The sequence below is a fragment of the Barbatula barbatula genome (assembly GCF_947034865.1).
Source record: "Barbatula barbatula genome assembly, chromosome: 14".
Classification (NCBI taxonomy): Eukaryota; Metazoa; Chordata; class Actinopteri; order Cypriniformes; family Nemacheilidae; genus Barbatula; species Barbatula barbatula.
In genome coordinates this window covers 5,397,301-5,685,658 of record NC_136777.1, presented here as the reverse complement: position 1 = coordinate 5,685,658, position 288,358 = coordinate 5,397,301, and the positions used below count along the sequence as shown (strand labels likewise).

Sequence of the window (288,358 nt, the reverse complement as noted above, 5' to 3'; positions counted from 1 at the left end):
CTAAATACATGCAATAAATACATTCCTCATGGCAGACGAGAGGGGTACTGTCCCCCTTTCCCTGTTTCCAAACTCTTCTCTTTCGAAGCATGTTTTCTTTTTGCTTTGACTGCCCCCGCCACCACAGAGAGAAAGAGAGAGAATCGGGAGAAGGCCCCAACTCTCAGCCAACAACAACAGTGAGTTTCAGCACTGTCAGAAAGAACTCCTCACTGAAAGCTTCAGCGTGCTTTTTAACACTCTCCAACATATTGAACATTTCCTGTGCTCCTTGTGTTTCTTTGGGCACTATTCTGTTCACGGTCACAGGGCACGCTGGGCTGTTTGGCCACGCCCACTTGGTTGAGACTAGCTCCACATATCTCCACGTTTAACTCTTCTATTTACAGTGAAGTTTAATAGCGTTTTCCCTAATATGGCTTTAGAATTCTCTTGAATGTCACCCATCTGGATGGCAACATGATGCTGGCACCAGCTCACAATGACCTTACAGAGAACAAGAGAATAAATAAATATCCCCAAAACTTGTGTGTTTGGACAAAACATACATTCAATGAAACGAACTGGATTTAGCTGCCATCAAGGATTTAGAGAGCTACTGAGATTACAAAAATGTTAGCCATTACCAATACAACTAACCAGTATTGCTTACTAGTCTAATAAATGACTACCCCTATAAAGGCACAGAGATTCTAACATGGGACTGGACTCACGCTCTTGGCTCAAGTTTCCCCTCCTGGACTTCATTATAGAAATAAAGGTGGAGCTGGTGTGGTATGGGGACAGAGGGTGAATTTTTCTGCGTGGTAAGCAGCTGTTTATATTTTGTTTTGTGAATAAGGGGATTATTTTAACATATGCTTCCTTTTCTCTGGATTTACTGTTCGTTGATGTAAGTTTCTCTACATGCTATTTGGACAGCGTTCAATGTAATTCTCATCGAAGGAGATGGGGAAAAATACAATGTACATGGCTTTCATAAAACAGCTGCAAAATAAGAATGTCAATTGGGCCAAAACACATTTTATATTGCTTAGGAGGGCTGTCATTTCTTTTCTACAAAAATGTATCAGTGTCTACTAAGAAGCTTATATCTAAGCAATGTTTATTTGTGTTCTTTCCAGACATCATTCAATTTGCTAGAAGCTCCTGACTCCAAAATTAGAGCAAACGTGGCCAAATATTTGGAGTTCCCCTGGTGGCTGAACCTTAATGACTACTGCATTGAACACTCTGTCCAAATAATTGAGAGAAAGGAGACGTACGAGACGGAGGGAGGTGTTGACCTTGGAAACCTCTTTCACCTCTCCCCCTTCAAAGCCCTGTGGCTTCAATCCCTAATCAATTATCCACTGAAGGCTTGAGACCACCAAAGTCAAAATGCAGTTTGGAAATACAGGGCTTTATGACTGTGTGTGTGTTTGCGTGCGTGTAGTTTTTTGTTGGTTCAATTTACAGTAATAATCGCCGTCTTAACTTTTTTTATGAATTCAATAAATAAGTTAATTCAGTAATATTAGTCAAAATTCATAAGTTGAATTAACTAAAAATGTTAAGGCAACCAAGTTAATTATTTTTTTAGTTGAAGCAACAATTTTTACAGTGTGTGTGTGTATTATCTTGTTTGGTCATTTACTTTATCCAAAATACTTGAATGAGATACAAGGGTATTAGGTAGTACGTTAGACAGATATATAAAATTCCTATTATTATAAGATTATTATAATTGTAAGATATTTATTTATAATTACATAAGTTGTTATATTAATGCAATTATAAAAAATATATATGTATAAATAATTATATTATAATACTATATCAGGATATAATATCATTATAATTAACATTTACATGTACAAAAAATTTGACTTGTGACCACAATTCACGTTAAGTTATTATTTTAATAAAAAAAGAGTGCGACAAACAGATTTCATGAAACTGCATGTACACTGTCACTGCCTGTTTCTGGCTTTGCTTAAAGACATGGAATAGTTTATTTAGCCCTTTTATAAGCAACCATGCAGTTCCCACACCCAGTGTGGTTAAAAGTAAACCAATCCATTTGTCTTTAAATGAACTCACTGACACTCTGCAACCAAAGTGTATAGATGACACGAATTAATCTCGCTCTCCCCTTCGCTCCTTGGTTTTTACTGTTTATCTTTTTATAGAAGGCACACTTGTCCCGTCAACGTTGGCATTATGCGTTTCTTTTATCCAATAAGTAAGAGAAAGAATGAGAAGAAACTGATAGGAAGTGAGGAAAGGCTGTGGCACATGAAGACCTGATATACAGGATGTAGGTGGCTCAGGGCTCCTGATGTGTCCAAATTTGAGGTCTGTGCAGGATTGTTTTTTTTTCGTCCCGCTCCCACCCGCTAAATGTTATTCCGCACACACCTGCTCCCGCTGAAAATTCACAAATGTCTTAATGACTGTCTCCCCTCTCTCTACTCTAAGGTGCAGTTGGCGACCTGCCCAATCTGTCTGGGGGCTGACGCATGCAAATGAAACCTAACGGAGTAAGAGCTGGTCCACGAGTGCAGCACATGCACAGTCCTCAGATCAGGCTCTACATGTGGTCAGTTACAACGATGTCGGGAGTGGGACCCCCGCACAAAGACCCCTTCCCATCCATAGTACCAGAGTTTCCGAAAGCTACCGTCTTTTATCCCAAAAATTTAATCTCAATCTGCAAGAATCCGTCCTCCAAGAAATGCAGACCTCTAGTCCCAAACCCTTTCCTTTGCCCAAGTTTACACACACACACACACACACACACACAATTAATGGCATTATGAGCTATAGTGGAAGTCTTTCGCACCAAACCACACCTTTCTACACACTTTCCCATGGGAATGGTGTTTATGACCACCAGTCCCAGTTTAAAGACACTGATCCACTGTTATCAAGGATTCACAGGCTAAACTGTTCCTTTCTTCCCAAATATAAAATATTTATGTCCATGTAATTTACAGTGAACATGAGGTGGATAGGGAAAAACAAGAAGTGAAGATGCTGTACGGAGGGCCCAAATGAGGTGAGAGGGTTCTCTCTGGTTTCTGTGGTAACCGGGGGAGCTGTGGTCTACTCAAAAGTCCCATTGTGGCAAACTGGTCAAGTAATTTTTATTTGTCTAGCACTTTTCACAATACGCTACGTTTCAAAGGAGCTCAATAGAAAACATATTACAAGTACAAAGAGTGAATGCAAATGAAGCTCTATGAATATCACAGTCAGCATCAAAATCTTTAAAGTGGTCCTCATCCTTATATAATCAAAACTGCATTCAAATAAAAAATGAAAGAAAATCTATTTAAAAAATGAATTTTATTCATTAAAAAGAAGTAAACATTAAACTAAATGTAAACTGCGATGTATTCTCTGTGCATATGCTTTGTTCCGTTCAGAAAACCCTTCACTCTTCAATGTGTGTCTTTCAAAGACACCAGCAAAGAGTACACAAGCCTCAGAGGCACAATAGCAAACTACTAGCATGAAGTTCATGCTCTCACCCCCACAAAGCCCTTTAATGGCCCTTGCGCCTGAACTAGCATAGAAATCAGAGCAAATTAATCGTAACACTTTGAGAATGGGGAGATTAGGAGGAGAAGAGGAAACAATGGGACATCAAATAAGGCAAGCAGCAGGTCGGACAACGGGTCGGTCCCCGCCGTAACCCTCCCAGCCACCCGACAGACAATTCCCTTTTCTATCCAGCCTGACCTATTTTCCAAAACTGATGCATGGTTTTCCGTCAAGCTCCATTGTGTGGACGCCCAATAAAAGAGCCACTAGAGTGTCATTTGGATGGTTGCTTTCTCAGTTCAACGCTCTTTTGAAGTGTGTTGCATGAAAGGAGTTATAAAGGTTTAATTGAGTGTGGCAATTGATTGGATGGCCCATATTGATCAGCGCAGAGAAAAGTGATAGGGTAGGACACCTCGGACTCACAGAACGGCAGAGCGCTGATGAGCAGATGCTATTCTTTGAGTTCCTTTCCAATAGAACAAACACCCCATGGTGTCATGAGTTTTTCATGATGGTATAACTGACACAAAGTGGATCTAATCCACGAGTCTGCTGGTTTTATGGTTCAAAGGCTCTAATAAATAAAGCTGAGTGGAGGTTCCTCTCCAGCGTGGGGCCTTCTCACAATCCTTGAAGGGCCTTCAAATGACATCCCAAATCAGACTGTACCAAAAGATTCAAAAATCAAAGTAAAAATCTCAGAAACAGTTGCCAAACTAAATGTCAGTTTGATTTCCATTGTCAGTTTGATTTCCAAAACAAGCCCCATCTTTTGTTATGAAACTTGCCAAGTTAAACCACAGGAGGAGCAGTGGGGTCAAGTCCCAAAGTGCAAGTCTGCCTTTTGAAAACAATACAAACCTGTTTGCTGAAGGCAGAGCAATTAAAATAAACGAAAGCCTAATTGATGTAGAAAATTGTTATTCCTAGAATAATTGTTTCTTGATGGTACAGAATTTATATTGCATCATGACACTGTCACATTTCACACGCAGATGACCTCCAGAGACTAATTCTAGTTTATTCAATGTCTGTAAGTGGGACACATTTCCAATACTGATGCACTGTCTGTATGATGGGCACATCTCTGAGAGAAGTTTTCCTTCTTTAAAGTCATAACTACACTTGTGGCATGTTGTACAGCTGAGGAATGTGTTTACTCACACTGAGTGGGTTTGCCAAGTGTTTTACAAGACAAAACCCAAGGCAAAAAAAACATGACATTATGCTAGCACCAATAAAAAATAAACTGTGGGAATATTCTCACAGAGGGGCATCATGTGCCTATTTTAGTTTTTATATTTTTGAGAGTGCAGTCCAGGCAAGACATGGTATGACCTTTTGTTTAATAATATTGCAATGCTGGAGAATTTATAAATTCAACAATATATTTAATTTCTGTTACCTATATTTTATTTTCCGTTACCTTTGTAAACGCTTTGAGATGCTACTTTTAATGGCGCTATATAAAATAAAGTTACTATTATTATGCTATTGTTATTAAATATATATACACTACCGGTCTAAAGTTTGAGAACACTTGAGTGAAATGTTTCTCAATATTATAAATAAGAAATTATATTATTAACACTGTAGACATTTCCATAAAATTAAAATCTGAATTTTTTTATGAAATCAAACAAGTCTAATAACATGGATTGCCTCATCTTACGTTATCCACGTGAATTTTGTACTGGTCTGTGACTAGAAACCAACTTTCATCAACATCCAACTTTTGTATGTCCATACACGAAAGCCCAGAGTGTCTGAATGGTCAAGTAAATAAATCTTTTTCTAAAACGCATGTGGAAACGGCTGTATAAATGCCGATGGTTTTCGTTTTTAAAACGCTGTTTTTGTATGACAATGGCAAATTTTATTTATATAGCGCTTTTCACAATTTGCATTGTTCCAAAGCAGCTTTACAGGGGAAAAACGAAAAAAAAAAACACAAGGGTAAAACACAGAACATGACAGACATCACCTAAGTGTTCTAACCCTTTTGACTGAGAGACAATAGAGAGAGAGAGAGTGATCATCCGACCACTATCCCTCTCTCTCTCTCTTTATTGTTGTCGGACATAGTGTAATGTCACCAGATGGATTACAGCCAGCTGTGTGGACTCAGAAACATGCAGCGACAAATGTAATTTATTTATCCACCAGTTTTTGCACTTTCTTAATCACACATTTCCTCCATTGAAGCATCTTATTTAAAAAAAGATATAACTCTTATAGAAGTCCTTCAAAATGTGCTTCTTTTGCAGTACATACCGATGATCATAAATGAAACAGATATTTTATACACAAAAAAAGAAATCTACTTTAACTATCCTATGTTATGTAGGGCGTCACAAAAGGGTCCAAAATGCATTGATTCTAATATCCTTAATCATATAAAGTCACAGAGAAAAATTTTGACCAACAAAGCCCCGATTGACAGAACACAAACACGCATGCACGGTCACACACACAATTTGCATGTTGAAAGAAGATAATGAATGTCCTGCGATCTCCTGCCAAAAGCTGTGAGAACCACTTCTCAGGCTTGTGGTGTCCTTCTGGGTCCCTGCAGCGCAAATGAGCAAGGTGACAATACATTTCATCACAGGAACACAAACTTAATCACAAAACCTGGAACAGAAAACCTACACCTGATAAAGAACAGAGCACTTCTCCACCATCAGAAACAAAAACGGATCCTCAGCTTGCCAACCGACCCGAAACCAAGGCGACTGACATTTTTTGTGTTGGAGAAACTGTTATAGGAAACTAGACACCTGCAACCTATCCAATTAGCTTGTGAGGGTATAGTACTGTTTCATTTCCTGACAGTGAATGGCCTTTTCAAATGACAATAGGCATGAGGGTTATTCATGGTCGACTTATAACCAAAACCCAGACAGACCTCTTTATGCGTTTGCTTAGACAGGACGTGCGCCTTGGAAAGTTTGTTTAGGCTTAATTTGTTTAGATAGTAGAGCGAACGTCTTTTAAAAGAGATGAATGTGTACATACAGTATACTATTGATTATGGCCATAGTAAGTCATCAAATGACATTCAAATACCGAAAAGAGGCGTTACAATTTTCATATATCCAGACATGCAATCGCATAGTGTTTTCAGTGGACACCTGTCTCATGAGGAATAAAAGAAAACTCCTTAGCTATTAAAAACCAAGCACCCAGGGTATTTAAACCACAGTTTCCTAGGGAGGCACATTTGTGATCTTTTTCCTGTTCCGCCCAGTTGGCGTCTCATGGGTATGAAATCCTACGGTAGACACCAGCAAGCTGCTGAATACTCAAGTTGCCAAAGGTCCCTCACTTGCCTTGACCCCGGGTGACACCCGATCCCCCTGAAGCCATCTTTTATTCCTCCTTCAAGAAGCAACATTAGGATCATTCTTACACCCCCTGCTGTTTGGTTGTGGTGACCTCTAAGCCGATGGGAATCCAAGGCCAACCGCCAAGGAAACGGCAACAGTCGGTTTCTAAAAATCTCTCTCTTTTTTCTCTTCTCTCTTCTTGAACATGCAGTGTTTAAATGGAGAGGGTTAAGCGAGCAGCATTTGGCTCTTGTCCGAATTAGTTTGGGATTAGTAACAACGCCAGTGGCGTGTTCTCATGCATTCTTTCATGTAGCATTTGTCCCTGAAAATACAGGCAGAATCAGTCATTCACAGCAGGACGTGTTTCAGCCAGGGTTGGGTGTAATTCAGAACTTAAGAACTGGCACTCTATCCATTATTGAACTAGAATTTAAATCTATCATCTTGACACACCCCAGATGATTTCAAATTGGAATTGGAATTTACATTTGATGTAAGAGAATGTAAACAACGTCTACTCAAAGAGAAACATCATAAGAAATTTGCAATAAAATAATTTAAATAATAATCACAATCATGACTTCAATTTAATAATTTAAGTATTATTTATTATGTATCAATTTAATTTATTAAATATTTAAAAAAAGCTTCTACACGTTGCAGTTTCATTCTAAATGATGCCTAGATTTTAATGCCTAGAACCAAGTCTCCCTTCTCCACCCATCATGCTGTTTTCATTTTCATGCACTAAACAGGAAGTGATAAAATCAATCCGATCATCAAGGTGTGATAACTATAAATAACCCTCTCTCCAAATCTACTGATAACGTGTTGTTTGAGGAAACCAGAAGCAAAAGCTGCTGTCATTCTGAGGACTGGAATGCAAAACAACTCACCATTGCTCTATTCAACATGGACTTTCTCCTCAGTTCAAGAAATAATCTTTAATTAAATTAAATTCAGTGCACATTGAAACAAATTGAAACTAAAGTTGGAAGCTGCAGAATTGAGCTTGTGGTGTTATAAATGTTCAGACGTTGATTGGCAGTGTTGCATTAAACATGCTTTGATGATATTTCTCTTTTAATCGGAGCACATAGTTTGACAGTGGAGCCCAACCCTTGCCTACAGCCACGCTCTGGAATGTGCTGGAGAACAGCACTGCCCTCCGTTGCATTACGAAATGCGTACAGAAACATCCCACAGCGAGCACCTACGGCAAACAACGACGCATGCTAACTATCGAAGCGGAACGCGCAAAAGCGGTGAAGAGCTGCAAACTTTGTTTTGATAAGGCTGTGTGATCTTGACCTCGAAAACAATTGCTAGAAGAGAAATAAAAACATCAGAGAGTGTTAAATGCCTGAGACGCCCCAAAGTAGCTTTCCCTCCATGCACGTGACAAAACTCCACCTTGACAAATCATTAAAAAACACATTAGCTACTTAACATGTCTGAGAAAAAGAGAAGCTCTGTTTAAACAGTTACCGCACCTTGGATAACGAATACAATGACTCAAGTATAACTGGTCCAAACATATTCTTTTGTTGTTCTTCCATGACCTCACCCCTATACCTCGATACAGTCTGTGTTTCAAACTACATGGCTTTCTTTTTTGCAAATCTTTTGGCAAGGAGGAAGTTTGGATTGCCCATCGCAGCACTGGGGCCGATGTCATCATGGGCCTAAGCCAGAACATTCATTTTCCCTGCTCACATGACAACAAAAGAGGTAAATAAACATCAGTACCCCAATACTCTTCTGCTGTCACTGCAATTACCCACATACCCTTACCCCTCAAAAGATTTACCCATGACCTCAACTGCTCGTGCCTGGGGCGGGGAGAGGACGGGTTTGTGGGTGTGAGTTTGTGCTCTCACAGTGTTCAAAGATTTGCTGAATCAACAGTTATCCTTCCTATTCATCGGCTGAAGTATCAGAACCAGGTGATAAAAATCTGTCCTCTCTCCAACCCCAAATCACAAAGACACAGAGGGGTAAGAACAAAGCATTGGTGCATTTTCTAGCTGTCTTGTTTTACTACGTATTCAAACATAAGAAAATATAAATTCACTTGCTAATACTAAATAAGTAGATTCTATTTGTGAACCAAAATTATGTACTTATTAAAAACATATTTTACTATTGATTAAAAAAAGATCTTTAAGAATAGACAGATAAAGACAGACGACAGACGGACAGACAGACAGGTAGATATTAACTGTATACTGTAAAACGAGACAGAACATTATGTAATACCGTGTAATTGCAGTGCTAAAGGATGTTTAGATCAGCATTTTTATTGATGAGCACATTTTTACAATGATATAAACACCCTGCAAATATATTTTTAAATGCATATAAAATGCTACACAGTTTAACAAAAACATCTGACGTAATAGCAAAGCTAAGCTAAACGATTTTTGAAACTGATGGATAATATTACAGTTCATCTAAATATCTCATACTAAAATCTAAACAAAACCTTGAGAAAAACCTTCAAAACGTCACTACAGACAAGGGTTGTCACGGAAACTAATTAAAAGATGTTATCTTAAATTCAAGATAACCTTGTCAATCATATTATGGCACTGAACAATTGCTTATCAAAACAAAAACTGCTGTTGTTTGTGGACAATAATTGATTAGGGGGGATGGGGGGGTGGTATCGCAGCAAAACAACGTTTTTCTCTGGCTTATGGTAACAACTTTGATTTAAAAAAAACAATATTTTAAAGGGCCGGTTAAATTTACCGGTATCTAGAGGTGAGGATACGAAGAGCTAGGCGGCTGACACAGAACTAAGATGTGGTCATGTTTTCGCTTCTTTGCTGAAGTAGATAACATATTTTCGAAATGCACGCTGTAGAGCTGTTTGTCCATTTAGGGATACTGTAGAAACAACATGGTGAATTCCATGTAAGTGGACCCGCATGTGTATATAGATTGAAATAACTAATTCTAAGGTAGTTAAAACATAACTCTTCATAATGTAAGGTCTAAGACATAGTTACCTAAATTATATTCCATTTCTGTCAATATATCCTCCAAAAAAATACACATTGGACCTTTTTAACTGATCAAATTTGTAATACTGCCATTACATTCAGGTCATAAGAGAACCGTCCCTACTCGTTTCAATGATTTCTCTCAAAGTTTCTTTTCCACTACTAACCAAAATCCCTGACTGGGTTTGTTATATTGCATTGTAAACAAGATTTCATTGTTGGGTTGAGTCTGAGAATAGCCACCAGTAATTAAAGCACAGGAACATTGTGCGTGGATCCCACGGACTAAAACTGTATGACAGCCAACTGGTTCTTCTCTTATTGTGTCCTAATCGCCATCGGGCACTGCATCATTATAACTGTCATATGATAAATACTGTGTGAAGAACAATTACAGTACAAAGGAGGATTTTGTTAATGTTTGCATGTTTGACAAGGAAAATATGGGGTGAAATAACAAGAGTATTCTGTGTGAAAGAGAAAGTGAGTGTACTGCGCATTGTCAGCAAAGAGTAATAATCACTGTCCTGGAATATAAAAAGGTGTTTAGTTTATATCCTTACTGTCAACATTGTTCGGAGGCTAATCCTGTCATATGATCATTGTTCATTACTACTAGAGAGATCGCTTAATCCTCCTGAGAGCCTGACTGTGCAAACCAGAGAGAGAGAAAATCTGATTTGATGATCCATAGCAGGTCTTAAGAACCCTGACTAGGTCATACCTTCAGACCTCCACCAAGACCACACAGGGGAACAGGCCTTCCATCAAAACTTGAATTAAGCCTGAAGATACCCAGAGACATGTGCAAGTCAGATCCTACAAGCAGAAATAACCTTCATTGAAGTGTAAAGTCACATACATTTCCATATAACGCAATAATACAAATAAAGCAGCAGAGGTAAGAAATGAGCCCAACAAATCACCTCACAATAAAAACTCACCAATTGTCAAGCACACATGCATGGCTGGCCATCGCCCACTTGAGCCCACCGATACGGCTCACCTGCTATTAATCTAGCCGGAGAAAGCCTCGCTCTCTCACTTTCTGCCTGGGTAAGATGATGCTCTGTGGGTGGTGGTCTCCTAAGGCCTGTCAGGACAATGGATCAAATGCCAGCGCTGCTCCTTTGAACTATTGTTGCGGTGTCGCTCAAAGGCATTATCTGACCCGCTGCTACCTGGACTGTTAGCAACAGAACCAGGCACTGCTCATTGTAGCAAAAAATCTGCTTGTCTGGTATGTGACATGGGAAATACTGCTTTGTGCTTGCTTGAATTCCCTTAAGATTTGGGGAAAAATGTGGATAAGATCACGATTCAAAGAGCTCTTATCAAACTGCAGTGCCTGCTAGACAGACAAAGTAAATAAAGAAAATATTTGGCAGATTCTCAAAGCAATGAATATAATTTTACAACACTGCAGAAGGGAAGCATCGATTACATTTACGTAAGTGTTAGATACGATATCAGTCGAAACTAAAATAGGTCTACATAACATATCATCCACGAAAAAATTCCACCTCTGTCTGCATGTTTAAGATATACAAGACAAAACAGCATCACCACAACTAGTCCCTTAAACACAATAAATGAGTAGCTGATATTCTGGATAAATATAGCATCTACAGTTGTTCACAACTGTATCTATGCAAGCATATAAACACCTCAATGCCCTCAAGAATTTCTCCACTTTCCATGGAACTGGGAAAAAGCTGTATTTGATGAGAAATGTAAAAGCAACAGAAACCATGTACACAGTATGTAAAAGTTACAAACAGACAATCATCAGGCAGTGAATCTAAAATCATTCCTCATTTGGAGTCTTAATCATCTTATGTGCCAGGCATGCTGGTTGGCAGTGCGGGTAAATGAGACGTTCTCTCTCAACCAGTTTATGGATGCTGGTGATTTACTGGCGTAACGTAAACCCATTAGCACACACTTGGTGTCGGGTGAAACAGCGTCTGGCGGCCCTGAGTTAATCTTTAGGTTCCAATATCAGAACAATATATGTAATGCACCCTTAGGAAGACATTTCAAACTCAAAAACGCACGAAATTCTGAGCTTTCACCACACAAGCCAGAATAAAAAAACTGAATATTGACATGTATGTGCACAGTAAAATATTCTGGAAAAATATATTGCATTGTAGTGATACTCCTAAGTTGTTCCAAACCTGTATACATTTCGTTGTTCTGTTGAACACAAAGAAAGATATTTGGAAGAATGTTAGCAACTTACATTTCTAGGATATCAGACATTTGTGATCTGTACTTAGGAAAGCAACCTGTTCTAGGGCACCTTTGACTACGCATTAAATTTTTCCAACTATGCAAGTCTAAGATGTCCCAGGAATCTCAGTTGCTAACATTTTCTATCTTTCTTTGTGTTAAATAGAACAAAGAAACGTATGCAGGTTTGGAACAACTTATTGGAGTGTTTCGGGGAGTATGCATTTAATATGTTGAATTTTCCATATTCATTTTATTACTGTTTTACCTGTATTTAAAATGTTGCACTGTTACAGAAATGTCTGTGAAATTAAAATAAGATGCTTGCAGAAATGAATCAGTACATTTTGCGTTATACATTGTACAATAATGACAATAAAAATGTCAATAATTAAACAAACTGTGAATTTTTCTTTCAATAACTGATATGCATGTAAAGATAAATCAGTAAATAATTAAAAACATTCTTGCAAATATACTACATTTATTTACATTTACATTTATTCATTTGGCAGACTAAAGACGTATGTTGTCACCTTATGTTGAATTTCTGAAATTGCCGTAGTCAGATATCCATAAAAAACACCAAGATACACAGCCACCCAGTCCATTGGCTACTGTACTATGAACGCGTACTAAAAATGAGGTTGAGCGTGTGACAGTGCTGGATTACGGTATTAAGAGGCTACACATATGTAACATTCACAGATGAGCCAGCTGACACATTAACCCACTGACACGCACCAATCAGCTTCTAGTAAAAAGACAAATACAATTCTGGAGTGACTGTGTTGTGGTATGTTAGGTTAATGCTAAAGAGTGATGCAGTGGAATAGCCAATAGCGTTTCATGTGCACATACAGGCAGAATCGCAGGCAAAGTGCTTGTAGCCTCTTTGAGTTAAAGCTGATTAAAAATGTACATTTATGCATTTTACAGATGCTTTATCCAAAGCGACTTACATTGCATTATACTATAGATTTGTTTCCAGGTATGTGCAATCCCTGGGATCGGACTCATGATCTTGGTGTCCCATGCTTTAACCACTGAGCTACAGGAAAATATTTCAATACTTCAATATTAAGTAGGTCAAATCACATATGAGTTAACAAAAAGCATACTGGACCATTATAGGCATAGTTTGTCTAGAAATATGAAATTATATTGTCATTTACAAAAGAAGACATTAGATACTCATTCTAGATACTGATGCTACTCTTCTGTTTAAGTAAAGTGAAAAAGAGAAACATTTTTGTTCATATATGTAAATTGAAACACTATATCAACGGGAAATGAAGGTACTGCTTGAACTACTAATGGCAGCGCACTGACCTTTGACCTTCCCTCTGTGGTCTTGACCCACTTGAGGAATTGCTCTGGGGCAAGTCAACATGATTCTTAGGCAGCCCATCTGGAAGCTGCCATAAATCTACTGAGGGATTGAATTGCTCAATTAACACTAACTGAGTAAAACTATTAGAAAGGCATTAGGAACAGTCTCGTCAATAAACGTCAATATTGGTCACTGCCTAGAAATAAAACTATAGACGTCATTCAGATGCAATAAGATCTACAAGACAACATAAAGAGATGAAGGCATCCATCTATATTTTCTTCATATTTTCTATTTTCTTCATAGTCTTTTAATATCCAATAGTACCCATTATATTCCAAATCCAATACATTTCTTGTTTAATAATTAAGTTAACACTACATTTCGTATTTAAAACAATGACCATTTGGTGCCTTTGGTGAGGATCTATCACTAACACTGAACCCAAGTTCATATTAAGTGGCCTCAATTTGCGTTTCCTTTTTCATTGTCTACAACATGTACTTTCATTAACAGGAAAAGCTTGGGCCTGTACTGTCTTCCTGTTCTTGAGGAAGGTTTTGTGATTAGACACTGACTCAGCACTTGCGCAATTGTTCGACACAACAGCATCAAATCAGTGAATCATGAATGTGCAGTGGTGCTGCAAAGTGCACTTCCTGCTAAACGTTCAATGTGTTTAAGGCAAAATGCATAGGCCAATAATACCCTTACAGCGAATAATCCTGAAAGTAATGTAAACCACAGAATATTGTTTATGTGGATGGTGTGTCAAGTATGGGCTTCTATAGATGACTTAGTAATAATGCTTCTGATAACCTCACTCCTAGTGGACAAAGAGGAACATGCTGAAATCACTGCGATTAGCGCGATATTTCCTAGGGAATGTTTGCATTGCAGATAAAAATCTTTCAGGAAATGATGACGGAACCCTTTTGATGAGAATTCACGGTTAATCACGGGGAAGTTATAGCTAATGCCACAAGAGACTTTGTCCCATGTCTTAACTATTTATTTAGGGAGTAGCACATATATTTTGGAAGCCGAATAACAGTTTCTCTATGTCGTGCAATTTAATTGGATGCGCTGGCAAACTTGTGAAATTAAACTTTGTTTCAGTGTGTAAAAAAAGTTACAATATTTGAAAATGTAAGTGTATAACATATTTTTGGATATACATGATAATACTTTTTTGTTGAGACGATATGTGAACTATGTACGACATCATTGAGTATTTATTGAGCACCGAGTCAGTGAATTTGCCACAATGTTGTTGATATGCCATCTGCCAGCTCAACTGTGTTGCATTACAAGCAATTATGGCTATAAAAGACACTGATGCAGACGTTTAACAAGCCCAGACAATCTTTTCTCAAGAACAAACCAAAAAACATGCAGGGTATTAAATGACATCATCTGCTACTATACATTTATATACAGTATATTTTTATCTGTATAGCCCCATGAAAATGACTGGTTGTTCTACAATGCTCAAATCACCAGATCTGCTGCCTGTTTTATTGACTATTGTAAAAACAAAGCAAAAATAACTAACTAAAATAATAATATTGCTATTTTTTTTTATTTTGTAGTCTGTGAAATAAAAAACTATATAAACATCATTGGAACAAGTTTAATTATTTTCTCAATCATAATCTTTTTTTATTTGAATCTTTTTTTGAAGGGCGTTTATATTTTTACTGGATAACAAGACAAAACACTTACTAATAATATTTTTAAATGCATCTAATGTACTGGTTGTTAATTCATCCTTGTTTTTTGGAGACCAACAGATCTCATATTTGCGTGCTGGACTCCACGTGTGAAACTCCTGACCATGACTTTATAGTGTTTCCTGGCATTAAAGTAAAGCATTGATAAAGCAAAAATGTCTTGGAGGAAAGAACATTCACTTTTTTCACCGTCTTTTCACAGGAGCATTTTCTAAATGAAGTCTATCCAAAATCATTATTATAAAATAATTGATTAGAAATGTTGTTGTTATTAAACCTAGTAACCAGATGTATTGTAAATCTACTCAGTCTAGTCTACCTCTGATAAAACTTTCTATATCAAACAGTCATTCTTGGCCCAGATGAGAATAAATAGAGGGATCTTAGAAACATCACTTCCGAAAAGCCAACAAAACTTCCAACATTGTTTCCACCCCAACAGTTGTCTGGAATTTTACAGCGTAACACAAAAAACTTGAGTATTTCACTGAAAAGAGCTTAATCACCATCTTACAACTGTAAATAGTCAACTGACATTTCAGTTTTTTTAATAATATTAAGTTTGCGAAACAGCAGAATTGTTTTGGGGCCAAAAATACCCCCCTCATCATTTCTGGAAGGTTCTAGACTACGCCGCTATTGTTTTGACTGTTTCTTGCCTTTTTAGACTACAAGGGCCAGTATTCTTCCATTTACCAAAGAAGACAATTGCAGGAAATCAGCCTACTTAGCACAGTGACTAAGCAAGACTGTGCGTGATGTGTTGATAGCACTATGTGATGTGTTGCAGTTCAAAGGGGTGTACACTCAGTATGGAATTGAGCGATTGCCATTTTTTTATGATTCTTTCACCCTTTCTTTCTCTGCCAATGTATTGTCCGCCCAAAATGCCTCCGTTTCTTGGTACTCAGAGAACTGTAGGGAAAAAAACTAACAATTTAAATGGGTATGCAATTTATATTTCCATTGGCTCGTTCTTACAAAATCATCTGTTTGGTCTAGCGCTGATTGAAGGTGCTCATTTATAGAGTTGCTGTGTATAAATAATGAACGTTCTGTGCAAACAATTTTAATGGTGTATTATAAGGGATGGAGGAGATGACTCAGAGCTGTTAGTATGGTGGGATCTAAGTAAGAAAGAGATGAATGAGTGCTTTGGTATCATACATACACGGTCTGGGTAGACACTGATGACAAATCATGTGGTGGTTTTGGCTTGCCATGGGGGATGTGTGGGTGAAGCCTTGACACAACACTATCCAGAACTTTTGGATGACCCAGATAGAGAATGAGAGGCTGGGACATCTATTGCGCATTGTGTGTTTATGTGTGATGCACTGGAACGCATTAACCAATAAAGGCTTGAGATTTTGGAGAACCAAAAGAGTAAGGACAGTTGCTGGTCTATTAAGAGGTTCAGAGGAAAGATAAAAAAATCGGGCATCACATCATCATCTTTTACTTCCCACTAATTCAATCTCTATCTAAAGCAGTGTTCCTCATCACTATACATTATTTACAAGACTTATTTCAAATCACTAGATCTTTAATATAGGCTTTTAGTCCTTAATAACAGTGTCAGATGAGTGAGATACTGTACCTAAAATGTTCAGTGCTGGGATTCTTCAAGAGCACACAGAGAAACACTGGACTAAACTACGAGTCCTGTTAAGATTGAGACAAATGTTTTCGTGGGTGGGCCGGTTATTATAATAAGCCTTGTGGGAGATTTGACCTGACGGCTGGGACTTCTGGACAAAGGCCTATTTGCTTTTATGCCAAACAATTCTGTTTTTTTTAAGAAGCTATAAAGGTAGTATAATTATACGAAATTGAACAATTTTGAAAAAGGGTCGGGCCCGAAGACAAGAATGGATATTTTATGTCATTTAACCTTCAATGGTCAAGAAATTGACTTTTTGAAAAATCAAGTCTGACAACTACAAATTACAGTTCAGTGTTTTAAAAAAAAAAATCTTACTTAGTATATTTGACGCATTATCCAGCCCAAATGGTGACTAAGAAATGTTTTCTTACAAGCTTTCGTCCAAATATCATTTATATAGAGAGGTTTATTAGAGGTTTGGAAAAGATTGAGAGAGTAATTCGTGACGGAAGTTTCATTTGATATAGAAAGACACAAAGTACACAAGTCTGACTTTTCTGAAAACATCTGACTGTGATTCAAGAACTAATCTGTCATAATTACAATTATGAAGGTGTCATAATTGTGACCATGACTTAATACCAGGCATAAAATCTTTACATTTTTGCAACAACCCATTACGACAGTTGCTATCACAGCTATTGGTAAAAACTATTTAACATACACACTTCAACAACTTGACCAGACTTGTGTTGTAAGTGCATAGATGATTATGAGCATTATGACATGTAGAGGCTTATTTACAGCACATCATGTACAGTCAGTGAGTGATAATGCTGTACATGATTGTTTTTGCTTTGGATTGAGAACAACCTGCTATCCTCAGTCCTGGCTATAACAGAAGAGTTTAACCCACCCTACACACACACACACACACACACACTGTGTCACTCTCTCCACTATTTCTTTCTTCCTCCCCACTTCCCTCTAACCCTCTCCAGGAACAGAGGCATGCTTCAGGCCCGGTCTGGGAGAAGAACAGACGGGCACAGGCCTTTGAAAGAACAGTATTGTGAGGTCACATTCTTCCCAAATGCGAGCGGGAGCCAAGTCAGTAGCTGCCGGAATTACGGCATGAATCATACCCATTGTGATGCCTACTCCGAGATGAGAACATGGAAGGAATTGAGAACGGCTAGTCTTATCAGTCCCTTGACATGGCTAGTCTTATCATTCCCTTGACATGGTAGCCAAGTGTCCGGAGTGACAGTGCAACTTTCCTATCCCTGGTACCGAGCTCGGGCAATGGGCCCACGAACATCGAGCAGAAGAATTCCACCATCTCCATATGTTGTTACTTAAGGGCCTGCTGCAGCCAAGTAGAGTGTGCTTTTCCATGCACGCCCATTTTCCTGTCTGTGCACTTCCTCCCCTCGCTGTTACCCAGAGATCTTTGTGGTGGGTCCTGGAGTTCAGGCAATATTAGGTTGCACCTCTTAAAACATGTCAGCTTTGCGGTGAAAATTAAAGAATGGAAAAAATGATGAAACATAATGTTTTATTGATCCTTTTCTTCAAGTTTCAACTATTAAAGAGAGACAGCAAGAATGGGGAATGGAAAGACGGTTCTGAGAGAGGCGTGCGAGCGGGCCCATCACCACTTGCGAAGGGTGGTTTTGGGCAACTTGGATTTATTAAGCATGGAGAATTTGCATGGAAATTGTGCTACCTCCAGCGTCTGACTCAATGTTTGGTCTCTTTGTCGGCGCTTTGATTTAAAGGAGCGAGCGAGTACTAATGCCGAGCCGGAGGTTTAGACAGGCAGCTTTACAGGCACATCTTTGTTTTCATTCCTCTGCTGTTTTCACTTTCGCAAGTTCTTGTCTTGATGAGGAAAATAATTTAAAGAAATATTAAAACACATGTTGAATATTAGGTACATGGATACCTTGTTTGCACGTTTCAGGCAAAGGCACGGGTCCAAGAGAAGTTTGTGAACTGTGATCGTGATTGAAATGCCACATTAGATCCATTTTTAACTTCTTACATGTGCATCTTCTGTTTGGTCAACACCAAAATCAACATGTGCATTAAGAATCAGTTTTTTCAGGTGGCTCAGAAAACTTTTTATGTCCCTAAACCTTGTTGCTCTTTTTACTTTCACATGTGTTTGACTTGATGAGGGAAAAAATGATGAGGATCTCCAGAACATTTAAACATATGTTGAATATTAGATACACAGATACCTTGTTGACTACACAGCGAAGCAGCTTCCCCTTTGAGCCGCTATATCTTCATGGCAGGCCTGGAGAGAGACAGATCCGAGCAAGATATGACAAATGAACTGTGTTCTGCAAGTTGAAAGAGAAATGTGTTTGTCATTTTAGTTCCAGAGGATGAAAGAGTCAAAAATCAACAATGAGGCTGTGTAATCTAAACCACTTTACAATGGAAAGAGGAACGGTCTATCCCAGGATTTAAGGAGGGAAGACAGAGGTTAGGGAATAATCAACCGGACCGTTCCGATCTTTCGACACACGAGCTGCGTCCGCGCGGAGCTCTGTCCTAAAGTAAGCAATGATGGATGCACAGTGCCAAATTGTATGTTTTTACATTTTGAATGAAGTAATAGTCCCTTAACAGGAAAACACTGGCAGGAAATCTCATGTCAGCGTTCTCTACAGACCTCGAAAACACGAGAGGTAGGAGAGAAAAGTGAATATTCTGTATATCTGAAAGCCGATACACACATCAGAAGAGCGAGTCTCGGGCTGCTCGGGAAGTATGTATCTCTGTGTTCACATGTTCTGATCTGCTGTCTGTCTTCTGCCGGGGAAGGAGGGGGACTGACTGTATGTGCGAGTCATTGGTGGATTTTTTACCTCATAAGGCCATGGCACAAACTCTTGACCACTCCCTGTTTTAACTGGAGGGATCATGCTACATGAAGACATATTAAAGCAAAAAAGGAGGTAAACACAGGGAGGGATATAATGGCTTACGTTAAATGAGTATTGGTTTATTATGGAACGTAGTTTTACTGCCTGATGATAATGAAGAAAAAACTGGTATAAAAATATTACAAACATATTATATGTATTATATAATATACAGCTGCAGGAACCATTCCAAATTTTCATTTAATCAGCATTTCTAGATGTATTGTGGCCATTCCAAACAAAATCAAACCTCAGGAGTGACAAAGTTATCATACAGTAATGTGAAAGACTGACAGCATGACAATACACATAAAAACTGTGAGAAAATTCCAGGTTGTTTTGTTTTGCATAAAAGTGAATATGAACTTGTTTTCTTTGCAGAATTTGAGGTCTGAAAAAATACAGAGCATATTTTCTGTTATTTTGACCCATTTTATGTTGATTTGAAATATATTGTTAGTAGTTCACAGAATGAGACAAAAATTATCATTTTACCTTTACTCCTACAATTAGAAATGGTTTCTATATTTTTCCCACAGCTGTTTTAAAATTAAAATGGCCCATCTTGCAAGTCTAATAACAGCACCACATAACCAAAGGTATTTACAGACTTCGAAATAAAAAAAATGACACACGTGACTTGATAATAAAAATCAAGTTTAAAAATTGCACATCTATAATGACCCGAGAAAGAATCAAATTAGAGATCCAAAAGGTTGAGCATGCAAACAAGCCCCCCAAGTTGATTCACTCGCTTGGTGAGTTAAGCTCTCAGTCCATTAGACCAAATAACAACCAGGTGCTGTCACTGCGCCTTTTCATGTAAAGAAGGTCTGCCCAGTTTCACGATGAGACGCAGGAGGTCGGGAAACAGTCGAGCCAGAGCAATAAAGAAAACGTTCACTGCATTTCAACTCCTCTACCCTGTCACCTGACTGACCCTTTTGGTCCATAAGGTCACGATTCTTACCATTTAGTGTCCTAACGTCATAAAGAAACAAAGCCATGACTTTATGTGTGCTTGTGTGTGATACAGTACCTCAATCCTTTGATGGCCTTACTGTAAACGTGGGTGTCATCTCCCCCTGGGTGAGACCTCCCCACATTGCTCGTGCTGCTTCCCACAACAGAGCGTAAGGCCCCCAGGCAGACCAGCGTCAAATACGCTTTCTTCTCTCCCGCTTTCTCCCCCTGAACTTTTAATGAGAAACAAGACAAAGAGTAGGCGATGAAGAGGAATGTTTGACAGAAGTATAGAGGAATTTGACAACAACCACAGAAAATACATGCGACAACATGGAAGATGGAGAGAGTTGAAATGGTTGCACCACCTGGACCACCTCAAGACATTTTTCAGTATGACTAATAAGATTAGTGAAATATTTGTATATTTGTGATGCCATAACATTGTTTTGTGGTTTATTGGCCTCATAGCCTGTTCAGAACCATGTTGGCTTGTTTGGGGTGAGAAGCTGAAAGGCACGTTGGCCAAGCTTGGAGACCAGATTAAACCAGCAAGTTTGCTTTAGACCGGTTTAAGATGTTTTTCCCCAACAGGGCTGTCAAGGAATTTGTGACGTAAGCTCTGGAGAATCAGGGCTTAGACCAAAAACCACAGAATAGTAGAACACATATATTTTATAAGCATTCCTCCATAATTCATATAAAGTGACAGTGAAGTCAATCCTTAACTTGGGTGTGTCTCATATAGCAGACTCCTACGGGCAAAGCCTCTGCTGTGTACACTGCTCATTCACATTCATCCAGTCCTTCTATCAATGGTGAATGCATGTCACAACACGGAAAGACGTTCTTTATATATTTCTTCTGGATCTAGCTTGTCAGCATAGCCCATATCTCTAGCTTAACTTTGAAAAGGCCATGACCATTTTGACATCCAGCCCCATTCCAAAAGCTCTTTGTGCTTCCAAACCATGTTTGTCAGTACCTGGAAAAAAGGATCCTAACATACCAAGTGGAGAAACTTGTGTGTGACACCCCCAGTGTCTAGGCATCTGTGATATATTTAGAGCACTCAGTCATGATAACACGGCACATGGAACATGGTTCTCAGATTCAGGGTTGTTTGCGAGGGTGTAGAAGCTGTGAATCTGTAGAGATACGTTCCTTAAATCCAGCAATGAAAATATTTTTATTGCCAATTTAGAGTCAAAAATATAAATACCTGAAGACTTGAGCCAAGCCGGGGTGTGGAACTTCTCAATGCTCTTTCTTGCTCAATGGTTTATCTTATGTGTAAAGAAATGTGTTTACCAATTTGCAGTGAACCGCTGAAAACTGTAGCAGCTGGAATGAAACTGTTTTTGTGGAAGGATTTATATTGTCACTGAATGACAGATCATTTCTCTTTCAATCCATCACTGTTTACTGTAAAACGTTATATACATAGCCGCTGTTTAACTTTAAGGCCGTTTTAAATGCCTGTGGTGTATTAGAAGCATTTCACAATTTTTGGACAACACGTAAGCCACAATTTATATAGTAGGTCCTGCTTATACACCCTCCTTTCTTGTAAGCAGGCCCGAGAATTTCTTAAGACCACATCCACGATGCGTCACTGACGCACCTTGTAATAATGTCCCTCAGAAAAACTAATTCTCATACTTCAAGTTCACCTTACCTAACTATATGTTTGCTTTGTGTTATGTTTATTGCTCTCAGCAGGAGGTCCTCACCTGAAAGCACAAAGATTAATGAATGTGGTCCACAGTGGTGTTACTGAGCGGCCATGGAGCAGACGCCAGACCAGTGGTGTGGGATTCTCCCCTCAAAGGACACCAGATGCTGCTGTCCAAGCCATGGTTTCACTTAAAGAAATGTTTCAAACCTCTGATGTTCTACTACAGAACAGTGTTGCTATTCAAGATTGCATGTTTTTTTCTTTAGATATTTACTAAATTACAAGTGAGAATCAGCACATTAAATAACAAGAGTATCCTAACCTATGAATGTAATTTTAATCTTTAATAAGCCTTTTAGACTTGTTTTCTAGTACATAAATACAAAATGATTACATCAAGATGCATTTACTTGACAAGAAAAGTGACCTAAGATATTTAGTCTTGTTTTAAGAAAGAAAATATAAGGTATAAGGATTAAGCAAGCAAAAAAATCTGCCAATGAGGCAAAAAAACAGTGAATTTGGAACTTAAGAAAAAGGTCAAACTAAATTCTATCTTGATTTAAGAATTTTTCACAAAATAATTCACAATAGCAATATTATCACGGCATCTAATAAAATGTTTTTAGAAATAATTCTATCAATAAAATAAATTTTTAGTTTTCATTTAGTATTCCTGTGGCTCAGCTGGTAGCAATGCAAATGGTTGTGGGTTTGATTCCCAGTGAACACAGATACTGAAAAAATGTATAAGCTGGAATGCACTGCAAGTCGCTTTGGCTAAAGGTGCATGCTAAATAAATATGCGTAAATGTAAATAAACTTGTAAATGTATATTTTGCTGTAGTAATATATCGGTAACACTTTACAATAAGGTGCTATTAATTAACAATAAGTTAATGCATCAGCTAAAATGAACTACTGATGAACAATATTAATGTTAATTTCAGCATTTATAACTACATTATTAAAATCAAACGATGTCACTGGTAACATTAGTTAATGCACCACGAACTAACATGAATAACTGTATTGATATGAACGAAGATTACCAAGGATTAATAAATGATGATTTTTATCTAATGTTAGCTAATGCATTAACTATTAGCACCTTAAGGTTAAGTGTTGCTGATTTATCTTTTTTCGGCCATTAAATAACACTTACTATATGAGGGTAGGAAAGCAATCTGTAAGTTGCAAAACTTTAAATAGTTGCTGAAATATTATTATATTTACTACTCTACTACAAGTAGTATCAGCATGATATTAATAATCATTTTTCTAATATCACCCTTATTGTCAATATCTGTATAATGTGACAGCCCTAGTTAATGCGGACACTAGTACTATTGTTATATAGTTCTATAGTAATTCTTGGTGTGAATGGCCTTTAGTCAAATGTTCTGTGGTTCATATCGTCATTGTAAAGCAGTCATTAATAATTGCCAAACATGATAATTTTCCAGCTATTCCCCAGATAAGATTCTAAATGCCGGTGTATTTTCCACCCCAGAAAGATTAAAGGCTTATCCCCTTGTACAGGCACTCTTGGCTCATTTTCAATGAAGGATTTAGCGCTAAACAGATCTAGGCAATATAAAAGGTATTAAGTGCATAGATTTCTGGGAGATCTCACTCATCATACAGGGGCCACAAAGTTGCTCGCACTCAGGGGATAACACGGTTCACATCCTCCAAACGCTGACATCAGTGTTGGAGTCAGTCAGCAGGGTGTGACTATGGTACAGCTGGCAATAGGTGCTCTGGAATGTGCCAGGAGGAAAAGAGATTCCAAGTTCCTGTCCAAACTTCACAGGCTTGACGTAACTTGGGCCTGCAACACTTGAGGTATATTTTTAAATTTATTGAGTTTATTAAGAGAGAGTTCCTTCAATGAAACACGGCACGAAACTATGGAAACGGATTCCAAAAGAAAGCCTAAACTGTAATTTGTGTTTGCTCACTTGCTGGACTCCGTCGTGGCTCACTTGGTGGGTTTGATGGAAGACGGACAAACAATATGTAACCAACGTAATTGCCTCTTTCCACTGGTGACCCCATATCAGCAAACAGCTCCAATCCATTTATAAACTCTATGTATAGTTACCAAACCCATATATAGTATATTTGATGTACTGTATATCCTGTATACATACACATAGAGTATATTGCTGCAGTTCATCAGTTACATTTACACACAAAATGTCTTTATAATTGATTGCTACAGCACTGCAAACATAATGACTTAAACATTACTTACGGTCCTTTTTTATGTGAAAAAAACACTTGGCAGCTTGATGAAACGGGTCAGATGACAGTCATTCATTGCATCTACAAGAGCCTCTTTTAGCACCGGTAGCATGTGAGCCAGAAGAACATGTGGAGGAAATTCCTGCTCTACGGACTCAAATCACAGCGGCAGACAGAAAGCATTTTTACAATGTACATGATGGGATAAAACCAGACTATTTGAGATCACGATCTGAGCCGGGTTCCTTTTGGCTCTTTTGATCTTTGAAGAGCACCTGCAGCTGATGGCTCAACGAAAATCCTTTAAAAGTGACTTCTCCAGTAATGTGGAAGCGTGTGAGATGAAGCAGACCACGCTAATCTGACCACGTTTTTTTTCAGTAGCGTAAACAGCGTAAATATATGTGAAAGGAAAACTGCAGGTCCTCGGGACACATGTGGAGCCCCTTAAATGATTAAAGTCGATCCACGATGACAGGCAGTGAATCATCTAACCTGCCACATCTGGGATGAGAGTGATCATATAAGCCACCTGTATTCCATAACAATATCATTACATTACCCTAAGTGCATCTAAAAAAACTGTATGAGCATGTATAATTATTCCCTGAGAAGCAAAACGCGGGGTCAGCTGTGGCCTGGTGGTTAGAGTGTAGGGCTAGTCAGCTTGAGATATTTCTGTGCCAGCAGGTCATGACTGAAGTGCCCTTGAGCAAGGCACCTTACCCCTGATTGCTCTGCAGTAATGTGCCACTGTAGAAAACGACTTGTAAGTCGCTTTGGATAAAAGCGTCTGCCAAATGAATAAATGTAAATGTATATCGAATATCTTAAATATCTCTGTTTGCTCTCCTACATTCTTCCAAATATCTTCTGTAGTGTGTAACATAAAAAAATCCTACTCAATGGGGTACAAGAACTGTTTAGTTACAAGCATTTAGAATACGAAGCTCGAATGTGAGTAAATTATGACAGAATTAATTTTTTTGGGGAGAACTGTACCTTTAACTATTTGTTATAGAAGCTGAAAGTGTAATTGGAAAGTCAACAAGTCTCCAGAATTGAATGACGTTCTATTAAGATCACTTACAGTAGATTTGTTTGATGCCTTTGTTTGATGTTAGATTGCAGTGTATACGGCATTGCTAACACTGCTTTCCCGGCTGTTACAAAACACAGAAACACTTCAATAAAAAGAATTATAAAGACTTCAAGGTGCACTTTTGTAATCCTTTCCAGATTAATGCGTGTCAAAATAATCTCAATCAACAAGTAACTTTGTAGATAGACAATATGTTTGACCAATTCATGTGGAAATCCAGGTAAATCCAAAAGCTTCACATACGTTTCCTGCAACTGTACTGTATGTTTGAGTGTGCAAAAAAGGCCAAAGCAATATAAAGACCAAGCAGCAGAGCCAGCAGGAGTTGGCTTGCTCTCCTTTGTTGTTTCACTTTAATCAGTTTTACCTGAAATCACGCCATGCACCATTGGCAGATGATGAGCCCAGGCGCTGGGCAGATGGGGCTTCCTGTCTGGCATGGGTTGCGCTGGCAGGGTTGACTCATCGCTCGGGAGGGGCCGTGACTACGGGTGAGAAGATGAGGGGAAGTGATCTCACTGGTGGGCTGCCTCTCCACAGGGCAAAATCACTGCCCTCTAATTACCAACAAAACACTGTTTTTCACAGGCCCCTGGTGTTAAACCATTACAGACACAATCTAACACAACTAATAACCTTGCGGTCTGGGGGGTACACCTAATGCTTTGAGGTCTTGCTTTCTCTGTACTTAGTAAATGTTAATAAGTAACACAGACCTTCCGTAGTGAAAACACATATTAAGTACATTTACATTTGGCTCAATTAGTATCTTAATTTGGAGACTTGCCGAGGGTGTACTGATGTTTCAGGTGTAGCATTGACAGAGATCAAAGTGTTCTGTCATCCTAATAGGGGCTTTTTTGTGACAATGACCAACTCATCATACCAAAAAAGGCATCGCGTAAAACATCTAGTCAGAGTTGAAATCTAAATTCAAACAATCATCATTAAATCCCTTTAATCATTACAAAAGTAATGTGATTAAAGGGATAATTCATCCCAAAAATATATTTTTATATATGTATATTTTTATATATGTATTAACCCTTTTGTCATTTTAAACCACTTCAGCTGGTTCAAAACACAGCAGCACGCCTCATCTTTCAACAGCCCAAAAGGGTTCATGTGACACCCCTTTTCATCTCTCTCCACTGGCTACCGGTTGAAGCCCGGATCAAATTCAAGTCACTGATGTTTGCATACAGGACTATCACTGGATCTGCGCCGGCATACTTTCACACCCTTACTACACTCCTACACCCTATCAAGAACCCTGCGTTCGGCAAATGAGCGGCGCCTTGTAATGCCTTCTCATAAGGGCACTAAATCCCTTTCCCGCTCATTCTCCTTCACAACTCCTTCCTGGTGGAACATTCTTTCCAATGCGGTCCTGTCAACCACATCTCTTACAACCTTCAAAAAACCACTTAAAACACACCTCTTCGGCAAATACCTGACAGACAAATGAGAAAAAAAAGAATGGTGCATGTTTCTGAATAAAGAAACATTTGGCAGACATTTGAATCCAAAGCCACTCACAGGACATTTTATTCATACATATTTCAGTTTTCTGTTGTCTAGTAGCTCAACCGGTGGTCCATGATGCTAACAGTAGCATGGTCATGGGTTCGGCACCCAGGAAAATGAAGTCTATGTCTTAATTTATTTAGGATAAAATCCTCTTGACTTCACTCTTGCCTCTTTAAGGCTGTTATGTGAAATTAATCTGACAAAATTTATTGGAAGCTTTCAAGGCTGACCTATTGGAATTCCAGAACGGCCTGCAAAATCGGCATCCAACCACAGACAGGGCGAAGTCTCTATGCATAACAGCAGTGCTTTGATTAAATCATTGAAAACAAATCTTGTAAACATGCCTCATTAAGAAAAAATACAAAACAGTTCCACAGTTTCCAGTCTGGAAGGGGAAAAAATGTGTGCAAATATCTGCCAGAGTTCTAGTTATTTGACAGATGACACAAGGCACAAAACCAAGCCTTTGCAGTACCGTCAAAGCACACGGTCACAAGTTGCCTTTAAGATGTGTTTAACACGCTTTACTGTGGTACATTTTTGCACATCATCCACCTCAAATTCTTTCAAATCCACAATCTTTCAGGTCAGCCTTCCTCTACACGATGGACCTCTGCCAACTCCAAACTGGGTTTGAGGTTAAAGCACATCCCACTGGGCAGCAAGCGTGATTGCGTCTTGGGACTGCCAGACGGGTTCATAGGCTGCCTATGATGTAGTGTTGATGTATATGGCTCCCATTATCTCCAACAATGGCCAAAAGATGAGGAATATCCTCCCTGATGTCAGGGGGCATATAGTACCCTTGCCAAGTGTACACATTAGAGTATCAATTCCTGAACAACCCTGGTAGCCAGAATAATTTCAGCACTTCAAACTTAAAAGTGTACACAATGGTAAAAACAGCTATGAAGTTAATTAACACAAATAAACCGTCAGACTGCAGACATCCTGTGATATTTGCCTGAAATAACAATTGCTTTACAGTGCAATCAACGCTTGCAACTATTTGTCTGTTCTGCAGTCTACCATTTTGTATTCTCAATTCCTAAATTATCTCCTTAACAGGCAAAGCAAATATTTGAAATCTCTTTATGGATCGTCAGGGCCACTGGAGGAATGGCGTCGTGGTTCCAGTCTGCCTCATCCAGCAATAGAAAAGCCCATAGTGCAAGGACTACATACCACAAGGTCTTCATCAAGGATCAGACAGAAGCCTTGGCCTTACTCACAGTTTGTGTTTGACACACAAACATGTCTCAATAAGAAGACACACCCTGACATAATCAGTCATCTCCACATTTCGTTTCTCTGTCGAGTTACGTCTTACAAATCGGATCATGACACATGGAGCAAATCTAGAATTGCATACGTTTATTACACTCTCCATTAAAACAAGCTACTTGAGTGTTTCATTTTGTGGAGGAGCTATTGATAGAACAGCAATTTAATATCCCTATAACTATGTCTTCAGAGGTGTATAAAGACCTTACATAACGAAGCGTTATGTTTTTATTAAATTTCATACACTAGTTTTAAGTTTAACAGCCTTAAATTCTCAATATTCAGTCAAGGCAACAGTCTCTAAGCTTGTCTGGCTGTGTGGGACTGCTGGACATACTAAAGCAAGTACACAACGTGTTATATCTTTTTAAAATAAGACCACCTGGAAAACAAATTATGTCTTCTGGAAAACTTCAATCCAACAGTATAGGTAATGGTCTGGATAGCTCTGAGGAGAAGCAGAACAAACATGCATTTTCATTGGCAGGCTGCAGTTGCATTGTGTGGGGTATGCGAAGCTGCAGAGCGCATTGGTTGAAGTACAATCCAGACGATGATGTCATTGGATAGAATGTGCCATTTTGAATTATTGTCTTATTCCTACATTGTAGAGTACAACAAAAAAGTAATTATACATCAATCTGTTTTATCACCTTAACTTGCTACTTGATTCCATGACCTAGAGAGATATGACAGATATTGGTTGAGAAAATGATATTCTACTGTTGTGAGGCAATCTCTTTGACTGCCAGGCATTCCGTGACTAGTGTTTTAAATAAAGAACAATTTTATTGAGAAGGGGGAGCTCTTGAAATATGAAACAACATCCCCTCGTTTAGCAACCTGTTTTCAATATTGTTGCAGCACAGTTGCCAAACGGAGGAACACACCTGAGTAAACACGGAGTGCTTTCTCATACTCCCTCTATCCAGCTCACATGATGAACTCTAGGCGCTCTGAAGCAGCCGCTTCGTCACTCTTCATTCTTTCGCTGTCAGTACTGTTGGGCTTGGCGATTAAACCCATCTCACTTCAGGCCATTGTCTGACCAGACAACAGAATATCTGCTCCGAACCCTTCCTAGCATACTGTACCTCCTTGAAACACTGTGAATCATGTTAAACCCTTTAGCCCTGACTCAACTTCGCTCAATCAATTCCTCTGGAATTTCAGCCATTGTGCATGTCAGAAAACATGTCCGGGCCTCCTTATCTTGTGATGAAGTTTCCTAGTGTTCCAAATGAATCAAAAATACCTTAAGTACAGCACACATCGCTCAAAACAACCGGAGAACACACAGAGCCGCTTGAAAGAGGAACTGGTGGAAGTGGCTGCCAGCTCTACTCATGTCATTTGTTAAATACATGTAGGATTCATAACCTTCTCAGTTGGGCAGCAGGGCCTCTCTGAATGACATAACCTTGTTTGCCTGTTAAACCAGGAAAAAGAAAAACTGAACGGTTATAATGACTGTAATGGTGGCCTCAGAGTAGAGGTTTGGCTGAGAACAAAGTCGTTTTGGAAGGCCTGAGAGTATTCGCGGTTCCAGTAAAATGCTCAGGGACCCAGTTTGTTTCAAATCTGACTTCCCCCTTTCCTCTCTCCACCTCTTATTTTCAGCCCGGTCCAGTTTTATAATGAAGGTGAGGCACAGACGTCAATGTCACGCCTCCTCCATAAAGTTTAAAGTGGTTAAAGTGAAACACAGCTCATGAGATGAATATTTACAAACATAAATGAGATGCGAAGGGAGTTTATAAGGTCATAAGCAAGTTACTAAGTTACTCACCAATGTGACTGCACTGCATTGTTTCCAAGGTCAGTTCCTGTGAGATGATCCCAGTTTCTTTACATTAACACTGTCAGTCTAATTGGAATCTGATCTAGATGAATGACTGTCTACACTGTTAATGGCAAATAATTGATGCCCTAATAAAGCAGTGGCAAAAACATAGGAAGCTAGCATGGGCGGCTTTTATGTATTACTGTATACACGAAGAACAACATAACTAACTTGTTTCTAAAATTAAGCACTGAGTACACTTCCAAAATGCTCTTAAAGTGCTTTAGTGTCACAAATACATTCTGTACTGTTTGCTGTCCTGCATTCCTCAAAATACTGTATCTTCTTCCATGTTTAACAGAACAAAATAATTATATAAAGGAATTGTTTCTACTATGGTAGTCTATGGGGTCTAAGAACTGTTTGGATACAAGCCTTCTTCCACATATCTTTCTGTGTCCATCACAACAACAAAAAATTAAACAGATTTGGAACAACTCAAAGGTGAGTAAATGTTGACAGAATTTTTGGTCACACTTAAGTATAGGGGGCAATGTTCGCTATTAACAAACCATTAACAAAGACTTTTCCCCAATAAACTCTTAATTTGTTGCTTATTAATAGTTAGTGGGGTAGTTTTTAGGTTAAGGTATTGGGTAGGATTAGAGATGTAGAGTATGGTTATGCAGAATATGTGCTTTATAAGCTCTAATAAACAGACAATATATCAATAATAGGAATGCTGATAACAACAACTAGTTAATAGTGATAATTTCCTCTATACTAAGTGTTACCGAACTTTTCTGTTTGGGTAAACTATTCCTAAATTTGTGTGAGAAAACAGTTTATTTCCTTTTAAATGTATTACAGTGTACTTTTTTCCCCTGGGACAACAAGCAAAAAAGATATACAAATTTCCGTAAATGTGATTTGAATAAGACTGGAAACCATGAATGAAATCTGAAAACACATTTTGTCATTTTTTGCTGTTCACACTTGCTAATATGATCAGGTTCCAAAACCTTTGAACGTACATGCCAAAACTCTAAAGAAAATAAATAGAATTATGAATGTAAGGTATATACAGTAAATGTCAGTGTTAAGTGAATGCTAACAGTATGTAAGAAAATCTGATTTGTATCAAAATATCAGCGCAACAGGTCTTGCAGTGCAAATCCAGCCTATAGAGCCGACTATAATGTTTTAATTAAACAGCAATATTAACAAACCAAACCCATTACAACTCCAAACACATTTCTTTGTTCTTAAGTACACTCAAATAATTACTTATTGTGAGCTTATTGAAATACTAAAAAAAAGGTACAAGTCATCGACTTACATTGATTTTGATGACACATGCTATAAATGCTCAATTCTCGTTCTTACCACCACCCCTTCTTCTCATCTCAACCGTCCAGTTCTCTTCTCTAACCCATCTGGCTTTTATAAGGAGCAGACCCCTATGGAAGCATATTAAACCGACACAACACGAACTGCAGGAGAGGTAAATGGAAGGTAGTCAAGTCTTTTGAACCTCTGTTACATTATAACTCTCCTAAACACATCCAGCTGGCCAAAGTTCAGGGAAGACATAAAATGGGCTTTTGCATGTTACCTCGGAGAATGATAATAGCCAAGTACCACTAAAACTACCGAGACACTTCACAATCAAAGGCAGACTACTCACAATTATTACTGGCTGCTAATAGGATGTCTATATCAAGGAAAGCTTGATGTGAAAGCAAGTCCATCTCATAACACGGGCAACAGAAGGATCATAAAGAAGAGGACATTTTCTGTCAAAGCGATTAAACCCAATTAAAGCATGGTCAATTACATTTCCTAAGACCGGGATTTGTACAAACTACACAACAAGTTAGTTGATGCCCTTTTGAGGGCATTTAAAGAGTCTACGGGTTTAAATTGGTTTTGATGTAGTATCAGTAACAACCTTATAGTCGCACTCGCTGTCTCTTTGCATTAGGATAGAGGACATTGAAACTGCTTGCCTTCTACCATATGGCCTGGCTTTGGGGTTTTTTGAGAAGGAAGAGAAAAAAGAATCTAACAGAAATATGAAGCGAGAAATAGTTTTTATGTGTATATCGATAGTGAGGTTTTGCACATATTGTGTGTTTACACCGTTTATGTTTGGCCCCCGTGTTTTCTGTGGTTTCCAGTGTGGAGTTTCTACCACACACAGTAAATAAGAGCCTGTGGTGGAACTGCAGGGTTTCGGGAATGCTCTCATGTGGCAGGGCAACTAACCACCATTGACAAGAGAATCAGGCTTTCGTCATCACCGGTGGCCAGTGATATTCCGAGAGATGTTTCAGATTTTCATTTACCTCCATCGCTCTGACACTTAGAATCAAACGGTCTGTTTTTGGATGGTTACGCCCCCGAACAGAGGTTCGTTTACTATTCTCTTCTCACATATGAGTTGCAGGTTTGCTGTCATGTCCACTATACTGTACTTGCTCATTCTACAAAAGCAGATATTGGCAAAGCCTACGGTACACAATTCATGCCAAAATGTGCATTCAAAATGGTAACAATCAAAAATCATCACAGACACAGTCAAGAATAAACTCCAGATCCTTCAGAAAATATGCAGTTTGGGACGCAACATGTAGCCAGGAACAATACAAGGTTTGACAAATGTTCTTTAGGAATTATTTTTGGGAATTATAGATTCTTCTGCTTTGGTCGTGCTAGCTCATTATTAAATCATTTTAAATAGGCAGGGCAAATTTGATTATTTAAAAAAACACATCTTACAGCTTTCAATAAATTCCCTTAAATTCTTAAAGTCAGTATGTTTTCATAGTACATAAAACTGTCGAAAAACATCAGAGAAAATTCCTCATGATATTAACTCTTTAAGAGCAATAACCCGCTGAACAAGCATTTCCCAAATGTGAAGAGCATTGTGAAAGCACAAAAAAGACTTCCCCAATGCTTGAACTATTGGTCCACGATGACTGTTCCACCACAGAGATGGTTTCAAGTAAAAAAAGTGCGAATGAGGAAAAACATGAAGGAAAGTAAGGATTTTTAACCCGCTGCCAAATATAACGCTTGGAGTGATAAGAGCTCTCGCATACTCCATTAATTCATCAATAAAATCTTCAGAACCAGAACTTTTGGTCTGCCACGAGGAATGAGGATTTGTTCCAGCTTCACCCCAAAGATAAAACATGTGGACATACTTTAGTCGTTTCCTGATACCTCTATATCAGTAAACTTTTGGCCAGCAATGAGTCAACTATTTGAATACATTAGCCAGACATTTTTGAGAATCAAAAATGAAAATACGCGCCTTGTGTGGATGACCTTGTGTGCCAGAGGTTCTGGGAAATGAATGCAGAAGGTGAGATAAATTCCAGCAGCTGTTGGTGTGATTGATGCCACGCGAGACAGCTTTAAAAGAGGAAAAGCAGTTCCCCTCTGTGTGTAGATGGAACACTACACCAATGTGATTGTATGTGTGATGGCTATCTGTGTTTGGTCTAGCCCCGAGCGACACAGACATGCTTAATTTGTCTATGTAAAGAAAGCATGTCAATTTCTCTGCTAGTCTCATTTACAAGGTTTTCTCCATGTGAGCTTATCTCATCTCTGTCACATTTAGAATAAATGAGTAATGTAAACAGAAGCCTCACAAAGTGGGTGGACAGTTAGGCCACACTTCATTATATACTGTACGTATTTGCATTATGTAAAAATATATTAAACAAGGACAAACAAAACATAATTTATTTCTGAATACATGACAAAAATAAGTTGAGTAAAAAAACTGGCTTAGATCAAAAATTGTCTAACATAGTTCAGCTCTCTGCTATAGGTTACCTGTGTGACCTACATACATTTACTAAAAATGACCTTCGGGTCATTAGGTTATAAATGATTATAAAAATGAAGACGTTAAAAGAGAAGATAGTTTAGAGAAAGGCTCTAACATAATTGTGACTCATAAAATGCTTCTTCATAATGTAAAGAACATTTTGTGAAAATATAACTTTGATATCTATAACACTGACTAAGAACAGTCATTTAAAAATGTAAATAATATAGTGAAATAAAGTAAATATATATGAAAATATTTTAATTTATCGTTGTTATCATCAACTAGGTCATTATTTGTCTGAAGATGTAATTTTTATTTCTAAGCGGCTGTGTCCACCGAGCCGCGTAAATGCCCCTAGAGCTTTGGCACAGATTCTTACATTCTTAGATTTGACTTAAGAGTCAAATTCTATTTAAGTGCACTACACAAATAATGGCAAAAACCCATCTAATCTTTTTTGACCATAGGATAACCTCCCCAGAAGGATAACCTCGCCTTTTACCCCTGAGTCTGTCCATAAAAAGGGAATGTAAATGTGCAGCACATAACTTTTTTAATTTGAAGACTAGACACAAGGTTTGGTTGATGCCACATTGAGTCTGTTTCCCATATTTATTATAAAATGTCAAGCTAATTACTGTCACAAACTCTACAAACTAATTACTGACAGAAACGAAACATCAAAACATGTCTTCATGTTTCTGTTTTCAATTGGTTCTTCATCAGAACATCTTTGCTTTTAAATATGCTGCGATGAATTTCAGACCCATGTTTCCCAAACGTTCCTGGATGAACGTGCATGTGATATCTTGCGTGTCAAAATTCTTGGAAGGTGTTCTGTGCTAAGGCTGATAATGTTGTTTACTTTTCTCTGAACTATTCAAAGGTATGTAACAGTTTGTCTGTTATGAAGGTAAGACATGGATCAAAAACAAATCAGAATGACTACCTGCACACTCCCATCCTGCCGGCCTTTCGAATGCGCGGTCGGCCTCGCTGGTCAGGGTGACTCATGACATTAATTACACGCTCTGTTAACATTTGCCCCTAATGTTCCGTCTTCGCGGGGTTAACTCCTTCCTGACAGAGGAGAGAGTAATTCGACTTTAGGGGTCTATTTTCCGCTAGTCGGCCATGACAGATGTTCCATGTCCGTGCCGCACCCCCTGTGTTTGTCTGAGTGCTGTGGTTAAGTACCGTGCTCAAAGCGCTGTGTCTACAGAGCGGACCAGCCTCGCTCCAGGTGACAGGGAAAGGGTCTTCCATGAAAGCCTCTGTTAGATCTGGTGCAGGGTTAAAAGAGAGAGCTTTCACGGGTCAGTTCAAGGGTTTCTGCTGTTGCGTAGACCCTTGGAGAGGTGAAAGAGTGAGCAGGAGATGAATGGGAGAAAGCATGTGGTGGCAGGATATTCCCCTCCTTTGGTGGCTTGTAGAGTAAACACAAAAGAAGTGAGCAACAGGAAGGTTCTAACCGTTGTGTACTGGACTCATGACAGATGTCTTAAGATTGGTATTGCATATAACCAAACGTATATATTATATGTTCTAATGCTTTAAAGGGAACAGCATTGGAGGGACAGGCGGACATTGGCTTAGATAGATGGGTAGATAGACATACAGACAGGTAGATAAATAGATGGACAGAAAGACAATTGGAAAGTCATATGGACAGAAAAGCAGGAAGACACACAGATAGACAAGAGTCCAACCCCCTAATCTTCTGAAAATATCATGAAATATATTCATACACCTGGTTGATTCTGGTTGGTGCTCTAAGAAGACAGCGTGGGTGGAGGCCAGGGGAGGTTCCTCAACCATAGACACAAACACACTCACACAGATTCTGCTGTCTTTGTATTAAGACGCGACATGCCAGGAAGTGTTCGCCCAAATCTGTTATGACACGCTCACCGTGGTGTAAATCCCACACCCTAGCGAGGGAGGGCATAACATTCTTATCCGCGGGCCGCACTTTAGATTTATTCCTTAAAACACACGATTCATAAGCATTTTCTTGGATGAAGAAGTCATAAAACAGCCGCTAAACCTAATGCGCTTGGCACTGAGATTAAACTGTGAGCTTGTTTCCATTCATTGCTAATGAACTCGTAACAACTTTTTAATATGGTTGTTACATTGTGAATTTAAATAATTAAATAAAAATAAACATTATTTGACAGCTGTATGATTTTCATTGGCAAACCTCACAACACGTGTTTGTTGGTCTTTGGAGAGAAAAAAAAGAGTTGTTTACACATTTTGCATTGAGAAGACAGTGGTTATATTTTATATTTAGTGGTAGTTGCTCATATTTAGGGCTTGAAATGTGTTCGAATTTCTAAAGTCAAGTATTAAACATCCATTTCTAACTCATGCCTGCATCAAATCATGAGACTGGATTATTATTATTAACAAATTATCATAACAGTTCAATATTACTTTCATCTTGCAGATGATACAGTTGCAATGAATAACTAAATAGGATTATTTAATATTTATTTAGACACCAAAGTAGGCCTGGAGTCTTGAGTTACTATACTGTAAAACAAATTTCACTCAAAAACTTTAGTTTTAAATTTATTTATTGAATTATTAATGATGTGAAAATTGGTTTCAAGTTTACGAAAAATGCAACTAGATTTTTTTTAAATGAGTTTAATATCATTTAAAGTCAAGAGCCTTTTGATGTAACTTAAAAACTCAAAGTTTTAAAGGAACCTTGATTTTTAAGTTAAAATAGGTGAAAGATTTTACAATCGGCTAGTATATTTTCACAGGCAAGCACAACTCCCAATAAAAAAATGAATATATTTCTGAATACAAATACAATTACTTGCTTGGTTATTATCTGCAGGAAGCAAAGAATTAAGTATATGCTGCTTCTATAGAACTATTTTTAACTTTTCTAAAATAGTGTTTAGACATCACATCTGCTGAGGGTTAGGGGTACAGAGCAACTCTCTGAACTTTATGTTTGTGTATGTATATAAGTGTATATGTGTGTGTGTGTGTGTGTGTGTGTCCAGACTCCAGTAAGAGTGGAAATCGTCCATTAGGATCAGAGACCAATAGTAGCACGCATACCCGCCTGGGGAACAGTGTAACCTAATCCAGAGCAAACAATGACAGCTAGAGGAGGCAGTTGAATGTTTCTAGCCCTCATGTGACTGGGGCCTATTTGTGGGGCTCTGCATTGATGCACGCTATGATAGTCAGCGCTCCAAAAACTGGATCAATGCAAATATGGCGAATCCACCCTCTTTGAGTTCACTGTGCGAGAAAAGATTTTACAATCAACCTTAATTAAAAGAATACATACCATGATACGATCTCGTACCCCAAGGTGTGTCCATTCCCCCCTCCCCCCCCCCCCTCCCCATAGACAGCCCTGTTAAACATGTCACCAGACATTTTCACTTCTTTCAGACTTGAAAATCAAACGCCGAACACTTGAGCACATCAGCTTTAGCAGCCGAGACTCCACACAAACCAATTTAATTTTACGACACCACAATGTCTACAAATATCCCTTTAATTCCTCAGAAAGATATTGTCATCACTTTCTATCCAGTGACCTCATTCTTTTATCCCCACTTTTGGACTTTATTGAAAGTGTAAGGGTGTTTCCAGAGACAAATTATGAGAATAAGAGACAAAAAAGGAAAGTTTCGTTTGTTTTCCCTGTTTCCAATGTACACATAAGCTGCTTTACAATGCTTTGTCCTGATAAGTGTCGGAATAACAGCTTAAAAATTAGCTTTTACAACTGGTAGCTGCTAGTACAATGAACGCTGTTAGGTCGCAGATCTAAGCTGAGAAAGTGGAGAAGAGCATCACATATAGACACCAGTGTAAAAAGGTCCGCAGATGTTACTATGGAGAAGTGGAGAAGCCAGGCGGTCCTTCAGTCGTGTTGTCACACAAACCTGACGCATGTGGTCCGCATTAGAGCTTCACGCTAATTGAAACAAATCACTGCGGGAGAAACTCTGCTATCACTTTAAAGCCATGTGTGTGCGTGCGTGCGTGTACTGTACACCGCTAAGTTACCATGCGGACTTGCTTTAAAGACGAGACGTTAAAAATGACTTTTTGCACGCCTTGGAGGATTTTTTGGGTATATCTTATGCCAATAACAGCCGGCACTTGGCTTGTCACAAAGCGGTTTGGCGACTTGAGATTTGAAGTTCATTTATAGAAACAGAAAACAGCTTCATCACCCCGTTCCTGTCATATGGGTGGGCCCCTTATTAACATCTGGGGGGTCTCACAAATGTGCCGGAGGATCCTGCATGTGCACCACACGCGCTTGTTAGGAGATTAGATAAACTGCCACCAAAGTGGAACAGAAATCCTGCAGGAAATGAAAACAACTGCCATATCAGAAAAAATACAACACAACATGGGTAACATCTCTATATAACGCATAATATCTCCACATTTCCCAGTAATATAATTATAATACTAATCAATATCGTAACCTAAAATTGTATGAGAAATGTCATGAGAGTGAGTAAATTATAAAATAAATACAATTTTTGTGTGTGCAATTCCTAATTTTAAGCCTTCAATTTACAAAGACTTAAGTAACAAAAGAAAAAAAGTCGCTTATGAACTTCTAACCAAAAATACAGATTCTGTAATCACTAGGTAAACATTGCTGAAAGGTGATTAAGGACATCCAACTTTACGATATGAGGGACCCTCAAATAGGATGAATCTTTTGTGAAGACCAGGGGCGCAACTACTCAGTGTTAGGGGGGTTTGCAGAAACAGTTTTGGCGCCCCCCCTGCTTAATAAAAAAGTGTGCCTGACATCATCATGTATGGGCTTGAAATAATAAAGGTTTATTTTAAAAGTATATCAGACAGCTACTGTAAGCCTACCATAATTATATGGTATATGGACACAAATATATAAAAATGTATTCATGGAAATTTCTCTGCCATTTCTTTCTTTTTGCCGTATCTAAAACGTACCGATCCGTACCGAAACGTGACACAAGTGTATCGTATCGAACCGAACCCTGAATTTTGTGAACCATTACACCCCTACCTTTTCCATATTAATAATATTGAGAAATTAATCTGTTGGTATCAAGTATCAAGTTGGTATCAAGCTCCCTCTGCACTTCCACCTAATGTTAGACCTACCTGTTGCTTTCCAATGTCTTTCCTGATCCACCATCCTCACACCTGAATAAAATGAACTTTGCTGTTAAATATAGCAGCCTAAATTCAATTTTTAAATCAGCCTAGGGATGGCATCAGATAAGACAACTATTATGCAGTAAGGTTGTGCTGCTGTTGAAATTACATTAACATTTGGGATTTTAAAAAGTACAAATATGACACACACACACACACACACATACATACAGAAAAGTAATTAAAGGAGTCACATCTCTCTCTGTTTAAAGGTCTGTGCTGATATATATATACATACATACATACATACATACACATATAGCACAGATCTTTAAAGAAGGAGAAATGTGGCCCTTGCAGCTTCCATGTCACCCAGCAGATGTAAAGTAGCCTGTTTGTCTGACAGCACAGCATTGCTAACATCAAGCTAATGGTAAAACAAATCCATGATAAACCAGCCTTATTGCATAAGGGATGTTTTTCAGCTTCTAGTCATTTATTGTGCGTGCTACCTTATATTTACCAGTTCTTATTTTACTTTAATAATGCATGGCATTGGTACAATAGGGTTTAACCAAAATATAAATGTAGATATCAGCAGCAACATTATTTTGCATTAAGTTAGCAAACACTTGCCAGTCAATATGTATATTTGCAAGCCTCCAAGTTTGGTAGCAAATCTATTCATGATTCCACGGTCGGGTGCTCAGCAAGCTCGCTAGCTAACGTTAGTCTGTTAACATGAATATTGTATTTGCAAGAATAGACGTCACATTTTAAATCCTACCTGTTGCCTTTCACCATCCACGTATTTAGCTGCTGTCGCATCCCTTGACAGGCCATCTCTTTTTTCCATCTTTATTTTACTATTTTTAGCCCCCGAAGGCTTCTTTGGTTTATCCATCTTTTTCAAATTCAAATTTCAACGACAACTCACTAACGTTACTGCGTACTTAACGTAACTCGCGATATTACCCTTCTATGTCTAAATTAATTATATGATGGAATCTTATGAGGGCACCGGTGCCGCCTAGCCTATTAGTCCTCTAAAATGTATATAACTTTTTATATATACAATAACATATGCATTTTATAAAAATGTATATAACTTTTATTATTTCACATTTTTTAAAGCATCGCGTATGCGCCCCCATGGTGCAGCGCATACCCACTTTTTGCACCGCTGGTGAGGACCCCCTTCCTAAAATACTATTTTATATATTTTATATAAAGAAACATTGCAAGTTCTGATTGTTTTTCCTTTCGTATTCTGATGCATTTCCCAGTGAAACAAAATATCGAATTAGAAAAATAGGCTTGTTTTTGTTTTGACTGTATGTTGCATTTTGAAATGGAACTTGCAGCAGATTGAAAGTTGAAGGGCAGGAGTTAACGGATGCTCCACCGAAGCCACCTCACTGAGAAGGATAGTCCCTAGAGCAGGGGTCTCCGACCATTTTGTAAGCGAGGGCTACCAAAATATCTAAAATCCTCTAGAGGGCTTCTTGTTGATAACATACTTTCAAACTTTAAACATTTGATGCCTTATTTTTACGCTCACAGAACCAAATTCAGTTTTCTTATATTAAAGAAAAGCTTAAAACACTTGCTTATAAGAAATCTTTCATGACGATGTAGCACTTGGCTGATCGGTATAGTCACAGATTTATTATTGGCAAGCCCTGTGTTTGGAGGGCACCTTACAGAGTTCATGCGGGCTACCAGGTGCCCACGGGCACCACGTTGGAGACCACTGCCCTAGAGGGATAACGTCCATTTTCAGATTTTAACTGAAGATTATGAGGGCACATTGATTTAAAAAAGAGAATGACCCACATTGATAATCTATTTACAATAAACGTCACAATATATTATAAATAAATTTGAGTTGTAATTTTTTTATTTCAATGGGACTTTAAGATGTGTTTTCAAAGCCCAGTGAGTCAAATAAACGGAATTATCGTGAGAAAAACTCACTATAAAGATAAAAAAACAAAAAAACAGAAAGTATGCATTTAGCAAGAATGAAGAGATAAACATGAGATGAATATGAACACTTCTAAATGAAACAGTAGTACACTTTTAAAGTTTTTGCTTTGTCTTTTATTTATCTCAGATTTTCCGTAGACCCCCTAGAGTCCTCTGGAGGCCCCGGGCCCGACTAACATTTAGTTTACACCAAGCGCTGCTGCAAATACAATGCCGATTTCCATCACTGCTTTAGCAAACACACTGACTGTCTCTTCTGCATTGTTTGGTCATACAGGTAGTTGTGCCAAAATCCAGTCGCTGAGCCTAACATCAAATCACTCAAACAAGCAAAGCAATGCGGAAAATGCCAGTGTTTACACTCTTAGAAGGGCAAATGATAAATGTCATGTCTCTGCATACAGGAAGAAAACTGGATAGGATACAACTGGTACTTCAACTACACGAATTCTGAAACTATTGTTCTGAAAAACCAACATCAATCTAATACCGTTAAAGTACTACAAAAGCTTCAAAAAAAGCCCCTTGATCTTTGATACCCACACCCTCCATCCAACATCAATCAAAGCTGCCTCATGAAACCCTCACATATACACAGGACAGCAATTAACATTCCTGAAAATTGCATATTTAATTAAGGTAAACCGATACAGCCCCGGTGACCGCGGGGTCAAATCAATGCATGTGTGCAGCACACAAAAGCTTGCATGTTTCTTGGAGAGACCGTCGGCTCTTTCCTTCCTTAACGTTCACACACTGCAGAACGTGTGCTGCAGCAGTTGGCTGAGGTCATCAGACGAGGGTGTCTCTGGAAATGTGTAGTTGCATTTATAGCCGCACCCCTGGCATTCTGTCTATACAAGTTTAACACACCACCCCAAAAATAAAGAATTGTTATGGAGGGGATTTTCTAATGCACGCTCTCTGTCTCTCTCTCTCGGTCTCTCTCTCTCTCTCTCTCTCTCTCTCTCTCCTTAGCCTCGATGAAAAAGCAGCACGCTGTGCGGAATCCAGTCGCCCACGCAAACTGTCAGGACACTTGATTCCAATTAGATATTTTCTTTACCGTCTTGTTCTAGCCTGTCTGGGCCTCAAGACTCCAACCCTCCCTTGTTCTTCTACACCGATATACACAGACTTTCTCCTCTCTCTCTCTCTCTCTCGATTTCTCTATTGCTCACCCCAATCTCCTCTCTCTCTGTCATTGAGGGTATCATTGTCTACATCAATCAACTATTCAATTATTACGCAAGAACGCGGTTCTGTATGTGTGTACAAGGCCGTGAATGTGGGTTAGTGAGCCCCCAGCATTACAGGAAACCAAGCAGCTCTTCCATAGATTACCCAATTGACTGCATTATACCATTAAGACAAAAGATGACAAATAGAGGGAATATCCCATACTGGCTCACTTCTTCCTCTCTCACATCAGCTCAGAGCGGCCATAAAAGAACAGAAGTTAACATCTTAAAAAAACAACATGGAATTGTGTCTTTTATTATAATATAAGAGAGCTGCTGGCTTCCCGTGTGGTGAGGTTATTTATTAGTTTAGGCTGAAGAGGACCTTTGTCTGTGGCAGTGACTGGAGTTTTTCCCGCACAGTGACAGTATGGGCACGGAAGACATACGACACTTTCGCGAAGAATGTGAAAAGCGTGTAATTATACATCCAAACACTAATTACAGCAATTAAAACATTTCAACAAGCTTTGGAATTCATTTGGTTTATTCGTTTGTTTCTCAGGCGGACGCTTTGAAGCCATATTTGTGATGCTAGATTTATGAGAATAAAAACTGTAGTAACAAAGCTAAATTACTGATCTAGAGCATTTGTTTATTAAGAAAACAGCTACTTCACAAAAGAGGATATTTTGAAGAATGTAGGGAAGCAGCAGTTCTGGGACACTTGACTATAGCATTGTCCTTTTTCCTACTATGGAAGTTAATGGAGTCCAAGAACTGTTTGGTTACAAGCATTCTTCCAAATATCTTTCTCGTTGTTCATCTGAAACAACTCGAGGGTGAGTAAATGATGACAGAAATGAGATTTTTGGATGAACTGACCCTTTAAATCGTAAAACATTTATGCCCGCGTTCACTTAGGAGTAGTCCCAGACTAAAATCAATGTTTGAAAACTTCAAATATATCCTAAAATATCTTAAAATATGCCAGTGCCATTGTTTTGTCTCAGAAAAAAGGCATTAAGGCATTTTAATAAAGTGCCTCAAATACCCTAATTAAACCAAGGTCTAGTCCTGGCTTAAGCTAAGCCTTGTATGTGAAACTGGGCCTTTGGCTCCGCTGGTGAATGTGCACTTAATTCTCAAAACACAGGTAACGAGAATAAGTTCCAAGATTATGATTTCTCCCGTTCCATTTGTATCCTAATGTACAAACATTCGCATACACACACGCTGAGAAAACAGCAACATGTAACAGTTTCTCTGATGATCTGGATCGGCATATGAACACGATCCCATCTGTGCTCCTAAAAAACGCTGTCCTCTCACGAACTGAGATGCCTGGAATGTGTGTCCACTTATTTGGAACACCAGAGTGCAATTACGAATCGAGAGGAGGAGCAGGAAGGAATGGAAACGCAGGACAAATGAAGAGCACATATTTGTTATTGCCGTCTCTTAAAACCACAGAGATGATAAAGCGTATTTGGCTGTTCTTCTGAGTCTCTCCGCGTGCTTTAAAAGACACAAAAGCCTTAAGCTTTTCTAGCACTCCCCAAAAACAAGAAGCACATAAATAGCTTGTTGTTGTAACCAAACTCTGTTCTGAATGCTTAAATCTTACAGGGGAAGTTCACCCCAAAATGAAAATGATTTTATAATTGACTAATCCTCATGTCATTTCAGACCTGTATGATGTTCTTTCTTTTGCAGAACACAAAAGAAGATATTTTGAAGGAACGTTGGTAACCCAAATCAAAACTGCCTCATACAGGTTTAAAATTTGATTTTCTTATTTCAGGATGAAATACACAGGTGAAATATCTGTGCACAATGCTGCTACAGATATTTTAAAGAGTACTCAGAAAACCATCAAAGTTATTTTCCATCCATGTGCAATTGTTATTGTCCTTAAATCATTAGAATGATTATGATGTTATTGAAGCATAACAACAGATGTTCCTGTATGTCCCCCATGCAAAAAAATTCAATTCGCTTATTAAGGTGAGGATGTGGGTGGCGATGTGGGTTAGACATGAAATCACGCAAGGGTTTAGGTTTGTTTGTAAATATTTGTTATGGGTTTAAAGGATAAGCAGAGGAAGCCCTTTTCAATGTTCCCACGCATGCAAACACACTTGTGCATGTACAATCTTGTTTTCCAGCCCTGAATAGATTTGTCAGGTCACAGTACTAAACAGCTTCCTGTGGGGAATGATGCCCATTTTCTGGAAAATCCGAATTAAGAATTAACAGCATTTGTATTGATGTTCAGGGGGGGTATAATCAATGGGAGAGCGTGTATGAGATTAGGTAACCATGGACAGCTGGGCTTGTATTGACCGTCTAAATGTCATCCATCTCATGGGGGGCTTTAAGACCCAACTTTAACAAGGCAGATGGCTCCTGCCATGACAAACCTATAAACTAAGGGCTAAGGGGCACATTCAGGAAACAATGGTGCCACTTTTGCGTCAGATCTTTCAAAGTAAACAGTGTGTTATTCATTGACCACCTAAAATCCGGTTTAACAAGATGATAAATGCACTGACGCTTCCAAATTCTCTTCCTTTATATGTAAATTAGGCACATTGAAGATTCACCCTATTGACAAAACTGACAACCGACATGTACAGAGATGTTTATTTGAGATGAACAATGGTAATACAATGGGATACCAGAATTTAAAAACATTTTCAAGGGTCCTCTGTAAGCAAATTTGGTAAAGCCACCCCCTTGTCTTTGGAAACGCAGTGAGCAAGTTTCTTCACCCCCTGAATGAGGAAAGTTACTGCTCACCTGAGAGATGGTCGTCCATCACAGCAGAGCTGCAGAGCAGACATATGTGCACAAACAAGCCTCCTCAGCCGTGAAGAGGGGACATTCAATAAGTTAAAAAAGTCATCTTGTAGTCAGCAACCCCGACAAATCCATCTGACCCACGGAGCCAGAGGCATCAGCATGGCCTTAATGGACAGAGCAGATGGCTTGAACTACTAGAGAAACAACAATCTTTTATAACACTGAAGATAGCAGAGATGACATAACGTATTAAAGACATAACTTCAGGCTTCACATGAACCTCTGACAAGGATATAATGCATATTGCCATAGGAACGTGACATCTTATTGTTTCTCAAAGGCTTTAATGAGATCAAGAGCCAACAGACATTTGCTAAACAGAGTAAAGTATGTCATCTGAAATCCAAAATTTCCCTTTAAATTATCTTAGATGTACTACCCATGCTAAATGTTTAACTGTAAACTTTTACTGTATGTCAACTATTGCCTCATTAATGTCTATAGGAGAAACATCTGAGACAAAGTTGAATTTTTCCCCCCTGGGTGACGCTCAGTCACATTGGTTAACATGGAGTGAGTTATGAGAGAGAACCTTGTGTTCTCACCTTGGAGTCTGCTGAAGGTGACTTCCTCTTCTTCAGAGCAGATGTGTCAGACAGAACCATCCTTCTGACAAGAAGGGTCAAGGGAGGGGCCAGGGACAATCCCCTAGAAGGGCCGACCTTCTATAGTCAATCATTTAGGAGGAAAACTAAGATTACCAAGGCACAAAAACACACACACACACACACACACTGGTCATTTACTAAACTTCAGTGGCATGCAGATCCTTGACTGAAAACGAAGCCACTTAATGACAATGTAGGGTGTATTGTGTCTTTTGCCCCCAAAAAACGTTTATAAGTCTATTTGAAAAGATAGAACAGTTATATTAAATTACAATGGTGGGTGGTTTTTGCAGTGGTGAAGGGGGAAAAACAGAATCTTTAATCGATTACAAGGAGTAAGTCTTTATACCCAACAACAAAAGCATTTAAAGCTATTTTTCTCTCAAGAAAGTCGTGAGAAAGAAAGTTAGTCTCTCAATAGCCATTCCTCTCTGTCACCGTGTTATGGCCCCACTAATGCAACTGTATAAATTATGATTACAGAATTATTCTGCTCTGTCTAGCAATTAAAGACTCTCATGTGTGGCTTTCCAGGGAAGGCAGCCAGACTCTCGCCGGCACCAGCGCTGGCACTCATTCATTTTAAGCGAGCGCCTCTCTCTTTGTCTTCCCTAAAACATTTATATCAGAAGGGAATGTGTGAACGAGCTGCAAAAATTCAACTCCATGGCAGGCAGTCAAGATGCTACGATTTTCTTTCTGATCTGAACAGATCAGCTGGAGCAGGACTTTCTTTCAGGGGCACATTGCATTGACATTGGAAGTCCCACACCTCACATTTCACTGATGTATCACAATGCTTAAGTTACCTTACCATATTTCCAAAATGAGCATGTCCACAGAGCCTCATTTCAACCATAAGCATCTATCCTGCAAGCCCTTCAGACGCAGTACAGACATGCGATCTTGTTACGCGTGCACGGGGAACCGCTGCAGCGCTGGTAAATGACAGATCATATGTACACGCCTGAGGTTTGCCAAGCCGTGAGAGATACCACGTCTGAAAGAGTTCTCCACACCTCAGTGGGAAACCCTAACTAATGTTTAATTCCCGGGTTTTGTGGGTCAGGGTCGTACCTCCCTGTAGGATCTGGCAGCTGGGCTTGGCAGCGGTCCAGAGGAAGGTGGTTTCAACGCGGGTCTGCCGCCCGTCTTACCACTTCAATCACATTCCGCCAGCCGCTTAACGCCCCACGACAGCTGACATATTACATGCTGTTCCCTGCCACAGTATTTGCTTCTGAGACGGGCCGTCTACGCTTCTTTAGTACCTGCAGTACAGAAATGACAGGTTTTTCAAGGATATTGGTTGCAGATGTTAAAAACAATAAGACCGGGTTGCAAATTAATACACAGTTGGGTGCAAAGTGTGTTCGACTGCTGAGGTCATACTGTACACTAAGTCAGCATGGAAGTAAATACCTGCAAATGAAGTTTCTTTTGCAGCCAAAGCGCTTGTGTTTAAAAATACTCAATTTCACAACCCTCCAGAGTGTTGGGCTGAGGTACCGGTCTACATTTTCTTCCCATCTGCAAACCTAAGCATTCTTTCAGCTCACACTAAAACATTTACATGCTTAGCAAACCTGTGACGGGACAGATTCTTTTTGTTACTCTCAGTTAATTTAGTACTAAACAAAAGCATAAGAGCACATATACATCTTAGGAAAGATTCACTGGATGCATATCTCGTAAAGCCCAGCGGGAGGGAATAAACAGAAGCCAAGTGTACGAAAAAAAATTCTCAATAGCCATCAGACATTATTAACCTTTGTTACAGAAAATTTTGATCTAGCACATTGAGTTACAGTACACTCCCTTCAAATAGCTATCCATCTTGCCAAAACGACTGAAGTGGAGGTGCTGAACTTTTCTTTAACAAAAAGATCAGCTTCACACCAGCTAGCACTCATGTCGAACAGCACATGCAATGCCTTTCAATGCAATCTTAAACTCCCACTGAGATTTATCTGCATGACTTGGCCCCTTCACAGCAAAGTTTTAGCAGTTTTGGATGAGTATGGTTTGAGCTTGAAATTTACAGCATTGGCAACCGGATCATAATTTGACTGTCGATATGAAACGTTTGGCTCAACTCAAACGTTATTGTTTATCGTCGCTAGATGTTTGCTCCTTTCCAATGACTGATGCTTCTTAGCTTCTATCATTCAAGAGACAAGCAGAACAAATCAAAGTCTTTGGCAGCCGAAGAGGCATTTTTTAAACATCTCAATCTTCTGTTGAATATGCTAAACAGCTCAAAGAGTTCTGATGATATAACTCCAACAAGAGCATGCGTTTCATTTTTAATAAGGCTATTATTGTGGGGTGGTCCTTAAGCCTGAGGAGTGAGTGCCTTGTGCGTGCCACCACCGTAGTATGAAAATTAAAAATGTTGTTGGAAACAGAGAGAAGAAATGGAAAAGTGTGTATGCTAGGCAAGATCATTGGGTATACGGGCTCTTAATTTCTACACACCACCTTTTAATCACCTACTGTAAATGTAATGTAAGTCAATTTTGATAAAATTACAAAATCCAAATCTATAAAATTAATATAAAATGTGTCCGCAAGTCTAAGTTTAATAGAACATTTTATATATTTGAAAGACAATTAATAATTGAAGAATCATATGGGGATGAAGACATGTTTACATGCTGATTTAAAGTGATGGATAAAAAGATGCATTCTATCTGTAGAGAATGTTCACCCAGACCTGCCTGAAACGCCTTGTGTAACCACACCCCCACAAATGTTCGTCAGTTTGTGGTATGATTCAAGTAAGGTGGCCAAGTCAGTACAATTGCTTTGGAACCTGATGTTGATGTTTCCATGGGGATCTTACAGAAGACCTTATTCAAGGAATTTATTTTGAAAAGAAATGCTAATGATCGTGCCACTTCGTGTCTGAAAAAAACGATATGATAGTTATCTTCAACTGTATTCTATTGGTTTCTCACCAAAGGTTTAACACTGCTGGGAAGTCTAGAGCGTTTGTGGCGGAGACTGTGAGATCACCGCTGCCTGAAGTCATTTGCGGCGTAAATATGCTGATATAAGCATCAATCTAATGCATGTTTTGTGACCAAAATGATGTGCCAGGGACACACTTGATACCCAACACTAAATTTAGGGCACAAACTGCAGACTTCTGCCAACCTTTATGCCAAGCTCTATTCTGTAACATCCATGTTCTTCTTGCATATAAAAACTCAACTTCAGCCTTTAAATTTATTATTCCTTACTGATTTATGAAGTCATAGTGATTGAGCTATAAAACACTACTACTAGTGTACTTTTGCAAGGTGGCATGGTGGGAGTTAAATGCAGTGCCACACAGTGGTGGTACAGACTCTCCAGGTGCCCTGGCTTTGCACAGAACCATTAGCACAAGAAAAGGTGACCCGCAGAGTACAGACGAAGAGCACGCAGCTGGTCCCACAGCTAAGCGGACACTACGCCTGCCACTAGTAATTTAGAACCAGGCGAAAATAATAAAAGAGGAGGGGGAACGAAAGAAAGTCTATAAACTTCTGGGATTAATCCCCTGGAGGTGGAAGCATAGATAACATACCAGAGCATTTGAAAAGAATAAGGAGAAAAGTGTGACACTCACACACACACACGCATGCAAACAGGACGCATAATATACAAGCACAAGTATGCAGACATGGAAGCTTATTTATGCCTAAAATTGTATTTTAAGAAGTCCAGTGACGTAACTTTCCAGCCTGCAAACATATATTTGGACGCAATCGGAAGTTCAAGGACACTGTCCAACGCACACACTCTCAAAAAGTAGGTTCTGTGCTAATTTGGCCCTCCGCTCACACCGGCGCGCACACACACACGCAAAACAAAAGCGTGGCTCGCTCCAGCACTAGAGCATGGCTGGTGAAAAGCTCAGTTTTCAGTCAGGGATGCTTCGAGTTCCAAAGGGGCGTACATGAAAGAAAGCCTGCGCATGAGAGTGCCCAAGGATACACGGCGGTGCTCAATGTGAGGACAATTTAGGCCTGATGGAAAAAGCCGGATCAAAGGCCCGAGCGCCATAATTGCACATTCCCCAACTAACACCGCGCCATTTGAAGAGCGAGCCAGACCTCCAGTCTCCTCAGAGGACCAGCTACGTTCTTTCCTCTTTACAAGAAGAGCTGTTCACTGCGTTTCACGGTGAGACACAGAAGAGAGGGATGAAGGGGAAAGAAAGAAAGAAAGAAAGAAAGAAAGAAAGAAAGAAAGAAAGAAAGAAAGAAAGAAAGAAAGAAAGAAAGAAAGAAAGAAAGAAAGAAAGAAAGAAAGAAAGAAAGAAAGAAAGAAAGAAAGAAAGAAAGAAAGAAAGAAAGAAAGGGCAAGGTGTCTGAGCAAAGTGATTACTGTAAAAGATGTCAACTTCTGAAAATATTTGTAATGTCACAGTCAAATATAAAGCAGATTGTCAAGACCAACAAGTCTTCTGCACCACTTATTTGTATCTGATGTTTCACAACATATTTTCATTTTAAATTTTAGTTTTATATTTATTCAGTCATGTTTTTAATTTTTTCAAATAGCAAAGACCTTTTACTTTTCGTTGCCTATAAAAACACCCGTCACGCCGTCTCAGTCTGGCACCATTGCACTGTATAAAGTCTATAGCTTTCAGATTTACAGAGATATACATCGAGTATGGGTGGGGGAGCTATTGGAAATGAAATTCATTTTTGGCCTCAGTGCAGAGGCAATGATGGGTAAAATGATTCTCTTTAGGAGTCCTAACTGAGCCAAGACCCCGAGGTCATTAACGGCAGTCGTAAGAATGAGAAAAGAAGCAACAGGGCCACTCATTTACCCTGCCAACACTTCTTTGTGTGGCCGTAAATAAAATAAAACAAATACATGACAATTAACGCATTCATATGTTTCTCTTTGCGGTTTACTCTTACTTGCCAAGCTAGAAGACATCTCAACTGACCTGAAGCCAAGTTTGGTTTGTGTGGTTTTTTCTGCTGCCTTTAGTGATTAGTGGAGATGTTTTGAAAGTGCATGTCCCCTCACACGTTTTAGGGGTCGTTCCGACGGTGCTCTCCACAAGTGCTTGCTAATAGGATCTGCCCGGTTTTATGTTGCGTCTAGACTTTAATAGTTGGTTTGTGCTCGCTCTCACCGATTCTCATGCTTCGACATCCAACAGATGCGCTCCTCTTCTCTTATCCAAAAGCCAGACGGGGAGTGTGACGGTTTAGGCTACTAATGAAATAAATACACACAAGTGAGCTCAGTGTGTTGACAGGATTCCTCTTGGTGAATGGAAATACAAGAGGAAAACACCAAAACTTTATTAGTGAGTACACAGCTCATATTTTTCTTTATTCTTACAAGATAAAACACTATGTTGTTGGACAAAGAACTATGGTTAAATACTTATTTGCCTCCTAGATGGCACTTAAAATGAAAAATCTGAATAATGTATTCACCCTCTTGTCATTTTAAACCTGTATGACTTTCTTTCTTCTGCAGAACACAAAAGAAGATATTTTACCGAACCACAGCGGTGCACATTGACTTGCATTGCTTTTGTGCCCATACAATAGAAGTGAATGTGTTACCAACATTCCTCAAAACATCTTCTTTTGTCTTCTCTAAACTCTTCGTATAAGATTTCATGCACATTAAAATCCATTTTTGTAGCTGATATCAATAACTTCTATCTTGAAACAGGGCCCATTGTCTACGTCTGACTGAGTCATCGATTCATTTTGGCTATTCCATAAAAGAAATGGTTCCCTAGTAGAGGTCTTCTCGGGTCCAAAGATCTTTACCCGACCCGAAATGACCCGAATCACTTTTTACCCGAACCCGAGACAGACCCGATAACGTTTTTATTTTAAAGCCCCGACCCGAGACAGACCCGATAATGTTAGACCCGAGTCCGACCCATCGTATATGTTTTTTAAACCCGACTAGACCTGAATGTAAACCGACGTGTATTAATGAAATTGATAAGGCAATGAACACATTGATCCTCTTGTTTTGCTCTGGCAAATTGCGCAAACTGAGGCTAAATGGGTTGTGCAAATTTTAGCTGAATCAAATCTAAATAAGTGACGATATGGCAACCACTCGCGCGAACATTCTGTCTCAACAATGTGTCCCAAACCGCGTAGTACTGAAATGTGCGCGTCTTTTAATATCTACTTCTGGTCGCCTGGTGGAAGTATGTTTTTCCTGAATACGATGGTAACTACATCGAGTGCAAACCCCTGCAGCGTTGGAAACTTCGGGATTTCAATTCTAAGGTGATTTCAGATCACCGCGACTTTCAGAAGATTTGCGTGGCTTTCAACCGATCGGCTGAGGGTTGGAGGAGAGTTGGTAACACGCACACACACAAGCGACTCGCTGTTATTGTACAGGATAGTTCGGGTCTTCCTCGGGTCAATTAAGCAAAACAATTTTTACTTTATATTACCCGAGACCCGAAGACACTAATAATATACACGACCCGTGTCCGAAGCTCCCGTGAATCTTTTAGACCCGAACCCGCTCGGGTCTCGGGCCGGACCTCGGGTTTTCGGATCTAAGTGGACCCGTGAAGACCTCTATTCCCTAGTCTCTCAGGCTATGTTGTGATGCCCAGCTCTGATAAAACCCAGGCCTGGGAAAGGCAGTCCACAGGGGGCCTGACTTTTTGACCTCTGCGTGCCCCCGGAGGTTCTTACACACCTCAATGGGACAATTGTTCAGCTGCCAAACGTTTTCGTTGCTGCGGAAGTGCGCACAAATCATTGGTTTGAGACCACTCGGATTTCTCCCTGATATTGACGTTAGAAACAATGCGTCTCATTATTACTTTCTACTGAAGTCCATGCCACAATAGACTTAACTTGATATCCGAAACCAGCTTTTCCCTGGTAGATGGATTGGCATTTTAGGAATATCATCATGGTGGCAAAACACATCATACCTATCCAATATGATCAGAACATTCTAATCAGGCCTACGAGTACATCATGTCAACAGATGACTGATACTAACAAAATTATCTCTGAGCTGGCAGAGGTGAATAATGCCTTCTCACCATCTCACAGGTCGTGAGAAGAACATGAAGAATCTGAGACACGGGTCAAGAGAGCTCAGGTTTCCTGTTTACTGATGGATGCCGGGGTGAACCTGAGAAGCATCTCATCTGTCATAACTGTTTGTCCATCCCACCCGCAGATTCCCTTTTGAGACTGTTTGTAAACAGATTAGTGTCACTTTCAAGTAGCCTCTCAGGAAATGCAAGAACTAAACTCAAACGCTGGGTCTTCCTTTCACATCAGAGCACCACAGCTCAAAAGTCAGTGTTTACTGGTGGTGTCGGTCAGGTGCTACATTGCCAACTCAACACTTTATGTTGTTCAAGTTCAACTTTGCACATAGCATTAGCAAAAAACACATAGGAAAAACAACCGGAAAAAATGGAAAGAAATGTTACAATTTCAAAGATTTCCTGCTCAAAACAGAAACATCTAAGAAAGGGGAAGATTTACTAAAGCATAATTTTTCATTTCTCACTACCAATGCGAATCTCAGTGAACATGAACCTAAAACTCCTTCTAGTACTTTACAATAAATTACTTTAAACAAAAGTTCCTGCCAGATTAATTGTGAAGCCAAAGCTATTAAGAAGCATGTCCACTGAAGCTGAGAGATTAGGAGAATGAATGTGAGAAATAAGAAGATTAAACTGGTTAAAGGCTTTGCTCTGCGATGCAACTCGCATCTAGAGAGTGCTAATTTGTAAAGCTGACCCCGTGGGTCTAATTGCAAAGGTCTGGGAGGTCAAATGCCTCCCTAACTGTTATGATTTGTCACTCCACACAGATAGAGTAGCTCCGGAAACCGAAGGCCCTTTTTTGATCCATTGAAAAGCACACGCCAACAGCCCCATTTTGACATGAGCAGAAATGTTCTCACAGTGCCTCAAGCTCCCTTTTGTTCCCTTGATATCTACCTTGAAACATACTACTGATTTGAAAAAATTTCATCATTTATTTTATTTGCATAAAGTGAATGCTGCAAGATTTTATAGACCATTTTGCAAGACGTAAACAACGCTGGTCCAAAAGCACTTCCTGTTTCAGTTTTTTATTTATTTTGAATTTATTTCACATATATAATTAAGTCTTGAAGATGTTTTACATTTTGATTCAGTTTCAAATGTTCTGATAGTTGTATTTTGTGGTGTAGTGTTAAAAACTGAAACAGGAAGTGTCTACATCTTGCATAATGGTCAATAAAATACAACAAAATGTAGTCTTTAAAACATTCAAATGCTGTTTATACACGTTCAGATCAAATCATGCCCAATTACAGTTAGCGAGCTGTAACATGGGATCCTATCAATTCCAGGAGGTACAGAGACAAAGAACGAAAGGGAGTGAGAGAAGCAAAAAGCTGTCAGTACACCTTTGTAGCTACAATTTGCAAGTTCTTCTATGTGCTACACAAAAGTTAACATCCACACTCAGCTGTGCACAGAGTGCCAAAACAGTGCTGAACTAACTGTACACATTTATGTTGTAAACAGCACTAAAGTCTGCAAACACAAACCCACACACACAGTTCAAAGACAGATACCCCAAGGACGAATTTGTTCTTAAACTTCATTCCAACTCCCCAAAACATGACTGTTAACATCTACCCTACTAATCGAATCAGATATATTGCACAAACGGACTTTTGTTCTTTTAAAATCAGTCTCGACCAGAAAAACTGTGATTACTTGCATTCGTATGGTACATAAAGTTACTGATCATTGAACAAAAAACACACACTGCAACAACTGTGTGAATAATACTAAGCAATGTTTTTATTAAGTGCAATCTGATAGATGTGCAAACCCCTACACAAACATTTATGACTTTTTTATGATTTTGCAAAACATTAAGAATTAAAGATGTTTAAAAATAACTCTAGTTGAACATAATGTAATAATGGGCAGTGGTTCCACACATTACGTTTTCTAAGCATAACTTTCAATATCTAAGAGTCAAGATTGTGTTGAATTACACGCGAATGTCCTCAGCCCAAGCAAATGTTTAAATCTTTAGCACAATAACAACATGCACCACCAACATAAACACGTTATATACCAACATAATAAAGCAAAATAAAACGTTAGGTGGGTTAAAGGGATTTTACGCCACAACCACATCCTAAAACTTAATCGGACTGACACCCTTACATTTTTGTATGCATTTCGTGTTTTCATGTGGGGGTTAAAAAGCTCACCAAGACGAACAGGCCTAAAGAGGATGTGAAGCTGACGTCACACCCCATGTTGCGGAGAAGATCGACCTACCATATATATTATATATGTTATATTTCCTTATCAGACAAGAAAAACAAAAAAACGCATTGAACATACTAGAAGCCATTCTCCTAAAATGGTGCAACATTCAACGTGGCGTGACGTAGATTAAAATGCTCTATATAGCTCTATCAGTCGTTTCATCCAGAGCTTTTCTCATTAAATCCAGCAAGTCTGTCAGGTGTCCTGGGCGCCGCCATCTTTGATAATTCCGTCAGTAGTTACATGTGATTTTAAAGGCATTATTGCAAGAAAATAAAAATAAAGGTGTTTTCCACCTTCCTTTTTTTGATGTTTCATTTGCTTACATATATACGAATACATTTTGTAATAAGTTTTTTTTAAACAGGAAATTCAAGTAAAACAGCTGACCATCTTGAATTTTGATCTGGAATCCTTGATTGTAATTGGTCAGTTCAGGGCGAAATTCAAGACACATTTCACATAGCATATTACATATACTGTATTTCGAAGAACTAAATGAGAGCATCTACAACTTACAAAACAAGTACAAAAGACATCATTACTACATAAAAGCTATTGTGATGGAACATTTTAAACAAGATGATCTAATAAGAATGATTATTTTCTCATTGGAAAAATGTAAATATATTTATTAGCTTCTCAAGGGAAGAAAGTGCAAACTGTCAAATTCTGAACAAATTTATGTAAATTCAGTTCTTAATTTGTCTTGTAGTCTGTGGAATATATGTAAACATTTGTTATTTAAAATAAATATTATAATCAAACAACAACTACATTACATTTATTCTTTATTAAAAAATATTTTTTTATTTAAACAGATATGCATTAAATTGTAATCTATTTGAGGTGAGTCAAAAAAGTATGCAAGTTACCTATTTCTTCTGTGTATTACTATTATTACAGAAATTCTGAGGAATGAAGATCCATCCAAGGAAGTGACACTGAAGGGTCGACTTTATGCTTCAGATTTAATGGAACTCCACCAATTACCCCAGAGCACTCAGCCTGATCCTCCCTTGGGTTCACCATCCATTACATTAAACTGCAGCACTATCCCCCTTTCCTCTTCATTAATGAGGTTTGTTAATGATTCCTTTCCTTTCAGTTATTAGTTTAGTAACAATCCCCACACAGAGAAGAGTTCTGATAAAGAATGTTTACATACTTTAGTACTACAGTCTTTTTTTTGTCAAGATTGCTGGTGGTTGGTGGCTTGATCTAATTCCATTTCGTTTCTCGACTCTGGCATTTTGGATGCAAACAACTTTGCATTATCAGTCATAACAATTTCAGTCATAATGATGTTTTAACACCACACAAGTAGCTGAAAATGTCTTGAGCATTTTTAAGAAAAGTTTCTTTTGTTCACTTTCAATGTGCTTTTTCCCAGCAGAGTCATGCAGAAGCCAGATCCTAGAATTCATGCCAGGAAGTCTGAATGCCACAAAATTCTAAATGCGAACATTCCAGCTGTTCTAATGCTGTAATGCTAGTCTCAAAGCATCATATTGCACAGTCCCAAATGAGTACAATAAATTAAGTGAACTCTCTGCCCTATACGCTGCATACTGTCTTTCCTCTCCATTTTGATATAAATGGGAAAATTCCAGTTTGCAGTCCAAAAACTCTTTCACAGTATGAAAGCCCAACCCAGTACCAGTCCAATTCTGTACGTTTGAAAAGGCTTGCTCCAAGGCTTTTCAAGCACTCCACCTACTCCCATGACGCATTACTCAGCGGGACTTCCCCTACTGATCAGAAAACGAGGAAAAGAAGGGGAAAAAAGCTGAAGGATGAGGCTCTGTCTGGTTGTGTGCGTCTGCAGACACCAGAACAAGGGCAACACTGTTGTAGCACTATTACTGAAGTAGGATTTTTTTGTTTGTGTGAGGGACATAGGTTAATGGCCCATCTGTCATAGAAAAAGAATGGACTGATTAAACAGCTTCGGTATTCAAATGTGTTTTCATGCCCAAGTACATGTTTACTATTTATATGGTCAACCACATTTTGATGACAGGTTCAAACTGCCAGAATGTTGCGGTTACGCAAATTATTACCAGCAATTCCCAACAAGACCACGCCAGGAAAACAAAAATGATTTGGAATAAATGTTTTTCTTTTTCTTTTTCTTGATCATTCAACCATCGCTTAGAAGATCCCCTGTAATCCTAAATGATAAATACTATAGACGGTTAAAAATCACTAGAGCATGTATGTCTGCAGCCCTACTGTGAAATCAGTCATCTTCATGTAATTTATAAAACAATATACTAATATTTTGATCTTAAGCTATTCTAGCAGAATGGACTACTTCTTCGTATTTTAACGTATTTTAAATACTTGCATTGCATTTTAAGTATTTTAAAATAGCAATGTGCAGATTGAGCAGATTTATCTACATTAACTGCGCAAAATTTGTGACCTTTATCCTTAAACGCTAACACTACACTTTTTACATAGGTCGATAGTTATTAATAGAAATTGCATCTACTTGCATTTACATTTTCTAAGCATTACATTTGTCAATAAAAAACGACAGAACATAATGATCCAAACATTTCTCAGATCTTTTGAAGATGATGTACCTCTGTCACTGATAATGTATGTGCATAAAAATCGTATTTTAACCGTTTAGGTTTCACAGGGAGCAACGGCCCATTGTAAATACATATAATCAGAACCTAGTGAGCCGTACGATTTCAAGTCGGAAGTACGTCACAAGGCTACGTGCAGGTAGTCCATAATCCGACTTAAAAGAAAATGCCACATTCTTACACGAAGCACTGCATTTACGATGACACTGGACATCTGCTTCATCACTAAATTTTGTGGCCAGGCACTTGCGAGACGGAGAGGATAATACAAATTATGCTTTGGCTCAACACTGACATATTTCCTTCATAAAATAAATATGAACTAAAGCTCCAGAACTGTCTCTTAAAATAAACAACGCCATATATTTCCCTGTTGCGCAAAAGACATCAGCTGTGAAAACAGCCGTCCACCTAAAAAGACACACCAATGAGACGTTCATCTCCAGCATTCCCACAAACAACGCTGCGGACCCCACCTTACAAAGCTGGCCCCTTGTTCATTTAAAAAGATAGTTCACCAAAAACTGTTCTACTGTTACCAATACTCTTCAAAATATTTTTTTTGTGTGTTCTGCAAAGGAGAGAGTCGTGCAGGTTTGAAATGACAAGAGAGTTAGTGGATGAATTAGTTTTGTTTTAACTATACCCTTTAACTCAAGACATAAAGAAGCTGTGAAGAAATTCTGCAACAAATTAAAGAATATACTCCAGTGGATTATGAGTAACAAGTCTATGAAAGAAAGAAAGAAAGAAAGCCACTTGAAGATCTGCCAGTTAAAACTGGTGACATTTTTCTGAGTAGGCCGTTGTCTTTCTCTGGACTTTACATACTCTATTTCCATGCAGATACCCTGCGGGGGAAGCTGAGATCAGGGGCCATGCTTTTCCCTTTTCTCTCTCGCTCTTGCTGTCTCAAACACATGTCCAGAACCTACGCCTGCCATACAGAGCCCCAGGGATCCATGCAGTGGACTCCAGGGGGAAAGAAAGGCTGCATGTGCCCCACAAGGGGCCAAAGGTTCAGGGGCCAGACAGAGAACCCTGGAGCCCGTCATTGTAGCCCAGACTGTGGGGGTGTATTCACATGCAGAATGCTGCGGAGGCCAACCGTCAATCAAGAGGATCTGTCAGATCTGAAGCTCAAAAGCATCAGGGTTTTTCCTAGGTTGCCCTTGTTTAATACATTTTTAATATAATTAATAATGTGCTGATTGATTGATACGTTTCTGACAGTAAGAACACATGTGTACAGATCAGCAGGTGTGGTTTGGTGTTGCCTGTCATATTATAGGGGTCAAGAGGCGATAACAAATGCATCCCTTTAAAAAACTATTGTGATGAATGAGCATCCCTATTAACAAATTGACAAAAAATATTCATACTTGTGTGCACAAAAACACGCATCAACACTTCTGTTCTAGCAGGATGTGGCCTTTGGACAACTGTCAGTCAAGTCCAAAGGGAATAGGGGTTATAGGGTGATAACAGCGGAGGGGAGTTTACACACATACACACACACAACCAGCAAGTGCACTACCCAAAAGCTTTGTCAAATAAATGATACCCGTCTCATTTCAATCATCAAAGCTATAGGGTTTAGGGTCTTTCACTCCGTACGTCAATCAACGCCACTCACGGTTGCTCGGACCCCGAAACACTATCCACAGGCGCACATGCAAACACAGACGCACACACACCTCGGTGGCTCTGTTCTGTAGCTTCAGTGGTTTGTTTCCCATTCTTTCAGTTCACAAAAGATTCCTTCATGTGCCACAGTGACAATGGCCTTCAGATCAACAGAGCGTAATGATTGCTGTCCAACGACAGCCGGTTCAGAATTAATTGAGCCAGAATTAATTTGGGGAATTTCAGAGTTCTCTGAAAGGAGGCTGTGACAAAGCGCGGATGGATTTCAGGTAGCCAGGGTCACGTGTCTTCAAAACACTTTTTTTAATGAAATATATTTCAGTGGTGATTTCACATAATGTTTCATTAGAACTGCTGGTTTGTTTTTAAAATAGATCTTTTTATCACGGCCTCAAACACAGCTGTCAAAATACAACAACTTGAGGTAAAGTCTCCGGCTAAAACAGGATTTTATAGCAACATAGAACGAGTCTTGCAGACCTCTTCGGGCTTAATAGCTCTCGTCACAATTCCCATCCCAGTGTGTTATTAAAAAGCAAGCGTGATTATATGAGTAATTCAACGAATAACTTAATCTTGCAGGTTTTATTTGTAAGCAGCCTCCATATGATGTAATGTTTATATTAATCTGAGTATTAAAGCTTTTCGCATTAAAATGACTTAAGTGTTAGATAAATATAGTTTTTTTCCAAAGCTTGAAGGGAAAGTATTTGACTGACCAGCAGTCATACTCTTTGACTGCATATGATCTCATGATGATCATACACTACACGCATATAGTATGCACACCCACTAATGGAGCAACATTTTACAAACAGCTACTAAAGTTCTGATTAAATAACAAATAGCATTATCGAGGGAGAAGGAACAGAGAACAGAATTCCCTGTGGGCAAGCCCCTGTCTGCCTCACCAACACAGAAAATAAAATAAGAAATCTCAATCCATTTTTGCATTAAAAACTAATAATGTTGGGACTTTCTTCCCTAAACATTAATTCAAACTCTGGCCAGCATTTCAGTGAACGCAATTGAAGAACGAAAAGACAGACGTATCCATGGTGCCCGCATGCAATGCCTGGAGAGATTTTACCATGAAGTTCAAGTTCTAACACCATATATGCACTTTCTTGTGGTCGGGTGGCATGATAAGATTTGACCTAAACCCCAGCATGAGGAACAAGATTTTGGCTTCACATTTATATTCAATGGAGTCTCATACTTCTCAATGTGTCCTCATTGAAAATCTCACAGTTTCCGAAAATGTCTCAAACAGTGCAGAGGCACTAAAACATGCAGTCAAAGGATGTCTCATAAAAATGGTCTCCCAGTTGATACTTAAAGGCATAGTTCACCAAAAAATGAAAATTCTTTCATGAATTTCTCACTCTCTATGGTAGTCAATGGGGTCTAAGAACTGTTTGGTTACAAGCATTCTTCCAAATAACATTTCAGAATAAAGAAACATACACAGATTTGGAACAATTCATGGGTGAGTAAATGATGACAGAATAATTTGGGGGGGGGGGGTGAACTATCGCTATTAAATGAAACCTAAAAAAATCAATGAAATCCAGGCATATGCATTTGACTTAACGTCATCAAACATTTTATTTGCCTCAGTACAGTATTGAATAATGAATACCTCGTGTCTTTTGTCAGGACCTTTGACAATCAAATAGCTATTTCTTCTCTGGGCCATTGGGAATTTTTCACTGCATGTCAAGCTCTTCTAATAAGATCTTCTCTGATCAGTCTGACAACAAGCCTTCCAAGCTTAAAAGTAAATCGCAAAACAGATGTCTCCTCATCAACATTCCAACAGCTTCATTTTCACACATATGCACCTTGTGTTCTTTTAACATTAACCCGCTTCATTCTGTGCTGTTCTTGCTCCTTATCTCTCCCTCTTACACATAGACGCAACTCTTTTATAACATCAAGCATACGGCTTCATGTTTCTCCAGATGCTGTGTTTCATATCTTTTCTTTACCCAACATCCCTTATTTCAAGCCAAGTTGTAGGAAAACAAAAACATCCAAAATTCATCAGAAATTTTTGATCATAATCTGAAACATTCAACACGCCTTCAAAACATAACTCGGCGATGCTGATATCAGCATTCGCTTTGGAGTTTAAGAGACATTACAGGGTTAATATTTGTTTTGGGGCTTTATTGCTCTCTGATCAAATAACAGATGATAGCCGATTTACGATAAAGTTTGTGGGATTCTCATAAATCTGCAAGCCCTTTACACCAACACACCTAATTGTTATAGTGCAACAAAAACAGCATTTAAAGCAATGACTTCACCGGCATATGTAAAAGTGGGCCGTAAATCCAGGGAAGGGAAGCGTCACCTAATAACGCCTTGTGGCTCTGAATAAAACTCGAACTTGAATTTGTGGGTTTATTGAATCGAAGGGAAGAAAATAGCAGAATGATCAAGAATTGCTGGACATAAAGTACTGCATCCTTCACAACCTATCACTCAGAACCAATGAGTATGCTTTGCCTTTGAGCACAACAACACAGACAGATGTGGCCACAATTAATTCCTAAGGAACGACCCCCTCTGTGTTCTTAGCTTTACCTCATCCCATGCAACCTCAGCCGCTGCCCCCCCCCCTCTTCCCAAAACCACAAGTCTTATGAAGTGAAATGATAGTTTAAAGTAAGTGTGCCACTTTTTTAAAGTTATGTTTATAAGTATTTCTATTATATTAAAATAATTGAAGGTTTTCTGAGTGCTAGTGTCAGCTTGCTACCGAATACAACCGCAAATGTTTTCCCGTGTTTTACTCGTACCATGTTTCAGTGTGTTTGTTTTAGCTGTCTGAGCAGTGGCCAGTGTAATTGGGGGTGCGTATCTAAAATTTCTACCAGCGTTCCCAAGAGATCTGCACTTTTGTACCCACAAGAGTGGGTGTCCTTACAGACTTTGTGCCTAGAGATCAGCGATACTCCAAGCTTACGGTTTGGCTATAAAGAATACTGTCTAAATACAGAAATAAATCACGTAGTGTTTCAGGAATAGAAATTGAAATTTTGTTGATTTACACAGTCTTATTGTTACAAACTCACATGTGAATGAAATTTTAGACTTTCATTGCTGTTAAGAAAAACAACCAATATTTCAGTCTGTTTACGACATTAAGTATTTTGATGTGTCTCTATGTTTGAAACCCTTCAGATGTCATTTGAGCTAAAGCCAAACAAAAAATGTCCCAAACAGAACACCTTTTTAACACCTTTTATCTGTCTGCCAGGAAGGGCAGGCTCATCCGTTTGGCATTAAGCACTTGTTAATACGCATCATGGAAGTGTGCACTTCCTGAACTCCAGCGAGAAGCCACCAAGTTCATTCTCTGGTGGATTCTGTTCCTCAGCCATCCATACAGAGCTTATTGTAAGTTTAAAAATTGGTTATGAAAGTACATACGAACTCAAAATTCTCATCACGAAAATGGCATAAGCACCATTTAAAAAAATGATAGAATGAATATAAATTGTAAATCATTAGTATTTTAAGCTTAAACTTGGCGTTTCCACAGCTGACTTTACTGGTAATATTTGGCTCTTTTAAATAACAGTATGAATTTGCAGAATCAATCTGATTTCACCCTACTTCACCTCTTGGCACATTCCACAGAAGGAAGTATGAAATGTAAAGAAGGAAAGAATACATGAAAACATACATCATCTTACAACTTTGCCTGTCCAGTACCACTTCAAGCTTTTGCTTTTATGTGTTCAAATGAGCCATGCGGATTGAAAAAGGTTTTGTTTACTTTGAAACTAAATGGAATGTCTTCTTTAGATTTATGAATACTGACAGGGCCATTTGGAAACAATCATCAAAAGTGTCATGGAAAAACTGTTACGTCATGGACTTCTAGAAGCTCCTCCGCTCTGCCAGCATCAATATTTTCACCCAGCTTCAACGTGTCTGTCGTCTGACAACATGTTTAAGTTTTAAAGTTAGTCACATGTGCTGTAAAAATTCTGTAGTTATTTGAAACCATTAACCGTTAAAGGGACAGTTCCCCCAAAAATATAAATTCTGCCATAATTTCCCCTGATGTCATTTACAACCTGTTAATGATTTCCATTTTTTCAATAGAAGACAAAAGTAGACATTTTGTAAAATGTCTCATTGTTTTTTTTGTCCATAATATGGAAGTCAAAGGGGCCTGCTGTTTGGTTACCAATGCTTGTTTATGTTCTGCAAAAGAAACGTAAGGCATAAAGGTTTTAGATTGGCATGAGGATAAGTAACTGATGAACATAAATTGTTTAATGTTTAAACTATCTATTCAAATAAAGAGAAAAGTAATAACTCTTGTGCCACTATATAAGTGACCTGAAATTTAAAATGAACCAACACAGAAAACCCAACATTTTGTGCCTTTTACTGCATGTGGCTAGCTTCAAAAGACCCACAATTTGGTCACACTTTACCATCACTCTAGTAACAAAAACATTTTTGGGTGAACCAACCTGAAATTTTACTCTCTGGGTTTAGGTGAACCACATGCGGTTAAGGTGCAGTGACACACACCAACTCGGTACAGTAGTAAAAGACCAGTGCAGTCAATTTGCTACTGCTGGCATTACTTGAAATGTTCCACTAATATCACATTATAATGTATGCCCAACGAGACCTGGACAGATTTTTGGTTTGGTTCCATTCAACATGTACCTGGGTTTATTTGAAAATTACATAGCTTTATATATAAAATAATAAATAATAGCCTTGAAATAATGTTGCCTTTCTAAATAAAAGAGCAGCATGAATTTACTTCAGTAGCTCCAATAAACTTTATATATTTTAATGCTCTTAAGAATGTACTCCATCATATTTTTAATAAAATGTCAAGCACATAATGTCCTTTTTCTAATCTGGATAATAACATTTTATGAATGGACAATTTAATACAGCAACTCATAATCATCTCTACTTTACACTTTAAGAGTGAAATCAGCATGTTCATGCACCTTTAACCAGTTATGTGTATACAGGCCACCAGGCTGCATGTCTTCACACAACTTAGGAGAAAGAGAAAGCAAGGGTGTTTGACAGTTCTCATGCCTCCCACCACTTGCTGCTAAATGCGGTGGGTCGTCGAGGGCAGGGCTGGGGGGGCATCAAAACCAGCAAGCAGGGTATTTATCAACCAGGACTCTGAACGCTGTGGATCCTCACCGAAATCCATAGCTTCCTTTCAGCTTTAAAGCAAAGACCTCCATGTTTAAACTGGTATTGCTGACAGTTTAACAGTGTGTTTCCAAGTTAATTAGCTTCACATCTTTCATTGCGAGCAGGCCCATTACTGTGTAAACATACTTAAGGAAAGCACACAAACTGTATTGAGGCAACATTTACACAGGCACAATTCCCCTCCAGGCCCTGGGTGGATGTAAAATGGGGTCCTGACTCAAGAGAACTTCACAGACGCCGACAATGAGATGCCAAGTTATTTACCCCAACGTCAATTAAGTAATTCATTCTATTGAAGTTTTTGTCTAAATATAATGGCCAACAACATTGTCTATTGAAGAGAAATAAAGGAACATACAGATTTGAAACAGGAGTAAATAATTACACAATTTAAATCCAATTGACTAATGAAATTAAAGATGTAATGGCGGAAGATAAAAGGACAAAAAAATGCAAAAGGGAAATTGTGGCGGAAATGCTCCATAAAAGCAGGAGGACAATCTAAACCCCCTTTTCCTGAGGATGGGAAATGTGAATAATTAGCCTCGTGAGGCCCGGCAAGTCATTTCCTGTTCAAGGAGGACACGGTTCCACCTCATTGAGAATCTGTCACATGGCACCCTGAGCTAGTGAAGTGGAACTCTCCCCAAAGTCCCGCAGAATTCTCATCTCAGGGGTCGGTGTGGGAGAGCCTGTGTTGTTTCTGTGCGTGCAGAGAGATACGAGCGAGCGCTCCTAGCTTCCTCCGATCCTCTGCCTCTCCACATCAATCATCTCCATTCCTCACATTGTGATCACAATGCCAGCAGTTACACGCTTGTTTTCCTTCCTCTCTCCCTCTCACTTTTGTTTTTTCGCCAGTGGACGGTCTTTCTCTCACGCTAATGTGATCGCGGATGGAGAGGACACAGGGCACGAGAGGTTTGACTGTAGCTGCGATGTGGGTTCCCAAACAGCTGTGCTAATGCGACCGTTCACGGGTAGCTTAAGCGTCTACAGAGAAGGCATTTATGTGCATAAAGCGAGAGCATTCATCACATACTGTGAGATATGTACCGAATTAAATTAAGTAGCTACTATTATACCGTTAAAACAGTACGTTCTACGGACGGTTTCAAAGCAACAACATAAACAAACGTTACTGTGCATGTGCCCTTTTGTGGCCCGACTTAAATTCTGGTACACATCCACAAAGAATAAAGTCCCTGTAGAAAAGCAAATTAAATAACAGGTGGGCCTAAATGACATTAGCTAGTAAGTTAATAGTATGTCTAACCAGTATTCTTCTGGGTTACAAATAGAAGAACCGTTACTTGGCTAAACTTAAATGCAACAAAGTTACACCACCATCCAACAAACTGTTTATTAAATGCGATAGAATTAAACAAATCGTTTACTTCATACGATGATTATGCAATCAATTATTCATAAAATTAATGTTAATTAAATAAATAGTTATATTATTAGCCACTAGCCAGAAGTAGCTTATCAATAAACAACTAATCACATACCGCATCAGGGCCTATCATTAAATAAAAAAATTATATACATCCACTTTGTAGGCTACAGACAAAAGTTTATAATTACATATAAAAAGTTTGTGATAAGAAATCACAATTAATTAAAATTGGAATTTGAATTTTGGGAATGTATTTATTGGTATCAGTGTTATTAGCATTGTCCAGGGATGAAGCGCTCAGACTCATGAGCAATACAAGTCACATCTGTGTCACCACTGTATCACCACTGTAAATATGACAGGATCAAAACAGTGGATTAATGAGCACGTTCTTCCCTGACACTAAAATGAAATGCATTGACCTGCTAGCATTCTCTCATGACACAGACCTAAACACATTCACTATCATCTCTAATCCAGATCCATCCTAAGAGATTACAAAGTATATGTAGCATCATTCAATCAAGCTATTTCAGCCTTCTTGGCCTGTGCGAGAAACCAAAAACTGCAACCAAAAAATGATTACAAAAGTTTCAGGTCTAAAGCAGATCTCAAGTAAATTTACAATGTTTTCCTCACAACACATTCATTTTGGAATCCACACCAGATATCCAAAACATTCTTTAGTTGTAACAAGGTCCCGACATAAAATGTAGCCGGGTGAATTGCGAGTGCCTTTCAAATGATGGCATTTAGGAATGCCACTACTGAGGATTTAGTATGCATACTTCTAATACCTACAAACATTTCTTAGATTACAATTAATCCCAAATCTGTGTTGCAGATGCTTTAGATAATACATAGTTTTCAGACTGTCATTATAAATCTGAACAGCTCATACTACAAACTAACCCTTTGGGTCTTTTATTGTGTGAGTTTCTTGGAATTTGATTTAGTGCTGATCTAGCCGGTGAACTAGCAGACCTACGCATTAACCAGTAAAACTTGGTGCAGCTGGTTGAAGTGCACCGGAACACCAGCATCCTATGCTGTGACCAGCATGCACAGCACAACATATGCTGCAACAAGCGAAAGGGAGAATAACAGATTGAGCGGTCAGTTTCCGCTCTTGCTGATAGAATAACAGAGGTCAGACACAGTGACCCTGAACCTTCTGGCAATCTCATAATGATAATGAGCTGAAGACGCCAATGTTTTACTATCATTCACTTATGATAATCTAATAATGAACGGCTGATTTGTTTCACAATGATTCCCTTAAAATGAGTGCGAAAAGAACAACACTTTATTATTACCTAAAACATGAGAAAGGTCGTATCATAACTGTGACTTTATTTTTTTTCAGCAGAATCTCTGCCACATTGCTTTGTAATTATCAACATTTTTAACCAGTTTTTTTCTGTATAAAATATCATACATCATCATCCAGATAAAGAAAAATTTAGTTTATCTAGCCTTATTTCAGATTGGTTGATCAACTTTACCAAACGTAACAAAACCATAACAAAGATGACCAAAACAAAGCTGAAAATCCTAACCTACGGAACAGTAAAACCAGAATAACGTGATTACTTTTCCTTCCATCTGCACCCCGCACCGCCACCAATGAAATGCCCATTATTCATTTCGCAAAGGCAGGTTTAAAATAAATGTTGAAAATAACAACGGGGGTCCCACATCTCAGGGGAGAATAATATTTATTTCAGACCCAACCGTCTCTGTCGCATAAGCCTGGGTAAGTAAAAGCTGGTCTTGTAAACAGAAAGTGTAAATGTTCCAAAAGTGCGAGTGAGAAGCACTAAGCAGCGAGATGTTCCCAAGCACTCTGTGTCTCACTCCTTCAAATACCACTGGCTTTACAGGGTGTCATCTGGCCAGGATCAGCAACCCCCCCCCCCCCCCCCCCACACACACACACACACACACACCCCTTCATCCCTAAGTATCATCAGACATATGATGCCACTGAGCAGTTTCATCACACATGTGATGTTCATACACCTAAATTGACAGTACACAAGCACTTTGTCCACATGCAAGGCTCCAAGGTATGAGACAATTGCAAATCTAGAATTTAAAAGGATAGTTTATACCAAAATGAAAATTCTGTCATCATTTACTCACCCTCTTGTCATTTCAAACCTGTATGACTCAAACACATTCACTGTCCATCTATATACTCATTTGGGTTGTGCAACAAAGTCATACATCTTGAAATAACAAAGATCCTCCTGCAACTCATTACTTTACTGTCTTTCTCTCCAACTATTCCTCTCTCCACACAAGCACTTGTTCTGTCTTTCTGTCCAGTCAGGGCACATGTTGACTGTGCACAACAGTATTATTTTTGGAACAACATGAGTACGTCATTATTTCTGAGAGGCATTTAACTTGTGTAAAAAGGCTCTCTCTCTCTATTCATCTGCCAGCAATGTTCTATTCTACCATCGTCCAGCTGTGTACACTTTGAAGATGCGTAGCATTGATCTTCCACAAATCCTCAGTGTATTTCACATCCTCCCCAGACAGAACTTTGGTCATTCACTCCGATATGTGCATAATAATAAAAAGCTATGAGCATTTAGATTTCCTGTAGCTCAGCTGGTAGGGCATATGGTGCTAGCAACATCAAGGTCATGGGTTTAAATCTCAGGGAATGCACATACCCATAAAATCCACAGATTGAATGCAGTCAATTTGGATAAAAGCGTCCGCCAAAAAAAGGTGAATTAAATAATAAAGCATTAATCAAAATGCATGACATCTATCTATGGTATCTTCATGGCCAAATTTAAACATTCAGATACATGCTTGACTAAAAAGTATAAAACGTGACATTGCATTCAGAGCTCACCAAGATCTGACTATGAAACAATCATGAACAAACCTGGAGTGAAAGCACACAGTTTCCTTATTGGGCATTATCTGTTTGACCACATTCTTCGAGGGCTGAACTCAAGTCCGCTGCATCGGACAACTGTAATATGAGAGGTGGCAACAAGCTTAAGTAATTGGATTGGTATATAACATTGAGTGTCTGACAACAATAGATAGTCATCTCTCCAGCAGCCTGACCCTTTGTTCCTGGGTTCAGGCGTTATTTAGGAGCTCATAACTGCCTGGTTTGATCCCAGTCAAGGATGAAAAGAAGGCAAGCAGGCATAGTGAAACCGGAAAAATCTAGTACAATCTGATGACCCGTACATGTCTACCGGTCCCAAGTTGATTTTGGGCTCCCCAAAGGTTTGCGGCTCACTTGTGTGGCCATTACTTTAATCACATTAGCCTTGGGGAAGCTTTACAGAAACACAGATTTTGGCCTGTGGTTATGCTGATATACAAAAAGTAGTAAAAAACCACAGCTAGGAACAACCAGGTTGTCAACAACAATAATTCATGACTGGTTTTTACGCCACAAAACCTGAAGCCAAACCTCTAAACTTAAAATCTTCAAATGACACTCTCACTATTAAACATAAAATCTTTAGTAGATACTCATATTGTTTAGTATTGTGCAATATTTATATTTTATCGATATGCAGCTGCGGGAAAATCTTTTTTTCAGTCTGTAAACTACTAACAGCATGTCTACCAAATTTCAAATAAAAATCATGTTTCTATTTACATTTATAAGCATAAAATGAAAACTGGAGAAACAGGTCCAAATTAGAGAAAAGATGCTCTGTATTTTTTCAGAGCTCAAATACTGCAAAGAAAACAAGTTCGTGTTCACTTTTTAGCAATACAACATGTTATATTTGTACTTAAGGTAACAAATTGATAACCCGTGTCTTGTCATGCTGTCAGTCTTTCACATTGCATATATATATTTATGTGACCTGCTTTTAAAGCAGCACTATCATGGCAGGTCAGGATCCTCTAACAAAGACTCCAATATAAGACTCTGCAAACTCTGACATGTTTGACTTTCAAAAGAAGGACTTGGCATCCAAGACGAAACGGGAATGAGGATATCAAAATAGGCGAAACCCTTTGAGGGGAAAGCGCTCAAGTTTTGAGGTCTAAATACTCTAATTAACCCTTATTACACCGAGTGACTATTTGAATGCAGTGAGTAACCCGAGACCTCTCTTGGGGGTCAGAATCTTTTAAAGGCATAGTGGCCAGGACAAAAGGTCCTGAGCACCTTTAATCTTGAACCTCACCGACAGGAAATATCAGCCTGGCATCTTGCCCTCAACTTGCAACGGTTCTCCTTCATGTGACCACACACATTAATGTGTCTGAAGTCATTACCATAAAAAGGTAAAATCTTTAGTCTGTATTTGAGAATAGTCATAATAGTTAAATAAAACTCGAAGCGTGGCGTTTCTAGTCAGATAACATAAGGCAGATGTAAAGTTTTGGGAAAATAAATGGGTACGCTATTCCTTTAAGGGAAAAAAGGCACATCCTTAACATGCTTTAACATGGTCTTGCTTTCCAACTTTACTCTGATCAAACACAGAGACAAATTGAGATAGACCACAATTCATCTTTCAACATCAAGATGAATAGTCTCCAAACATAGAGCGATTTGATTGACGTGTAGAAATGCACTTTTTTTCACTGGGGCTGCTTATCAGAGGACATCATACCACAAACCTGCCGTCCCACAGCAGTTGTAAAATGACATGGCGAAATAACCCGCTAGTTACTGATTACCTGCTGTCCCATACCAGGTGATTGTTTGCACCAAGGTCTGTGGTGTGGCCTGCGTAGCATGACCTATAACGTCAGAGAAATATCAAAGAGGTAGAGGTCCCTAAAAGTGGCGGATATTTCATCCAGATTTATACCTACCTGATTTACATTCAGAATTTGCCCCATTCCCACAAGAGGGCAGCATGAGCTACTGGGGCAATAGTGGGCGTCAATTAACCAATGATTACTGTATGTTTTGTGTGCACACACAGTGCTTTATGGTTACGGAACAGCATGGGGATGCAAGCAAAAGTCCACATCCGTTGACAGAGCCTTTATTACAAAGTTTAATGACATCACGAGATATAAATCTGGAATCTTCGGATGCCAATGTTATTCCACAAATCTAAAGAAATACTTACTTCAGAAAATTGAAAAATAATGACTTGTAATGTGTGCACACAAGCACCATTCTTTGATGCTGAATCATTTGATGCATTTTATATTTTCACTGAATATTTTATTTTGTGAATATTTTCCACTAAGATATGGAGATGGATGGATAGATTTCATATCGATATTAAAATAACTAACAAATTATTAAGAAAACTCTCAAAAAATGATTTTACGCAGGGAACAAGTGTTTATTCCACTGCAAGCAGCTCCAGCCAAACCCGCTTCGTGGGACTGGGGAACAAGGGCGGGGCCTCTCAAACAGGCCAGACCTCCCCACTTCTGAATATTAAAGTTACGCATGCGTTCGCCACCCCCATTAACTGAACTTGGTGTATTGAATGCGCAGGCACTCAGTCGCGGACAAACGCTCTCATGGCTTCTGTGTAATATATACCCGCCGCTTCGAGAGAAAGAGGAGAGAAAAATATTACAAATAGTAGAATTTGACATTCGCTGGGATAATAGGAGGCAGTTTCCTAGACATTGGAAAAGAGTCTTCCGAAACTAAATTAAGTTGTTCTTCACCCGTGCATGTTAAATCGGGTAATACATTAGAGCCGTAAGTCGGCTAGAACTTCATCGTTTCAAAGCAACACCAGCAAGAAGGCATGATTGTGCGACGGACTTCAGTGTTTTCTGCTTTTTACCTTCATGCCTTTTTGTTATGTTTGCCGACGAAGGTGAGTCGATTTTGAGTATTTCTAAAAAAGAAACACTTGGTTGAAATGGTTCAAATGATTGCATGCAAGTAAAACAAAATTTAATTTCCCTTATTTAAACTTTGGTCTATCGCCCTCACAACTGTGAGTGCAAATAACATTTTGTATCCATGGTTTAAATCAACAGCAGTGTGTATAATCTGATCCCTGGCTTATTTGGCAGAGGACGGCTGATATCAAGAAGAACTTTACAAAAGTTTATTCCAACTGAGTTTGACATTGACATACTGTCAGACTGCAACAATGTATGCATCACAAAAAGCCAAACGGATGTCAATGTTTGCGTTTACATGCGTTTTAAGATGCATTCTCCTCAACAGGTGTCTGAAGCATCGGGGCACTTCGAGCTGGAAATCGTATCGATGCACAATGCCAACGGAGAACTGCAGAACGGCTCGTGCTGCGACGGCGCGAGGAACCCGGATCGCACATGCACGCGGGACGAATGTGATACATATTTTAAAGTTTGTCTGAAGGAATATCAATCTCGCGTTTCCGCGGCTGGGCCTTGCAGTTTCGGAACTGGATCTACGCCCGTTCTCGGTGGGAATAAATTTTCGACCAAGGGTACGCGGAGTGAGAAGACAAGGATTGTTTTACCCTTCAGTTTCGCGTGGCCGGTGAGTGAATATTTTCTCGTGGCGATTGTTTTGTTTCTGTGCATGTTTAATCTGAGATCGCGGCGTGTTGGTGACGCAACTGTGGTGGTGTTGCTGCGCTCCGCTCCACGTGTGTTGTTTGCGCGTAAAGTACCTGTTTGTTTCATCGTTGCGTTAAATATGATACTATGATACTTGTAAAGGAAATACTTTCCGTTACATGCACGCTGCTCCGTGACGGTGTGTTGATTTGCGGTCGGTTGTGTGTGTTTCTAGTGAGCGTGCTTTGAAATGTTTGGGTTTGTGTTGATTACATGAACTTGCCTGTTGCCAGTGGCCCGAGTCAATTGATTCACTCCTCCCGGTGGTCGTTTCAGCTGCTCACGCGCCTACGGGCGTCAGCTACTTTTAATTTGGCAAATAAAAAACGTCGAATAGTCCATATCATACATCTTAATTTGTCACTCTCTAATGCATATTTCAAGTTTGCTTTGGTGCATGCGTGTTGAGATGTAGAGAGGAAAGATTTGCCAATGTTTGTCTTGCAGTTGTAAATAATTTATGAGTTACCGTAATCTCTTGAATTGTAAGTCTGTTTGAGGGACTTTTATAAAGGTGAGCAGTAATGTCATTTAATATCTACCTTGTATATTGATGTGTACCAAAATGCGTGACGCGTTGTATCACTATTTAAACGAACAGTGTAAAGTGTTATAAATAGTGCAAACACTTTATTAGTCTAACAATGTCATTTTGAGCCATTTAAGTTGAGATGGATAATGTAATGTCTGGGATTCCCCACTATGGCTGATGTACAAATACATTTTCCTAAGAAATATTATGTGTGAGGAGTTTTGGGCTCTGTTGAACTTTCTTTTGGCATGTTCTGCCTGTGTGTGTGCCAGTGCACCTGCTGACCTGATGATGTCATAATGGATACAGTTATCAGCGGGGTCAGAAATGAGACCAATTCAAAGGACCAACTGTCTGACAATAGAAATGTGTCCCTGTTTAAACTCTTTGCCCTGGCGAAATGTCCACCTGTCCAGTGTGTAAATTAGACGACCAGTGGGGATGTGTTCATCTTAACACATCAGCTTTTTTTGTCAACCTTTGAGTCTAAAGCATTGATCATTTGTAAAAGAAAACAATGTGTTTGGTGTTTCTGTGGCTCAGTTTGTGCAGCGCAAAAGGTCATGAGTTTGAATCCCAAGGAAATCAAATACGGAAGTGCTTGCTGTAAGTGGCTCGGATAAGATCATGTGAACATCAAAATTCGTGAATAACAAATGATTTGTATGGCTGCTGTAAACATATGACCAATGCCTTCTTTAAATCTTTAAATTGTGATTATAGATAAAATCATGATAGCACACTTAAGGCAGCAGAGAGGCTGCCAGTATTTTATCCGATAATTATTTTCTCCGTTGGCAGCTGGGGAGGGTTGAAGTCTAGGTTTTGTGTCAGTCGCGGCTGACTGGAGATCAGGTATTGCACCTTTTAACTTCGCAACCATCAGTAATTATTACTGAAGTTAATGAAGCTTTAGACAAGTTCCCAGACATGATACGACGGCATTTCATCACATTACTTTTATTTAATTTAGTGGAATGCCACATATTTATTGCATTTTACTGCATTTGAGTGGCCTCTGCTTTTCAGAGAGGGGGACAGAGAGAGAGAGAAAGAGAGAGAGAGAGAGAGAGCGCGTTCAGGGCATGGCCCACCCAGACAGAGAATGCTCCTGCGATCGTGAAACATAGGGGGGACAATGGCCAGGCCAAGCTGGCTACAGGGAGGATTACTGTGCATAATGGAGCCAGTCCAGGACTAATGCCGGCCCAGGGCAAGCCACAGGAAGCTGCGTTCAACTCAGCAATGATGAGATAGGCTCCCAGACAAACCCAGCCCCAGCCCTGACCTTACTTCTCATACTGGTCGTTTCAGCAGATTACAGCGGCGCTCTCTGGCCCCGTGTCCCTGAATGCACCTGGGGCCTGTCTGCACAGCGTGAGCCAAAAATCTGGTTCGCCGACAAATTGGATAATTTCATTTTTCCTGTCCCGTCTTCCAATCTGTTAAATTGTCTGTGAACCCATTCCCTTCCCTAAACTAGCACTTATGTGCATATTTAATACATGTCCCATGCAAAGTAAATACAAAAGCTAACCAAATGCTGAGGTTAACCAGCTGAGAAGAAACGGCTTTGCTGATCGTGCTTTCTCTATTCTGTCCAGTGCTGTTGGAAAGCAGGCTTTGGTGAAATACAGGGACAGTGTGGGAACCAGAAAAATCAGGTGAACCGCGTATATGACCGTCCTGCCTTGAGGGAAAGAGCTGCTGGCGGCAGAGGATAATAACAAGTTTGCTTTATATGGTCCCCTCTGATGTGGCACTTATGTGCAAATTAGTCAAGCCATAGAAGGGGAAAATGCATCGTTTGGCTTTTTCTCTGGACCTTGTTTGGGTTTTAAATGAGGTATTGATAGGCCATTGTAAAGTTGTGTTGTATTGTGGTTAATGCGTTTCCAACATGTCATTGAGCATGGCACAGAATAACTTTACTCATTTCACACGCAGTTTTCTTTTTCAGTTCAAGCATATTGTTACCAAGAAACACTTTTGTGTGTAAGTGGAATTAAGGTATCAAGTGTTTAATCGAATGGAGATCTGGCGGCAGGCAAGCACAGATCTGACAGCCGATGTTTCGTTTCATCCACCCCTCTCCTCAGTCTCTGCTCGTGTTCGCCGTCGTGAGTGACAGAAGATTATATGGCTGCAGCCAGTAGCGCTTGTGTGCACAGTTGAGTGACAGACCTGTTATCAAGGAAGCCTGTCTCATTTTCCACGGCAGAGAGAGCAGCGAAAGATTGTCAAAAGCTTTCCCTGAGAAACCCCCCTTATCTCCGACCACCACTCATGATTAGAATCTCTCAAGAAAAAAAGACCTTCCTCTTTGCTTTTTCTACAGTGATTGCGCTTTTTGGTATGGCCAAAAAAAGGTGTCTACCTCATTGGTCCTAATCTGCTTTTCTGTGGTTCTTATGATGATGCAGATTTTTCAATCTGCCGAAGTCATTATTTATTCAACTCAATGTCATCCATAAAATGAAAATTCTGTCATGAATTACTCATCCTCAAGCTGTTCCAAACCTGTATACATTTCGTTGTTCTGCCAATACGAAAAAAGATATTTGGATGAATGTAAGCAACTGAGATTTCTGGGGCATCATTGACTACCATAGTAGAATAAATCATTGTATACTTTTTGTTCTGTTAAACACAAAAGAAGAATTTAGGAAAGCAAACAGTTTTGAGACATCTTTGACTACAATTTTGTACCACCCCAGAATTCTTAGTGTTTAACAGAACTGTATACCAGAAGAAATGTATACAAGTTTATAACTACTTGAGAATGAGTAATTCATGACACAATTAACATTTTTAGCTGGAGGATCCCTTTAACACTTTTATTTACTATATAACAACCTATGATCCGTAGCGAAATCCAGCCTAATGCTGAAGAACCAACATCTGAGAGCAAGTGAACAATAGTGTCGTCTGGCAACTCAGCCTTTGTGATTGGCACCGGAGATTTTATCAGATTGTGTCTGTGTGTTGGACGGATGCTTGTAGACTAAAGGTGATAAGGAAAAGCAAAGGTTCGGGGACCGCCGCTGGCCAGAACGTAAAACTGGGGGGGGTTAGTGAGAGTCCAGCGAAGATGTAGAGGTCAGTAACGTACATGGGAAAAGTGAACCTGGCGGCGGCAGGCATTTGAAGCTGATAACTAGATTGTGAGTTATGGAGTGAGAGTCTCACCAGGCCCCATGCTTTAATCTCATACATACCTATGTAAAAAAACTGAGAGACTGTTAAAGAAATAAACATGTTAAGAAATAGTTCACCCAAAAATGGAAATTCTGTCATTTACTCCCTCAGGTTTTTCTGAACCAGTAGAAATGTTGTTCTGCTGAACAAGAAGAAAGATATTTGAAAGAATTTGGTTTTCTCAATTATTCAATATATTTAATTTTTTGCAAAACAGAACAAAGATATTTATACTTCAGATTGAGAAATTATTACAGAATTTGCGTAACCTTGTCTAGGCCAATGCCTTTAAAGTGATGGTTGGTTACTGTGTCTCATGTCATTCCAAACCTGTATATGACTCTATATCCTGTGGAACACCAAACAACATCTCAAAATGTCTTTGTTTTTGTTACCAGCGTTCGTGAAAATACATTATTTTGTGTTCTGCAGAAGAAAGAAAGTCATACAGGTTTGGAATGACACAAGGGTGAAAAAATTATGAAAGAATTTTTGGGTGAACTGTCCCTTTAATTGCTGTCCCTCAAAAGAGCTTAAGAAGAAACTAAACCCATTTAAGCCAGAAATCTATGTAATGGTACATAATAACAGGCATAGAAAGCGTACAAGAAACTAGGCAACCTACACAAATAGTGCCTGGTTGAGAAGTCCCTCACCTTTTGTTTTAGGTGACGCACTGTTCCCGGGTCAGATTGGAGGTTGTGTGAACTCATGTCCGGACATGTGCCCGCTTCTAAAGACTGTGGACTTTCAAATGTGGAAGTTGAAATCCATTAGCTTTGTGTTTACTATACATAAATTGGCAGGATGTGTCACTTTAAAAGGGGGCTTTGATTTTGCAGCATGCAGTCTGTGTGCGTGTTTGTGTACGTAGCGCATTCAAGTGTAAAAATAGGAAGGACAAAATGTATCCCGACACAGGTGACATAGGGTAATTTTATCGCATATCCGATATTGTTCATACTGTAAACACGACTAGGAGGTCGACCATGCCACTCAAACGACCTTTTCTGCCTGAGGCGGTGCTTTGCTTTGGCGAGGCAGGTGTATTGATATTCTTCAGGTCATTGGGATCCAAATGAGCCAGGACTAATTTTAGCTCTTTGCGCACCGGTGTGCTTGAATGGTCTGGTTTAAAGAGCTCAGGGTCCTACGTTGCTGCAAGGTTTGGTGATGTTGGAAATTCCGTGGTGCCCCGTCAAGAGTACGAGTGTGTGAATTTGACAAGTAGGTGCGGTAAGAGATGCTTCATTTCTGGCACAGAGAGTTATGGAGCTCACACACACAGACGTTTTCTCTCTCATATGCTCTATCCTGCAGTTTTTTTCAAAGACGAATACCTGAACAACTAGATATGGCCAATTATTTTATACTCTCAGGCAGAGTAATCATTCTCGTGCTCTCTTTTTCTCTCTGTGGCTCTTGTCACCTGATATCGGTGAGAGCCATCATGACCTTAAGTCAGACAAAGCGTTTCAGAAGTGCTGAAATGTAGCCAAGCCCTCCAGAGATCTGGGCCTGCATTGGAGTCATGCTAAAAGCAGCCCACCCCCTGTAGCTCCCTCAGATCCTCAACTCCACATTCCTCTCCGTGGGGAAAAAGAGGAACAAAACGCAGCACACAAAGGACCTGAAAGTGAGAAGAGAAAGGGGATTTTTGTGGGTTGTGCAAAAAAAAGTCTACTTTCAACCAGGTGTTTTCTTCTACATCTTTCTGTCAGAAAGGCATGACAGTTACACAGAACGTACAGAGGAACCCAATTCAACTTTCTGGGAATGTAGTTTTATGAACGTCATGTAGGGTAAAGTGTTGAATGGAAACCAAGGAGATCTAAGTTATTTGGACGAAGCTGTCGTACAGATTTTCTGAAACAATCATTTAAGCCCTAAAGGTCATGTGACTGATCACTCACTTCAATGATTAAAGATGTTTGTGCAAGAATACACGGCTATGTTTGAACAACTTTGAAAGTTGCTTGTGAGCTAACGTTTCAGGTCTAGCAGATCCTGACACAAAACCTGCTCTAAATGTCATAAATCATTTTCAAATGGCAAGAAACACAGAATCTAACACTTTCCAAAACGATACGGAGCCTGTTTTGTCTGAACTTTCATACAAATCTATAATCAAAGCAAAGGCTTCAGTCAGTGTTCTCAGACTAGGGGGGCCCAAGATGGATCCAGGGAGGCCACAGTTTTGTGATATTTTTCTGACCTTTGATTGCACAAAATGTATCATACATTTCTATATTTCATAAAATAAGACTGCCAACCAAAATAATTGATGTTCCAGCATTGTACATTTCAACATGTTTCTGGTTTAAATAACATTTTATTTTTAAGATCATAAGTCTTATTTGTTTGGGGGGGCCACAAAGCAATACACCCAACACCATATAATGAAAATATTTGCGAATCACTGATTTCACTTGATTAATGTGACGCCTAAGGTGTTTTAATAGAGAAGGATTAGATCATATTTATGTTTGTATGGTCAGATTAAGCATGATCCATCACTGTAAAATTTCCTCCAACAACAAAGCAAGAAAAAGAACAACCAAATGCTCAAATTGACAAAAAAACTTTTAAAGTATTCTGATTGGCTGAACTAAAGTATATCTAGTGTGATCTATGAGGACAAATACTTTTGTGATATACTTGAGGTAGTAGGGACACTTTCTGCATGCTTGCTATTCAGTACAAACATTACATACCCTTTTGTGTTAAAGATGCATTTAAATATTTAATTCATGTTTGGACAGCAGGGTTACTTGTTGCTGTGGTGTGTCAATTGAAAAGATTTCTGGAGATCACTACCAAGGTCATGGTTCTGCTGTTCTTATGGCATTTTATGGTCCGCATGTGCCCATGGTCAGTTTTTGTCATTGATGTTTATTGGTTACAAGGCAAGGTCCCCTAAAGATGTCAAATCATCTTTGATGTTTGACTGTTTTGGTTTCATTGCTGACCCCATGTGTGTTGTTCTCTTTCAGAGGTCCTACACACTGATAGTGGAGGCCTTGGACTTCAATAATGATACCGCCAGTGAAAGTGAGTATTAGATGTCTTTAATTCAGCATTTCTTCCTTGTTGTTTTGACATGTCTCTTTCTGTCCCTCACTGCCTCTCCTCTGCACCTCTGTTTTAAAGTTCGACAAATGAGGGAACTGATTCTATTTTTTTTACCTTTTTCCGCACATTGCATGTTAGACTTTACACCAAATGTGCTGACAGGTGTGTGTTGGTAACAGGACGAAAAAAGTCGTCCTGTGGGTGTGCGAGGGGCTTTCGGAAACACTGTGTTAAAGGGGGCCCTCATGCTTATGAAAATGTTTCCGAATACCTGATGACTAATGGCAGGTGTTGGCAGTCAAGGTCTCACGGCCTCTCTGTCACGCTGCATGGCTCAAGCACAAGGTTATGTTTGCTATAACCTCTCTCTTTGTACACATCAACAGGGCTTAACACGCCTGAAACAATCCCATTTAGACGTTATATTGAGTCTGGTGCAGTTCATTTGAATAGTTCTGTCCTGGATTGTGTTACCATTCGGTTTAGTGACTGGCCGGGAGTTGTTACGGCCTGAAAGCTAACATGTTGAATCCATACTTTTGGATTTGATGGGGTTTGTTGTGTACTTGTACTTAATAGTTTATAATTTAATTTATAGACTGCATAGTCTTCAACTCTTTGAAGTGCGGTTGTTTGTGTTTTACATTATTCATCTTTGAATCTTTTATTGAACCATTACTATCTGGAAATCCCCAAATCTGTGGCCAATTGAGGCTCGCCTACATCAAAGCTTTCAGAACAGCATTTAGCTTTATAAATATTGTAAAATAACATTTTGGTTTTCACATGCAGATTTCCTCTGTACTTAAGAATCTTGTAAAACATGATCTGCTAAAATATTGTTCCTTGACTTTCATAAATTGGCAGATGTATGTTTTGGCTTCTCTCAGAGCAGAATAAAAAGGACTTTGTTTAAATTTTTCGCTAGCTATACGCACCAATTCGCAGGCTCTTGTGTCAGTTTAATGTGACTTCCTCACCCCACAGTGAAGTGGATCAGGCTGCAGGTAGTAAAGAGGTGACACTTGGCCCGGACTGAAGGCTCAGGGTCAGAGCGAAATGCCACAACAGCCCTCGGCATTCCTGAATCCCCTGAACCGTAGGCCCTCTTGGCTTTCATAATATTGTTACGCTCGTCTCACTCCTCTCTTCTCTGGGAACGACTGAATAAATCTGTTTTTAAGTGTTGCAAAGAAACAGTTTAAGAGATAAAAGTGATATAAAAGGTGTGTCTTTATGAGAAAGGGTGGAATGTAGATTTCAGAGTTTTCTAGACTGTTCCAGGAAATAAATGAAGAAAGAGGTGAGCTGTCTGTTCGCCTCAGCATCTGTGGTTAGATATAACACATTTGAGCGGATGGGATGGGGAGGGGCGGTATGAGTAAACAAATTTGATCACGGTATGGATCATTTTATGGTAATTGTGGTATATTCACAGTAAAGTGGTGGAAGTGTCCTATGGTTTGACATAGTAAAATTGTGTTAATATTACATGGTTATACAATTTAATATAATAGCATAAGAGAGATTTATCTTCATTGTTAGTTTTTTTATTAACTTTTTGCTTTCACACCATAGGATAAATGTCTGTCAACTTCCCATATCACAGAAGAATGTTGTGCAATATGTTGTTGAAATTCTATTAAATATGTAGTAATTTACATTTTTGGTAATCTTAGAATTCTTTACAAAGTAAATGTACTTTTTGGAATATTTTATATTTAAAAACTATACTGTACATTTACAGTGTGTTTCTGTATTATATAAACAATCCGATCTGAAACAATAAACTTTATACTTTATAAATTATTGAGTCACTTTGAAATTGTTGTTTAACGGAGTTGAGATCTTTATCAATGCTTTGCCGCAAGGTTGTTTGGCAACCACAGACATCAAATACTCTGCGTTTGCGTTTTATTGCGTTTAGAAGAACCGCAAAATAAATGGTCTTTACTGAATCCCTACTGGGTTACACATTTCTAACATTTCTTTGTTTGATTGTGGGAGATATAACACTGACCTTTATTCCCTTCACACACCTTGACCAGTTTACCTTATTTACTGGGTGGATTAGTATTTACATTAATTGTTTTTAATTAGATGTCCATTACAGATGCTTCATTTGAGTCCTCTAATCCACCCGGTGGCAGAGAGAGAGAGAGAGAGAGAGAGAGAGAGAGAGAGAGAGAGAACCATGTTTGTTATTGAGTGATGTCATTAGTACAGCCTGCCAATGGGATTACTTTTTGTTCGCACACTGTAATTAATAGCGAATATGTTTTTTTTTCTCCAGCGATATGAGGGGTCATTTAGGGCTGGCAATAATTCCCTCTGTCTGTAAGCAACCAGATACAGCTCTTTAAATTGTGTTTGATGTCTGAATGTTGAGTACTTTCTTTCTGTGACCCATGCTTCAGGTTCTGTTGTAAAGCTCATCGAGAAAGCGTACCACTCTGGCATGATCAACCCAAATCGACAGTGGCAGGGGCTGAGCCACAACGGCCCCGTCGCCCAGTTTGACTACCAGATCAGGGTCACCTGCGATGAACACTACTACGGCTTCGGCTGCAACAAGTTCTGTCGGCCACGGGACGAGTTCTTTGGTCACTACACCTGTGATTCGAACGGAAACAAGACCTGCTTGGAAGGTTGGACGGGTCATGAGTGCAATACAGGTGAGTCCATACAAGTAAACTAGTTCGCTTCCATTATTGATAGTGCATAAAAGTTCACCAATACACAAAAACACTAGATTCAAACATTCTGAAGACTGAGCTTTCAATGAACAAAATGGTTACAATAACACCAAAGCAACTTGGACATATATGTCTCTTGAATTCAAAGAAAGTCATCATTCAGTAATAATCTGAGATTCGGAGCTGTCAGCGTCTGATATCGAATCATTGAGTTCAGTCCCATTCATGAGTCATTCAGGCTGGTTTTATAAACTGGATTTACTGAATTTACTGAATGTTTGTTTAAGCGGCTGTTTTTACAAGGCAATAGCCATGAAGTGAAAGCGTGGTGCTAAAAGCCTGACGACAGACCTCAAATTGCAGCGTGAAGGGGTTTAAAAGATTCAACGGAGTTGTTTTTAAATGTTTTGGTCATTTTGATTAGTTGTTAAGCCATTCGAAATCATATAAGAACAGATTATTGAATTATCAACACAAAAAAGTTGTTATACCGATGTAACATGCATCATTTTCTAAAGAAGTATATACATTTACAACATCATTTTTATATATTTATTTTCCAATATAACTAGCCAATAATTTTCACTTGCTTCTCAAAATTCACTATATTTATTTCATGTCTCTTCCTCTCAGCTATCTGCAGACAAGGTTGCAGCACAGAACACGGATCCTGTAAGCGACCAGGAGGCTGCAAGTAAGTTGTTCTTCGTTGTAATGGCATCATTTGGGGTATATCTCTGTTAGTGATCTCATTGGCAGCGGCTGCCAATGGCTTTATTTCTCCTAAACCTTTTTCCTCAACAAGCTGTTCAGTGAAGCCTTGTTAAACAGTGGAACAGTGCACGCTCTGACCACAGCGAGTGGCTCACTGTTAAATCTTGTTAGAATGTCATCAAATTACTGACATCCACCCCGAAGTATTTACCTCATTCCAAGATGGAGTTCAGCATGGAGACGATGTCAATGGGGGCATGTTGTAGAGACTGTAGAGCAAAGCTATTTATAGCTATTTTATGTTATTTTGTCTGGCAAGATGATGTTGAAGTCTTATCTGTAAATGGTAATCCGTCAAGTTTAAGCTTTAATTGGTTTTTAAAGTGCACTGTTTGTTTAACTAATGGTGAATGAATTTGGCCACAGGGAAAGACATTGAGATGCATATCTCTGAGTGTATCTGTTATTGTGTTGTTTCCCTAGAGAACCAATTTGGAAGCCATTTTCAGTTTTTGTTTTGCCATAGCTGCATTATGCGCTAAGCAGCAGAATAATTTATTTCACGATTTATGTGTTACAGAAGATTTCAAGAAATTGATTTTGTAATGCGCGAGCATGGGCACAAATGAGGCTTTTGAAGCTCACTGCTTTTGTCATGAAGGAATGCGTCATGTTATTGAACATTTGAATTTCTTGTTCAACAAAACTCAACTTCTTGGATTTGGATTGGCATTAACTGGCTGTGATTTGGTCTTTTTATTAGTATTAGCATGTTATGGTTCATTGCGTGGACCTAGTCTAGCTAGTGTTTTTTTTGTGTGTTAGTTTTGTGTCTGAAAGATCTACTTCAATGTACACAAAAACCTCAGCTCTTAGTTTCATTTGGCATGATTGGATCCCATTACCTATTCATCTCTCACTGAACGCATGCCAGGACACACAACCATGCAATTGTGCAACTGTTGAAAGATAAGATGAAACTATCAGGGCCTACGGGTTGAAATAGTTTTTTTGGGCATGCCATTTAACCGTATTTCTGCATTAATATAATTTATGAGATTTTCTAGGAAGAAACGAAAGCTAAACTCTGAATCGAGATTATATGCATTGTGGATGTTTTTCATGCTGAAATCTTCACACGCGTTTAAAAATAGTCGCCTGTAATCTCCAAGAGAGCTTTCCTCAACAACGCTGTTTATTTTTACAGCTGAACTGCCACCCAGGGCTAATTGTTTTCTTTTTCCCCCAGAGGGCAGTCTGTTTTCCTGCGGCTAAACGCTTAAGTCCCTGTTTATCACAGGTTATCGCTCCGGCTCAAAGAAGAGCTAGTTTATTATGGCCGTCTTAACGGACGGATGTAGGGAAGGAGTTTTGGAGAAGACGTTTAATTACAGGCTTTGAGATGGCTGGGTTGCCGGGTCTTTTTTTCACGCGTCGGATGGCGAACTTCTACATGGGAACGGGAGCGAGATCCCGTCGTAAATACATTGGCAACGAATTGGTCTGGAAACACCCACCACCCAGACGGTCCGGGCAGTTACGGGGTCCAAGCCACTCCGCTTTTATTGAGACAGAGTGTCCTGCCACAAGCTAATGTTAGTCCCTGTAAAAGACCCAGTGGAGTTATACAGCTGGTGTTTGTTGTTTGCATGGCTTGCCAATAAATAATCAGACGAGAAGTTTGTTTCCCCAGCGTACTGTTGCGGGAGTTTAAAACACAGTTTAGGAAAAGGGTAACCTTTTAGTGAATGCCTCAAAAATCAACTCAAGTTTTGAAATGTACTTGGAGGAAATTATAGGCACATTATTCTTCGAGAACATGGTTACACACTTTAGATGTTCCAAAGCCTGTTGAGCTACCCAGGGAGGCACCATTTTAAGTTCCTGACATCATTTGTTTGAGAGACTTGATTTTGAATTTCCATGAGGAAAGCCATCCCAGAATGCATTGCAACAAGCAATAAATAATTTGAAGATAGAACGATAAAAACTCGTCTTATTTGTGTGTCTTTGTAACTCTATTAGGTGTCTATACGGCTGGCAGGGTCTCTACTGTGATAAGTGCAGCCCTCACCCCGGCTGTGTCCACGGGACATGTGTGGAACCCTGGCAGTGCCTTTGTGACACAAATTGGGGTGGACAGCTTTGCGACAAAGGTAAGCAAATGTTCATCATTCGTTCTCTCACTGTTTTGCTTCATGGTATTCGAAAATCATGGTTTTCCTATTTCAGATCTTAACTACTGTGGAACTTACCAGCCGTGTCTGAATGGAGGAACATGTAGCAATACAGGACCGGATAAGTACCAGTGCTCTTGTGCTGATGGATACTCGGGGGTCAACTGTGAACGAGGTGAGTCTGGTCTTCTTTGCTCCAGGTTTTATCTAGTTTGAATGACACGAAAAGCAACCAATTACAGTTTTTGAGGTGTTGTTAAGGGGTGACTTTATGTGAGAAGGTAGATACCACAATACAAATACAATAATAAAAACATTTTCAAACAATTGCACAGTAGTCCACTGAAAATTTGTCGAGTTTGTAATCCTAATTTTTGTTTTAGGAAAAAAACAACATTTACATTTATTTCACAGACATAGCAAAAAAGAAAGTGCAGTTATGGAAGTGGTAATCTTAAAATCAACCCTATCCACAACTGGAAGATTTTGACTAACCTGAAAAAGAAATCGAGGGATTAGTTTAGTTTAATAGCACCTTATGTCTTTATAAGGTGCTATTAAACTAAACTAACCCCTATACTTTGGTTCCATGTGGACTTGTGCCAGACAATCTGGAGATTTCAGCCAACCCTTTTTCTATTTTTGTGTGCGATATGCATCAGACAGTCATTGAGCGATCTGTGGGCGTGTCGTCTGATGATGAGATATGTGTTCATGTAAGATAATGTCAGTGTTGTGCATTTTTTCTTGTTCTTTATTCATTACGATGGACTTGCTGTTTCCCTTAAAAGTATGTCTCATGTTCTCATTTTTATCATGTTGTAGCTGTGCAGCCAGATGTTTTTTGGTAGTGAGAATGGTTTTTAATTGTTATAGTTTGTAATGCTAATGAAAAAGAAAAAAGTTCCCTCCCAAAGAAGTTTTAATGAAGTGAGTATAAAATATTTTCAATCTAATTTTTGCACAGAATATCTAAGGTAAAATTTTTATTTATGGGTTTGTGGACATTTTGCCATAAAGACATGGTGCTGTAAGTTTGAGGAGTTTGATTGATGCACAACATCATAAACGATGGCTGCATATGTGTTGTGGTTTCACCAACCAGCATTTGTACTGTCTTTCGGTATTTACGATCCTCTACAACATAATGATAGCTGCTTTGAAACCTAATACACGCAGAGCAGTTTATGTACAACAGTTTGTAAATCTTTATAGTCGTATCGTAGTCAAGCTTGCTGTATGTTTGTGTTGGCACACGTCCCTTGGTTTACAGCGCTGTGCAATTCCGTTTTGTTGCTGAAGCCAGGTGAAAATCAGAAGTACTGTAGCAATGGCGTTTGTTCACATTTTTATATTTTGAGGTATAGTTGTTGATGGGAAATGGTGGAGAGACAATATGGGGGAATCAGATGATGTCAGACTTCGGGCCTGAACTGTCTACAGTGTCAGGAAGGGCGCCCAGGTCTGCTAATCCTCTGTTTGGATATGTCCTGCCAGTGGATCAGCTCTGTTTTGGAAGTCAGTTGTTGGATGGGTATGGTGATGAAATCTGCCAGATGGACCGTCATGGCTTTTATCACCCGGTCTTCCTCTGCCCCCTCTTGGCCTCATTTGATCCAGATTCAGGAGCTCGGGGTGGTGACAGCCTCCTGGGGCAATATCAAGAAATCCTCTCCTCTCTACTTCATAGAAGAGAATGTTCCTTTCTTAAGCAGAATGGTCAGACCACAATCTGCTATACATGGTTTTGGTGCACAGATAACTTAAGTACATAACTTTAAACTATGTGAAAAACTAAATATTCTCAAAATCAACTGGTTGACTTAACTCGGGGAAACTCTTACCGGTTTAATTAGCTATTTTTAAATAACACAAAGTGAAACTCAAAGGTCAAGTATGAAATTCCAGACTAAGAGTGAAACGATGTGCTTGTGTTCACAGCGGAACACGCCTGTCTTTCCAACCCATGTGCCAATGGAGGGACGTGCAAGGAGACCAGTCAGGGTTACGAGTGTGTCTGCGCAGACGGCTGGACCGGCCCATCCTGTGACATCAGTAAGGAAACGCACAAACACTCTCTCTACCCAGAAATGACAACTTGATGTGTCTAACCTGCTCTGTTCTCATAGATGTGGATGACTGTACACCCAACCCATGCAAACACGGCGGCACCTGTCAAGATTTGGTCAACGGCTTCAAATGCACCTGTCCTCCTCATTGGACTGGCAAAATGTGTCTGATTGGTGAGAAGCAATCTGAAATTCAAGCATCTTTTTAACTTTTAGCATGAACATGTTTCCCCAACATGTTCTTGTTTTGCGATAGTAATTATATCCAAACATTGTTTTCAAAGATGCCAATGAATGCGAAGACAAGCCTTGCGTGAATGCCAAATCGTGTCACAATCTGATTGGTGCATATTTCTGTGAGTGTCTACCAGGCTGGACGGGACAGAATTGTGATACAAGTGAGTATAACAGCTTGGTTTCTTTCATCTAATTCAGGAATGTATTGTATGCGCCCTGTAGTCCTATGCGTCAGTTGTCGGCACACCACATTAGATTAAACAACTTATCCTCGTAGATTTAACTCGATATATAGAGCTTAAATCCTTTGTCACACTTGCTTGTTGGAGCAGGGGAACAGGCATCAACGATGCGGTGTACATCGTAAATGCTTATTTTTGGCAGATCTTGAAAAGATCTTGTAAACACTGACATCTTGCGTGGTGCGAGAACAAACCGGAAACTGACATCTGGCAACAGCGGAAGTTCGGCGCTGTGCTTGTGCACATAGTCTATTAGAGATGTAATTAAATTGAAATATAAAACATCTACAGCATTTTTGCAACGTCTTTTATGTGCTTCTAATTTCAAGCCCATTTCATTCACAGACCTCAATGACTGCAAAGGTCAGTGTCTGAATGGAGGAACATGTAAGGTAAGGAGGGCTCTTCTGATCTCACATCACCTTTAGTTGCCTTTTTGTCGACGGTCCTTGATCCTAAAAAGCAAAAAACAGTCAAATTTTTGGATCAAGATTCAATTCACATCTGTACCTGTATATTTAAACCATCATTTATATGCCTGACAAAAAAAGTGAAATATATATTCCATTTAGGGGAGAACAAATGGAATGCACAGGTGTGCTCAAAAGAATCACCTTTAAACATAAAAAACATTACTTTTCCAAAAGACAAAAGTGTACCGTTTAAGACTTAATGCTATTAACCGTCAAACTTTGACGAGTTATTCTTCAGAACTGCTCATCATAGGAGCTAATAGTAGATCTTGTAAACATAACTTGAAGACAGATTGATGCTGGCAAGCTCATGCCATTTCTGTGGGTGTGTCGTCTGGGGAGGAGACTCAGCAGTCTTCGTTTTGTTGTTCAGTAAAACAAGCTTGCCACACTGAATAATGTAATTTTTTTGTGTGCCAATACCCATTAAAATGTAAATAGTCAATGCAGAAGTTATTGTGGCTTTTCGCATTAGAAAATTGAGTTCTGTCTTTTTTTGCAGGACTTGGTGAATGGCTACCGCTGTGTTTGTCCACCTGGTTATTCAGGTGAGCACTGTGAGAAGAACGTGGATGAGTGTGCGAGCGGTCCGTGCTTAAACGGGGGTCGTTGTCAGGATGAAGTCAACGGATTTCAGTGCCTGTGTCCCGCTGGCTTTTCGGGCCAGCTGTGTCAGGTGAGAGACCTCCTGCGTTCAATCACACTTTTTTAATGAAAGCAAATGGAGACTGGAGCTATTGAGCTCCAATGATTGTGCCCTGAAGAAAATGTGAAATAAAGTGTGAGAGTAGAGTTTGGCTAACTCTTGAAAATATTCATCTTATTTGTTTTCATTCTCTTGAGCGCTTTGGTGCGCTGTTTCCTGGCAGACCCTGTGCGGAGTCTGTCGAGGGTTGCTCCGTTTTGTGAGAATCCAAAAATGTCTGGATATCATTTTCCCCTTCTCATTGAGCTCTCTCTCCCTCTAAATCTTTCCCCGGTGCAGCTGAATGTTGATTACTGCCAGCCCAACCCATGTCAGAACGGCGCGCAGTGTTTCAACCTGGCCTCGGACTACTTGTGCAAATGTACAGAAGACTACGAGGGCAAAAACTGCTCTCATCTGAAGGACCACTGTCGAACCACATCATGCAAAGGTGAGAAATCTCAGCCTCCGGGACGGCTCTCGACTCTGTTTCTCATTTTAAACCAGCCTTGAAAGCCAAAGTAAGACGATCCGCTTGTTGCATGCCATTGTTCAGCTGCTGAGTAAAGCTAGATTACACGCCCATGTCCTCTCCCACCACCTCCAGGGGGAAGGTTGAGGAACGAAGGCTCATATTCTGTTACATGAGGCTTGTTCTGCCATACTGAGCTATTTGACTGTAACCTCCCTGAACACACACACACACGCGCACATAAAGTCTTTTAAACACACTTTCCTCCTTTCCAAATCCTCCTGAAAGGTTGCCAGTTTCTTAACAGCTCTGTGTGTGTTCTCTGTGGTTACTATTCTCTGGCTGTGTATATTGTATGTGTGTGTGTTTGGGAAGGGGGTAAATCACACCAACCCACAGCTAGATAAGCCCATCGTGTTTCTTTCAACTCTTGGAGGAGAATTTGGACTTTATATGGCTTCATTGACCACTCTGCAGTGAAGTGAACTAAAGCAGTATAGAAGTAATGTTTCACAAGAGCTTTACAAAGTAAATAAACACGCTCTTGTAGGTTTTACGTCACATGCCGTTGGCTCACAATGAATCCAACACCCACAATCTTTTGTTTTCTTTGCAGTGATTGACAGCTGCACAGTCGAAGTGGCATCTAACAGTACGCCAGACAGGGTGCGGAATATCTCATCCAACGTGTGCGGCCCTCACGGGCGCTGCAGGAGCCAGCCGGGCAGCCAGTTTACCTGCGAATGTCAGGAAGGATTCAAAGGCACCTACTGCCACGAGAGTAAGATTGATGATCATCTACAGTAGTTACTTTACATCTGTGGTCTCTAGTGATTCTAAACGGCATGTGATCTCCTTTCAGATATAAACGATTGCGAAAGCAACCCGTGCCAGAACAGCGGAACTTGCATCGATAAAGTGAACGTCTACCAGTGCATCTGCGCACATGGCTGGGAGGGAGGTCATTGCGAAATCAGTACGTCGATTTCAATGTCAAGGATAAATTTTTCAAACTTTTGCACGTCACTGGACTGATTTCGTTCTCTTGCTTTTTTACAGATATAGACGACTGCAGTCGAAACCCCTGCCTGAACCAGGGGACATGTCAAGACCTGGTGAACGATTTCTACTGCGAATGCAGAAACGGCTGGAAGGGAAAAACTTGCCACTCCCGTACGAAAGACAATGTTTTTATGACCCACCCAGTTTGTTGAGGTTTTGTTTGTGTGCGTGTATGCACCGAGTTAAAAAATATTGTTGAATCATTTCAGGCGATAGCCAATGCGACGAAGCCACTTGCAACAACGGAGGTACGTGCCATGATGAAGGGGACACCTTTAAATGCAGGTGCTCACCTGGTTGGGAAGGAGCCACCTGTAACATAGGTAGGAAGGAGCTGTTGTTTTGATATTTCAAATAGGTCACATGCATTAAGCACACTTACAACAATACAGTTCTCAAAAAACCCCAAATTTCTGGAAAATGGTGATGATATATATCCGATATATACATCCAAATAAAAGCAACTGTACCCTTAGGAAATACAGAGGCTTGTGAATAAGATTTTAATTTTTTGCCAAGTTTTCAGACTTTAAAGCTCCAGTGAATTACATTTAACGGCACCTAGCGGTGAGGTTGCGAATTGCAACCAACGACCCACTCCACCCCTCCCTTTCAAAACACTACGGTGACTGACACAGAACTAAGATGTTGTCATGTTTTCACTTCATTGCTGAAGGAGATAACATATTTACGAAACGTGCTCTGTAGAGCAGTTTAGGGCTACTGTAGAAACAACAAGGCGCATTCCATGTAGGGGTCCCGCAGTGTGTAGATAGAAATAGCTCGTTCTAAGGTAATAAAAACATAATGCTTCATTATGTAAGATCTGTATACATCGCTGAAGACATAGTTATGTACATCATATCGCATACTGTCTATAGAGCCTCCAAAAAATGAAACACAGCAACTTTAAAAGCTTTTAAGATAATAATCCAAGTTGTAATTTAAGAGTGGGGCCAAAAAACAAGTTTACAATGCCAAATGGGAGAAACTGAGACCACGTTTACACGATGAAAAACGGAAAAGTTATTCTTTTGCGTTTTTGAAAAGTTTCACGTACACACGACAACGTTATCAAAACAATCCGCGTTTACACAGATCCGCAAAAATGACTAAAACACTGTATTACGCATGCCACACCAGTAGCTCGCGACATCACTTTGTAAAGACAAAATACCCGAGTCCCTGACGATTGATTAACGCTTTATTGGAAGGCAGACTTCCGTCGCTGAAGAGACCACACAATACAGAGCACTGCATTTCTCCTCATTTATAGTTAAGAGACGCGTGCGCACATATACAAATAAACATTTGAAAGTTTTCCTTCCATTGAAGCTCGTCAAAAACGCCATAGAAAAAGTTGTCCCACCATCTACTCGTCCTACCGGGTCTGAAGAAAAAGCGCTGTTTAAAAACCCTTCGTCGCCATGAATAAGTGATTTTGCTGTTGGTTATAGCACTGGTGTAGTAAACGGCCCCTTAGATTGTGTAACCAATCCGTCCAGCTTTGAACTGGGTCAACCCTTCTAAACTCTCCTGCCATTCTCTCGCTCTCGTATTGTCGACGTGTTGGCTGTAATTCTCTTGAAATAGCACAAGCTGTAAAATAATCCCCCCAGAATTTTGGGTGAACATTTCTTTTTTCGCAAATTCGCTGGATTCAGTGATCATATCTGGCGAACGGTCCACTCAAATTATGTGATGGGAAATTCAGTTGGAAAGGATCTTGGTAAATATTATACTTGGTTACACTTCACGATGTAGCGAGTGTGTTTTAAGTGTGGTGACCTTGCTGTGGTTTAAGCCGTGTTTGTCCGTCCGTGTCATAAGTTCAGAGGGTTCTGACCTTTTTGTGGCTACTTTACAGCCAAGAACAGCAGCTGTCTGCCCAACCCATGTGAGAACGGGGGCACCTGTGTAGTGAACGGCGACTCTTTCACCTGTGTCTGCAAGGAAGGCTGGGAGGGATCCACCTGCACAGAAAGTGAGTACCGCGTCCTGTAGGCAATAGCTGGAGTGCTTCCGAAGGGTACTGGTAAGTTCCCAGGTACGAAAGAGAGGTTGAAGTGAGAAGAATGCTTATTTCCTTATATTAGTTCTTGCATTCTTTCAACTCTTCAATCTCGCTGTCCTTTTTGGTTCGAGTCGGTAAATAAAAGATCCTCTTCCTGCATTTTTCTTGCTCTTTTTCTTTTATTCCCCCAAACCCACCTTACACTGGCTGGACACTGCAGACCGCTGCCAGCTATGAGGGAAAAAATGTAAATGATGTAAAGTGGAGACAGATGTCTAAAGCCCACCCCCTCTCCTCGCTTCTTTTTTTATGTCCTTTCTCATGTATTGTGTACACCTCTGACATTCTCGCTGGCATCTGCGTGAATCGACAAACCGACATACTAAAGAAAAAAAAAGTTAGAAGTCATTTTCCGAACAACACACAGCAAACGGCAACCCTGCCAAGCTGGACGCCCACGCGTGCACATGCGCAAACTGATGCAAGCCACGACATGTTGGCGGTTTTGTGCTTTCTTCTGTACTCACATGGGTGGGAAATATAACAAACCCTCTCTCTCTCTTTCAGATACCAACGACTGCAACCCACACCCATGGTAAGTCCTGGCAAAACATTTACGCACACAGTTGTGCCGCTGTAAACAGGCCCGTACAGCTGTGCCGCACTTTCTCACACTCTCTCATAGTGCTGGGAAAGAGGCACTCCCAGCTTCTGTCATTCCAAGGGTGCGTGCAGCTCTATGCCTATTGTGCGCTCATCTGCTCGAGACGTTGTTTGAACAAGATTTCGAGTTGTTCCTGACTAAATAAAAGCACAACAAACACTTTTCTCCAAGTTGCAAGCGCACCTTTGAATCATATTCCAGAGTGATTGATTAGCATTTATGCTACAAAAATAGTGAGATTTGGAGTTTGTAATAAATGTATCTTTCTCCACAGCTACAACAGCGGGACGTGCATGGATGGCGATAACTGGTACCGTTGCGAGTGCGCCCCGGGTTTCGCCGGTCCAGACTGTCGCATAAGTAAGTGTCGCATGACGCCCCCTTTCAACCACGGAGCTCTTTCGGCTGTCAGTCTTGTTAATGTGCAACGTCTCTTCAAAAGCTAACACGAAATGCACGGTCTAGCCACCCAATTAGCCGGCCCTCTGGGCAGGAGGCCATAAACTCCGTATGCGTCGTCCTCGCATTCTACAGCGCTGATGTTCACAGTCCCCCGGGATAAACTGGCTCGCGGTGACCGAACGCCAGTCGGCCTAGTTATCCGCCGCTGATTACAGAGCTCATTTTTCTCTTTTAAAAGCTTACATCTGGCTGTAAGAAACATACCTCAGGCTTAACTGCTCGATACACCCGAACCTGCAAATGAACTCTGCATTCTCGTGACATTACTGTCAGCTGAGCCCAAGATGTTGTAGTCTGTCAGGACAGGGTATTAGGTCATACGTAAGCTTATCTCAATCTATATTATCTCTGTGGAAGTTTTGCAAACATTGCATGGTGTAGAATATTGTTGCGCTTGCTTTTTCGTATTTTGACTTGCCATGGTATTTGATTTAAAGACATTTGAATGTTTACACAGCGTGATTCCTAAAGAATTCTTATTTCTTCAGATATAAATGAGTGCCAGTCTTCTCCCTGTGCTTTGGGCTCCACCTGCGAAGATGAAATCAATGGGTATCGCTGTGTTTGTCCTCCTGGAAGAACAGGACCAGATTGTCAAGAAGGTGAGAGATATATAATCATTTGCAAACTGATGACTCTGTGGTAAGAGCGTGGTGATAACCACGCCAAAGTTGTGGGTTCGATCCCAGGGTATTGCACATACTTAGAAACAAATGTTGAAGGTAATGCAATGTAAGTCGCTTTGGATAAAAACGTCTCCAAATGCATAAATGTAAATTTATGCTAGCGCCATGATCTATCTGTTGAGCTACAGAAAAGCTCACTATATAATTTCAAGTGTATTTGGGATATCTTAGATTCTTGTTACTTTCCTTAAAGGAAGAGTTCTCTCATCATTTACTTTCTCTGATGTTTCATTCTAAAAAAGATTATGGGTTATTTCAACCCAGCATTGGGTCAAAATAGACAAATCCCATAGCTGGGTTAAAATAATTTACCTATGTTGGATTGTTTTAACTGAATTTGTGGGTTTTTTTAACACATTGTTGGGTCAAATACTGTATAAATATTTTCTGGGTTATCTTAACCCAACTGTTGGCTTTTCCATTTTTGACTCCATGATGTGTTGAAATAACCAAAACATTTTTTAAGTGAGTTAAGACGTCCTTTCTTCGGTTGAACAGAATCAGAGTTATATTAAATAATATCCTGGACATATTTTTGAAGCTACAAAAAGCACATCCATCAATCATAAAAGGAATCAGTGACACTCCAGTGGATTATTAAATGTCAATACATTACGTTTGTTAGAGAAAACAATATTTTGTTTATACACTAGGGATTCTAGGGCAATATCAGATTTTTACTACATGATTATCATGGCCAAATGAATTCACAATAATGAAATGTTTGTAAAGTATGTAAAGTAATAAATTAGTCGGAATTTTGTGTTTTCTCTCTTTTTGGCCAATACATTTAATGTAAAATATGAGTGCAGTGAGGCAGAGAGAGAGTTTGTATCCATTGTGGGTCTTAATGCAAAATCTTGACAGGAAACGGAATTATGATAATATTATAAATATGTGTAGAATTAAAACAGTATATATCATCATGGTTTTTAATATCATGTTTTTTGTCAATACCAGCATTACATGACATCACAAATAGATACATCACATATCAAGATACTGTAAATATACAGCCCAGCGAAGGAACATTAAAATATGGCTGCTCATCAATAACACTGAATCTCATTGGTTCTTGCGTCTTGTCATGCATGATTTGTCATAAGACAGGCTGGACTAGTGAGATTTTATGTTATCGATGTGCCGCCATATTTGAACTCGTACACGTCTGGGTTGGCCTGATGGTGAGAAAATAATGAGAGAACGATCATAGTTTTCATATTTAATAATACTTTTGTCCTTCATGTTAAAAAAGCAAGGTTTCAAACCCAAAGCAATGTTGGTACTCTTAAAAAGCTTTGTTAAGCCAAGAGCCTTTTCTGGTCATGTTGTAATCCCCCATCTGTGCTGTGCTGTTTACAGTCATTGCCAGACCCTGTTTTGTTAATGGACAAGTAACTGCAGATGGCACCAAATGGGAAGAAGACTGCAATATATGCCAATGTCAAAATGGAAGGATTCATTGCACCATGGTAACTTATTTACATTATTATCCTTTTTATTCATAAATTACTCCATATGGAGATATATAATTTCATGAAAGATTCAAATTAGATTTTTGTTTCGTTTAGATGTGGTGTGGACCAAAGTTATGTCGTGCAGGAAAGGGCAGAAGTGCGTGTCCCGTCGGCCAATCCTGTGCTCCCATCAAGGAAGAACACTGCTTTGTCAAACCCTGCCTTAGTCTTGGAGAATGCTGGCCCCCAGCACCTCCTCCACCCTCCAAATGCCACGCCAGCTTCTCTTACCAGGACAACAGCTGTGCCAACATCACATTCACCTTCAACAAGGAGAACATGCCTCAAGTGAGTCATACTTTCAAGGGGAGAGATTGAATTATGAGCTTTTGGGCTGCTTTCTCCAAACGTCTTCTCCACCCTTCTCTTATTCGGCATAGAGCAGTGGGCCGTGATAGATCAGGTTCTCCTCATCTAGGAGACGATGTTCCTCTCGGGTGAAGTTTTCCAGACTAGCTCAGTTCTTGCAAGCTTTGTTGTCATATCCAAACACTTTTTTTCACATGCCGAAAAAACGTTAGAAATACATTTTGTACAATAAGCCTTGGCTCTGTGTCCTTTTCCTAACCGAGGCATTCCAGAGCTAATATCCCATAACGCTTTAATACTTAAGCAGTCATTGTATAAGTCCCTAGTTTGAGAAAGACCGCTGGCGGCTGACCACCAGCCAAGCAGGATTGCAAAGAAAGAGACCAATAAGAGCAATAAAGAACCTGGAGATTTTAATTCTGATGGGCCACAGCAGTGAACTTCAATATAAGGGATGAGCGTAGTGGGATTAATCTTTGACAGGGAAAGAGACCTACTTTCGGTCTTAAACGTTCTCTCCAACTGACTAAACCTTTAATTCTTCAGTCTCTTTCCTCTGTTCACGCTCCCAGCTCTGCTATGGGAGTCCAAACCTGAAACTAAAGAGCAGTTGTTGGGGATTTGCGTGTAGATTTAAGTAATGAGGTGCGAGACCCCATGGTACACTGAGCCGCAGATATTTTCACAATATGGTGTTATTAATGCCATGTAGAAAAAATATTAAGTAGTACCCAAATGTTTATTACATAATTTCTGTTTTTAAAGTAAAACCATCAAATGCATTTCATTTCACTTATAGTCCATGACATGTAAACAATAACAGAAGAATTTCTCATAATAGATATGTATGTTCTGACAGGGCTTGAGTGTAGAACAGGTATGCAATGAGCTGAGACATTGGTATCTACTGAAGAACCTCACAACAGAGTATGCCATGTCCATCACCTGCTACCCATCGTCTACAGCCAGCAATGAGATTCACGTCAGCATTGTGAGTAAACATTAAAAGAATTTGATGACTTGTGATTTTCTTCTGCCATTGAATGTGATACTCATAAGTCGTGTTTTTGTGCAGTCCACAGAAGAACCCAGGTTGGACAGGAGTCCTATTAAAGACATCACGGTCCAGATCATTGATTTGGTGAGCAAGCACAATGGAAACGGCACCATCATTAAAGCCATCACCGGTGTACGCGTTCATCAGACACCAAGCCCCAAATCTGGTAAGGAGCTCTGTCTAGACTTGACTTGGTTCGATTGTTTGAAGTTTGGCAAGAACGGTTTATGTCAAAAGGTTCAGCATGTCCAGAATATTAACGTTTCCAAAGTGTGGGCCAGTTTGGTAGGTCTGTCTGTCTTGAGAAATGTTCATCTGCCGAAAGAAGCTTGAAGCCATGGAATGTTACATAAACTCTGCCAGCTGGATGAAACATCATTTAGACATCAGGGACATAATGCGCTTGATCAAAAATGGTGCCCAAAGATACTGCCAAGCTGCTTAAGAAACCCTTTAAACTGGAACAAGAGCACAGAATAAATGTTATAAGCCAATAAATTACCTGCCTGTCCCAAAACTGGAAAACGTCACCGTAAATTTTCCACTTTTTTCAAGCATCGAAGTTCTCAACCTACCAAATTTATCAATGTTCTGTGCATGGCACCAGTAAATAGGAAAAAGATTTGATGAATAACCTGCATCTTGTTCCCTCCTCCCCAGACTACCTGGTTCCTCTGCTCAGCTCCATCTTCATAGTGCTCTGGATCCTCGCCCTGGCCTCGGCGTTCCTGTGGTGCGTGCATCGCAGACGGAAACAGAACGGCAACGCCGCTACCTCAGCCGCAGAGGACAATACAACCAATAACGTGCGCGAGCATCTCAACCAAATCAAAAACCCCATCGAAAAACACGCGGCGCACAGCGTGGCCATAAAAGATTACGAGGGAAAGAACTCCATCATTGCCAAAATTAGGACGCATAATTCTGAGGTGGAAGATGAGGACATGGAGAAACACCGGCAGAAAGCACGCTTCACCAAACAGCCAGCCTACACGCTGGTGGAGAAGGAGGAGCGCACGGCAAACAAAAACCCAAATTGGACTAACAAACAGGACAACAGAGACTTGGAGACGGCACAGAGCTTAAACAGGATGGAGTATATCGTATAGCAGGCAGCTGTGTTGCCTCGCGACCAAACCCCTGTTCCTCTCCCTCACGTTTGAACTGGAGACCACGGCGCCGCGTTCTGGACAACAAGGCCGATATCGGCCTAGAATCCTGTGTTAATTTAAGTTTTGACAAGCTGGCTTAACACTGGCTATCGATAGTTGCTGTGGATGGCTGGAAATCCGGGAATCCGCGTCGCGCATCCAGGCGTTTTCCTTTGAAAAAGAAAAAACGTAAACATACATTTCAAATATGTCGATATTTTTGTGGATACGTTTGAGTATCTGAGTGTGCATAGTGTTTGCAAATAGTTGTAAGTGTTATTTTTGTTTATCATGACAATGCTCCCACAGCTAAAGTAGTCGTTTCTTTCTTATCCAGCGGTTGTGCGAAAACTTTCTCTAGTCGGGTTCATTTCTAGTTCGGAGCTTAAAGTGCCTTCGCAGCTACGTGCCACAGCAGTTGTCGGAAACGAATAAAAAGAACAAAAAAATTATTTATTATTTTTCTTTTCTTGGGGCGGGATAGGTCGGTCAGCGTTCGCTGCCAATATGAAGAATTGTGTCAATTTAGAAGTGTAGATATGTATATTTTTTTTATTAATCACTGTGTATATTTGATTTATTAACTTAATAATCAAGAGCCTTAAAATATCATTCCTTTTTATTTATATGTCCTGTCTAGTTTTGAAGGTTTTGATAGCTTTGTAAGCCGATAGCTTTGTTCAGACGAATTCGTTTCACATTTCAGATACCAAAATTTGAAGAGGAAAAAAAAGTTTAAAATAAGACAGGCATTTTTGTGCCTATTTTAGTTTTTCCTTTTTTCACGTTGTCAGATATTTCAATATTTGAAACTTCTTTCTGTACACATTTTGCCAACGTTTACTTGCATGTCGATGCAAGTCACAATTAATGGCTGCTTTTTGTTCGGATACTTGGTGGCAGACACATTGCTTGCCACATATGACAAAAAATACAAATAATAAAAAAAAAGAAAAGGGAAGAAGAGTCTTTTAAGTTGCTTGTTGATAAAGCGCTCTCAGACGAGTTAAACAGGACTTTCTCTTTAGTTTTGGTTTGCAGTATGTCGTAAGCTAGGCTGTGAATACTTGAACAGTAGGGGGGCCGATGGAAACACTGTAGACTGCCTTGCTTTCAGGAGTCCATTTCTATTGCTGTGCACATGTAGTGTTCTTTTCCCAAATCTTTTATATCAAGGCTCTCTAAAAAAACAACAAACCAACATGCTTATAAATTTTATGAGATCATGGCAATATTCAATGTTAATTTTTGACCTTTTTTTAGTTTGTTCCTGGCAATATGTTTTGAATGTTATATTTATTAAACCTTTTGTATAAAAAAGAAAATTAAATCTTTTTGTTTGCTTTTGATTTGTTGTTCTTTGTGCTGTTTTGGGAGTGGGACAGAGTTCGCTCTTATGTTATGCTACATGGTTTAGGTCAGAAGCACAAGGTCTGTCTAAATGTGTTTACATGCAGTAGCTGAGCGCTTCTCATTGTATTGTGAACCGTGTGAAGACTGTCGCTGTGACTCAAATACTTTCCTCACATGATCAATGAGATATTCAGTCATATGACCGGAGGGCAAAAGGCAAAACGTATGGTGATGAGTAAAAGGGCTTTCCCAATGTTTGTGACTGTAGAGACCTAGTAAATGGTATCTTTCCCGGCAGTGACTTTTAACTCTAGACTAATACAAATTAATGTTTGAGTATTATAATATCAGATAACTAATGATAGATCAGAGGATGGACCAAATCACAAACAGGCCGCGAAAAAACACTAAACTATACCATTTTAAAGTATTTCTTCAATTAGGTCTTGGTCTTCAATTATGTCGTCATTTACTCGCCCTCATGTCATTTCAAACCCTTATGACTTTCTTTCTTCTGCATAACACACAAGAAGATATATTGAAGAATGTCTGTAAGCGCACAACGGCGGTACCCATCGACTTGCATTGGTTTTGTGTCCATTGGCAAAAAAAGACGTACTGCCGTTGTTTGGTTTAACAACATTCTTCAAAATATCAGAAGAAAGTCACACAGTTTGAGTAAATGATGACAGAATTTTCTTTTTTGGGTGAACTGTCCCTTTAAGAACGTAAAGTATGACAACAAGAACATGAGTCTTCAACATCAAAAAACATCTTTAATAATTCAAATTTCATTACAGAACTTTAAATGACTCAAACTGAAAGCCTGTCTCCGCTCTTTATCTCAAATTAAAATTTTTGTCACATTAAAAAAAAAGAACTTGAGGGTTTTGACTGAAACTGTACAGTATCATTACGGTGAATTGTTTGTGCACACTGTTGATGTTCTGGCAGTGCTGTTATTATGACACATATCTGTTATCCAAAAGACATAAAACAGAAAGAATTTGGAAAAGCAGGACACGAGACTAGATTAATTTATATCCATACATATAATCGGCCTGCCATTACGCACTATATCAAAGTTGACTGGAGTCGTGACTAGCCAAATATCAGACACAAGCAGTTTGGCATCTCATAATGCTGTCAGTCAACTCGCAGTAGACTGTAATGAAAAGCAGTAACGTTCACAAATGATAACCACAGGGAGACTACAGTCGGCTCCAATAGTAAAACCCCCGTTCGTATAAAGATCTCTGTATGTATGAGAACACAGCGGAATCAATCATGTGCTCCGCTGAAGCTGGAAGAGTGGAGATTTCAGACGGATGGAGCCAGAGTTTTGGGCTGGAAGCCACAGTGCGCTCAGCGGCTCCCGCTGGTCTGAAATTCAAATCTTACGCGGAAAATGCGATCTGCGTTTGTGCTGCGTGTTTTTGTTTAGAGCAAGTAGAGCCTATTCAAATATTTGGGAACTTAAGCATATGCATATGTGTGTTTATCTGCTTTATAGTCTACTGTAAAGGCAGAACTGCAATATTTTTTTATTTTAAGTTTATTTTTAACGTAATGCTTCACTTAAAGGAACAGTTCACCCAAAAAAGAAAATCTTTGTTCCAAATCTGTCTAATCTTTTTTTCTGATGAACACAAAGAAGAAAGCTTGTAACCAAACAGATCTTGGCCACCATGGAAAAAATACAAATGTTAGTCAAAAGTGCCCCAGAACTGTTTGCTTTCCAAAATTCTTCTAAATATCTTCTTTTGTGTTCAACAGATATATAGAAAATTATACAGATTTGGAACAACTTGAGGGTGAATGAATGATGACCGAATTTTCATTTTTGGGTGAACTGTTCCTTTAAGCATCACAGACACAATAATCATTCTAACCTGTATGACTATACAAATATAATTATTCCATTTGTTAATTTGCTATTTTAAAACCGTACAACCCCTGTCCTTATTCCCTGTCTTTCTATTCTATCATGGTCACCCAAAAATATTGCTAAAATACAAAAAATATATATTCTAAGTGAAACAGTCCAAATACCGGACAAATGTTTTATTTTGGGATGCCTGTGCCATTAAGTATGCCCGTGGTAAACTGTGCTTGTGCAACCAGTGTTGACAGACAGCAAATACAATAGAAGTGTGTACAGTAACATCCATCTCGATAGTGCACATATCCGCTCTTACTCAATGCTGCCGTTGCCCTCAGGACTTCTTGAGTCTGCGTAATCGGGATGTTCTGGGTGCGCCCCCCCTCCTTTCTTCTCTGGAACTAATAGAAGAGCCAGAGGACACAGGCTTGACAGATGAGCCTCTCAGACTTGCGGCTGGCCCGCACTGGTTGCTCTGTTCGACAGTGTTGTTTCCATGTGTAAGCACCTCCTCTTCCAGTCTGATCTCAGGCTGAGCTGCACCATGAGATCTGCATGAGGAGATGCCAAAAGACGGCCTGTTGGAATCGCCTGGTACAGCAGCCTCTCCAATACGCAATCTTTTGGGTTTTTGGTGTTCCTCGGAGTTAGGGGTGCGTTGTCTCCTCTTCATAGCAGTTGATTCAGGACATGGTTGAGCATCCTCTTTATCCTTGTAACTTAATTCAGGCAATTGAATTATGTTTTTTACATCCTCATGCGCACAAGCCACTAAGTCATCGGCAAACAAACATTCGGATGATACTGGTAGAGGACGATTCAATTTGGTAGTTCCCTTTTCTACAGTGTCCGATCTGGATTCTTGATCATCTCTGTGTGGTCGGGACTGTGTGTTCGCCTGCCTGGCACTGAAAGAACAAAACCACAATCCATGAGAATGCTGAGGTCACTATCACAAGAAGATACAAAGCCTCACTTACATCTTCTGAAGGACGGCCCTTTTCTTAACCGTGGAGCTGGGTAAGGGAACTTTGGTTTCACCAGGACTTGAAAAATACTTCGACTTGCTTTGTCTACTTTGCTGCAACTACAAAAGACAAGAGGAAGCAGTCGGTTAAAAGAGAATTATCAATGCACTGTCATGGAACTGTTAAACTCGATGACTTTTATACAAACTGTCGCAAGAATCCAATCCCTCAACACCTCACAGGAACTGTTCAGAAAATGATTTAGTGAAAAAGAAAGCACGACAAAGAACTCAAAGAAAAGGCTGTTGTTCTGACGTGATATTTGGTGTAGTCATGGGAACAGATCCATGGGATGTTCCCGCTTGGTCTCTTGGGTATGGCCATCAAAACAAAAGCAAAAAGCTTGTGTTCAACTGCCAGCATTTAGAGAAGATCCGAACGCGATCTGCGTGCTCATCAAAAATGTCATCGTATTCTTCCGAATATAAATATTTGTGTGTGGGTTTGCTTGTGCGTGTATGTGAGGTTGTTGGGTTAAAATAATGGAAATTAAGATTAAAGGTTAACTGTGTCCTTTCTGCGCCAAATGCAAAAATAATGCCCCATGTTCAAACAAACAGAGCAATATTTTGATGGCGCCATGAAGCCGCAGTGGATTGATGTGAAGATTTATCTGAGCTTATGTTTACATGGTCAAAATGTTGAGTCACAAGAGAAAAACACCATCATCAAAAAACTGAAAATGACCAAAACATGAAACTCTTCTATTGGTGAAGCCCAGTCAAACACATACACAGAGAAACACTTTGAAGTCCTTGGTCTACAACTAGTCATGCATAACATTGCCGTTCTCCGAAGAATAGAGACGGGGCGGCTTATTGAATCCCACCAACGTACACCTTCAACAGGCCTAATGAAGCTCAGTCAACAGAACAATCCTTGAGTGAGCAAGAACAGAGCGGGTGCTTGTGGCCATCGTCTTTAGAGCCACAGGATCATTGAACTGCAATTAAACGACACAAAACAATCATTCCAGTCCACACTGATTGGATTTCATAAAAGAGTACGTTTACCCGCCGATGGCCTCTGAACTGCTTTGAGATATATAGACTATTAGTTCTATTTTAGGAGCAAATGGGCAGATAAGCACAAGATCTTTCAAGTCATTAGAGCTAAAGAAGGAAACTGCAGAGGGATGAGTTTCCCTACTGATACTGTGTTATGCCCAAAACTGATGTATTATTAAGCTGTCAGATGCAGATTTTCAGTTTTATTGTAGTTTTATACATATATAGAATGACCTTTTTTACTTATTCAAGCTTTTTTATTATAATTTATTTATCCGTTAATTTTGTTCGTCTCTATATAAGATTAATTTGTTTTAGTTTAAGTTAATTTTTTTATTTATTTTCAGCTAATAATTTTTGTGCCTCTTCTTTAACATATTTCAGGTTATTCCTTAGCTTTTAATTGTCGCTAATTTTAAGTTTTCAATATAATAGCCCAATATATTTTTTTGTTTTCATTCGACAGATATGTTATAATTGTATTAAGATTAGTAACTATAATAACCTTAGTTGGGTACGAATTCACAGAAAATGTCTATTTAGCTTACACATTTTTATTTTCGAACAGGTGGTGATATTAAGGCAAAAGTTACAGTTTGCAGTTGTAATGTGAAATTGAATATTACATATATTATTATTACAGAAGTACATTTTCACCAAGTATCAAAATGAATCAACCAAAAATGATTTCCAAAATGTTTCGTTGTATGGTCTTGCGTGCATCTACGGTATGTCAGGGAATGTGGGTTTTATTCGAAAAATGCATTAAAAACCAAAAAGCTGGAAGCAGATAAATAAAATGTTGACCACAATTTCATCTTTTAAATTATAATTATTATAAGCTTTCCATTGCAAATCAGAATAAGCTAAGCTTTACTTTTATATGCAGTTGCTCTATGTATTTTTTTCTGTACAACCATAAAGTTGTGGATTCCAGCTTTCATAAGAAAGATTAGATCTTAGTTGCAAACAAAGTCTTACATACTGTTCCAAAGTTCCTGTAGCATTGCATTAGCAGGGCAAATGTCATGTGTTCAATCCCCAAAACACATAATGCTTAAAAATGTACAGATTAAATGTACTGTTGGGCGATTTGGATAAGTGTCTGCTTGATACATAAATGTAAATGTAATGGTTTGAATTCATACTATTTTGGACAAAAAATTCCAAGTCCTTAAAAGTTCGGTTCCCTTTGAGCACACAAACAGCAGCGGGCTTAACAGAAGTTCACATAAATCAATTCTGTTTGACTCTAAACACACCGATCAATGGCTGATAGATTAAAAGGTTCAGTTTAAGGTGAACTGAAGGTTACAGACTGTCTGCCGTGTTTTCAAATATCCCGATGAATATGAGAAACAGCGTGGGCTGTTAATGTTTAAAAACAGTCCATTTCCAAAGTGGAAATGAATGATCTGCTGGGTCATCTGCAGACCTCCATGACCACCGTCTGTCCAACTGTCTCTCCTACACACACGAGAAACTCCCCTCCTCAATTCTCAGCGTCCCTCCGCCCACTGTAACCAAGACTGGACGGGTTTTAGGGGGATATCCAGACACACAAGCTTGCACACATACACACCCATACTCGCTGATGATAACTCCACAGAAAATAAACACACCCAAAGCGTGAACGCTGGATCGTGCGCGCAGTCGCTCCACAAAAACGCTGAGGAGAGGGGAGGAAGAACATTTGATATTTCATTTCATATGCATTTCACAGACCCTTGGAAAACAGATGAAAGCCAGATTGACAATGGGGCAGTGTTTATTTCCCAGAGAAAGCAATAAGTGGCCTTCTTGTTCTCTATTCTCTCCCTCAGAGGAGATCAGGGAGAAGAGAAAATGAGATAAGAGAAGAAATTGAAGGCAGAGAGTTGGTAAGGAGGCCTGAAGTCAATGTGTGGGAACAGGGAAGACCTACGTGGAATAATCCAGAAACCGCAAGGCTTGAACTTGACCACCAACAGGACTTCCTCTCAGAGTTGTGTCAGTCACACAATGTAACAGCTATATTAGAACTATATTAGAACTTGTCTTATTGAACAGAAACCCTCAAAAGCATTCAATAAGCTCTAGTTTTGACAAGAAATGTCACACCCATAACACTGGAATTGACCATTTGACCGAGGAAATGACCAAAGTCTTGACTCATGATGACAAAGTTTATCAACCATGAATTGATAAAGATATGACACTACAGGGAGTTGCAAGTTCTGGCTCATCTGTATCAACAAACAAACACTTATCACACGTCTGACTCATTCTCTATACGGCGGATCATTGTCACACCATGATTTGATGATCCATAAAATAAAGAGTTACAAAGAATAACCATAATGCTCTTTAGAATGGCTTTAAACTCTAAGTTAGTAGGACTAATACCTTAGTCACACTAACCCGTCTTCAATTCACTTTCATTCATACGCAAGTACTGTAAACTCCAATCTGCATATCTGCAGAGCAAAATGGACAAACTTGGACATTTGAACTTTCACCTCAAAGACAGACCGAAACAAAGAAAGCAGACATCAAAGCTACGAGGCTTGCAATGTTGCAGTAAAGTGGAGTTTATCGTATTGCTTAAGTAGCCAAGAATTCAATCTATCAGGATTTACTGTGCTATGATCATTAGGGAAAACTAACGTTTGGAAAGCACACCACAGTAGCACCCACACGCATATTTTCCCAAAACAACTGTAGACACACCACAGAAAAACTGTGCATTGTCATCATTGCTTAGTATTCTGGGGGTGATGCCTTTTAAAAGAATCGAGGTTAACGTGACAGTCTTGCATGCTTGCGACTCTGCAGCGTCTTCTGTTGTTTGACATTTCTGCTAAACCTTGCTTGTTCTGTACACCACAACAGGACAAAGGCCAGCAAAACATGGAGAAATAATGAGAAACTAAAGCTTAGACTCATTGCAATGCGTGTCACCCTATACAAAGAGTGGTCTGCAACACGCTATTGTTACAAAAACAACTAATCAATGAATACCATTGAAACAACTCCTGTCTATGACTTTATTCCGAACATACCTGTCAGAAAAACTCTCCAACTAAGGACATAAGGATAATCTGTACATCGTCGCAAATTCTTAGCTTCATGGAGACAAAGCAGATTCGGTGACAAGAGTCTTAAAGCTTTGTGTAGCTTGGTGTGATATGAGAGGAACAAAGAGAGGATAAAGTTATGTCCATAAACACTGTGGGTCTGCCCAAAGGGAGAGGAGGCTGTAAAAACACATCTGCCCTGAGCTTTGATCCGCCGCTTCATTACAGGACTGCTATCTGTGACATTTTCCCAGCTCGCATCTCCAAATACAAAGTCACACGACCCGGAGGACGACTTGACTTAAACATGTTGACTGAAAAAGTCAACACTTTCATCACTGTGATCCAGAATATTGTACTGACCTTCAGCTACAGAGTTTCTCAAGGTGTTTCAAAGCGCATTAACAGGAAAAGGGGTTGACACTTACCATCAGATGACATGATGCTGTGCGTATTGTGTACCACACCCACATTACCCAACACCAATGAACGAACCACTTGATCTCCAAATTTCAGACCACAGTAATGGATATGAATGAATCACTCAAAAAACATCATCAATGACCAATAAAACAGTAAAGCTGAGTCATTTGGCAGTGGCACACACTTTTTTTATACAAAGCGATTACACTATTTTGGATTCGTTAAAGGGACAATTCCTGTGGAGTGTATTAAAGGAATAGTTCACACAAGAAAGGAACATTCTGTCATTGTTTACTCACTTAACCCAATCCAAACCATTATGTTATTGATGCTGTTGGGCAACACCAGCGTTTTTTAATGGGACATTTGCAGACAGAACTCGAAATAACCTCTCAGAGAATGTATTCATTACCAATATACTGAATCCTCGGTTTAAACCCCTGTTGACAGAGTTCAGACATAATAAAAACCTACATTTTATCAATGTACATTTTCATTTATGAAGTGGGAAATATGTGTTATAGATGTAACAAGAAAGGACACGTGTTTTTTAAAAGATGACACACTTTGTGTGAATTAAAACGCACAAACAAGAAATCATTTTCAACAAATGGGAAAGGGATGGCTCTTTATAAAACAAAAAAGATAGAAAGATAATATATTTTAATAAATGTAATATATATTTGTTCTTTAAAAACGGGTATACAAACCACCTAATATCGACATCTGACCTCTCAGTACAGTGAAAATCTTTGTACTAACATTTTTTTTTTTTTTAAGTAAAATTACATGTTTTTATGTTATTTTACACCCAACTTTTGCAGTTAATTTCATTTGACATTTTCATTTCGTAAATGCTTTTTTACAGTGTATGCCTTTAAGAGATGACATCACTTTCCAGTTCATAAAACACCCATCTCAGGCGTTGAACCAGGAACCTTCAAAATAGTAGCAAAGATATTTAACCACTTGAAGCTCCCCCTGAAAGATTCATGCTCTCTCGCTGCCTCCCAGAAACCGTGCGTCATGTCATCACTCGCTGTCAGAACTCAACCTTATGACCTCTGGATGGGTGTTATGGGAGCTCTGTGCGGCCGATATAAACTTTGTTTTACAAACTGAGTACTAAATAAAAAAAATGAGTCGGACCACAGACAAATCCCCAAACTGCCTGAAAACACAAGGCGTCATTCAGACTCTCGCTGTCAAAATGTGGTGAGAAAGACTGGCCATAAACATATGACAACATCGGAAGAACAAATTCACCGAGGCCATTATCATTTTCAAATTGAAATTCGACATCTTTTGTGACTCATACCGCCGAGCCGCGTTTTTCATTTCGATTTAGATCTTTCCTGGCCAACCTTAGGCCGAGGAGAAAACAAGAAACTGGCTCCTATTGACAAATTAGAGCGGAGCAATTGGAATAATTGGTTTGTCATGAGAGAAACTCCAGCTCTCTATCCTGATACCTCAACTCCTCCGATCTGCCAAAGTGGCTCAAAGTGAGAGAGAGAACCACCACAAGCTCCCACTAACCCTTCCGCACAGCCCATACAAGCACGGAGAACCACATCCTGAAGAGGAGAATGCAAAAACAAGCGCTCTGCTTCCCTGGACTGGAAAAGCGGTTACACAATGTGAACTTTTCACTGTCGAACTGGATAACTTCACTCATATTATTACAATTCTTGCTTTCATTGAAACCCAAAGTGAAAGCAAACGTCTGAGAGAAAAGCAAATGATTCACCCCGAAAAGTACCGACATTAATGGCAGGATAGACTGTCTTCATCTTTGAGCGACTCTTTATAGAGTTCTCAGGATTCTATTGGATGATGCAGAATGGAAAAAATGTGATCTTGAAGAAGATCCGAGCGGGAAGTCTACACGAGAACGCTTTCATTCTGAACCTCAGAGTGTCCCACGCTAGCATCACGTGGAAGGCTCCAGAGATCCTACCACTAAACATCCTGTTGAATCAAATCACAGCCTTCTTACCCACACTACACTAATGCTATAAAAGTGAGAGAGCGCGTTTGTGAGAGCCAACAAAAACTGTGGTTTATTTCAGACTTCGAAAATGACAATGCTAAGCAAAATACATTGTGTACCTATGATGCAACTCCAGTGAGAAAAAAAAATCTTCTCACAATATTTAGACAGTCCTATTGTACATAGGATTGCTGCAGAACTCATTGACCTCAGAGGGGGTTTGAGAGCCAGCACAGAAGCCTGGGTTCCTCTTCCTAAAGCCAAAGCATTTCAGTGGTCCACCTCAGAGAGCATGACCAGTGTGCAGTACCTCATCCAATTAGCCCTTCCTTCCAACTTCTCTTTTGCCATCCCATAATAAAAGGGAGAGGAGAACAAAAGACATAGGAATTGACTGCATGAGCCAAAACCCACTTCATGGCAACGGTGCATTGGCAAAGAATGGGTGTATGAAAGCAGCACAAGCATACAAGTTCTTACATTCATTATATATAATATATCGACAAATAAGCACTTGTAAAAACCACAAGCTGTCGTTCTGTTCACAGGGAAACAAATCTGCATTCTTGAGAGACAATATCAGATTCGCAATAATGTTTTGACACTTCTGCATGTGAAATATGACTTTAATATACATCTACTGAGTAAGTTGCTCTTACCACATCCTGGTTCAGATTTCCATTGGGAAGTACAGCAATCTCCAGAGGACTGGCACACACTACAACACGTTCAGGAAAAACACGCAACTCTGTAAACAAAATCAACGTCAACTGTAAACGGCAGTGAAAGAGGTTGGTTGCAACATGTCATGAATCATTTATCAGGACAGACATGTATACAGCATAAATGGGGATGGGAGATGGGTGTAATGTTGCAGAGGTAAAGATTTTTTTATTTCATTTCATGTACTAAGTTAGAATGACGAGAACATCAACAGAATAAAGTGACCTGAATGTCTCATTCATGTGAAATATCAAATACAGTAAAAAAAAAACTTTAACTGTTGTTTTCAAGTAACTGGTAAAGTTGCCACGATGTGGAATGTCAACACTGCATGGCAGAATTCACCTCCTGCCTCTCAGTCAATACGGTTTCAAATATGTAACTAGATATAAGCAAAACAAACCACATTGTTTGATGTATTACATTTGATTTCCTTCTAACCTTCTAAGCCAAATTTAGCCGGAAAATTAAAGCCAAGCAAATTGTTGGTCAAGTCCTTTTTCCGTCGTTTGCTTTCCTAGATAACCAAAAATAATCCATACTGCACATTTATTGCTCTTTACATCCCTTCTTTGTTTTTACTTCTTTAAAGCGTGTTAAATATAAATAAATAATGTAACATGATTATTGTCATTTCCTATACAGAGTGTGGCGTCAGGGTTATGTTTCCACAGACATAGTAAGACGTCAGCCTGCAGTTGTTTACTGTGATAAATGAAGCACATTTTCCCTGTGAGCCGCTTGTCTGCCTGCCTCTGGTGGATTTGGCTTTAGTCTCAAATATGAGTTAAGCTCCACCTCGATTAGGACTGAACATCCCTGCTGAAAAAAACAATAGAAACCCAATAGAAACAATTATAGAAATTTGTATGGTTTCCATTCAAATACCATTATGAACCATTAGCTTTTTCCATCGAAACAATTAAAAAAATCCTTTTTGTTCTGTTTTGGGCATTATTCCAGTAGGATTTAATATCCCGCCAGTAGAACCCATCGCATACCAGTAAAACCATTACGGTTTCCATTTAAACCAATTCCAATACCTATAAAACCATTAAAACCCATTTAACTTCATTAATGGTTAATTGATTACTATTGTTTTCTCAGCATTGATGGATTTCATTCTTCCCTTCTAGCTTGATAAAATTAAATGTTTCTTCATTTACAATTCTGACTCGTACAATTGTGTTCTGACCTGCCGACTACAAGAACTGCTTTCACATATTTCAGTCGACTTTTTCCAAAATAATGATCTGATCAGGGCCCCCAACTGAGGCTGACATGAGTCAATGGGTTTTTTTAATGGGTTTTTGTTAAATTGCCTGAAATAAGATCAGTTGTTAACAAAACCTTTAAATATTTTCACGTTTTAATCTGAGACATAAAACACACCAGCTATAACCCATTCATGATTTTTTTTTAAGTTTTATCGTGTTTTAAAAACGGCTGTCAAACACAAGTTGCTATCGTGAATATAAATCTCACATATTATGATGCAACATGGCAACAAATCTCTAAAAACGTGGACGGGATTAATTTACCATGAAAAACATTTTATATAAAGTTTGAAAGAGTTTTCAGAGGCCTGGTGGTGGTGACATTAATATCGAGCAACTGTAGTGCATTCTCTTTATAGCCTCATGCACTGCAAAAAATAACATTCTTACTAAGAGTCTCTGTCTTGTTTTGTAGTACAAATATCTAAACATTCTTAAATCAAAATACAATTACTTGACAAGAAGAGTGACCAAAGATATTTGGTCTTGTTTTAGGAAAAATAATATAAGAATTAAGTTTATGCTAAAAACAAGCAAAAGAAAAAGATTTTTGCTAGCTCTGTGTGTCTGGCGATTGTATTCAGGCTTAAAAAATAAAACATTTTGTTAAATGTTATTTGTAAAGATTATTTCGATAGACAAAACATGTAGCCTAAACATCATAAACCTTTGTTAATCACGGATCATATTTTTGCGATCATCCAAAGGCTTTTGGTGGTCGGAACCAGTGCGACGTAACAAAAATACGTCATCCCTTTGGTACTCTATTGTGTATGCAAAATAACAGATCAGCATCATCAGACCTGTTCGCAACTTTTCCCGCATTTTAATATGAATGTGGCTTTATTCAGCCTTTCAAAAAACACGATACCTCTGTAGTGCTGCCTCACAATGCACCTCAGGTTGATGTGTCGCTTCATGAAGTACACCGTCAAGCGAATGTTCCTGCCTGTAAAAGTAAAACAAATTTGTCAGGACTCATCAGACATATCGTAAATCAGGCGTGCGCCCAGAATCACCTAACAGGTAAAAGGAAACCAGCAGAGTTTAAACAAAAACACAATTAGTCATGAGGAAATGAACGATATCATAATATCAAAATCATATAAATTATAGTTCATGACGCCTCTCCTGAACAGTGACGTTATCAATTGTATGCAGCTATGCGGAAGGCCCGATAAAAGCCAGCCGAAAGCCAAATACCAAAGCATTTAAGCAAATAAGCGAGAATCATAGTTCAGACACGACCTTGAGCAGCTCCAGGGGTTTATCTGCCTTTGAAGTCCACTGTAACAAGCCTGACTAAACTCTGAAACTATTTACAACCTCTATCTGTGAAAAAGCTATTTGAATCCATGCTCTACTATTTAGAGATGTGCCACTTTGCCTGCACCACCTGTACTTTAGACTGAATGTGAAACTATTTGTCAAATCTCTAAGTACCAGCTAAGCAGCTGGAAACCGAGGTGATTTACAGTAAAACGTAAGACAGTTATTTATTGGCGTCTGTCGTCTCACAGTATAGGCCACTCTGAGATTTATGGCAAGTTTTGTCAGTGAACCAATGGAACAAAAACATGAGTAAAGCTACAAAGCAAACAACACTTTCCAATTTTAGCACTTTCTCCTGAATCATGATCTAAAGTGCTAAACAGCTTCCAGTGTTCCTCAATGCATGTTAATGTCAAATATTTCATTCTAATTAATTTATAAAAAGCAGTTTAATGTTATTAAAGCAGAAATTTGGAAATGATCAAATATACTGCACACTGTATACACAGCTGCAGAAAAAATGAAGAGACAAATAAAAAAATATTTTCAGTTTTTCTGAAATGACTATTTATAGGTATGTGTTTAGGTAAATTATAATTTCTTATAATTATAATTTCTTTTAATTCTTTAAACTACTAACAGTATTTCTCCCAAATTTCAAACTGGAGAAACAGGTGAAAATAACAGAAAAGTAACGCCCCGTATTTCTCCAGTCCTCAAATATCGCAAAGAAAACAAGCTTGTATTTACTTTTGAGCAATACAACAGTAATATTTGAACGCATTTAGGAAAAGTTAAAAAATATGTGATTACATCTTTTTATCACAGTTTTCATGTTACTTGTCATGCTGTCAGTCTTTCATATTGCTGTTGGATGACTTAACGTCACTTCTGAGGTTTGATTTTGTTGAAATTCAACAGACACTGGACTGGAATGGCCACAATACATCTAGAAATGCTGATTAAATGAACATCTGGAATCATCTGCGGCTGTATGAAATGTAATACATTTTGCACAAACAATCGAACCAAGTGTGAAAACGGCAACAACAATGAATGAAGCATTAACTGACGTCAACATGCTGGGCTTACAAGCTTTTGCAGTTGCCAGAGCAACCGTACCCATTCACCGCCATCACGTCAAAAAAATGAGTTCATTCAACCCTTCCAGCGTTGGAGCAATTTCACCGCCATTCTGTTTTAAATTAAGATACAATGGGCAAAGGAAAAATCCAGCCTAGATCTGTTCGTCATTGTCCAAGGAATGCAAGATCTACTAGGCGCAAAGACAAAGCAATGTTGCTTAATCTGACAGGAATCTGCAAAAGAAAGCGGCTGGTTAGCTCTGCTGGTGCAGCTGTAAACAGCCATGAGAATCCATTAGTTCTCACTTTAGAGCCCTGAAGAGAGATCTCAATGCTGCCAGAGGACCATAAAACCTGAAACAAACAGATCAGATCTAATGGCGCTTATTCTGGGGATTGTGAACATATACTATATATATATATATATATATCTTCAGATTATATAAGCAAGGTTGCAGACAGATGACAAATACTCAAATCTTTGAATGCTGAAACATCCTCACATGGATCCCCCACAGACATCTGCCAATTTTCAGAGAGCATGTTTCAAATGACTTTGAGAAGATAGGTTTGCCTCTCTGTCATCTCAGGTCCCACTAACATCTACCTGTGCATCTGCAGGTACTTATTTGCAATTACAGTGTACTTTCCACTTCAAAGATGCAACAACTGTCGTTGGAATTGTTTACACTGCTTATATTGTGAATCAGTGCTCAAAATTACATGTGTCGAAAAAACTAAATCTGTAAATGTAAATACTACATTAGAGCGAATTCCCGAACCTCTTGCATGCTCTTGCTTTAAAATAACTTCCATTCAAAGCTCAACCATGACATGAATCTCCATGAAACCCAAATAATTTCCAAAAACAACAAACAGAGCTTTCAACCCCATTAAAACCCCAAACCCCAGCCACTGTATCCAAGATACAAAATAATTACCGTAAATGTTATTGTATTCCACCTATAACAATAACAGGCTACGGTAAGTTTCTTATAACAGATTGAAAGGCAGGTGAACCTGCCAAACAGGCTCCTGATGTTGATATTCGTGTCAAGGTTCCAGCCAATTGGTACTGATCTGTGCTCAAGGGAAGTGATCCGACACTACTGGGAACAGCAATGCCTACCGAACCAGCACGCAGCGTCGCTCAAAACATGAGTCCTGTGAAGGTAAATATGAATCAGATGCATCCTCGGGCGTTCCGTTTCGCCACAAAGAGTTAACCGAGACGGGCGAGGAAGATTCCGATATCAGATGAAAAGTTCATGAGATGGCCTTAAATAGCTAAAGGGAGAAAGTCAACACCAGCGTAGAGATCAAGATGGCACAAAACATCAATGGGAAGGGGAAAAAAGCATGCATGCACGCTATCAGCGGTCTTATCTTTCCTCTTCCTAATGATTTGAGTATGCGAGCGGCCTCAGAGGCTTGAGAGATTTATGGGAAAATAAACCTCCTGAGTCATAACATAAGTCTTTCTGCTCAATATCAAGAGCCTGGAGCATGTTCTTTCCCTTTTTTAATTCGGGATGCTGTATTGAAATGCAGATTCTCAGTGTTTGTTCTTTCTGTCACCGGAGTCGGAGAAGATCAAGGAACAGACATATACGGGTCTAGGCCAGAGCTTTCTAAATGGTGGCCCGCAAACCAAATAAAGGCTGTCAATCATTCCAATCCAACCCTAATGGTTCATGTTCATTAAAAAAATAACATTCACAAAAACGACGAGAAATGCCACCGATGTGCCATTTTCCTAGTAAAATAACATTTAAATTATGAAAAGATATAGACATGTGATAATGGATTTATGAAATTGTGTGTCGAAACTAAATTATTATAGCGCATGCAAGCTTTTGTGACCCATAGTTAACTTCCGCTATACATCCGTAAAGAATAGAGTCTCTGTAAATTATTTGGTGACCAGTAGAAGTACCGTTACTTGTCTAAACTTAAATAAATAATGACGTTACACAACGTTATATAAAAAATACACAATAAAATTCAACAATTTATTTTTATGATACTAGTTTATCCATAAAAAATATTAATATGAACTAATATCACATAAATAAAATATGAATAGCTATATTATTAGCCACTAGCCAGACCGATAAATATAAGTTAACAACAGGTTTTGTACGTGCATCCAATGAAAAAGGCCCTACAACACTGCCTCTCATGAGTTATTCTGAAAAATAAATATAAACATATTTATGGGCATTTTTATCTCTTTCAATAAAATGTTTCCCTCCTTCTAAAGCATCCTTTCTTTTGATAGAGCAAACACTACAATTATCTATACAAATACTGTTGTGATCTACACAAGCACTCTTGTTTACCAGTGTACAGTCAGATCTGTCTCGGCAAGCTAACAGAGCCGTAACACCAAAGGCAGAAAATGATCACCAGACCCACCAGATGTCTGAGAGAGTAATGCCGCCTTTGTAGCCGGAACGTCACGTTACGGAGATGACTGCCCTGTTAAACCCTCAGAGATAAAGTGCTCCAGCATCAACCGTAATCCACCAACCCAGCATCAAGACATGTCGTTTCACAGATTCAGCAGACATGGTGCCAAAGCATATATATATATATATATACAGTACATCAGTACACGGACACCCGGAGCCCCCCACAACAAAGCTTTTAAAACTTCCTGGGAAAACAATAGAGGGGACAAAAAGTCAACAAACCAAAAGAATGTTAAGAGGAATGTGAAATAAAATGGAAGAGAAGGATGAGTGATCCCTTGTCTCGAACCAGAAGCATTCTTTCCATTGATTCAGAGTTCAAAGAGGAGCAAGAGCTATAAAAACCTCATCGTCTCCAAGCAAATGGTCAGTATAGACAGCTCGACATGCGAAAGAATAATAATCATCTCTCTGCGCCACAGTCTGGGACTTGACAAGCCAAATGGGTTGTAGAATCTAAACACATCAAACTTGAAAAACAGACATCAGATTTGATTGCTGGTGGGTACAATCTGATATATACGAGCATGAAGCTACTGTTGAACGATCCCGATGGGATCTCGCGGACGTGTCTACTGTGAAAACCGGTGACAGCAGGTGAAAGAGGGGTGTCTAGATGACCAAGTTGGAATTTGTGGAAATATTTTCTCTCGCTTTGTTATGAACGATCACCCTCTAAGATCTCATCCTCTGGTCTCACTGGGTCAGGGTGGGGCTCTGGGCGATTGCGCCTATGTGTGCGAAGGTTTCACAGGGGTCGCCACATGGAATGGGCGAGTGGGGTTTTCCTGGAAGTACATCACACCCGGCTGCGTAACTGTAGCCTGGGCCGTGCGGGCGGTGCATCTTATCACTCTGTTCAACATCCACCTGAAACAATATTTGCGCATGAGTGTTCAATTTAACATTTGGGTGACCCTTCAGCGTGGTTATGAAAGGCTGTGGTGTGGCCCAACAGGAGGATGCAACACATGATCAAAAGGAGAACTGTAAAGATAAGTATATGAAGTAAAGCCCATTGCCTTCATAATTTCACAGATCAAAAGCAAAATAAAAACTAAACACGCTAACATGAAGTCAGTCAAAAAGACTGTAATAAAGATTCTTCCAATGACACGGCACAACAAGTCACTTTGAACCTGAAGATGTGACTTCGTGTCCAAAGAGATGTCTGTGACACTAAAATAAGTTGCCTACACCTGCACATCCAAATAAAACAGAATAAATAAAAGATCATCTCAACATTTTAGTTAATACACTAATACTTTATATCTTACTATGACTGAAAGGCTAGTTTTATTGTAAGTAATACCTAGTTACTTGAAAACAAATATGCTGTTAAGTTCAGGGAAACTGAAACCGACATACAAAATACAGTAAGTTCCAAAATTGACTAATATTTTCTTTAAAATAACATTTCCTAATAAAATTACACAACTGCAAAAATATTTTTGAATACTTTTCATCAGTCTATTCTGAGTCATATATTGGTTAAAAAAAGCTTAAAAATGTGACCTCTTCTGACTTTTTTTGTAGTATATCCGAGTAATAGTCAAAATGATCCATTTTCCTTATATGCCAAAATCATTAGGATATTAAGTAAATATAATGTTCCATGAAGATATTTTGTTAATACATCAAAACTTTATTTTTGTGAATGGATGCAGCAAAATCGTGAACAAACTTCCCTCGCCGCTGCCCGCTCTTTGGGAATTACCCACTGAAGTTTAGTCCATCTTTGTAAAGCTTAGAATTTCTGCTTCATCTGCTCTCCACGTTAAAAAAAACCTGTAGTAAAAAACGTAAAAACAGACAGGAAGTGCCTCTGGACCGTTGATGTTTAAGTCTTGTGGAATGATCTATACGATAAACTACTGGTTTGCTGCAAAATCCATCAACCCAGATTTTCTTGGTTAGTGGAACAGTAGAACAAAACTATCCATAAATACTTAAATGAGCTCTGGTACTGTAAACGCAGAAATTAGGGACTCAGAAGGAGAATGGTGTGGTGTGAATGAGTGCAGGGAAGCACATTCCTCCTGCTTGATTCCAGCAGATTAATGATGTGGGAAAGGCTCCTGAAATCTTGAGTTATGTGCTGTTCAGCAGGGCTAAAGGTTTTGAACCTGATCTCGACCTGTCATTGAATCCAGACCTCTTCTTTTCCTCATCTTTCGCTCCCACTAAATCTCTTCTGCTTGTGCGTTTACGAATCGTCAGTACATTACAACTGTCACGTTACACACCTGGAAGGTTCACTGGTGCTCTAATGACGAAATATCTAAAGCTCTAATGTAAAAGAACAATCACGCTGTGCCAACTGTAATGGGTTTCTCTGCCGGGAAAATATGCACTTCATTATAAAACAAAACAGGCAAGAAAATAATGATGAGAAAGGCACCATTAAACCGCCATTTGAGCTGCGCAAGGACCCTGCAAGGAAACACTAAAGGAAAAAGTAGAATGATCCTCTAAAACAATTTGGTAATTGCAGTAGTGAGTGCTTTGGTCATTCGGCACGGTTAGTCTAGGTTCACAGAGGCTGCACGTGTGTGAGAGACCGGACTGCGGTGGGGCAGCGGTCTCGTCCTGATCAAGGTTTCTCAATCCCTAATTACATACAGAGAACTGTGGTGGGACAGAACCAGAGGAACACCACTGACCCTGGAAGAGAGACTAGGGTGTGTGTGCATGTCCAGAGCAAGTCATACTGATGTATAAACATAACTTTGAGGCCAAAAGCGGGTGTGTTTGACCGCGGGAGAGAATCTGAAATGATAAATTGCTTGCGATGTTTCTCGTTGAATAAAAGCATCTGCTAAATGTAAATGATAAAGGTATGCAAAAAGGGTCCGGCTGTCCAGGGGCTTTTCTGCACAGCGAGAGGCGGGCTTAGGAGGTGGATTTGCACGGCAACTGCGACACGACAAAACATCAAGGGCTAATTCTAGAACAAGGAGGCAGACAGACCGACTGACTGACAGGCGGTCAAGAGAGCCGGAGGAATTCGTCAACTCCTGCCCACAGGTCTCCATTTCCCGTGTTGATAATCCTGCGTAACCCCACTCACATGTTCCAGGGCAGGTAACTGCTGCTAAAGCTGCCACATGCTTCATATTTAAAGGCTACGGGCCGTGTGGGGGGACAGGAAAACTATGCTCAAACTGCTGGGGAGGGGGCGCAGACAGAAGGAGCCTGAAAGAGATACAGGATATTAGATATTTAATAACGTTTATAGATGGTATTATGGACGCTTAAAGTGGATTGGTACAGGTCACCTGACTCTGATGGTGTAAGCTAGATGGACGGGATTGCCTATTGCTAATGCTGTGAGATTTTGCAGCAATGCAGAAAACCTTCTTAATATCATACTAAGAAAAAAGATCTAGATAAAATAGTAAATTATTTATAGAATTTGGGTCACGTCCAGACCACAAAGCTGATATGGTTTGTAGGGCGCATCTCTGATAGGAAGACAATGACTGGATCGGAGTTGAAGTGATCCCCAAAAATAAAAAAGATTTCATCATTTACTCACTCTCGCATCATTCCAAACATGTAGGACTTCCTTTCATCTGCCGAACATAAAAGATTTAGAAAAACATTGGTAACCAAACAACATTGGACCCCATTGACTTCCATTGCACGGACACAACACCACTGCAACATTTCTCAAAATATCTTCTTTTGTGTTCCACAGAAGAAAGAGTCATATACAGGTTTAGAACAACATGACAGTAAATAATGAATTACAGATTTTTATTTTTGGGTGTACTGTCCCTTTAAGAGGACCCCAAAAACAACACGCAATAGAGTGCACAATAGCTATCTGCACGATATGATTTAACCGAAATATATTTTGTCTAGTGTGGATCAAATCTCACAGCACAAGTTTACCAAACTCACCTTCAGCAAACAGTTCCGAGTCCATTCAATTACAAAATACACTTCTTGTGAACAAACAGTAACCGTATTCAGCACTGTAAAACAGAACAGACAACCGTATTCTTATGCTCTGTGAACGCAGCCTGAGAGAATCAGAAACGGTCCGAGCACCGCAGCCAGACGTCTCACTGAGTGAGACCTCACTCTGGCCTTGTAAACACATTCTCCAGTGGTAAGGCTATCTGCAGCAGTGCACTTGTGCTGGCTTTGGGGCTGGGTCACGGGCAGCCAGCTCTCCTTTAAGCCTTCCTCACAGGGTCTGCCAAGAGGAGTCAGGCTGGTACACTGTGCAGCTCTCGCAAAGCCCTCTCCCACGGCTATTAGTGACCATTCATCTGGGGAGCCTGGGAAAATGCCTCCGAACCCACCAGAGCGTCAGGGAGAACAGCCTGCCAGGTGTTCCCTCCCCCCTCTGCCACACCAGCACTGTAAGCCCTGGCACCTGTGGGAAAAAGGATGGGCTTTGGTAAGAAAGGGAGGTGTGGAGAACCATGCCACCATCTTCCTTTCTCCTCCTCTTTATCCATTAATACCTGCTCATCATCGGATCAAACACACTAATGGGGAAATGTGAGTATTGGTAGACAATCTCACATCCGAGTCACCGACAGATGTGCGTGAAAGTGCAAACAGCTGCCCGCGATCTTTGGTGAGTCGTAAGTGTAATGCCTCAGTTTGACCAAAATTGATGGAGGGCTTCTCGGTTTACACTGTAGGAAACTCATTTAGTATGCATGACACCAGACCAGAAGAACATCAGTGCTGCTTCCAACTGGGTGAATAACCTGGGTTAACAATGGATAACAAATGACCTGGAGGAAGTGCCCAAATGACAAACCCCATGAAAAATCTATGGTTACCATAGTTTCCAAAAAGAAAACGCATTTTTACAACAACCTCTAGTAACTTGGTCTTTAGCCAAGATTATCCAATATGTAATTTAATTTATAGATATGTACCTTATATGACTCCACAATGTTAGGAGTAAAACATTTAGTTGGTTACAACAAGGGCTGTCGTGATATCGGAATGTCACTTTGCAGTTATCGTGGGCAAACTCGTGGTGACGATATCATCATGATATTTATTCCAACGTTGTTTTTTTAATAATCAAATAATGCTATCAGTAAAAGGTATATTTAATTTATCCCCATATACCTTGTCAGTGAAATGCAAGTTTATTTGACAGCAAAAGTCTGACACCAAAATGCTTTATCTGGTCCATTGGGAGCGGTGTATGTTAATTTTCATATACTTTTGATAAAGTAACAATACAATACAGGGCTAAAAACAGTAAAGCTACTTTAAGATCGCCCGTAAAAACCTTGTGGAATCATTTAGAACAACTAAAGTTCTAAAAAGACCGTTTAACTTGATTTTCAAGAAGGTCTTTGGCAGAAACGTTTGCGCAACAACCTAATTTGCTCATGTTCTCCATCTAAACCTAATAGTTCTATGTTAAATTTGTACAAGATTAGGTGAAAGCACTTGAACTCATCCAGCACATCAGCGGGGTCATACAGTGGCTTAAGAGACTGGCATAATGAGATAATGAAGAAAATTCTTCTCTTTGTGTGAGTGCTACTATCACAACGTTCATCTCATTCCACACATCATTATGTCTTAAAATTAAAAAAATAATCGAAACGCTGTACTTTTGCCCTTTTCAGGGTAGAAAAGCTTGCACAAATGACCATAAAAAACATCATAATCTGCTTTCTTCCAGCAGCAAACATTTCCTTGGTAAGTTTGCCAAGGGTCCGGCTCGTGCTCACACCAAGCCAGAGCATTTGGTGGGAAAAGTTCCCCCTTTCCCGCCCTCTCCAAAGCATAAATAAATCAACTCACTATGAGCTAATGGGGAAGCATGAGGTAGCCAGTCAGGGGGAATCTACGAGAGCTGACATTTGGAAAGTGGCCTTTGCAGCTGAAAGCACAGCAGACTTCTCAGGAAATGTGTCGGCATGTGATGTGCATGCAGGATGAGATGTGGCATGTGCGCCGAAATCTGCAGAAACAACCACAGACAGGTCGTAACAGACACATCTTTGCTCAAGACATGCATGATATAACAGCATAGAATAAAAGAGGGTGACAGATACAAGAGAGACAAATGATCTCATATGAGTCATTTTTCAACAAGTCAGCTAGCAGGCTAACTTTAAAATTATAATAAGAAATTATAAGTGATCCAATGGGACTGAAAAATTCCCTCAACTGAACAATAAACGTGTTCATGTGTTCAGATCACAACAAGACCAGCAGGAGCTGATGTATTCAACAGCTGGAGAGGTCACGTTGTTTGACCGGCCAATGACAAAACACTGTCACACACGCACAAAGACAGAATGAGAGATTTAGCCTTGTCTGTGATGTTTCCTCACGCTTGAGTCTCCCGTGCGCAACTCTGGAAAGGAGATCAACAGGTTAGTGTTTGACCTCCACACTGAGCATGTGACCCTTCCATCTATTTCCCCGTCAAAGATCAGCTCCATTTCCAGCCGGAGGCCTAATAATACCTTTAACGCTTTTTGTTTATGGACACATAAGCAAAGGAGACAGTCTGTCCGTGCGCACACACCCTCGTATTTATTATGCTCATCTGTCAGACATAATGAGTCAGTCTTTCTGATATATTAGATGATAACCCGCTTCTCACCTGGCCTGAGGGTAACACATTGCGGTTTTTCACAGACTTTGTGAACACTCAAAAGCAGTGATTCATGATGTTCTCGTCAGTTTGGCTCATGACATATCTGAAATCGATCCGGAATGAGGGACGCTGGGGACACACAATGTGTCAGGAGTGAAAGTTGAGGTCCGTCTTTACGGAGAAACAAGCAACAGAAAAAATGGACACAAGAATATAAACATTGAGACCTTTTCCACTATCAGTATATCGAACATAATCTCATTTGAATTCCCTCCTTCTTTGGAAACTCAAGGTTCAGATTAAGATTCCAGCTGCGTATCAAACATCATTTGTGTTGCCTAACCCAAGTGCGGCCTAAAGCTGCTTTGAAACAACATGTATTGGGATTTCATAGACTTACAGAGGCAGAAAAAAAACAGCCAGAGCTGGGCACCTATGCAGCGGCGCTGCCGTGCCTTGCCGTGAGAGGGACAGCAACATCTAAATGGAATTTCGTTTTATGGGTTTAACTGCCCTGTAATCTGCCTCTCTCAGCAGGACCAGGCCCATGCAGTGAGTCAGCCTTTTACAGGGTATAAGTGCTACCTGTGCAAGAAGAAGCATCTCCTTCAGACTCCCTCCTGCCCCTCCTTCTGCTTTCACAGGACGGGGTGAAGGCTATCGTATGAGAGATACGGGACCAAAGACAATGAAAGACAATGACAGAGGACCGTCAACATCTTTCATTGTCGTGTGTGATGATGTGACTAACTACATGGCAGGCATTTCCCACGCTGCCAAAATCTAAAGCTGAAAAGTGATGGTTAAAAGAACAGTTCGCCCAAAAATGAAAATTCATCATTAATTCCCCCTCAAATTGTTACAAATCTGTATAAATGTCCATGTTCTGATGAACACAGGGAAACATATTTAGAAGAATACTTGAAGCCATACAGTTCTTGACTACCATGGTAGGAAGACTTGCTTTCTTTGTTGTCTTTGTTCTGTTGAACACAAAAGAAGATATTTTGAAGAATGTAGGAAAGCAAACAGTTGTGGGGCACTTTTGACTATCACTGTAATTTTCCCTACTATGGTAGTCAATGGGGTCCAAGAACTTTTAGGTTACAAGCATTCTTTCAAATATCTTTCTCTGTGTTCAACTCAAGGGTACAGTAAGTACATGATGGCTTTTATTACTGGGTGAATTTATATTTATAAAAAAATCATTTTGGGGTGAACTATCCCTTAAAAACCGACACTGAACCCAACAGAAAACCCACAGGTATATTATAGTGGACCAAATTGTTGTTACTTAAGTTCAGGGAGTGTTTCTTAAAGGTACAGCAGCAAACAAAAACATTTGCCACAAAACAATTTTATGAACAGTGTAAGTAAACTTCAGATGGGGAAACAATAAAAAGCATATGATGGGAACCCTTTAAAACAAAAAACTGGTACTGGTGAAACATATTAACCGGATATAAGATAAAGTGGAAGCCAAGTTAAAAACATCCCTCACATCTGTATGATGGTGGTAGAGATACTCCTGGGAGGAGGCTACGTATTTTTCCTGCTGGCATGCCGGTGTGGCATCAATTTCTCCGTTCTGTTTTGATATATCTTCCTTCCTGCTGTGGGACCGCAGTGTACGGAGACACAGAATGTCTAATGAACGGAGGGAAAGACTCAGGTCTTCACTTGCAGCTTCATCAGAGGTAATTATATATTTCAATAGCCTAAAGAAAATTGTCAAATATGCAGGCGCAACAAATACCTGTCATATTTTGACAGGTACTCTCGGTATTGTATTTGAAGAGTGCGGTGGTGTTTGAGGTTCAACTGAACGCCAGGAAAAATACATCAATCAAAATAGTTATACAATAGAAGACACTAATAACATAAGGGCTGGGTTTGTGCGTCAGTATCATCTAAACTCCAGCCAACGGCATGAGGTGGATATTGCCATTAAATATTGATAGCAACAAGTCTAGAATGTTTGCTCGATATCATTGCTTGGTTGTATAACCTACAACTGTCTTTTAACCCTTGTATGATGCGCAGAAAGGTACTCGGAGAGACATTTGTAAAAATACTTACAGGAACACTTCACCCAAAAATTAAAATTCTTACTTTTCCTACTATGCTTTTTCCTACTATTCTAGTAAATGGTGGCAAATAACTGTTTGGTTACAAGCAATCTTCCAAATCCTTATCCGTGTTCATCTATATGAATATTGATCCTGAATAAATATAAAGGTCTAAGGTTAAAGAAACATGAAAATTTTTTGACAATGGTTCTCACGGACCCCAACACCACAAGGTTTAATGACTACGTTTACATGTGCACCAATAATGCGATCATTTCCAATGATCAGAGTAAGGATTTAACAGTAACATGTTTACATTTCTCTCTCTCGTTTACATGTGAAACCGGTTCTACTCGCCCAGTTCTGCGCGCGCCTCGAACCGGCGTTGGCCCGGATGGGGAGTGTGGTTTACACACTGCACAGCTCAACACTAGCTGGCCTCCATTACACATGCAGTTTTAATTATTATGATTACTTGCTAAAATACTCACTTCAAACGATGCTCTAGGGTACAGTAGGTGCATTACTGGCTATCGTTTGAATATATTCGCGTCAAATACTTAACGCCTTCCTCCGGATGTGCTTCTATGATTAAAATGTCTCCAAATATGTGTGCTATACCTTCAAGGCAGAGCGGTGTGTTCAGGGTGACATCTTTCTTCGGTTTGGGCTGGATCTTCTGGTGTCTGGCCTCTTGACACTGCCTCACCTTCTGCTCCACTGAATCTCTTATCAAAGAGCCCACTTCCTGCATATACAGACACATGCACGTTTGCACACACACACATATGCATTCATAAGAACAAAGATAACCCCCTCAAGCAAGGTTCTGTAATCAAACATGACATTGATTCTAAACCTTTTCTACAGAGCTCAAAATTAAACTGAAAAGTTGCATGTGGAGTAAACATCACTGTGTGAACCTAGACGAAAAACAACATTCAATGTCTTTCTTATTTTCTGGGCCATTCAAAAAATCTTATAAGGAGAGAATAAAGATAGGAGGGGGGAATCCCCAGGAGTAGATCTATAATCCGGATTTCTGCAGTCTCTACTGAAGTGTATGATCACATACACAAACAAACAAACAGAAACACGCCCTCTCTCCGGTACCTTCCTGTGCTCCGTAGAAAACCATCTGGCATTGTCTTGGGCGCCTAAGGGCAGTATGTGAAGATCCACCAGCACAGCAAAATTCCCACACTTTGACAGCGAGAGAGAGAAAGAAGGCTCATCATTAGGTAAGGCTTAAACAAAACAAAAAAAGTCAAGAGTTGATTGAATGACACATTCAGATCTGTACAGAAAGGCACGTCACACAAACCCCGTCGTCTCCATGCATCTGTTTCGCCCTCCCCTCTCCCAATGACTTTTACAAGCGATGTAAACACACCTCATCCGCATTATATCAGCAACCCGATACGCTTGAACCCAAATACAGTGCTGTTAAACCCAAAAGCTTGTGGCTAAAATCATTATTTAGTCACACGTATACTTTCCTAATGGTCGCATTTTGGCTGCAGGACTTCATGCGAAGTGTTTCAAAAGCGCTAGTCAGCAAGTCAGGGACAAAAAGGCATGAGAGCCAAAGCCGTCTCGGCTATTTAAGTGGTCACTACATCTCCGCTCCAGACCGGCCTTATTGTGTTTTGCACATGAGCGCTCCGGTCCGGTCTGACAAGGGCCATTCCCGGACCACCCACGAGAGGACGGTGAGCAGACAGTCAACACCTGAACTCCAGACGACATGAGCTGACTAATGATGAGAAACAAGCATGATTGACCGGGAGAGATGAGCTGATGACATCACAGGACGGGTGTGTTAGTGAAGTAATGATGCATATTGCAAAATGCTTTTTAAAACACACATGCATGACAAAAAATAACACAGTACAGAGCACATTCTAGAGCACTTGGAAAGCGTCTGATAAAAGCCTGATAAAACATGATTAAGTGAGTGTGGGTTTTAGTGTGCCCTGGAGAGGATCTAAAGTGGCCCGGGCAGGGCGGGCTGTAATGCCTTGATTTGGGTCTGTGTTCTTCTAAGGCCAGCTAGGAAGAGATGACGTGAGAAAGTAAATTAGAAGGGTGTGTTGGGTAAACCCCATTGTTCAGCCCCACTCACTTGCTGCGCTCGTTCTCTCTCTTGCTCTCTTTACGTCTCCAGTCTCTTTCTCGCTCGTCCCATAAGCAATGATTTATGCCTCCCCATACCAGAGGAGTCTACAGCAACTGTAAATAAAACGTCTCCAGTGCTCTTGTTTGGCTTCAAACCTCCCAATCCATCTCCAGTCAAGCAGGATTACGGCACGTTATTAGCACAGAGACAGGCCGCTTTGGCCAGATCGTGCCGCCAAATAGCTTTGTTTTTTACATGAAAGCATTTTTTCTCTAATTGCCGCGTTGTGTACATGAGTTTTTTTTATATTAAACACAACCATGCTGAATTTAAGGGGCGGGCTGCCCTCTAGTGTTAGACTTTGAATGTGTGTTTTTAAAGATAATAGGCTGTTTATAGAGGATCTTTGTTAAAGGTTATGTTTCACTGGGATACTTAAAGACTTCATGTTGGTCTACTGTGGCACCCAAAGCCAAGAAAGAGTTAATCCTCCGCAGACGAGCGAACAAAAAAGTTGAAACAGAGGCATCCTTATGTATGAGGGGGAAACTATGTGTGTAGTACCGGACAGCAGATCCTTCAGAAACACTGGTTGGCTTTCTCCCCATGCCTTTGTGATTTGGTCATTCTGCGACTGACCAGTGGTTTCGGCTGACTGCCTTCCACAATTACTGTGGCGTGGGAAAGCAACGGATGGGATAGACAGGAACTGTCAATCAGGCAATGAAAAGCGTCTCAGCGCCGATGCGTCCTCTTACGCTAGCTGGAAGTGCTGTGCTATCGCATGCTGTTCTGTTTTTCTCCACTTTCTGTTCAAAATGCAAACTATGCCATTACAGATGACTGCAGGAATGTTCCCAGTATTAGAGAGGCATGTTGCCCCTGCGTTTCCAGGCCCTGTGTAAATCACTGGACTATGGGACAGCTTGAGAGAAACAACTAAATGGATTTGCCTAATATGGGAGTCTGTCTTAATATGTGATAACATGGGTCAACTGGAAAGGCTGGTTAGAAATAAGGAGCGTTGGACAATAGGGGATGTTAAAGGGCTTGTTCCCCAAAATCATCATTAACTTAGCCCTCGAGTTGTTTCAAACCTGTTTACGTTTCTTTGTTCTTTTGAATGCAAAAGAAGATATTTGGAATAATGTAGGAAACCAAACCATTCTAGGTCACCATTGACTTCCATAGTAGTTTAGTTTCCTACTATGGAAGGCAATTGTGCCTCAGAACTGTTCGGTTACAAACGTTCTTCCACCGATCTTCTTTTGTGTTCAGTGGAACATTGAAAACATGAGGCTGAGTAAATGATGACAGAATTTTCATTTTTGGGTGAACTATCCTTTTAAATGCATTGCGCATTAAAGGCATTGTGAAATTTGGCTACGGCAGTTAAATGCTCCCTCGAAGCGTCAGCTGAATAAATAAATGTAAATGGCAAAAAGCTGGACAATCAGACCCCTGGGAACTTTTGCATCGATTCCAGTCACCACTCATCCAGTCAATTAAACTAAATAAAACAATGCAACATTCTTGTAAAGCATAAAATTGATTTAGACATTTGGATATTTATTTGTTTGCGAAATCTAAATACAAAACAAAAACTAACATACTAGATCTATCCAAAATCTATTATTTGGCCAGTGAAAATTTTTTTATGTAATCTTGGATAGATTTACAGAGATGGCCATTAAAAATATGTTTTGCAACTGCAAACGGTTTTGTAACAGAAATTCCTTGCTGAACACACAGCTGAACCCAGAGGTGATCTTTTACACCGGCTCTTTTAACAATCCTTAAGCGGATACATGAAGTTTAACTTACATAAGTTCTTAGAAATGTAGGTTGGGTTTGCTTATTGAATGCACTTTTTTATTTTCAATGCTTTTGTTTATAATGTGGAATTGGTCTGCTTAATACCCACAAATGATTCTCAAGCAATTCTCAATTCAACACATCGTAGTCAACTGTGATACTGTATCCAGGAAATCCTTTACAGATCTTGGGGGGGTGTATTCATCACTTAAATGGCAGTAGTGATTTTTGTGTACAAAGATTGAAGAATGAACAAGCGGTGCTTTCTAGCGCAGCTCCTTTATTCTTTTCCATTTACTTTTGTTTGTTTCTCCCTGTTGAATCCACCTGAGGCTTCCTGTGGGTCAATAACCTGCCGATTACACCTGCCGATTACTCTTACATTTCTCTCTCTATCTGATCAACGTGCCCTGCCAGAGACACCACAAAAGCTTGAGAAACTAAACAAACAATAAAACAAAACATCGGTAAATCAGTCGTCGCTGCTCTGATCGAAGTCCTCGGCCTGTCGTAATGCTAAGCTGTTCTATTTTCTGCTTAGAAAAAACATGAAGCAATGACAATCTGTTGCAGCTTTTCCTCCTGACCCCCTGGCTTTCCTCTGCATCACTTGCAGTTCCCAAGACGCTACCTTCTCTTATCTCTGTTTCTCTTGCCCTCTCTCTCTGATTAGTCTCGGGCAGTCAGCCCAGGAGCGATCATGCTGCATTTGCCCGTTCGCTGCTGCACCTCCCTGCCCTTTTACCATGCACCGCTATCGCTGCTGTAAGAACCAGACCCCTTTCTATGCACTTAGCTATGGGGCTAACATTAACCAGCCACAGATGTTTATGCTGTGAGAGAGAGAGAGTGAGAGATAGAGAGAGGGCATAAAAAGCAGTCTCACTCAATAAAACTCCCCCCTCCGTCTAGCTCCTTCTTTGTCTCTATGTAAGAGATGCAGGTCGACGAACAGTCTCCGGAGCCTTAGGGAACTCTTTAGATCTATGGGTGTTGCCTGTTAAAAGCTTAAACTATTGGTCTTGACTTGCTGATTTTGTACGCTATAAGTCACCTGGCATTCCCTAAACAGGATCAACATCAGTGCTGTTGAGAGTCATGAGACACAAACAAGTTTAACTAGATTTGGGCAGAAAATATGAATGCTGTTTTTAACCCTGCAAAAGTTGCTGCAGTGCTAGGGTGATCTGGGTGGTTGCCAGGGCGTTGCTATGAGGTTGCCAGTGTGTTCTGGGGGTGGTCGGTATGTGGTTTCTAGAGTGGTTGTTGCCAGGATACTGGGATGTGTTGATAACGGCTTCTAAATAGTTGGTTGCTAAGGTGTTCAGAGTGGTTTCTAGGGTATCATTTACAATTGAGATTTGACATTTGAGATTCCAACAATTGAGGCTTTTTATTTATCGTCTGCCAGGTAAAAATTCCAAGTCTGATCATTTAAACAAATAATAGAACACATCTTCTCAATGAACCACATGGTTTGATATATGTACGCAAACAGTGTGGGACGTGGCGCACAATGCTTTTGCAATACCCGTAACCCCAAGTATGAACAATAGTGATGTTTGCGTTAGCAAGCACCGCAAATGCATCAATAATGACTAAGATGGACGTTATTTTTAGGAACTCTGTGTGCTTTATGAGTAAAGCTCTGGATGTTAGCACACCTGAATGGGGCGCAGTGTTTTATAAGACAGGTCACAACCCAGAAGCTAAATTCCACTAGCAAGAATGGGCAGGAATATCAGCTGGTAATGCTCCACAAACAATCAAACGATTTGAAGAGGTTCCTTGGAAATCCAGTAAATATAAAGTATTGGGAGACCAAAACCAAACGAGGGCTGGTAAATAATAATTACAGTTACCAAAATTAACTGTAAAACAGCACAAATGCATTGCAATGGAACATGCCCTGGTTATAAAACTTGATTCTTCCCACGTCCGTTACAAGCTGCATCCATCCCAATTTTTCTTCCCTGTTTCAGAAATGACAACATATTTCCTTGATCCGATGACAGCAAGGGGATTCTCGGAGGTCCGAGTGTGTGGTCCCTATCTACCAGGGAAGTCGACCGAGCACATAAACCAGAGCCAAGACATCTGTCATACTACCCAGCACTTAACATTCATGGGCAAAAACAAAGACTCGCACTCTCCCACCATCTCATACACCAGATGGGTATAACAGTGGAGCGGTGTGGCAGGTCTTGTGTAAATATTCGGTGTCTTCTGAGGTGTTACGACAAGAGTCAGGGCCTGAAGCTTTCCATTTCCCTGAGCTGATTTATATAGAGGAAACATGACATTCGCAACCAGGTGCAGAGCAAGACCTAACCTGGTACAACAAGTATGAAGGGAGGGGTTATGTGCTCAAAGTCTCGATATTAATTAAAGGTGCCGTTTTCATTTCTGCACCGCTGGCATCGCCAAACACAACTTGGGAAATCAACCTTTCAAAAAGTATTCATATACAAGTATTCATATGCGAAAAATTGCACCCTTCACTCTTAACATGCATTGACGCTTCCGTTCCAAATGAGTTGCTCTGCAGAGACTGTTTGTTTAGTTCTAGTGCAATGTGAGAACTGGGCCAGCTGATGGTATTGTTTGTCTCCCTGTGGTCACAGTGTTGGGCATGACAGTTCCTTTCTCAGGGAGAGCAATATATAACAGTATCATTATGTGCAGACTGGGAGGGTGCATTGGTAAGAGGCTCTCTCCCACAATGAAAAACAAAAAAAAAGGAAAGATGATGAGTGAGAAAGACAGAGAGAGGGAAATATGCAGTCTGGCAATAAACACAAATGTGTGCGATCCGCAGCAGCGTCCAGAAACTAAATTTAAAGCTTTCGCTATATGAAACATCAACAAAGAAAACGACCTGGGGCTTTTTGAGTGCTTTAAAGAAACATCTGATATGCATTAGCACTGACATTAATTCGTCTGGCCCGTGGATGAATAGACAGGGTCAGTCCAGCATGTGTGCGGCCCAGAAACTGGGAAGAGATATTGGGTTGGATAGAGACTTGCATTATTATCCAACCTCAAGCTGAGACATCACCCGGGAAGGGATTTTAAAAACAGTGACCAAAATATGATGCTTATAGGTTTATATGAAAGATGGAAGTTATTGTGCCATAAGTAAACCCATAATAGACAGATGAAGAGAATATTAAAAATGATAAGCCGTGTTGTATAACAACATAACGATAACAATAAAACCGCTCAGTCTATGCTACTGTACAGGGCTTAAAACTATAGTATGCATTCCTGATGAGACAGCCCCCTCTCGTGTTCAGAATATGTAGTACATTAAAATAAAAGTAACAGTAAACACCTGCTTTTTCAGGGTTATTCTCCAATCTGAAAATACAGCAAGTTATAACATTGACAGCCAACACAAGCATCATATGTTATTGCATTGTCTTGACCATTACTATGTGGTAATACATTTTCCGTGGTACTCACAGTGCTGAGCATTACAACCAATCATAGACAGCGCACGAACGTAATGACCAATCAGAAGTGAGTTTCATGCTGTCAGCTTCATGCATTATAACACGAACTTATAACAGAAGTCACTGTTTCAGAGAAGTTTTTCGCTCGCTTTCTGTTTATTCCTGGTTTAAAGAAATGGTTCAAGCTGCTAAAGAGACAATGTGAAGAGTGACTAGTAATGCAAAACCCGCCATAATCACCCTCAAATAGTTTGTCTGCTAAGACTATTAGAATATCACATGTAGTTAAATGAGTTTAATGGTCCTTGTTAATGTTCAAATCACCAAAGCAAACTCACCCCTACCCCATCTCTAGCTTTCGGCTCGACTAATGTCCATCCTGTGCACTGTGCACCTTACTGCTGATTGGCTATAAGGTTGTTTTGGTACTCGGCCCGAGATTTTTTCTAAACAAGCATAATCCGGAAATCGGACACCACGCCTTTAAAGTTTTATTTGGCATTTAAAATCATGATAACAATATCAAGAGCAATAATATCCGTTTTTTTTCTTAAATCAGCCTTACATTTACATTGTGTAATATTGGTGTAAATATGGCACATTTGACCAGTACTAAATAGTCTTTGTATTAAACCCTGTCATGCATCGTAAATTTTTTAGCATTTGGATTTTATGATTCCTGCATAGATAGTGATGTTACCGGCTGTCATGTTAAATTGTTACTGATGCAGTCAAAAACTCTCCATCTGCTCTGCACGAAGCTTTAGCTTAGCTTTATATTCTACTGTATTCATATTCTATACTTAAAGCAGAGCGCTCTGGTTATCATTTTAATAATGTTTTATAAACACAGCTTCACATACAAAATCAGGGCAAGTTCTACAATCCTGCTATACGTGTGTAGTATATACATTGATCTGCTGGCTTGTTCGGGGACAATTTCTTTATTTGATAAATAATTAAAAAATATAAAATTGTTTGTACTTCAAACACATTCATCCAAATGTATAAACTTATTTGGATGAATGTGTCTGTCCTGTATTAGATTTAGCAATTGTTATAATTTTTATTTGTGCTGGGCAATTAGGTAAAATAGCAAAACTTGAGAGAATTGGGTGGAGCCGAATTTGAGGGGCTCCAACCCTAATAGATGTAATCTCAAACTTGAGAGCCCTGATATATCCGATCAACTGCATGCACGTTAATATAATATCTAGAATTCAACATTAATTTAATCATAAACAAAACTGTCCGCGTAATAGAAACAATAAACGAATATCTAACATAAATGACACCATGTACATTCAAAACGATGTGTAAATCATGTGTTAAATGGGTTTAAGGTTACGTAATGTTACCTTGATTACAAACTTGGATGACTGCATTCTGATGAAATATTTCCCAAAAAATCAAACCGACAACCAACCAGTGATTGTTGATAATTAATTCATTAATATAACGAGACGATGAATAAAAATGTTTTTAAAAGAAGCTGTAATCCCCCGCCAACGATTTCGAAACTTCCATGTAACGTAAGGACCCCAGCGCCAGGAGTTGCTATAGAGATAGCCGGAAGTAGGAGGCTACCAAATTTTCCGGAAAGTAATTTTGTTTAAAATACAAAAATAGATGTAATACTTGTCAAAACAAAATTATGATTACGAAATAAATCTTAATTACTAAACGTATAAAATCTAATTATGGTTTCTTGGGTTTGAAAGACTTGAAAGTTTAAATCCGGCATGTTTTGGATACCACACGAGACCATGTGTATAGGTGTGAATCATGTAAACACAAACTACTTGGCCTTTGTTGTACAGGGATTTTTTGCCTATTTATATATTTTATATACTTTCATGTAAAGTTCGGTATGTATTATTTTGCAATTAAACGTTTTAATTTGAACTGTTCTAATACTATTCGTTTCGGCTTAACGTTACTGCAGGAACAGATGCTATTTAGCTTGATCGTGTATCATGTAACTGTCATGTATCAGTAATATTCGTGAAATCTTTTGTAAATAAAAGCGCAAAATGTCTCGCATTTGTAAGAAGAAACCGGCTGTGTGTACAGACAACCCGCTTTCTAACGGCACCATCTGTCAAAGGATTGCTCTGTTGAGAGACATACTCAGTACCAGCTACGGACCTACTGGCAGATTAAAACAAATCCACAACAACGTTGGAGGGCATGTGTTGACCACTTCAACTTCCACGGTGTTGCTCAAACGATTGGATTTATCAGAGCCACTTCTCAAATTAATCTCAACTTCTATTCAACATCACACGACACGTTACAGTGACTGTGGGCTGTTTATGGGGATTTTTACTCTCAGCCTCATTGAAACTACTCAGAAACTTGGTCTCAGGACTGTTGCAGCATCCAAGGTATACGAGCACCTTTTGGAAGAATGCAACATGTATCTTAAAGGCGACAGCTGCATGTGTAAGGTCAGAGTGGACTTTACCAGCTGTGATTCACTGGTTGCACTGGCCACCAGTATGCTCACCAGCAAACCTGCCTGCATGTTGAATAGCAGAGAGAAGCAACATATCAGTTCACTGATCACACAGGCCTTCCTTTATTCTATCCCTTGCGACTCCTCCGGTGTGACCTGTTTTGGCCGTACAGTCACCGTTGCTATTGAAAACCAATCGGTGATCGATTCTGCTGTTTTTCCGGGACTGTTGGTGGATGTTCCTGAGATGCTTCAGCCTGCAGACCTTAAGAGACTGGGACCTGGTCCGTTTAAAGTGGTGCTTTTTAGCACATCTCTGGCAGGTGATATCTCAGAAGTTGGTGATGTGGCGTTGGAGGTCCATGGGAGTGTGGACCCAGACTTTGAGGTCCTTCAGCAGCTCCTGAGGCTTGGGGAACACATTGTTAAGAATAAAACGACCGTATTTGCATGTCAGAAAGTCGTACATCCGGTTCTGCAGCAATATTTGAGGGAGAATGGAGTGATTGTTATAGAGAGACTTGGACATGGTCTGATGGAGCCATTTGTGCAGATAACAGGTAAATTATTTATTTATTTTGGTATGTTTTTATTTGCAATCTTGCAAACTGTCTTGATTGTTTAGTGGTTATGGTAGATAACAATTCTGCAAATGTGAATGGTATTAAATAAAAGAAATTAAAGCAATGTTAATATGTTTTTGCCCGTTACATATTAAATTATAGGGACACCTGAAAGTTAGGATATCTTACCTGAAAAATGTGTTACTCTGTAAACATTGCTTTGTTTGTTTATTGCTCTTGACCCTTAATGATGATCTTAAGGAGTTTCACGTATACACGTACAGTGTGAATAATGGTCTTATTTAAAACAGCCCAATACAGCAACGGTACTTCAAATACTGATGTGAGATGAGAATAGGGATATCATTACCTTTGCAGTTCCATTTGGTGACGATAGTGATGCATAAATGACTTCAGTTTCAATTCTTGTTTAACATTTCAGGTGCTCGGGCTGTTGCCTCCCTGTGCTGTCCAGTCCCTCCTGAAGTTTACGGGCTGATTAAAGGCTTCAGTTTCCAATCATGTGGATCCAGAGAGCTGCTCCAGCTCCTTCCTTGTAAAGATTTTCCATTTAGCACCATGGTTCTCTGCCATAGAAATGAAACTATGCTGGAAGAACTCAAGGTTGGTTAATTTATTTTATTGCAGTAACTTTATGTGAATCTAAAAATGTGAAATCAAATGTTTAAATCTTAATTTTTATGGCATTCAAAGTGTAACTTAATACGTCTCATTGTTATGCCTTATCTGATAGATTTTATTTAATAGTTCCTTGCCAAAATCACATTTGATTTGCTCACTGGTGGATCTCTGTAGAGATCTGTTTAGACATACAGCCACAGAAAAATGTAAGGGATCATTCCAAAATGTGCGATTTCTAGATGTATTGGTGCCATTCCAGGCCCGTGTCTGTTGAATTTCAACAAGTCAAACCTCCAACAGCAATGTGAAAGACTGACAGCATGACAAGACACATCAAAACTGTGATGTTGAAAATACAAAACTGAAAATACTTTTCCTAAATACATGTAGAAATATTACTGTTATATTGCTTAAAGGTGAATGTGAACTTGTTTTATTTGCAACTAGTATTTGAGGTCTGAAAAAGTACAGAGCATCTTTTTTGTTATTTTGACCTGTTTCCCCAGTTTTTTTTTTATGAATAGAAGCACATTAAAATTGGGAGAAATATTGTTAGCAGTTCACAAAAAGAAACACAACTAATCATATTACCTAAACACATACTGTACCTATAAATAGTAAATTAAGGAAAACTTAAAATCATTTTAAAATGGTCTCCTTTTTTATGCGGCTGTATATTTTCTTAATATTACTTTGTCTATTTTCTAGTAGAGCAACTGCATTCAATTATTTTTACAGCTTGGTTCAAATAAGTGAATCAATCTTACCAACCCAAACACCATTTCTGCTCATAATGTTCAAATCAAAGACTCATTAAAACATCTGTCTTGACACTCTTGCGAGTAGAGAGTCAAGAAAAGATCACAAAACGTGTCTCATGACACGGTCGTCTAGAAACTTAATGGCTTTTGTTCTTTAGGGTTATTTTGGGTGTTTTGTTCCAAAGTTGTGCTTTTTAATGCAATCCTAGATTTATTGGACTTTTTACTCATTCAAATTGATTGCATTTATTCCCATTTATTCCCTCCTCTTATATCATGAACATTTGTTGGACAGATGACGTGCCAAAGAGCAGAACATGTTTTGCGACTGACTCTGAGGGAGCCCTACGCCCTGCTCGGAGGAGGCTGTACAGAGACACTTCTGGCCACCCACATTACACACATGGTATTCTATTCTACTGTCGTTACGCATAAACAGAGTTTCATTCTATGAATGGGTCATGTATTTCTTATGGCTTCAGAAACATTTAATGTCCGACTTATTGCACCAGACAAATCTACTCAACCCAAAAAAATGCCATTGGTCTACCGACTATTTCATAAATACAGCATGAAGCAGAAATGTATTATTTTTTATTTTTTTTCCAGAGTCAGTCCACGGTCGCCAAAACAGCTACAAGTCTTGGTGTCTCTCACTCGGAGTTTCTTATAGCTGTGGAGGTATTCTGCAGTTCACTGCGAGCTGTGACACTTTCTTTAGAACATGATGGACAGGGATGTCTCATTGACTTGACATATGCCCACCGCTGGGTCCCAGATATGGACTCACACACCAGTGTTGGACGGGCCTGTGGCTGTGGCCTGGTGGAGGACAGATCCAACCTGGAGAAGACCCCTTTAAATACAGCTTACCACACATTCTTTCCTGTTTCCCTGGAAAACACTGACAATCAGCCCAAAATATTAGATTCATTCTCTGCCAAGCTTAGTGCTTTGAATGTCGCTGTCGAGATCTCCAATCTTGTTCTAGACATAAAATACATAATCAGGGATGTAAATTAAATTTGGATGAGAATGTTTTACAACAGAATGTGGGGTGGCAGGAAATGGCCTTAATATGTATATAAATATAATTTTATATATATTTATATAATAAAGCCTTATAATTTTCACAAGTATGCAAATATAGTCATAGGGGATTTTTTTTAGAAAGCTAGTCATATTTGTGGTTAATTAATTCTCTCAATATACCAGTCTTTGGCAGATGTGACTCGAAGCTAATTGAGACTCTTAAGTAATTTCCCTCGTGCCCATCAGCACCACAACAAGAACAGAAATAAATGTCCTGCACTGTGTCACATAATATGACTTCATCATACTGCATAGCAAATTTCCTGAGAGAGAAATGTGGCCTTAGGCTTCAACACTGGTGTAGTCTTTGATTTCAGAGCCTATGCCAAATAATGAAGTATCAGTGTTGTGAAGTTTAAGCCCTTAGCTTTAATGAGGGTACGAAAAGCACTTTGTTAGTTACTGTTGCTTTTGTATCTGTTATTAAAATCAGCATGTGAAACTTCTGTGGGAAAGAGAAAAAGACCAAAAGCTTATATTCACAGAAACTATTTGGATTTAGAGCAGTTGTGTGAATGCACATACAATGTATAAATTAAATGCACTGTAAATTGTGGATTGTAAACAACCATTGCAGCATTAATGTATTGCATCCTATTAGGTCTTGTACATTGTTTTTTGCAATGTATGCATCGATACTTACTCCGTAATTGCGATTTAATTAATTTGTTATATGTGGATTTTATACCTTCAATTTGCGTCTTTATTTTCATATTGGTCATTCCACTTGATTTGGAAGAAGTCAACAGCTCTCTAATAATAATACTTTATTCTGATTGGTCAGTTGCAGCATTCAACACGCTAGCAATAACATTGATAATCAAGCTGGCGTGAGCTCTCTGGTTTTATACACAAACATGTGTAAAACCGTGTACGATTATATACCGTTTCTTGCCGCTTTCTGGTTATTTAAAAGTTAAGATTAGTAACAGAACTTGTATTGGTGTATAAAACTATAAAATCTAAATATCTTTGGGAAAATGAAAACACGTCACGGTGAAAGATGGTAAGACACATTTCCATATGCAAGTTGGACTACTTTATACAGTAAAATATTGTTACATGTTCATCATGTAGCAAGGCCATTATTTAACAATTATAAAATGAATGAAATGATTATAACCTATTTTATTTTTTGCATTTGCAAATTTTTTTGTGTTTATGCAGAATGAACCCCTCAGGGTGGATATGCCCAAATGTCATATTCGCCTTGCCGTACTGCTTGTGGTGCCATAAGTAAAATAAATCATTAAAAGTTTACTTTCAGTTCAGACCTTTTCCAATTTTAATGATGATCAAATTAAGGCACATAATTGTTATTTAGATGAGCATATGAAGTGATAATTTGCCTTTGGCAAACAAAGCTACAGATCATTGGATTCATACGCGAAAATAGTTTTGAAGATTAGCAATTACTAAAACAAAACATTCTTAAATCTCAATCATTATATCCATACATTTGTCCTGCTTTTAACAAAGTGAATTTGTACAAACATTTGAACTCCTATGTAGTACAGTTTTGCTGTATATCAAGAGAAAAGTAAGTCCAGGAAATTTCATGTTTTATATTTAAGCCTTTAACATAAACATGGAAAAAGGTCAAAACCGTTATCGACAATCATAAATATGAAAGCTAAGTGATAACATTTTCCTATTGTGCCAGTAATTTACACAATGTATAATATGCGAATTCAGATAATAAAAACAAAACAAACGTACAGGTGTGCAGGTGGAACTGAAAGATTTAATGCTGCTCATCTGTCACAACGCTGTAAAACTTCATTCAGCTGTCCAGGTCGTTCAGAAGACGAATGGTACGAGAGATCTTCTTGATCTTGGGAAATCTTTGAACTTCTCGATATAGAATCTGGAAATGATTATAAGCAAATTGCATTCCTTATTTTAATGTGTGTTGCAGTTTGTTGTACTGTCTAAACTCGTTTACATGAATCGATGAAGTACCTGTTCGAAACACAGGACAGATATGCAGCTGGACAACCATGAGGTTAACTTTTGAAACAATTAACTTTTCATCCAGTTTAGTGATAAGTGATTTAGGTTTTTTTACCTGTGATGGTGATAGGCTCTAGGGCCTATGAAGCATATGGTGAAAAAGGCGAAAGCAAATGTGGGTAAAGACCAGCTAGCAAGAGCGTAGCCCAGCCATTCTACAATTTCCCCGAAATAATTCGCTCCAGACACATACTGGAACAAGCCACCTGCAGTTACAGCAAACACATAAATCAGTCCAGCGTTTAATGAAGCTATTGCAGTTTGCGCACACAGACTGAGATCAAGTAAATTATAAGAGTGTTATTCAAGCTAAAAGTTTACCTTTTGGGATTTTGTAGGAAACTTCTCCAGGTTTTCTTAAGTTGCGAAGAATGTGGTCACTGTGAATATTGATCCCCATTCCTATGAAAAATATAATCAAACCTGGAAAACAGTTAATTTCACTGTATTATAGCTTTGCTCCATTATTATTGTTTTTATATAATAAATATAAAAATAATGGAAGTGTTCAGCACACCAAATAATCACCTTAATCATTTTACATGTAATATAATGCATGGTTTGATATACATTATACATATTTCTATAACCTAAATAACGTCAATCACAATGTATCACCAAAAATGTTATTCATTGTTTTCAGAGAACTTTATTAAACTGGTTGTTGATGTTGAATATATTGAAATGATCTCAATGTATTAAATCTGTAAATTACATTTTCAAACCACAAATGTGCATTATAAATAACCCTTGTTGTGCTTAAGACAACAGTTTAGGGCACATTAAAAATCGGCATTATTAAAATCCTTGCAGCAGTCTTTTGCAAAGACTCAGATAGTCCACAACCATAGAGTAACTATAAATACAAGTCCTTGTTTTGTCCCTTTTCTTCAGCATTCTTTCTCCTGCTCAAGTCCCTGTAATTTATTTATAAAACTTGGCAGAGTGATGCTGCGGTTATTGTAACTGTAGCTTTTGCATGGCAAATATGCTTGCTGTGTTTTTTTAATCATTTGGATAAATGCATCTGCTAAGCGACCAAACGTAAAAGACATGCTCAGACTCTGCATGGTGCACCGCGCTGTATAAAACTCATTTGTTCAGTGATCAAGTTTTACCAGCTATGAAATGACCATCAGAAAACCAGATGTCTTGATATGCAGCACAGTGCAACAGATAGTGCGCCTGCAGGAAGCCATTGATAGAACAAAACACCATTCCTGACAGCATAATGTTGAACGGGTATGGCCGTCCTTTGGTCAGCAGAGAGTAGATGCAGCTCCTGCAAACCAGAAAAATCGTACACATACACGATCATCTTTTGTGTGCTCTGTGTGTTACGCCCAATCTTGCTTTGTACTTGCAAATGTCAATACAAAGTGTATTTAGAAATGCATTCTGCTTCTTCGTATTTGTTCCTGATGACATTAATTGTCATTGAATGCTATTATATTCACCTGAATCAAATATATTAGATTCCCCACCTACAGTGCAATACAATTTGAATTGCATGTTCATTTTAACTGTACATTTATATTTGCTCTTTTGTGATTCAACCTGTTCACAAACCTGTCATGTTTTATCAATATCAAATCACCCATGAATGTGTTTATCTCTTATTTACCGGCTTTCGACCTTGTCGTGTGTAATTACTCAGATCACATCTCCTCACATTTCAACAAATCTCTGCTGTTCTGTTCTCAGGAGCCTTGACTTCAAAGTGGCATAAATGTGTAAAGAAACAGGAGTCTAGTACATTCCTCTGGGTGCATTGTCTTTTGTGTTTGGATTAAGAGATTGTATCCCTCATTTGTTCCGAGTGCATTTGATAACACATCCAGGATTCGTGAAATGACATACCTTGGTTTCGAGGGCGAAGGGTAGCAGAAAGACCGCAAGAACGCACTTTGGCCATACATTAATGTAGGCGGTTCCATGTATACATAAAGCCATCATGGCCTTTTAGTATACATTTTATACAAACAGTCACTTGCCACTTGTCAGTATTATTATAATGATATTCCATCATGTGCACATCTTACCTTTGGAAGTAGTGCAAGCAGAACATCCAGAGCATCAGGTGTCCTTTAAAGCTCTGATTCCCATCTGCCGTCAGCAACAAAAGCAGAGGCACCAGCAGAGCAGGTAGCTCCTGGAGGAACCAAGCGAGCCTCGCGGGCACCATCACGGAGCTGGTAGAAGCATCCACGTAGCGGCCGTACGCAGCGTGAGACTTCACGAGACAAACAAAGTGCATAGCCCCACCCAGGATCATCCCCAGACTCAGGCCCTGCATCAGAAGCTCTTGACACTGCATGGAGGTCAGATATCGTCCAGTTCGAGACCAGGTTTGAGCCTATTGTTGGATCTCCCCTTTTAACCCCTCACCAAAGCTCTGCATGCACAGCGAATCAGAGCAGCTCCTCCCCCAAAACTCAAAGCTCAGTCCTAACCATGCTACAGCATGCACCCTGCTGAAATGTGACAATGCCTTTCAGCGAGAGATTTCCCCTTTTGTCACATTTCGAGAGATTGGACTTCAAGAAAATGGGTTTCAGTAATGCACTGGTGGGAGAAATGCGTCAGCATCACTTTTAACTAAATGGTCTAAAAAGGCAAACATGTTTTTTGGGCATTTCGGTGGACTTGGCGAATGTGTTTTGTAAGAAGACCATGTTGTTTACCTGCTACGAAATCAATCGAGAATAATAATACTAGAACAGTGGATTTCGTATTTATTTAAAAGATTTCAAGGACATTTCATCCACGTTTTTGCACAAGTAAAAACTGGGCTAAAAGGCATATTCTTTTGATTATTAGAATAAGAGACTCCATATGATTGCCTACACATTTCCAGAATGCAGATGTGCATGTTTTTGCTAAATTGTGGCATACAAATGTACACTTTCGGATCTCATCTTAAGCAAACTGTATTACCATTCACAATTTGGCGTGCACTTTTAATTAAGTTCAGACCAATTCTATTTTCAATCATGCAACCCTGATTATTAGTGCATGATAAATTCTATTAACTTACAGAAAAACATGTCAACCTCTGAAGTTCACAACAGGTCTTTTCCTGTAATTACTGGAGCACCCACTGAGAACGGGCCTGCGCTAGAATGTTTTGAACGTAGGAAACTGTGTCAAACAGCAGGAAGTACGCCTGAGTTTTTCCCCTCACGTCGTTTATGTCACTAATATAAAGCAGTTACTCAACAAACGTCACTTAAAACAACAGGAAGCGCAACACATCCAAATCCTTCAAATTATGTTTTAAGCTAGGTGCTTAAAATTTATGTTTTTTTACAGCGTGACTAATGACAAGCTGATTTTAAAATAACCTTGCAACATATTTAAAAAATGAACAGTATACGTGACGCAATTTACCTTGATGGAAGTTAAAGTCAGTCTGTCCTGCTCCATAAAAAACAAAAGAAAAATGCTTTCTTTCATTAACATTGTATTGCTGTAGACTTTAGACAGCATGATGTAAGCTGGAGACCAATATTCAAGTCATTTTCAGAGAAGAAACTTGTGGACACCACAGCTGACACCTGCGTCCAAACTCGCTGTAACAGCATCCACCTCACCCAAATGTGTTCAATGCAACCTGAAGTGGCTCTGGAGATTTTGAAATGTCAACATTGCTAAACCGAGAACAGATTGATGAAGTGCTATTTGTTCAGCTGGACCCATCGGTGGGAATCACCATCTCCTGTTCCCCGCAGAAACAAAACCTTAGAAAAGTGTGAAAGATGTAATACAGAATGAACCCAAATCCAAATTAGTAAAGGATTCCAAGAAAAACCTTGGGAGATACTGAAATAATACTGAATTCAACTGATCTAAACAAATATATATTACATTTTTTATAAATTATAACCCTGGGACAAAAAGCATTTTGTTTATACACACAAGTTTTTCTATCCATATGCAAATGCTTTTTGATTTAACTGAATGAGATGTTATGATAAAATTCACAATCGTGACCATGCATCTCAGATCCTGTTTAAATCTGATTATACTAACAGTGTGTGTCTTTGAGCTACAACATTTGTGCAGACATATGTCACAAATTAATATCTGATGTAAACAGTCAGCGTGAGTCCACTTTGCATATCTTTCGTAACAAATCCTTGCCCAATCTTGGAAAACAACTAACCGCAATGCAAACCAATTCCTGTTAAACCAGTTGTATTTCAGAGCCAGCGATCTCGTTTCATGTAATTAAAGACTTTTAACCTTAATGTTAATTTGAGCACAGTATCTATTTGCACATTTATTATCTGGACTTTCCTGTATGGCATATAAAGCCGCTTTTAGAACTTCCTTGAATGGTCGCTAAACTATGGGAAACTCGAGTTTGTTTGCTTTACGGTCTTTGATGATTAAGGCAGTAAACATCTTTAAAAAGAAATAAATGGAGAATATACAAAGACAAAAGAATCTTCTGCCCCAAGAATTTAGCAAGCATAATGAAAGGTAAACTGGTCTGTTATACAGATGCGCTACCCTGTATGCACTCTTCCGATTTAAAATGCATGCACTTTAATGTGAAGACTAAATCGGCCGGTGCATAACCATTCTGTTTTCAATATTATGGTGTGTGAAAGCAATTTGACAAAATGACTCAACTTTATGCCTGTTTAATTATTTTAAAGCGTTATGGCACAAACATATCTTAATAGTTCAAGTATTTTGGAATTAATGGTAGTCAGTTGGTAACAGGTAAAGACCATAGAACGTGGTCACCAGTTTAATGTTCTTTAATTCTTTATTCCTAAACCTGATTGTGTCACAATAGGAACCTCCTAGCAGATAGGCCAGGCAGGAAGTGTCTTCAACATCTCAGGACAGAAGCACATTAAGATCAAGAATGACTCGTGTTGTAATAAATGAAAGTGCCCATCTTAAATAAATCTTGGCCAGATCTGACATCAGTAACAGCATTTCTCATAAAACATGTAAAAAAAGTCACAAAAGCATTGAAAAGAATTGAAAAATGAAAACACAAGATCATAATTTTTATTGTTACACTTTATTTTTCCTTTGCAACATCGGCCATGACCCTTTTGTCATATCTGGCGAGAATTCTGTAATGCTTCAATGTAACCTGAGATTCAAAAATGACTCCGCTAAGGAGCTCTTCAATTAATTCTGACATAGGTTTGACAACATGTGAACTGTTATTTTCTATGCAATAATAACAATGCAAATAAAATAATAATGAACGTCACGAACGTAAAACTTGAAACAAATCTAACAGTACAGGATGAGAGCGATTCTCCAGAACTGGTGTCGTTCCCGACTCTCTGGTGAAGCTAATGAATCTCTTCCCCTACTTTGTACATGTACAGTGAAAACCGATCCATTGGAGCAAAAAGCGGACTAAATTGAGCTCTTGTATGAATATGGAGGGTGGACAAGAGGTGGAAAGCACAGGACGTTTAACGCTGACCCAAGACACATCTGCATGGTATGGCATGCGTTGTCTGTACTGTTTTGAGGATCTGGTTTGCGATAAGTCAAACCTTGTTGGAGATAAACAGGAGCTTTGCCTCTTGTCGTATACAGATGTTTTCCTATCTGGGGTAACGGAGGAAATACAGTATCACTGCATTGTGCTCTTTCGGAGGTCAGGGTTGGATGGGAGCAAACTTCATGCTTAAGCCTTGGGAGAGATTCAAAACTGCACCTCTGGTAGTTCCTCGACACGGGTGTACGTCACTAACTTGCGGTCCTAAACACGGCCACTTACTACTATGAGAGGGTAAAGTGAGAATAAACCATTTCCTTATTGTGATTTTATGGAATAGCATTACCATTTGAGGCAGTCTGAATGAGGACATCGAGTCCACGTGAACTAGCATCAAATCAAACATGTACTGCTGTTGCAGGAGATTTCACACACTTCGATACGCTACCACACAGTTTTCGATTACATGTAAAATACAAGCATAAAAAATTAAAGGGATAGTAATGGTTGAATAAAAACAACAACGTAGGAATAAAGACTAACATTTGACTACAATTAATGCTTAGCTAAACAAAGAAGAAAAACGTTTTTGGTATATCCAGTACAGTGGAGGGTTAGTGGGTATTGTGTAGCCCTTTGTTAAAAACTATAACAGTAAGCTTTGAAAGAAATAATCAAGTAGCTACTACTACACTTCACAGGGTGTATATGGACGTGGCATGTTGCAGTCTTTTTCTTGTTACTTCTTTTTCAGCAAGATGTGTTTCAGCCTCTTTTTAGCCTTTTTTGTAGATTATATAAGCAGACTTGCAAAACAAATACATTTTTTTTACTTTATTCAAAGTGAATCATGACGTCTTGCTTTACATCAAGGGCACACCGGTGCCTCCTCAAGACCCCCCAACAACACAAAAACAACCAAAGATCTGACCTTGCACACCCAAAACTGTGACTACACTTCTATAGCATCATCCAAAATGCCTCACTTGGAAAACAGGGGCTGGTAGGAAAAAGGAGGATAGAACCTAGCATCTGGTCCCAGGGTACGAATGAGGATAGTAAGCTTCTTATACCCCTCTAAAGAAGAGGCAGGGAATAACAGCAGATGGAACAGGATCTGATTGGGAACTGGACATGTGGGAGGGCAAAGGCAAATAGGCAAGAATAGAGAAGTGGGCAGGGATTCTGGGGTCTTCTGGGAGGCTCCGCGGCTCCTGGGAGAATTCACCTCAATGAACGACAAGAGCTCCAGCAGCGTAGCTCACCGAGCTGTCCGACCAGTTTCGGCACTGGCTCGACTGTGCATAGTTTAAGAAAGAGAAGTTCAGATCTATGCCGCTCTTTTTCAGTTCCGTCACGGCCTGTTTTGGAGAGAAGAGCATCACGGGAAGTGTCACAGAGGACAATGTTGAAGACATGTGTTAAGATAATTCTAAAGGAACAGTAGACTGAAAATGACTGCAAAGTTGGACGAAAATAAGTTTGACAACAAGAACAGGCGTTGGTGCTAGTGAAGTGCTAGCCTAAAGACCTCCCAGCATCTAAAATAATCTTTAATCGATATATTCTCAAATCAAATGCACATAAAGAATCTATTGATCAAAGTCATTATTTTGTTTTGTTTTTTCCACACATAAAGTATTCTCGTCGCTTACATTTTTTTATATTGAGCCACTATGAGCGGTTGGACCAATTTAACAATGTCTTTAGTACTTTTCTGGACCTTGACAGCAACTATAACCGTGATCTCTATATGGAGGCCTGGTAATCTCTCGGATGTCACCTAAAATATATTTTTTTGTGTTCCGAAGACACCGGGAGGTCTTTAAACATGTTGAACGTCATGTGGGTGAGTGAAAAAGAACACAATTTTGAGGTGAACTTTTCCTTTAAGTACTTACATTAAGAAGGACACCGATGGGATGGCGACCACAAATAGTATTATGATATTTCTTCAAATAATTGCTAAAGGAGATGGGGTCCAGCTGTTCTATAATTCCCATTCCCTAAAAAACAGAAATGAACATGCATGTCCTGTAATTCATGCACACCAACAGTTTTATGACCTCTTTAACAATTTTCAAAAAACTTTTGTAAACATCTGGTTTAATCTGTGATTGATTTCAAGAATTCTAAATGACTTTACAGAAGCAAAAGTACTTAATCAACTTGTTAAGCCTTTAGTGAGGTTGGGTTGCTATGAACATCTGCTATTGGCTAGAGCGTCTTGTGTGGAAAGTATTAAAGCCTGTCTTTGGATCACAGGCTGCCACGTCAAAGTAACCATGACAATGACTCTATAGCTTGGAGAGAAATTCCTCACCTTTTTTTTCTTTGAAATGCTCAACAGATTATCAACAGCAAATGGCACCACATCCGAAAAGTTAATGGGCCAATAGCACGTGAACCTCATATGTCAGGCATTAAGTTAGTTAAGAGGTCACAGAAACAGCTTTACCATTTTGTCAAGGTGCTCGATGGATCTGTAGATCTCTCCTTGACTTTCGTCGTAGTAGGTGTAACGGAAACGTTGACCTGCGGGACGCAACAGACTTTCACAAGGATAAAATACCCACAAAAAAAACACATGAATAAATAAAACCAGAGCAGGGCTCTAAGATGTTCTGTAACATCGCTCAGTGCTTGCAAATGTTGCTGGATTGAATGCTAACAAGAAGTGCATTTCACAATTAGGTGACAAATGAGCTACATGTTCCAGTAGTGTGACAGTAGCTCAGCTGGTTTTATAAAAGTGTAGCTTTTCCAGTCATAAGATACTTTTTCCAGTGATTAGTGAGGTGAAATCTGACAAAATGCTACATTGCTGTTTTTAATGCTGCATTATATTGAGAATAAACTGAGTCGGGTGAAATAAAGAAATAATCAAACACTCCTAAAATGCTCTTTCTTCTGTGGTGAAATGTGTGAAGTCTGTGGAATCCTTTACAGATTTATAATCCCTGTGTGATATTTTGAAGTCATCTATTTTATTAAAACACTGCTGTCATCACTATTTTTAAACAGTTATGTAAATTAAAGGGATACTTATGTCATCAACAGCTATTTTGAGCAATGCTTTTAACCAAACATTTCTTTGACCCCTTTGACTACCATAGTAGAAAAAATGACCTTGTAATTTTTTGGTTCAGTTGATAACAAAATAAGATATTTTGAAGAATGAAAGCAATCAGTTCTGGGGCACTTTTAACTACCATTGTAATTTTTTCCTACTATGGAAGTCAATGGGGTCTAAGAGCTGTTTGGTTATAAGCATTCGTCCAAATCTCTTTCTCTGTGTTCAACCAAACCAAACAAAGAAATGTATACAGGTTTGGAACAACTAGAGAGAGCAGGTAATTCATGACAGGATTTAGATTTTTGGGTGAACTTTCCTTTTAAAGCATTTCATTAGGATTTTGTTGTTTTAGCCATTTCAGCATTTTAAATGTATCCTCCAAATTCGCTCTCACCCTAACTGAAATCTTGGATATGTTACTGCTTATATCAACCGATTACAATATTCTGAACTTGTTGTTTTCCCAAAGAGCATGAGCAGACACAAACCCCAGTGGCAGAAGTCAGAGGAGATGATAAAGAGATTGGAAGGGTCGGCAAGGTATTTGCTTAGAAGTTTCCCATATTCCTGCTCTTTAGACTCGCTTAGAGCTCCCACCAGCAGAGGCACGATGCTGAACTCATCTTTATGGCTGTAATCGAAAAAAGAAACCCATCACTTGCCATGTTCCAAATGGAAAATTGACATTATCCTGTTTATAAATATTATTTTGTGACTGCTGCTGACCTTTCGGTGTGTGTTGGAATGCCATGCCAAAATAATCAGAAACATGCTGAATTTACATTACTTTCACATCAAAACATATCTAATCTATAGCTCTATTGAGGGTTTGAGTTACATTTATACATCTGGCAAATGATTTTATCCAAAGCAACTTTTGTAAATTCAAGGTCCTGTGCTTTTAATCAGTTTCTGTTTTTCCAGGAAATCAAATCAAAATGACTTTGACCTTGCTTACCCAGAGATGAGTAGAAGGAATCCAAATGATAGATGCCGAAGACCCTTTGAAGCATTTCTATTGTTCATCAAATAGATTGTTAAAGGGGTCCTATTATGCCCTTTTACGAAGACTTACTTTGTTTAAGAGAGAATATTATCTTTTTAAAGTGGACTTTGAGCTTTATACGGTTGGAGACGTTTTTTGTTATAAGCACAATAGGACCTCTTTAAGGTAACAGTATGTGGGCATGGAATAAAAGAGGCGGTAACATTAATAACATTAATAACAGCTCATCCATCACAGCACACTAATTAGAGGCACTGCACTAGGTAAACACATTCTGACAACATAAGTGGATTTGGCAGAGACGCATGAGCACCAGAGTTGGACTGTGGTTCAATAACGCAGCTCTGCATGGAGATGAGGCAAAACTTTGATCGATGATTCCCTCTCTTTACATTTATTCTCTACGCAAATTCTGTGCTACAGACGGATGTGCATATGTTATAAAGAGAGATACCTCAGCAGGGAGTCCTGAATACAAATCAGGAGGAAGCCACAAGGTGCCAAATGGCAAAAAATTTACCGCTTAGATTGTTGCTATTCCAGGTTTGTTAGTCACTTAGGATAAAAGCATCTGCTAAATGAAAGCTTTTTGGCTTTGATTTTGGCTCAAGTGTAGTGTTGTTCAATTGACTGTTCTAAAAGCTAGTGAGATGACTAAAAAGGCACAAGCACGGCTTCTCCAAAAGGTGCCAACTTTCAAATTCCAGGTAGACATCCCTTAAAGTGATAGTTCAACTTTTTTGACTTTCTTCCGCAAAACATAAAATAAGATCTTTTGAAGAGAGTTGGCATCCGAACAGCACTGGCCCCAATTCACTTCTATTGTATGGACACAAAACCAATGCAAGTGAATGGGGCCCAGTTAACAACATTCTTCAAAATATCTTCTTTTGTGTTCTGCGGAAGAAAGTCATACAGGTTTGAAATGACAACGCTTTATAAACATTAAATTTTTTTACCAAAATGTGTATGTTTCATGTTAGGCTGTTAAACGATTATTCATGATTAATCGCATCCAGAATAAAAGTTTATGTTAACATAATATATGACTGTGTACTGTGCATTTTAATTTTGTATTTATAAACACATATACACACATGTACTGTATAGATACAGACATGCACATATTTGTTGGAACCCTTACAGCTCATTGAAATAAGGCTTCATTCCTCCTGAAGAGTGATGAAAATAAAAGATTGAACAGAAGAACGAAGGTAGAAAAAGAACGAAGGATAAATGCCAAACCACATGCTGAACTCCAAGGTGAAGGTACGTAAGTTTCTGATCGCACCATCCGTCAATTTCTGAGCAAAAGTGGGTTCCACGGAGGCCTCGGGAGGACTCCACTTTTGAAAGAAAAACATAAAAAGCTAGACTGGGATTTGCTAAACTCATATTGACAAGCCACACTCCTTCTGAGATCCTGTCCTTTGGACATATGAGTAAAAGCTGGAGCTTTTTGGCAAGTCACATCAGCTCTATGTGCACAGATGAAAAAAATCAAGCTTTCAAAGAAGTAAACACCATACCTACAGTGAAACATGGAGGAGGCTTGGTTATGTTTTGGGGCTGCTTCACTGCATCTGGCACAGAGTGCATTAAATCTGTGCAGGGTACAATGAAATCTCAAGACTATCAAGGCATTCTTGAGGGAAACGTACTGCCCAGTATCAGAAAGCCCTGACTCAGTCGCAGGTCATGGGTTTCCAACAGGATGACCCAAAACACAAAGCTAAAATCATCCAAGAATAGATAAGAACAAAACATTGGACTATTCTGAAGTGGCCGCCGATGAGTCATGATCTGAATCCTATCGAACATCTATGGAAAGAGTTGAAACTTGCAGTCTGGAGAAGGCACCCATCAAACCTGCGACAAAAACTACCTGTAAACAGGTGCAGTAGTCTCATTGAGCGCTACAGAAAACCTTAGCTTGCAGTGATTGCCTCTAAAGGTAGTGCACCCTAATATTAGGTTAGTCCCATCATTTTTCTCCGTGACATTTGAATTTGTTTTATTATTTACAATATTATGTTGGATCATAAAAATCAGAAGAAATGTCTGATTTCTGTTGAATATGGAATCAACAATGGCGGATGCCAATTACTTTTGTAATTACTTATTCCAGAGAAAATTGTGCATTCTTCGTTTTTTGTGGAGGGGTACCAACAAATTTGAGCATGTCTGTATTTAGAATATATTGACATGTATTTACACCCCTAATTCATTTATTTTTTTGCTTAGAGAAAGCTGTTAGCTTTGAACCATGATGATATGCATTAAAAGATTTTCTACATATGCCATTCTAAGAGGGTCATTTATGGAGTTTGGTTAGGATGCTGCATATGTAGTCAGTATGGATTTAAGATTCTGGAACAGTGCTAATGTACAAATGTTACCTCTCCATGGCTTTAGCTGTATAAGGCAGGTGCATCTCAATGCTGTGTTCATCTTCGTCTGTCTGCAGACTCATCCTCTCAAACATGCCTGTTTTCCAGAGGTCAGCATAAACTGAGAGAGAGAGAGAGAGAGAGAGAGAGAGAGAGAGAGATGGGGGCGGTCACTTAAATCCCTCTTGTGCCATCACATCATTGGTTTACATGAAGGAATTAAAAACAAAACAGTTCGTCCATGATAATGATACAATGCCACATTCATATAAAAAGCATAATAACAAATTACTTCTTATACTTCTATTATGCACATTTGTAACGTTTATGGCTAATGACAGCTATTAGAACACTATTGGCTTCTTGTGAATACAATATTGTCATAACAAATAGTCATTTCCGAGGTTGCAAATGGGCACAGAAATCTCGTCGGTTTGAGAGCGAATGAGCCAGAGAAACAATCTAGACGAACACCATATGCACTGCCATTCCATCTGTGTGTAATTCTGTGCTTTTCTCAACAGCAGGGAAATGAGATTCGTTACCCTTCTGGTCGATCCTCAGGTCATACAGTGGTGTTCTGTAGACCTCGGCCGAGGAGAGGGCACAGCGAGATAGCGGCACATGGTGAGAGGGGCCGAGAATGAACACTCTGCGACTGCAGGATGAGAGCTGTGATTACCTCTCTCCCCATTGCAAACTCATTAAGACTACTTCAGGAGAATTTAACCAAGACGAAAGGACGGACACTTACGTGACAGAGGGGTCCACCTGCTTGTATGCGTGGGCGGCACACGCGCCGCAGTAAGTATAGCCGGCGTGCCTGCAGAGATAAAATCGGTTTTAGAATGGTAACACAAGGAAAAAACATTATTTATATCTTGCTTTATTTCACATACGGTGCTATTATGGCTCTGGCTGGCCCCGCTGTAGATTGTGCTTGAGATAACCAGCCCTCAAGTTGTGCGTTAAGCTGGGATCCTAAAAGCGAAGACAGAGCAATATGGTATTATCAAGTGCAGACGTTATTTCACAACTTTGAAACAGCAGCGGGGAAGATCCTTGGAATGGTTTCCAAATTTAGGTCTTGCAGTATCATTTTCTTTACATTTTCTTTATTCTTCATATTTGAATGTTCTTGACAGGTTTCAGAAAACGAATCCATAATAAGATCATTAATTTCGGTCTTCTGTACCCTGTATTTTCTCTTTATGTCTAAAGGCTTCCCTGATCCGAGAGTGATTGCTTTTGTGTCACCAGTTGACTTCTAAATCAACAAAGAATGACTCAATATAAGAAATAGCTAACCTGAACACTGTGTTGACTTCAGCAAGTCAACACACTGTCCGAGTTCTAATGACTTTCTTATTAGAGTCTTACAGGAAGTGATAACACTTTTTAGGACAAATCGACGTTTCAACCGATTCTGTGAAAAACAAGCCAAAGAAAAAAACAATTTGTTCAGGCTTTGACAGCCAATACTTAAATCTACAAATGTAAAAAATCTTACTACATAATGATTAAACAAACGGCAGCCAGATCTGTATAGGTATCAATGTGTGACTGCAGTCATTTTAAAGCAAATTTATAAACAAATAAAATGCTGAAATGAACACCCATTTTTAGTGTTTGACCGATATGGGTTGAAATGTTCATACATGTGGGATAAAAGCTAATACAATTAAAGGGCTAGTTGGCCCAAAAAGTATGTCATTATTTATTTACCCCACTTGTTTGACTTCTTTGTAACACAAAATATTTGTTTGAGCGTTGTTTGGTTACCAACGCTCAAAATCTTCTATGTTCTTGCAGAAGAATGGAAGTCAAACAGGTTGGTAATGAGGGTGAGTAAAGGATGAAAGAATTTTAATTTCTGGGTGAACTGTCCCCCTAAGGCAATCCATATGTTGAAAGGAAACGCACATTTAACCAAAATGAAAATGTTCAAAATCCAAGGCTGACACACCTCTGAGAATCTGACATGACATTACGCATTAATCATAGAATACACATGCAAATGTCTTGCAATGATGGTGAGAGCTTGCTGCATGCAGAGGATTGTTTTGTATGCGTGTTTGACAGGGTGGTTCAGTCTGTGTATGCTGCACTGGAGCCCTTTTGTCATGCAACCTTTGTTGTTACTGCATGAAGAAAACAATATCACCGGCCCTCTACAGACTCGAATGTGCCGAATGGGCACAATGAATATACCAGGAGAGAACTGTCCATTTCAATGCTGACAGATGAAAAAATAAAGATGGATTGACTTCAGTATAAATCAAAAACACGGTTTTATTCTTCATGAAAACACAACTGTCAAGAACAGAAGAATCATATAAACTTTATCAAATATCATTAGCCGTTAGCAGGGTAAATCCAGTAATCTAAAATGCGACTTTATATATCTGGCTTTACCGATCCAGTAGGGTAGGGCAGGGAACAGTTAATGTGCATGGTAACGTATACAAATCTCTGGCCTTACTTTGTGTAATCGGTGTTCTTATGAGCTACAAACATCGACTGTGAGCTAACCGGCTAATATTGGCCTGGTTTTGTTCTTAGCTGCCGATATACACAAAAGAGAACACAAATATGAAAGAAAATGGCAAAAATATAACCTCACTAAAATACATCAATTTTACCGACCCTCGGATTGAGATGTTTACTTGTAACCAGAAATAATCATTCACAATCTTGTTAATCCAAACAAAATACAATAAACTAGTCCATAAAATGATGACTTTAATCAAGACAAAGAAAAATGCATTTTATGATTAAACTAATCCTTTTGATGATTTACAATCATCCGAGTGCAAAGATGATCTTTAATCAAAACAATGTGATTTTTTTATGAAAAATGTGGTAAGATATGGTTTGTCAAGTATGACTGTTTTTCTAAAACATTCCAGATGATACATTTATGTAATAAACAATACAAATAAACACATCCTGCGCTCTTTAAACCTTTAAGCATAGCTATTTAAAAACCTCCAGCTGATCCCAGAGGCTGCGTCTGAAAACCAAGTGAGCTGCCTACCTAGGGAGCATTCATGTCAAGGCACTGACGCATACTGACGGCGTGCGTAGCGTTTATGGTGCCCAGAAATGCTGTCTATGCAGGCAGCTCACTAGGTTTTAAGACGACAAAAACATACACACACTGGCGTGAGCTAAACCGGACCGGAGGCCCGGGCGGCTTTCGGGTCGCTGGCACTACCTGAGGCCGTGTACCAGCTGCCTGCGTGGCTCGCTTCTCTGCACACCATCCGGTTCGACATCTTGGTGCCCGCGCTGCCTATCTTGGTCCAATAAAACCTCGTCGGTGGGGAGAAGAATAATCTAAAAACACTGGAAAATATGCTAGAACGAAAAAGTACAAGACTGGGCTGAGGCTGCGAGCTCAGGAAACCAGTATTGTAGTATTTTAACCTTGATGTAGGCTTGAAGCATCTAAGTGAAGAATCGCGAGAATATAAAGGGCTTGATAGCGAGCTGTGAAGAACAAAGATCGGACCAGTTCATCCGCTCACAGCCAAGTTTGTCTCTGTTATCCGAACGGGTTGGTTTGGCCTAACTCGGCTTCCGTTCCCCGTCAGATAAACCGGGCGGAGAGACATGATTGACTGGATCATGTGAGTGGATGATTGGTCCGTACATTTAAGGGGTGTGTCTTCTATTATATAGATGAAGATTAAGCTCTACTGATTGGTTGTTTCGCTGTGTTTGGCTTAGAGTCATTGGCGAAAATACATGTAGGCAGGAGCTCAGAGCATTCAGCTTGTAAAATGTGTTCGTAAACGAAATGAAAGAAACCGTTTATACCGTTATAATAACAATGATTTTACCTTAACTCACAAATTAAACGACAAATGTAAAAATAGTGGTTAATATACAAAGGTAAACGAATGCATTTGAATTCATTAAGGAAAGTCAAAGGGTTTGGTTGGTCTAACTGAAGAGCATGCGAATCCTTGACCTTTATTTGATGATATATCATGGTCATCGGGGAAAACCTATTAGAACCATAAACCCCTGTTAGTAATCTATTTATCTGTATGATTAACTGTTAATCTCGATTCATTTGAGTCAACTGCAAAAATGAGGTTGACCGTTTGTCACAAGAGGGCGATGTTGCACTGAAGATTAATTTGTAGGAGTTGACCGTTCACGCTGCTTTTGTTGGGAGGTGGAAGCAAAAACAAACCAGAAACAACAAATAACATTTGATTGGCTGTATAGTTAATCGATTTAGCGGAGAAGTTGATGATATGTACTTGTTATTGTACACTTTAATGACATTTGCACGACGCCGAGAAATGTCCCTTGTAGCTTCCCATCCCGGAACAGTCCTGTTTCCGTGGCAACGACGACGCGATGACTCCTGGACGACAAACAAACTACTCAAAATCTAAAATATATTTATAATAACTTCAGTTATACTCCCCTGTGAGATAATTTTATGATCACATTAAATAGTTACATAGCAGCCTATTATTTTCAGGTGAGCATGGAAGTTTTATTTATTTTATGGCTGGGTCTGTAAGGTGTCATCCTGTCCTAAACAGGATCTGTGTTTGCTCTTATACTTTCAATAAGCTTATTTTGTAAGCCTGGCTCTTCAAATGTAAAGTATCATCTAAGCTTATTGTAAACAGGTATTTAAACGGACTCCATGGCTGATGTGAGTTCAGCTAAATATTTTATTGAGCGGTTCTCAGTAACTTGCAACAAGCCAGTGTCCCACGTGCAGCTGGCATGCTGCTCTTCTCATTGTGCTGTTCCATGGCAGGACAAGAACATAAGGGTTTTCACCAACAACAACCTGGAGGTCATTTGTGATGCACACATCTGTTCATAACTTTGCCATAGAGATTACATTAGCATATGATATCTTGCGTTAATATAAAAATATGGTTGTTTTAATGTGTCCTGTAGGATCCATTGGAACTCACCGGTCACCATGGTGATGTCTCTGCCATGGTGTTTGGAACAGTGAAAGATCGTTTGATTCTGTTCAGTGCTTCAGAAGATTATGTGATTGTCTGGGACATTGATAGATGCTACAGACAAGTCAAAGAGGGTAAAAAGCATCCACTGAGTCGAAATATGAGTAGATTTGTAAAATAAGATTTGGTATGATCTAGTCGCGCTCGTTTCTGTGAGTCATTTTTTGTGTTGCAGGTGTAATTGCTTCAGGGAGAGTTGTCGGCACGTTGCTTGGCAGTATTGTGCATCTGTCCCTGTGTCCGCAGACCTCAAAAGTGGCAGCATGCTCAGGCTCCAGAGTGTTTGTTTTGAATGCAGAGGTATGAAATAAGGCCAACCCCATTTCTGTCTGGGGAGTTGCAAAGGTTGCCACCGGGTCCCAAAAAAGACACAAATGCCGTTTGTGATCCGTCTCCAGATGAAACACCGCGCCATGCCTGCATACAGAACATTCCATTGTCCAGACTGTGATTGATAGCTCATAAAGATCAGAGATAAGATTAAAATACTTGCATGAAACCAGCGACCCATCAGTAAAAGAGTTTGGAAAAAATATGAGTTAACCCCTTATAAATATCAACTTGAGATAATATAACATAGACGGTGGGGTCCAAAAGTCAGTAACCACTAGTAAAAATGCTTTCTTTGGAGATGCATTTTATTCTTCCTTAACCATTTTTGTTACATTTTAGAATTTGTTAGTATCTGATATGTTTAGCTGAATAATGGCAACTCACTAACTTCAGCTGGCGCAGAAATTTTTTAAATTCCAGTTTTTCTGTGTATTTTGTCTTTTGGGCACCAATGTATTTGTTTCCTGTAGAGGGAGGAAGTGATCATTGTGTTGAAGGCTCATCTTGGTCCTGTGACTGCCTCCGAGTTCTGTCCATGGGACTTCAATCTACTCATCTCAGTCTCAGAGGACCGAACATTTAAGGTATAAAAATCATCTTCCAGATGAACTAAACCTAAGAATACACAAGGACTTCAAATAGCAGCACTGCATAACAGTATACTTTCTAAACATCAGGTTTGGGATGTGAAAAAGGGTGACGTACTCTTTAAGTCTGCTGTGCTATCAGGTTTGTGTACAAAAATGACACCAAAAAAGATGCTTTTCAATTTAGCCCTTGAATATAGAGAATATGTCTTAAATGTGGTGAACTCTTTCCTTCTAAGCATCTCCACTGCTTAGTCTGTTCTTCATGGAGCAAAACAGACAGCTCATCACAGGGTCTGGTGATGGACAGGTGAGTCACGCACACGTTTATTTAGCTACCTGTTTATAAACTGATCGATTGTCATACTAAGCCGGTTATAAATGATATATATATATATACTAATCTTAACACAAACCTCCAATTAACCTATTTGTGCAAGTAGAAATAAGCGACCCTCCAAATTACCCCAAGGAAAGGTTTGTATGATAGAATCTCTTTGTTGTTCTCTGATTCAAGCTTTGGTGCCACACTCTCCCTGCCGACCACAAATGTCGCTTGGTGACAAAACTGGACATTTCGAAGCTCGAACAGAAGCTGAAAAACCTCAGGAATTTTAACGCACCTCCAAATGGAAAAGACGGTTCGAAACGCCTGGCTGCTCTTTTTCATATGCCTACCCGACTCTCGAAACCGATACATCTGCTTCAGGTGAAAGGGATCCTGTTAATCTACAACTATGTGCTTTTCTAGGAATAACCCATAATGATGTGAGAGGAACAGTGGAGACGGCAAAGACTGTTCTGAGAATCTGGGCTCAGGGACCACAGTATGGCCACACTAGCATGCATCAGAGGTATTGTTTTTGGCTAAAACTGCTAGATTTGTACGGTATGTACTGTTTGATAACAGTTAGTGTAGTTGCGCTGTTGTCATGACATCCCAGAGTGATGTTAACTGTTTACCTGACTTCATTGGTTTGTTGCTTCCTTTATATAATCATGGCAATTTCATTTTATTATGCACCATTGATGGTTCCAGGCTGTCAAAACAGTAGTTACAGCTGTAGCAGGATGGTTGCTAAGAGGGTTTAAAATGTCATGTCAACTATAGGGCTTTTGGGTTGTGACACGCCTTTAGACCCTGACATTGTTTCTTTATTAAAAATAGAGCACATTCTTCTGGCTGCTCGTGTGTGGACACAACCTGAAAGCTTTCACATGAAAATGAGAGATTATTTTGCTTAATATCTATTAAACGTCTTCAATGGATGAAGCAAGGTTGAAGTCATAAAATATGTTTTATGAAACCAAATTCCTACTCATTTGAAGTAAACCTCCTACTTTGTTAATATTGTTATTTTAGCTTCATCCTTTGCACTTTTGCAAATCCCATAAGTGATTCAACCACTGTATTTTATTGGAGAGGTGACCTTAGACCTCTGCCTCTATGATTTGCACCACAATAAGTAAGATTTCAGTGCGGATGTAAATCAAATCTTTGAGCAATCTTTTAAATTCTTTAGCGCTCTTCTGCTTAAGAGCAGACATTGAATACAAAAACTGAAATACAAATTTTAACTCATATAAAAAATAAGCTTTTAGAAATATGCTCCATTTGAAGTTTTGTTGCATCGTGTGTCTGAATTGTAGGCTTTATGTGCTTTTGTATTATAACTTGTATAGTCGGTTACATTAATCACACAGTAGATGTGAATAATGTCTTTTTGTAATCCATCTCTTGTTCATATATTTTTCTCCATAGAGGAAGTTGTGTGTGGATTGGAAGTTCTGATGGGCTGTATCTGCTTGACCTGGATACTTCAGAGCTCCTCGTTACTCTTCCGTTCAAAGGTTTCTGTGTGTTTCCTTATATTTTTTCTCAAAGAAAAACAAGTATTCCCTTTACCCCCGGAGACCCAGAAAAAATTGCAACACATTTTTAACATGACTGGTTTGGATCAAATTTAACAATCTTCCAAGAATTTGACCTGCAATATTTTTCTCCTCAATTCTGGATATATTAAGGGATAGGGCAGTTCAAAGTAGTGTAAACGTATATAAATTTGCATCATTTTTGTAAATATTTCATGCAACTTAAGTAAATTATGTTTAATGTTTTATGTTTATGCATACAACAGATCCCGCTCATTCAAAGATAACTGATTTTAAACATATCCCTAATGAAACTAGCGACAGTGTCAGTGAGCTTCTCTGAGATGAACAATCAAAATCTTTTAGCTATCTTAGAAAGTCAAAACAAGGCAGAAATATCCCAGGCTTTTTGCATGGTGAAAGATTGAAGAGTGGTGGCAAAATGGATCTGTAAACTGATGCAGGGTTTCTCCTACCAACAGGTGACCTGAGCATACCAATGGCAGGGTCACTGGCCATGTCCCATGGATGTGCTGAGAAAGTAAGTGCCAGGTCTAAATATCTACTGTCCGTTTAACAGTATTCAGACTTATTTATCATAGCTAGATAACAGTCTGCTGACATAATGTATTCTGTTTTTAGAGTTATAATAAATCTCAATTTTAAACACTTGAGTAACAAGATCTTATTTACTGAAGCTCCTGCAGTACTTGCTTCTATTTTCAACTTTAAATCCGCTTCACACACCGAAAATATCACATGTGTAGCACCTTTAGCTTTTTTTACTAGTCTGTAATTAGCAGTTTATGGCTTCAAAAAGCTTGAATTATTTAAGATGTAAAGTTTTACAAGATTTGGCAGTGGTTTGCATTCTGGGAGGAACGTGTTTCTTTGCTCTGTGTGAGACAATTATGTGTTGCAGCAAAACATGACAACTTCCCTGAGTGTCTCTCTCGCTTTCTCTCTCTATTTCTCTGTAGATATTGTGTTTGCTGACCTCTCTGTTCGAGCCTTCAGTTGTCCTGTCGGAGGTTAATAATGCTCAGCTGGATGAACTCTACTTCAGTCTGTTCAAAGGCTATTCTGTGGATGAGCAACTTTCAGTGGTGCCTAGGTACTAAAATCATATGGTGCTTTTTAAAAAGTCTCAGATAAATGTCAGGGTCAGTCGACCATCAGTTAATTTACCCAGTGTTATTAGCAAGAATTATTCTCAGTAGACATTAGAAATTATACAAGCTTTGCTCAGCTGCCACTATGGAACATTTCTGTATTCCATTATATCCAGCAATGGAATAGTAGGCTATTTAAGTTGTTCCCCCCAAGACTTTTCTGCCAAAGTTGTTCCTTTATATTCATCATTTTCAGCTCCCCTCTGGTGCCTGAGTCCCCTCTAAATGCTGAGTTGACAAAACTTGGCCTGAAACCCCAGAGAAAAACAGGTTTGTGTTCACAGAAACACACACACACAAAACACATTTTGTTGCTAAATAAGTAAATCACCACCTTTGGAATAACCAGTATTTTATAAAACTAATGTTACTGTCATCATGGTTGCCTAGCATAATGTCTGTTCATTTTTAAAAGAACGTCGGGCTAAGATAAATTTGGTTTCCTGTTAAATATTTTTGAAATCAAAACCAAATGTCATTCTTTGTAAGTCAGTCTGATGCCGAGGTCCAACTCCTGACGCAGCATTTTAATAACCACAGCAGAAACAGTGAAGTCACAACTTATGTCACAAAAAGAATGTTCAACTAAAAATTCAATTATATTTTAGCCCATTTACTTTCCTAGTACATTTGTTTTTATTCAACATAGCATTTTATAGCAAAAGTAAAATGTTGTCCTTATCATGTTTAATCAAAATGTAAAAACACCAATAATGAACTTATAGCGCATCGAAAAAAAATCATTTGTTAAAAAATGAATGATTTTCTTTGGTCTTATACTGTATGTCTACTTCATGAAACAGCAATCCATCATCACCTTTCTCTCTCTCTCTACCCCTTCACTGCATTATTTCTCTTCCTTACTAGAGTTACACGTCCTCTGAGGTTTACATTATTCCATAGGTTTTGTGGGGGGCCTTAAGTCAATACTCTAACTAGGACACTTCATTTCTTCATACTGCTGGCGATCTTTGACGTGCACTGTTCGTACTTTTACAGCAATGTTTATGTATGATCGAGGGTCTGATGTCTTAAAGGCTGATCTCGGTACAGTGTAACATCTCTTTGAAGAATGGGTTAAGTCAGGAGGTGGTTTTTAGACAACGTCCCAAAACCACTAGCTCCCTTTGGTACATTGTTGAAGTACTGTGTTCCAATATAAACAAAAATTGTTTGGGATACCACAGCAATAATGATGATCCATGATTAAATGTATTACTTCTTAGCACTTCTTAGTGCTCTTTCTTTTTAATACAGTGATTCTGATCGTAACAGCTGGGATTTTCTGACGCAGAGGGACTTATTTGCTTTCGTTTTATTATGGTACTTGCAGTAATGATCGTGTTCAATTATTGATTGGCTTGGATAGTAGGGCTCCAAGCCCAGATCAGTTACTTCAAGAGGTTACTTTGCCTTGTCTGGAAGATGTAATTTTGAGTTCAAACCACCAAAATATTTCCTTTGCATGACAACTGATATGACTGATTTCCATCTGCCGCTATACGATAATGTCCTTACAGTAGTTGTATTAGCTTTTCAAAATCCACGATGACAAGTAATCCTCATAGTGATAAAAGAGACCTGAAACTATAGCACATGTATGCAGGAATTCTACATGTGTGCAGGAATTCTGTTTTCTGGGCCAACTGCCAGTTGTACAGTTTTGCAGATATTGTACAGAAACAATTGACGGTAGAATGCCGCTCCGCTATTGATCAATTAAATATTGCAAAGAAATGCAAGTTGCATTGATCAAAGCAAAGACAATTGATGATGCACTTGTTTCAAAACAAAGCAGCACTTTTGATGCAGATGTTTAATGCTCACACTGTATACAGGCCAAGCCTCGTGATGTTATCGAACTGGTTGCCTTTTGTCTTAGGTGGGAGCTGTCAGAAGAGCGTGAAGGATCAGCCATTGGTTTTTCACACGCAAGTGAAATCATCAGGATACAATGCAGCTCCTTGGTAAGTCAGTAGACCACACAGAAGAATGCACAGGGGGCTCACCAGTTTTATGTTACATGGTTTCTTGAAATTACCAGACATAATGACTGTCAAGTAGCCACTTACTACAAACAGTTTGATGTTCTTTTAATAATTCTATATAATATAATAGGTTTTATTACATTTATAAAAGCAAAAGTGCTTATGGAACGTCTTTAGAAGTAAGGCTGTGTTGTGGTAGCTTTAAGAGTGCCATTAAATGACTCAGCCCTATTTTCTCCTGTATGCCTACTGTTTGACTGGAGAAAAAAAACATATGCCTTCATGTATTTTATTCTGAGGTCACTACCATAATACTTATTTAAATGCAGTTATGCACTGTTTCTATAGCATTGTACACACTCGCATATCGCCATAACATCATCATTAGGTTGTAATGCTACATTTTAATTTCTTTAAAGTGATAGTTCACACAAAGATGAAAAATCGGCCATCATTTACTTACCCTCTTGTCATTTCAAACCTGTATGACTTTCTTCTTAAGAAGAAAGTTGGTAACCGAAGAGCACTGGCCCCCATTCACTTCTATTGTATGGACACAAAACCAATGCAAGTGAATGGGGGCCAGTTAACAATATTCTTCAAAATATCTTCTTTTGTGTTCTGCGGAAGAAAGAAAGTCATACAGGTTTGAAATGACTAAAGGATGAGTAAATGATGACAGAATTTTCATTTTTGGGTGAAAAATAACTTTAAATGCATTTGTAACTAGCGTAGTGTTGGACAACAAAACCAGTCTTAAGTCTTACATAATCTGAAATCTAAATAAATAAGCCTTAGTTTCAATTGATGTGTGGTTTGTTAGAATAGGATAATATCTGGCGGAGAACCATTTAACCTGGAATCTGAGGGTGCAAAAAAATAAAAATAGTGAGAAAATGGCCTTTGCAGCTGTCAATCAGAGGCACTGTATTAGGCCATTCACTCACAAAAAAAGTCTTTATATATTTACAGTATGACATTTTCAAAATATCTTCATGGAACAATATCTTTACTTGATATCCTAATGACTTCTGGTCATAAAAGAAATATCTATAATTTTGACCGACTCAATGTATTTTTAGCAACGACTATACATTTTCCAGTGCTACTTAAGACTGGTTTTGTGATAATTGTCTTTTCTGATGCATGGTTGATCCACCTTGAGCTGATGTGCATACATACTTGGTTTAGAAATTAAACCAAATCTCAATGTATCCATTTATAGCAGGACCATGTTTAAACCACAAACCAACGTTAAGAAAAAAACCAATGCTTCTTCCAAAACTAGCACGAATAAGTAAGTGTTGTCTGGCTTTAAGCAAATAGTCACAAGAAAGCAGTATCAGTAAGTCGATGATTTTAAGGAACCGTGTGCTGTTCAACAGGAAAAGCTTCTTAAGGGAGTATCCATCACAATCTGCAGCACCGAGTATGTGTTCTATTCATCTTTCAATTTCCACAACTCCAACCACAGTCAGCTCTCTGCAGTATTCAGGTAAGTGAAGGTGCAGGACTGTGGGCTTTGTGAAATTACTTTGGTTCCCGTGACAATTTCCCTAGTTCAACGTCCCATAAGCATGCAGTTCCTTTAACAGCTGTATGTGCAAGCGGGAGCACTTAATGGCGCATACACTCAATACCAGAGGCTTAATAGCACAGACAATCATTTGCATGTTGATTTTTGCATTTTTGGTTCGCCTGTGGTTTCACATAAAGATGTTATATAGCACCGGTAGCAAACCAAAGTAGTCTCCTGGAGGTAAATTCAATAATGTCTTTAAGGGTACTGTAGTTATTTTAGGCTTTTACTGTAGGAATGTCAATTTTCAAATAATTATACCTTCATTTCAGTTAATCTTATTCTTGTGTCTAGGGGATGGAAAGCAGATTTTGTGTGGTCTTGGAGACAGTTCTGTATTATTGCATAACTCTTCACTCACCGGCGATCCAGCTGTCTACACAGGTAGTTGGAAAGCTTCAAATCTGTAGTGTTTATTTTTGTAAAATTCCTTTGCCTGTCTCCTATGTTCTATGACTGAAGAGCGATTGAGTATTTCATTTTATTCATGCTGACAGGCCTCGAAACATTAGGGAACGTGAAACTTATCTGACTTTCTGAGGCCCTGCTTGACCCTGATATAGATGTTCTTTTCATTGTGGACTAAGTTTTGTTGTAAACAAGGAAGAGTTAAGTTCACATCATTTTTGTCTCCCGCATGGCATGAAAAAAATGAATCAATAGTTCAGTTTGGTCATCGTCCTCTGTGTTTAAATGTGCTTTAAAAATCGATTTGTCCCGCATTGCCTCAGTGGATTTAAGTTGTCAATCGTCTATTTAAGTATTACCTTTTTCTCTGATGTTTCTATCAAAAACTGCTCAGGAAAAAGAAACATACGAGACAAATGGTTAAAACACATATTACATCTTTAAGTACACATTTTTGAGTTTATTTTGAGATATTAAATAATATTGGCATTTAAGTGTATACTTGATCTCTTCTAAACTCTAGTGGAGACATGTGTGATATTTATGGATCTTTCAGCAAATACTTCAGCAAAATCAAAGCAAATCTCGAACTCCGTTTTTAATCTCATTGTTATTAAATAATGCAATTAATGCAATTTTTTTATTTGCGATCAAACAATGTCATTTTTTAACATTATCTTTTAGGGGGACACGGTAAGACGGTGAACTGCGTGTGCTGGAGTCATAGTAAGCAGTGGTTTTTGAGTTCTTCTGAGGACCCCGCCCTGTGCATCTGGACTCCAAGTGTGGCTGAACCTGTTCTGACCATGGTAACGTATCAACAATTAAGCCAAATACAATCCTTCCTTTGACAAAAGAAATTCACATGCAATATTCTTACTGAGCTTTTGCAGCACCTATAATTATCGTCCAGCGCAGAATAAATGAATGAGCAAATTATGCGATCGCAACCGAAAAGTTTAAAGAATCATGAAATGCATTTGTCACGAACGCTTTTGACTGTGAACTGTGTGAGAAACTTTTCTCTTGGCTGAATTTCTCTCTTGGAATGTCTATGACATCTCTGCAAGGCCCCTGCTCATGTCCAACGCATTTGTGCAGTAAACGCTTGCAGGCCTCACTAAACCCCAAATCCCCCCTTCTGAGGTGTAAATTATCCCCAAACCCCCTGCACAATATTCGAATCTGATATATTTCGACACATCCAAGCTTACAGCCTCATTGATCTCTTTTCGTGCAATTTCATAGACCTGTGTGTGTGGTTGTCTTATCATGCACTGAGTTGCACGCAACCATCATTGTTATACTAGATATCTATTAGTGCTCATTTTTTATTTCATCAAAATCTTTCATTTAAAAAAAAATTCAGACAGAAATAACAACATTTTCATTTTCTTTTTTCTCCATTTATCTCTTCACACTCCATCTTTGGTAAAAAGAGAGGGAAAACAAAGAGAGTTTGATATTTCATGCTGATATACTGCTGTATTTGATGTACTTTGCTATTAATACTATTAATTAACCACAATGTTGACTTTTTGTGGCCGCTGACTGTCTGCTGTTTGTTTGACTTGATGGTTTTCCAGGGATGTGACCAATTTGCAAAGCCCATCAGAGGTGCTCAGTTTTACTATCTTGATAAGTTTTTACTGCTGGCGTCAGGATCAGATCTACTGCTGTACCTTCACCATCTGGACACCACGAGAGATGACATCAAGAGGTGCAGAACACATACACAAGCAGTTAATGGACACTGAGAAATTGAAAATAATACACAAAAAGGGGTTCAATTGTTACAACTCACATTATACCAGCTTGTGGAGAGCTACAGTATATGACTATGCTGGACAAAATAATGTTATTTTAATTTTTTTTATACAGTAACCTGATTATTTAGGTAAATATGTCTGTTGAGCAAAGTATGAGGTTGTTGCAAGCATTTTGTCTTTTTCGCAAGCATTGTTTTTGCAAGCATTTTGATAAACTGCGGAGTCAGTCCGCAGTTTATCAAGCCTAACTGCTGAAAAAACGTGATTCTTTTTTTATGCGCTTCATTCTTTCAATTGTTTAAGGACAGTAAAACTCTGATCTCAGTATCTGTACAGTTCTATACAGTAGCATGAAAAATGCCCCAGTTTCTTCTAATGTAGTCATGACTTAATATAATAATCACACACTTCATGAAGCTGTGTTCTAAGGAAGTGAGCTTTAGAGTGTCTGTATATATTTTCTTTATGGTGATCGATGTCCGTGCCAGAGAAGTGCGGACACACTTATCCTTGGAGAAGTTGCTTCTGAAGAATTAAAGCGGCCTTTATACACAACTTATTTTTTGACCTGTTGTGAAATTGAACAATATCTCTATTAAAGGTCGATAGGAAATGTAGCTGCATCTTGTGGTGATGTAGCGAATTGCAACCAATGGCTCACTCCACCTCACGTCCCTCCCTTTCGAAGCAGTACGGTGGCTGAGAGCACTAAGATGTCGTCACGTTTTTGTATCTTTGCTGAAGTGCGCTCTGTAGAGCAGTTTGTCCGTTTAGGACTATTGTAGAAACAACATGGTGAATTCCATGTAAGGGGACCCACGGTGTATGTAGATACAGTAGTTAATTCTAATGTAATAAAGACACAACGCTTCATTATGTGAGGTCTTTATACACCTCGGAAGACAAAGTTACGTTTATTATATTGCATTTTTGTCAATAGATCCTCCAACAACATTAGACATCTTTAAGTCATTTTTAAAAGCTTTAACTCTTTAATTGTGATTTCTTAAAACATATTTTTCTTCTCCCATATATTTCAGGTATAAGCATAGAAGCAAGTCCAAGCTGATAGGAAAGTTGTATATGAAGACAGAAACAGACATCACCTCGATATCAGCGATCAATGACTTCTACTCCTGTATCCTAAAAACTGTGCATTTAGGTTTATATGTAATCTAACTTTGTATTTTGTGGTATCATTGTGTGATCAATAGGCCCTGAAGGGCCTAGTTAAAGTGATAGTTTACCCAAAAACTACCCTTGTCATTTCAAACCTACGCATATCACTTTCTTTCTTCTGCTGACCATAAGAGCAGATAGCCGAACAGGACTTGTCCCCATTCACTTCTATATATGGACACAAATAAAGGAAAGTGAATATGGGCCAGTTAACAACATTCTTCAAAATTTCTTCTTTTGTGTTCTGCAGAAGAAAGATAGTCATACAGGTTTCAAATGACAAGAGGGTGAGTCAATGACGACAACATTTTATCAGTTTTAACTTTATATTTTGCTATTAACATACAGCTCGTGAAAAGAGTATGAATGTTTAAATCTTCTTCAATCCTAAATTGTCACTTTCTTTATAGTAGCTACTCTTTGTCTAGGTTTCAGCTCTTTCCACTCTGGCAATTCTCTCAACCAACTTGGACACGAAGTTTCCACCTGGGGTGCTTTTTAAACAGTATTGAAGGAGTTTCCATGTTTGCTGGACACTTGGCTTCTTTTTCTTTACTATGCAGTCTAAAATTGGTTAGTTTTGTATGCATGAACTACATTATTTGTAGACAAAACTAATTTTTTGTATTTATGCATAAAGACCTTTTGGTTTGGCTCAATATCATGATATCAATCGGTCAAGTGTGACCAATCTTTCGATTCATGGTGTAAATCACTGATATTTGTATATTTTCCAGCTATGTCTTCATCCTCATTCATATGAAATGTTTTAAGGTAAATTTATTGAGCAGTAAATGTATTGAACCCTGCTGTCTGTTATAGTTCAGCATGTCCCGTAAGGTAATATGTTGGAGCAGGTTTGGCCATTTATACAGTGGAACAAATAATCATACTGATAAGATTTTCCCGTGTAATGTAGTTAGAGTTTTCTTCGGTGCATGTTTGATTATTAAATCCAGCTCAGAGTTTAATGTTCCTGTATATAATTTTGAGGTTGAACTCATGACCTTTTTAACAGTGCTTTTTAACTATATACAGTATTACTTATGGTTTGGTCGGCTATATTGGGTTTTACTTCAAGTAAAAGACACTTTCTGAAATGTGTTGTTTAAATTGTGTGTATTAGAGCTCTTTAACTACAATACGCCAGATATTGTGTTGGCTGCTGGCGCTGACCACACTATCCAGGTGTTTGATATGAACCACGGCTGTGTGGCCACTCAGATTCCAGACGCCCACAGTCGGGCTGTCCATCACCTCACCCAAAACAAGGTAAGAGAAGACCACACAGTCTTTAAATGAAGCTTAAAGTCACCATGAAATCAAACAGGAACATTCTAAGTGTTTAACACGGTGTTGCAGCGATATGATTTATCCGTTCACAACTTGATTTAAAAAGAAAATTGCACTTGTAATCTTTAATCAAAAACATTAAGCACCTCTCCCCCTCTCTACAACAACTTTTCAACACATGACGTAAGCAACTAAAAAGAAGTACCTGTAGGACTATACTGACTGTCCAATGGCCACACATTTTTTCCCCTCCCCTCTGGGCCCAACTTACAACAACTAATCAAGAAGAGAAGGGCAAAATAAAGCACCGCCCTACATTTTTATCTAATTTCATAAGCCGTTTCACTCAGATGTCACGATACGGAAAAAAGTATATCGTAACTTCCGTTTCATGGTGACTTTAAAGGGACAGGGCCTGGTTGCATAAAGCACCTTAAGTGTAATTTTCCCTTAAGGGTGCCCTTAAATATACCTTAAGTTTTTCTCCTATTGTATTTGGACCAGGGAAATCACCCCTTAAGTGTCATACTTAGGAAAAAAACTAAAGGTGCTTTATGCAACCAGGCCCTGTTCACCCAAAAATAAACATCTGTAATAATTTACTCACCTTTGAGTTGTTCCAAATCTGTATTAATTTCATTGTTCCATAAGATACCTTTTTGTTTTGTAATGGAAAACGGTTATTTATACTATAAAACATTTTTATAAAGTAAAGAAATGGTTCTTAGAAGAATCTTTGACTTATATGAACTAGTCTGTTCTTCAACCCACACTCCATTTTAAAAGTATTCTGTTGTGTCATTCCCCATCCCTTTGATTTAAAGTGACTTCCTTCCACCAGTCACTCTGCATTTTCTGACCTCTGTGGTCATTTACAAGGTATACAAAGCGCAATGCTGGTAGTTACCCTTAAAGCACAAACGCTAAAACTGGAATTAGAGACCGTTTGTGGGTAGTGAATGCATTTTTATTGTGAGGCTGTACTGTGCTCTGGTTTAGTTATAAACTCAAAGTAAGTAAGGCACTTTGCATCTGACTCACTTGTGCTCTTGAGTTGACCTCGTATCCGTGACAACCGTGATGAAGTCGCTTACACAAAGAGCCAAAAGGAAACAATGCCAAGGAAATACTGAGTCCACGTCTTAACTATCATCAAAGAACTAAAGTACTCGTGCATTAGTCTTTTGTATTCACACGCTAATGCATTGCATATAGATTGCAGATTTATGTTGATAATTGTACAAATTTGGTTTATTGATAATAAAACAGATTTTAATTTATATGGGCTTCTTACGCTAGAGATCAGTATAGTAAGGAAGAAGTAGATGGTGATACCCCGCACATTTAAGCAAGCGTAACCTCAACTTTAATGTTTGGCATGATCTGGCATCCTTAAAGAAGCAAGTCAAAGCGAATGATAGGATTCAACATGAAACCAACTCGTGTTGGATTTACTCAACACGCTTTCCAAGCCTCAATGGCTGTGCAGTTTGGCAGCTAAATCCTCACATTATATAAGACCTCTCCAAACGTTACGCAAGACATTTGGTCCTTTTCTTTAAAGGATAAAAGTTCAGGGATAATCCAAAACCACATTTGTGCAAGAATTTCCAAGGTGGGCCTAAGTTGTAGGTCTCGCATGTGCGGTTCATCTTATTGAGTCTGTGTCTAAATCCCTTCATTTTACTGATTGAGACAGATTCTTGAAATAAGTTAAGGGAGGATCTGGCCGAAACCAAACGTGTTGTGTAAGCACATTCCATCTGTATGTTGATGCTTTATGAATGTCTGCATGCAAGCGTTTTCATAGAAACTGATACATTTTTTATGTAATATTTGTATATTCACACTGATGTCATAGCAGACATGTGACAAAACAGGATTAAAAAAGCCTGTGGGACATCTACGCTCAGGTCTCCTAAGGGTCACACTTTTTTCAAATTCATTGACTCTCTTGACTTTAAACAAGTTTACTTGGAAACACAAGTGGACAGTGGACTGGATTAACGAATCTCTGGCTTCAGCAAACATGCATTCTCCCACGTTCCATGAGCAACCACTCCATACCAGCAAAACATCATCTAGTCACACTACACATTGTCTGCTGTATTTTTTCTTAAATGCAACCCTAAGTATAGAGAGGCTTAATATATTAACAATGGCATTGACTTTATAAATGTCAAATAAAAAATGTCTAACTGACACAGTATTCATAAACCTTTACATTTATAAAAAAAATACTTGACGTCCAATGATTGCAACCTTAATCTGTTCTCTTAATGCTACGTCGAAGCACACTCGTTTTCCATTGATGTAAATATATACCAGTCAAATATGAGACATAAAACCAGATATATAAATACACAGTGATAAAATCAATTTTATAAGTGCTAAAAAATAACTTGTGTATATTAAATTCACAGTCATTTTTGGTTATAATATGTATATCTGTATAGTTTCTGACCAGCAACCTGGCTATTCTTTACATGTCGGATTCTCCAGCAAGAGTCCTGCGCAACGGGGACTTCAGTCGCTCTGCATTATTGGCCATGCTTTCCACTTTCCAAGGCAAATTTGGTAAAGAATTTAAGGAAAAGCTTTGCTTTTGCATGCAGGACACATGAAACCATCTGTATTTGTGTTAAGACTGAAGAGAAAGATGGTCTCCCTGGTCTTCTGCAATGTATGACAAACATTTCCATTCGGTGGATTTCAGGCTTTGGGGAAGAGCTTCGATTCTGGAAAGTCTGCACACTCTCAGATGGCACAGGATGCCTGTTTGCACTCCCTTATTGGAGTTGTTTCATACCTCTTAAGTTTTTTTTGCCAGTCAGTGACCTTTATAATTAAACCAGAGATTCACATAATGTGATATTTGCTTCTGAATAGAATCATGTAAACCAATTTGCAAAGTTTGTATATCACAATGATATCACGAAAAACAGCACATGATCATAAGAACCTCTTTTCATTAATAATCTAATAAAGACGTTGCCCTGGCTTACATTTAAGATCAGTATGAATTATTAAAGGATTCTGTAATGATTAAAATTACCCATGCTTTTTACATGGAACACGCACAAAAAATATAGTTTTAAAGAATTGTCATAATAAATGAATATCAGCAACTTTTAATGTGACTCCTGTCTTCTTTCTTGTTTTGCAGGGGTCCCTTTTCTGTTCACAGACCACAGAATCATACAATCTCTTCCTTAGCAGCGCTGTAACGGACGGTCTGAAAATGTGGGACCTGCGTAGTGCAAGGTAGGCCCTCCCTGGCTATTTAAGACTTTTAGTTATAATATACTTCATAATGTTTCTAAAAATTTGTTATTAATTGTTAATGAATACAAATTAAATAAGGAAAATATATAGTGACAGCCACAGTATAGAAGGATTAGACTTTAAGCATGTGTTGAATGTGCTGAAATCATTTTTTCCAGCCTTACATCCAGATCCGAGCCTTCATCTCACTAGACAAGCACTAATAACCTGTCAGAGTTTTTGTGCAATGCTGTCCTGATCCCAAGGACATTTCCTGAATGTGATTTTTGTTCGGAACAGTGCAGGACATTCAAAGCCCAGGACGCTCACTGGCTTGCTGTATACTACCATTAAATAACACTCTTAAGAATATTACTTGAAATCCTAGGGATTAGGACAGTTAGATATGTACATCTATCATTTCAACAAAAAAACGAAAGATCCAAATTTGCTGGAAACTGAGCCTTGTCTGTCTTTTTTCTCGAACCTCAGCCAGAAAACGTTTGGAAAGAATTTTCTCCCTGCAATTTGACCTAACACCAAATGCTCTGCAAAAAATCTGAACTAAATTGAAGCTTAGCGCAGTTCTTGTTTAATATGAGATTGGTGATTATTTTTATCCATATTTACCACCTTAAAGGTTATTTTAGTGGTTAAATCGGAAGTAAAACTTTTCGTTTTCTCATATTTTTAAAGGTTGGCAGATTTTTTAACCTTTTAATGGAAACATGGAAATATGCTTTTCTTTACGTGGGTTGAAGTCAAGTGATGTCCACGAAATCTCAAATGATTAATTATTATATGTTTTCTTGCAAATCATGTAAGGTTTCAACTCTGTTTTAATGCACCAAAAACAGTTACAAATGCCAGCTATAAAAAATTTAAACTGAGCTGAAGTAACAGTAAATAATGATTTTTTTTTGGTGTACTGTTCAGACCACTTTGTAAATGCATCTGGGTGGAAAAATCCTTTTGGACTCTTCTGCCCTGAAGGGAGAGACAAGACTAGAGCAGAGACACAAACCGCTGGTGCTAGAACTTGTGCTGAGAGATCCAAAGATCCAGACTCTGAACAAACAGTATTTTACTCAGAACTTTGCGGTAATTCATGTCTGTATTGATATACTGCACCTGACCTTCTCCTTCCAGTTGTATTTCCCATAAAAAGGGCAGCTAAAGGTATTGAAATACATCTTTGTTGAAATGGTGTGAATTGCCTCTATGCTTTATTGTCTTTCAAACTATAATGTATGGTCATATTCCCATACTTGCAAACTTCGGAAAGTGTTGTGTCCCTGTTATTTGCCTTGGTAGAAACGTGTGCTTGAGTTTTTAGGTCAGGTTCTGGTTCAGGAGCATTAAACAATCCGGCTCATGCTTACTGAAAGGAGCAGCTTCAGAAATCGTTCATTTGTTGTTTTTGTTCCTAACTGGTTAGTTAGTGGAGTTCAGCAAAAACTATTATTTTTAATTCATGAAATTTTGGTTGAAATTACCAGAGCCAACATCTTTTGTCCAATACTGATAAGCATGAACATTTAGAAACGTGTAATACAAAATCACATGACAAAGATATATATGCCTTTAGGTTTTGTTGAAATGGAAAAGAGAGAGAAAACATTATCAAACAGAGGAAAGCGAGGAAACCAGATAAATGCAGTTCAAACACGGGAAACACAGACGGGAGCACATGTGAGAATTAGTGACATCATTTTGCCTGCAGTCATTGACAAACTGAGGTCTGGCAATGAAGTCTTTCGGCACAGGAATCGGGGCCATTTTATGTGTATTTTTCAATTTTTCCAACGGTTGGCTTTTTGACAGCCCTCCGAGTTCAAGCACGTGAAACGGCTTTATCTCCCCCCAGACTTCATTTAAAGCACAAGTGACATCATTTCAGAGGCCAAGACAAAACCTTCAGCCAAAAGCCCAGGAACTCTGGAACACTGAAGCTTATGGAACATCTTCTCTAAACTTCTCATTGGCTTCTCACCCTTCTCTGCATGCTCTGGGATTGTTTGCCTGTGTTTTGCATTTCACATTTATGACAAGTAGCCTAGTTTATTTCCCTTCAGGCTAAGAATGGTTTTGAATTATGTATGTGAAACAGTGGCGAGAGACAAAGTATGCTTCTTTTTAGCTGCATGGTCATGATGGGACCCTGTTTACGGGTTAGTCATAGAAAGAAAGATCAGTCAACATAATCTGTTTCATTTCTCAAAGTTTGTCCACTGAATAGCTATAAACGTTTCACATTATTAATGTAGTTCTTTTGTAAGACACTTTGGATAAAAGTGTCTGCTAAATGTCTTTTCTTTGAAATCGATTTTCCAGATTTTTTATATTCTTTTTAATGGACTACTCTGCAAACTGAATAAATTTCAATATGAATTTCAATATGGCGAACATGTCATCACTAACATTTGACCTCAGAATTGAAAACATATTTTAGCTGCAGGCCGACTGACATGTTGGACTACTGTATATCAAAGTTCCTTTAAGGCAAGTGAGTTCATCGGCCGGCCAATTTTGGCAACAACCCCAGGCAGATATTTTCTTGTCATGCAAGTACAGCTTTTATCTACTTGATGGGAAAGACGAAAAATCTGGTTGCTTGGTGAGAGATTGTATTATTCATTACATGACGCACTTATTATAGCAAGAAATAAAGAGAGGAATTACCTCCGGGACCTGATCCATAGCTGTTCATTGCTGCGTTTACAGATGTCGAATGAGAACAACTAATTGCTGTGAAACAGAACACATTCATTTATCCACACATTGATTGCATTTCATTCAGATTTTCAGAGGTGTCTGTAAACTCTGGTAGTTCTCTGGCTGGCACGTTGTTGGTGGCCGCTCTGATGGTCAACTTAATACCAAGAAAATATGCGGGGTTTAAACAATACATTTGTTTATCCTTTCTGTTGTAGTAGTGTAATATTTTCCCTTAATGAGAAGCAGATTAACCTGGCATGCAAAGCACATGAATTGAGGCCCTTAAAAGCACACCACATTCATAAAGATGATGTTTTGCATTCCAGATTTTTTTTGACCTTCATATTAACGTGTGTTGGGTTGTCTGTGTCTGGTTTGTTTGTATGGACAGAAACAGCATGCTTTGGCAGTTTAGGAACTCTTATAAAATGGGTTAATTTATTGTATGGTTATGAGATTATGATAAAATGAATGTGCGCTATGCCATGGCTAGTATTAAATCATTTTATATGGCTATGCCTACCTTTGTTAATGGAGTAATGTTCTCCATTAGACACAAATGTTAGGTCTATATTTATAAGGATAAGGTTAAGCACCAGGGGTAATTTTCCCCTCTGTGGGGTTAAAAATAGCACTTGTTAAACTCTCAAAATTACATTTGAAGGTGACATCACTTGTTCGGTGAGTATTCAGGCACTTTGTAGTGCAAATTTTTAAGTAATTTTTCGAATTATGGTAGTCAATGGGGTCCATGAACTGTTTGGTTATAAGCATTCATCCAAATATCTTTCTCTGTGTGTTCATAAGAACAAAGACATTTATAGAGATTTGGAGGGAAATTTCTTTTGGGTGAACTATCTCTTTAAACCCTAGTTACTCCATGGGGATTTGTTCCAATGTACTGTACGTTGTTTCGGATAACAGCATCTGCTGAACGACTGCTTGCATACTAGAGGAGGTGATGTCTACCGAGAGCCAAAAGTAGGTCTGGAAACCAAGAGCTGATTTTAAACAGATCCACTTTACGCACTGATGCCCCTGGATTGTCTTTTGTTTTTCCTGCCAAAGTCTTTACTTCCCCGAGCAGTTTTTCAGATATCTTTTCCTCTGAGTGAAAAGTCAACACAAATGCATCTTAGGGATTTGGCAACATTGGTAGAAATTATATTTTGTTTAGAGAGCGGATGATTATTAACTTTCCATCTGTTTGATATGCTAAGAAATGCTCCTTGAAATAGATTTGCGCTGCTTGTTGCGTTTTTTTTCTCGTCTTCTTGCCTTACCATGATTCAAAGTTGTTTATAAAAAGCTTATAATGATTTATAAGTTTAGCTATCAGGTCACATTTGATTCGAAATGTCAGTTTGATGCTATTTGACTTCATCCGATGTAAAGATATAGTACAGTTAGTGCGTTAGGAACCTTTTGATTTTATGTTTCAAACCGGGTTGTTGATATAAAGGCAAAAGTTACCGATTGCAGCTTTAACATTATTTGTTTCTGAACGGTTTAATTCTGTAAAAAAGCAATTTAATGGATTTGAATGGATAAGAATTTGCATAATCTAAGTCTTTTCTCCATCAGATGTGTCCGTCGCTATGAGAGTCACATTAACCGTTGTCATCAGTGCACCGCTACCTTCTCACCCTGCGGTCGCTTCATAGCTACTGGCTCAGAGGACCATTCTGTAAGTATACGTCAACCTGCAACATTCTTTGCAATTTTTATAAAAGCATATGTTCCGGTTCTAGCCTGTTGCGAGTCTGTGTATCTTTATTCGGATAATATACTGTAACTGCCAAATAGAAGTGCTGAAAACCAATTTTTTTACATGGTATCTAAGTCCAAGGGTGAAACTTTTTGAGGTTTCTGCTATCAGTACTGTTCCTGACACAACCCTCTCTTTTCTTTGATCTCTTAATGGAGTAACATAACTTACATTATCATAAAAATGCTAAGTACATGTCAAATTTGTGGTGATTAACCTTAGTTCAGAAGAATTATTTATTCCTGGGCTTTTAAGGAACTGTTCACACAACAAAATAGATTTTCTTGATTTACTGACCCTCGAGTTGATCTAAATCTGTATAATTTTCTTTTTTCCGATGAACACAGAGAAAGTTATATGGAAGAACGCTTATAGCCTAACCGTTCTTGGCCACCATTGACTTCCATACGAAAACTTGATTTGTAATTATTTTTGAACACAAAAGAAATGTTTTGAGGCACGTTTGGCTACCAAGATAATTTTTCCTAGTATGGTAGTCAATGAGGTCCAAGAACTGTTTGGTTAAAAGCATTCTTCCAAATATCATTTCATCAGAACAAGGAAATCTATACAGATTTGCAACAACTCCGGGTGAGTAAATGATGACAACATTTTTGGGGTGAACTGTCCCTTTAAAGGTGATGGCTATAATTTCTAGACCACTAACAGCTCCAAACAGAATTGTAAATGTTTTATTGTAGATGTTACTTGTGGGCTCAGGTTAGTCCCTTTTTCTAGAATAAAAGTATAGTTTTGGAAAACCATGTTTGACATACATTGGTGTTTACTACTTTCTGTGGGTTTGGTAAATGATTGCATTAAACTGTGCATTAAATTAATACCGCAAATGCAAGCTAGAGCCGAGAGATTAAGAGCAACCTACAATCATCTCTCTTCTGCTGGACCACTTTTTCCAGTGACCTCTTCAGTTCTCCTCCCGGAGTATGTCTTATCACACACAGCAGCTGCATCACATTTTCTGCTGAGGTTCTCCATGTCTTTTGCCAGAATTGTCAAAACAATTCACTCTTATGAGGACAATAGCGGGATATCCATACTTTCACGGTGCTGTAGTGTTAAAGCAGCTCTGTTTTTCTACCGAACAACTGACTGAATGACCTTCAGCAAAACGGAGGACGTTCCTCAACAATTTAATCAAAAGAAAACAACTCACAATACTGGGTTTCGGCTCATGTGGATGACCTAGATTTAAGATTTCATAACTCCAAGGCTTCTGTTGAATCTAAATTATGGCCAGCTCTAGTTTAAAAGCTTACCGGACATCATTGTAAATGCAAATTGTGATGGTTCGCTCTTGTAGGAAGATTTTACCGCTGCTGTGATCGTACGAGTCTTCGCTCAGGTCCGTGGAATAACACTTGCATGTTTATGTTATCAATCACCAGCACTGGGCAAAGCAGGAGACGTTTGAGAGGATCTCCACGGCACTGCCCGCTTTCCAGTGTTTCTTGGAAGCTGACAGACAGAACAGTAGTGAGCTACTATGCTGTTGTTTGTGGCTGTCTTGAGAGTTCCATAAGCCAGATGCATTTGTCGACGTCTTTTATATGTTACAGACATTCGCAGCAAGGGTACTCCACCCCCCCCACCCCAAAAATTCCAAGACCAAGTTACATTATTTCCAAGCAGTAAGACCGATTCAATAGATCCAAGCGCGATCAACAAGATGTGATGGATTCTGTGCCACATTTAAGAGTGATGACATGGTAAACACAGCCAATTGTGGTATTTTCCTAAGCTTTTTACCATCAGAGGAAAAAGTAGAAACAATGTCAGGAGGTTTCCTACTGGTGAGCGTTTTTGAGTATTAAGACATGCAGGTCTTTGTGATCATTTTAAAGGTGCAATCTGTAACTTTTGACTCGCAGTCACCGTTTGTTTTATGTAAAATTGCAGGATACTTCATGTATTTATCTGTATGAGGGTTGAAGTCAAATGACTGACATATCCTACGAAAGCGTACCTGACAGCTGAGATTATAAATCATTATGGAGACAGTTTTGAACGCACTCCATAACAATCCATAACTTTTTTTGATACAGAGGTTACTAAATACAGCTTGAAATATAATGTTGTGATTTAAAATTAGGTGTGCATTGGATAGAGGTCTGGCCGACTTTTCAGCAAAGGATGACCAGATTAACCTTGAACACTGTCAAAAAACTGTCAAGAAGATTTTGGAGTTTCATATGCACCTGTCTCTCGCTATCAGTCAGCTTCATAGTTGCATTATGGGCTGTTTTTGTTTAACAGTTTATATGCAATCTTTATACTGCACTTAATTTTTTAATTTGTTCCAAGGATTGTGCATTTACCATGTGTGCATGGATAGCCAGATTATTATGGTTTGGGTGTTAGAACAGATTATAAAATCAAAGACTTTCCTTCAAAAAACATTACGGTTACAAATGATTTACAATAGGCACAATCAGTCTGTTTCTTTCCACATTATCTGAGACTATATATTAATGGCAATGTATTAACTGTGACTGAACTTTTACCCTTCTTCCAGGCTTATGTATATGACACACGCAGCAGCGGATTTCTTCATAAACTCCAGAGACACTCCGATACAGTTCTAAATGTGGCGTTCAACCCTGCCAATCCAGAGGTAAGAACTGTTAAGATCATTAAGCAATAGTGAAAAAGTCTTTTCAAGAAAAACAAGGAGGCTATAAATTATAAATATATCCGAAAAGTCAAGGCCAATCACAAAAGAATGAAACCAGAAGAAAGAAAACCAGAAGCAAAAAAGCCCTGTAGTACAGTTCAGGTCATATTTTATGTCCTCCAATAAGAAGACATCTCAAAGACATACAGTATCTTGTATTATTTTTAAGGATTGATAGCTTCTTTGTTTGGGGTACATTTTTTTATTCTGTTTTGCTTCTAACTACCTTGCTGAAAAGAACTATAGAAACCATCACAAAACTTCTAATGGTTTCCATTAAAATACCATTATGAACCATACCTTTTTCCATTAAACCATTACAAAATTCCTTTTTGTAGTGTGTTATGGACATTATTCCAATAGGATTAATCCTCCAGATAACAGCCCACCAATACTATCCATCACATACCTGTAGACACCATTATAGTTTCCATTAAAACCAATACAATTCCAATTAGAACCACGCACAAAATTGAATGGTTATATCAGGTTTTTTTTCAGCAGTGTAGAACCGAGTAGAAATGAAAGATGCAGGTTCCCTAGTACGTCCATCCTATCCAATGACAGATTACAACAACAAACCTCTCTGAAAAAGCTCCTCAACTCTTTCATGTGATACTTTTCACAATGTGTATTTTGTCTCGCTTCCTTTCTGTGGGACGTATAAGGAAGCCCATCTTCCTTTCAGCGTAAAGTGAATCCACAGAAAAAGCTTCCACAGGAGGTTTCAAGCAGTGGTCAAAGCGTCTGTGGGGGGGTTCACAGTGAGACGCAGCACGAGTCTCCACACCCCTCACCCATCCCAGCGTGTCCTCGCCTTGGTCCCACTTCTCCATCTCGACTCAACACATCACTCATACGGGCCTGTTACAGCCATCATACTGCTATTTTAATAAACACAGTCCTCATGTTGAACGTTAGTCATTCGTAACCAGCGCCAACGAACGTCTTTGTTTCATTCTGATGTTTCTGCAAACACTTTTGCCAACTGTGCTAAAGTTAGAGGAAGTAATGATCATTAGGTAAATAGTTTGAGTGTGGTTGAAGGTATTATTCAGTCTGTTTTTATGTGTATGGAGGGTTGTGAATCAACTATGTTTACAGCCAAAATTCTCAAGAGGGCTCTAAAGAAATCTTAGATTAAACTTTTTCCTGTGTTGGCATTATTATCACAACAAGTTTCAAGAGTCCAGTGAGTTTGTCCTTGTTTTGTGCCTGTGGATTCCGCTTTTAACTTACAAATTAGCAATCACTCTCGAACTCTTTTTGATCAGCGGTAGGGAGCGCATCCGATGGTGCCGTAACCCTGGAAAGAGGAGCCCAGAGAGAGGCAAGTGGGAATTTATAGGGCTGTAAAATCTATTCTTTGGTTTAGCGCTACAGGACGTTTTTGCTAGGGAAAGTGTGATTCATGCATCGCAAATGTGTGGGATTTATAAAGCGATTTGGAGCGAGCGCAGCGTGTGTCTCCGGACAAAAGCGATGCCGTGAAAACGAGGCGAGATCTTCCTTGATTCCTGTCATCATCTGGTCGGTATATCAATGAAAGAGCCGAAATCTGAAGTCTTGCCTTCTCTCTGTCCCTTGAGTGAATGATCCCCCAAAATACTGATCTGATGTGCTATCCATTAAGAGATTCGGCACATGGAAACCGGAGGAATATGGTGTCTTTGGCAAACAAACTCCAGTGATTTAAAGAGTCCAATAAAATACTTTACCAGCATCTGCTGTATACACACCAACTCCGTTTGATTAACTGTTGAAAGTTTTTGGTTATGAATATCTCAGTGTGGTTTTAAACTTGAAACTTTATGTGGTTACTTGAAGTGATAGTTCACCCAAAAATGAAAATTCTGTCATCATTTATTCACCCTCTTGTCATTTCAAACCTGTATGACTTTATTTCTTCTGCAGAAACAAAAAGAGGGTTTTGGATTTTAATGTTGGTTACCGATCATAACTGAACCGTATGGGAACGGAATCGTATGGACACAAAACCAATGAAAGTCAATGGGTTTGTGTGAACTTTCGCTTTAAGCCACATTGTTTTTTATGAACATTTAACATAATTTCACTGGCTAGGATATGAAAAATAACAATGTCAAAATTAAAAGCAATATATCCTCAAAATTCATCAATTTATTGGAACAAATCAAGCTCTCTTTACGGAACTGCATTTTTCTAAGACATGTCTGCATATACTTTAAGCCAACTGGTCGGTAGATGATATTTATTGGATGTATAGTATAAAGTCAGTTCAGGTGTCCTAGCAGAGAAACCACAAGTTTATTTTCCCCATAGCACTGTTTATACTCTGTGGCGCTATCAAAACTTTACTGTTTGTTTGAGCATTCCATGTGGTGTATGTGTTGAGGGCGAGACTGTGTTGTGACAGATAGAGTGTTCAGGAAACTTGTTTGAAACCATTCATTATTTTTGTAGTTCAGTTTTGATGAAGCTGTGTACAAATACCTAAAACTTGCCACCTGTAACCAATATATTGTTACTCATTATAGATTTTTATGAGCGGCTTAAGTGTTCAGATTTTGGGAACACATAAGCTCAGACTTCCCTCAGAGTGAGATTTATGAAGCAGTCTGTCGTCTTACTTCCTGACTCCTTTACGTTAACTCTACTCCTTTTAACACTTCCAGTTCCCCACTGTCTGACCTTCTGGTTCCACATCAGGGTTGGTCGTGGTGCCAGTACTTCTGTGCCATAACTCATCTATTGGTCATCTCCTTCATTCCTTATCATAGTGGAAAAATTGTGTGTTCACCTTTGTTTATGGTTGGATAGGTAATAGGAAATCTTGAAGAAATGTGCAGTTGCTAACAGAAAACTACACAGACCTTTTATGGATAAAAAGCCCTAAATCTACAGTTTGAGACATAACACTGACTCATTTATTTTGTTTAATCTAGGTCCTTTTAGTACACTGTAAAAAAATGAAAGTTGAATCAACTTAAAAAATGTCAGACAAACTTAATTTCTTTAGGTGTTTTTTAAGTTGATCCAGCTTTTCATTCTTTACAGTGTATGGGTCTTTTGCTGATTGTAGGTCCTGTAGTTTTTATGGGAAGCGTTCCATTTTTCTGAAGACATCAAACTTGAGTTGTTTTTTCTGATGTTACCCGCAAATAGGAAAAACAGATAATATTAGTACACTGCCTCTTTTATGGTTTTAAATCAGTTGTATGAGAGGATTTATGATCATGGATTAAAAAGTCTCTATGGCATGTTTCTCCTGCAAAACTAATTAAAAGTGAAGCAACACAGGACGATGAGCCTCAGAGGAGAGAGATATTGGGAATAAAATATCTAGTCAAATCAGGATCAGAATTCCTCTGTCATTGTGAAAAACGATTTTTCTTTTGTGGGCAATACATCAGTGTGAAACCATACATCGGGTTGACGTGGTCTGTTGACAGGCGGAGAAGTTTATTGAATCGGCCACATCAAAGATGAAGAAACATTAAGGTTGCATACATAGCAGATATTAGTCACACCATACACCAGTTACATTAAGTTTATACAGTAAATAATAGGTAACACTTTACAATAAGGTTGTTACATTAGTTACATTACAACGTTTGATTTTTAACATGATCTAATATTAATAAATGCTGTAGAAGTATTGTTCATTGTTAGTTAATGTATTCATTAATCGTTAACAAATGCAACCTTATTGTAAAGTGTTACTGTATAAGTTATTGTGTAAATACATTTTGTCTCTTCTTTTAAAAATCCCAAAGATTTATGTAGGGGAGAGCGGGGACGAAAGTAACATTTTTCAGAAAAGTTTAATTTTAAAAGATACTTTTTCAGAAAGAGATATATTTTTGCTGTGGTCCGTAACTCACAAGTGTGGTCTAGCAATACCAGGTTGTATTTTGTTTAAAAAATACGTTTAAAAAATAACCTGATAGTACAAACTTTAATTGTTTAGAATATTTTATGATTGGCAATGTCCATGCATTTTATAAAACGTTTTTACACTGTGAACAATATGATACTTAAATGAAATTTTCTTTGTGAAAAATTCACAATTTAATACTTTAGCAAAAGGATGAAAGTAACAAGTGATACTTTCGTCCAGACAGGAACTCCTGACATTTAAACCCGATTTACTTTTATTCTGACAAGTCAAACTTCAGGATGTGTTACAGCACTGAATCACCTGTAGATTGATCCTTACTGTGACACATGAAACGAGAAACACAACTTCTAATTAAAAAAAAAACACAGCTTCAGAAATGTACTTTTCATGCTCGAAAACTGTTTTCCGGACTTATAACTGCGGGAAACGATGGAAGGTCAAAGGTTGCATGCTGAACGTGACGTCAAAGCTTGGAATGCAAATGTAGCCAGGGCCCTGAGTAAATCGCTATGTTACTTTCGTATTGCGTTACTTGCGTCCACGCTTTCCCCGACATTTTTTATTTTAATATGTAAAATTGGACAATACATGTTTTGAAACACAGTCTATTGTATTATCTATGTTTATGTTGGACTGTATGTACAAAAGACCAAGCACTTGAACTGATCAACACAAGCTGTGACCTGAAATCCATCGCAGATCCTGAGCAGGATTACATTTACAAAAATGGCCTTGACAAACTCTTCTAAAAAGTCCAGCGCCAGTTGCAACAAAACCCTTTAGTTACGAAAACGGTACTGTGCCGTAATTGTCATGAAAAGTTTTCTTAACGCAAGGGGTTTGTTTTAGCCATCTGCAGTGTCAAGTCTCGCGGTTACAATATTTACAGTAACCATATATAGTCATGCACCTGCATTAGATGCTTTGCACCAAATTCTATCCTCCTCACTGAGTTTCATTGATAAGACTGTGCTTGTACATAAGACAAAAAAAGATGGGGAACACTAATGTCTTGCTTTTTTTTTCTTCGGAAGCTCTGTTTTAAGCACACACAGCAGATGTTTAAGTGCAAGCTATCTGTACTCGTGAAGGAAATGAAGTGTTCTCTGGAGAAGGTCACCGGTTTATCACTTAATCTAGGTATATTTCAACAATCAGTCTGCTGACACTGTTATGCCATTGCTTTAAATGGCCAAGTGTTTTCGTGAGAAAAAATAAAAATGCACTTTTGGCTTCCTCTTATCCATTATTCTTTAATCACATAATCACTTCCAGTCCTATATATTCTGTCTTATATTCCCCAGTGTGAATTTCTCCTGTTGTTTTGAGCTGGTATTGATATGCACATGGCCTTGGGATTTCCAGGCACCATTTGCCTATTTTCTTCTCTGAAGTCTTATTTTAATTTCTGAGGCTGGAAGTGGAAAGTCTTAGCGGTCCCTGTCATTCTGGCTCAGTTACCGAGGCCTATGGAGTTCAGTAGTTAAATTCATGATTCAACATGTGTTCTCTTTGATTCAAGTCTCATGCACAACTAGATTGTTTAATAGAATGTCCTTACTTATTTGATATTAGACTATATAGCCGTAGAATAAATCAAGAGACGATTCCAGATGTTCATTTAATCAAGATTTCTAGATGTATTGGGGTCATTCCAATTTGATTTCAACAAAATCAAACCTCAGGAGTGACAAATCATCCAACAGCAATGCGAAAGACTGACAGCCATGACAAGACACATGAAAACTGAAAGGTTTTCACATTAAGAATAATTTTTTTACTTACTTACATGTACAGATAATTGCAGTATTTGAGGTCTGAAAAAATACAAAGCATATTTTCTGTTATTTAAATCTGTTTCTCCAGTTTTCACTTTCTGCAAATAAATGCAACTAGAAAACTTACTATTTTTATTTGAATTTGGGAGAATTATTGTTAATGATCACAGAATGAAACAAAAATGATCATTTTGCCTACTGATGCCTACAAAAAGTAAATTCAGAACTGAACTGAAACTTTTAACTTTTTTCTGCGGCTGTATAATGTACAATACTCTTATCAATACTTATTTCACTAATGCGAATATGTGATGATAAAAACATTGTTGACATTGAGGTATTTGGTACGTTTTATAATGACCTTGTTTGCTCAAGCAATCCCATCAATTTTTTCACCACATCCCCTATATATCATATAATATTTCAGCACATTCAGTTGTAGCACATGGATTTTCAGAATAATGTGTGACCAGAAAGAGTTATATCTTTAGGCAGAGACCGGACCTCATTGCATAAACAGCTGTAGCTGGATCTCTTGGCTGCTTTGTGATGGTAAGTTTGGACAGATCCTCTGCTGAGAATTTCTTGTAACATTAAACGGCTACAAACCCTTGAGGTCATGGTTTATCTCTGCATTCATTTCCAGTGGCATAATAAACAGATATTGTCCTTGAAATATTTTTGCAAGCATTTGTCTGCATGCAGTATTTATATTTATTACATTATTTCTGGGGTAATAACCTTCATGCTGTTTTTTTGTGATAGAATTATTATTGATGATCAAGAAGTAATGTTTACAGTATAGATGTTTTGTTTATTCAATTAAATTTTTATAGATTACAAACCTATGTTGGATACCATTGTTTTATGTGTTGTGTTTATTGCTCAATATATTCAAGTTCAAGTTTTACAATGAGAACAATATTCCTTGAGTCAATATATTTTACCATAATACTATATTTTATACGTTTTAATTGCATTAAAGAGATGCTTCCTATATAGGCCCCTACCAAGCAGTGGGCTCTTTAATATTTTTAATAAGAAGGTTTTACTACAGATGTTTTTTATACCGTTGTATACCGTTGTGCAGCCCAGTGGTGATGTCATCCTCAGTCCATGACACTTAACACTGTTTTAATGCAATTTAGGGGTATATGATTTTGGTCCTTTTTGTCTGATTGAAAAAAGAAAAAGTTACCTATTTTGTATTTCCCCTGTGAATGACATAACATGCCATACATGCTGGTTATATAGTCAGTTAAATATGGTATTGTAATAGTTACTGTCTTATTTGAAATCTTTCATTGTTTACTCAGTGTAATCCTAAATGACTTTTACTTGACTTCAGATATTCACCTTTGGTGTTCAATGGGGAAAAAGAAAGTCATACAGATTTGTAAATGATGACAGAGTTTTCCTTTTTGGGTAAACTTTTCCCTACGTTCAATTATTCTATTCTTTTTTTTAAAATACTGACTTTTTGTGTCATTAGGACATTTAAGGATGAGTCATTGTTGGCAGATGCATGAGGCAAGAATAAAAGTCATTTAAACAGTGGTTTGAGCACATGAAGGTGTCTTAGTAGCTGTGTTAGTCAGACGCCAGGCCTGTGAGTCACACACTTTGTTCTGTATACCTCTGAAAGAATCATCTCTCTTAGCCGTCCTTGACATCTTCTACAGATGCACACAACTTGACCACCTAGTGCAAGTGCGAGAGAGACTTTCCAATGTGGAGATTCTCCCCATAAGCCAAGTATGAGACCTTCCTGTGGAAGTCATTCTAAATTGTGACCCTGCTGTGACATTTACAGCTGTCTTCTGTGATATCACACAGCTTCTCCACAGCACCATAACAGCTTTATGCAGAACCTTATTTGCCTTTGTCTGCATATTTGCACAGGCATCAGGCAATTTGTTCTGTGTTTACCTTCTGTAGTGTGGAAAGGTTTCTTTGTGATCTTCAGTCGACGGTATTGCTGTTATTTAAAATGAAAGCTGCATTTGAAAGTTTCTTTAAATTCATTCTTCACAACTTTGAATTTAATTTAGATATCAAATATGACCAGATTTATCTGATCATAGCTGCATGACTATAATGCGACTAAAGATTCAATTTAATAGGCAGTCAGACCATGTGTTGCATGTTACATTTCTAAGAAGTCATTTAGTCAATAGGGAATTTTTCAGAGAAACCTAAACATCACTCCAGCAAATGGCTTCTCAGGGAAACACATTCAAATTCTCTCACACAGTCTTCAACACTTCAAAATTGGTGAATAATAGAGTAAATCCAGCAAGATGGCATATTTTCTTATTGGATAACTCTTGCGGCTTTGGGCAGTGGCACTGTCAGTCTTCTTTGTCTCAGTTTTTCCCTCTCAAGGTCCACAAATCTACACTTTCTTTTGGAGGCTCTTCTATATATTGACATCAGCCTTGAGTCTTGCAGCCAGCTTTCAGTTCTCCTTTCTGTCTTTCTTTACTTTTTACATGCGTATATATCAAATATTTGTTGGTGTACCTTGCACTCGAAACCCAGACTACCTGAAGAATCTAAATGCTATTGCAAGCCTATAATAAATTATCATTTTGTGAGCTACAACATACATGTAAACATGTCTACAAGTTTAACATTGATATGTTCTTTAACTTTTTTCAAGTCTGGTTTTGTATTTGTTCCATACTTTGCCGTCAGCTGGTGCACCCTGCAGTAAATCGGGTTATTTTGGATCAAAAATTGCGATTTATTGTCAGGTTGTTTGTAAAATCATTTGTAGGCAAAAGTATACTCATGTGGTGTTGTATTACTTAATGAAGTAAAGATCAAGACAGGAGGATCAGGATACATGGAAAAGAAAATTCTTTCCTAATAATTCATTCTTTTTTGTAGGTTGAGAGCTTTTATGATGGAAACCTCTTTATGCTTTATTTTTTCAACAAAACATATCTCTTCCAACGTCATTATCTGTTACTTATATCTTCATGAGTATGAAAAGTAATAAAGCCGTGTTTTTACTGGATTTGTATTTACACTTAATCTAAGACAGGTATTTTCTGATAGGCTGCAAGAAGTCTGAAGAGAAGTTTTCAATTCGTCTGAGACGTTTTCATCAAGTTGAGTTTATTTTGATAAATATCTAATCCATCTCAAATACCCGAATTCAAAAGAAATCTGGATCTGAATGTGATGTTTTACAGACCGTGTTCCAAGCACTAAATTCGTTTTGCTTTTCAAATGTCTCCAAAATGTCTTTCAAGATATTTTAATATGTGCATAAAGACAGGTACGTGAGTATCTTCAGAACCCACTCCATATTGAGGCAGAGACAGTTTTATGTCACTCTTTAAAATCTGACTGAACAGTATCCCATCCATGAAAAAGCAGTGAGGTCATTCTTGTTATCTCGGTCTACAACCCTTCCAGGCACCATGTGGCAGTTGGTTTCTCTTCCCTGCGTGTCACTTCCGAGGCCTTGCTTCTGATTTGTGCTTATCACAAACTCAAAAACATTCACTATCAATAGGGGTTTCATAACCAAATTAATTCTCTTTGGGAGAGCACAATTCAAAGTCCAGGACACAAAAGTTTCAGAACATTTTTATTAGTGAATATAAGTAAATGAAAACCATCAACTCTGTTAGTCCATCATTAGGACAACAGATGTGTTGTTATGAAATGTAACGTTTTTACATTGTGGTTTCATGGCAATACTCGATTAGGTAATTGCCCGAGCCATGCCGTTCATTACATAAACCAACACGGAAGATGCATTTTAGGAAGTAATAACTGCAAAAGCACGTATTTGCATTTAAATCATACTTTTACCATCGACTTATTTATGCTGTATGGATGCAGGATGTTTTATAAGTGACGTTTTTGTTTGAATTCACAGCTGTTGACTGGAACACTAAATGGAAAACTGGCTTTGTTTCATTCGGTCGACTCCTCGCTTCTGTCTTAAGCTTGGGATCTATACACTACAACCCCAAAGGCACGGTGCTTTCTCATGTCTGCTTTCTGCCTAATGAGATTCTTACATCAGCGAGATTACTGTACTGACGCGCCACCTTTGTGGGACCTACATCATGGACAGAATCTGTGATTTCATCGTTCCAGCCGCCATTGAAAACCTGCAGATGTGACAACATGCTCACGCCCTGAACGGTCGAGCCAAAGACGCACCCTCAGAGAAAAGTTAATGTGAACTTATGTACTGCAGCAACACGTTTGTATGCTGACAAAAACATGTTCATCTATAAATGTGTACGGTAATGTTTTTCTTCATCTTGTGTAAGCGGATTGATTTAATGTTTATATGTTTTACAATGTGCATGAACTCATCCTGACCCTTTTTACCGGCATGTAAAATAAAACAGATTTTCAGCAACTTGTGTGGTGCCATGCTTTATTTACAAACTCAAATAAAATAAATAAAATGGCAAATATGGTGCTTGCGATGCAATGCAATGCACTGAATATTAGATTTTTAATGTTTATGTTATATTTTCTATTAACCAGAATCATATTGAAGAACATCAGCAATCACTGCAATTCAGATTTAATAAGTTTGCGGTTTTGTGACAAGACACTTGTCATGAGCAAATACATCCGTCGTGGCTCCCTGGCGCCAACAGGTCTCACACTGCCTTCATGTGAGGGATAGAGAGAAATGTTAGTGTTAAATGATGGGTGGTGTCCACTACAACAGCTGGCAGCTTTTCTGCACCAATAACTTCTCTGAGATCATACTGTTCTCTGCCCATTTTGCAACTAACCTATCCCGTAGGGGGTTATCTGTAGCAGACCACTGCAAAGAGAGGGCGTTTCACAGGACTTTATACGATAATATAAAACATGCAATATACAGTATAACTGTATATTTGTCAATTTTATTTATGAATGTAAGTTCCAAGATATGATATCAATGTTTCTTAAGGGAATAGTTCACCCGAGAAAGGTTTCCATTGATTTTCCATAGTAGGAATAAAAATTACTATGGTCAAGTCAATAGGGACTATTTTTGTGTAAACTGTTCATCTAAATGCTTGTAAGTAGAGTCTCGCTGCCAGGCATGTGACTTCCTTATATCAGATCTTAATAAAAAAAGTCTAGAGAAAATTACGTTTATAAGAGACAGTGTTGTTTATTGTGAGAACATTTGGACACTTACACTTTTAAAAATAGAGGTGGTTCACAATGACTAAGAACTTTCTTTGTCTTAATAGTTCCATAAAGAAGCTTTAACATCTGAAGAACCTTTCTGTTTCAAAAAATGTTCTTCAGATTATAAAAAGGTAAGAAGAACCTTTAAAGAACTTTTGACTGAATGGTTTTTTTGTTGACCCAATAATGGTTCTTCTTTGAACATCCCTGTGAAGAACCTTTTAAGCACCTTTATTTTTGACACAATTTCCCAGAAGAAACTTATTCTCTTACACATTTTTTGTTGTAACTTACTTTCAATTAACTGGTCATTTTATGGTATAAATGAAGTCATCTCTCCTCAAGTTTATACAGATGTGTTTCATCACATAACCATGCATAACTATGGATCTGTTGTGTTCTTTTGATCTGACCAACCAGAATGCTGAAACTCAGGTACTATATTTAGCTGAAGTCAGTTGTGTCGCATTTCTTTGAGAATGACTCAGTGTTGCTTCTTCTGTTTCCTATGAAAGTGGTAATGTCGGTCACACTCAACAATATGTGAACCTGGACAAAAAAACTATTCATAAGGGTCAATGTTTTGAAATTGAGATTTATACATCATCTGAAAGCTGAATAATTAAGCTTTCCTTTGCTTCCCATTTGCTACTGATATATCTGCAGCCAAAACCTTCAAACTTTCAAAACAAAATTCAAACGGCATCCAACTCGTCTTAACTTTTTTTAACCTTCCCCTCTCTTCTCAGTGCCCTCCACCTTAAGCCAATAGCTCTCTGACTGCTAAATACTTTGCCCAATGCCTCCCTGATCTCTCTTACCTCTTGCTATCCCTTCTTTCTCTCCCCTCTCCGAGACTGATGTCTCCAAAAAAAGAAAGGGTTCTCATACCATTTTTATGCAGATGATACGCACCTTTATTTCTCTTTTCAGCCAGATGGCCCCACCATCTCTGCCTGTGTCTCTGCCTGCCTTCTCTTCTTGGATGAAAGAGCATCGCCTACTACTCAACCTCTCCAAGACAGAAATCCTGGTTACACCGGCCCACCCATCATGTTCAATAGAACTCCACCTTATCATTCAGCTCGGATCCTCAACTAAGTTTGGTTTTGCGTTCAGGATCACAAATGAAATGCCATGATAAAACTGTAAAGACTGTATGATTTATGTCCTTATGAGTTCTAAATGGGAATAGAAACAGTTCATCGGATTTTGTTGAGTGTCATGGGTCATTAAAAATAAAACATTTTTATAACATGCTGAGGTAGTTTGGGTAGCTTTATGATAATCTTTACTTTTGAAAATAAAAAACATTCAAAACAAAACATGTTTTCACAAACAATGCATTTCCTTAAACACAAAAAAGCTGTTCAGTTATAATGATAACCGGGGGAATGTCATAACAATATGGATTCACTTAATTGCCTCAATATTTTTTAGCCTGTTTCTTTGAACCACAAATGTTGGTGAAGTCTTTGTGTAAACTGCATTCAGAAAGACTTGGTTCCAAGTTTATGACAGGGTGCTGAGAACTTGCTTTGGCGTGTAAAATGAGCTCTCAATAACAAAAAAATTTTTTTTATTCATTAATTTGTTTAAAGAGCTCAGCTTCATCTTCCTCTGACTTTGGCATTACAGAAGGCAGGATATACAGTATTGAGCATGTTTTACATAGAAATGATGTGTTCTGAAAAGCAATTAGGTGACGTATTTTAAGGGCTTGCCACGCAACATTATTTCACCCACTTGTTAAACTGGATTGTGGTTATGCTGAGGGGTTTTCACCACTTTCCATGAGTTGCGAGCTGAATATAGGATGAACTTTCTGTTAGTCTAAGTTTTTTCATAGGATCTTGCATCCCTCTGTCAGAATAGATGCAGTTCATCAACCTTCATCTCTGAAGGTTATCAAGCAAGCGTACACACATTAATGATGGAAGAAAGACCGATTTTATGTGTGTTTGAATATGCATGATTCTGCAAAGACAATTTTTTGATCTTTGACTTATCAGTTTATTTTTGTGATGATATATAATATTTGCCAGATCACTTTCCTGTACCAACTCTTCATCAAGAGCAATATATCAGCTTGGGGTGTTTCCATATTGACATCATACACAGTGTGGTTTAGGTCATTACCCAAATGTCGTTGCCTTCCAATCAGCTTTCAAGATTTTTCATATTCCTCCCAAAATTCCAATACAAATCAGTACAGTGCAAATTGATAAAAATGACTATTTCTGAGACATAATGCTGTAATTCGAATGGTTCAGAATCTCCTTCTTTTTATTGCTTTGAAAAGCAAGTATCTTGCTTTATAATTGATTTGACTTTGGATTCTTCAATCTGGTCACAGTTTGGGGCTTTTAAATAACTTGTTAAACCAATGTGAGCAACTGAGATTTAAGAAAAAACAACATTTGTTCTCTATTTATTCTCATTGCTGTCGAGTAGAAATAATTAAGATATATAAGAGATCTCTTTTATAGTGTATCTTACAAATGGCCAGTCAGAAAAAAGTTCAAAGCAATACAAATAAACTTCTGTTACGATACTGTATAATGCACTAAACAGTCCAGTCAGAGTGCACGCCGGGCAGCTGTAGGATATTTCTCGTAACTGAAGTCATTTGATTGTAAGACCTCTGCCACAAAATATTTTCAAGGTTTGTCAGCATCTTTCCACCAACATACAATAAGTACTGCTTGTGTGTTCTAACATAATCTAATTCGGTTACTCCCGCATTATACTATTTGAACCACTTTGGACGGGAACTTTTAGAACTCTGTCAACTCCCTGAGGTCCGGATCGTGGGTTAAATTGATAAAATGATTACCAGGCTGCAAAACTGAACACTAGATGAGTCTGTTTCACTTGCTTTCCATGCAGACAGTGACTGACACTGAAATAAGGAACAGATGGAGGCAGCTGCAGAACACGCGTGTCGGAAGTCAGAACAAAGACATGAGAATGCTGGTCTGTGAATGTGTGTATGTGATGATAATACATAAACTACCAGACAGAAAAGTGGCCTTATCCAATTTTTGTAATCTTTTAAGATTTTCCCTTAAGGTCTACTTAAATGTTAGTCAAGGTTTTGTGCATCAAAAGCTGTTTTTAATGACCATAGTCTGTCTTTAAACCTTAGGAATGAAGTTTTTATAAACACGCTTGTTGTGTTGTGATTGGCTGACCTTTTTACATGCTAAATCAGAAACATTTTTGCTTGCAGGTTGTTGGATTGCAGTTAGGTCCATTGCAACAGGTTCACAAAACAATCTGGTCTGAAATATGCCACACAAACAGCTTGTGTTCTTGATCCAGTATTGGGATGGAAACAATTTGAGTTGAAACTAATGATTTTGGTATGGGTCAGTTCTAAAAGATGGTCTACTTACGCTAGACAATGGAGAAGGAGGGCATGTGAAATCATCAGTCCTTTAACGTAGACGTGTTAAAACAGTCAGACCCTTAGATTCTTCATTTTACTTTTCATATAATAGCATGTTAGTTTGGGATGTTTAACATTAAATTGCATAAATTAGGTTTGATCACAAGCAAATGGACTCTTTATATTTAATTGAACATCATTTTCATAGGTCATTTGCAGTTCAGGCAGCTGTGGCGTGTTTCACGTAGCTGAAGTCATTTGATTGGATGACTTCTGCTGCAAAATATTTTTAAGACTTGTCAGATGCTCCCTACCAATATACAACTTTTACTGCTTGTCTGTTTTAGCGCAGTCCAATTCTGATTTGGAAACAACTCGTGACCGGCTGACATCTTTTAAATCATCTCACCAGTGTTTCATATCACCAGTATGGGTGCTGACATCGGACGTTTGTGATATTTCTCTTGAACGCTTAAAAAAAAGGCGCTTCATAATGTTCTTCGATGCCATAGATGAACCTTTTGGTTCCATAAAGAACCTTTAACATCTGAAGAACATTCTGTCTCACAAAAGGTTCTTTCTGGCGAATAAAGGTTCTTCAGATTATAGAAAAGTAAGAAAGGGATGGTTCTTTGTGGAACCAAAAATGGTTATTTCATGGCATCGCTGTTAAGATCCTTGCAAGTAGTTCATAGTGTTAATGTTCATAGTATATAGTCATTTGTATATATTGTTCATAGTACATACCTACTGTCATATTTTCATAGAACATACCTACTGTAACATATTTTCATAACTGTATAATATTTTCTCAATATTGTATTCTGTATTTATTCTAACTGTATATCCTGCACTTGCTAATTCACTTCTGGTTAGACCTAAACTACATTTTGTTACACTGTACTTGTATATGTGTAATGACAATAAAGTTGAATCTAATCTAATCTAAAAGTACCTTTAGTCAGTCAATGACATGAGTTCGCTCACATTCTGAGAGCTCACTGGGGTTAAGGGTTAAAAAAAAATACATTCTGGACCTTAAAAGGAAGATAAAGGCCTGTCTCTGACTGATGTGAATAATTTTTTGAATCAGGTTTTCCATGAGCCATTACAAAGGTTAAACAAGTATGATCTCTGATGACTCTTCATTGCAGATTATGTTTATAATACTTTAATGAAACCAGCTGGATGATTTCAATTGTAATTAGAAAGAACTAGGGCAGCAACCATCATAGACATTAAGAGGGATTCGTGTGCCTCTACATAATAAGATTATTTTTTTATTAGTATAAGCTGCTTCTTGTTAAATAAATATCTTCACATCTAAGAACAAGTTGTTCTTCAAACTTCAAGAGAAAAATAACAACAGACCTTATGACAAGCACTCACTTAAATGAATCAAAATGTCATCATCATATCATCAACAGATTGTAGGTAAAGCAAACTGCTGCTCGATAGCATCTGATGTGATGTACTGTGGAATACATGAATGGGACTTCTTGGTCTGGAGGTTCATACTCTGAGAATTCGAATCAGCCGTCTGCTTTATGGACTTGGAGAGGTTTTTTACTGGGGAGAGAGGGAGAGAAAAGAGGAAACGCAGCTGAGAGGTGCTTCTAAGACTGTTCATAATGCAGCATTCCAGCACCTTCTGTACCCAGGGACCCAGGGCCAAAGCTCCTCCTCCTCTAAACGCTATATTCTCTCTCTGACTCTCTCTCTCGCTTTCTTACTTTCTTTTAATCTTTGCTTTGAACAATGAGACGTTTCAGATTCCGGTTCATTTTACTGTGCATGTCAGCACGCATGCAGCAGGTTTTCTTTTGTTTTCTGACTATTATCTGGCTTTGATTTTCTTTCTGTGCTGAATTTAAAGGAAAGCAACAACTGGATTGAAATGCGTCTGGCATCATGGGTCACAAGTATGACCAATCGTCTTGACTTCTTTGTGTCTCATTCGGTAAATCTGCATATAATTGAAAAATGCTGAACAGCTGTATTTGTTAACCCTTTAAAGGTTGGAACATGTTTAGGGCAGAGAAGAACTGGCCTGGTTATTAAATACAGACGCAAGCTGTTTATTTTTATCTGATAAATAATAGGGGTCACTTCAAATAATAAAGTCTTGGCAAGGCACTGTTCTCTTATTTTATGCATGCAGACATCTACATCAAATTTCTGCGTTTAGAGCATGTTTTCATCTAGATCTTGTTTTTAAAGCCAGTTTTCCCTTTTGGTGACGTTTGAAAATAGCAATATGCACTCCAAGTCTTTTATAAACATTGTCTGCGACCAGACCTGCGATACGTTTTATTATCCAAATTATGTAGTTTGTTGTGACACATTTGGGTCATTGCACGCTGCCTGGGAAAACACCTCGGTTGTTTAGTTTATGCCGTGCCATTAGTCGGATTTTGACAGTTGGATATTTAGGAGAGTGAAAGCAGAGGTCTCTTGGACTGGGTTTCGGTAAAATACTCAATATCTAATCTGATGCTCATCTCTCCAGCATCATAATGGAACATTCCATCTTCTAAGGGAGCAGACTTGCGTAACCTGCTATTAAATCCTTAAGTTTTTACTGAACACCGTAGATTCTGAAGGAAGAATGTTCATGTTATTTTTCTAAAACAAATCTCATAAAATGCTTAAGATTAATTGAATATTTTAATTCAAAGTAAGATTGATGTGTTTCAATGAGTCAATAATCGGCACAGATATCTTACTGCATCTTTTTTTCTGCAAATATAAGGGTTTTATTTCAGAATAATTCAAGAATAAGCAGCATAGTCGACCCAAACTAGTTCATTTAACTGTTCTCTCCCTAAACATTGGGTACGAAGTCTGTACGGACTCTTCTTTGCTATGATGGACAGGCCATCAGTCAACATCTTAAGGCATGTGAAAGTGTCAACATATAAAAGTTGTAGGCCTACCAAAAAAACTTTGGTGAGATGAAAACCAACCCATTTTACACAGACATAAAATACCCTCGTTTCCATGTAGCCTACAGAGAACAGCGGAACTAATGTCAACAACCAAATTTACATTGAATATGTCAGCACAGGTGTGTTGATAGAGTGTATGTTTTCTCTGAATGAAATATGACTCTCTATAGGGCTAAAATGGAACCTCGGTGGCAGACAAAATAAGCATTGTATGTTTCCTCAATAAGTCCTTTCAAAGATGGTACAATATCTAGGACAAACCAATTTGATCACACAATAAGTGTTGTCACGCTATATCTTAGCTTGAGAACTGAATAAGAAACGCTTCAAATAAATCACCTAACTGTGACACTTAAGAGTTATGTTTGTCTCATGGGACCTTGTTAGTTTATGAACGCAGATGATATCACTACACGTCTGCAGTTTGTCCTCTTCTGTTTGTCCTTGGAAACGACGCGTTAGCCAAAATATGATAGATAACATCGGATGGCGTCATTTAGATCTAAAAGCGGTTTCGTTTAAAAGCTCTTAAGCTCCTAAATCCAATTCCTTGATCTGTCCAACAGTGAAATATATTAGTTATCTCAGATTGATACACAGCGGCGGGATTCGGGAGGCAGATCTTGCGCAAAACCGGATTCTTTCCAGACTTCGCGCGAGCTTAAAATACTCACCAAACAAGACCTGTATCGTTTCCAAAGTATGCGCGCGCGCGCAGATTGTCAAAAACAGGCCTTTTGAGTTCATAAAGCTAAACTTTCCACAAAGGATTCTTAGAGTAAAATGTTTAATAAAGTATTCACGATGTTTTACATAACCGGTTATGTAAAAGTGTGTTATAAATAAATATATATATATTCATAGTGTTAATGTTCATAGTATATAGTCATCTGTATATATTGTTCATAGTACATACCTACTGACATATTTTCATAGAACATACCTACTGTAAAATATTTTTATAACTGTAGGCTATAATATTTTCTCAATATTGTATTCTGTATTTATTCTAACTGTATATCCTGCACTTGCTAACTGCACTTCTGGTTAGACCCAAACTACATTTCGTTACACTGTACTTGTATTTGTGTAATGACAATAAAGTTGAATCTAATCTATGTGTTAACGAAATATGTGTAAGTATAATACTTGATTGAATTATTCTGTTGAATAAATATTTATTTAAATAATTTTATAAAATTTTAAATAAATATATTGAATTAAAGAGAACGGAACGGTTGTGGTCGACATTTGAAGCATCTCCATCCTCAGTGCGGATCTCGCATCTTGCGCAAGGCTCTGCATCTGTCTGAAACTGCTTAATGTTTCTCCTCCTCGGGACACTAAGTGGGGATTTGGACTTGAAGAAGTCACAGTAGGGGAGGGCGGGAGTTTTCAGTGCTTCACCACTGGTAGGCTACCGGCATATGACATTATAGGATGGAAATCATGTAATTCAGCCCCCTCAGCAGGTCCAGCTTTATATCCGAACCAGACTGACTGACATGTTCGTCCTGAACCGTATATAGGGCTTCTGACCAGAACAAGTCATTGAAGCGAAAGTCACGAGCCGGTGGATGCTATAGACAATGTGGATCTAGTTTTTGCGCATCAACTTTTTTCCTGAAGACTTGCGAGATTTTTGTCGGCATAGAGGAAATACGTTTTTTTGTGTTTTATTTTGGATTGCACTTAAAAACAGGTAAAAGCCTTGGGTTTTCTGTGGATCGTTTTTTCTGTTTTTAAATCCCAAATACCGTAGTTTTACTATAATAAAGGTGCATTTTTTCATTTTTTTTATTACCATTTGCATTACTGCATTGTTAAACTATGGTTCCAATAGTAAGACCGTGGCAAACCTGTGGTAAATAGGATTTTACCACAATTTAAAACAAAATTTAAAAGGGTTTATTAGATATTGAAAGGGTGAACTAAACTTTCCAGACCATTTAAACAACGGCTTTTCATTAGAATACTTTATAAAAACGTTCCTCACTTGCTTAATTAACAGTTAAATTACTTAATTTTGTTAAAACTGTTAATTCCTTTTTTTAACTCATAAACTCTGTGATGACAGTCTGAACAACACATTGTGTTTTAGATTTAAGGTTTAATACAGGTAATTACTAATAAAGTGTTGGTTTCTTATTTAGACTTTGTTTTTATATTGTGTATTTTGAAGGCGTTATGATACTCAGAAGTCTTTGCTTGCTGCCGTTGTTGTTGCTGTGCATCAGTGCTCTACCTCAAGGTAAATTGCACACCTGTTCTTAAACTGCTTATAAATATTTATTCTATAAACAATATTTCTGTTTGTGGTGATGTTTACCCATGTTCATACATTTTACACAAAGCCAGTTTACTAATTTTTCCAAGCATTCTTCCAAGAACATCTGTGTTTGATTCATTAACAAAGAGTTTCTATGATGGTCAATGCAAAAAGCAAAACCTGATGATGCAACATTTTCCTGAAGATCTTGCATGATCATCCTATTAAATATGTTGTGTGTGCTCGTGTAAACATCTGCACTTTGTTGAAATTGAATCAGCTCTTTGCTCAAATGCAATGTTCTGTTGACTCGTTTAAAGATGGCCATGTGGAAGATGAATCTGCCTTCGACCTTTTCAAAATCAGCGGCATCAGCCGAAAGACGGTTGGTGCCAAGCTCTTCAAGGGACATGATTGGAACTCACCGGCTTACCGTTTCATCCGTTTTGACCACATCCCTGCTGTACAGACTCCAACCCTCCATCAGATCCTGAAGCAGATACAAAACAATGAGGGTTTTGTGTTTGTGGCCACTATACGACAGGACAAGGGCTCCAGGGGAACCCTGATCGGTTTGGAGAATTCCAGCGGGAGCCGGCAGTTTGAGATTCTGTCCAACGGTCGCGCCAACACTCTGGATCTGATCTACTTGGTTAAGGGATCTCAGAATGTTGTGTCCTTTGAGGATGTGGATTTGTCTGATTCACAGTGGAAGAACGTAACGCTGTACATTCACGGAGAGAACGCTCACCTTTATGTAGGCTGTAGCCTCATTGACAGTGTGATTCTGGATGAGCCTTTCTATGAGCACCTGCGACCAGAGGGCAGTCAAATGTATGTGGCTAAAGCATCTATCAGGGAAAACCACTTTAGGGTAGGACTTGTTCTTCTGGATGAACATCATCTTTATATATATGCTTTTTACTGTGGGTATCCCTGCATGATGATATATTAATATATAACTTGTTATATCAAGCGGCAAAACAACAATTTGGGTTTTTACTTTCTTACACTGTAATTTCTAATTTCAGGGGGAAAACTATATAATCATTAAAATTATAATATTTCTGTTAATCTAATCATGGTCATTTTGAGTTTTGAAAAGGCTGGATAGCAAAGCAACATTTAAAACAATATTTTATTCAGATTACTGTAGATTCAGCCTTGATATTGGAATCATTGTTGTTTTTACTAAGAAATTATGTAAATGTTTTTAATTTGGCATGGCAAAGGACTGACAAAGTTACAATTTCCGTCATCTTACAGGGTTTACTACAAAATGTACAGTTCATTTTTGACACACCAGTCCAGGACATCCTAAAACACAAAGGATGCGAGATCGCCAAACCTGGTAAGAATCAAATCATATCTTTTAAAAGAAAAGACTAAACCATAAATGACTAAATCTGAATGGGAAAAGCAGAGAAGTTCTTGCAATATCTTACAAAACGTTCACCTGTGGCATCTGCTGGGGCTTCATTTTGTGTAAGAGTGAGGTTTCGGGGATGTGATAATGTATGGACATCTGAACGTTCCAAGCTCTAGTGGATTTTGTGCTCTGAGGTTCCAGATCGAATTTGTTTTAAGAGGGTTGGTATGTTTTCCGTTGGATTCCGTTTTCATTTCAGGCTTCTTTGGCTCTCACCTAAGTGGGTCACGAAATCTGTAGATCAGAGCTGTGGAAATTTCTGACCGTATTACATCATGTTTATGGGAAATTCTAGTGTTAGTCTAGTGGTGTAAGGGTCAACCAATGTGCACATACCATGAAGTTAAAAACGGTCATTGTAATATACATTGGCGGGCATTCGTATGTCATACGTTTTTAGAGAGTGTGGAAAAGGTTCATACTTACATCAATTTTGTACACACAAAGGATGAGATCATGAACTGCTTTGTGGGGCTGGCATTTTTCTAAAATTGGATGGTATGTGCTTTGGTTTTCTTGGTTGCACTCTCATGCAGAGAAGAGATGCTTGGATAGTCTATTTTACCAGGAAATAATAACATCCCTGGATCCTCATGTTGAAGTTTAAGACCATGACAAAGCTGAGCCTTGTGTGAGCTGTGAGGTTGAGCATTTCTGTCGCACCACCTCACTTCGTCTTAATTATAATTGAATAAGTATGCATAGGATATGCACAGTCAAAAAAAACTTCCATTTCCATCGCCAACACAGATACGTGCCAACTTCAGCAAGATCGGATGCCAATGCAGAGGTCCCTATAAACTCACCAGTGCCCCAGTTTAGGACTGCCACGTATTACTGAATAAAAGGCAAACTGCACAAAAGTCTGCCTAGAAAGTCTCTGAATCAGTTGCACACAAACACACACTTATTTTCTCAGCAATGACTGAAACCCCAAGAGATTTGAACGAGTTCAGCATTGTTTTACAACTGCAAACCCTGCATGAATCTCACAGGGACCTCGGAAGGTAACAACACGGCTCCCTGATTTACTGTCTCCTGTCTTCCAATAATCTGGAGAAAATTTACACAAATGACCCCAAATGACTGCAGATATCTAAGGGGAGGTTTCGCATGGACGGCATTCCTCTGCTGTTGCGTATATCTCTAACACCCTTTTCTTTTCCTTAGACGTGCCTTGAAATATCAATGGTTTTTTAAACGGCACTTCTGAGCGGCTACGTCACATTCAATCATATTTAAGACAGAAGGGTGGGATTTGGGAAAGAATTATATATCTGAAAGCGTGGAGTGTGGAGTATGCTTTACACATCTGCGAAGGCTAAAGTGTGTAATTTTGTCACTTAAAAAATACACCTCTATTTATCTTTTATAATATCTTTTAACCCAGTGTCAGATGCAGAAATAACTATAAGTCATAGGCTAATCATACTGTGACCGCTCCAATGGCATGACTTTGGATGGGACATGCATCCTGTGTCTTCGTATAAATGCTGAAAAGTGATAGTTCACCCAAAAATGAAAATTCTGTCATTGTTACTCACCATCTTGTCATTTCAAACCTGTGTGACTATCTTATGCATGCAGAACACAAAAGAAGGTATTTTGAAGAATGTTGTTATCCAGCACCCATTCACTTGCATTGGCTTTGTGTCAGCCACAGAATTGAATGGGTGCCATCGCTGTTCGGTTCCCAACTTTCAAAAATATCTTTGTTTGTGTTCTGCAGAAGAAAAACAGTCATACAGGTTTGAAATGACAAGAGGGTGAGTAAATGATGACAGAATTTTCATTTTTGCATGAAATATCACTTTGAGATTTTAGACCAAGATTAAGTTTAAGTCTGTTTGATCATTCTAAGTTTCGAGACATTGACCGGCTGCTGTCTTTTTTCTGTTTTAGAGGAAGTAAACGTGGTAAATGAGAGCATAGAGACTGTGTCTGTGGGGACAGCCATCTCCACCAACTTCATCACACAGAAGGAGAAGTTGGCCTCAGAGATGTGTGAGCGTTCCTGTGAGGAGCTCAGCACCATGTTCCAGGAGCTCAAAGGTCTCCGTATCATCGTAGGCAACCTCATCGACGGCTTACAGAAAGTGGTAAAGTTGTGTTTTTTGATAAATGGAATTGTTCACCCCAAAATAAAAATTCTGTCATCATTTAATCAAAATCCTATTTTTTCTAAATCTTTTCTTTGGCCTGTTTAAGCTGGTCACCAATCAATTATTTAATGCTATTAAAATAATGCTATAATATTAGCTGTACAATATTTATGAAATATGCCAAGGACTTTCTGTCCTTTCTCTACAAAGAAATTTAACAGTACGCGTTCTGTCAGTACACACATCTGTGTGAACATTGTAAACCCCACCATTCACGAACAACACTTCATGACCAAATTTATGCAAATATCATAATTACAGCTTTGCTTTATTTGCTTTTGTGTGTGTTCTGACTGAGCCGGTGTATGTGTATGTGTGTGTGATGGTCAATCGCCAACCTGTGATTCAGAAAATTTTATTACAGATTATAAATTGGATCATGGTGCTTCGATTGAAAAAGAAAGTCTGAATAGAACTATTAAAGGAAGAAAGGGAGGCAGTGGAAAACGGGAATATGTGGGCGGCGGTTTATGATTTGTTTTTTAGGAGATAGGAAGTGTGAATAGGAACCGAATCATGTCTGGCAGTGTTTAAACAGCCTCTTAATCCTCCACTGGGAGTTTCCCAGAGATGAGGGAGTCTGGGCATAATCTCTAGGAAATCCAGCCGCTGGATGCTGCGGGTCCCTGAGGCTCTTCCAGACTGTGTGGTGTTCTGTTTCGTAGCCACTGCCTCAGATTGGTGTTCTCGTATACATGCACGGATTAATTCATCAGAACAGACAGACTTGTGTTGCATTTTCTGTTGTTGTACTTGTGTGTTTCAGCAATTGAAATAATATTTTCCGCCCTTTCATTTCTTTATGTTTTCTTTTGGTCTGACCCTCTTCTCTGTGTTTCCTCTGTGGAGGATTTCAATTGGAGGATTGTGTGAAATTCTTTTGCTAATAGTTCTCAGGTCTGCTCTTGTACAGCTCAAAGCTTGCTCTTTCAGCCCAGGACACTCAATAGATCCTGGATATGTTCCCCAAAACTCCTTAGAAGACATTTTCATTAAAAAAAAGCCTGCTTTAAATGCATACACAATACAAAGTAAATGTTCCACGAAGGGAAATCTGAAGATTTAAATCACCCCTCTTTATCTACATGTGGAAGTCAGGAGTATTGCCTGCTCATAAAATGTTGTCCATCTGTCTGTCCTGCTGTGCATCTGTCGGTCAGACTGAGGAGAACACTGTGATGAAGGAGGTGCTGGGGAACATGAAGAACATCAAAGACAAGCGCATGTGCTGGCAAGACGGCCGACTTTTTGAGGATAAGGAGGACTGGGTCGTGGACAGCTGTACTACGTGCACCTGTCAGGTAGGAAGAACTGATGAATTGAAGAGAGAGCGAAAAGAGATCTGCTTTATTGTTCTTAATGCTGAATTTGTTCTTTGTGTTTTCTGCAGGAATCAAAGATTGTATGCCATCAGATCACATGTCCTCCAGTAGCCTGTGCCAGCCCGACTTTCCTGGATGGAGAGTGCTGCCCGGTGTGCCTGCGTGAGTAGAGTTTCTGATGTCTCTCTGAGACCAATGCTTTCTCTTTGTTCTTGTCTGCTTTATTTAAATCACACAATGTTTATTGAACACTATATACCAGGGCTGTCCAAAGTCGGTCCTGGAGGGCCGGTGTCCTGCAAAGTTTAGGTTCAACCCTAATCAAACACACCTGAACCAGCTAATCAAGGTCTCGGTAGGCAGACTAGACACTTCAAGACAGGTTGTTGAGCCAAGTTAGAGCTAAACTCTGCAGGACACCGGCCCTCCAGGACCGACTTTGGACACCCCTACTATATACAAATAAAACAAAGCAGGTTTGATGCATGTTTTATACGCTTTGGCCATACATTTACATGTCAATTGTGTTTGGAGGCCTGAGAATGCAAACTTAAGAAAACCGGTTTTATGGAGTGCAAACTACAATAATGTGAATTTGTGAAATTCTTGACATTAGTTGACATGTTCAGTCTTTAATTATGTACTTGTACAAGTACTTAACATGTCTATAGTCTTTCTTTACAGTGGCATTTTGAACAGGATTGTTTTGACAATAAATGTTGTTTAATTTTTTTATAGAACGGAAAGGAAAAACGTTTGAGTTTTCAGTTTTTCAGGCGACCTAAGTTTGCGATTACAGCCCTCTCTCCGCCACTATAGCTTCATGTCTTACGCTTTTAAAAGTTTAAGAATAGGCCTATCTAGAAGCACATAGCATACACTGCAAATGCTAACAGACATTATCAAAACACTACAAAGGTTTTGATTTCATTTCTGATTTCTTGATGACCTCGAGCCTTTGGGGTGTGACAAATGTAGAGTTTTAAAAATACATAACTGCTTTTGTTTTTATTGTGTTTCTTGTGTTTGCCACCCACAAATTTTTATAACCCATGAGTTACGAGCATTGCTATATGTTCCCAATCTCTGAAGTGGCTCGAGAAAGATGATGTCATATGTACAGTAAAATGTATGTTGCCTTTGCTCTTTAAATAAAGCAGCAATGAGGCTCACCCTGATGGGTGTGGTGGTGAGGTCATACTAAACCATACACTAAACATACTTGTGTGTTTATAGCTAAAGACAGTGAGGATGGCTGGTCCCCCTGGTCAGAATGGACGGAGTGTACCGTCACATGTGGAACGGGCACACAGCAGAGAGGCAGGTCATGTGATGCCACTAGTAACCCCTGCAGCGGCCCTTCCATCCAAACCCGCAGATGCAGTCTGGGAAAATGCGACAGCCGTGGTGAGACAGGTTTTGCTTTACCATTATACAGTAAATTATACACTTCCTCTCAACACCTGCTGTTTGGTCATCTACTGCCATTTTGAGTCTGGAACAGTTCACCCAAAAATAAAAATTCTGTTATAATTTACTCACCCTCAAGTTGTTCCAAATCTGTATAGATTTCTTTGTTCTGATGAACACATATAAAGATATTTCGAAGAATGCTTGTAAGCAAACAATTCTTGGACACCATTGACTCCCATAGCAGGAAAAATTACAATGTTAAACAAAAGTGCCCCTGAACTGTTTGCTTTCATACATTCTTCAAAATATCTTATTTTGTGTTTAAGGGAACAAAGACATTTACGAAGAAATGTCTGTATTTGGTCAAATACTGTAGAAGTAATGAGTCTGTATTGACCTAATGTTACAGTAAGTTACAGTTATTTCTCACAGCATCGGTCCTGTGAGAATGGTGGTCATTCCACCCTAAATATTAATATTATTCTTGGCGTGAAACAGCATTATGAAGTTAAATATTGTTGTCCTGAATCCTGAAATCAAATTTCCCCCACCCTCAGAACATCAGAGATAATTGTAATGATACAAAATGATGCTTTTATCTGTAATGATCTCTGTAGGCCGGGTGAAGGGTGTGTGTTTAAAATAGAGTAAAAAGAGAGGTCTGACATACAGCTGTCTTCTAAACAGATGTTAAAATATCATTAAAAGTGGTGAAGAAAAAAGCAAGTTCAGCCAGACTGCAGCTGTCTGTTTATTTCCAGCCAGATTCCCGACTCTGTGTGAACAGACAAAGAACTGCACATTTCAGGCTGTAGTTTACATTTTTTTCTAAAACTTAATATCAGAAAAATCACTTATTACAAATCATGTGATACTGACAGAACCTAATTTTCTACCAATCACAAGTGTTTTGTATTCTCAGTATCTGTTGTATATAAAGTGTGTGCTAATAGATTTACTCATCATAGAGTTGAATGAACTGGTATTCTTTACTCTCTGTGAACTTCTAATGAATGTCATGTAGCTCTTTGTGGTGTACCAATGCAAAATCTGTCTTCTAACTCTGGTTTACGGTTGACTTAAATGTGTTTTATAACAGACAGATGTTAGCAGCTGGTGTCTTGGATAGTAGTGGACAAAAAGCTCGGAATTCTACATCTCCCCTGTCTCTTACATGTTTTAATAAAATATTTGTGTTTATGTTTGCAGCCACCAAGAAAAGTAGACTCGTCTGTAATCATTCATAAGCAAATACATCTAGTGCATATGACTTACAGTTTTCTCATTGTCTTTTTTTATAGTACGTCAAGATGGAGGTTGGAGTTTGTGGTCCCCCTGGTCATCTTGTTCGGTAACCTGTGGGGAGGGGCAGATCACACGAATCCGCCACTGTAACGCCCCCGTGCCTCAGCTGGGAGGAAAGGACTGTGAGGGAAATGGGAGAGAGACACAAAAGTGTGAAGCCAAACCCTGTCCACGTGAGTATAAATCATTCGTTTCTATGAAATCTTGGTTGTAAAGATACTAACTAAACGTTCTTCTTCTCATATAGTTGATGGAGCCTGGGGCCCCTGGTCTCCTTGGGCGATCTGCTCCACCACCTGCGGAGGAGGAGCGAGAAGTCGAACACGCGTGTGTAACAGTCCTCGGCCACAGTACGGCGGCAAAAGATGTCAAGGAGAATCTAAAGACACTGAAACCTGTAACAAACACGACTGTCCTGTGGGTATGTTAACATCTGATGTTTCTCGCTCACTCTTTGACTTTTACACTCCATTTCCATCTATGTTGCAACTGTGTGCCACTCCATAATAATGTTATTTATATAAAGATATTAAAATCCATTTAATGACTAATCTATAATATATCAATCCTTTACATATAATCCAGAGTAGAACGAATACATGGAAACTGTTAAATAACAGTTGGGCTGTTATTTTGACCATCTGACTTTAGATTTCTACTTCATGAACATTAGGTTAAATATCTTTCTCATCTTTCTTTTCTTTAACAGATGGTTGTCTCTCTAACCCATGTTTTGGGGGTGCTGACTGCACTAGTTCCACTGATGGCTCATGGGAGTGTGGGCCCTGCCCTGCCGGTTTCCGTGGTAATGGAACATTCTGTGAGGATGTTAATGAGGTACAAAGAACAGAGAGATTTGGAACACATTAAAAATGCCGTATTTGAATTTTTAACATACCATTTTGGGTTTTCTGTTCTATAGTGTGACATGGTGCATGACCTTTGCTTCAACTCTCAACTGTGCATCAACACAGACCCAGGCTTCCACTGTTTGCCTTGCCCTGCTCGATACAAAGGCACTCAGCCTTTTGGGATGGGTGTGGAGGCTGCCAAGCAAAATAAACAGGTCAGTGATTCAGTCACCAATTTTATCAATTGTTGCATAAGATTCAATATGCTGACTTTTTAGCCAATGGTCTGTCTTTTTAAAGTCTTGTGTATCCTGACGTTTGATTTATGACATCTGGTCCTTATTTTCTTCTGGAAGCATCCACTTAGACGGGACATGGTCATCTGTAATGTGCCCAAACCCAAACACTGTTTATTTTGGATGTTTATCCAAAATAAAGCAGTATAGAAAACACCAGAAATAGCTGGGTTTTGTGATAAGAATGTTGGTAGCAAACTGGTAAAATGGTACTGAATGCTTGTTTAAAACCAAAATGAAAAAGATTTTTTTCTCATTTATTCACTATCATGTCATTTAAAATCTATGTGATTTCTTTGTTCTGCAGAATAAAAAATTAAATATTTGTAACCAAATATAACACGGGACCCCCATTGACTTTCATTGAATAGACACATTACCAACCACATTTCCCTTAATATCTTATTACTTTGTTCTACAGAAAAAAGAGTCATGAACAGGCCTTAAATGACATGAGGGTGAATAAATGATGAGAGAATCTTTATTTTGGGGATTACAAATTACATTGGATTACATTGCCTGTTTTGAGGAATTTTAACATTAATTGTATTGCATATTAAAGTGATAGTCCAACCAAAAATGAAAATGATGTCATCATTTGCTCACCCCCTTCTTATTTTCAAACCTGTATGATTTTCTTACACCAACTTTGAATATATTTTGAATAATGTTGTGAACAGGTACCCATTGACTTGGTTTTGTGTCCACAATAGATGTGAATGGGTGCCGATGCTGTTCGATGACTAACTTTCTTAAAAATATCTCCTTTTGTGTTCTGCGAAAGAAAGAAAGTCATAAAGGTTTGAAGTGACAACAGGGGGAGTCCGAATTTTCATTTTTGGTTGAACTATCCGTAGTTGTATATTTATATAGCTGTGTATGTGACATAAAAATCTTAAAATATATTACTAGGTTTGTCACTGTAGGTTTATTGTGAATCCCTTTGGACAGAGCTTGTGTGCTAAATGAAAAAATCCTGTTGCCGTAGCACATACTGGTGGCCAACCATATGGATCTGTCTCTCTGTCTCTCTTTGTTCCCATTCCTCTGTGGTCAACCAGTTTTAAAGGATTCTTGGAGAACTAGCTGTTTTGCTGTTCTGCCCAAAGATTTCATAACTTCCAATCTAATAAGAAGTTTGTCATCCAGCTTCCCTTGCTTTGATCCAGAGCCCTGGAGTAATAAATTGGGGCTGAACAAGTAAAAAGAGGCTGAAAGAAATCATTTGAGTGTTCCAGCATATTTTACAGCTGAGATACTCAGATTTTTAAACAAACACGTTGGTTCAAAGCTGAGATCATTCAAGGTATAAAATGCTAACTATTTAAGTTTAACCTTATATACAGCACAGTTGATACAAAAAATCTTAATTATTTTATACATATGTATTATACATATATATGGTGTTTTTGATAGTCATTGTGTTAAATGAGGTTTGTTCATTCTTCTGCAGATTTGTGAACCAGAGAACCCCTGCAAGGACCAATCCCACAACTGCCACAGGGCGGCGGAGTGTATCTACCTGGGCCACTTCAGTAACCCCATGTACAAATGCGAGTGTAAAATCGGCTATGCCGGGGACGGCCTCATCTGTGGCGAGGACTCTGACCTCGACGGCTGGCCCAATCAGAACCTGGTGTGTGGAGCCAACCAATCATACCACTGCAAAAAGGTAACAGACATTCCCTAATGAGTCTGCTAATCAAAACTGGCGATAACTAAAAACATTTTATTTCCAGGACAACTGTCCCAACCTTCCAAACTCGGGACAAGAAGACTTTGATAAAGATGGTCAAGGAGACGCCTGTGACAAAGATGATGATAATGATGGAATCCTGGATGAAGGGGTACAACACATCCCTTTAATTATATGTTTTCCAATCTGCAATCTACAGTATAGATGTAAATGTCGCGTTCGTTCTGTTGTGTTCCAGGACAACTGTCCTCTACTGTATAATCCCAGGCAGTTTGATTATGATAAGGATCTTGTGGGCGATCGTTGTGATAATTGCCCGTACGAGCACAACCCCGCTCAGATTGACACAGACGGTAATGGTGAGGGAGATGCCTGTGCGGCGGACATCGATGGAGACGGTGAGAAACTGCCAGCTGTGTTTCCATAGCAACCACCACATAGCAAATTACCAATACTCATACACCTGACAATGCTTATATACAAACTAATAAGTGGCCAGTTCTGATCTATACTGTAACTGGAGACCATAATGTCGGACGTAAGCAATGACTTATGCAAATGTGATATAAACATAACAGTTTAGATATACACTTAACATTATTCACAGAAAATGTACTTAAAGGGAGAGTTCACCCAAAAAAAGGTTAATTCTGTCATCTTCGAGTGGTTCCAAATCTGTACAAATGTATTTGTTCTGATAAACACAGAGAAAGATATTTGGAAGAATGTTTACAACCAAACAGTTCTTGGACCACTTTGACTACCATAGCAGAAAATGTTACTTTATAATAATGTTTTATATATTTTTGTTCAATTAAACACAATTTAGGGTCAATTTTGACTACCATTGTAATTTTTCCTACTATGGTAGTCAATGGGGTCCAAGAACTGTTTGGTTGCAAGCATTCGTTTAAATATTTTATTTTATACCAGTTTGGAACAACTAGAAAATGAATTATTCATGACAGAATTTTCATTTTTGGATGAACTATCCCATTCAAATTCAATATAAAACACAATTGCATTGGAGGTTGATAGCACTGTTACTCTCAAAATACCCAAATACCGGAGCTAGTTCGGACAGTGTGAATGTTGCCAGGTCTCTTGAGTAATGCTAACATTGCTGTTTTTGTGTGTTTTCTAGAGGTTCTGAATGAACATGATAACTGCCCTTACATGTACAACAGTGACCAGAAGGACACAGATATGGATGGAGTGGGTGACCAATGTGATAACTGCCCTCTGCTGCACAACCCTGACCAGGTACATATAGATCCCTTGCCATATAAGAAATACAAATGATGTGATAACCTACATTTTTTATCAAAGTTTTCATGTTTCTTGTCATGCTGTCCGTCTTTCACAATGCTGTTGGATGACTTTATCTCACTTCTGAGGTTTGTTTTTGTAGTAATGGACTAGAATGACCACAATTTATCTAGAAATGCTGAACAAATGAACATTTGGATTGGTCTCATACTTTATTTCCCCGGGGGATATGATATTGCTTAGTGCTATGCAGTTTAAAAGTAAAGTTACCAGAAGGTATACATTCTTAATAAGAGAAGTGTGATAAAAGATAAACGTCTTAATGAGGTTGTGCTGCCAAAAAGTTACAAATAATGCTATATATTGTTGTTCAAATGTAAGATTTGATAAGAATGACACCTCAGCATTTTTATGCGTTCGTAATGTTTAACCAGTCGGACGCTGATAATGACCGAGTTGGTGACCATTGTGACAACAATCAAGACATTGATGAAGACGGACACCAGAACAACCTGGATAACTGCCCGTACATTCCCAACGCCAACCAGGCTGACCATGACAAAGACGGCAAGGGAGATGCTTGTGATTTCGACGATGACAACGATGGGATCCCTGATGAGAAAGACAACTGCAGACTGGTGTCCAACAAAGATCAACTGGACTCTGATGGTAAATTGTCGTATTGCATGGATTATGGTTGGATGTAACTAAAAGCAGCTCAAGGAGATTTTCTTCAAGACACTGTGGGAACAAAAGTTCAAACACAAACATTTCCAGTTCCAGGGATTTCGAACTGCTCCCTATTCTGCTTTCTCCCAGGAGATAAATTTTTTTATTTCTTAAAAGTTCAACCAGCTGCATGCCTTACTGTACATCTGTAACAATCTGATTATGAATATAAAATCCTCTTAAAATAAAATGTGATCTTGTCCTCCCTCAGGGGAAGGAAGAGGTGATGCCTGCAAAGACGATTTTGACAACGACAGCATTCCTGACATTCTAGACGTGTGCCCTGAGAACAATGCCATCAGCAGCACTGACTTCCGGAAGTTTCAAATGGTGCATTTGGACCCCAAAGGAACAACCCAAATCGATCCCAATTGGGTGGTCAGACACCAGGGCAAAGAGTTGGTTCAGACTGCCAATTCTGACCCTGGTATTGCTGTGGGTGAGTATGAGATCATTCAGAACTGCCCCTCTGGTCTATATTTGTACTAGTCGTTCACTAAATGCTCTTCAATGTTTTTTAATCACTCCCAAGGCTTCGATGAGTTTAACGCTGTGGACTTCAGTGGCACTTTCTACGTCAACACCGATAGAGATGACGACTACGCCGGGTTTGTGTTTGGCTACCAGTCAAGCGGACGATTCTACGTGGTTATGTGGAAGCAGATTACTCAGACGTACTGGGAGGACAAGCCTTCCAAAGCGTTTGGCATCTCCGGGGTGTCTCTGAAAGTGGTCAACTCTACCACAGGCACTGGGGAGCATCTGCGTAACGCTCTGTGGCACACAGGAGACACACCTGGACAGGTTAGGCTAACACTCTTAAGTATCACCTGTGCTTGCATTCGTTAAAAGCTCTTCGCGAACTAATTCTTGCATATGATCTGACAGGTCCGAACGCTGTGGCACGACCCCAAGAATATCGGCTGGAAGGATTATACCGCTTACAGGTGGCATCTCATCCACAGACCAAAAACAGGCTTCATTAGGTGAGCAGCAGATGTTCTATACAGCCGTAATCTTATGAAAAGTGTGCAGAGTTGATAGATCTATGTTCTTTGTCTCCAGGGTGGTGGTTTATGAGGGGAAACAGATCATGGCGGACTCAGGCTCTGTTTATGATAAGTCATATGCAGGAGGGAGATTAGGATTGTTTGTGTTCTCCCAAGAACTTATTTACTTCTCTGATCTTAAGTATGAATGTCGAGGTGAGTAGATTGCAATTGTACCACGTTGTGCGAGTAATGTGTCTAAATTCACACAAGGATGATAACAACTATAAAATTAGATTTTAAAAATCGCTTAATCATGGAGTCCACTTAAATAGAACAATAATCAAACAGAGGAAAGATAATATTGTGATCACTTATAGAGTAATTTCTTTCAATAAAGCATCCTATATTGACTCCATCAAATACTATTCAGTACACACGTGCCTACTTGTTGACTGTCATTGGTCAAGGATGCACTAACCACGTTTTCTATTTTTGCGTTTCAGATAACTGAGCAAGAAGAGGAATGGAACCTGTAAGAGACTTTAGCACAGTTACACACTTACACTCAATCTGACAAAAACCAAAGACTTTGAAGGACACAATGAAACACAGCCCAACCATATTGAGCCTAGCACATCTATAGGGATTTATCATATAGCTAGTTTTAAAATCGATCATCCTCATTACAGATCCTATCCAAAAGTGGGAATTCAGTGTGAATTTTGGGGAATTCAGAAGCTTTTTTGTAATTCTTTAGAGGAAAAAATGTGCTTTAAAAAATGTACTTTCATCATCCATTTCCTGACAACTTAATCTCCATTCTGCTTTACTTGCACAAGATTTTTGTACTTCCTGTGTATTTTTTACATTGTGCAGAATTCAGATTTCTTTTTGGATACATCTTTTTCTACAACCCTCGATTCTAACAGGGGCTTCAGGTTTGATCAGCATATAAATGTTTTAGAGACCTTTGAGATGAAGATGTTTATATTAAGACTGTATCATAATTACTTGTGTAAAGTATTTATATGACTCTTGCAATTCAGTATCAAGTTTGTGTCTAGTTTATTGCGATGCTTTCAAAACCTAGACATTGTAAATACTAATTTATTTGTTTACACTGACAACATTGGATTGTTGCAGATTTTTTAACGCTGAGCTTTTAGACGTTCAGTTTTAGACTTCATGCCTGTGCAGTTTTGTAACATTCAGGACTTGACAGTAATGTTTTGAAATGTGAGCTTTGAGTTATGGTTTATTGTTGTCCCTGGTCACACTGCATTTGTTACATTCATCCTAAATGTGCTGGTCCTAAAAAAATCTTTCTTTAGTTTCCTTTATTACATTTTCTCAGATGAACAGAATAAACAGAGTAAAAATTTAACAAGACTAACAGTTTGGTATGAGCGATTCTAGTTTAAATATGAAGATAAATGTCCAGTGTGTTCTATGCTCTGATCATTTTAGCCTGAAAATATCCATGTGTTTTCTATTTTTTCTTTTAGATTTTTTTACTGTCATTATAATATTACATATTTTGTTTAAAAAAGTGCTATACCTTTGATTTGTATATGCGACCTCCCAAAACCCCCAAATTTTTTTCCAGTTATTAGTTTAACAGATTTTCCAAGTATAATGTCATTCATGGATTTTTACATACATTTTTAAATACGGTCAAAACCATAAAATTACAGAAAAAGACAACAAATTTACAAGAAAAATGGGGGAAACTTTTACAACTTTTTTATTTTTTTTTACAGTGATTGTGAAGTTTTCTACATCTGTTATTCTCACAATTTTTACAGATTGTTCTTAAATAAAGGTTAACACAGACATAATTGTTAAAATTGTCAAAAATGGCAAAAACCAAGACAATATTCATCTACATGCTTTCTCACAGCTCAAATTGCATTTATTATGCCAATTTTTTTCCTTCATTTTAAAAGTTCCAAGTCTTTTGTGATCTCCAACAGACACACACTCTAATAAAGTCTCCTGCAACACCAACTGACATTTGCAACTTCCATCTGCTCCACAGAAGAAGCCAAGATACCACTGATATGTTGTAAATGCGGTAAGTCCAAAGAGGGCTTTAGCAAGCCAGGATCTGGCTTTGAGAGATATACAAGATAGACTACTGTCATTTCAAACCAAAGGAAGAGGCACCAGGCCAGACTCTTTAAGTACACCAATCTTCAGAAATGAAACAATAATGTTTTCTCTTAAAGTACCTGGGTTTCCTCACGGACCATAAGAAAGACATTACAGCGAGCTTTTCCAGATTCAACTGTTCTTTTTCGAAACCACTAGCACCATATGGTATAAATTAATAGTTGTGTTTTTAAATATTCCTCTTCCACGTGTTGTTCGAATAAACAGAACACTAGTTTAGTTTCATTTGCCGTTTGTTAATGGTGTTGTAATGTTTGTTTAGCATCACTCAGTATCTCAATCATTTTCCCGAACAAAATATCTAAACAAACACACACCGTATGTGGCTTTCTAAGCGAGCGGTAATCCTCAGGCGAGCAAGGGACCATTTGGTAAATATTAAGATAAATGAGACTTTAATTGAAGCTAACTGTGAATTTTCTCACTGACTGACGTTCGGTTAGCAAGTGCTGTCAACCAAAAAATATAAATGTTAACAAGTGTTGCCCTGCACCACAGGCACCCATAACTTAGACTAGCCTGAGCCAGTTTTCTATGGAAACAACAACAATCACTTGAACAGTGTTTGCAGTAAAACACAAGAGAAAGAATATGCATTATTTTTACCGTTACTATAATAACAATAGAATATTGTATTTAAATCAAGACTTTCTTTAACCATTTACCCTTTCAGTTCTTTGCTGTTTTTAACCTGACTTCTCTCTCACATGGCTGACATCTTTCTATTATATAATCTTTCACTTCTGCTCCCTATTGGCTTACAGCCGCATTGTGATAAGTAACTCTGTTCTGGTTTATAGACTAGACAATAGCACTACATTGCGCTTCCCAAATGACGTTTCGATTATTTTTCTTTAAGCCAGAGAAACCATCTTGCTTATGATGTCAGCTACGATCCTCGTGTTATTACAGAATAAGAAAGGTCAAAAATGCAGAGTGCAACGTTTCAAAGGCTGAATGGGCGCTTTCATTTTGTTGAGTTTAAAGTAAATATTGTGTCTACGCTTGACATTGCTAGTTGATTTTCGGTGTGCTGTGAGAAATATTTGCTTGTCTGAGAGCAAAGATCAGCGAGCTACACGAGCAGTGCTGGTCGGAGTGGGAAACGTCTTTCTCACAGTTCAGAATAATCACATGTGAATGTGAGGAACATGGAGTAGTTTCCATTAGAACGGGCCAGAAGTTCAGTATCCTAGGATGGACCATGGACATATGAAATATGCAACTGTCATAGCTGCTCGATGACATAACAACACAAGAGTTTATCTTTGACAATCAAATTTTGCATGGTACATGGACTTGAGGGTGTTGAAATGTCTTGTAGGCTCCTCAATGCACTCACACGATGGCCTTCTCAAGTTATCAACAGAGGTTATTGAGTTATAAATCTAATAATGAATCAATGAATAGAGGTCATGCTCTTGGACAAGAACAGAACTGCATGGACGTTTGCAAATTAGTTCTATTATGGCATGGCATGCCAAAACCCTTGCTACAAGCGTTTGGGCCGATGGGGGCGTTTGCCTTCACAGCACAGGAGCCAGACCTCCGACTGTGACAAAACCACAGTTTTACACAGGCTACTGCTAGATTGCATTTTGTGAGTCCCCCCACTGTCTGATGTTGCCATTTAAGCATTAAACATCTTCTATGTTCTGAAACGTAAGCTGAATGAATCCAAAATCTGAAGGAAAATAAATCAACAAATTCTGAATAATTTTGCATATTAATATTATTTTATATCAACAACCAATATGCTACAGCCACCATTTGTTATTACTCAACACCGAGTTTATAATAATACAATAAGAAGTTCACATGAGATCATGGTCTGTACTGTACGTTTTTTCTGTGTGCTATTATTGTTGACATCTACAAAGAAAACTGAAAAATAATCCATATTTTTAGATGACGTATTTTGCCCTGCAAACTTCTTAAAAAAGAGAAACATTTCACAGTTTTATCTGCAGTTACGTGTAGTACATATAACAGACTAGCAATAGCACATTAGGTCAGTAAATCAGAGGACGACAAATGAAAACCATCACTGGTTGCAGATGAATGAACTCAACGATCCCGACCAGCACAACACTGTCAAGGGAAACCACTTATTGAGTGTTACAGAGGCCAGAAGATCATCTGTGCAATACTGGCCTCTACTGGAAAATATATATTTTATATATATATATATATCAGGATAAAATTATTATAAGCTTGCACCTCCAAAGAGAAAAGCTTGAAAATAGTTATTTTCTGGCACATTACACGGGTACATTCTTTTTAGCACAAAATCAGCTTTAATTTATTACAAACATAATTCCTGTTTTCTCACTCTTTGTGATGGAAACCAATCTGGTGGATTTTATATTGAAGATCAAAATGTACAAACAAGTCACAGGCTTACATGCCTTCTTATGTACGTGCTGACCTTTTGGGGGGCTTTTTGAGACCCTTGTTTACAGATCTCCTGGACTATTGAGTAATGAGTGATCTCTTGAGTAATCACTTTGAAACATGTCACTAAAAATATCTGCGCAATCACCTTCACAGAGACTAAGAACATTCCCAGATCACTCATCAAAATAAATACCTAAATAAATCAATATAAACTGCTCACAACACATGGTGGGCTGGTATATTGCATGTTTTGGTGCATTTGGGGAAATGGTTTTTGGAACATTGGTTAATTTAATGGTAAATTACTAAGATAAAAGTACACGTACTACAATTATGAATTGAGCCTTTTCATATTGATTTTTTGTATATATTTTTTATTAACAACCAAAATAATTCTTTACAAACATCAGTGTATACAATGAAATACAACATATATATAATAAAGATTTGCACATTAGGGGGCTATTGTTAATTTACTCGAAAATATTAAAGCATTTACAAATTTTCAATGTTTTAATTGCTTTTGCTTCATAGAAAATCGGAGTGAATCAATATAAAGCTCAGTTTCTTTCTTAAAACAGGGTTTTTTACAGGAACATTTACATTTGTGAACATAACATTTTGCCATTAGAAGAATAAAATTAAGTTTAGACTATGCTTAATTCTACTGTTCTCCCAAAGACCAAATAAAATATGTTTGGAAAAAACTTTGGTTTATTTTTCCTATAGCCTGTTCCTGGACGTGCTGCGTCATGCGGAAATGACGTCTTTTAACACGAGGGGGCGGAGTTGTAGCGTGTGCGCGTGTTTAGTTAGCGGTCTGATACATGGAGCGCAAGTATAGAAATACGATGCATAACATCGGCTCACTTTAAAATCCGCGACCATTTCCCTAGAGAGTTTAGAAACGACACGAGCGACGACAGTGCGCGACATCACTGCTCTGCTGACATTTTGAAGTTTCATAGTCTGTAATAAACCTGCCTCACTTTTAATCTATTATGACTATCTCTAATCTAATCGCAGCGGAGGAGCCAGATTTGGGTGATTGTAAAATGAAAAAAGAAGCATCCGAATTATTAGGTTTTGTTCCTCAAAAAGATATTGTTTACAACCAACTTCTGCCGTACAAAGACAAATTAGACGAAGAGTCCAATGAATGTTTGGCACAGATTAAAGGGAACCTCGGCCGAGTGGTTCAACTCAGAGAGATATGGCCAGGTGCTTTATTCTGGACGAGGAAACTATCCACGTGAGTATTTTTATAAAACATAATATTCTTTTGTTATCTTTTATTATAGTGACTTCATTATTTTGTCTGCCTGACATTTGGTTGCAAGGTCGTAGATCAAGCTACAATTTCTTTCTTAATAATATCATTGTATTTTAAATGAATGAATACAAATGTAAATAAATAGATAATCTCCTTTGGCAGATCTATTTATAATCCTTGAGACAAGCAACATTGAATGACTGTTTTACGTGATCACTTTAAAAATCATACCTTGGATTTTAATCTAAGGTCATGCTTTTCCTTGTTGTTTGGTGTATACCATTTAATTTTGATAGCGTATTTTTTACATAGATACTGTACAGTCAACAATGCGATGCCTTTAGAAATAGTTCGTTATTAAAGATGCAGTGATTGTTTATTTTTGGGCTATATTTGTCAGTGATTGCAAAATGACTCCACATTCAATGCTATTTTAAGATCGCAAGCATAAACAGTCAGATGTCAGACCGCATGTGACTCTTTGAGACGCAATACAAGAATCTGTCAACAGTAAACAAACATGAACACTTTATGAGACACTGATTGCCATGTAGTCAGAAGTATTACGTCACCGTGAAAATCTGTCCCCTTCATCTGGCATTGAATGAAATTGAAAGGTGTTGAAATTTTCATACTGTATAACTCCAGATTGTCTTTCTTCATTATAACCCTGATATCACGCCATTGCCGTGTTTGGAGATGTCATGGCCTCAGTGTTTGTGTTGGCAGTGGTCTGTGTGTCCTTACGCTTAGGACACGGCTTTCTTCATCACTGAGAACATCACAACAAACCCCTTTTGGCAACCCACTGGCTTTGCCGGCCTGTATACGGAAACTATGGTGTTGGCTTTGAGGACAACCATGGGTCAATTCCCTTTTCAACTTCCTTTTTGTTTTAACAGCTCTAAATCTTGTAATTAAAGTGATTTACTCAAAATAAGTAAATCATGTTTCTTTAGCTCACATCTCGTGAAACGTTGTCACAATCATCCAACATATTTGCATTTGTAATACAATTTGACTCTAATGTTTGTAAAAGGGGACACACTTTTTTGAATCAAGTTTTAATTCTCTCCCAGGTACTTGCGATTATATGGAAGAAAGTTCAGCAAAGAGGACCATGTGCTCTTTATCAAACTGCTTTACGAGCTGGTCACCATCCCCAAACTGGAGATCAGCATGATGCAGAGCTTCGCCCGTCTCCTCATCACCCTCCTTAAGTAAGAATAAGTCCCTTTACTCCGCTACTCATGACGTCATCACTGTTTTCCTGTTCGGCTTGTGTATGGTGGATAATGTTGCATATTGTATGGCTTTTTCAATACATTTCATTGTGCTTTTATGATTTGGTATTGCGAAGTCTAATGTAATCAGAAGACAAACCTGTTAAGAATCCCTGATATGTTTGGCTTTAGGAAGAAAGAGCTGCTTTCACAAGATGACTTGGAATTACCATGGCAACCCTTATATGAGCTACATGACAGGATCCTGTACTCAAAGTCTCTTGGCCTGAACTGGTTTCCCAGGTATGTAGCATTTTCAATCTTTTTTACAGTATATACACTCTTTAAATGTAGTCATCTCAGCAGAGGTTGTTTAAGCATATTTTAATGTAAAATTCTTGCATGTCTACAGGATCAAACAGGCTTATTAACAACACATAAGCTTTCGTAACATATATTTTTTAAATTGATGTTGAGCATCACTAAATAAATATTTGCTCAGTAGTGTGTTTTTCTCTCCTGTTCAGTTCTCTGCGGCCACGTTCTTCCTCTAAGCACATACTTGTTAAACTTGCTCAGAGGTGGTAAGGACCAATCTTATGTTAAAATATGGCGCACGCCATTGTCTTTTGTTTGTGCACCATGAACAAAAAATGTGCATGTGACACTAAATGGTCGTTTGGACAACCAAGGTTGTTTGTGCCGTTCACCTGCTTTCACAACATTCAACAAAACGCATGTATTGTGCATTGTTCCGGAGTATTTGTCTGTTTGTAGCATATGTTTTCTCTGTGCACTTCATGTGGGCATCTGATACTCTCCATGGGCTGCAACAGGGAAACCCTGGTGAGGGTCACATTCATTTCTCTGTCTAAAACCCTTAAGATCCCTTTGGCTTATTTCAAAACATGCTCTGTCTGGGTGTCACATATCTGCAGTTTTGTGCTGACACTAAAAGTCTTTTTATCATTTGTTTTTAGTGTGACTTTTTGTATATGTGTTTGATGGCTTTCATGCATGTGAATGTGCTTTGAAAGGCAGAATTAATAAATGAATGCCTCCTATGCTTATGCTAAGGGTTTTTGGCCATATAGGTCCATCATTTTTTCCTTAATGGTTGCCATTAAGATGGGTTCTATATCTCAAAATGCATGAATGGGTCTGATAGCACTAGTCTAGTGTGTGCGATTTCAAAAATTGTTGTGCTGTTATATTTTCATGTTTGTTACTTTATATTTTGTATTTTATTTGCAGCTCAGTGGAAGCAATTTTAAAGGCCTTAATCAGGAACTGCAGGCCGTGAGTACATTCTATCGTTTTTTTTATGCATTACGAAATATAATCGAATTATTTAATATAATTCAAATGAGTCATTTTAGAGTCACAGGCTATAAAAAGATTGTGGGAAAAAAAAGCTAGCAGTGAAATATTTACCTTGAAGTTAGAAATCGACACTGTAACAAAAAATAAATCGCACCAAATAGTGATACATTTTTATATGTAAAGTAACAATAATGAGAAGAACTGACCAAAAAGAAATAAAACAAATATCTACAAACTAATGTTTAGACAAACATTTTCGAACATAGACTAAGTGTTGAGAATAGCCTCCCACATGTTACTCCAAATGTTCTCCTGAGCCTTTTAATCCTATTTGACATGTGGGAGTTTCCTACACAGCAGTGACCCAGGATCAGTGCTATCCCTACCTAGACATGAGGTCAGTAAGGACAATAATATATCTGCCAACGGCTGAGTGTTGTATTTGGGATAAGACCATTTAATACGAAATGTTCTTAGTATAATACTATTTAAAAATGTATGTGTCAGAGAGAGAGAGACAACAATGTTTTAAATGGTATGATGCCATTGTTTTCCCTTCAAATGCAATTTTAGAAACCCAGAATTGACTGAGAATGGAGTGTTGATGTGGTTTAGACCGATGGGCTGTAATCCTTTTACAAAAAGCACATTAACTTGTTATCCAGTTAATGGGAGTTAACATTCAGATACAAGCCATGTTTGTTTTTAATTGTACAGATTCATATTTCTCTCATTCACAAAGTTGTAATATTGTCACATCTGTGTGTAGCATTTTAGGTCAGAAATAAGGAGCAAAATTATGAGTTTTTGTGTATGTGTTTGTACACAGATACTTCCCAGATTCTGCCACGCAGGAGATGCTAGAGGAGTGGAGACCTCTGATGTGTCCGTTTGACGTGACCATGCTGAAGGCGATGGGCTATTTTGAGCTCTTCCTGCCCACAACACTTCCCCCAGAGCTACATGATAAGGGCTTCAAGTGAGCACTCCCTGAATGTTACTGTGACACACTTTCATTATGCCTTGCCGCTCAAAATCAGTCCAAAAAATACAATCCAATTATTGCTTTGTTTTTGCAAAGTATAATGAAAAATCATCTGTTTACTTTGTTAATGATTTCTTTTATGAAATCATTTAATAGTCCTGAATATAAGATTTAAAAAAACTTTTCATACTAGCTTAATAGTCCTTCAATTCATATTTTACATTTACTATTTGATATGTGCTATATAGAAAGAAATGATCAATATATGGTGTGTTTTCACAGACTTTGGTTTGACGATTTTATAAGCCTGTGGGTGTCTGTGCAGAACCTCCCCACTTGGGAAGTGGTGAGTATAACTGCCTTTCTCGTCCCCAATGTTACTTGTGGATTTAAGTGCATATATTATCTATAAGGTAAATTTTTTACTAAATATCTCTATTTTATCCATTCCAGCATCTTGTCAGTCTTTTTGCACGGCTGGCAAATGACAACATCGGCTACATTGATTGGGATCCTTATATACCAAAGGTAACCATCACCCTATAAAAGCATCACTGCACTGCCTGCTACTCCTGGTCTCAATGGTAGACTTGTGGCTTCGTTGACACCAATTGTCATTTAATTTATATCTGTAACTTTTTTTTTGGGAGAACCATGTTTCTTATATTTTCTATCTGAGTTCAGATCTTCACAAGGGTCCTGAGAAGTCTGAATCTTCCTGTAGGATCTAGTCAGATGCTGGTTTCTAGATATCTGACAAATGCTTACGACATCAGTCATGTGGTCCTTTGGATTTCTGCCATGCTGGTCAGTGTAAAATGAATCACCTTCTGTGATGCCATTTTATATTTATTTTTAATATTTATTGAAAATCTTAAAAATATAAAAAATGTTCTGCTGTGTGTTTATTAGTCTTATTTTCTGTGTGTGTTTTTAAATGTGTTTGTATTTTAGGGAGGACCCAGCAAGCAGACCCAGACACAGCTCAGTGGCCTTTTCAACAGTATCGCCTCATTTTTTCACCCCTCCAACAATGGCCGCTGGCTGGTGAGTCATTTAACAGTAAACTCAAGAACTCACATCATAAATACACAATTTTATAATGGTGAAGATGATTCTATGGTATAAAATGACTCAAAGACATGGTTGATGGAAAAAATGCTAACCAAACCCACTTGTGTATATACAAAGATGTGAGATAATGCCTAAATGTCATTGATAAATTCACAAACAAAGTGAATCCCTTTATAATCTTTCCAGACTTAAATATCACTACCAGAATGTGTTTCAAACCTCAGACACTATCCTGCAGCTGTGTCTATTTGAAACATGGCACCGCTATCAACAACACATGCCATTCTTTTCTAGAAACATTTCCTCATGGACCACAGGACAGTTTGTCTTTCCAGGGATGCATGTGTGTATTGTTTGATGGAGACCTCTAGATCTCCATTTCAAATACATTAAATCATTTGAAACACTTTTATTGTTGTCACATTGTTCCAGTTACTTTGTGTCCCCCTTCTGGGCCCCTCTGTCCCTCATGAGAAACATCCAGACTACGGAACATCTGATTTGTTTTTAGAAGCCGCGGAAATGTTCTTCCCTTGAATTAAATGAATTGTGTGGTGTGTGGTGGCATCACAGAGTACAGAAAGTCTTATGGAAGAGAGGAATGTGTCGACTTAACCACATTTGCTTATGGAGATGAATTTGTTAAACAGACAATCAGAAAGAAATTGCATACAGCGATTTGTCCAATTATGGCCTTTTTGATCATATGACACTTGCTATGGTGTTTGGTCAAATGAAGCACAATACAAGAACAATGACTTTTAACTACAAAATCATGCTTTTTAATCATCATAAGTTGCAGGGCTCAATAACAAAATTTTCTTGTGTAAAAATAAATCTCACAATTATAGACACATTACAGATGTTTGTGTATTAAAGAGATACTTCACCCTCTTGTCATTTTCAAACCTCTGTGACTTTCTTTCTAGTCGAAAGATAATTTGAAGAATGTTGGTAACCGAACAGCGCTGGCAGCCATTGACTTCTATTGTATGGACACAAAACCAATGCAAGTGAATGGCTGCCATCGCTGTTTGGTCAAAAACAGTTTTCAAAATATCTTCTTTTGTGTTTAAAATGACAAGAGGTTGAGTAAATGTCAGAATTTAAATTTTTGGTTGAACTATCACTTTAATGTCTGTTTCCTGTGATAATGAGAGAAATCGTTAGGCTCAATATAGAATAAAAGTCCCACCCTTTAGTTAAAAGAGGCATTTAACAGGATGTACTGACTAAACTCGTCTGTTATTGCTAATTAGTAAAACAATTATATAATCACACAAACATATGTAAACTAAATGTACAAATAAATGTTAAAAACATAAATGTTACATTTTACATTAATATTTTCTTATTAATTTTCTTTTGACCAGATGAAACTCATGAAGCTGTTGCAGCGTTTGCCCACCGGCGTGGTGAAGCGTCTGCATCGAGAACGTTTCCGCACACCCACATGGCTGACGCCCATTCCCAAGAGCCACCTCCTCAGCGAGCAAGACATCACCGACTTTGTGGAAAGCATGAAGCAGCCCGTCCTACTGGCCATGTTCAGCAAAACCGGCAGTCTGGATGCCGCCCAGGCCCTGCAGAACCTCGCCCTGCTCCGACCCGAGCTTGTCATTCCGCCAGTGTTAGAGAAGTAAGCACTTGTTTGTTCAGGCAAAGCAAATACTAAAATGTGTTTGACTACTTTAGTAAATAGTTTAACATGTGTGCTTATCTGCGAATTTTCATAATTTTTTCCACAGCATTATCTCAATGACTTTCTCATAAAATCCATTACATCGACATAAACTGACCTTTCTGTTTGAAGGACGTATCCCGCCATGGAGACCCTCACTGAGCCTCACCAGCTAACCGCCACTCTCAGCTGTATGATCGGTGTGGCGCGGTGCCTGGTGGCCGGGGGCCAGAGGTTTCCAGAGGGACCCACACACATGCTGCCACTCCTCATGAGGGCTCTGCCTGGGGTCGACCCCAATGACTTCAGCAAGTGCATGGTGAGAATTTGACAGGTTGACATGTTGCAGTTTCCAGCGACAATGATTTGTCTGTCTGCATTTTATTAACATATGTTAATTTGTTAATATTTTACAATCAGAACATATTTTATAGTTAAAGGGGTAAGTAAAGCGAAAAATGTCAATATTTACTAACTAAATTGTAATTCAAACCTGTATGTGAGTTCTGTGGAAAACAAAAGAAGATATTTTGTGAAATGTCTCAGTGTTTTTGTGTCATACAATGGAAGTCAATGGGTGCCAGTATTGTTTGGTTAACAAAATTCTTCAAAATATCATTTTTTGTGGTCTGCTGAAGTAAGTCATACAGATTTGGAATCACATGAGGATCAGTAAATTATGACAGAATCTTCATTTTTGGGTGAACTATCCATTTAAAACACATTTACTGTATTTGGAGAAACAAATAAATATATGGCGTTCTTTAATTTTTTAGATAACATTCCAGTTCATAGCAACCTTTGTTACTCTTGTGCCATTGGTCGACTGTTCGGCTGCCATACAGACCAGAGATGACCTCACACAGGTACGCATTTTACGTTCTCTATTTAGTTTTACGCATCATCATTCGTGTGTAACAGACTGATGCCCTTAATTCTCTTTTTGCAGGTGGAAAAGGAGCTGGGTTCAGCATCTGCCGAGTTTGAGGATTTTGTTCTTCAGTTCATTGACCGGTATAAAGCTCTCGGAGATGTCGCTTGTATGAGTATGCATGTGTGTCTCTTTTTCCTTATTTTTCCTTTTTTTGTGTATGTGTGTGTAGGTGTTTTGCGCTGATTGACAGCAGTACACTGGAACAGACCCGGGAAGAGACGGAGACCGAGAAAATGACTCATCTGGAGAGTTTGGTGGAGTTGGGCCTGTCCTCCACATTTAGCACTATTCTCACACAGTGCTCTATGGAAATATTCCAGGTAACACACACACAGGTCCAAACATTTTCCATACCCAGGCTGTGGTCCAAAGAATGTCTCCAAAATCCTATTTGCTGTCATGGTGTCTTTAAAAATGATATCTACATCTCCACCTGGTCCAGTGACTGTAAGTTGATGTTTTTACAGGTGGCTATGAAGAAGGTCTTCAACTTTGCCACTACAAACATATTTGAGACTCACGTGGCCGGGCGGATGGTGGCGGACATGTGCCGAGCTGCAGCCAAGGTCAGTGTCCTGAGCTCAACTCACAGAAATCCACAGCTTATAGTCTCTCGAAACAGTGTCAAATGACCATACTCCTTTTAGTGTCATCCAGCGGAGGCTTTGAAGCTCTTTGTGCCTCATTGCTGTAATGCCATACTACAAATCGCAGCAAGTAAGTTCCATCTGTGTGATTGCGTGTTAGCGTCTGTGATCCATTGCCGTGTCAGTTTCTTTTTTTACATGTCATGTTTTCTTAGATGAAGAGGTGTTAAATGAGGATGAGCTGGATAAAGAACTCATGTGGAACCTTCAGCTGTTGTCTGAGGTCAGTTCGTAAGCACAAACCTGCATGAAATCTGTTTCTATGGAGTTTATATATATAGTTTTTTTAACCAATAAATCTAGAAAGGTCATTAATCTTTTTTTAAATATCTTGAAATCTGCTTATTAATCTCTCTCTCTCTCTCTCTCTCTCTCTCTCTCTCTCGCTCGCTCTCTGCAGGTGACCCGTGTGGATGGTGATAAGGTCTTACTTTACAGATCTCAGCTGGTGCAGATACTGCAGTTGACTTTACACTTGAAATGTAAGCAGGGCTACAGTCAGGCCTGTAAGCTGCTTTATCACATCCTGCGCTTCAGCTCCATCATCTACCCCAAAGAGTACTGCAGCGTGCCCGGCGGCTTCCAGCAGCACACAAACAAGTACCTGCCAATCAAGGTCAGAGAGGAAAATAAGGCGGCTGATTTAGCCATTGAATCTTACAGTGACTTATGCATCATAATAAAATTTTATATGAGGTATGATATTTATTGTCAGAATGCATAGAGTACCCAATAATGCCCTCATGATTTACAATCGTACATAAACTTTTCCTCATCAGTCGACAAAACTTTTAAAAGGAATGCAGTGTTTGTAATGATCCAGACATAGACCCCCTCAATAATAGATGGCAGTTTGTTTCAGCTGACTACTTGGGATGGAATTTCTAGAGATAAATGTTAATACCGGGTATGAACAGGGCCTAAATCTTTTCATTCATACAACCTTGTTGATGCCAAGAGATTAAAATTGTTTGCCCATGTATCATCAGCCAGCATTAGCCTGTCTGGAAAGATGGGTTTGTGGGTATGTCCAGACAAGAAACCTTCTTGTGCGGATAACATCCGAATCATATGCAGGAAATATTGTTTAGATGTTTTATTATCACTACTCATGAGATCTCTCATATTAAAGATCAGGTAGCAGGCTATTTCATGCATTCTGACATCTTTACAGTGTTGAACGTGCTGGCTTCTTTGGTGCTTAACATGGTCAGCCTGTTTAAAAACTATTTGGACGTATGACGTAGTATTTCTGTGCTCGATACATTCCCCCAGCACTTCAAATTGTTTCAGAAAGTTTTTTGTAAGTCTGGATCCCTGTTTCGTAACAGGGACCCTATTCCTTTTATTGGGCAATTCTTCCGGAAAGCACGCCCACGGCAAGACGAAAGAAATAGCCCACCCATGCGCCAACCAACGAGTGATAGGAAGACCCGCTTATCAAGATTGGCTGCGCTGTGGGCCTGCAGCTCGTTACTCTTGCGATAGTGAGAGTTTTGTGTTTGTTTTTTCACTGCATTTCAGTGATGGATGTTATATAAACGGTAGATATAACGCTGGATTTGGAGATCGTTTGAAACTGATAGATGCCGCGGTCCCAGTGCTAAAAGATGCCGGACATGAACTGCACACAGTAAGGCAAACTAAGTCATATGTGTGTGGTTTGTTGGCAATGGGCGTATACACGCATAATGTAAAAATATTAAGGGATTAATGCGATGATGTATTGTGTTTATAAATTTGAACAAACTAAATACTCTGATTGACCCGAGGCTAATATTTTACTGGTGGTCTCTCTCTGTCAGGATTGGGGTCGACCTGGAGACCTGAGGAATCTGGACATCCAGTGGCACGTGCCCAGCGCAGAGGAAAAACAGTTTGTCTTCTACCTGTTGGATTTGCTGCTAAAGCCTGAACTCCAGCGTCTGCAGAAGCACACACAGGGAGTGCAGGAGATCAGCAGGTCAGTTATGATCTGTGGTTCGATATCAGATTCACAATTGGGCTCCTTTTAAACGGTTTCCGCGGCTTAGTTTTTATTCTGTGGTTAAAAGCTGAAAAATTATTTGTTCGTCATTGGTCGTTATTAAGGTAATATTAAGTTATTACAGTATGTATTCAGACTGCGTTTATGGTCCCTTCTATATAATGATTGTAAAGAAGAAATTGTGTGTAATACATAACAAGGTCTGTAAAATATGTATTTAGGTATAGTACGTACATTTTTTGAGTTTTGGTCGTGCTAGTTTTGGGCTACTGTTTTCACGCAAATCTGGCAACCCTGGTTATAATATTGTAATATTTGGTTTCTTTCTTGCTTCAGGTTTTAAATATTGATTCACAAATTTAACAGTAACTGTAAAAATGTTTATTGTTTGTATTGTCTGTTTAGGGATGATGTTTTACAGTGTCTTACCATAATTCATCATTGTCTTCTGGGAGCAGGCAGCCTTCTGCCTCCACTGCATGGAGAACCAGTGCCAGAACTGTGAGTAAACTACAAATGTGCTGGGCTTTCCTGTGGCTCAGTGGTTAGAGGATGGCGCTAGCAACGCCAATGTCCTGGGTTTGATCCCAGAGATTGCACATACTTAGACAAATGTATAGCATAATGCAATGTAAGTCGCTTTGGATAAAAGCGTCTGCCAAAATTTGTAAATGTAAATAATAAATCAATTAACATAATATATTTTTGTGCAATCACTAGTTTACAGCACCTGCTGTGGCTTTATGGTCATGGAAACAAGCTGCCCAGAAATAGATGAATAACATTTTATTTTAATATTGTACCAGCAGCCTTTTTTGTCGTTCAAAAATGTTTTTATTATTTAAACCTGCCAATACGTTTAATTTTTTAACATTGGTGTTTTGGATCATTGTGTATGTTGAGCGCATGCTGTCATTAAAGCAAACTGAGTAGATAAAAAGTATTAAGATTACCAAAAATATTAACATTTTTAATACAAAATTTGATGATGATAATAGAATTTGTAATAGGAATATCTGTGTTAAATCAGACAAGAATGCAAAACAGAAGTCTTTTTTGTTTGTTGTCTTAGACATTGTAGGTTGTTTAAAATATTGGAAATGTGATTTAAACTATGTAATGGTTTATTACAGGATTAACAGTATTGTTCAGTTGTTCGAGACGAATTTGTATACTGGAGTAGATTATGGTAAGAGAACCCTTCCTCCTCGTGTGAAGTTTCTATGTGAAGCTACATTGTTTTATAATGAGCCATTAATAATGGATTTTTCGGCAGATCTATCTAAAGAGAACTACAGAGAAGAAATCTTAAAGACAATCAGACCTTTACTGCGTAGGTGTCTTCTCGCTGAAGTCCTATAGTCTGTATAAAGCATCCTATACTATGTGATTCTATTTGTAAAAATGTAACTATTAAAAAGTCATATTTTCTATCTCCTCAGATCACACACTAGAGCACTCAGAAGATGACACTAAATCCCTTTTCTCTATTATAAAGGTAAAATGTCAAGTTAACTTTTTTGTGTTGTTCTTATTGTACTCGGTATTGTTTTTAATAGAATTTTGACTAATGCATTGTGTTTCTATTCTGTAGATAATCAGTGACCTCCTTCGCTTTAAAGGTACACACAAACATGAGTTTGACTCCCGCTGGAAGAGTTTTAGCCTGGTCAAGAAGTCCATGGAGAACAGGGTAAGATGCTCTAAGAACAACACACATTTACTTTCTCTGTTACTGTCTTCTCTGGTAAACGGGGCTGACTCATTCTTCATTCTCTTTCTCTCTTTAGCTTCATGGAAGTAAACAGCACATTAGAGCTCTGCTCATAGACCGGGTCATGTTGCAACATGAGGTAACTGTTACCAATAACTAAACAAGTTTTTAATAAAACAGTTCACAGTTTGAGAATCTAATAATGTCATTTTAGCTGAGGAATGTGATCGTGGAGGGCCGTGACTACAAAAGTGTTCATCAGGATTTAATAAATGACCTGCTCAGACTGTCCACCAGCAGATACAGTCAGGTAAAATGAGACCGTACACATACGCTTAATGTATTTAGACACACACCACAGCTTTATAAATGCTTCCCAGGCAGTACATCTTTGAAAGCCTCTCTTGCACCTCAGGTGAGAAGCAGAGCTCAAAGTGTGATGTTCACGGCTTTTGCAACCTACAACTTCTGCTGTAGAGACATAATGCCAACTGTTCTGGATTACCTTGACCCAAACCGCACTGACGTCACGCAACAGCAGTTCAAAGTAGGTGTCATACAGTTTGCAATACATACATTTTATTATGATACAACATTTACAATAAATATAATTTTTCCTTTGGTCGGTTCTTCAGGGTGCCTTGTACTGTCTGATAGGGAGTCATTCTGGGATCTGTCTGGCTAACCTGCAGTACTGGGACTGCATTGCTCTGACATGGCCCGCCATTGTGCGTTCTGGCCTGAGCCCTTCCATGTCTCTTGAGAAATCTTCAATTGTGCGACTCTTTGATGATCTCGCTGACAAGATTCACCGCCAGTATGAGACCATCAGCATTGACTTTTCTGTGAGTTCAGCCGTTCTAGGAACATTGGAGTACATTTAAGAACATACGTTTAGGTTTATGACACTGCATTAAATTGTGTTCAGATCCCAGAAAGTTGTGTTGAAGTTGCTCTTAAACTACTAAAGTCGAGTAACCCTGAACCAACACCAGGTGGCGCTTTTGAACAGGATGAACTGGAAGGAAAACGGAGACAGCTTAATAAAAATAAAGACTCAAAGCAGTAAGAACATGCACAAAGAAACACCTAATGCTTTTATTGTGCTGACTGGACGATATAAAGAACTTTAAGCTTTTATTTTTTTATAAAGACATTTTACCTAATTCAAGAAAGATAATTGTAATTTTTTTTCGTCTTGACAGAAAATATGAAAAGCTTGTGGCGGATCTTTTGGATTGTCTCTACAACAGAAACATGTATGTCCACACGTGTGTATAACGTGTGTGTGTGTTGTGAATGTACAGCTGATATATACATGACTCTTGTTTGTGTTTTAGGCCTTGGAAGTTTGAGCAGATAACCATCGGCTTCCTCGCTCTGATGCTGCGAGAAGACCACCCTCTGCCGTCCTCTGCTGTACACTTCTTCATCAAGAGCCTCAACCACGACTCGATCTTAGTTCGCAATGTAAGTGGTCAAATGTGAGGTCTGACAGTATTATATTTAAAGGGATAGTTCACCTAAAATGAAAGATTCTTACATCATTTCATCATCTTTGCAAAACACAAAAGCCGATATTTAGAAGAATGTTGGTAACCGAACATCAACGGAACCCATTCACTTGTATTGTTTTTGTTTTCATACAACCGAAGTGTATGGGAATTTAAATTTTTGGGTGTACTGTTCCTTTAAGAATAAAAGGGAAAGCTGCACATACAGTAGTCACATGCACTTCATTTCTGTCGGGTCTTTTTATCGGTCAGGTTGCAATAACTACAGTTGGCGGAATTCTGAAACAGCTGAAGACACCCAACAAGAAAGTGGCAGTAAATCCATACGACATAACGGAGCTTAAATCCTCGCTACGGTCAAGTAAGTTAACTAAGAAACATACAGTCAAAAAGGTTAAGTGTTGATTTAGCAACGCACAGGTCATGGGTTTAATCTCAGGGAACACACATACTGACCAAGTGCATTTCATCCAAAATTGCTTTGGATGAAAACGTCTGCATAAATCTAGAATGTAAAGACTGTTTACTATTGCATTAGGGTTTGTATTCGTAAATAACTACTAAAATGCTTCCTCTTCTTGTCTAGGTGATGGTAAAACCCTTGGCAGTCTGTGGGCTGGAGACAGGACTGATAACCAGTGGTTGCTGTATGACAGCAGCAGGTTGCCACGTTCCCAGCAGGAATGGAATGAATGTTGCTTTATTGAGAAAACACACTGGGGTTATTCCCCATGGCCACGGTATAGTTGCCCATGCCATGTCAAGAAATAGTTCACCAGCTAAAACATTTTTTTAAAGCTTGTAGGCCAATTGTACAAAATGTTTTAATTATTTTTAAAAACATTTCTGTAATTAATAAAAAAAATATATATTCTAATATAAAAAAAATTCTCTTGTAGGAAACTGCTGGTTTATGCCCCTTCTGAAGAACAGCCCAGACAAAGCAAAACAAGAGAAGAGATGAATGAGGTTTGCAAATGTTAAAACTGGGACTGTCAAACAATTAATCGCATCCAGAATAAACGTATGTGTTTGCATAATATATGTCTGTGTACTGCATATACGTTTTTTATTTATAAACACATATGCATTTATTTAAGAAAAATAAAATAGACTTTATATATAACTTTAATTATAAGTATAAATAAATACGTCCACATTTTTCTTGAATATATATATATATATACATGTGTGTTTGTGTTTATAAATACAAAATTAATATGCAGAGTACACAGATATATATTATGTAAACACAGACTTTTATTTTGAATGCGATAAATAGTTTGACAGCCCTAATTAAAACCTATTAAAGGAAGAGTTCACTATGGAAGTCTATTGGGACCATCTTTTTTGGGTGGATTATTCTTTTAACAACTAAACCTAAACACTGTTCCTCCAATATCTCTCAGGACCTTCTAACCTCCTCATCCAATTTTTTGTATGCTTATTTTTTGTTTTGCAGAGTGAACGGATCATATACGATCACTTCGCAGATGTGCGGTTCATAGATCAGTTCATCCAGTATTTGTCTATGGAGGACAGGAAGGGCAACGATAAATTCAGCCCGCGTCGATTTAGCCTCTTCAAGGTATGAATCTTTAATATTGCGCGTGCAGCAACACTACATTCCTTGAACATTTTGTAATGTAGGTTTGTCTTGCAATATACCGTTTTTTTAAGAAAATATCATATTTGAAATCTCACAAAAAATGTCTGATATTGTGAAAGGGTCTTTTCCGGAACTTTGATGATGCTTTCCTGCCACTTCTCAAGCCTCATATGGAGCGTCTGGTTGGAGATTCCCATGAGAGCACCCAGCGCTGTGTAGCTGAGATTATTTCTGGACTAATCAGGGGCTCCAAACACTGGAGCTACAGCAAGGTAAAGACACACACACATACTTGTACACTGTGAAACCCTCCATAACGCTGTATATGTGTAACAGGTGGAAAAACTGTGGGCTCTGCTCTGTCCACTTCTCCGTACGGCCCTCTCCAATATCACCATAGAGACGTATTATGACTGGGGCACCTGCATTGCCACTGCCTGCGTAAGGAAACATGCTCATTGGCTCCCAAATCTTGAATATTTGTTCACGTCTTTTATATATTGACAAATGTATGATTCCTTGTGTTCTACAGGAGAGCCGAGACCCACGAAAGCTTCACTGGCTGTTTGAGATGCTGATGGAATCACCTGTCAAAGGAGAAGGAGGCTCATCTGTGGATGCCTGGTATGACATCACCACACACTTCAACATTTCTGGGATTTAGTTTCATTAGGGCATCAGAATTTAATGCATTTCTATCTCTCTCGTGTCAGTCGTCTGTATGTCCTGCAGGGAGCTCTTGCTCAGCAGCAATGGAGGGTCCCGGAACTGCTTCATAGGTTACTGCAGTACTTGGAGCCCAAACTCACTCATGTCTACAAGAACGTACGTGAACGCATCGGCAGGTATGTGTGTAAACTTGCTGTTCATTTTACAAAAACATCATACCCGCCTTCTCTTCTGATCCATCTGTTCTTTCTCTTGTTCCTCTCAGTGTGCTCACCTACATCTTCATGCTCGACGTGAACCTGCCACACACTCGGCCCACCACGTCCCCTCGCATCGGAGAGTTCACAGAGCGTGTGCTTGCTCGACTCAAGCCTCTGACAGAGGGAGATGAAGAGATCCAGAACCACGTGATGGAGGAGAACGGTGAGGGGGACCAAGACGAGAGGACACAAGCCATCAACCTACTCAAAACAGGTGTGTATCATGGTTTATCTCATGTGCATGCATGCATAATGCGCATGCGAGTCATTTATACAAATTTTCTGTTTAGTTTTGAAGTGGCTGATGACCAGCGCTGGACGTTCCTTCTCTTCTGTAGTCCCAGAACAGCTGCGTCTCCTTCCTCTTCTCTTCAAAGTGAGCCACGTTTTTGAAAGATTTTGCTTGTTTTGCCTGTCTTATCTCACCTCTGTCCTCTCTCTTTCTAAAGATTGCTCCCGTGGAGAATGATGACAGTTATGACGAGATGAAGACAGATGCAAAGACCTGTCTGTTTCTTATGTCGCAGGGGCTGCTGTACTCAGAACAGATCCCGCAAGTCCTCAGTTTGCTTGAAGAGGTGCAAACATACACAATCTCACACCGAACCAATTTTAAACTGGTCTCATGTTATCTGATCACAAGTGGACACGTTGTGGAAAGAAGGGTCTGAACTCATATGAGTCATGTCTCACGTGAATAAAGATTTTAAGGATGTGATCTGACCAGCAGGTTTCGCTGTGTGTTGCAGATATCCAGGAGCAGCTCGTGGCATGCTCGATACACCGTTCTCACTTACCTGCAGATCATGGTGTTCTACAATCTCTTCACTTTTCTTAGCGATGCCAAGGCCATGAGTGACGTAAGATCGTTTGTGCTGCGTCTGCTGGAGGACGAGCAGCTAGAGGTTCTTTCAGTACACACACACAATGACAGATATACACCTGATATGCGCACACACACTTCTGTATTTAAATTTAAATGTGGTTTGTTGTTTGGTTATTATTGGTTATTTGCACTTAGCATTGCTTCCCCCACAGTCCACAGAACAAACCCATGACCCATGACCATGACAAGTAAGAACCACGTTTAGAAGGGAAAGTCTAACCTTAATTGACTTGGATGTCCACACGTGTAACTTCGAAGGTTAAATGTGTCAAAAAAGATTACATAAGCCGCACTTTCTCTCTCCATACTCACTTTTCAGTGATACAGCACTGTCTTGTTGTCCTTTATGCTCGCTCTCCATCCTTCTATCCCTCTCATGTTACCATAGCAACTCCCAGCTGCAGCAGTATTCTGTTTCCATGGTGATAGAGGTTCAGATTTCCAGAGAGGGAAAGACAGGAAACAAAGAGATGAGGCCAAAAAATGGGGATATGAGTAAAATAAAACGGCAGGTTTTAATATGACCTATTAAATGAAAGTAATGCATGGAATCATTATCTATTATGTTGACGTAATGAAGACGTCATGTGATCAATATCAACCAATAGGAACATCACAGTGTCTATGTGGTCGGGTTAAGGATCAGAGCAGAAAGATTGTCACACTGCAACACAGCAGTTATTGTATTGTAGATAATGAACAGAAACTGAATCTGCGCCTGTAGACGGTTTTAACAGCAACAATAAAAACAACTGTTATGTGGCCGAAACCTAACTTCCAGGAGACCTCTGCAAAGAATCAATAACTGTTTAGTAGTTTTTATTTAATTTAACACAATTGGTATACAATATACAGTGCAGTTTTTAGAATTAATATAGATTTTATATAAAATAAATTGTTATATTTAAATCAAACACAGACAGGAAGTTAACTTCAAACCAGGCGCATGCGTCCTACTTGTCTATATCCCTCCAAAGAAGAGCTTGATACTTCAGCTCAAAACAAGTCAAATTTACGGACTTTTTACTATATTAAAGGACTTAATCTATATAAGCATCCACAACAGCAGACAAAACTATTGTTTCGTCTAAAATTATGTGTGGCAGTTTCTGAAATGCATGAGCCCTTTAAATTCATATGGATTTTGATTGGTTGTCAGTGTTTTGTACTTTTATTTATTTAATGAATATCATTTTTTTAATATCACATTATAATTATTTTATAGTTGTTGTTTGTAGTATGTTATTTTAAGCATCGTGAATGAGCATTTTCTTTGTTTTCATACTCTCCACAGAACTAGTTTTTATATTTGCAATATTGTTGTGATACAGATTGCACCGTTCTGCTAAATTACATAAATCTCCTAAACTTTTGTGTACTCATGCCTGGCCCTCACCAAAAGATAATCACATTTCGCTTATTGCTCCCCGAACTCTTTGTAAGTCGCTTTGGATAAAAGCGTCTGCTAAATGACTAAATGTAAATATAAATAATCGGGACGATTTTTACCCTTCCGAAAATCCTTGGTAAAGTCTTGATAATCTTAAACGGCTCTACAGATTATCTTTTCAGATTTTCCTGGGGTGTGATGTGTATTAAGAGTGAATTGACCTGATCGGAAGAACATTGGATAGCAAAACATGTTGAATATTTACAATTAGAAATGCAAACGCACAAGAACTCTGTTGATTGTCACGTGGAACAAAGCGATATCCAATCAGAAAACCAGCGGACCGAGGCATAACGATAGTAGTCAAGACTGCATCCCTTCCAAACCCTTTTCTTTTATCTTTATATTTTCTGTCTAAAGCATTACAAAAATAATGGCGAATCATTTCAATTGTAAAAAAAAACGGACTCCAGCGGTAGGAGTCCGAATGTGCTGCCGCTTTTAAGGTAGAACAGAAAACATACTAGTCTAGTGAAGCCAGTGGACTCCTTCAGGTGTCAACAAATATTTTGCACAGAACAGTATTCATATTATTTTCTAATTACTGTGAAGACATAAATACAACAATATTTGAAAGTTGCATTAAAATTATATCTATTGCTATGCCACCTTAAATGTTTAAGACGACACTGCTTGAGCGATTTCTCAATTATAAATAATATTTCTAGAATCACATAAAAGGTTATATGTACACAGTTGTTTATATTGAATCCATATGTTATAAACATGCAGTGAAATAATAAAAAACTATTTCTGAAGTCTCGAGAGAATTTGCGAGTTGTGTTGAACTTGTGTTCACGTCAGGACTTTGTTTGAAAGTCTGTTTGTGTGTAGTGTTCTGTCTTTCATATCACGGCGAACCACACATCGAATTTTTGTTCTCATGTTTGTGGTGTCTCACAGTTTGAAATTTTTAAAAGATAAAAAAATGTTTTGGTGAGGACCCGGCATAACACTAAAGACTGTCTGCACCAACTCTGCACCCCTACCTTTTGGGTAACTGAAAAGGGAACTGTTTGACCCTTTGGCCTCTCTCTGGAGGTTTTGTATATGCTGTACTCATCTCTCTTTGTTTGTGGGTTTAGGTGAGAGAGCTGGCTGCCACCACTCTAAGTGGATTCCTGCAGTGTAATTTTCTACGCATTGATGAACCTCTCCAGGCACACTTTGAGTCCCTGAGCAAGACTCGCCTGCCCAAGCGCAAGAGAAAAGAACTGTGTTCGGTGGTGGGCACCATTCCTTCTGCCGGTAACACACCCAAAATAATTAATACAAATATCATCATTTTTGTTCTGCTATAGAAAGTTTAACAGGTTTAATATGATATGAGTGTGAATAAATGATGAAAGAATCTTCACTTTTGAGTGAACTTTCCCTTAACATTGCATTGTACTTAATTCAGATCATTTCAATGTAGTCTTATGGTTTTGGACCCCACTGTGTATGAGTTCAACCAGATCTTTTGTTGTTTGTAGATCTGGTACATCGCCATGCAGGTGTGTTAGGTTTGAGTGCCTGCATCCTATCCAGCCCGTATGATGTGCCCACCTGGATGCCCCAGATTCTAATAGATTTGAGTGACCACCTCAATGACACACAGCCCATAGAGGTCAGATCTCTCTCTTATTTATGTTCTTTGTGTGGAGGACCGGTGCGGTGCAGTTATATAATCTGTATAAGAGGCCAATGAAGAAACTTTCGCTGATACAATTTCTTTAAATGCTGATTATTTGAAAATAGCATGATTGATAAACTTGTTTGGAAATGAATAGACCAATGAATGAGTTGCAGGGGGTCACAGAAAAGTAATTTATTTTTGTTGTGAAGCATTCAGTAACATGACAGAGATAATTTAGACAGATTTGGGCAAAAATTGTCTCTAGTAAGAATAGTCTGTACCTCAATAGCAGATTGAGGTACAGATATAGTACATGGCGATGGAGGAGTTTTTTGGTGGGAGATGAATGTCTTCCAGAATGTCTTCAAGATGTCTTATCTATTTTTGCAGATGACAGTTAAGAAAACCCTGTCTGATTTCCGTCGCACTCATCATGATAACTGGCAGGAACACAAGCAGAAATTCACAGATGACCAGCTGCTGGTCCTCACAGATCTGCTGGTGTCCCCCTGTTACTACGCTTAGGTTTGTTATATCCACACAGGGTTTGTTCCAAAAACGTCACTTTGCTGTCTACTGCCTGCATATGCGGATTTCTTACAATATAAAAAAAATTACGGCGCTTGTCGTAGTGCACGCTGACAATAAATGTTTTTTAGGAACAGCACAGTTCACAGGTGTACAGATTACTAATAAAAATCTATTCTCTTTTGCAGAATGATGCCACTCTCCTGTGTATTGGTCTTAATGGAAGGCTGAGCTCATTTAAGTGCTTGGATTTTCGGGTGGGTTTTTTTGTTTACTGAATGTCTGGGAGACATTTTGGAGGAGAGAGAGGAAGTAAAGCTGCATTCGTGTAGCAGTAGCTGCAGTCATCTAGTTATATGATAACTAGAGCCTTTAATTGATTTTTTGTTTATTGTGGTACACTTAATATTTAAGGGGAGCCTTTTGCAGGTACCACTGACTTGCATTATGTACTTGTACGTTTTTTGCTTGTGTGTTTGCACAACAGCATGGATTTCTGTTTTCTGCAGAAGAGAATCACTGTTAAGTATGGATTGTCCAATATAAAGCAGTTTTCTGCACTGCTTTGTATATTATTATTGTACTAGTACTGTTATAGTTTTAGCAGTAATTATTTTCAAGTATACACACATGTAATGTTTGTATACGTTACATATGAGGTAGAAATATAATCCATTTGAAGAGCTTTTTTCTTTACTCATTAAGGTATACGAATGCAGTTTTTTTCCCATCTCATACAGATCTCTCGCATAGATCTCTTGCATTTTCAGCAGTATAGGCTATAGACAATATTGTCATAATGGATAATACATAAAACTGGCTTTTAAACCCTATGGTCTATTTTCCTTCATACTACTGTATTTCAATTTTTTTCTGTACGTAATGTTTGCAAATATATTTTATTATTTGTTAATTTATTTGATTGAAGTTGTTGTAGTTGCTGAGGTAGTTCCCATTTCCTGGGAAAAAATGTTTTGATCACAGAAGAAATATGTTTAACAACCGAGATGGCAAGGCAATGTTTGAATAATTTATTATCAAGTGTTTTTTTTTCTTTGTGTCCCTTTTACAAATACTTGAAAGATAAATGCAAAGCTATGAGATTTGTAATAAAGTGTGTTTAATTTACAGAGACTGTTTGTCTTTTCATTTTTATTTGTCTTTTATGTGTTTGGGTTTTAAATGACTTAAGTTTTTTGTATGTTTTAAGTACATGTTCATTGTTGTTTTGTGGCGTTTAACAATCTTACAAAATTGTACAAAAAATAGCGTTTAAAATAATATTATAGTTTTAAAGAGAAATTGGATAATTTTAAGTATTATAAAAAAAGTTTATAAACCGAATGATAAGTGTGTTTAAAAGAATTTAAGGCTTTACTTCCTGAGTGAGCGTTCTGTCCTCGCGGGCACGCGCTTGCTTCCAATCACGGGCTTCAGTATGATTCCAGTGAGGCGCGCCCACTCTCCTACTGCGCATTACATTCACTATTTTTCACTGTCATTTTATGCTTCGATATGAAGGTTTACTCTTTCTGTAGCTGGAATGCATTTCACTGTCATTTACTTTGGGAATTCATACAAATATGGAAAACACAGCGTCGTTAAATGGCGCGCGCGCTCGGAAAACGTTATGGTAAGATGTATATTTTTTATTTTTGCCTTTAACATTTAATGGACCATAAGGGTTATATTTGCACGAATACGCATAGCTTTAGTTAGCATGGTTGATGTTTCAGGACGCTTTTTTAAGCCATGCATGTTATTTTAAATGTGATTTTGATATCTGATATTTTCTAAGATGGGGGCTGGATGCATTGTGACATTTATAGTCGGTGCACATTCACCTGCAGTCATACTATCATTCGTAACAGCGATTAACGGTGAAGAAAAGCACCGAAATATTGTGCCGATATTGTGCAGCAGACGTGATTCATCTTAATCGATAGATTGTAAGTGGATTGACGTGAGCGCGCACGAATGAGACACGGTGTACAACGCTGTATGTATTTTTTTCTTAAACAGAGCCGTGAATTATACAAATAGAAACAACTGCTTCGTACTTTTCGTTGAAATATGTGTCAGATCAATTATAATGCAATCCAAGAAAGATAAAGGCTTTTGTTATTGTTCATTTGTCCTTGTCATATTCGTTGTTTTTATGCTAAGTGTTAATTTGTCACCTACTTTTTTAATACACTCAGTTTCTTATGATGTATTACTGATCACCATTTATTCATCCTCTTTGTTTTTGCAGTAATCCAGAGGTTCTACCATGAACCAACTGCACAATGAAAATATTAGCTCGATCTTGGGCCACCTAAAGGCATGAGGGGAAAGCACTGAGGCTGTGATTCCTTTACATCTCCATGTGTACCATGAACAGCACCGCGTGGCCTTTGGACCTGGCTGAGTTCGCGAAACCTCGGGGCTTCAACAGCTCCCAAAGCCAGTCTGCCTCCACGAGAGGCTGGGCCTTGATTCACACAGCCACCCTTGCCTCCTGCTCCCTGCTCTTGGTCCTCATCTTCTGCCTCGGTTCTTACGGCAACCTGGTGGTTTTCTTGTCCTTCTTCGACCCGGCGTTCCGTAAGTTCCGCACCAACTTCGACTTCATGATCCTCAACCTGTCCTTCTGTGACCTTTTTATTTGCTGTGTCACTGCGCCCATGTTCGCGATGGTGCTGTTTCTGGACGCCGGAGATGCTGGAGGCGGAGTGTCAAGGGGCTTCTGCTTCGCCTTCCACCTCACAAGCTCGGGCTTCATTATTATGTCCCTCGAAACTGTTGCGGTGATTGCTCTACATCGACTCCGGATGGTTCTGGGTCAGCAGCCCAACCGTACGGCCTCTTTCCCTTGTACCCTGGCCCTCACGGCACTGTTATGGACCACAAGCTTCACGCTGGCAGCTTTGGTTACTTTACGAGCATATCCAAGGAGTTCCGGGCCTTGCCTGCCCCATTTTGGTCTGACAGGCAACAAGGCCAAGGTGGTGTTATATGTGTACATTGCAGATTTTGCTTTCTGTGTAGGTGTGGTGTCCATCTCGTACCTTATGATCGCCCAGGCACTGAGGAAGAACGCACAGGTGCGGAAGTGCCCCATTATCACGGTGAATGCAACGCTTCCACCTGTCTCTCATCCGCCACTCATTGCCGCTGGTTTCGAAGGGATGCAGTGTACGGTGCAAGTACCCTCGCTTTACCGCAACCAAACGTTCAACAAACTTCAGCACGTCCAAACACACTCTTTCACCAGGAGAACCAACCAGCCCCTAGTGCCTGGGGCTGCAGCCGGAGCGACCTGCTGCCAGCTGGTCTCCACCGTAAACCTAGCCACGGCCAAGGACTCTAAAGCGGTAGTGACGTGCGTGGTGATCGTGATCTCCGTCCTGCTCTGCTGCCTCCCGCTAGGCATTTCATTGGCACAGGATATGGTGTCACCGGAGAGTAGCTTTGTTCACTACCAGTTTGAGCTGTGCGGATTCGCCCTCATATTTCTCAAGTCCGGCATCAACCCATTTGTATACTCGCGCAACAGCGCCGGCCTTCGACGCCGGATTCTCTGCTGCCTCCAGTGGCTGACATTGGGCTTCTTGTGCTGCAAGCACAAAACACGTTTGCATGCCATGGGAAGGGGAAGCCTGGAGGTCAATCGGAACAAGTCATCGCACCACGAGACTAACTCGGCTTACATGCTCTCGCCAAAGCCCCAGAGAAGGTTGGTAGACCAGGCTTGTGGACCCAGTCACTCCCGAGAGAGCATGCCTAGCCCCTGTATCACGGTCGGACGCAAACCCCGCCCCCCTAGTACATCCACGCCCATCAACACACGCATAGAACCCTACTACAGTATCTACAATAGCAGTCCGTCGGCAGGTCCAAGTTCCCCCAACACCCTACAGCCGATCAACTCTCAAACCACCGCTTTCGCAAAGAGCTACGTGGCTATGCACTACCACACCCATCAGGAAGTGCTGCAGGACTTTGATAGCACTTCAGCTCATCAGATTCCCATCCCATCAGTCTGAGCTTATCGCCGCCATTGGGCAACATCATACTACTCCCTCAGCATCCAAATGAGAGCCTTTAGTTTATGCTTTTGGTCTTTTGTTCAAGGGACAATGTGCATCCTTGAATATCAAATAAAAGCTGAACAGCAAGGGATGTCCGACTCAGACGGTTGAAAGAAGTTGCTGTTGCTTTCCTTCAAGTGTTTTCTTTGGCATTTGCTGGACTGAAGGATGTTCTATTTTTACATTGACATGACATTTTCATGTAATAATCTTCATTCAAATAATGTATTTGTGGAAACATCCTGCATTTTATATATCATCTTATTAAATGTTCTGCAAGTGCACCTTGCCATGTTCCATGTGTTTGTTTTTAAAACCAGTTGTTTAATAGCATTGTTTTTGCTTTGTCAACCATTTATGTGTACTTGTTCCGTTGTTTGAGAACCTTACCGTTCGTTCAAGCTGGTCTATACAGTCTCTGTGAGCAAAACGTATTCATATGAAGGACTGCTAGCACCATCTAGTGTGGGTATGTGACCCAGTCTATGAAAACCAAGTATCTTTTTTTTGTGTGATTTAATGGTTTCTACATAAAATGTAAAGAATATTCTGTAAAAGTAAAGCTGTATCAAAGGTTGAAATTATACAGAATTTAAAGGAGCAGTTCACCCAAAAATAAAGATTCAGTTTCCATTTACTCACCCTCGAGTTGTTCCAAATCTGTATAATTGTTTTGTTTCTTGGCCACCATTGATTACCAAAGGAAAAAATGTCTTTGTTCTGTTGAACACCGAAGAAAGAGATAAATTCTGGGGCACGTTCGATTGCCATTGTAATTGTTTGTACTATGGAAGTCAATGGTTGCCAAGAACTGTTTGGTTACAAGCATTCTTCCAAATTTCGTGCTCTGTGTTCAACAAAGAATTTTATACAGATTTGGAACAACTGAGTGAATAAATTATGAGTCCTTTTTCTGGGTGTACTCTCCCTTTAATGGTTAAAATCAAACTTTAAAACTCGTAAATATCTGAAGTAGATTGAGACTTTATCCTGGTTTTTACAGACTGTGTCACAACTATTTCCTCTTAACATGTGCTTTGTATCATTTAATGCAGGCCTTATCAGTTAAATGAATATCGGTCCAGTGTGATAAATGAGAGTATGAATATTTTCTGAAATGACTCAAAAGAAGAACATTTTATTCAAACGAACACCCACGGGATGTTCATTCGGCCAATGCAAACGTATTTTGTTGTTCTAATAGAGAAAAGAGGGTATGCATTGACATCACTTTCCCACGTGAACACGCTCTCTTGAGTAGGAAAACACTCAGTAAAACAGCTGCTAAACACATGGTGATCCTTACGACTACCTTGCGACTTACAAAGGGACACTCAAATGTTGCGCGGAATTGCGTTTCCTGATATTGCAACCATTCATTTTCCAGAGTCTTTTACCTCTCAAGCAGGCGCGTTCTGGGATGTTCATGTGGGAAAGTGACGTGCGTACCCTCTATAGTGGAATTATCAGAAAAAAAGTGACCTAGGTTAAGTGGTTACAAAGTGAAGTTAATGACAATTTCTGAAAATGACAACAATACCCGATTCCTATTCTGTGGACACACAACAGTGTTTTCTCTTACAGTTTATATTTCAGTGATTGCTTCTTCAAAACTAAATTCTCTTAAACAATAAATCATATCCACCTACCATATTCAAATCCATGTGCTACTGCAAGCGTTGAATTACCAGGGATTTGGCTTAATAAATAATTTACAGTTAAAAGAGCTGACCGACTGATATCGATCACACTGAAAAATATGAAATCTTGCGCCAAATGACCTGCGGCAAAATATGAAGAATGGAAGAAATCTCAACAGGTTTGAGATTTGGTCATAAAATTTTGAGAAATCAGTCCCCAGCTGCATCTCCAGGATTAAAACAGTCTCAACAAATCTCTTTCCTATTTTGGTCTTCAAACAAGGGACAGCAGTCATTGAGGAGGTTTTCACAGTTCTCAAAGGTCGAGGTCTGAGGTTCAGCGTGCACGATATACTGAACATTATCAGACCATTTCTCTTGTAGTTCTGTACTCCTCTGCTGTACGGTTCAAATTACTGTTAATTTCCTCCCTTCGTACTGATGGATGTAGGTTAGCTAGGGATGAACAGAAGCCCATTCTCATCTGCAGTGTCCAGGATCTTGCATATTACTGGTGACTCAACCTGTGACAGAATAATAAGTATTGAGGGTTATCCTGAATAAATGACCACATGTCAATACCAGATATAAACCAACTTTAAAACACATAGCATAAACATTTCTCACCCCAAGAATGTATTGACAGGTCTGAGGTTCCAGCATGTACACTGTAACAGCATGAGGAGACTCGGATTCCTTACACCTGTGACAGAAAACATTATATTAGTAATGGCACAAAAGTGATAGTTCACCCCAAAATTAAACATCTGTCATCTTTTACTCACCCTCTTGTCATTTCAAACCTGTATTTCTTCCAGAGAACACAAACGGAGATATTTTGAATAATGTTTCTAACTGGCCCCCATTCATCATTCGTGTCCATACAACAGAAGGGACTGGGTGCCAGCCGTTGGTTATCAGCTTTTTTCAAAATATCCTCAATTGTGTTCTGTAGAAGAAAGGTCATGCAGGTTTGAAATGACAAGAGGGTGAGTAAATAATGCTAGAATTGGATGAACTATAACTTCCAAACCTAATGCCCTCAAAGAATTATGGGTAACTCACTTAAGCTTTACTATAACCTGTCTCGGTTTCCCGGTTAGGTCACACACGTCTCCATGGCCATAAAAGTGAGATACAACCCTAAGTGTCATCAGGATATCACATTTAGATTGTATATTAATGTTATTTGCAATATATATATATAAGATATGTGAGAGACATAGCAACATACTTCACTTTGGGTGATCCGCTGTCTTTTAAATGATAAGATCGGGCTACGTTCTTCTTGGCCCAGTTCAAATGTTCTTCACTGTTCCAGGTGCCCACCACCACAATGTTCTTCCCTTGCTCTTTATCCTGCACAAAATGTCATTTTCAGCATTTCAAACACAGTGCTTAAATGCAATCTTGGAAAACTTTTAATACACAATCCTCGATTTCACAACACTCCTTTTACCTCATGATACTGGTGGACGTGCTTTCCATAACAAAATTCATACTTCCACCATCCAACACCCTAAAAACAAAGATGGGTTTAGCGGTGAATCCCATTTAAAGAGAACTCCCATCTGCAGATACAGAAAACAATGAACTCATCCTCACCCCATGTAGACAGTATGAGCCGCTCAAAAACTCTTTGATCAGCTGTTCATCTGTCAGACGAGAGATGTGGGTGGTGCCAACAGTGACATGGGATTGCCCACCGACCACCAGAGGCTTATGGGTAGAGGTGTACGCTTCCTCTTTGACTGGAGGAAATTCCTCCTATACAAAAAAGTTTTCTTATTAAAGTCCTTTTTTGTTTTTCTACATTAATTGTCTGATTCACCTTCCTGTTCAGACTAACACATGAAGTTAGTGTAAATGCAGAGTTTAAACGTTCATGCTCACCCTGGATCCTCTCACCTGCCTCTCACTGCTAGAGCTGAACGGTGGCTTGAGCAGCTCTTCTTGTTCACGATCCAGTTTAGAGAGACTCTGAGGTCTGAGAGGAGAACCACCCAGAGCCTGGCAGAAGATGTCATTCACCGGTGAGGACTTGAACCTGAAGAGAGGAGAGGTGAGCTGGGTTAGGATGTGCATTAAAGCGCATGGAAAGATTGATTTTGTACATGTGTACCTGTATTTGGGATGAGGACAGATCAGGGGAGTGAGCACCACCACCTCATACTGGCAGGTGAGGACTTCAGCGATGGTCAGGATCTCGTGTTTGGCCTCCGGATGGCAGACGTATAGCACCGTGGTGGAGCGAGGATTATTCCCTCTCAAAGAGCATTCCGTTCCATGTCCCAACTCTACGGGATAGTATGGCGTCAACTGACCCTCTATATTCTTTGTTGGCACCTGGGAATGCAAAGAAGCACGTTAAAAAAAATCAGAGCTTTATGCAAAAAATTTACTACATGCTTATGTCCTACTGACAAACCTCTGTGTTAGCATCAGATCCTTCTGTGTCAGTGGCTTCTGATTTTTCTGATTCTGAACAAAATACGTGAGAATGTTGTGAATCAACAAAATCACTGATACACATATGTAAATAATAAGATACCCAACCTGCATCACTTTTTTTCATGGTACCCAGATAGTATTCTTGAACGTTTATCTTCTGAGGGAACAAGAGAGACCAGCATTTTTTTTTATAATTTCCATCACCTGTTTGTTTTACTTTTTATTACTGCGAATACAACATAACAGACAATATCTACCCTGCATATGTTATGAACATTTATTATCTACCTGCCCCGTCTCCTTTTCCTCATGATACTGCCGTACATGTTTCCCATGGCACACCTCATATGTCCAGTATGACTCGATCTGCAACATACACGATTAATAAAGTCGTAAAGACGAACTGTGCCCAAAAGTGTAAATCGTATGAATGAAAGAAGAACATGCGCAGATAACATTTCGCCCCAAATCTAAATCTAGATATATTTTAATCATGCATCCAAGTGATCAAAATATCAAGCTTTTGATTTGGTGGTGAAATGCAACCCAAGTGTGTTCTTCATATTTTAAATATACTGCAGCGATATACAGAAACTGAAACCTTAAACTCACTCTGTATGAGCAGCTGCTCTGTTTGAATAAAGGCTCAAGCAGCTTTGCCGGACTCGACCCACTGTACTCCTTCCCATCGTCCTTTAAAAGAATTGACAATAAACTCACAATAAACTATATCATTAAAGAAAACAATTAAAGGCAAATGTTTGCCACGTGTTACCGTACCTCCTGGGAGCCAGACAAAGATGGCAGTAAACACTTGTACTTCTCTTTTTCTGCAGTTGTCATGATAACATAAACATCATCTTTGTACAGTCCTCCCGACGCAGGCTGTGGACAGATCGCATGAATAATGCACACATTTCATTAATATAAAGCTAATTGTTGAATGTACTGAAACTTTCCAAGTAATGAAAAACAAATTCATCATGACAGATACAAACAGATTTGGCAACCCTGAAAGTGTACAGTAGCCATAATGCTGTCATGAAGAATCACCAAGTTTTTTTTGTGAGCTCCAGCCAACATCACAAACCGTATTGATCAACGTAAGCATACAAACTGGCATTTCAAGCTACAGTACACGTTAGGTTATACTTACACCTGACATGTCAATTGCCTGGCAGGTTTATTACGGTTTCACTTACCAGGGTGAAGTCTGATCCCGGCCAGTTGATTTTAAACGCTATCTCGTCAGAAAACACAGGAGAACCTGCACGATCTGCAGACACCCCGAACCAAATCAGCGTCCACAGGAACCGCAAAAACACACGCATCGCTCCTCCACACACGCCAAAGCGCTATCCGGATATTACAAATAAACGGGACATTGTGAGAAAATGTGGGAAAAGCGTTATACAGGGGTTAGCTGACAGACAGCTGACTGATGTTACATTGTCAAGAGTTAAAACAGGAAGTGCATCAAATTCGGGACCTCGTCATCTTGCCACGTCCATTTCCGGCTTTAGACGGAAATTCCCCTCAGCCAATAGAACGTGTCGTGAAGTCAATCGAGCCGAGCTGGATGACATGAGTTTCGATATTAAATGAATGATTTTAATAATGTTACTGGAAACTTTTTGAACTGTATTCACGCATCACATATTCGCTTAATGTTTGATAACTTGTGTATGAAAGCGGCTATAGCTTGCAAATACTATAGAAAATGCAGAATCATGTAATACGCAAATAGAACTTCATTGAGCGTCTAATGTGAAACAATTTTGTTCATATTTTAGAATTTTTGATCCGTTCGTTCCTTCCGTTCTTTAATCATTTTTAGATTTCTTGAAATTATTGAGTTCCAAAATGGGCTTTCATAAACATTTAATAAAATACAGATATTGTAGGGCTACAGTGTAAATGGTAAGATCGTTTTCTCTGTTGAGCGTCTGGTATTACAACGTCAAATATTATTGTAAAATATATTGTCATAAAAAATAGTGCAGAAACTGACGAATAAATTCTGCATCAAGATTGTATGATAATTATATACATTTTATTAAATAAATCTGGTCATGCGACTTCAGACTCCATCACTATTGAAATGTATACTTTTTAATAATGTGTGTCTTGTGGTGAGTTTTATTCCTTTGTAGGAATAAGAAAAAAATGGATGTCGTATAGTCAAGTCAAGTCAGCTTTATTTATATAGCGCTTTTTACAATTTTCATTGTTACAAAGCAGCTGTACAAGAAAAAAAATGACTATAAGTAAAACATAAAAGGTTATGGAATTCAAAACACAGGTCAAATATCAGACACACAATAAATTACTATATGCAGAGTTAATTAAATAAGACTATCAAATTCTAGCAGCCCCCCCGGCCAGGCAAAACAGTGCAAAACAGTATGCAAACGGTGGCGAGGAACCCAAAACTCCATTGGAGGAGAAAAAAAACCTCGGAGGGAAACCAGGCCTAACCAGGGGATTCCAGTTCCCCTCTGGCAAAAACTGCAGCCTCTGCACAAGCTCAACAGTGCTTGCACAACAAGGCGAAAATAAAAAAAAAATTAGATTTAAAATTATCATTAATAATCTAATAGTGGCTGAAGTTTTGTAGGGACGTCACTTCCTTCGTCCAGCATTTGTCAGGTCTAGGAATGGATTGCGCCCTGCCCGCTCCGCTCTTGTAACCTTGGAACAATGAGACAAGACTGGCTGAGAGTAGAGTACTGTTCTGCACTCTTTGATGCAACAAATGCATCAGTTGTTATTGGAAGTGTCCCTGGTTCCGGTTGATCTAACTAGTGCAGCCTAGATCTTTGAAATACATATATTATGATAATCTAGTGTATGCAAGATTAAAAAGATGCGTCTTTAGTCTAGATTTAAACTGACAGAGTGTGTCCGCCTCCCGGACATTGCAGGGAAGACTGTTCCAAAGTTTAGGCGCTAGATAAGAAAAGGATCTGCCGCCTGCACTTGATTTTGAAATTCTAGGTATTACCAACTGACCTGACGCCTGAGAGCGTAGTGCACGTGATGGACTATAATACGTAAGAAGTTCTCTCAAGTAGTGAGGAGCTAAACCATGCAAGGCTTTATAGGTAATAAGCAAGATTTTAAAATTTATGCGATGCTTTATAGGTAACCAGTGCAAGGTTGACAGAACCGGGCTAATATGCTCATACTTTTTTGTACGTGTAAGAACTCGAGCTGCCGCATTTTGGACCAGTTGGAGTTTTTGTAATAGGCCTGCAGGGCAACCACCTAATAGTGCATTACAGTAATCTAGTCTTGATGTCATAAAGGCATGTATAAGCTTCTCCGCATCTGATGATGACAGCATATGACGTAATTTAGATATATTTTTAAGATGGAAAAACGCAATCTTACAGGTTTTGGCGACCTGGTTCTCAAATGACAGAGTACTATCGAATATAAAGCCAAGATTCTTAGCTGAAGATGAGGGTTTTATGGAACATCCATCAATAGTTAAGCAGTATTCTTGGTTGTTACGTAGGGCGGTTTTCGGTCCGATAAGTAACACTTCAGTTTTGTCCGAGTTCAGTAATAAAAAATTGCTACTCATCCACTTTTTTAGAAGAGCATTGGTATAGTATTTTATTTTTATTAACACCATGTTCTCTAGAAATACAACCCTCGATGCTTCTTTCTTGTCTAGTAGCAGGTCCGCTGTCATCCAGCAGATGGTGCAATTGATCTGACAATTCTTTCTGTAAACCCCACGTTCAATGTGATCCCCTACTACTGTGTGGCCAAATAGCGGGCTTGACAATTGTGTAACGCTGTTGGTTCAAACGAACGGCGCAAAGCCCGGACTGTGCATGGACATTCGGGCTGAGCTCACTGTGAACGGAGGAAATTACATAATGACCCTCACAAAAAGTCCCTGCCCACGTTCCAATGCTCTTCTCGTAGCGTCTTGGTGCCGGGGTGTGGTCAGACGTATTCCGTTCAATGCCAACGCTGGTCTCTATCTCAGTCTGCTCTGTTCAACTTAAAACATCCAGCTCTGCATCTCTAACTTGGATAATAATGAGACGTCTGCCCCACTATTAACCGAGCAAGAGAAAAGGTAATTTTAAAAAACAGCGTTTTCTGATGAAAGTTTTGGGGAAAAAAGTTTTGTACTGTTGTCACCTTCCAACACTTGATGCTTATGAGACAGGACTAAACTAAACGGAAGTTTATGGAAGTGCTCTATTGTTAGTTTATTTGAGGTTTTATGAATGGATCTGTTCTTTCACTGAAAAGAACCTGCAGGAGTATACGCCGGGTTCATTTGGTAGTTTAAACAAGGCGCACCCTGTAGTGTAAACAGACGAACTGTTGTGATGTAACGACGTACAAACTTGCGTCGCACTCTTATTTGTTTTTGACGTCTTAAATGGTGACGTTACGATCTAAAAGTGAAGTGGGCGTGTACGGGTTATGATGTCATTACTGATTAAAATAATTTCCGATGGTGTAATAAACCTTTTTCATTTTAAATCCGCTTTTTAGCAAGCTGCTATTTTTTCACGTTTGACTAACATATGACAACATCATTGGTTGCTATTTATATACCCGTTTTATATGATTAAAGTGTTTTCTGGATAGCTACTTTACAATAATACACATTTTTCTGTAGAAGGAGAATACGATTTAATTTTTGTCTAGATACCTTACTGTATTTGCAGATGTTTACCCCAAATAATTTTAAATATAACTAGTAACTATTTGTATACCTTATCTATAAAAAACACTATACCTCTCTTTCTCGTAAGAGGTATTATTCTGGCTTTCGTGGAAACTATAGTGACTTGATATTAGCATTGTATTATTGCTCCTGTATGACATATTGGATAAAAGCGTCTGCTAAATGACTAAATGTAACATAAATGTATACGGCCATCCTAATTGTAACTAAAGGTCTTGAAGTAAAATGAAATCTTATCAGTCTTTTTATGAATGAATTGTATGAAGTTATGTTGATTTTCCATGCATGATTTTGAAATGTGTTAACACTGTACGTGCCATGGTAAAAAACAAAAAGTGTACGAACAAACAGGTGTATTCTTGAAAACGTCCTCTCCAGTTTTCACTAATACAGTGGTGTCCAAACCTGAATGATGGAGTAATTAAACACTCCTACCTCTAATCTTAATGTAATCCTGAAACCTGGATCAACTGGTTCAGGTGTGTTTGTTTAGGATTGCCGCTAAACTATGGATCGTCTTTCTCTGCTGTGCTTTCTGCTTCGGTATGACAACACTGGAAAAATGTAAAAATGATTTAATGAACAATGTAAAGGTTTGTAAAACCAAAAGGTATAAATAATTCAAACTTTTCACTATTCACACAACATTGAAAGTGATGAGACAAAGGGGTCAATCGCTTCCTCGATGCTTTAACCAATCAATTAGAATATTGTCTGAGGTAGATATTTCAGAAACAGTTACAGATACACATGCAACATCCTCCTTTGTTTTTTCATTGATAGTTTTTCTCTCCGCAGGTTTTGCTGTAGACGAGGGAAGTGAAGACTATAAAGATGGGATTCCTTAAAATGCTTAAAACTCAGTTCCTGTGTCATCTCATTATCTGTTATGTGTTCCTGGTCAGCGGGTTTATTATCAACCTGCTGCAGATTTGTACTCTACCGCTGTGGCCAATAAACAAGCAACTCGCACGCAAGATCAACTGCAGATTGGCTTATTCCGTTTCCAGTCGTAAGTCTAGCAAATTTGTCACAACTCAGGAACATTTTCAGACCAGATTTGATATTTCCAACATCAAAGAACAAACCAAGCTGTAATTTTTTTACCTACATTAGCTGTTTCAGATGTTAAAAGTGAGATTTCAGCGAGCCTATGTAATGTAAAAATGTCACACTTCACCTTTTACAATGCACCACACCTCAAACCATTTACTTCCTGTATAAAAAGAACCAGGTCTATACAAACTGTGGAGATAAGCATCTACGTTTTTGCATACGGCAGGTTTGTATGACCAGTACCAGCAAGACAGACTGAGCTCCATATTCATGAATATGTAAATTACATTTCGTGTTACAAATCTTTGAATCTTCAATATACTTGTATCTCCTTTTCTTTCTTTGTCCAGAACTGGTGGCACTGTTGGAATGGTGGTCCGGGACTGAATGCACGCTGTACACAGACCCAGAGAGCTTTTCTTACTTCGGCAAAGAAAACGCCATTGTGGTCCTCAATCACAATTTTGAGATCGATTTTATGTGCGGCTGGACCTTTTGTGATAGATTTGGTGTTTTAGGGGTAAGACAAAACCCACACTCAATTATTCCGTATATATCCAGTTGGATTGTTTTGTAACACTGATGCATCCAAACAAATTTTCAGCTGATGCTTATCTTTCATCAAGATGTGCTGTTGTACTGTCAACAATTGATTTGGACACGTTCTGATTTCAGAGCTCAAAGGTTTTGGCAAAAAAAGAGCTTTCTTATATTCCTGTGGTTGGCTGGATGTGGTACTTCCTGGAGATTGTCTTCTGTAAAAGGAAGTGGGAGGAGGACCGTAAGACGGTCGTGGAGAGCCTGCGGAACCTACGTGATTACCCAGAAAAATTTTGGGTATCTTTGCAATATTTATTTTCTTTCATGCATTTATTTCTATCATGATTAACTTAATATAAATTATTGATTTAAGGTGTAGTTTAAACAAATATTCCTACATTATTTTTTTATGATTGCAAAAAACTCATTGTAGCATTTCTATGATCTGTCTTTCAACGTTTCTTAAAGTATCTGTTACATAGTTGGTAACCATAGGGGCATGTTCATTTTTTATGATGCACATATAGTTCCTGTTGCACTGTGAGGGCACACGATTCACAGAGAAGAAGCACAAGATCAGTATGGAGGTGGCAGAGAAGAAAGGCCTCCCCAAACTCAAGTACCACCTTCTACCTCGTACCAAGGGCTTTTGTCTCACAGTCCAGAACCTCAGGGGAAAGGGTAAGAACTTCACCACCAAACGGATTTAACTGATCTTCCAATGATTTGGCCAAATGATGATCGACTCATTTCTATAAATGAATGTCGATGAAGTCTTGACATGTAAGGACTTGGTTTTCTGACTCGTCCGTGTCTCCTCTGTAGTTACTGCTGTGTACGATTCTACGCTTAATTTCAGAAACAACGAAATGCCAACGTTATTAGGGGTGCTCAACGGAAAAAAGTACCACGCCGCCTTATACGTGAGGTAAGCTACCTCTAATAAATATTTAACAGCACTTTGTATATTATGTGCTCTTCGAAAGCATCTCCTGATGTATCAAAGTTCAAGTATGCAATGATTTATACATTTTTTTGTTTCTTTAACAACGTGAACATATTGCAAAGTCTCCTAAAGACCTCGCGCCCTTAGTTAGATCAATGTTTACAGAATTCCTTGTGTGTCTGTTAGGCGGATTCCTCTGGAGTCGATTCCCGACGACGAGTCGGAATGTGCCGCCTGGCTCCACAAACTCTATCAGGAGAAAGTAAGTGCACTATTTGTCTTACGTGAAGGTGTTAATACCTTACACTTCAATACTGAAAGCTAGGACTAGTTAATCAAAAGCCTTTGCAAACAGTCCCAGTATGACACTGGAGTGACGCCATCTGCGGTTCGCATAAGTGTGGACACGCTATCTACGCTTTACAATAATTGCGCGTCTACATTGGGCTGTACGGTAACGATCCGCCTCTAAAGTCGAATTGTGGAAATTAAACGCTGTCTTTTAATGTAAAGTCTTATTTTTTTTAAATGTGTCTGTGTAGCAAAAGAGTTAGTGTTGGTCATGACTTTGGTGTGCAAATATAAGATAACGAAACAGTTAAAGAGCATGAAAATTACCACATGGGCACTTTGAGAGACGATAAAACCAGAATCTGGTGAAGTTTGTAGAAAACAATTTGATTTTATATGTAGGCCTATATGAACTTATAACGTCTGTATTGAGAGACCTATTTTTTATTTTGCGTGCAATTGTTGAAGAAGGAAATGATTCGGAATCAAAATAATGACGTCACATGCAATATATGAAAGGTCATATTACCATTTCCTGATCCAAATGCTCTGATTGCATAGGCAAAAAAATGCGAATATACACGAATTGTTTGCTGTAAAACCACGATTCTAATCTTTATCTCCATAACGAAATTCTAGATGTCTAGACAGCGGATACTTTTCCCAATTGGACTTTACAGGATGATCGTTACCGCAAAACTCAGTGTAGACGCGCATTTGTGTTAAGCGTATATAGCGTCACCGCACTTATCCGAACCGCAGATAACCCATCTATACAATACCTTTATAAAGCTGCGTAACTTCCTGTGGTGAGTGGCTATAGGATGCCATTACAATAAACGCACTGTTGCGGTCATGAGTCACTCTGTAGACACTGATGAGTGATTGTTTGCGCTCTTTCTCAGGACCAATTCCAGGAGCGTTACATGCAGACCGGTCAGTTCCCGGGCCCCATTATGAACGCTCCATGCAGACCCTGGGCCTTGCTGAACTGGCTCTTTTGGATCTGCTTGCTGGTCTACCCTCTTTGCATACTAGTGTTACGCTTGCTGCTGTCAGGGTCCACCTTTGCAGTGCTCTCCACGTTGTTCTTCTCTATAGCAGGTACATGAGTAAACAACTGGGGTGGGTGGTTCATTTTTTTTATTGTTATAAGAAATAAAACAGAGGTTGGGCATGTAAACATTTACGGTTGGGGCAGAAAAAGAAAATGTAAATAGGCCGGTTAGGTGTAAGTATATCAACCACTTCTATCTGCATTTAATGCATTTTGCTCAATCCATAAATGCATGCGTTTTATCGTTTTCACCCATTTGAAGTGTCACGGCATGCAAGAGCGGGTTTAAATATTCATTTCAGATGTAAAAGTTTCATCTTAACACTGAATGCACACTTAATAAGAGTGAGTTTCAAGCTCAATGAGCTATCGACCATACACTGATAAGGAACCCCCGAATCATATTTTCAGTTTAAATTAAGCTTTCATTTAAGATATACAAGTTTAATTTCTTCTTTGCATAGTATGGGGTTCCCACATCTTTTAAACCATGAACTATCAATTTCACTCGTTTACTCTTAAGATTAACCAAATGATTCCTGTCCAAGTCAATCCTTTTTCCTTTATTTCTGGAATAACTCAAATCCCCTGCCTGATATTGTCAGGTTTTTCATAAGAGTGGGAGCCCTATCAGCATTAAAATGACATTGGTAATGAATGATATTATTATTAATATTAATAATGGCTGTCCTGCAGTGTTATTGACAAACATTTTCCTTCATTTACAGCATCGGCTGGTATCCGCTGGATGATTGGACAAACTGAGATAGACAGGGGTTCGAACTACGGAAACAAGGATGTGCAGATGAACAATAAGTGAGAGACGCATGCACAGGAGCAACAGGATCGTGCTATACATACCATGATGAACTCATTGCCATGAGGGCATTTCACAAAACTGCCATTGGCAACTAAAACTGCTCACATAAGTGAAATTTGAGGAACCATTGATTAAAGGGAGGAACTTGATGTCAACAGTGTAACACTCACGCAATGTTTTTTTAAGAAACAAGTAGGCGTTTAAAAAAAGTTCTGTTTATTTAATATTAATCTTTAAATATTGCAAACACTGTTTGAGGAGCAGAGAACCAGCAACATTGATGCCTGTGTAAGATCATGTTTTCTGTGTCCACCTGTCCCGAGTGCAGCAGCGGAAAGGCGGAGTCAGACTGGCTTCTTTTTCCCTCTTATTGGTTTGTTATGCTCTTATCCTCGGATCGTAAAGGCACGACGTTGACCGGGTCGATGCAGCACAACTATTCATAGGCTTAAATATGATTTGTTAACAGTGGGCTCTGCAACAAGGGAGAACTAAAATACCATATTTACCAAAAGAAATGAACACGTTTAAACCTCAGGTTTGTTTGTTTTTCTTCAATGAACACTCTGTCGATGTATTGCCGAACTCTCCCTTCTGATGCTTTGTGCTGTCAGAGAAGAATGTCTCCCTTGAACGAATGTCCTTTGTCTATGGTATTCCCTGCGACACGATCACCAAAATCCATTTACTGGCCACGAAAAGTGGCTATTAAACTTCAGCTTTACAATATGCTTTGTACAAAGAAAACCCTAAACTATTCTTATACATTATGTACAATATAATGCTCTAATCCGATCAACTTTCTGCTCACGTGACTGTACATGTAAGACTGGCCCCTTTGTGAGGGGCTTAAGCAGAGCAAGCTTAAAAACAGTTTCTTCTTTCGTCTTTCCCCTTTCAAGTCCAGAGTTCCTTTCATGCAGTGAAGTAGTGCTAGCATTTTTGTAAACGTTCGAGTACGTCGACCTCTTCCACCTCACTCTTCATCTGTGCAGACCTGCGATTGAGACAAAAGAGATTGAGACGTGAGTGTCATTTCAACTGACCTCATTCGATCAGCCAATCAGGAGATGTCATGAGACATTTAGTCATTTTAGACAGTCTGGGTCTACCTGACCCTCTGGTAAAAATCATTGTCAACGTTGTTAGCTTGTGGATTACTGCTTGTTCGGTGCTCAAAACAGGAATTCAGTCATTTTCTGCATCTTTTAAAGTGATAGTTCACCCACAAATTAAAATTCTGTCATCGTTTCGTCACTCTCGTCATTTCAAACCATTATGAATTTCTTTATTCTGCAGAATACAAAAGATCATTTTTCGGTAATTTGCACATCACGTGCAACGTAGTGCGCGTAGTGCCAATGGAGGGCAGCAAATGATGTTCTCCATAGTAATTCTCTGTAACAAACTCGAAATACCTGTTTTGCGTCGCTTTTGACCGTTCAAATCGATCAAACCATGAAAGGTTTTTATTGTGTAGCAAAAGTTGCTGTTCATGAAGTAGCTGTACAAGAAAAATAGCCAGGTCTACCCGGGTCTAGCTTGGGTTTTGTTGATTCAAGCAACAGATTGGAAAATTTGGCATCATAAAAAGCTCATTGTTTCCTTCTCAAACATTAAATATTTCTGTGAACCAATGAAGAAATGAGCTGTATGACAGGTAGCGGGTTCAAACCTTGACAAAGGGGTGATCCAGCAGGGCGCTGGCTGTCCAACGGCGTTTGGGTTCGCTCTCCAGGCAGTGAGCCAGGAAATCCTTCCCCTCTGTGCTCAGCTTTTCAGGAATGGGCGGTTTGTGGCCCATACCCACTTTATACATGATCTGGAAGTTATGCTCGTATTCATGCCAGGGTCTCTGTGTAAACAAACAGGATGGAAAATGAGTTAAACCTAAAAATGGGTGTATATTTTTCAAGTTTTGCAAAAACAAAAAAATACTGCTTAAAATGTTGTTGAATGGTTATAACAGACGAATAAACCTCAATATTGCTAATACTACAGAGTTAATCTAGGGTTTATCCCAACAAAGCCCTGTTAGGCAGTAATGTGCTTGTACATCACATGTAGGTTAATTTAGGTGTATTACAGGCATGTGTGGACCCGCTTGGACATTTTCTAGAATACTGGGTGGGGTTTACATATTTGAAAAAGCAAACAAACAAAAAGCACAATATTCTGGACAATATAAGGTTTTACTATAATAATGTTTTACCTTTCCAGTAACCATTTCTGTAAGGACACAACCAAGACTCCAGATATCAGCAGCCCGACCGTGACCTTCACCCTTTGCCCTTGTGATGACCTCAGGAGCCATGTATGCTAGACGTGACAGAATTATTTTCAACAAATTCCGTATTAAATACATATAATGAATCTAAGCATGTTGGTTTCCTTCAGATGGCTCATCTGCGAAAAACAATCAAGAATTCCAACATGCCTCAGACTTTTTTCCTAGAAGACTATCTTTCTATCTTATTTTAAGCCCACATGATCCTTAATCATGATATGAGATACACTGTACTGGCACCTTTCGAAATGTATGAGTTGCCCTCTTGTGTTTAAATAGAGCAACTACAACCGAGACCCATCTTACCTGCTGTTCCCAGAGTGCTGTTCACCTCTCCAGGCATCGTCTGAGCGTTGTTCTTCAGCTTCACAGAGCAACCAAAGTCCCCCAGCTTTATCAATCCAGATGACGTGAGAAAGATATTTGCTCCTGAGACGTCAAATGAGAGAAATGCATTTTCACTTTTTCGTTCTATTCTCACGATTGACAACTGATACATAATCACATTTGCTCACTTTGGTAAGGAGGAAAGAAGTGTTACTACAGACCTTTGATGTCACGGTGTACGATTCCGTGTTCGTGAAGCACGTTGATCGCTGTCGTGATCTGTTTACTGTAGAGGCGGATGACGTGTTCCTGCAGACCCAGTCTAGACACCTCCTCTAGCGTCCCTTCATCGCAGTACTCCATGAAGATATACATCTCCTCCTGCATGAAATCAACAGAAATGAAGGAATACACTTCTAACGTTCATAAAGTGGCCATGACTAAGACAGTTTCTGCATATCTCATGTTTATCTTCAGTGCTTGCAGGATAGTATCGAACCCTACAAATATCCGTAGAGTCTTTAGTTTGATCGCATTTATAAAAGAAAATACAGCTGTATGATTATATCTGAAAACATACGACGCGTGCGGGATGCCAAGAGTAACCAGCTGCAGCTGCAGGCCCAACAGCGCATCCAATCTTGACGCGGCACAGCCAATCTTGAGGTACTAAGAAAAGTAGTTACGAACGGATTTTCATGTTCGAAGAAAACTTTTCGAAACCTATACGAACGCTGGGGGAGTTTTTCGAGCAATACTATGTCATAAGTCCAACTTGTTTTTTGATAAGTTGACCATGACAAACATGAGAAGACAGTACGTTTAACAGTGCATGAAACACCGTTGCCATCCCATTTAAAAAGACGCTGATATGAAATACAAAGACATCATTTTTACCCTGTGCAACTCTACTCCGAAGTAACGGACGAGGTTGGGATGTTTGATTCCTTCAAAGATCTTCAACTCGTCGGCCGTTTCCTTTATGGTTTTGTGGTCATTGGGTTGGAAGCGAATCTGAAAGCAAATTTACAGTTAATGATGCGTTAACCATAAATCATAAGTGTTGTGGGAAGTATGAGGTTTAATTGTCTCAAACTACTTTACAGGAGCTTTGAAAGTGGATTAAAATAAAAATACCTCCTTCATGGCCATCAGTTCACCAGTGTCCACGTTGATGCACGTGTACACCTTCCCATACTGCCCCTCGCCTGTAAACATAGACGGAATTAATCTCCGAATGGAAATTTCTAGAAAATGCTAGAAAAACAGTGTCACAGAAAGCCCTTTACTTTATAACGGTGACTTCTTACCAATTTTGTTGCCTCTCTGCCATTTGAAGGTGACCTTGCGAAGCCCCACATGCATGACGTTGTCATAGGATTTGGGTGTGTTGCACACCTGACCGATGATGTTGCGCTGTCTCATGAGCACATAGTGCTTCTCGTCAAAGGCGCATATGGAGCGTCGTACCGCCTCCATGGGGCTCTGACGTGCTGCTGTGTCTGCAGGAAAATCAAGTTGGTGTGTTAAATTTAACTGTATGCATTAGATAAAAGGTGCAGTGTGTCATTTTTAGGAGGATCTACTGACAGAAATGAAATATAATATACATAACTATGTCTTCAGAGGTGTATAAAGACCTTGCATAATGAAGCGTTATGTTTTTTACATGGAATTCACCATGTTGTTTCTACAGTAGCCACGGACAAATCTTATTCTTGTGTCAGCCTCAACACCGGCAGCAGCTAAATGTCATAAACTGGACCTTTAAATGTCCATTGAAGTGCAATGATTCAAATACTTGCATGTAAGTCTCCAACATTTTGAAACTATTTTTATGCATTTTTTTATGCAAACTACCTTTTGACTGGCTGATAAAGTTGCGCAGCTCCCAGCTGCGACGGGCAGTACTGCTCGGGTCTCCTTTAGGGTACGAAGGTTCTGGAAAGACAGCTTGAATTATAAATCATTCTTATCAATGATTCACGGTAAGAGGTAATCGGGGTACGGAGATGATTTCAATAGGTAATTATTGCTTATTTTAACCAAATGTAAAAAGCATGACAGCATCAATATCAAGCACAACTTTAAATGTTCGTACCCTCTCGGTCCTCTGTGGGGCTGGAGTGGCGACTGAGGGACTTAAACTGCAGTTCTGCAGCTACAGATGACAGACGGTCGTTCTCATGTGCACTAGAACCCCTGTATAGCAGAGAAGACATTGAAACACCATCTTTGCAAACAGATGGTTTCAGAAACATCCACTGTTTGGCTTACAACGCATCCAACAGAATGAAAGACGTGTTAGTTATGTTGCGCATGCTTACAGCAACACTACAGCAGATGCTCTATGACAACAGCCATATTAGTCACAATGAACAGAATTAAGCTCTTTAAAAACCACATTCAAACATCTCTGTATCTATGTGCGAGCGTGATTATAGTTCGAAGCCATTGTAAAACAGCCAATATGCTCACATTCACTGATTTTTAGATTTGGACTTTGACATTTTTAATAGCTGACTGTAGTAAAGCCATGCGTTATTTCATGTTCACGGGAGCTTTTTCCATAAATCTTATTATTATGCGTAGCCTTTATTCTATAAATGAATGATTGAGAAAAAAATATTTATATTGGCAGAACAGACTGGGTGAGTTTCACTCCAAATGAATAAAGCGAATCAGAATAATCAACCGGATCAGGTGCTGTAACCTTTCAAAGATTAATGATCGATCACAGGGGTGGAAGTGAGCTCATCCTTAAAAAGCACCTTGATATCTTTATACACATGGAAGACTGTGTATTCTCCCAGTGCAGGTAAATGGCGCATGCTAAAGCATGCTGCAACAAAAATATGATGATTGTTTTTTGTCACAATTTGTTTTTAACCTTTCTCTAAGCCACAAAATTACTTTTTTACAATAACAGTGTGCATGCAAAATGAAAACACTGGTTTTCGTTTGGAGTCGAATGCAGTTTGAATCCATTCTTTAACACTGCAAGCCTTGCTTGAGATCACGAAAACATTTGTTTAGATGTGCTGCTCAGAATGTTAACAAGTAATACATTCAGAAACCTTTTAGGTCTACTGAGTTTTGAAAGTTACAGTATTTTTACAGTACTTCTGAATCTGTGATATGACCCCTTTAACTTCTCATCCTCTGTTAAAACAGCATTACACTAAAACTCTAAACACTCCAGAGTTTAAAAGATCAGGCATGCTGCTGCTGGCACAAAAGATTATACATTTCATATTTTTGGCAATTCAAATTACACATCCACACACAAGCCCACGAGCGATTCTGTTCTGACATGGATGTAAGGTTCGTAAACTTGCAAAACTCCGTGCAGGCTTGAAAAGGGGCGGTCCTGACTACCTGATGTCATTAGGGACGTTGCCGGTGGATTTCGTGGCGTGGCTGTGTTCACCATGGGGTAACGGTGGGGCGGGACGGGGACCTGGGGGATACAACTGGGAACGCAGATCACACGGTAGACTCCGAGAGCTGTGTTGGAAACACACACTGACAGCCTCAACATTGTGCTACGGATGTGGAAGTGGGCGTACGCTTTGACATCGGTACACATACACACACTCGTATGAAGCTCTACGTTGCAGCACAGATTGTGGTTAAAGCATCAATAAAAGCATGAGTCATTTAATTCCATCCTACAGATTAAACAACACAGCATGAGGGCATGCAAAAGAGCTATGCAAGCGTAGTAACACTGAATCAGATGTTGTACACTAGCAGTGCTAATGGTTCTGTGACGTTGGGAGAATGCCTACCTGAAGCCGTCAGCGTGAGATGAGGGGATGAAGAGGTACGGGTTTGGAGGGTCGCTGTGGCAACGGGGGACTTTAACAGGTCGAGGGCTGTTCCTTGTGCCTGGTAAAAGATCGATCTGGTTGTCAGAATCATCAAATTTCATTTTTAAACAAAAAAGGCGTATTTTTGACCTGATGTCAATGTGGTTTGAAAACCTTTTTATTTGGTCAGGTGGAATTTAGGCGTTTTTTTGGGACACAACATGAGAAAAATGATACAAAACCTGCAAATTGTATCAACAGCTGTTTACTTATTCATACTTGTGAATATATTCATACGTATTCATGTGTGGCATTTACTATCTACTTAATGAGTAAAAAACAATTGAATAATAAATTGTAGTCACTTCCATCATAAAGTGATGAGTTATGGCAAAGGTGCCAGTTATCCTCTCGCTCTTATTTCAAATATTTTTAATAGTTCATTATTAAGATTTTAACAAAATATTTTTATGCAAATATAATGATGCATTTTTTTATAATGCGCTCTTCTTAAACGCAAAGTGCCCCCAAAAAGATTGATAAAACATTCCATAAACTACACCAGAAAAAGTAGGTTAAGTATAAAAAGTATTTGTGAGTTGAGGAGAGTTCACCAGGATGGATAACACTTACCAAAGTACGTACTGCTTGGACTATGGGGTTTCCCGATAACATGCCCGATACATTCGTTCATCAGCGCCTGCAGACTCTACATGACAAAATAATCATAAGTAGCTCAATTACAAACCATTTCGACACTTATCTTTAAGAACAGAAACCAGATAACTCACCAGAAAGTCATCTTCTGGCAAAGCTGATATAAATGCAGCCTCAATTGCTTGAAGAAAATCAAAGCCCTGAGTTGCCCATCTGGAGATAAAAAAACATTTGTGAGAAGGATCAAAGAACAGTTTGGCAATATAGTTCATTTATGAAGCTAGAAACATTTCTGAAGGATTAAACGCTTTAAATCTAGTTATCTGCCTTTGTAGACCGCATTTAAGGGTCATAGGTGGGTTCCCAACAGGAACAATAGTAGCAAGACACATTTCTTGGGTGAATGACAGCATTCACAGCATATCTCCAGCTGTTATGCACTACAGCGAATGCACAGAAATGTTGTTTGTAAATTAAACTAATTTAATGTCTTGCATGTTCACCCCATAAATTATTCACAACTTACTACAATAGACAATATCAGAGATGTTACCTATGTAGGGTATTCCAAATCCATCACTGAGGTTCTATGATGTTTAGAATCTCCCTTAGAAGGCAGCTACATTTACATTTAGGAATTTGGCAGACGCTTTTATCCAAAGCGACTTACATTGCATTATCCTATACATTTATACATAGCTACCCATGTAGGCAGTTGACAGCAAGGTATCTCTCTAGGTTTTACAACAGAACCTACTGACCTTGGACGGGTGCCTCTCCCGCTTTCACACTTGGTGAGGACAAAATTCATCCACTTGCGGGCAAAGGCGATGTAGCGCTCTCCTATTCTCCGCCTGAACTCTCCGGACATCAGACGGACAACCTCTTTATGATACTGCAGAGATAACAGAGACCGTGTTTGAAAGAGAAAACTTTTTAATTGGGTGTTTGCTTTATACTTGACACTGTGGCTCTGAGCTGTTTTCCATGAGCTTCATTCTGTCCCTGGCTGGTGAGCTCACATGGATAATTAACGCTGTTATAAAGACAGTACAGAAGGCCTCTTAACTTAATTGGGTAATTACTAGTTAATTGCTTTCACCAGATGTTGCTTTCATGTGATGTGACTTCTAACCGAGTCAACCCCCCCAGAGTCATCAAGGAATCAATGTTTTGGTGATGGGTGTTGGTGTTGTTTTTTAAATATTAATAAAAAAATATATAAAATCACTTATTTATTAATAAATCATGAATATTTGAACATATATAGGTTCCAAAATGTTCCAACTCCAAAAAGCACATACATCCTGTTAAAGGAATCCAAATGAAGTCTCCTGAAGTCAAATGAAACGTTTGTAAGAGAAAACGTTTAATACGTTTTATATCAAAATTGAAATTCAAACTATATCATAATATATTTGATATATTTCATCACAAGACATGTGAGAACCAAAAAGATTTGAAGCTATCGATCTGTCACCATGTCTGAGTTTAGCTTATAGTTTGCATAGGGATGTCATGAGGGTGTGTGAGTAAAATCGTGCAAAAATCTTACGTTTCAGGTGAACTATTTCTTTAACGTACAATTCCATCAAAACATTATGGAGCATCGTAACCAGGTCAACACATCTATACTGCTAGACAGGACGGGTCATGCGCATGAATTTAAGGTGCTTTTGTGCATTCTTATTCACAAAATCCTCTCGGCCTCTGACCTCGAAAGCAAAGTTGTAGCCTTGAATCATGGCCTCCCTGTAATACTGTTGCAGCGTGGCTTTCTCCGTTTCCTCCACCTCCGCTTCGAACTCTGATGTGAACATGTATTCCACACGGTCGATCGCCGTGTTGATCTTGATACACAGTTGGAGTGCTTCATTCTGAAACAAGAGAAGATTTGTCTAAAAAACTATGCATATCTTGAAAACAAAACTTAGCGCATGCCAAAATCATGCCTTTAAAACAATGCATGCGCTGTCTCTCCGGATAAAAGCGTCTGCCAAATGCACAAATGTATACGTAGACAAACTAATGTTGTACTTGCAAACATCCTGTTTGTGAAGAAAAATTTGCCCATGCACTGCTTAGAGGTTTCAACTCATTTCATAAAACTCTAGCTTGTTAAGCAAAACCATCGAAAGTCTTGATGCTTCTTAAACATGTGCGCTTGTATTGATGTATCTTGCCCGAATCGTTAAAAACGACCATGAAAACACTGAACGAGTGAGCACATTTCATTTGATTGCTACATCAGCATTACGTGACGCGTTACTGAAACCTAATGTGGCTTAATGTGATGCGAAAGTAGGTCTGCACAAACAGATAACAAGCAGACATCTCCCCCATTAAATGAGAAAACATTGAAAGAAAAAATATGTGGTTCTAAATCACACCTTGAGTTGCTCTAGAGCGCAGACGATAAGGGGCTGACTCGATGTCTGTTCCCGGCTGAGGGTCAGAAGATCATCCATGGAATGATGGAAGGCCTTTCGTTGCGCCACCAGATGTGCCGACTGCATCACGATCAGGAGGAGATTGTCCACCTAGACATCGAGAATGAGAAAGTGACACTTTTGTAACGTGGAAACCTTTTTTTATCCACCATTGCAGTCTTTACACACCCTAGTTCATACCTTCATGGCACTTAACGTGTCCACAGTTTCCATCTGAGGTACTAGTTTCAGAACACTTCCGTCCCAGTCGGCCCATGCGCCGTCGGTATTTGATTCCCCCACTCCATGTTTGCTCATGAGCAGGTAGGCTTCATCCTCAGGGATCTCATCTGGTTCTTTAGAGCAGTCCTTTCCCGCTGCTGCATTTAACAACTGCAAGATGACCAATCTCTGCTCCATCAGGGCACACGGGACAAACACCTGGAGCTCCTCCAGTCCAGGGATAAGGACCTTAAAAACCGAAAATCCAATTCATATAGATTTCACAAAAGTATCACGTTTATTTTAAATATCAATGATACAGAGGAGCATGTTATCACCTTGACATAACTCTTACACTTCAGTGCCTGGAGGAGAGAAGGTACCCCGCTGGTTAGGCTAAATTCCGCCGCAATTTCAAGGTCCTAAGTGGGAATAAAATGTACGTTTTGTTTTTTTAAAAGGTCCATCGCTGTGAAAAAAAACGACATGAATGAGCTATTTCGCCTGTACTATGCTCACCTTGCGCAGCATCTTGGCAAAGCCCAGTGCTTTGGATGCTCTTTCCCTGGCCTCATGAAAGAGCTCTTTCAGAGAACGACTCGTCTCTATCACCGAACGTCTGCAATAAAACAAAACATACAATTATTAGTTCTGGCCATGCAATCTGATAGGCTGACAACACTTAGTCAATGTGGAGCCTTAAATTCCACTTAAAGGGCCATTAAGTAATTTATTATGACAGAAATCCAATATAATATACATAACTGTGTGTTCAGATGTCTATAAAGACCTCTCATAATGAAGCGTTATGTTTTATTACCTTCGAATGAGCCATTTCTATCTACATACAACGCTGGTCCCCCTGCATAAAATTCGCCATGTTTCTACAGTAGCTCTAAACGGACAAACTGCTCGTTTTGTAACTACGTTATCTCTTTCAGCAAAGACGCAATAACGTGACAACATCTTAGTTCTGTGCAGCCTCCATAGCTTTACTTCGAAAGTGGCGTAAGCCGTTGGTTTACAATTTGCAACCTTCCCGGCTAGATGCCGCTAAATTTCATACACTGGACCTCTAAAATAATGTCTTCAGACTTCTGGTGTCATGCAACAAGTCTCATAAGGTCACAGCCATCATGACAACATATTTCTGTTGTCGTACTTTACTTAATTTTAGCACCTCCCTTTAATCCAAATTGTTTAAAATAGTTTGGAATGAACACAATGAGGTTGTCAGACATCACTGAAATACACGTTCCACATGCTTTGATGAGTCTGGCACAGCGTGTTCAGAGCAGATTATTGCTCATTAAGTGTTCTGAAACACACCTGATTTCATCCGAAGCCGTGCTGTCATCTGCACACTCCCAGAACTCGTTGCCACTCTTCTGAAGGCCGGCATCCAAGAAGTCTCCAGTGGATTTTAGCAGCATGCCAGCAATATCACTGAAAAAGTCAAAAATACCTGTTTTACGCTGCGTCTCATGACCATGCGTGAATAAAAATTTGATCAGTGTCTGATTTCATGCCTGCATCCATCAATTATAATTGCATTTATCAAAAGCATGCCACTGAAAAAGTGCGAAACAAAGTTGATGTTTTCAATGCAACAGTATGATTGACAGGCGTGTTTACACTGTAAGTGCAATGTGCTCGAATACATTTTTCCCCCCTGCATGATGTTTGAATGATGAATTCACAGAACATTAGTCCTCCTTTTCACCTGTGTTTAAACCTCACTTGCGATCAGATTATTTAAAATGTGTGTATATAGACACTAACCAAAAGAGTTTTCCAGACTGGGCTTCTCCGCCCCGGATATATGGAGTGATGACTTTAGTGAAGTTCCACTCTTCCTCCAGCAGGTTCTTCAGACTGTGAGATGCTTGAGGCAACTGCTGTAACATCTGTATCCAGCTGCGCATGTAGTCAAAGTACACCTGATGTAAAGATGCAGAACACATGCATATATTTAAAGACAGCATCACGTCAAAAGACCCGTGATGAATAGTACATCTAGAAAGCCGTCCAAAAAGATTTGTACCATTAACAACTTATTGGAATTAGTGGACAAGATGTATCGAATCATAATCAAACCATGAGCCAAGAAATATTCACAGCTCTAATCAATATAAAACAGCAGAACAACACCTTTAACCCTAAAGATAAATCTACTTTTTAGGTCCCCCCTTTAAACCATTCGACTTGGCACGCTTCTAAATAACTCTCCAATTACGTCAGACTATGATCAAAAATTACCCTTGGACTTGAAGGGAGAAAAGAATGCAATAAGTGAAGAGTCACGGCAAAAGTAGTCAAACTGTGAAGGAATTACACTAGCACCAATTTTGCTGTCAATAATATCCTCTCTGGTTTGGTCAATTAGCAGCAGTCACACATGTTTATCATACCAAACTCACACTATGTGCAATCTGGGTTATATTACACTAGAATTCTGGTGGTGCATTATCTTAGATGTGATCTTTACTGTACGCTGTATAATACTAATGTTCAAGATCAACTTTCTTTAAAACAATGCAGGAGGCATTTAGGTATTTACAGAGACAAGTATAACAACATAAAATCCCACCTCAAGCATTTTGTGGAGATCCTCTTCGAACTCGTCGATGTTGGCGTTAGTCTGTAGACCCTGAGGGTCGTTGATGACGCCCCGGAGCATGAACTGGTAGTACTGTTTCATCAAAAGCCCACCTTTAAGAACTTCTTTACACTCACGGACCAACTACAACAAACAACAGAGTCGTTTTTTTATGTCCCTTAAACTTGGATGTTTACAAAATGTTGTGTTTATAACATATGTTGTGTACGAGTAATGACCTGCTTGATGCTAAGCAAAGATGGTTCTCCTGCTGGCCTTTGCTCCAGTCGCAGTTTGAGGCACTCGTGAATGACATTTAGCAGCACACGGCAAAGCACCAAGAAGGCTGGCCGGAACGAAGGCAGGTCCATGTCTACTAGCTCCTTCCACGATACCCGTTCAGACTCCGCCTCCTCATCCACTGGGCCGGATAAGTGTCGAGACAGCTCGGGTAGGTAGTCACAGTTTTGCAAAGAATAACCCGGTGCTGCTGACAGCTAACAGGAACCAAGCAACGAAAAAATGTCAGGTTATGAACACAAAATATTTGCATTGACCACAATACACATAATCTAGCTTCAAGGCAGGCTGTCGTCTTAGTTTAGGCTGTATTTGTTTGTTGGTATTTGAAGTATAGTATTTGAATTAGGCTGATCATCTGGTCAGATTTGGAGACCACAAGATAAACCAGCTAAGCATCTCACCTCTTGAGCTGGCATGTGACTCAACAGTGCGGTTCTGGATCTTTGCAGCGAGCGATCCATCAGCTTGTGCAGTCTGAGAATCAGTTTCCGAAGCCCCATTTGTTTAAGTGCCTTATCCACAAACGGCCTGTAGATGGCAGTGGGGCAGCAGTGAGCCTCATAGTCCCGCGGGAGAAACTCCTCCTCCGACATGAGGCGCGAAAACTTTGGGGTGAGGCAAGGCGACTGCTCTCCGTCGCTAGTCGTCCCGCTCAAAGTCCTCTCCTCCCCATCGTTGTTCTCGAAAGTAGGGGTGGACTGGCCCTCATCCTCCTCTTCATCCTCATTGCCGCGGGAGCATCGAGGCGAGGGGATCTCAAAAACGGGCCAGCCGATGCGGGAAAGGTCCCTGAGGCCCAGCACGGTGCCCATGACCCTCAACTTCTGATTGAGGTCCTGAGTAATGTTGAGCCACAAACAGAGCGCCTGCACCCTGCCCAGGAAGTCCCAAGCAGCGTATTTCTCATAGTCCTTCTGCAAAGTTTGAAGAGATGGGTACAAAGCCTCCACCGACTCCAACAGCGACATAACCCGCTTCACTTGATCAAACGCAACGCGCTGTTTCTGCAGGTGTTCACGGCACTCCAGTGTTGAAGAAAATGGAGCAGCTGCATCGATCTCTCCGCAAGATGCGGCACAGTTGCTGAAGCTAAAGGGATCGTTCCGGCAATTGATTTCGTAAGGGCAGGAGTCGCTCTGCCCTGTTGTCAGATTGCTCTCATGCCCCGCTAGGCTGCTATAGTCTACTTTGAAGTGTAGCACTTCGTTGATGATGTCCGGTATGGCTTGGCGAGCGGTGAACAGGTACAGGTCCTGCTCATTTATGCTACGCCGGGCGTGCCAGGCTTGCAACTCCAACCAGATCACCTCATTGTTCTGGCCCATGAAGGCTGTGTTCTCCAGGCCTCGTTGCTCCTTCTCCTTCTTCTTGGATGACATGGAGGTGAGCTTGAGCAGCAGCCGCAGTGTCTCAAAGAACTTGAGGCGATCTGCCGGACAGTCGGTGCGAGAGGTCTGCCGGTTGGGACGCATATTGATCATGCCCAGGCTCAGGTAGGGTCGGCGGGGGTCCATGTTTCTGGAGCCGATGTTACTGGTCCTTGACACTGAATCTAGCATGAAGGAGCCCTCAAATGTCCTTTTGCTGTCTCGCTCGTTGGTACGCTGGTTGGAGAGCACTTTCTTTTTGTGCTCGTAGCTGTGCTCCTCAGGAGGTTCGGCTGATTTTGCCCCCTCACGTTCTCTTTGAGACAACGGGCTGGAGGAACGTGGCTTCCCTGTAGATGAACCAGGAGATGAGAATTGGTGAACAAAGATATTTTATACAAATCTACAATTAAAGCATGAATGATACAACTTTTATTATGAAAATTTTTCTCCAGGTCTCATTTCTAAATGTTGTCAGTCTTTCTATGGAAAGAATTAAGAGAACATTACAGTCTTCAATTAATCAGCATTTATTGTGGCAATTCCAGTCCAGTGATATAGAGTCAGACATCAGCAATGTGAAAAAAAAAAACATATTCATTTTTTTACTGATCCTAAAATGCATGTAAAACCATGAGTATCGTGTTTCAAAATGAATATGAAATTGTTTTATTTGCAGGACCCAAGATCTGCAAGTTTCATATTTTTTGTTATTTTGACCAGCCTGTCCAATTAAAAATTTCTGCAAATAAAAACTATTTTTATGTAAAATTTGCGAGAAACACAATTTAATTTAAACACATAGCTATAAATAATAAATTCAATAATAACTTTGGAGTGGTCTTTCATCTTGTCTTGCACAACCACTGTAATTGAATTTGACTGAAATTCATTTCTGAAAATGTGAGGGAATTCCCCTCTTAGAAACCTCATAGGGGGATTTTTCACATATGGTGGGAAAGTTTGCATATAACATGCACGCCTACTTTTTAAATGCATTACGTTTTGCTTTTAAATATGTTAAATGTATAATGGACATTTGATTTATTTATACAGGTCTAATTTACTTTCATTAATCTGTTAATCTCTATCCTACATTCACATGGATGTCTGGATTATAATGTCTATCAAACACCTTCTCAATACATTGGCAAAAAGCAAAACTACTACTTTTCATAATTCTATCTATTATGAAGCACATGTTCAGCTTCTGTCTTTATTAAGGCTAAAACTAACACCTGTTCTGATAACCGGTTTTATTCTTCAATTGTCATGTGCAACAGGTCAACATGGCTGCACGTCGCATACATTATTGGGGGCTTCAGACCATATGTTTTCGAAATTTGTATTGCGAAGGGATCTCACCTTTGCCCTTTGACCCCTGGCCAGTTCTATGGTGTTTGTTGGATGTGCGTTTTATTTGCCGCGGAGTGAGAGGCGGGGAGGTGCCGTACAGAGCCTCCTCTTCCTGAATGGGCTCGTCCCACGACTCATCCACATCAGTTTTCTGCTGGGGCACGTCTTTGGACAAGTCCCTCAGCCTGCACAGGAAACAGAGAAAAACACAAACAAAAGTGACATCATTATGGCTTGAGTCAACACTGCAAAAGTTCCCAAACCACAGAGCAATCTGTAAAATCAGGCCAACGGGTTCAGTAACATTGAAGTGGGTGATAAGTCCGTATCCTATCATATATTGAGCAAAATAAAACGAAATAATTTCTTAACTTAAATTTTATAAATTATAAATGAGCCACTTCATAATATGGAAATTATTTTACTGTTAGTTACATTGAATGTAAAATGAATGTTATCGATGCATGTTTGTTTTGTTGTGAACAAAATATTTTCTATATAGACAATTTAACAAACAAAATGAGATATTTTGAAGGACATCCTTTTGACTTCCATTGTTTGGGCACAAAACCACCGAGACATTTCTCAAAATATCTTCTTTTGTGTGCCAGGAAAAAAATAAGGTCAAGTGAATGAATGATGACATAATTGTTATTTCTTGGTGAACTATCCCTTTAAGGCTGTAAACTCTGGCATTTAGTTTGCACATGTACTTAAATGAGTCGTCAGACCTCATTTTTATCCAGCTGAGCTGTTTTCGTCTCTTTCCTTCACTGTCATTTTTTCAATCTCAGTCAACTTGAATATTATTGCAAATAGAAAAATGTTTCAAACACAATGAACACTGAATATGACTGTACATGTTTGATAAGGCTTAATACAGCAGGAAATTCATCCTCCAGACAAAGAAACCAACCAAAAATGAATTGCATTCGCTGGTGGGTGGGAGCAAACTGATTCAAAACTCATCGTGCCGAGACAAACTGTGCATGTTGTTGTGTTTGGACACGTGCAAGTGTGTGGGAGAAGAAAATGACATTGATACGGTGCCATTGTCAGGCAATGGAGATGGAATCAGTTTCACAGTGGGGTCAACCTTTGATTGAGTTAATCTGTGATTCCCCTCACAAAGAGCTAAGCCAGAGTCATCCATCTGCCCCTCACGCACATAAAATCACCCCCAGTCCCCCGGGGAGTCTCCAGACAGCCCCGAAGTGCCTCAGACACCTGCTGCTGAGCATTGTGCTCCTCGTGCCAGAACATCCAGACGTGCTTGCTTGACACTCTATCCAGCCATCAACTTTTCCCGCCATTTAACATATGGACACTACTTAAAAAACCTGAAAACATTAATTCAGCCGGTACACGTCTCTAGGACAACACCGAATTATACATGTTAAATACATAAACTTTAAACCATGAATCGATTATGCGATGTTTCTATATCTTCTGACAAAAGAGAGTAAACATCCATCACATTGAAATAAGATCTGAACAGAAAGCAAAACCATTTCATTCTGGTGAAATTCTCAACAACTTTCCAGGACACAGACAGATTGTTTGTATTCGAAGGTGCAGCTCTGGGCAGAGTCGAACAGTGACCAAACCCTTCAGGAATGACACAGGAAACGCTGAAATCACTCCGCTGTTTGTTTGGTTGTCATGATGTATGAATGCTGCTCGATCTCTAAAGTGGTATAAGTCAAAAAGAATTCCGCCTGAGTGCAATAACCCCACTGAATGGCAACCAACCCGCGGCAACATTGCGGACTGACGCCAGGGGCAGCTGGCCTCCTCTCACCAGCACGAAAGCAACACAGGTTGTTGATTTACTGCTGCATATACAACTCTGGCCCGCTAAAATTTTGTGTCCAAAATTACCACGAATGAATCACGCAGAAGAGGAATGTTACAGCCTTTGAGCAGAGCTATAAACTGAGCAGACCACATCTGCCTCGTTGCAGTCAAGAGAGGGCGATGACCTCTGACCTCACCCGCCACTGGAGCCATTGTTGAAGCTGGCGGCGCTTCTTTGTGTGCGAACGACACGTGTGCTGCGAGTCACAGCATCAGATGGCTGGGCAACACCATCACAAAGGACATGCCACAGAAAAAATGAAGAGACCACTTCAAAGACCATTTTTAGTTTTTCTGCATTTGCTATTAATTAGTATGCGACTGCGTTTATGTACAATTATCGTTTTTGTTCTGTTGTGTGAACTACTAACAATATTTCTAGCAAATTTCAAATTAAAAGTCTTTATGTTTGCATTTATTTGCAGTAAATGCAAACCCAATAACAAAATTACATAAAAGATGCTCTGTCTTTTTTCAGACCTCAAATACTGCAAAGAAAACAAGTTCGTATTCACTTTTAGGCAACGCAATATTTGTATATGTATTTAGGAATAGTTCATGAAGTATTTTTTATGTTATAACCTTGGTTTTCATCGCAGTTTTCATGCGTCTTGTCATGCATTTCAATGTCTTTCACGTTGATGTTGGATGACTTTGCCACTTGTTGATATTCAACAGACACTGTACTAGAAAGGCCACGATACATCTAGAAATGCTGATTACATTTTTCCACCACTGTATTTTTTTCAGCATTCTTCTGAACCACAACACTGATGTAAATATGTGCTCCGAAACAGCTCAGAAGAGTCCTGGGCCCTGCAACAAGGGGATCACTTAGATCTCCAACATAGTCTATTCAAAAATGGTATTACCAAACAGCCTTTCAGGGGTGCAATAGTAGCTGAGTTGAGAAAATAAACACTCTGTCAGCAAAATATACACAGGTTTAAAGTTTTGTTTTGAAGTTCAGCACACGGAATTCTGATATACGATAAAGACCTGACAATGATTAAATAATATTTTTGGCCATTCTGACCTCAGACAAACATCACCACCCCTGCAAAATCAGCAGTTCATGTATATTTAATTGTTCTAAGAACTTACAAAAGCTGCGTTCACAGGCTTTATGAAACGCTGCAAAACATTACAATGTCTTTAGCAGTTGAGAAGGCAGAACGAAAGACCTTTGAAAGACCTGCACTCACTTTAATGAGACCATTTCCCGGATAAAACTCAAATGGGAATTTTCAAAGGAAGTCCAGGCCTGTAATCCGCAAAATGGTGGAATGGAAATAAATGGAATAATTTTTCAAAGGATGTTCATGGATGTGGCCAAAACCGAAAAGAACACCATGTCACTGACAGCGGGGAACAAATATCTCATGCCACTAACTTATGTAATTTAGACGCGAGGCCTGACTAGTGGCGCTTTGCTGCCAAGGGCACGTGCACGCACACACGTTCACACAGTACCTTTTATAACACGCGGCCTCAATCCCTGCTGACTGACTGATTGAGACCCTAAAGCTCAGAGTAAAGAAACAGATCCGAGCCGTCCTAAATGACACACTAGACAAAAACAGGCATGTACACAGACCTCGGTGCTCTTTATTCTCAGTGCACTAGTTCATATGACCACAGAAAGACCTTTCCTACATGCACTGGTAATAGATATTCCCAGAGATATGTTAGTAAACATGCGTATAGTGCTCCTGTCATATTCCTCGAAGTGCTCTGATCTCGAGATGTCATGTTATTGACATTTCCTAAAACAAGAAATCTGTGCAAATCTGTTCAAAGAACTAATGCATTTGTTGTGTTAGTAAATATTTACTGATGAAAGTAAATGTGTCCACTAGTTAAAATGAATGTGACCAAATTTTAGGGATAGGGATAGTGCAATTCTGCATTTTTGAAACATTGCACATTGAAAAAAATGTGCAATAGGAATTAAACTAAAACTAGTGTAAATAGTTCACCCCAAAAAAATCTGTCATTATTATTTCCACGCATTCTGAAAAAAAATATTTTTGGGGAAACTAACCTTTAAACCCTCTACGACGATGCCATCTAACATTCAGGGACTCCCCAGAAACGTAACATCTGAAGCATTAATAAGCAATTACTAAACCAGACATCCAATAATCAGACGCATAGTGTCACATCGCTTTCTCCACAACGAAAACATACCAAAATCCCAAAACTAACTTTCCTTATTCTGATAGCACCTAGGTTCAATGTCTTGTTATATTGATTTGCCTGCTCTTAATCACAACATACTACGTGCACTTCCTCGTACAGCACGTTGCCATCTGCAAGAGGGTAAAATATCTTTGTATTATTCTTAATTACGTGACTCAAACTAAATGCAACTAAAGTTGGCCTGTTGTACAGGTTTGTCACTTGTTTAAGATCTCTTATAGGCACAATTAGATTTATGATTCACCACTGTACAGACTACACAACCCATGCATATGCAGTGTGATCGGTGTTGGCTGTGGATCAATGAACTGAATAACAGCGCACGGCCACATTATGAAAAGTGAGTTCCAGGAATGCTGATAGAGACTTCCTCTAATTTTAAACAAACCACTTCCTTTGCTCCATTTCCCATCACCATGCAACAGATTTGTACAATATCATTTCCTGTGTCCACATAATGATAATTTGATGCCGCAAGGCGGAATGACTGCGTGTGGGTGGGTGACAAAGCCATGAGCATTCAGAGGAAAAAAAAGGAATGTGTAGTGTGTAAGAGCAAGAGTGTAGCCGATACCTCCGCACAGAGAACTCAACACAAGCCGCTATTCTAACCTCCACCCCAGGTGCACACCCTCTATGGACAATTGAAGGCATAATGGGAGGTATTATGTGAGAAACTAAAGGCGAGTTGGGAGTTTAGCTAGAAAAGCGTTCACTTTTATGCTTATGTATGTATGTTTGTATGTATGTATGTATCATATGATCGGAGTTCTTCCTTTTTGAAGCAGAAAAGGGGACATTGTGGGCTAAACGAAGGAATAAGCAACCAAAAAATATCACATATGACTTCAATGAAGAAATGCAACACGGTCTTGTGTAAAGAAACGAATTAATGAGTTCCAGCCATGGGTGCCTCCACGACGAGGTCAACATTCTTTCAGTGCACCACATCCTGGAATTGGGGAATGCTTATGGTCATAAATGGACAGGAATGAGATTTACAGCATGTTTTATAGTGACGCGCAAACACCAATTTCTTTACGTCACAGCTACGTACAAGACAAATGGCTACGTACAAGACAAAAGTACACCAAAACATCAGCGCTCCAAGGATCTCCAAGTGTTTAAAGGCAACACCCCTGAACTGATAACCGTGACCTCAAATCAACACACAAGGGCAAGAAATACAATCTTGCAACTGTAAGCAGTTTCACTCTATGAGTGCCATGCACACGATTCTACAGCGACTCCAGTTTACATAAAACAATAACTTGAAAGGCATGACAAATCTTTTATCTTGCATTCTTAACAAGTTATAGCTGTCCTTAACATGTTCCACTGAATGCAGTTTATCGCGAGGAATTGCTCGAAGGGGTGGGGATAGCAGTAAAAGACACAACAAGGCATTCTTGAGAAGCTGTCGCTGTAAGTTCAGGGCAAACGCTCTCCGTGACGTCTGTTGTGACCCCACACAACAAGAACACTAGAACACTTTAGGGCTTTATCAGCCAAGCCACACGGCAGTGGGCAAACAACGCTCCACATTCCTGAATTTACCTAAACTCAAATGCAGAAATGACGTAGTGACAGGAGACAGAAATGTTTAACATTTTTATGACTGCAAATAATGCACTGCAAACAAGCATGTGGCTATAGGCCAACAAGAGCTTTAGGGGAAAATAAGCTGCCCGAACACGCTGGTGTAATAAAGGACACCAAAACAGGGGACAAAAATGCCTGTAGTTGTACAAAAACATAAAGGCCCGGTTTCACAGTCATGGCTTGGCTTAAGCCAGGACTATGCCTCAGTTGAATTAAGATATTTATTTAGCTTTTATAAAAATGCATTTCACTGGTGTGAATCTAGAGACAAACCAAAGACACTGATATATTTTAGGATATTTCTGGGCAAGTTATATTCAGTTAAGAGAGGGTAAACATTCAATTTAGTCTGGGACTAGCCTTAAGGACCATTATCACCCAAATTCTCGATTACAACACTCAAAAATCCGGAGGATGCAAGTAAAATCCCAGCATTCCTGAGCAGACGGCTGATTTCTGGGAACCGCAAATCAAACATTTGCCTAACTCAGTGCGTTGACTCATAACACTCGTGATACACCGGCTTTTAACATTCAATAACGACTTTTCATTATTACCGACAACAACATCTACGTCCAACTTGAACTTTTTCCGTGCAGCTGAAAAAGCATCGGAGCAATGATGCAAACAACTTCAACCGACTACAAGAAGTTTCTAATCGCACCCGCAGAGCAGGACTTTTACACTGATATTCGTCTGTGCAACGTTGCATTTAAATAACATTCAGCTCCGAGACTTTATAACGCACAAAGTGAAAAAGAAGTAAACACACACATATATATATACATAAATGCACGCATGCATGCATACATAAATCCATCCATGTAACGCGCGCGCTATCTTAACACAATGATCTTGCACATATAGACACACAATGATCTTGCAAATATAAACGCACAATAATATTAACGTTAACTTACCTAGCTGTTCGCTTACTTTCAGCCTTTCTCGCGAAAACAGATATGATCTTCCTTATGTTTTCTTTGAGTCCGCGGTTTTTTATTATCTCGGGAAAAAGTTTGCAACTTTAACGTGAAATTTTGCTTAGTGTTGCGCTGCAAAGCGGACCATTTTGAGGCAGGATGCAGGTTGGACCTGTTGTGCGCATGCGCATTAATCTCGCTTAGTACCTCGTCTATGGGAGCACTTTTTGGCAGCGTGTCGTGAATCCCGGCAATGTAGTTGCGCGATCGCATATACACACACTGTAACTTTAATACACACGCTGTAACTTTAATACACACGCTGTAACTTTAATACACACTCACGCACAGGCTCGGATGCCCGTTTCTTACCTGCTATTATCCGGAGGCTCCTCCATAACCGGGGCCGAATCGACGAGATGACTCTCTCTTCACATGTGCATGAATCAAAACATGCCCAGGAAAGTAAAGCTCGACTTTGCAAAGACGGGTGCGCGCTATAAGTCCCGGTGCACACTTTTCTTTCACTATCCGTCTGCAGAGTTAAGGCTCGCCCGTGTGTGCACTGGCGCCATGTTTCCAGCGAGCCGCTGATGAGGGAGTGACACACACTCTACGGCAGCTCGTGCAGTACATCAGACCCGCCGCTCAGCTGCGACCGACCCGGATCACGGCCGCCCCGGTCAGACGCACCCGGGAATTGCAGAACAAAGACCTTACAAAAGATCCATCTGCCAGTTGTGTCATCTGTTTGTGTTTTAATGTAGGTCATGGGGCGAACGAATCTTTGTGTCTGAAAATATTAGATATATAGTAGATATATATGTTCAAGGCTGCACTTTACAAAACACAGTAGACTATAGGCCGACAAATAAATGAGCTTTGATCTTATATTTATTTGTTTTCTTGTTGATTTAATTTAAATTAAGTCAAATTGAGCTTTTGTCATATTGTTATATTGATATATATATGTTACTTATTTGTTTTATTTTTACTGTTTATGTTTAGTTCATAATTGCTGTTATTTTAGTTTATTGCTGAGGTATCAGTTGTACTTTTCGTTTATCTTTTCTATGCAATATAAGGCCTTTATTTGAAATAATATTCCAGAAACAGAAATCTTTAGGCTAAATACTCTTAATAAATAAAGTATGTTAACCTTGTACTTTCAAAAAAAGATTGACACTAAATAGGTTTTGTATAATATTAACATTATAAATATTATATATTAAAGAGTGTTAAAAGTCAAAAGTGTTAACCCCCATTGTTAATCTTAATTCTGTAACTGCAAATTTGCAACACTTTTTGGTGTTGGCTGTATAGTTGGATGCTTTCATATGTTTCTCACAAGGTGGCGCTATTTTATTAGACGATGATATTTTTACACCAGTAACGATTCTGTTGAGGATCAAACATCCCAAAATAACAGCAAGAAGGGTAGGACAAACTTTTCGTAAAACCAAAACGATTTTTAAAATAGGCTAATCTCTTATTTACTCATTAGTTGCTTTTTTTCTTTCTCCTGCACGTTTTCAGTTTGTTTGGCCCAGCAGTAAACAATCTTTTCCAATCAATCTTAGCCTTACATCTTATTACTCAAAGGCTTGAATTCCGAATACAGAATCTTGAAATAAAATACCATCATAGAAAAACCTCTATTTTAGGACCGGTACACCAAGCAGTAAAAGGACAAAAAGTCATATATACTGTAAGTCACATTAGGCCTGCTTAAATTAATAAGGGTTTAAAGGTTAATAATCTTTGCAGTAAACATACTGTATGTGTTTTAAAGCTTCCCTGTAGCTTAGTGTTAAGAGTATGTTGTTAACAAGATCGTGGGTTCGATCCCAGGGGATTGCACACACTTAGAAACAAATGCATAGGATAATGCAATGTAAGTCGCTTTGGATAAAAGCGTCTGCCAGATGCATAAATGTAAAGGGATTACTCTACCCAAAAGTTTAAATTCTGTTTTTACTCATCCTCAGGTTGTTCCAAACCTGTATACGTTTATTTGTTCTGTTGAAAACAAAATAAGATATTTGGGTGAATGTTAGCATCTTTAGTAGGGAACATTTTGTAAAAAATGAAACCTTTGACTACTGTTTTAATTTTTCCAACTATAGTCAATGATGTCCCAGAACTGTCAGTTGCTAACATTCCTAACATCTTTCTTTGTAACAAAACAAAGAAATGTATACAGGTTGGGAACAATTTGAGAGGGAGCTATTCATGACAATTTTTTGTATTTTGGAAGCTAAATTAACAATCAACCTCGCACACCTGTAGTTAATAGATAAGTGCATATGACAAAAGATCAACAGGTATCAACAAATATAAGCAAAAAGAAAATAAATCATCTTAACTATCAGTGCTTGCAAAAAATATCAATTTCATTAATATTACAACATTTCGGTCTATGACTTTCATCAGGCATATACTAAAAAACTGGTTATTGCGTCTCCACTTTGTCCTTTCACAACTGAAATGTTTGATTATCATTTCAAGAGTGTCTGCCTCGACATATTTAATCCTTTTTATACTGCCTTGTGAAATACATTTTCAGATGTCTTTTAGTTGGTTGATCCCCTTTAAGGGAAATGACATTAACCTCAGCATGAACAGCATCTCATCTTAACTAAAATGATCAAGGTGTCTAGAAATGGGTGAATGAGCAGGGGACCTTTTCACAACTGGCCTATCAGAATCCCACCGCAGACCGTTGCCATAGAAACAGTCTCCCGCATGTGTCTGCGCAAAACGAGGCGTGAAAGAAATAAAAAATATAAAATTCGTTTGTGTTAAATTTTTCGGTTAAAGTCCAGAAATGGGTGACAACTTAGAGCATGTTATCCGTAAGATTGCATCACTTTATCACCACACAGGGTAAAGTCTATAGGATGAATGATGAAACACGGTGTCATATAGCTTAGTGGCTTGATTCTTTCCCATTTTTATTTATCAAGCATGCTTATACATTGGGTCTGTTGAAATAAACAAACAAAACATGTGCTTTGATATGGTCCCTTACATGTTACATCCTACAGCTTTATTTTAATGTTGTTTTTACTCATCACACACAGTGAACAAAACAGACTTAGGTTATATTGTACCCTCTTTTTTTATCACAACAATGATACAATACAGGATGTTGTTCAAACTCTTTCATTTGTGTGATGCTCTTTCCCCTCTCTGATGTTACCTGGTGGGCGAGAGTGCGTGACGTCACGTCCCCCAGCTATACCTACCGCCACATCACCCGCCAGTTCACGCGCTCTGACAGTAAAGGAAGAGAAAATACACGCGAAATACAGAAAAGGCGCGTGCCAGCGATACTACTGCATTGGGGTCACAAACGATTTCCGCCTTGAATTTGGCGCAACCGGTTTAACCTAAATACATTTAAGGAAACGACTAAGTCAAACGACACAAGCCCGACATCGTTGTATGGTATAATAGGAACGCCGAAGATGCTACAATCCCTCACCGGTAATTCGTGCGTGCGCTTGATCCAAAGCAACAAATCTGCGTGGTATTTTTTGTTTCTTGTGCTCGGTTATATTCTGTATCTGGTATTCGGAGCGGTCGTGTTCTCTTCTGTGGAACTGCCCTGTGAAGATCGCCTGCGCCAGCAGCTCCGAGGAATCAAACGACAGTTCCTCCAGGAGCATCAGTGCCTTTCCGAGGAGAGACTGGAGGAGTTTCTGTCCAAAGCGCTCGAGGCGAGCAACTATGGGGTGTCCGTCCTCAACAACGCATCTAGCAGCTGGAACTGGGACTTTACGTCCTCCTTGTTTTTTGCCAGCACTGTCTTATCAACCACAGGTAAGTCATTGTGCAATGCAGATGATGTTTCTTCAAAGACTTGGGTAGGAGTGCGTAATATGTCAAGATCAAAACTGCCCTAGTTACGTTCAGTGACTCTACAGTGTAGAGTATATGTGTGACCTATTTTATACTTTATCTAGGCCTCAATGACATCAATTATAGTTTCAGCTACAAACCATCAGCTATTTTACATATTTACACTTACAAATTACTTTATGTGGTGTGTTTTGGGCCTCAATCGAGCAGGATTTACTGTTGTTCTATTGGTTCCTGCCAACAGAACCCAACACATTAGTAGAGACACACTTTTTTTATAACCTATACAATTTCTGTAGTCAGCTACTAAAGGTCCTGTGAAGGTTTCTATTGTTTTTAGCAAGAAGTACAGACACCCTGTTTGTTTTTATTAGAGTGATTTTCAGCTGGAGCACCATTTTGCGCACCCCGGTGTGTTCCTCCTTTCCTTTTCTCTCTGTAGAAAGCTGCCCCATTTAACACCTGGCTTAACACGGCGACCTAAGGTCACTTTAGAGGGGTATCCTGTTCTCAGACATTATAAAAGACAGCAACTTAATAGCACTTCTTTAGATTTGGTCTCACTGTAGTTTCGCGAAACCTGTAAAATGACATAAAAATATATACAACAAAACGTAAATATTGAACCTAAAAAAGTCAAGCTTATTGTGAGGACCCTTAAGATCTTTTTGTGCAACAACATTTTCATGATAGTATCTCACTGGTCTTTAATCTAGGCTGTTTTTCCTGTCTTAATATGCTTAAAACATGTATGAATACATATTGTAGTGATTTGGGGTGAAATATGACCTGGACATTTTATTACAATGAATAATAGGGAAGTTAGCTAAAGATATTGGCGTGTATGTCTTGCACAGACTAACCTCGAATGTCACTACTTCCATTTCTTTTACATATTAAATAATTCCCAGAAAGTCTTCTTTTGACATTTCAAAACTGAAGTATCTAAATGTTAACGTAGTATCTAAACATGGCTTAACATAAGACCATTGTGCATTCCTTTATATTCACAATAAAAAATATTTTCAGATCTTAACTTAAACTGCAAACCCATGGGTGGGTCTAACATTGCATCATCAATTCAAAGTTGTGAAGCACAAACCAAACATACATGGTATATTTTGAAAGCTTAGAGCCTTGGCTTTCTTACCATCAATTTCGCATTTATGTTACATACATAAACATAATAAGGTCTAAATTTGTCTTCCCAAAACAAGCCCCCACTTTCCCCTGAAAAAATCCTACGTATAACACTCAATTTCATATTTATATCACGCAAACTCACAAAACATAAATGAAAGATCTCACAATCAAGAAAATCTCTGTATATTTCACCGATCTAACACTATAGAGTAACATAACATAGAGCTTACAAGGTTTTAATATCTGCTAAGGAACTTTGAACATGTGAGAGGTGATATAAAAAGGAACAATGGTTTTGCAATAACCACAGTTTCTCCCTTTCATTTGCACAGGTGCATGCTTTCTGCATGCTTCTCATTTAAGTAAAGGTAATAGAATAACAGGTGCCCGTTATACTAAGAAAAAGAAGAACGAAATAACTGTCACCATGAACAATGCTTAAAGGTGTGTTCAACCACACATGTGTACGTGTAGTATTAGCTGGATGGTTTTGTTCAGTTCCTCTTAAAATCACATCTGCATAGTAATGGATATGTGAACAAATGTTATTTTTACTTCAAGTTGAGTGTCAGTTCCAAGGACCAATGTGTATTATTTTTTGTAAGAGGATTTATTGACAGAAATGCAATATAATATACATAACTATGTCTTTAGAGGTGTATAAAGACCTTACAAAATTAAGTGTTATATGTTTTTATTACCTTAGAACAAGATTTACAGCGCGGGCCCCTTACATAGAATTTGCCGTATTGTTTCTGCAGTTGCCCTAAACAGACAAACTGCTCTACAGAGCGCGTCTCGTAAAACGTTATCTCCTTCAGCAAAAAAGCCACAATGTGACAATATCTAAGTCCTGTGTTAGCCACCGTAGTGCATGCTTCAAAACGGAAAGGGGAGAGGTGGAATGATCTGTTAGTTGCAATTTGCAACCTCACCCCTAGATGCCACTAAATTCCACACACTAGACCTTTAAGGCTTTTGAGTTTATTTTAAACCTTTTAAGGGTGACTCAGTGGGCTACTATTTTAGGATGTTCAGGGTAGGTGGTCACTTCCGAGTTTCAAATCCTGTGCCCAGATATGGCTTATGTTCCTTTTTAACATAAGCATATAGATTATCTCCTTAGATAATGCCATGACAGACTTTTTCCTTTAGTCATTTATAGAATGTCCTTTGTGCCATACCTTTCATTTTAAATGACTTAAGTGTGAATGTTAACACTTTTAGCAGGCATGTGCCACAAGCCTGGGGAATTTAGAGAGATCCTAATGTCAGATTCTCCATTTTATGAGCTCAATAAAGGCTCACACTGCTGGAGGCAGAAAACAGAGCAATATGATCAGTGTCTGGTAGAGGTACATTATCAGAAATGAAATTACAGAGCTGGACAGAATTATAGATTGTTTTATAATCCATGATGGGTTTTAATCTGTGTGTTAGTCTGACAGCAGGACAGTATGACTCAGTGTTTGGTTTTAAGATAATGCTAGTGTCTCATAAAGATAATGTTTTTTTAAGATATAATATGCAATATATCGTAATTTCATGAACTTCTCCTGTTACAGGATATGGTCACACGGCCCCTCTCTCTGATGGCGGAAAGGCTTTCTGTATCATTTACTCTGTGATTGGCATTCCCTTTACCCTGCTTTTCCTCACGGCTGTGGTGCAAAGGATTATGGTCTTCAGCACATGGCGACCCATTATGTACATACACACACGTTGGGGTCTGTCCAAACCGTTGGTGGCGCTCATTCACGCAACCCTGCTGGCAGTTGTGGCGGTCTCCTGTTTCTTCCTCATCCCTGCTGCTATCTTCTCTGTTCTGGAAGAGAACTGGAACTTTCTGGAATCATTTTATTTTTGTTTTATCTCACTCTCCACCATCGGCCTGGGTGACTATGTGCCCGGAGAGGCCTTTAACCAGAAGTTCAGAGAGCTCTACAAACTGGGAATCACTGGTACGTGAGGCTCTGTGTAAATATTTTAGTTTGATATATAAATGATTTAAGTTTTAGAAATAGTTCACCCAAAAATAAAAATGATATCATTATTAACACAAATTAATTTGAAAGAAAGCTGGTAACCGAACAGGTACGGTGCCTATTCACTTCTATTGTATGGACACAAAACCTGTTCAAGTGATTTTGGGTGCCGTCGCTGTTCGGTTTCACAACGTTCTACATTTTGTGTTCTGCAGAAGAAAGTCATTCAGGTTTGAAATGACAAAAGTAAAAGATGACAGAATTTTTATTTGTGGGTGAACTATCACTTGAATGTAATTTTTGGTGTGTGTAAAGCGTTATAACAAATATAAATTATTTTCAGTATGCAGTTTGGATAGTTCGGATTTTGTCCAGCACTCCAGAAAAGACTTTACCTTGTATATTAGATTTCTTTTTTAAATAACTCTTTACAAAGTGATTTAAGGCTGACTTGAATAGGAAATGTGTGACACAGGCATACAGTATTTGCAAAGCATTTGCTCAAGACAGATTCTTTACATCTTTAAGTAACAAAGAATTTTAATGTAGCAAAATGCTGCAATTATTTTTCTTAAAATGTTACATTGCATGTTACAGGTCTTTGTACTTCTCACTAAAAAGCCTTTGTGTAATAAGGTACTTTATTAGGTAAAAATCTAGCTATGATTACCTTACAAGCCTTTAGGTTTCCTTTCTTTTAGTGCAGCACAGCGCAATATGAAAGTGAAATACGTTTGTTCTTGTACCGACTTTCGAATATCTAAACGTCTACATGTGCTTGTTGTCATAGAAACAGACAAGAGGTACAAAGGAAGTGCATGTCACTCAAGGACAGTTTTGCAGCATTCAAAACACTATTGCACTGCCGTGCTCTCTCACTACATCTAGTGGTTGTATTACATGCAGCACCACAGACAAAATCCTTCATGGTTTTTCTGCTTGTGTGGGTTTAGAGGATACAGATGGTCCCACCTTCTGTTTGTCATGCGGGGGACGATGAGAAAGTGTCATGTGTGCTGTCACATAGTTGTGTAGGACGATATACTCAAGAAGCCGACACATGCCCACACAAATGAGCTCGTTTTGTACTCCTTTGTGCCGTGTGATGGATGTTTTATTTCTATGCCATTGAGATAAGTTGGAAACTTGTTGGATTTGGTGAGGTGGCAAAATAAAAGGTTTTCATAAGGGGCACATGAAACATGCAATGGCCTTTGTACCTAAAAACTAAATTGTTCCAGGAGCGGTTATGTCTCAGTTATTACATGTTGACCAATCAGAAGACAAAAAAGTATCTTATCATTAAAGCGTTATTTAAATGTGTTACTACCATTTATGCACCATAAGATCAGGAACTAAAGTAAACAGAGATGATTTTGACATTGTTATCGTAGACACATTTTTTGGCTAATATGCTACAATGTCTATTTATAACAGTACAGACAGACCTCAAAGTTTCAGCACCAAGATAACACAACCGGAAAAATATGTTTTTTTCCCATCCCACAGTTTATCTTCTCGTTGGCCTGATTGCCATGCTGGTGATGTTGGAGACCTTCTGTGAGCTACAGCAGTTAAAGCAACTGAGGAAGATTTTTTACCTGAAGACCGAGTTGGCTCAGGACCGGATGTCCATCATGGAGCATGACCACCTGACCTTTACCTCTATGGAGGATGGTATCGTCAATTCACCTCAGGAGGAAAAAAACGAGAATTTTGGGGACTTTCCAGTCCTGACGTCTCCCGGCGGTGACGACCCTATGATCAGATAAATGTTTTGTTGTTTAGAACTCTCAATCGAGGGAGAGATTATTAGCCAAGGGGTCTCCAACATGGGGCTTGCAGGTGACTGGTAGACAGCTGCTGTCAGGAAGTCCTCTAAGAAGCAACAATGATGTCAACCGATATGGGTTGAAAAACTTAACTGCTGCTGTAGGTATTTAAAACCATAAATAATTGCATTGGCTAAAATTGGTTAGTGTAGTACGCTATAATCAAGTACGCTGCTTGTTTACTAGGTCGGAGCGTTAATCTTAACATTAAAGTCCACATTTCAATTTTGGTTTTAAAGTCCTTCTGTCTCTTGATCTAAACCCGACACGATTCTCTCCAGATTTATATATTAATATTTCGTGAGGACTCGGTATATGCTGTTGGAGACCCCCTTGCCATCAGACACTGTAGATGTTGCACATCATCTTTCAGTTTTATTTCAGACTTGTGTTATCAGCATTGCAAACAGCTTTATGAGTGTAAGATTTAAAACATCTTCTTCTACTGGTTAAAGAAACTGGGAATCTTGAAATCCTTTTGCTCTACTGCTTAGAAATGTTATTGGAGACTATAATGCACTGTACCGCAGTATAAACTGCAGACAATTTAGCATTTGTTGGTAAGTGTAAAAGCACAAATGTGACCCTGGACCACGAAACCTCATAAGTAGCACGTGTATATAGCATGGGTATAACATATTGTATGAGTCAAAATGATCAATATTTAATTTATGCCAAACAACTTTAGTATATTAAGTAAAGATCATGTTCCATGAAGATATTCTGTTAATTTCCTACCGTAAATATATAAAAACTTAAATGCCGCAAAATCGCAAACAAAAATGGCCGGAAACACGCCTACAAACTTTGCTCGCTGCTGCTATGAACGTATGTAAAGCTTAGAATCTGCGCTTTTGAGTTATTCTACTTTCACAACTTCATTACAGCGGAAAGCCAAAAAAGAGCGTTAAAATAACGTCCACAACGTCATTACCACAATGACATTAAAACAAACCTGTATCTATCCTTACAAATCATATTTCAATCAATGGTAGCTTATTTTTTCAGCATACGATGTATAAATCTCACTTTCAAAACAATTCACCCTTATGGTTTTGTGGTCCAGGGTCTCAAATTAAAATTAGTATTCCATTGATTGATTAATCATTAATGTAAAATCCACAAATTGAGAATTTCAAATCCACATTATATCAATGGCTGCAAATGCAAAGGATGTACACTACCATTCGAAAGTTTGCAGTCACTTGACTGCAATGTTTTTAATTAGCTTTAAATCTTTGTAAGGCACGTTTTGCATGCCTGAAATGAGTTATGTGGCAAAAGTAAAGACGCATAACATTCATTTCTTTCATGACAAAACACAAACTATTTAGAATTTGTTACATTAGTTACATTTAAGTTTCATAACTGGTAAATTAGTTCTGATAAATAATATCTTATTCCAAAATTTTAACATTTTGTAGTTGAACCAATGAATGGTAGTGTTCGTGTCCTTGTGTTAGTATGTCGTGTCACGTGGTAGTGATTTTCCTCCATAGGAATTCACTATCACAAACTCAAAGTACCGATGTTTAACGACCAGATGCCCAAATGTCGTCAGCCTTACTTGTAATAAATACAGGCTTCCATTAAAAGAACGACCCCTTAAATGGAGAAAGTGAAAAATCTCGTGTTAAGCGTTTCTTCCCCAATGAAGTCCATTATTAGGAAACGGCTTAACATACCCAAACAATAACCACGGAAAACCAAAATGAATACATTTGTTTATCACTGACATAAAAAATAAACATGATAACAGAAACGTTTCATGTTCTCAGTTTGTCGCTGCCTTGAGCCACATTATGTGGTTTCTTTATAATGAACTTCTATGAAGAACAAGCAACATGAGGCTATTCTTATCCCTGGAATAAGTGCTTGTTCTTTTAACAGGAGCTAGTGTTTATTACAATTAAGGTGCATTATGCATGCCAATGTATTATTAAATATGTTTAAATGAATCGACAATCGATACGGTTGACCTATATCAAATAATCAATCGTTAATCATTTTTAACAATCCTAACACAAATATGTTAAACAGGTTGCTAATATAAGGACAATGTTAAGGAAACATTTAAAGGGAACTTTTATAGATTATAGGCTAAAGAAAAACTCATTTGAATGGTTGTGAAAAAGCAGCTTTGCTTTTGACAGTGTAATTTATGTCTTTTTGAAAAGGATATTTAGTCTAAATGCTGGAGAGAGCAAGTCAGTGTTAGTTTACATGGATTATTAAATCCAAAAGAGAAATGGCTG

General features: G+C 38.9%; 13 protein-coding genes across 20 annotated transcripts in view; 8 read left to right on the top strand and 5 right to left on the bottom strand.

The window, feature by feature from the left end:
• Nucleotides 1–71,569: 71,569 nt before the first annotated feature.
• On the top strand, nt 71,570–99,513 carry jag1b (jagged canonical Notch ligand 1b). The gene is made up of 26 exons (XM_079473777.1): nt 71,570–71,937; nt 72,297–72,596; nt 79,400–79,457; nt 81,896–82,153; nt 82,808–82,868; nt 84,914–85,044; nt 85,121–85,240; nt 87,007–87,120; nt 87,195–87,308; nt 87,419–87,532; nt 87,959–88,005; nt 88,589–88,762; nt 89,072–89,222; nt 89,860–90,024; nt 90,106–90,219; nt 90,303–90,416; nt 90,515–90,628; nt 92,173–92,289; nt 92,887–92,914; nt 93,258–93,343; nt 93,934–94,047; nt 95,494–95,603; nt 95,703–95,936; nt 96,817–96,948; nt 97,033–97,180; nt 97,675–99,513. The coding sequence occupies exons 1-26, from the start codon at nt 71,866–71,868 to the stop codon at nt 98,121–98,123; spliced, it is 3,639 nt and encodes a 1,212-aa protein (XP_079329903.1). The 5' UTR covers nt 71,570–71,865; the 3' UTR covers nt 98,124–99,513.
• Nucleotides 99,514–100,276: 763 nt separating this feature from the next.
• slx4ip (SLX4 interacting protein) lies at nt 100,277–133,339 on the bottom strand. The gene is made up of 7 exons (XM_079473779.1): nt 133,153–133,339; nt 125,519–125,608; nt 125,027–125,153; nt 111,779–111,856; nt 109,567–109,655; nt 102,381–102,487; nt 100,277–102,308 (listed from the first exon to the last, which is right to left on the bottom strand). Exons 1-7 carry the CDS (start codon nt 133,177–133,179, stop codon nt 101,735–101,737), a joined length of 1,092 nt encoding a protein of 363 aa, XP_079329905.1. The 5' UTR covers nt 133,180–133,339; the 3' UTR covers nt 100,277–101,734.
• A 488-nt stretch (nt 133,340–133,827) lies between these two features.
• On the top strand, nt 133,828–137,371 carry mkks (MKKS centrosomal shuttling protein; the record flags this gene model as incomplete). Its single annotated transcript, XM_079473778.1, has 4 exons — nt 133,828–134,812; nt 135,258–135,439; nt 136,514–136,624; nt 136,828–137,371. 4 exons carry the CDS (start codon nt 133,828–133,830, stop codon nt 137,239–137,241), a joined length of 1,692 nt encoding a protein of 563 aa, XP_079329904.1. The 3' UTR covers nt 137,242–137,371.
• A 958-nt stretch (nt 137,372–138,329) lies between these two features.
• On the bottom strand, nt 138,330–141,736 carry srd5a2b (steroid-5-alpha-reductase, alpha polypeptide 2b). Its single transcript, XM_079473780.1, has 5 exons — nt 141,366–141,736; nt 140,442–140,605; nt 139,645–139,746; nt 139,379–139,529; nt 138,330–139,177 (listed from the first exon to the last, which is right to left on the bottom strand). Exons 1-5 carry the CDS (start codon nt 141,638–141,640, stop codon nt 139,111–139,113), a joined length of 759 nt encoding a protein of 252 aa, XP_079329906.1. The 5' UTR covers nt 141,641–141,736; the 3' UTR covers nt 138,330–139,110.
• Nucleotides 141,737–144,337: 2,601 nt separating this feature from the next.
• Nucleotides 144,338–154,868, bottom strand: memo1 (mediator of cell motility 1). Its single transcript, XM_079473676.1, has 9 exons — nt 154,492–154,868; nt 152,174–152,255; nt 152,029–152,097; nt 151,820–151,932; nt 151,284–151,395; nt 148,367–148,509; nt 147,261–147,337; nt 146,704–146,808; nt 144,338–146,163 (listed from the first exon to the last, which is right to left on the bottom strand). Exons 1-9 carry the CDS (start codon nt 154,550–154,552, stop codon nt 146,032–146,034), a joined length of 894 nt encoding a protein of 297 aa, XP_079329802.1. The 5' UTR covers nt 154,553–154,868; the 3' UTR covers nt 144,338–146,031.
• Nucleotides 154,869–154,984: 116 nt separating this feature from the next.
• wdr27 (WD repeat domain 27) lies at nt 154,985–188,948 on the top strand. 2 transcript variants are annotated; one of them, XM_079473674.1, is made up of 25 exons: nt 154,985–155,775; nt 155,930–156,102; nt 156,210–156,354; nt 156,456–156,580; nt 157,084–157,197; nt 157,291–157,342; nt 157,440–157,510; nt 157,718–157,841; nt 157,952–158,054; nt 158,963–159,051; nt 159,555–159,613; nt 160,053–160,186; nt 160,441–160,514; nt 162,127–162,211; nt 163,458–163,529; nt 163,618–163,727; nt 164,106–164,195; nt 164,904–165,028; nt 165,806–165,939; nt 167,029–167,126; nt 168,318–168,439; nt 171,627–171,724; nt 176,027–176,129; nt 178,744–178,842; nt 188,456–188,948. In XM_079473674.1, the coding sequence occupies exons 2-25, from the start codon at nt 155,947–155,949 to the stop codon at nt 188,522–188,524; spliced, it is 2,451 nt and encodes an 816-aa protein (XP_079329800.1). In that variant the 5' UTR covers nt 154,985–155,775; nt 155,930–155,946; the 3' UTR covers nt 188,525–188,948. The 2 variants fall into 2 exon arrangements, with proteins under 2 accessions (XP_079329800.1, XP_079329801.1); XM_079473675.1 differs by lacking the exon at nt 188,456–188,948 and adding an exon at nt 179,571–179,815 and having other exon boundaries at nt 155,734–155,775.
• Nucleotides 188,949–197,535: 8,587 nt separating this feature from the next.
• Nucleotides 197,536–213,803, top strand: thbs2a (thrombospondin 2a). Its single transcript, XM_079472802.1, has 22 exons — nt 197,536–197,767; nt 198,248–198,316; nt 198,655–199,208; nt 199,601–199,685; nt 201,666–201,862; nt 203,086–203,226; nt 203,316–203,409; nt 204,484–204,654; nt 205,962–206,138; nt 206,213–206,386; nt 206,675–206,802; nt 206,888–207,031; nt 208,566–208,784; nt 208,852–208,959; nt 209,047–209,206; nt 209,953–210,071; nt 210,512–210,746; nt 211,018–211,245; nt 211,339–211,610; nt 211,695–211,792; nt 211,872–212,011; nt 212,302–213,803. The coding sequence occupies exons 2-22, from the start codon at nt 198,253–198,255 to the stop codon at nt 212,307–212,309; spliced, it is 3,516 nt and encodes a 1,171-aa protein (XP_079328928.1). The 5' UTR covers nt 197,536–197,767; nt 198,248–198,252; the 3' UTR covers nt 212,310–213,803.
• Nucleotides 213,804–217,139: 3,336 nt separating this feature from the next.
• On the top strand, nt 217,140–238,875 carry psme4a (proteasome activator subunit 4a). 2 transcript variants are annotated; one of them, XM_079473619.1, is made up of 48 exons: nt 217,148–217,619; nt 218,720–218,860; nt 219,056–219,166; nt 219,391–219,447; nt 220,118–220,162; nt 221,016–221,165; nt 221,454–221,517; nt 221,625–221,699; nt 221,856–221,978; nt 222,126–222,218; nt 223,619–223,884; nt 224,059–224,245; nt 224,703–224,792; nt 224,876–224,940; nt 225,030–225,180; nt 225,328–225,426; nt 225,508–225,577; nt 225,663–225,730; nt 225,908–226,123; nt 227,313–227,470; nt 227,900–227,995; nt 228,628–228,683; nt 228,771–228,827; nt 228,937–228,992; nt 229,089–229,187; nt 229,285–229,347; nt 229,423–229,518; nt 229,624–229,755; nt 229,844–230,053; nt 230,137–230,273; nt 230,414–230,467; nt 230,549–230,678; nt 230,975–231,083; nt 231,309–231,462; nt 231,622–231,691; nt 232,185–232,310; nt 232,451–232,603; nt 232,668–232,772; nt 232,864–232,955; nt 233,045–233,176; nt 233,266–233,474; nt 233,551–233,636; nt 233,710–233,838; nt 234,010–234,165; nt 236,682–236,844; nt 237,072–237,205; nt 237,605–237,739; nt 237,931–238,875. In XM_079473619.1, exons 1-47 carry the CDS (start codon nt 217,369–217,371, stop codon nt 237,737–237,739), a joined length of 5,619 nt encoding a protein of 1,872 aa, XP_079329745.1. In that variant the 5' UTR covers nt 217,148–217,368; the 3' UTR covers nt 237,931–238,875. The 2 variants fall into 2 exon arrangements, with proteins under 2 accessions (XP_079329746.1, XP_079329745.1); XM_079473620.1 differs by lacking the exon at nt 219,391–219,447 and having other exon boundaries at nt 217,140–217,619.
• Nucleotides 238,876–239,165: 290 nt separating this feature from the next.
• Nucleotides 239,166–242,104, top strand: gpr75 (G protein-coupled receptor 75). 2 transcript variants are annotated; one of them, XM_079473663.1, is made up of 2 exons: nt 239,166–239,375; nt 239,997–242,104. In XM_079473663.1, the coding sequence occupies exon 2, from the start codon at nt 240,109–240,111 to the stop codon at nt 241,768–241,770; it is 1,662 nt and encodes a 553-aa protein (XP_079329789.1). In that variant the 5' UTR covers nt 239,166–239,375; nt 239,997–240,108; the 3' UTR covers nt 241,771–242,104. The 2 variants fall into 2 exon arrangements, with proteins under 2 accessions (XP_079329789.1, XP_079329790.1); XM_079473664.1 differs by lacking the exon at nt 239,166–239,375 and adding an exon at nt 239,559–239,741 and having other exon boundaries at nt 239,997–242,103.
• An 829-nt stretch (nt 242,105–242,933) lies between these two features.
• On the bottom strand, nt 242,934–247,442 carry erlec1 (endoplasmic reticulum lectin 1). Of its 2 annotated transcripts, none has more exons than XM_079473665.1 (14): nt 247,109–247,442; nt 246,687–246,791; nt 246,519–246,599; nt 246,195–246,272; nt 246,012–246,063; nt 245,884–245,936; nt 245,578–245,801; nt 245,349–245,502; nt 245,061–245,222; nt 244,915–244,974; nt 244,690–244,814; nt 244,521–244,598; nt 244,083–244,158; nt 242,934–243,979 (listed from the first exon to the last, which is right to left on the bottom strand). In XM_079473665.1, the coding sequence occupies exons 1-14, from the start codon at nt 247,235–247,237 to the stop codon at nt 243,908–243,910; spliced, it is 1,449 nt and encodes a 482-aa protein (XP_079329791.1). In that variant the 5' UTR covers nt 247,238–247,442; the 3' UTR covers nt 242,934–243,907. The 2 variants fall into 2 exon arrangements, with proteins under 2 accessions (XP_079329791.1, XP_079329792.1); XM_079473666.1 differs by having other exon boundaries at nt 245,364–245,502.
• Nucleotides 247,443–249,612: 2,170 nt separating this feature from the next.
• agpat4 (1-acylglycerol-3-phosphate O-acyltransferase 4 (lysophosphatidic acid acyltransferase, delta)) lies at nt 249,613–256,588 on the top strand. 2 transcript variants are annotated; one of them, XM_079472617.1, is made up of 10 exons: nt 249,823–250,002; nt 251,106–251,219; nt 251,425–251,638; nt 252,033–252,202; nt 252,358–252,519; nt 252,750–252,903; nt 253,048–253,150; nt 253,355–253,430; nt 254,365–254,563; nt 255,245–256,588. In XM_079472617.1, exons 3-10 carry the CDS (start codon nt 251,461–251,463, stop codon nt 255,334–255,336), a joined length of 1,134 nt encoding a protein of 377 aa, XP_079328743.1. In that variant the 5' UTR covers nt 249,823–250,002; nt 251,106–251,219; nt 251,425–251,460; the 3' UTR covers nt 255,337–256,588. The 2 variants fall into 2 exon arrangements, with proteins under 2 accessions (XP_079328742.1, XP_079328743.1); XM_079472616.1 differs by lacking the exon at nt 251,106–251,219 and having other exon boundaries at nt 249,613–250,002.
• map3k4 (mitogen-activated protein kinase kinase kinase 4) lies at nt 255,532–277,887 on the bottom strand. 3 transcript variants are annotated; one of them, XM_079472613.1, is made up of 27 exons: nt 277,652–277,808; nt 270,705–270,880; nt 268,374–269,689; nt 267,909–268,166; nt 267,661–267,813; nt 266,853–267,010; nt 266,400–266,516; nt 265,590–265,689; nt 265,409–265,492; nt 265,050–265,319; nt 264,810–264,959; nt 264,135–264,296; nt 263,181–263,314; nt 262,554–262,632; nt 262,396–262,471; nt 261,742–261,841; nt 261,329–261,457; nt 260,052–260,152; nt 259,811–259,891; nt 259,261–259,452; nt 259,088–259,158; nt 258,848–258,964; nt 258,172–258,331; nt 257,930–258,052; nt 257,549–257,655; nt 257,012–257,191; nt 255,539–256,333 (listed from the first exon to the last, which is right to left on the bottom strand). In XM_079472613.1, the coding sequence occupies exons 1-27, from the start codon at nt 277,675–277,677 to the stop codon at nt 256,313–256,315; spliced, it is 4,641 nt and encodes a 1,546-aa protein (XP_079328739.1). In that variant the 5' UTR covers nt 277,678–277,808; the 3' UTR covers nt 255,539–256,312. The 3 variants fall into 3 exon arrangements, with proteins under 3 accessions (XP_079328740.1, XP_079328741.1, XP_079328739.1); XM_079472614.1 differs by lacking the exon at nt 261,329–261,457 and having other exon boundaries at nt 255,532–256,333; nt 277,652–277,887; XM_079472615.1 differs by lacking the exons at nt 261,329–261,457; nt 277,652–277,808 and adding an exon at nt 277,277–277,435 and having other exon boundaries at nt 255,532–256,333.
• A 2,616-nt stretch (nt 277,888–280,503) lies between these two features.
• The window catches only part of kcnk1b (potassium channel, subfamily K, member 1b), an 8,629-nt gene continuing 774 nt past the window's right edge, over nt 280,504–288,358 (top strand). Inside the window, exons 1-3 of the mRNA XM_079472374.1 lie at nt 280,504–281,104; nt 283,852–284,247; nt 285,781–288,358. The exon at nt 285,781–288,358 is cut by the window's right edge and continues 774 nt beyond it. Coding sequence (XP_079328500.1) covers nt 280,750–281,104; nt 283,852–284,247; nt 285,781–286,043 — 1,014 coding nt within the window. The 5' untranslated portion in view covers nt 280,504–280,749 and the 3' untranslated portion in view covers nt 286,044–288,358. The remainder of the gene's footprint in view (nt 281,105–283,851; nt 284,248–285,780) is intronic.

Coding starts and splice junctions, on each gene's coding strand:
- agpat4 (XM_079472616.1), top strand. CDS start 251,461: ATGGGATTCCTTAAAATGCTTAAAACTCAGTTCCTGTGTCATCTCATT. Junction 252,904..253,047: donor CCAGAACCTCAGGGGAAAGG/GTAAGAACTTCA, acceptor TCTCCTCTGTAG/TTACTGCTGTGTACGATTCT. Junction 253,151..253,354: donor CACGCCGCCTTATACGTGAG/GTAAGCTACCTC, acceptor TGTGTCTGTTAG/GCGGATTCCTCTGGAGTCGA.
- memo1 (XM_079473676.1), bottom strand. CDS start 154,552: ATGTCGAACCGGATGGTGTGCAGAGAAGCGAGCCACGCAGGCAGCTGG. Junction 152,256..154,491: donor CAGCTGGTACACGGCCTCAG/GTAGTGCCAGCG, acceptor CTTCGCTTTTAG/GATCCCAGCTTAACGCACAA. Junction 152,098..152,173: donor GCCAGAGCCATAATAGCACC/GTATGTGAAATA, acceptor TTATCTCTGCAG/GCACGCCGGCTATACTTACT.
- map3k4 (XM_079472613.1), bottom strand. CDS start 277,677: ATGGAGGAGCCTCCGGATAATAGCAG. Junction 267,814..267,908: donor CTTTGCTTAGCATCAAGCAG/GTCATTACTCGT, acceptor TGTTTGTTGTAG/TTGGTCCGTGAGTGTAAAGA. Junction 259,453..259,810: donor CTTTATCAGCCAGTCAAAAG/GTAGTTTGCATA, acceptor ATTTTCCTGCAG/ACACAGCAGCACGTCAGAGC.
- jag1b (XM_079473777.1), top strand. CDS start 71,866: ATGATTGTGCGACGGACTTCAGTGTTTTCTGCTTTTTACCTTCATGCC. Junction 71,938..72,296: donor TGTTATGTTTGCCGACGAAG/GTGAGTCGATTT, acceptor TCTCCTCAACAG/GTGTCTGAAGCATCGGGGCA. Junction 85,045..85,120: donor TGGACAGCTTTGCGACAAAG/GTAAGCAAATGT, acceptor TTCCTATTTCAG/ATCTTAACTACTGTGGAACT.
- erlec1 (XM_079473665.1), bottom strand. CDS start 247,237: ATGCGTGTGTTTTTGCGGTTCCTGTGGACGCTGATTTGGTTCGGGGTG. Junction 246,064..246,194: donor AGGAAAAGGAGACGGGGCAG/GTAGATAATAAA, acceptor TTGTTCCCTCAG/AAGATAAACGTTCAAGAATA. Junction 243,980..244,082: donor CCTGTCAATACATTCTTGGG/GTGAGAAATGTT, acceptor ATTCTGTCACAG/GTTGAGTCACCAGTAATATG.
- psme4a (XM_079473619.1), top strand. CDS start 217,369: ATGACTATCTCTAATCTAATCGCAGCGGAGGAGCCAGATTTGGGTGAT. Junction 222,219..223,618: donor CCAACAATGGCCGCTGGCTG/GTGAGTCATTTA, acceptor TCTTTTGACCAG/ATGAAACTCATGAAGCTGTT. Junction 230,274..230,413: donor AAAAATAAAGACTCAAAGCA/GTAAGAACATGC, acceptor TCGTCTTGACAG/AAAATATGAAAAGCTTGTGG.
- slx4ip (XM_079473779.1), bottom strand. CDS start 133,179: ATGCAGTCATCCAAGTTTGTAATCAAG. Junction 102,488..109,566: donor GAAATCTGAACCAGGATGTG/GTAAGAGCAACT, acceptor TGTCTTTTGTAG/TTGCAGCAAAGTAGACAAAG. Junction 102,309..102,380: donor AGGGCCGTCCTTCAGAAGAT/GTAAGTGAGGCT, acceptor TTGTTCTTTCAG/TGCCAGGCAGGCGAACACAC.
- srd5a2b (XM_079473780.1), bottom strand. CDS start 141,640: ATGCAGTGTCAAGAGCTTCTGATGCAGGGCCTGAGTCTGGGGATGATC. Junction 140,606..141,365: donor TGCTTGCACTACTTCCAAAG/GTAAGATGTGCA, acceptor TCTGGTTTGCAG/GAGCTGCATCTACTCTCTGC. Junction 139,178..139,378: donor AGAGCCTATCACCATCACAG/GTAAAAAAACCT, acceptor AATCATTTCCAG/ATTCTATATCGAGAAGTTCA.
- gpr75 (XM_079473663.1), top strand. CDS start 240,109: ATGTGTACCATGAACAGCACCGCGTGGCCTTTGGACCTGGCTGAGTTC.
- thbs2a (XM_079472802.1), top strand. CDS start 198,253: ATGATACTCAGAAGTCTTTGCTTGCTGCCGTTGTTGTTGCTGTGCATC. Junction 206,139..206,212: donor TGAAGCCAAACCCTGTCCAC/GTGAGTATAAAT, acceptor CTTCTCATATAG/TTGATGGAGCCTGGGGCCCC. Junction 206,387..206,674: donor CAAACACGACTGTCCTGTGG/GTATGTTAACAT, acceptor TTTCTTTAACAG/ATGGTTGTCTCTCTAACCCA.
- wdr27 (XM_079473674.1), top strand. CDS start 155,947: ATGGCTGATGTGAGTTCAGCTAAATATTTTATTGAGCGGTTCTCAGTA. Junction 157,343..157,439: donor TAAGTCTGCTGTGCTATCAG/GTTTGTGTACAA, acceptor TTTCCTTCTAAG/CATCTCCACTGCTTAGTCTG. Junction 157,842..157,951: donor ACCTCCAAATGGAAAAGACG/GTTCGAAACGCC, acceptor GTGCTTTTCTAG/GAATAACCCATAATGATGTG.